The following is a 226575-nucleotide window of genomic DNA, read 5'->3' on the forward strand; positions in this document are numbered from 1 at the left end:
CAGTGCTTGGAGAAGCCGTGCCACACTAGGGGTAGGCAGTGACCCTCATATGTGGCTGCACCAGGCCTTGGTCTGCTTGGAGCACTGTGGAAGCTATGGCCACAGAAGGCACAGGACAAGAAATTCTTGCATGGTTGATGGCCAGTGGCCCTTGAAGCCCTTGCACAGCAGTGTGGCTTCTTCTAAAATATGTCGTTTCAGTAATGGTGACTAGAACACGTGGAGGGCACCAAACATAATTCCCACTTCTCTCTTTCCCTGGTTTTCTTGCTTTAAAAAAAGTGCAGTTTTTGATTTTAAAGAGGGAAGAAAATTGGATGTCAGTACCTTAGGTAATTACTTAATTTCATAATTTCCCTGACAATATTGTGTGGGTTTTTGAAGAATCTACAATGCCCAGTGAGGGTAGAGAATTTTGCTGTGATCTACATTTTCCTTTGTAAGGTTTAAGGCTAGTATTTTTTACATGCAAATAAACCTTAGCAGAGGTAAACTTGGAGCAAGTTGTGTGACAAAAATAGCTGCAGATGTGACACAGGCGAAGGTGTAGTCATTGCCCTATTTTATATTTTAATGATTAAATAAAAGAAATGGTTTTAATAATTATGAAAATGTAATAAATGGCCTTTAAGATACACAGATACAGATAGTCCTAGGTAAAAGTTAAAGAAGGAAGTTGTGTGTTGAATACCTTTGTTGATAGTCTGCTTGTCATTATGAATGCTGTTTCCAGGGAGCCTGCCAGAACCAGGGCCATGGCTCATTTGGGGAAAGAAAAAAGATGTCTCCACTTGGATGGTGCGACGTTCGTAGCAAATGGAAGGTTGCTCGCTGGCTGTATCAGACCAGACACTGGGAAGCACTGCTGGCCAGTGAAGATGCAGGAAGCATTTGTGACTTGGCAAGGAGACTGAGAGTAGCCGCGATAAAGGTAAGTCACATTCTTTAACTTTAACAGCTGAGGGACTAGTAAATCCCACGTTCTTACTACAAGCTGTGCCTTGATAACAATCCCAGACAAGAGACAGTGTCCAGTCCCTTGTTCCTTGTGTTGCCAGTTGGTTCTTGGAAAGCTTGCTTACATGCAGCTCATAAGGGAATGTAGCAATCAGAAGTAGGACTGCAGACCGAAAAACCACTTAGCTCTTGAGATTCTGTTATCCCATGTATTATACAAGTTATATAAAAAAATTGAAACCACCTGTTTGAAAGGCTTACAATGTTTTCTGTAGCTTGAAATGCCAGTCATGTTGTCGCAGACCCGAGGGGTGCATTTTCTGCATGTCTCTGAGCTGGCATCATCATTGATGCCAGAACTTTACTCTGCGCTTCTCTTTATATGTGCTCTTAATCATAGTACACTTCTTCAAATGGCAACTAGGTTGATAATGTGACGAATAAGCTCATTAGGAAGATTGTTTTTCTGGGGACTTCTGGATTTTTAACTGCCTGTAGGAACAGAAACCTCTGTAGTGCAATTGGAGCATTCTTGCATTTGATATTTTTTTATTGATATAGCAACTTGACAAATTTTCTGATGAAGAAAAACATTTTACAACTAAGATGTAAGAGTGTATATAGGACCTGGTGCCATGACCTAGCGGCTAAAGTCCTCGCCTTGAACACGCCAGGATCCCATATGGGCGCCGGTTCTAATCCAGGTGGCCCCACTTCCCACCCAGCTCCCTGCTTGTGGCCTGGGGAAGCAGTTGAGGACGGCCCAAAGCCTTGGGACCCTGCACCCGCGTGGGAGACCTGGAGGAGGTTCCTGGCTCCTGGCTCCTGGCTTAGGATTGGCTTAGCACCGGCCATTGCGACTGCTTGGGGAGTGAATCAACAGAGTGAATCAATCTGTCTCTCCTCCTTTGCATATCAGACCTTCCAATAAAAATAAATAAATCTTAGAAAAAGAGTGTATAAATGTTTGTAGTGTGTGTGAGTCTTGAACAGTTACTGGGAGTCATATTGAGGCATTTTCTCTTAAGGTATTAAACACCTCATTTCTCTTCAATTTGTGCTCCTTATATAGGAATGCACAAAGATTTAAAGCTGTTTTGGATTTTTCAAAAATTTTCTTAAATGTTGCTCATGTATGTAGTTACTTTTGTGTCATATTCTCAAATTTGGTGTGTTAGTATTCACTCATCTGAATGAAGTTGCCAGTCTGATGCCAACAGCCTGGGAGGTGAAATATTACAAGTAGTTCTGGACAGCAGAGGGCAGTAAGGAGCAGTGAGCAAATGGTACTTGACATCAGCTGATGGGGATCCTTTCCTTGGAGGAGGCAAAGATACAGGCGTCCAGAGGGCCAGCTGCAGGAAGGATCATTGCAGTGACAAGGGCCCAGGAAGGAAATCAGAATAAATGAGATGTGTGAAGGGTTGACTTATGGAGCCCTAGCTGAAAGTGTTGCATCTGCCCTTGAGGTGGGCAAGAGTAATCAGAGAAAGCACAGATTAGAACTCGCTGTTTTCTGATTGCTATTCCAGTCTGTTCAATGCCAGGGTCTGACTGCTTCATGTAACAGGCCTCTATAGGTAGTTCTGGGAGCTAATGCAAACTGGCTGTCTGAGAGTTAGCAGCAAGCTTCGCACGAGGACTGAGGAGTGCAGAACCAAGGCTGTGAAGAAGTTGTTGGAAATGAGCGTCATATGCAGCTGCAGAAAGTGGAAAAGCTGCAGGTCAGTGTCAGGAATACGATCTTGCCACCTACCTGAGCAGGGTGTGGTTTCACACTGGGATGGCAATTTTCCACTTTTATATCTGGGAAAGCTGCTTGTTTGTAGGGAAACTCTGTGGATTAGAGATTAGACAGTCCTCATTCTACTAACTCTAAGTCTCTGGTCCCCATGCGGCACGATTCTCTTTAGCTTCGTTTTCTCCATTTGTAGATTGTTCCTGTCTCAGAAGCTGATGTTGAGGCAATGAAACACTGTCTGTAAGGTGCCTTGCAGTATCTTTTTGTTTGGTAATTGCTCCCTGGGCTGTAGTGTGTGATGTATTCTCCAGCATTTCTCTTTGTGCTTGGACAAACATCCATAGTATTGTTGATTATGTTGAAAAAGACTGTTTTCCTGTCTTCAATAAGCATACTTGAAACTACTAGGAGAGTGCAATGTGAGTTGGCTTGCTAAGTTTTCTGTTCTCTTATTTTATACTCACGTAAGTCCTCTGAGGTGCTTTTACTGTCACCTGTGCTTTGGAGTGGAGACACTGAGACTAATAAAATCGTGGATTTTACCAGTGCCCTGTACATGGCAAATACCTAATAGGGTTCAAGAGACACATGGTTTGATTGCCACGATCCTGCCATGACCACTATGCAACCTTCTCTCCTATATAGACAGTTCATCGCTCATCTAAAAACTGAAGAGTAGAAATAGGATAAATAAGTATTTTATGTTTGTGATATGCTGAAACAATACTGCAGCTAGCTAGGCTTCATCTTTACGCCATTTCTTCTTTTGGCATTTAGGGTGGAAAGTCCAGAGTTCAGTGACAGAAATGAAAACAGACTGCTGTGGGTTGAGTCCCCCACCTCGCTCCCACTTTGGAGCCCTGGTCTGTCTTTCCTTGCCGCACAAGGACACAGTGTGAAGGTGCTGGACCTTGAACTGGGAAGAGCAGCTGAGTCAGTGGGGGGAACACGATTGTGGACTTTCAACCTTCAAAGCTGTAAGTAACATGAACTTCTTTTTTTTTTTTTAAAGATTTATTTTATTTTCATTACAAAGTCAGATATACTGAGAGGAGAAGAGACAGAGAGGAAGTGGAGCTGCCGGGACCAGAACCAGCGGCCATATGGGATCAAGGCGAGGACCTTAGCCACCAGGCCACGCCGCCGAGCCCAGTAACATGAACTTCTTTTGACAGATCACCTAGTGCCAGGGAGTAGAAAACGGGGTTAAACATATGTTGCTTATACTAATTGTTATCTACAGTACTATGTAATTTCACTATGAAAATGACACAGTAATAATATTATGGTATAGTTTAGGGAAATATTGACACTTGGACAAACTGAATGAAAGGTTTATTCATCTATAGGATTCATGTGCAGGAATGATTACCTCAGATTAAATTGGAGGAATCGAAAGTCAGGGCCCAAACACAGCAGACTGGTGTGTGAGTTTGTCAGTTGGTCAGTTATGGCATGAGCCTTAGAACTCTTGACATCACAGTGGTGGGCTGGCCTGGCTACTGCAGAACCCTCACTCGTCCTAGTGGTGTGGCCAGCGTCTGCGTGCTAGTCTAGCCACGTCTCTCCCTACGGCCAGCGTAGGGAACGGGAATGTTTCTAGGAGCCAAAAAGGACTCCACTCCTGGAATTCGTCCACAGGCCCGCGGTTCTAGGTAATCTTTTCATCCTGTACTTGTGATCACCCAAGCTGACTAGTAGTCCAGGAGGAGTTGTGAACTTGTTAACCCAGATGGCGAGTAATTGGTCATTTTGTTGTTGATAACATGAGAGGATACTCAGGTTCGGCTGATGTGGCACTGCTGACCTCCAGAGCAGGCCCTGTATCATCAGGGAGACAATTCCTTAGCTCAGTGGGAAGCAGTTCCCTCCTGAAAAGCAATCTACAGAGGAGCTTTCCTGTTTAGGAAAGAGTTTTGTGTTCTTCCCAGGCCCATGGGTTTAACTTTTATGGCCACATACACCTGTTAGAGATGGTCCTAACTCAAGCAGTTCACATCTAAACATGGCTTTGTGTTAAGAAAATTTAGATACTTGCAGTATGATCTGGTGCTTTTTAGCACTCCCACACTGCCTTAATGAGAATACTTATTTGGATAAGATGGGGAGCCTATTTAGTGTATAAATAATCATGCCAACCTGAGACCCAATTATAAGTATGTCTTGACAAACATCATTAAAAAATGCTGGATGACAGCTCTGATCTGGAGATCCCACTTGGTTAGCTTAGGCCTACTAGGGCAGTCAACCCCATGTGAAGGTTTTTCACACTTTTTCAATCTGTATTCTCTTTTTGCAATTGACACATTCCTAGGTTACGTCATATAGTGTTTAAGACTTACGTTTTGGGGGGGTTGATGGGGGGACATTCTGCCTACCAGCCTATCTAGCAAGCACTCCTTCCGGCACTCCACCAACGGTTGTCCAAGGTTACCAATGGCCTTCGTGTTACTGAATCCGATGATCAGTGCCTGCTGATCTCACACCACACCTTCACATTTGATGTGACCAGTGGCTTCCACCTTTTCTTTCTGCTCTGACTTGCTGTTTTCTGGTTTCCCCTAGATTCTCCCGTGAGGGTCTTCCCCATCTGTCTGCGTCTCTCACCTCTGCTCTTTCAGGCTTTTAAACACAGAACCCCATTACATTTAGTTGGAGATCCTTTTTTGGGAAAGTGAGGCTATAATTTGGTCATGTGTCACCCCAGATGTTTTGCATAAAGCTCATTCTGTCAATTGTTTTATCATGGCTCTGTGGTGTTTGATGTTGAGCAGGCCCAACCGTGGTTGTAAAACTGATGGCCCAGCAGCCATGACTTCACCGGAGCCCCCCCAACGCCGCCTCCTGCTGCATGGACCCGTGAAGCTGACCAGTAATAACCAGGTCAAGAAGCGTCATGCCTTTCTGTACAGTGATGTGCTGCTCATTTCAAACAACAAGTAGGTGCATTCCAAGCATGCTTTCCTGGTTTAAAATCATTTTTGTGTACTTTCTCTAAGTAAACAGGGCGGTTTAGTTTGGTCTCTGCAAATGTTTTGGGCTTCTCCCTTAATTATGAATTATTCTGTGAAGATTTATTCTGCATCTTTTGCTTGTAGAGAATGCAATCAAGAATAGGAGGGTCAGGGTTCCTCTTTTCTTGGGATTCATACATATGATAAAATAGCAAGCAGATAATTGAAGGTTGTGGCAAATGTAGACTGTGTTCTTATAGGAGGATAGATGTGGTGCAGAGAATAAGGTAGTGTCAGAGAGGAGTCCTTGCAACATTTAAACTGCCTTTGGCATGAGAAGCAGCCGCCTGTTCTAGACTGAGTGCCCCAAGCTGCCTGACTCAGGCGACCAGAGGCCCTGCTGTGCTAAGGCTCCTTCCCCCAGGATGTTATGGGTCTTTCCACACGAGGTCTCCTGTGTTGCATGATTAGATGGACTCCAAGAGTCCTACGCTGCTGTGCCCTGAACCCTGAGCATCTTTCTTCAGGCTTGTCACTGCTTGCTTCTATAATTCACTTGAAAGAGTTGAAAACGAGGAAGACAACATGTCAAAGTGAAGCTGGGTTGGGCCACACCTGTGTCCAGCAAGGACACTGCTGAAGCTGCTGATCACCCAGTGACTGTAGCAGAAAAGTGGGGCCATTTTCTGCACTTACTCATCACACTCTGAGCACTCGGCTGGGACGCATTTTGCATTGTAGTTGTGATTTGGTTGTAGACTGTCGGCTATGGCAGTACAGCCTTAGCCAGAATCGTTGAGGCACGTTGTTTGAACCAGACCTTAAGAAGGGAAATTTGAAATAAGCTATGGTTATTACAGCGGTGAAGAAACTTGTTTTCTGCCGGGGGCCATTTGAATATTTATAACATCATTCATTGAATGAGTCGAAGTGCCAACATTAAAAATTATGAATTTATTGCATTTTGAATCCAGCCTGCAGTTGCCTTGACCAAACTATCCCAAATGACTTTTCTGTTCTCATACAGCCTGGGAACCAGATGTTCCCCACTCCTGCTCTAAAAACTCGAGATTCAAACATATTTGAAATCTTTCCGCACTAAAGCTATTCCAAGACTTGAGTCTGTCTCTCTTATTTGGAAATAATTCATGTAGTATTTAAGGATTTTTTTCCAACTCCCCACAACACTGTTGAATTCAGTAAGATATAGATAACCAGGGAATGAGTTTAAAATGTAACATCTTTAAGATAGAGTTTGTTGTGTACTTACTGCACTCAGTATTAAGAAAGGAAACCACCCAGCAATGGCCCGTCTGTGTTGTAGGTGCCCTGGGTCATCCCTCACTTAGGGCACACTCAGCAGTGGCCCATCTGTGTTGTAGGTGCCTTGGGTCATCCCTCACTTAGGGCACACCCAGCAATGGCCCATCTGTGTTGTAGGTGCCCTGGGTCATCCCTCACTTAGGACACACCCAGCAATGGCCCATCTGACCCGAACTTGTACTGTGCACCAAGAGGGAATATGTGGGAATGAGCTGTTCCTATCACATTTGAGAAACATCTCATTTGATAATCTTTCTCTAGGTACAAAAAGCAGTTCAAAATCAAACTCCGGGTTCCAATAAACAACATATGGCTTGCTAAAAATACTGTGGAGCATGGTGACAGTCCTGAATTAAAATCACTGAAGTTGGGATGGCCTTTGCAAAATTTTACGGCTAAGTTCTCGTAAGTACCACTTCTGAATCCTGTAATATCACTTTTTTATGAATAGTAGTAGTCATCTTTGCCTAGCCCAGGAAATATACAGATGTGTAATTAAATCCCCCACAAACGTAATTTTGGGAAAAGGAAACATTTTGATCTGATTCTATAATTACCACTGACTCGCAATGCCTTCAGTCATGGCATTTGTGTGTCTTCTACTTTGTCAAAGTTTTTTTTTTCATTCACTGGTGTATTTCTGAATGCCTTTAACAGCTGTGGCTGTGTCAAACTGGCACCAGGCCTCACAATTCCTTTTAGATCTCACTTGTGAGTGGTGGATGTACAAGTACTTATGCCACCACAGGCTGCTTCTCAGATGCATTCATAGGAAGCTGACCGAAAGGGTGGAGTAGCCAGGACCTAAATTAGCTGCCTTGAAGTGAGGTGCATTTATTTCACCATACCCCCACCCCCTTACACTGCTTTATTCATTTTAATACAGCTGTCAAATTACAGGCAATGTATTCAAAATTGGATTGCATATCTAGGTTAACAACAGTAATTTTAAAAAACTACAAGATGAGTGTTTAGCCTAGCACTTAAGAAACTTCTATCCTACGTTGGAAAACCCAGGTTCCACTTCTAGTTCTTACCTTGACTTCGGTTTCTTGTTAATGCAGACCTTGGGAAGCAGTGGTGATGTCTTCAGGCACTGGGGTTCTGCTCCCCACAGGAAGAGCCTGCAATGAGTTCTCAGCTCCCAGAGACATACTTGGTAGTTGTGGGCAATCAGGAGGTGAACCCGCAAATTGGAATTCTGATTGTCTCTCACATTTTTTTTATTACATTTAAAAATTTATTTTGTTTTATGATGTGGACACAGGCTCTGGGGTTGCCTGTGCCCTTCCCCAAGGTCCCTGTCTTCCCCACTGATTTCCCCTCTAGTACAGTTGATGTCATTCATGAACAGTCACAAGCCCATCATGCTGTTATTGAAGTGTTACCCTACAATGCAGGCATGGACATTGTCAGCGAGTCCATCAGCTTACTGCTTGGATGTATTCAGTTCTTTCACTGGGTGTCCATCTCTGGTCTGTATGCACAGAGACACAGAGTGCTTTGTCTCCATATCTGAACGGATCAGTCCCCGCTACACTTCCATTATATATCCCCTGAAATACAGAGCCAGTGAGCACAGTCCACAACAGGGGAAAATGATGAAGTTTGATCAGCATAAAGTTAAAAACACATGCTGCAAAAATAAACACGCCTCTCAAGATTGGTGAAAATGGGGATGGAAAACCCTCTTGTAGGTATAGATGCTAGTGCGTGACGCTGTGGTGCTGAGGGAGTTACGTGATGTGGTGTAGGATCTGGTGGCAGTGGGGAACTGGGATGGCTGCTTACTGAGTTCAGAGTTTATTCTTGGGATAATGAAAATACTCTGTAACAAAATATTATTACAGAGTTTTGCATGCACAGGATGGTGAATGTACCCAGTCTCACAAGTGCTCAATTTTATGTGATCTGTAGTTAGCCATACCTGTTCTGAATGCTAGCAATTTATAAGTCCATGCGTGTTTGATCCTTAGCAGATACATCCATGATATTTCAGAAAGGATTTTAAGCATTTGTCTTTTAGCAGTAGGAGAGCTGACATTCCTCACACATACTTCTGAAAAATGTTTCCTATATATTTGTTTAACATACGCTAATTCTACAATCCCTATGAACAATTACAGTAATATGGATTCCACACGCCCACCCCCCACAAGTTATATCCTTATTTCTGAATTGAGTATTCCATCCACATGGTCAGTTTCTTCATTTGGACTTAACCCGAGTCATAGTGTATTTTACATTTGTATAATACTTCAAAATACAAGAACACTCAGGTTTAATTAGTGGAAACTTTCCTGTGGTCACTGAGTTAGCATCCCACTGTTGAAACTCGGGCTTTAGTTTCAGATCAGTTTCTGCTGTGGAAGAGCAGAGTCCATCCAGAGCCCACGTGTAGGGGCAGGGAAAAGTAGCACTTACACCTGAGCTACTGTTGCCGTCGAATGCCTGCTAATGTATTTATCTAAATTGAAATTCTAAATCACATGGAATCAATTTTTTTTACATAGTGTAATATTTCCTCCCTCTTCTCTGTTTGCAGGTCTGTGGAATTGAAGGATAAATGGCATTGCTTTCTGGAAAGGTATTTGTGCAGGATACACATTTTGTGTCTTTAGTTTGTGATCAGAGAACATAATCTCTGGAAACAATGTAACCACATGAACCCTCCTTAATAACACTTCAGATCATCTTCAGACTGTTTCTCCCTTGGATATATTCATTGTTGAGGAAGTTCTAGATGCACCCCTCATTCTTTCTCTGCCTAAAACCTTTTGAATGAAGCAACCATGGTCCTCAGTATATAGTAAATTCCTGTAAATCCAGGCTGCTGTGCTGGGTGAGTCTCACAGCAACACTGCCTGTTACCCTTTTTAGGTCGTGTGTTGGTGGCGTCAGTTCCTTCAGTGCAGGCAAGAATGCTCGGTTGACATATCACAGAAATTATTTTCAAGACCACATGTTCCTTTCCCAAATTACTTCCCTACCCATATTTTGACCTTGGTAAGGCACTCTAAATGCAGATGTTTTCCATGGATACATCTTATAAGAGTAAAAATGCTACAGATATATGAGCATAGACATGCATAGTCTACAAATATGTGTCTTCGATAACTCAAGCAAAATTTTCACATATATGAATTATATATATACATATATATATAAACATGGGTTGATTTGAAAAGAATGATTGGCTAATTTATTTGTGTATTTTATGGATTTTATTAGATCAATCACCCAAAGCCAGAAGATGGATGGATTGCAGAATACTCTGGTTAAAATCACTACCCGTAATATTAATAATTCTTCCAGTGTAAGTATGCTTTTCACCAAAAAAAATTTAAACTACAACTATATGACTTAGCCATAATGAAAGAGACACAGGGATAGGAGGGCTGGAGAAAGTGACAGGAGAGAAAAAGAGAGAAGGGAGGAAGAGAGGAGAGGAGAGGAACTGGGAGTGTTGGAGGGTTAGTGAGAGCGTGATAGAAGAACCTTGTATCAATGTATCTTCAGATGTACATGCAATACTTCATGTGTATCAAGTAAGAGATTATGTGAAGCAATGGAATCTGGTGATTCAGTGCTTGTGCTAAAAACGTGAATCTCCCGTTGAATATCCATAGAATTTCATTCTTAAAAACATTATTTTTCTAAGGCAGTATTCTGGGAAATAAATCTTTCCCTCTGATTTTTACTACTTTCAGATGATGATTTCATTTCCAGTTTTCATGTTTGTTAAAATACTTTCATTTATTCTGATGGAATATTTTAAGAGAATGCAATGTACAAACTAGAGATGGGTATGCCATGCACCGTATAGGCTGTAACCCAGATGTGCCTGTTTGGTTGACATTTTGTCCTGTTTGGATTCTTAAAAATTTCTTTTCATTGTCCCTCTAGATAGGTGTCTTCATGTGCCTTTTCTGAAGTCAGTTCCATGTGGTGTACCCTTTAATCCTTGAACACTGCACAAGCCCAAATAAAATCATATTCTTGTGCAGCCACCGTCCAGGCCTCACCTGGAAATTGAACACCAATTGAAACAATGCTTCCACCTGTTTTTCATATTCCCGTCGAGCATCACTTTGTGATGCTCCCTTTCTGGGACAGGACCCACTCCACAGGGTCGGCTGCTGCTTTGAGCTGCTTACACCTAACTTCTACTTTGCCAGAACTGAGTAGAATTCTGAAGGGATGAAGCATTTAGGAGAGCAGAGTGTGTCTGCCTCATTTTTTTGAATGCTGTTGGAAGGAGCAGTTTCAATGGGATCACACTTGATTTCTGAAGTTAGGGTACACTAGCCAATATGTTGTTGGGTGTGACCAACACAACAGATGTACTCTGTGCTTTATGCCAGTGTCAGATCACACAAAGTGCCGTTGCAGGGGAAAAAGTTCAACAGAGTTGTTTGCAGCAGATATTCATACAACACCAATGCTACTCACTCATATTGGGAGATCAGTTTCCTTCTAATGTTCATTAATTTTATCTCACAGAAACAACCGTTTCCTATAGTACTTTCCAGTTCTAGTGCATGTTGCGTTCCTAAGTTTCTTTTTCCTGAAAATGGATGTTTCCAGTTCACTACTGAATGGCACTTTTTGACGAATCTTGAAAAAGATGTTTTAGCTGATATTTTCTTCTGCACACGTTTTGCTCCACTGCCTGTTGTTCCGCATGCTTTCTGGTGACTAGTCTAAGCCTCCTCTACTGATCACCTGTGTGTACGTCTTTCCTGCTTCCCATCCTGTTTTCAGTATCTTCTGTTTCTGGTGTGGAGTGATTCAACAGTACTGTGTCAGAACAGTCACAGGGTGCTGAAGCTCCCCTCAGGTCCTTGAGTCTGCCCTGACTGCAGAGAACAGAGGCATTGCCAGCACCAGCGACCTCCGAAGGCCCTCTCTTGGTATCTTGTGCCAACGGCCTGTAGAAGGGTGTGAATCTGGGCACTTCACAGTTCTAGACCTGTGCACCACCCCCTCCCTGGCCACTAGCCCAGGTTCAACACCAGTTGGGGACCTGTCCTCTTGACAGAATCAGAATTACATTGCTCTGTGTAGAGTAAACTGCTTGTGCTTAGTGACGCATGCATTAGAGCCACCACAGCCACCATGAGATGCTGGTCCATCCCCTCCAAGTTCCTTCCTAACTAAATGACAGCTGGTCCACCCCTCGTATCTAAATGTGCCTTGTGCCCTCTGGTCCAGCTGCTTTGTGGAAGAATGGGGAAAACTGTGTGCGCCTTCCCTGCAGTCACCTGCCGGGAGTCTTTCTTCCTCTCTGGCTGCAGTCTGAACCCAGAATCAGTGGGGTGTGCAAGACTCCACATCTGATAATGTCGCCCGTGATTCCGGACACCATGGTCTGCTCCCATCTCTGTCTCTGCTTCTGGCATTTCCTCCAGTTTCCAGCTTTGTGTGTCCTCCCACTGCTGCTTGACCTCACCATCCAAACTGCTCTGTGGTGTGTCTGTGGCTTCTGCAGAATTTCTACCTCAGGATTCTAACCAACTCTCATCTCCTTTGCTAACCTTTCCTAGTCATCCATCTTCACCAACTCTTTTACTTGAATTTATTTTGTTTACAAAGATATCAAGATCACAAGGAGAGGCAGGTATCCTGGCAGTGATTATTTTGAATGTAATGCTTCCATATATCATGATAAACCATTATTTTATGATCTGCGTGAGTTATAAAAAGATGATTCTCCCTTCAAAATGAAGGGAAATTATCTGTAAATGGATAATGCAGAGCTTCAAATTTCTGTGGAAGGGCTTTCAGGTAGCTCAAAAATAGGACTTAAATATTGAGCATTTTTGTTCTTGAACTGTGGATTCACAGTGTCAATGAATGTGGGGAGTGGAAATCTAAGTGGGTGTGATGCCTGTCTTTGTGAGGGTGCTTCCTACAAAGCGGTTTAGTAAGAATGTCCTCCACAGTCGGTTCTTAACCTCACATGACCAAGTCTGAACATAAACAGGCAGCCAGCCGGGGAAGGAGAGGGACCAGCCCTTCGTTGCAGAACAATTCCCTGTGAAGGAAAGAATTTTTGCCGCAGAGAATCAGTCCCTTGATGGGTCCTGCCTGAATTGACATTCTTTCTCTTTGATCCTATGTTATGTTTTCCATACCATATTAAACTATTTCCTATACTTTAATGTGAGTTTTTCTCCTGGCTCTGAGTTATGTAAAGTCATGCAAATAAATTATTCAGCATTGGCACTTTTTATTTTTCATTTGATAGTCCTCAAACTTGTCCTTTAACTGGGTAAGGATTTTATAATCGTGTAATCATGTGCTGAAATGTTTCTCCATATCACCAGTTTATATTCTCCTTTTCTCTTTTACAGTCTGCCATTTTAGCAGCTCACAATTTAGACACCATCAGGGATGTTATCAACATGGCATTGCCAGGGCTAGGATTAACTGTAAGTAACCTGAAAACTGCTTTAAAATAACAACTTTGATCTTTGATAAATGTATTTCCATGTTGCTACTGGTACATGGGTACCTACAGTGTGTGTGTTTGTATGATGTACTATGAGGCATAAGGGACCAACTGCATATACAATGTGTATTGCCCCTAGAAACATGAAATCATGGGGTAGAATGCAGTAGGGATATTTGTGTGTGGTCATTGCTCTTATGTTTTGATTTTAAACTTTGCATGAGTTGGAAGGCATAGTTTAATAAAACATGGGTATAATTTCAGATGACTTTCCACGGGTTTTAATTTGAATCTCACAAAGGTATAAAGCATTTTGTCAGCTTTCTAATGTCCTAATATGAAAATTGTAGACGTGTGTTTGGATTGCTGTTTCTGTACACTCCCATTCCCCTGATTCCATAACTGCTGACCCGATTGCTCTGTCTCATAATCTCAGCATGAAGATCCCTAAAGTACAGGTCTGATTTTTTTGTTTGTTTTGAGAATCAGAGTACATAACGAGGCAGAGAGGGGGAGAGAAGCAAGCAGAAAGATGAGAGAAAAGCAGATACAAGGAGCATTCTCCCTTCCACTGGTTCAGTCTCCAGAAGGCTAGAGTGCCCTAGGATGTCCTGGAGCCAGGAATATAACTGATGAACCCTGAGTAGTTGAAAGGACCTGATTACTTGAGCATTTTCAGTTACCTCCCAGAGTGTACCTTTGCAGGAAGCTAGAGCTGGAATTGAAACCCAAGTGTTGTGATACAGTTCTCAAGGATCTTATCCACTTGCTAAAAATCCTCTTATTGTGAATGTTGACATAAAATATATGAAGAGAGTCGTGCTTTAGATACTGGTCCTGAGACTGACATGCCCCGTGCCTGTAAAATTCAGCAAAGGTAAGGTGTGAGTGAAAGCTGGGCTTCTGGGGAATGTGTATAAACACCTCTTGTATGCTTCATGTTTGATTTCCTTTGTTTGGAACAGAGACACACAGGCACACGTAGTCGAGAGTTCACTACTATGGACAACCTCCACAAATGCTTAGCACAATAGCAGGGCTCATTCCTGGAGCTGAGAAGCTCATCCAGTTCTCCTGTGTAGGTGGTGGGAATCCAGATACATGGGCCATCAGTGCTGCGTTGGGATGCACATCCTCAGGATTCCGAGGGGATCCAGTGGCAGTGTCCCGGATCCAGTGTCCCGGCTTAACCCCACACCCTCTGTTGTGGGTAGTGAGTTTCCTGATTTCTAGCCCATCACTTTCCTTTTTAAGTGACTGCATCCTGACAGATGCATAGGTGTGGCCTTTATTGTTCTTCCTGATAGAAATTAGATTTTTAATATGTATATGTGGTATTTGAGATGAAGAGAAAATTCCACACAAATGAGAAGTGACTAAAAGCCTGTGGTGCCCTTGAAGGATGCAGTGGCATTTATATCGGGACCATCAGAATCCCATCCTGTCACTGAAGAGCTTGCCATTCTGTCAGCAGAAAAATAAGGAACAATTTGATAGTATGGTTCCTGGAAATGTTCCCTGTAACTGTGAAAGCTCTATACTATTCTGATATTCAAGATTTTTCTAACGTATTCAAGTCTCCTAAAAGCTGCCGGGGCAAGCGGAGTTGGCATAAGAAACCAATTATTTCACTGCAACACAAGTCAGTTATACATTTGAAAGGAGGATGAATTGCCGAGTTGCTGTGTACTGAGTAAAACATACAGCCCTGCACTGAAGTCTAATGAGTAATGTATGTGAACTCTGAAGAAGAACTAGGCCTTGGAGGAGAGTGAGTTGTTGTATGAATGGGGTTGGTGACAAAGATTCGACTTTAAATATAGTTGATTTTATTTAATGGCCAGAGTTTTTCTTGGAGTCTCGTCAGAAAAAAAGGAATTTCAATTTACAGATGAGCGGATCCCATTTGTATCTGTATGTGCCAGTTAAGGCATGTAGCATAAGGGTTCCATACCTTCAAGCAAGAGTTTCGTTAGATCTTCCTGCTCCTGAGTAATTTTTAGGCAGTGAAGCTATATGTATGTAAATGATGTTTATGAGAGAGCCTCCCTGCCTGCTAGTGCATTTCCTGAGTAATGAGGCTATCATCAGGCGATGAACGGTTACTCCTTGTGAGTCTCGTTTTGGCTTGCTCGCTCCTGAAAGGAATTAAAACATTGAACAGAAGCATGATACTGATGTGCTGGTTTCAACTGGCATTTCTAGAGTTGCGTGGGTAGTCACGTTCTTGTGGCCTGCTTTTCCAGCTGAGAACCCTCCTTTTGACCATCCCCGTGGTAAGAGTTGTGGGAGTGGAAGCTGATGGGTTAGTTCTGCTTTCTCTTCCTTGCCTTCTGGTCCTGTGCCTGTTCTTTCTGGATGGCTGAGCTTATGATGTCATGTAGGTGTCACCTTGTTTAGGCAGTCTTGGCAGGCAGTACGTGTACATGGACAGAGTCATGGAAAAGGAAATCATACCATTCTCCTAGGAGTCTGCTGATGGCTGAAACAGTGATCAGGAGTAGACTTGTGGTCGTTAGTGTAGTAGCATAAATGTGATTCCTTAACCCTTAGGCCACTTTGTTGAGCAGAATTGTGGATCAGATAGCATTGGCCCTGGTCCCAGTTATTTTCTTCTTTGGAAATGTAGAAATGCTCTGGAAATACGTGTTTAAGTACTCTCTGATGAAAACATGTTTTGAGGCCAAGTCCTTTTTTTCTCCAAGGGCTCAGAAAGAGATTACCAGCTGTGGGTCCATTATGGCAAGACCGAGGCCCCATTCCCACTCATGGGTAAGTGTTCTGGAAAATAAAAACATACTAATTATTTCAAAATTGCACTTAAAAAACCTGTATATCCATGTTTGCCCAAAAGTTTAAACACTCTCACAATGGAGACGACCTCTTGCAATCGTCATTCACGCATTTAAAACTGAAATGCCACATGCTCATTCCACGGCAGACACAGGTGCCTGATCTCTGACTTGATGCACTCGTTTTTACTATAGAAGGAGCAAAAATGAAGTTTGTCACCTGCTTTTACAGGTGCAGATGAAAGATATTTCTTGGACTTGTTCCTTTGGTATGAAATGAAAATGGAATCGAACTTCATTTTCTCAAGCAGATGATGGATACATATGTCCTCATTTAAATTCCCCATTTCACCTTATGTTCCATAGGACACCTGTGTGTTTTTCTTTTCATGATGCTGTTCCATAGGCAAAGGGGAGCTTGAGTTGCACCAGCGCAGTGCCCACACTGACAGCCGGTGTGATTGATTATACTTCTCACCATCAGCCTGATATAAAATGAGATTCTTCTCTGCCTAGGCCATGAAAATCCATACACAATTCAGGAGCACTATTATCGGACTTCCATCCGTCAGTCCGCACCGGGGAAGCCCACCTCTCCCCATATCCTTCTGGAGTCCATCCCAGAGATCTTAGCTGATGGAAGACTGCAGTTTATCCTGACATGCCGGGGCAAGCCAAGACCCCAGCGTAGAGGTGGTGAGTACTTTTATTAGATGCAATGGCCTGCTCTCAGCACATATCTGCATTTCTGAGAACAAAATTGGAACACAAATGGATTCTAACACCAAGGTGTTCTGACACCAAGGTCTTCCCTGTGTGGGAGGATGAATATGAAGAAACAGAACCAGCTGGAGAGAAATGGTTTGAAATCAGAATCCAGCACAGTTTAGGATTATGCTTGTTCTAATGTTAGAACTTCTGTCAGCTCTAGATGTCCTGTGCATTTTCCCAATAAAATTAAGCATGTATAAACCCGGGTATCTTCAGAAATTGCCTTCTGAGGGGTAGATGTAAGGGCACAGTGAGTTAAGATGCATCTTACAGTGCTGGAATCATGTTGTAGCACCAGTTTGACTCCCAGCTGCTCCAATGATAATAGACCCTGCTGGCGGTGTGCCTGGGATGGCAGCAGAGGGTTACCCAATCCCTGGGCCCCTGCCTCCAACGTGGGAGACTCGGGTGGAGTTCTCGTCTTCAACCACATCCCTTGATGTGTGGCCACTGCAGCAGTGAATGAGTGATTTGAAGAGTTCTTGGCGTGTCCTTATGCATTGCAAATAGATCTTTACCAGAAAGCACATCACTTCTGAAGGCCCAAGAAATGATGACTTCCCATCTCTGGTGGGAGATCTGAAGGAGAGTTAAAAGTTTTGGCACTGAATTCAGATCGATTCTGTTTGGGCGGAAGTGACTGGATAGTGTGCTAAATTGTTTTTTGTTATTATGAAACAACATTTTATACTCAGAGGGTGTGGTAAAGTCTACCTCTCCTCCGATTCTGGCCTTGGTGTGTGTGACTACATGAACTTTTCAAATCAGATCTGACTCCTGAATCCACTGATTAGGCTTAGCAGGATATACATACAGTCCAATGTGGGGTGTTCATGATTCAAAGGCAAAAACCGCTTGAGAAGTATCGCTGCCAGAAGAATTGAGCTTGAAAAGCATCCTCATCCTTAGGAGATGAGACACAAAGAGCAAGACACACGGAGATAGAAGCTTCCTGTTCTTTTCTTCACTCCATAAATGCCATGATTGTGCCAGGGTCAGTGCCGGAAGCTGGGATCTTATCCATGTCACCCTTGTGAGAGGCAGGACTGGAGCTGGAAGTTGGGGACTTATTCATGTTGTGTTTGCTAGAAGCAGGAACTTAATTTTGTTAGCCAGGGCCTAGATTTATAAGAAGTTGGAATTGGGACTTGGAGGACATCAGACTCGGGTACTCTGACATGGGCTTCAGGCATCTTATTCAGTAAACTAAACACTTGCCTGGCACCTTACAGGTAATTTGGAGGAAAATTCATAATGCCACATGGATGCAACTAGCTAATTCAGGTGCTATGAACTTGTATGTGGAAAGGACTCGGTTTCTCACTTTTCTAACCCCGACCTCCCCCTCAAAAAATCTGTCAAATGGAAAATGTAGGAAGAATCTGTCATTGTAGGTGTAATCTAATCACTTCACTTTCTCTTCAGCATTTTTCAGAAATTATTTGTCTTGCCTGGGCGCTGCAGCAAGCCAGGACGGCCTGTCTCCGGACACTGATGCTACTGCACAGCCGGTTAGGCTTCAAATGAATGATCTCACAGCAGTCATTTTGGTAGGTAGCGTTATGATTGTTATGCCTCCTGAGCACTGAGAACCTGAGGTATTAAGTGTCCTCATGCAGCTCTGTTTCAAATGTGACAATCATTTGTCAGCCCCTGGCTTTGGCTGACAGGTTCTTATTGTGACCTCAAAAACAAGCACAGTCTGATTAGGAATTGCAGTCTTACTTGAAACACAACAGGAAAAGTGGTAGTCGATCTCACTGGTTTCAGCAGTGTCCTCCAGTGACTTGCTCACTGACGTAGGAAAGGTGCATGTCTGATTCCCTGTGTCCACAGCCCCTCATTTGCAGCCTCTTGCTTGAAGTGTTCCTCTACTCCCTGTGTCTAGATGACTCAGACTTCTCACACAAGCTCTCTCGCGTGAGTTTGGTTTGTATTTCAAATGCTTAAACACATTATTCTCAAATGTATTCATACTTCTATCATGAGAGAATGTGTTGAATAAAGGCCACAGAACTTGGCCCTGTAATTTCCAACAAGGATTTTTAATAGCATGCACACGGGTTGATTGCCCAGTGTATCTGTTTGCTCTCTCCTGTACATAAGGAGATGTCTCCTGGGTGGGAAGGAATTTATCAGATTAGGTCCATCTTGGACGTTCTCCCAGACCTTACTCCATTCACAAGTTCAAGGAGCTCCCAGGGTCCTCATCAAGATGATGTCATCAGTGGGTGAAAAAGTATCAGGTAATACATTATGTTGCAGGCATAAAATATAAAGAGCCTAATAAATGACAAATTCCCTGTGATATTTGTGAAACACGTCTTGCTCTGTTGGCATTAAGATGTGGAAGGCAGTGAAAATCTGGTATAATGGGCATGCAGTCAAAGAAGGCATTCTGTCATATGGGCCTTCACCCTGGTTTTAGATGAGTGTAGGCAGCCACAGAATGTAAGAATGCAGCCCATAGTTATTTAGATAAGGATGGGCTGATGTCAGTAACAGTGGCAATGATATCTTCCTAGTTGGGAGAAACAGGCTTTTGGAAATAGTAACAGCAGGGTAGACAGTAGAGATTGATTCACTGAAAGCTTGAAGAAGAAAACTTTGGTTTAAAAGTTTGATTTATTGGAAGAGGAAGATGAGGTTAAAATCAACAATCAAACCATTCAGCGTATGGGCATTGATTAGATGGATGACTGGAAAATATACTTGGAGACACTGAAACAGATTTCCTTTCTTCCCGTCAGTCAGCTCTTGCCATGTGGATTCACGCACTGTGTCTGTTCCTCTACAGATCCAGTTCATGTTCTGGGCTGGTGGTTGTGAAACGTCCTGTAATTTGTTTACGCATTATTCCTCGCAGGAGATGCTTCACTTTTTAAGGCAAAATGGGCCATCGACAAAGGGCATTTTTCAAAACATTGACAACATAAAATCATTTCTGTGTCTCAAGGAAAGAATTATGTTTGGACATACATTAAATTGGGAGAATGAGTCTCCACTTGTCGTGGCAGCCGCATTAAAGGTAAGGGGAGTTCTGTTGTCATCCATGCACGGTATGAAATCTCTGATGGGTTTCATTTATCCTGGCACTTCAAGAACAGTAATAGGTCAAGTGTTTCAGCATCCAAGAACCTAAAAAACACCTTGGAAATTCCAAATTGTAGGTAACTACTCTCTCTATTGAACAAATTCTGCATGTTTGATAGGCTTTCCTAGTTTTTTTTTTAAGATTTGTTTTATTACAGCCAGATATACAGAGAGGAGGAGAGACAGAAAGGAAGATCCTCCGTCTGATGATTCACTCCCCAAGTGAGCCGCAACGGCCGGTGCTGTGCCGATCCGAAGCCGGGAACCCGGAACCTCCTCCGGCTCTCCCACGCGGGTGCAGTGTCCCAAGGCATTGGGCCGTCCTGGACTGCCTTCCCAGGCCACAAGCAGGGAGCTGGATGGGAAGTGGAGCTGCTGGGATTAGAACCGGCGCCCAGATGGGATCCCGGGGCTTTCTAGGCGAGGACTTTAGCCGCTAGGCCACGGCGCCGGGCCCTGCTTTCCTAGTTTTCAAAATCCACTCCCACTGTCTTCCTCTGAACATGCCATGCAAAATTATGCTGTCATAGTTTCTAATACTTACAGAAGAGTCTTCAAAATCTTTATTATTCATACAGAATGTTGGCCAAAACAATCCTACCTTTGCTGAACTTGACAGCATCTGCCTGATGACATCAAAGTTTCCTAAAGATACCTCATTGGAAGCTGCTGAAAACCATTTTAGGAGTTTTCTACATTAAGCAAATGTCTACCCTAAAATCAAAAGAAACATAGAAACAAAGAAAAGGGTCATTAAGTTCATCATCCAACTGCCCCAGTCTCTTAAGTCTTTCCTTTACAAGTAGTGCAGGAAGGAATGCTTTGAGCTGCCTCAATAGCGACCTCTGTTGGTGCTTACAGTTACATTTGCATAGTAGCCAATCCCCAATGCAAAGTTGAGACAAAGTGCATGCAACAGACAATACAAGGTTCAAATTCTCAAAGTGTTGGGTCTTGTGTTATGCTGGGCCTGGGAATACTGTCATTCCATGTGAGAGCAGCACTTCAAGGTCTTGCTTCTGATGGGGCACCTTGTTAATATGTCCGGGAAGGCAGGACAAGATAGCAAAGCTATTGATGTCCTTGCCACCCACATTGGAGACAAGAATAAAGCTCCTGGATTCTGGCTTCAGACCTTTGGATCTGACCTTGATACTTTAGTAAGTATTATAGTCAGTTGTCTATGCATGATCTCTTTTTCTGTCCCTCCATCTTCCTTCTCCATTACTGCCACCATCTGTTCCTGAATCCCTCTCACACTTTGTGTATTTATGTATGTGTCTCCTCCTCTGTCTCTGACCATTGAGAAAAAATTTCTAAAACTCAAGTGAGGGGATAGCATTGTTGCCTGGTACAGCCACCACCTGCAATAGGGGCATTGTGTATGGTTCTAATCCTAGGCGTTCCACTTCCCATTCATCTCCCTGTTGACGACTTTGGGAAGCAGTGAAAGATGGCTCAAGAGAGTGGGGCTCTGCACCCTTGTGAGAGACTCAGATGAGTTTCCTGGATCCTGGCTTTGATCTGGCCAATCCCTGATTGTTGTGGTCATCTGGGGAGTGAACCAGCAAATGGAAAACTCTGTCTCTGTGATTTTCCATGTCAGATAAATAAATGTTTTTTAAAATGCTTAAATGATATAAAATGTACATTTGTTTTAAAGTATACACAGGAATTACAAGTATTGTGGATTTCCACAGGGAGATATAATCAAACAAGAAAAATTGAATTGTTGGTAATTTTAGCAACTGTGAAACAAAACCTGCTAATTATTACATAATTATACATATTAAATTTTTGGAAACTCATTATCCTTGCTTCTTTCTCCCCCCCCCCCCCAATAATGCCATATGAGAAGTAGGAACCATTCTGTAGTGTCATATAAGCCACCTGCAGCATGCTGAGATCATGACAGTATATTCTAGGTTGGGCAATCACATGCTTGCACTGCCTTTTCTAAGGCACACACATGCAACTGATGGTACAGATTTTTTTGGAAAGATGTGGCATTTAGCCTTCTGGAAATGTTGTAGTGTGACTCTGGATAAATACGATGTGAATCACCTGGAGAGTTGGTCCAGCCTACAAATAAATGCAAGCACTAAATTGAATTTGCCTTTGAGCAAGCTAGAAGCAGAGGTGCAGTTGCAACTTTCTGTGTTCCGCTTGGGTCATTGTGTGGCTTTCATAACATACCACATCTACTAACTTTGAAACCCAAGGAAGCCGAGAGGGGATATCTATCCTACTCACAGAAATGCAGTACTCAGCGGACCAAGAACCACCCAAATCAACTCATTCCTAGTAATTCAGAGCTGGAGAGTTTCTCTCACATACACCTGGGGCATTTCCTGGGAAACAGGGAAAGAATCTACCTGCCAAGTGACTTCATTGCTCATCAGTGACACAGTCAAGGTATAAAAGGACTTGCAGTTTGTTTCTTCACATTGTTCCTAGTTTGCTAAACTATGCACAAGGAATGCAGATATGTTTATATTTGTTTTATGTGAAGCATGCTGATTGAAGGAGACATAGATAGGGCTGGGATTGTGGTGCAGGGGGTTTAGCTGTTGGCTACAACACAACCATCCCATAGGAGCCCTGGTTCAGGTTGTAGCTGATCTGCTTCAAAACAGCCTTCTCGCTGATGCATATGATAAGGCACTAAAAGATGCTGCAGTGACTCATGGCAGAATTCCTGGCTCCTGGTTTCACTTGGCCCTGCTCTGGCCTGGCCAGCATGGCTGTATGGGGAATAAAGTCTCACTCGCAGCCTCTGTCTCTTCCTGTGTTACTCTGTTGTTCAAATATTCATCTTTTCACCTTTCAAGTAAATTAACATACATACAAGGACAAAAATGTGCATCTGCACACACACATCATCATTACTTATGCTAGTTCACTCCCCGACTGACCACACTGGACTGTGCTGGACTGGGTTGGGCCAGGCTAATGCCTGGATCCTAGAGCTCCATCTTAATATCCAGTGTGTCAGGAGCCCAGGCAATTGGATAGTTATCTACTGCTCTCCCAGGTACATTAGTAAGGAGCTTGAACAGAAGTGGAGCAGCCAAGGATTGACCTGTTCCTCTGATAGGGATCACTGACTTTGTTTTTGGAAGCAATTCAACACACTGCCATAATCATGCCCCAAAGAACCTTTAGACAATAAGGGAGTTTGCCTTCTCTCGTGAAACTGCCCAGACCCAGGTTTTACACATCTCGTTTTAGAAGAAATTAAAGTACCCTTTTCTGCATATACACATTGGTGTAAATCGCAGCCTAAGCTTTATAGAGGTCACAGTTTGAGTTTCTAGAAAGTGCTGATTAAAATGAATATTACAATGAAATATTACCTTTACAGTTTCTCCAAACCATATTTGTCATCAAATTTTTATGACTTTTTTTTTTTAATCTTGGAAAGGATTGTCTTCGGATCATACCTGGAACTCTTTTTACAATGGAACTCTACGATAGTTGGCTTGGTCTCCTTGATGAGGGTGAAGTGGAAATCGCAGAAATCAGAAGGTGGTAATATTCACATCTAATCCAGACATGTCTCCAAATACAGCCAACACAGTTAGAGAAAAATATTAGCTTGTGCTTTAACCACAACAAGCTTGGGCGCTGTGAAGGGGATTCATGTAGTCACACACACAAAGACCGGCATTGGAGGAGAGGTAGACTTTACCACACCCACTGGGTTCTTATTCACACCAAGTAGTGTTGGTATGGAATTATTGACACTGTACTGAATGTCACATGAATGGAGCGGAAACTTACTGATCCCAGAGATATGCTGTAAGAATAGCTCTTTGTTGATCTCACTATCCACTTGTCAATGCTAATTAGGTGGATAACTCTGTGTATGCTGAAAGAATTGACATCAATCACTTTCGCTTGAATTCATACCTTGAATGTGTTTTGCTTCATTGTTTTACTGTTGCCTTGAGACAGCATTGCTTCAGTTTTACCTGACAAGGTAAAATGTTTGCAACTCCAATGCTGTTAAGTTTCCTCAGTAAGCTTTCAGCACATTCTGGAATGCAGCAGCCACTTTTAAGATTTGTGTAAACTGGACATTCACAAAGTTATTCAAGTGAAAAAACATAATTTTAACCTCTCCTTTGCCCCACCCAAGCCCCAGTGATACTTTTAAGAAAATGGAATTTGAAATATTTTGTTCCCTTTCTGTCTCTCACTTCAGCAGGGAAGTGACTGCATTTGTTTGTTTTGCTTGTGTGTGTACGTGTTTAGGCTCTTAGAACACCTGCCCGCATGCAATGTGGATATCCTGAGGCAGTTATGTCTGTGCTTGCATGAGATATCCAACAATGCCTCCTTCAACCTGATGAGCGCATCCAAGCTAGCTTTTTACATCACAACAAGTGTGTTTTCACTGTGGAAATGTACATCGCAGATCGCTTCATTGGAAAATGAAATAGTTAAACAGGTAATGAGGTGCCCCATTTCCATTGTGATGAACCGCATTTTACAATGAAAAGCGCTGTATATCCTTCCTGAATGTCAAGGTCACTTATTCTGTATTTGGAGTTGCGGGAATGTGTGGTGGTAAGTCAGAAACTGAGAGCAGTGAATCACTTCTTTCCAAAGCAGGAAACAGAAACATGAGGCGTTAAAGCACAGGGAAGCGGAATGTTATGTAACATTCTCTAATTAGAGAAGGGAATGTAGGGGTTTTAGTAAGTGGTCAATCTGAGATGCATTCTGTCACTCATCACTGAGGACCATGCACACCTGAATTTCACAGTTTACCAAGCCTTCTCAGCTGGGTAGAGTCAGTAGTGTTAACAACAGTATCCTCAGATCAATAGTGACACAGCCTGTTCGCAATGAGCACATGTAGTCCCCTACTCAGTGACCCTTCTTGTAGCTCACTCAGTGAAATGCCACTTTCCATCTTACCTATGCTACAGGAATGAAAATGAGTCAAAGTTTTAAAGCGTCCTAATGGACCCAAATGTCTCCAGTACAATGACAGCTCTTGTCAAGCTGACATAGGTGTAATGTTAGAGTGAAGCAGGGCAGTGGTTATGGAAGGATTGCAGCTGAAGAAACAGACATTTCCCTTGTAGTTGACTCCATTCGCGTCAAAAGATCCACAAAAACCTCCTCTTCCCAAGTTCAATATAACACACGTTTTCTTCTGTTGAGTACTTCACCAGTTACGTCACAGTGCACACCATCACCTCAAACATCCTCCGTAGACTCACTGGCAAGAGGAAAGGCAGATCAGATTTCCAGAGATGGTGAGACAGACAGATGATTGATCCGCTGGTTCACTCCCCACATGGCTGCAACGGCTAAAGCTGAGCTGATCCAAAGTCAGGGGCTTCTTCCAGATCTCCCACATGGGCTCAGTGTTCCAAGGCTGTATGCCATCCTCTACTGCTTTCCCAGGCCACAAGCAAACAGCTGGAGGGAAGTGGAGCAGCCAGGACGTGAATTAGCACCAATATGAGATCCTGGCACATGTCAGGTGACGATTTAGCCATTGAGCTATTGTGCCTAGCCCTTATATATAGACAATTGTGCCATCTAAACAAAGAAGTTATTGAAATATTAGCATTTTATTGCACTAGGACACAGAAAATACTGTTTTTCTGAAGGGCAGTATTTTTGACAAATTACTTAGTACTTTTGAAAGTGTAACCATAGTTCAGGAAATGGTTCATATGTTTATGTCAACTGTGAATTTTGTTTAGAATTTGTGGTTTTTGTAATGTCCAGTGTTCACATAGAATGCATGACTCATATTTTCAGGTAAAAAAAGAGTACCCTGTTTCCATGCTTTTGTGTTACAGATGTCTATCGTAGAGATTTTTATTGAAAACTACCCACAGATCTTTGAACACCACAGTGAGTCTTTACTTAGTAAGAGCTGCGGAGATTCCAGCACCAGCAGTGGAAACAGCACTGAACATGAAATCATCATGTGGAATCCAGAAAATGGTACAGGTGAGAGCTCACTGAATTGGGAACTCAGGGCAAACACTTTGGATTTTCTGGACAATTTTAACTGGTTGTGCTGAAAGCTACAAGGCTTCAAGGAGCCATGGCAAAACTTAGCATAGCATTGAATAGATCTGTTCTCTCTTTACAAGAATGCCAAAGATTAGGAGCAGCTTCAAAATATTTAAGATGAAAGGGTAGGTAAAATGATGTGTTTGACTTGCAAATGCCAACTCTTAATATTGTTCTCAGAAACTTGTAGGTAAAAAATTGGAGTCCGAATTGCTTTTTCCTCAGAAAAACTAAATCTGCTAATCACTTTGTAAATACATACGTTTCTATGGCTCTATGTTCATATTAGATCAGAAATATTATGTGAGTAACCTTGTGCGTCATATCTGAATGTAATGTGCTTGTATTCAGGGGACATAAATGACTTCAGTGGACTGATTGGAATGCCCTGACAAAGAATGAACAAGGATATGTGTCATTTTTCAGACTCGAATAAAAAACCAGCTGCAATCCAGAAATGGGCCCACCTGTATCATGAGTGGAATGTTTTTTGAGTCACTGTAATGAAATCACCATGGGCTGTCCAATGGAGACTAATATAATGAGTGAAGATGAGTTCAGGTGGCTCCTAACCTAAAACGCAGACAATCTAAAATATATCATTTCCATTCTGGGTCACAGACAAAGATTTGCACATTCTGGATCCTTTCATTTTCCCCAAATTCAGTGATGCTGGAACTAGGGTATATGAGATTATGTGCGATTTAAACCAGAGGTAAAGTTGGATGTGCTGTGTTCTGGAGCACAGGGGAACACTAAGACAGGCCTGATATCACTGAGGACACTTCGGTCATCTCTCCACTGGCCAGGGAGTGGCTGAAGGGAGGCTGTAGCACTCTCCCTGAGAATTCCTTCATGTTTGCTGCTGACTCATGACCATAACTTGAAAGGTTCCTATGTCCAGAAACAGAGCTTCACTTCCATTCATGCCTTTGGAAGTACACTAGTTCTTGCAGGAGATGTCCTTGGACCAATGCAAGGGCCTCAGACAGGATGTGAAAGGACACTTAAATTTTCTAAGACACAGTTGGATTATAAGACTTCATTCATGCTGTGTGCTTCTGGGTATTAAGGGTGCATCAAAATTAATAAATATCCACCATGGGCACAATAAGGTTTTGCTCTGTATGTGATCTGGCTTATGGGCTAACTTGAAGGGGATCTGTTAAAGGGAGCTGCAGCTGGTAGGTTTCATTTTCTGAAACACCTAAGGAAACCTGTAGAATCCATGACAGAAATCAGAGACATGGGAGACACTGAAGGCAATCTTGAGAGAGAGAAAATACTCTAATACACAGTGTCAGCTGAGCATTTTAGGAGTCACTTAAAATGCTGATTCAAACACTTTGGTACCTAGCCCACTACCCCCTGCTGTTGGGAATGATGGTACCTAGCCCACTACCCTCTGCTGTTGGGAATGATGGCACCTAGCCCACTACCCCCTGCTGTTGGGAATGATGGTACCTAGCCCACTACCCTCTGCTGCTGGGAATGATGGTACCTAGCCCACTACCCCCTGCTGTTGGGAATGATGGTATCTAGCCCACTACCCCCTGCTGTTGGGAATGACGGTACCTAGCCCACTACCCCCTGCTGTTGGGAATGATGGCACCTAGCCCACTACCCTCTGCTGTTGGGAATGATGGTACCTAGCCCACTACCCCCTGCTGTTGGGAATGATGGTATCTAGCCCACTACCCCCTGCTGTTGGGAATGATGGTACCTAGCCCACTACCCCCTGCTGTTGGGAATGACGGTACCTAGCCCACTACCCTCTGCTGTTGGGAATGATGGCACCTAGCCCACTACCCTCTGCTGCTGGGAATGATGGTACCTAGCCCACTACCCTCTGCTGTTGGGAATGATGGGCTTCATTGTCACGTTGGTGTTTTGGATGCCACCCCACATTGCCTTTGTGCACGGGAGGGATGCACCTCGGGAGAGTATTATACCCAGAGGGCAACAGCTTTGAGGCAACCAATTTCTGCCAGCTGGCATTAGGTTATCTCCCAACAGCACACTCCAAAGGCACTTCCGAAGGCTCTCAAAATTGAATATATTCCTCCGCTCCATTTTCTTTGGAGGTCTCAGTGAACATCAGAGCAAATTCCCATGTGGGTGCCTGAGATGGGCAGGGCAAGTCTCCCCTTTTGTTTTGAGTGTGAGACGTGTCTGTTTCCTAAAGTGTCATACGTCAGCTTAGGGTTGTGTGCCTTAGCATGGTGAAACAGCATGTGACGGTGACCCCGAGTTCAGGAGTGTGGGGATTGCACCCAATCTTTGATGCAGGGGCTTCATAGGCAGGCCTGCAGCGTCCAAGGTTGTACCCATGGCAGGTATCATTGCTCTTCTGAGGGACTGCACTGAAAGGGTTTCCCGTAGTTTTCTGATGTTTATCTCCTTTCTTGACTACAATTCCCTGAAACACCAACTCTGGACCACATTGCCACAACCTGCACAGTCATCCTGCCCCATTCACAAGGCTCAGGGCTGTACAGGACAGAAAACTGCTCTGGCTCAAGAGTCGTCCGTGTGTCGCAGGAGGCAAAACATGGATTGTCCTGTCTTGCCCCAGGTGTCCATGGGGACACAGAGTGGAACTCTTCTACTGAAGAGAGTGAGGCATGGTGTGCTTTCTTTTCATTTTCTGGCCTGACCGCATATCATCTTGCAAGCTTCCATTATGTCTGCATGATCTAACTGGTAGTGTACTTGTGAGTGGCTGTTGATGGAGACCAAAGTCGACGGTCTAGAATTTCCCTTGTGGCCACTGACCAATAAAGATGATTGGCATCTTAGTCTGTTTCCTTGAGTCCCTAAGAACACAGAGGAGGAACTTCTTGACATTCAGGAGCCTTTCCTTTCCTCCTGCTTATCTACTTACTTTGGCAATGGGAGATAGACACAGACCACAGCCAGTGTCAGAAACCAAGTTGGAAACAGACTGAACGTGAGGGCAGTGGTGCGGCTTGATGTGGAAACTGTCACACCCAGCCACGGCCTGTGCGTAATTTGTGCTTAGGGGGCCTCAGAAAGGCCTAGGTGCCCGCAGTAGGAGACCGTGATGCCTAGGAGCAAATCAGCTTTGTTCCTGCTTTCAGATGTGAATAGGAGACTGTGGTCTGATAGTATATGGAGATGACGTTGCTCTGTGTTTCTTTCACAGTTATGGAGCCAGATTTTCTGAACTGGGAACCACTGAGAGGTAAGTGTGAAAATATATGCTCTGTAGAGAGGAAGGATGGAAACAGGAGCTTGTTACTAGCCCGTGCGGGCTTTGGGATGTGTACCTTGAGTTGGAGCAGGATGCCCAGGGCATGGTGACTTAAAATAACTTTCATGGTCTGTGCCTTGTTGAGACACTGACATACGGAGCTACTTCATGCAGGCGTTAGACTGAGCTGAATGTTATGTGCTTGAAGTACTCTGTGCCTGTGCAGGAGGGATGGAGTTCTGCGGGAGAGAAAGTCCCCATTGCATGAATTCCAAGAGCACGGGGTTTGGCACAGCTAGTGCTTTGTGGGTAGACAGCTACCACGCAAACGTCTGGTTTCCCTCTGAGGACTCCATGTAGAAATGTGTTGGTCAAGGAAAGAGAAAAGTGAAACAAGCCAGAGCAAGCAAGCATGCAAAAGTCTAAGCCTAGCTTGTCCTGTGAGCATTTCTCAGTAGAGAATCCTGCCTGTAAGAAAAAGTAGAATGGGAGAAATGCCCTGGCCCAGCGTGGATGACACGGAGGCACCACGTTCAGCTAGGACACTATGCACTGACATTGTCTGAGCGTGCTGCACGTGTCTCAGGAATCTCGACTTCAGAGATGGTTGCAGTAGGCTGTATGAGACGTGTGGCTGCTGCAAATGTCACGTGGTGTGTCTAATAGGCAAGTATGCTCAGGTACATTATTGCTTTGTTTTTCCTTCAGCATCGACACCTAAGTATTATCTGGATTCAGCACAGGATTCAGGTATGGAAAAAGAGTTCGGGCTGCCGGAGAAACATGAGGAGAAACCCAAGCTTGTTGGGGGCACTTACATCGTCTGCCCCCTGCCCAGTGAGGGACTGAAGGGTGCCCATGGCAAAGTCTGAGAATTCCCTTTCATGTTCACTACCGTTTTTCAAAATGGAGGACCTTCCCTGGGAAGACTCCTGCAAGATGGCCTCGAGTTCCAGCCACGCCTTCTGAGATTGTGCCAAGCATTCCAAGGATGTGGTGGACACACGTGGGCCAATTGGAATGCCCTGTGATACAATGTGTGAGGACATGCATCTTTTCTCAGACACAATTCAATCTGGATGCCATCCTCCCATGGCACATGGCATTATGCACTTGAGGGTACACCCCCAAGCTCTGCCAGAAACGTGTTGTCAGTGCAGACGGGATTTTGTTTTCTGTGAGCTGAGCTGATCCGCAGTGGACTCTGTCGTAGGGAGGTTTTGTTTTCTGGCCCTCCTCCAGAACACCTGCCAAGGTGAGTCCAGTGACCCCAGTGAGCCAGAAACCCGGAGACCCGGGATGGACAGCCTGAGTGTGCCGTGGGCCAAAATGCCTTTGTGCACTTGTACACTGTTCCGTGAGGAACGTGTCACCCCCAGACATGTTTTGTGCATAATGTCATCCTCAGGGTGCCTCTGAAATGTCAAGGTGCCTGTAGTTGTAGACCTTGAATCCTGGGAGCAGATCAGCCTTGTTTGTGATTTCGGTTGTGAATAGGAGACTGTTGTCTGATGGTATATTAAGATGACTTTGCTCTGCTTTTCCTTCCACAGACATCGAGCCTGATTCTCTCGAGGTTGAACCACCGAAAGGTATGGAAAAAGAGCTCAAAGAGGAGCTCATTACCAGCCATAAGGCCTCTGCACCCTGTGCTCCTGAGTTGGAGCAGGATGCCCAGGGCATGGTGACTTAGAATAATTTTCATGGTCTGTGCCTTGTTGAGACACTGATGTACGGAGCTACTTCATGCAGGCGTTAGACTGAGCTGAATGTTATGTTCTTGAAATGCTCTGTGCCTGTGCAGGAAGGATGGAGTTCTGCGGGAGAGAAAAGTCCCCATTGCATGAATTCCAAGAGCACAGGGTTTGGCACAGCTAGTGCTTTGTGGGTAGACAGCTACCATGCGAACATCTGGTTTCCCTCTGAGGACTCCATGTAGAAGTGTGTTGGTCAAGGAAAAGAGAAAAGCCAAATTCCAAGACCACGTTTTGGCACAGCTGGTGTTTTTTTTAATCTTTATTTTATAAATGTACTACGTAATTCCTTATATTCTGACTTTACCCCCCCCCCAAAGAATCATGCCCCGATGGATTTTCCCCGTAATGTCACCACCGTTCAGGAAGCGGTACCGTTCAGTCTGTCTGCTGTGTATGTCCACAGCGACATTGCTGTAACAGTTTTTCAGACTTCATCCCATTATGTAGATATATTCAAAATTACATTGAGAGTTCATTTTTAGTTTGGAAACTGGGATGCATGTTGCATTGAGTCCTCATATCTGGATATTAAATTCTCCATTTTCTAGACACCATACATTCCAATTAGAAGTTGAATTCTTACTATTAGATAGAAAATATGGTATTGCTCATTGATATTTCACTTATTTCACTGAACAAAATGGTCCATAATTAGGAACACTTAGTCGCTAGCGATATGACTTCATTCTTTTCAACACCTTAACAATATTCTAGGGAGTGTATGTGCCACAGTTTTAGCCACTCACATTTGGAAGGGCATTTGCATTTTTTCTGTCTTTGCTACATTCAATTATGCTGCTATAATATAAGATTACCGATGCAATTCTCAGATCTAAATTTATTTAGTCGCAACCTGTTCAGTTTATTTAACTACAATGTCAACACCAAATAGGAACACAACTAGGAAGTCCAAGTACGAACTCCCCTGTATGCTTCAGCTCTTGCTCTCCTCAACTCATCAACAGCCTCATGCAACGGGAGAGCCATGCACACAGCAGCCAGTGTCAGGACCGAAACTCAAAGAGGTTGCCATAAATCACTGGTGTAGCTCTATCCTTAAACCTATCTTTCCACCCCGTCTCCTCATCGGGCAGTGCTTAATGCTACCCTAAAGATGCCTAAGAAAGGCCAAGGGGTGCCTGGCAGGAGAGAATGATGGCTGGGTGGAGTTCAAACTTGGTCTGATTTGAAAGGCAATGAAGCCAGAAAGTCCCCTAACACTCAAGAACCCCAATAGAGAATCCAACATAGGAAGAGAAGTTGAACAGGACAAGTACCTTGGCCGAGTCTGGGGGACATGGAGCCACCCTGTTCCCCTAGGAGGCACTGCACGCACTCTTTGTGAATGTGCCTCAGACATCTCACGGGTCTCACTATCAAAGATGGAGCAGGAAGATGTGTGAGCCTGTGTGTTGTTGTTTGCAGATGTCACTTTGGGTGTGTTTTAGGCAAGTAATCTGAGATGGATTGTTTTGTTTCCTTTCAGACCCGTCTAAAATAACCGATTTGCCTATTTGTGCCGATTCAGGTAGGAAATAAGAACCAGGGCTTTCCACGGGAACATGATGCCAAGCTTGTTGGAGCACTGTATGGTGCTGTTTGCAGATGTCACTTTGGGTGTGTTTTAGGCAAGCAATCTGAGATGGATTGTTGTTTTGTTTCCTTTCAGACCCGTCTAAAATAACCGATTTGGCTGTTTGTGCCGATTCAGGTAGGAAATAAGAACCAGGGCTGCCAGGGGAACATGATGCCAAGCGTGTTGGAGCGCTGTGTGGTGCTGTTTGCAGATGTCACTTTGGGTGTGTTTTATGCAAGCAATCTGAGATGGATTGTTGTTTTGTTTCCTTTCAGACCCGTCCAAAGTGACCGATTTGGCTGTTTGTGCCGATTCAGGTAGGAAATAAGAACCAGGGCTGCCAGGGGAACATGATGCCAAGCTTGTTGGAGTGCTGTGTGGTGCTGTTTGCAGATGTCACTTTGGGTGTGTTTTAGGCAAGCAATCTGAGATGGATTGTTGTTTTGTTTCCTTTCAGACCCGTCCAAAGTGACCGATTTGGCTGTTTGTGCCAATTCAGGTAGGAAATAAGAACCAGGGCTGCCACGGGAACATGATGCCAAGCTTTTTGGAGCGCTGTGTGGTGCTGTTTGCAGATGTCACTTTGGGTGTGTTTTAGGCAAGCAATCTGAGATGGATTGTTGTTTTGTTTCCTTTCAGACCCGTCCAAAGTGACCGATTTGGCTGTTTGTGCCGATTCAGGTAGGAAATAAGAACCAGGGCTGCCAGGGGAACATGATGCCAAGCTTTTTGGAGTGCTGTGTGGTGCTGTTTGCAGATGTCACTTTGGGTGTGTTTTAGGCAAGCAATCTGAGATGGATTGTTGTTTTGTTTCCTTTCAGACCCGTCCAAAGTGACCGATTTGCCTATTTGTGCCAATTCAGGTAGGAAATAAGAACCAGGGCTGCCAGGGGAACATGATGCCAAGCTTGTTGGAGCGCTGTGTGGTGCTGTTTGCAGATGTCACTTTGGGTGTGTTTTATGCAAGTAATCTGAGATGGATTGTTGTTTTGTTTCCTTTCAGATCCGACCAATGCAACCGATTTGCCTATTTGTGCCGATTCAGGTAGGAAATAAGAACCAGGGCTGCCAGGGGAACATGATGCCAAGCTTGTTGGAGCGCTGTGTGGTGCTGTTTGCAGATGTCACTTTGGGTGTGTTTTATGCAAGCAATCTGAGATGGATTGTTGTTTTGTTTCCTTTCAGACCCGTCCAAAGTGACCGATTTGGCTGTTTGTGCCGATTCAGGTAGGAAATAAGAACCAGGGCTGCCACGGGAACATGATGCCAAGCTTTTTGGAGTGCTGTGTGGTGCTGTTTGCAGATGTCACTTTGGGTGTGTTTTAGGCAAGTAATCTGAGATGGATTGTTGTTTTGTTTCCTTTCAGACCAGTCCAATGCAACCGATTTGGCTGTTTGTGCCGATTCAGGTAGGAAATAAGAACCAGGGCTGCCACGGGAACATGATGCCAAGCGTGTTGGAGCGCTGTGTGGTGCTGTTTGCAGATGTCACTTTGGGTGTGTTTTAGGCAAATAATCTGAGATGGATTATTGTTTTGTTTCCTTTCAGACCCGTCCAAAGTGACCGATTTGGCTGTTTGTGCCGATTCAGGTAGGAAATAAGAACCAGGGCTGCCAGGGGAACATGATGCCAAGCTTGTTGGAGCGCTGTGTGGTGCTGTTTGCAGATGTCACTTTGGGTGTGTTTTAGGCAAGCAATCTGAGATGGATTGTTGTTTTGTTTCCTTTCAGACCCGTCTAAAATAACCGATTTGGCTGTTTGTGCCGATTCAGGTAGGAAATTAGAACCAGGGCTGCCACGGGAACATGATGCCAAGCTGGAGCTTGTTGGGGACACCTCTGCCAACTGTGCCTTTCCCTGGTGTGACTCAAGGGTGCCCATAGCAATGTTTGTTAATCCCCTCTCCTGGTCAGTACCATTTCAGGACCTGACCTCAACAGCTCCCTGTGTCCTTGGAGATGGCCTGAGTTCCATCCATGGGATGTGCAATTGCACTGAGACTAAGGACACATGGGAGACCTCGTCCATGGACCAGTTGGACGCCCTCTGACACAATGTGCAGGGCACTTAGCTTTGCTCAGACACAGTGTGATCTGGTTGCCATCCTTCTATGCTGCATGGCATTGTGTGCTTGAGGGTACATCCAACTCATGCATTGTCGCGGCCAATGGGGCTTTGTTTGCTGGCTCTTGGTGGCAGTGAGCAGATCGCAGTGGCATCTGAAGTGCCTTGGCCCCGTCTGGGTGACATGGAGCCACCCTGTTCCCCTAGGAGGCACTGCACGCACTCTTTGTGAATGTGCCTCAGACATCTCACGGGTCTCACTATCAAAGATGGAGCAGGAAGATGTGTGAGCCTGTGTGTTGTTGTTTGCAGATGTCACTTTGGGTGTGTTTTAGGCAAGCAATCTGAGATGGATTGTTGTTTTGTTTCCTTTCAGACCCTTCCAAAGTGACCGATTTGGCTGTTTGTGCCGATTCAGGTAGGAAATAAGAACCAGGGCTGCCAGGGGAACATGATGCCAAGCTTGTTGGAGCACTGTGTGGTGCTGTTTGCAGATGTCACTTTGGGTGTGTTTTATGCAAGCAATCTGAGATGGATTGTTGTTTTGTTTCCTTTCAGACCCGTCCAAAGTGACCGATTTGGCTGTTTGTGCCGATTCAGGTAGGAAATAAGAACCAGGGCTGCCAGGGGAACATGATGCCAAGCTTGTTGGAGCGCTGTGTGGTGCTGTTTGCAGATGTCACTTTGGGTGTGTTTTAGGCAAGTAATCTGAGATGGATTGTTGTTTTGTTTCCTTTCAGACCCGACCAAAGTGACCGATTTGGCTGTTTGTGCCGATTCAGGTAGGAAATAAGAACCAGGGCTGCCAGGGGAACATGATGCCAAGCGTGTTGGAGCGCTGTGTGGTGCTGTTTGCAGATGTCACTTTGGGTGTGTTTTAGGCAAATAATCTGAGATGGATTGTTGTTTTGTTTCCTTTCAGACCCGTCCAAAATGACCGATTTGGCTGTTTGTGCCGATTCAGGTAGGAAATAAGAACCAGGGCTGCCAGGGGAACATGATGCCAAGCTTTTTGGAGCGCTGTGTGGTGCTGTTTGCAGATGTCACTTTGGGTGTGTTTTAGGCAAGTAATCTGAGATGGATTGTTGTTTTGTTTCCTTTCAGACCCGTCCAAAGTGACCGATTTGGCTGTTTGTGCCGATTCAGGTAGGAAATAAGAACCAGGGCTGCCACGGGAACATGATGCCAAGCTTGTTGCAGCGCTGTGTGGTGCTGTTTGCAGATGTCACTTTGGGTGTGTTTTAGGCAAGTAATCTGAGATGGATTGTTGTTTTGTTTCCTTTCAGACCCGTCCAAAGTGACCGATTTGGCTATTTGTGCCGATTCAGGTAGGAAATAAGAACCAGGGCTGCCAGGGAACATGATGCCAAGCGTGTTGGAGCGCTGTGTGGTGCTGTTTGCAGATGTCACTTTGGGTGTGTTTTAGGCAATTAATCTGAGATGGATTGTTGTTTTGTTTCCTTTCAGACCCGTCCAAAGTGACCGATTTGCCTATTTGTGCCGATTCAGGTAGGAAATAAGAACCAGGGCTGCCAGGGGAACATGATGCCAAGCTTGTTGGAGCGCTGTGTGGTGCTGTTTGCAGATGTCACTTTGGGTGTGTTTTAGGCAAATAATCTGAGATAGATTGTTGTTTTGTTTCCTTTCAGACCCGTCCAAAGTGACCGATTTGGCTGTTTGTGCCGATTCAGGTAGGAAATAAGAACCAGGGCTGCCACGGGAACATGATGCCAAGCTTTTTGGAGTGCTGTGTGGTGCTGTTTGCAGATGTCACTTTGGGTGTGTTTTAGGCAAATAATCTGAGATGGATTGTTGTTTTGTTTCCTTTCAGACCCGTCCAAAGTGACCGATTTGACTGTTTGTGCCGATTCAGGTAGGAAATAAGAACCAGGGCTGCCAGGGGAACATGATGCCAAGCTTGTTGGAGCGCTGTGTGGTGCTGTTTGCAGATGTCACTTTGGGTGTGTTTTAGGCAAATAATCTGAGATGGATTGTTGTTTCCTTTCAGACTTGTCCAAAGTGACCGATTTGGCTGTTTGTGCCGATTCAGGTAGGAAATAAGAACCAGGGCTGCCACGGGAACATGATGCCAAGCGTGTTGGAGCGCTGTGTGGTGCTGTTTGCAGATGTCACTTTGGGTGTGTTTTAGGCAAGTAATCTGAGATGGATTGTTGTTTTGTTTCCTTTCAGACCCGTCCAAAGTGACCGATTTGGCTGTTTGTGCCGATTCAGGTAGGAAATAAGAACCAGGGCTGCCAGGGGAACATGATGCCAAGCTTTTTGGAGTGCTGTGTGGTGCTGTTTGCAGATGTCACTTTGGGTGTGTTTTATGCAAGCAATCTGAGATGGATTGTTGTTTTGTTTCCTTTCAGACCCGTCCAAAGTGACCGATTTGGCTGTTTGTGCCGATTCAGGTAGGAAATAAGAACCAGGGCTGCCAGGGGAACATGATGCCAAGCTTTTTGGAGCGCTGTGTGGTGCTGTTTGCAGATGTCACTTTGGGTGTGTTTTAGGCAAGTAATCTGAGATGGATTGTTGTTTTGTTTCCTTTCAGACCCGTCCAAAGTGACCGATTTGGCTGTTTGTGCCGATTCAGGTAGGAAATAAGAACCAGGGCTGCCACGGGAACATGATGCCAAGCTTGTTGGAGCGCTGTGTGGTGCTGTTTGCAGATGTCACTTTGGGTGTGTTTTAGGCAAGTAATCTGAGATGGATTGTTGTTTTGTTTCCTTTCAGACCCGTCCAAAGTGACCGATTTGGCTGTTTGTGCCGATTCAGGTAGGAAATAAGAACCAGGGCTGCCAGGGGAACATGATGCCAAGCTTGTTGGAGCGCTGTGTGGTGCTGTTTGCAGATGTCACTTTGGGTGTGTTTTAGGCAATTAATCTGAGATGGATTGTTGTTTTGTTTCCTTTCAGACCCGTCCAAAGTGACCGATTTGCCTATTTGTGCCGATTCAGGTAGGAAATAAGAACCAGGGCTGCAAGGGGAACATGATGCCAAGCTTGTTGGAGCGCTGTGTGGTGCTGTTTGCAGATGTCACTTTGGGTGTGTTTTAGGCAAGCAATCTGAGATGGATTGTTGTTTTGTTTCCTTTCAGACCTGTCCAATGCAACTGATTTGCCTATTTGTGCCGATTCAGGTAGGAAATAAGAACCAGGGCTGCCACGGGAACATGATGCCAAGCTTGTTGGAGCGCTGTGTGGTGCTGTTTGCAGATGTCACTTTGGGTGTGTTTCAGGCAAATAATCTGAGATAGATTGTTGTTTTGTTTCCTTTCAGACCCGTCCAAAGTGACCGATTTGGCTGTTTGTGCCGATTCAGGTAGGAAATAAGAACCAGGGCTGCCAGGGGAACATGATGCCAAGCTTGTTGGAGCGCTGTGTGGTGCTGTTTGCAGATGTCACTTTGGGTGTGTTTTAGGCAAGTAATCTGAGATGGATTGTTGTTTTGTTTCCTTTCAGACCCGACCAGTGAAACCGATTTGCCTATTTGTGCCGATTCAGGTAGGAAATAAGAACCAGGGCTGCCACGGGAACATGATGCCAAGCTTGTTGGAGCGCTGTGTGGTGCTGTTTGCAGATGTCACTTTGGGTGTGTTTTAGGCAAGTAATCTGAGATGGATTGTATTGTTTCCTTTCAGACCCGACCAATGAAACCGATTTGCCTATTTGTGCCAATTCAGGTAGGAAATACGAACCAGGGCTGCCAGGGGAACATGATGCCAAGCTTGTTGGAGCGCTGTGTGGTGCTGTTTGCAGATGTCACTTTGGGTGTGTTTTAGGCAAGTAATCTGAGATGGATTGTTGTTTTGTTTCCTTTCAGACCCGTCTAAAATAACCGATTTGACTGTTTGTGCCGATTCAGGTAGGAAATAAGAACCAGGGCTGCCAGGGGAACATGATGCCAAGCTTGTTGGAGTGCTGTGTGGTGCTGTTTGCGGATGTCACTTTGGGTGTGTTTTAGGCAAGTAATCTGAGATGGATTGTTGTTTTGTTTCCTTTCAGACCCGTCCAAAGTGACCGATTTGGCTGTTTGTGCCGATTCAGGTAGGAAATAAGAACCAGGGCTGCCAGGGGAACATGATGCCAAGCGTGTTGGAGCACTGTGTGGTGCTGTTTGCAGATGTCACTTTGGGTGTGTTTTATGCAAGCAATCTGAGATTGATTGTTGTTTTGTTTCCTTTCAGACCCGTCCAAAGTGACCGATTTGGCTGTTTGTGCCGATTCAGGTAGGAAATAAGAACCAGGGCTGCCAGGGGAACATGATGCCAAGCTTTTTGGAGCGCTGTGTGGTGCTGTTTGCGGATGTCACTTTGGGTGTGTTTTAGGCAAGTAATCTGAGATGGATTGTTGTTTTGTTTCCTTTCAGACCCGTCTAAAATAACCGATTTGGCTGTTTGTGCCGATTCAGGTAGGAAATAAGAACCAGGGCAGCCACGGGAACATGATGCCAAGCTTGTTGCAGCACTGTGTGGTGCTGTTTGCAGATGTCACTTTGGGTGTGTTTTATGCAAATAATCTGAGATGGATTGTTGTTTTGTTTCCTTTCAGACCCGTCCAAAGTGACCGATTTGGCTGTTTGTGCCGATTCAGGTAGGAAATAAGAACCAGGGCAGCCACGGGAACATGATGCCAAGCTTTTTGGAGTGCTGTGTGGTGCTGTTTGCAGATGTCACTTTGGGTGTGTTTTAGGCAAGCAATCTGAGATGGATTGTTGTTTTGTTTCCTTTCAGACCCGTCTAAAATAACCGATTTGGCTGTTTGTGCCGATTCAGGTAGGAAATAAGAACCAGGGCAGCCACGGGAACATGATGCCAAGCTTGTTGCAGCACTGTGTGGTGCTGTTTGCAGATGTCACTTTGGGTGTGTTTTAGGCAAATAATCTGAGATGGATTGTTTTGTTTCCTTTCAGACCCGTCCAAAGTGACCGATTTGGCTGTTTGTGCCGATTCAGGTAGGAAATAAGAACCAGGGCTGCCACGGGAACATGATGCCAAGCTTTTTGGAGCGCTGTGTGGTGCTGTTTGCAGATGTCACTTTGGGTGTGTTTTATGCAAGTAATCTGAGATGGATTGTTGTTTTGTTTCCTTTCAGATCCGACCAATGCGACCGATTTGCCTATTTGTGCCGATTCAGGTAGGAAATAAGAACCAGGGCTTTCCACGGGAACATGATGCCAAGCTTGTTGGAGCGCTGTGTGGTGCTGTTTGCAGATGTCACTTTGGGTGTGTTTTAGGCAAATAATCTGAGATGGATTATTGTTTTGTTTCCTTTCAGACCCGTCCAAAGTGACCGATTTGACTATTTGTGCCGATTCAGGTAGGAAATAAGAACCAGGGCTGCCAGGGGAACATGATGCCAAGCTTGTTGGAGTGCTGTGTGGTGCTGTTTGCAGATGTCACTTTGGGTGTGTTTTAGGCAAGTAATCTGAGATGGATTGTTGTTTTGTTTCCTTTCAGACCCGTCTAAAATAACCGATTTGGCTGTTTGTGCCGATTCAGGTAGGAAATAAGAACCAGGGCAGCCACGGGAACATGATGCCAAGCTTGTTGCAGCACTGTGTGGTGCTGTTTGCAGATGTCACTTTGGGTGTGTTTTAGGCAAATAATCTGAGATGGATTGTTGTTTTGTTTCCTTTCAGACCCGTCCAAAGTGACCGATTTGGCTGTTTGTGCCGATTCAGGTAGGAAATAAGAACCAGGGCTGCCACGGGAACATGATGCCAAGCTTTTTGGAGCGCTGTGTGGTGCTGTTTGCAGATGTCACTTTGGGTGTGTTTTATGCAAGTAATCTGAGATGGATTGTTGTTTTGTTTCCTTTCAGATCCGACCAATGCGACCGATTTGCCTATTTGTGCCGATTCAGGTAGGAAATAAGAACCAGGGCTTTCCACGGGAACATGATGCCAAGCTTGTTGGAGCGCTGTGTGGTGCTGTTTGCAGATGTCACTTTGGGTGTGTTTTAGGCAAATAATCTGAGATGGATTATTGTTTTGTTTCCTTTCAGACCCGTCCAAAGTGACCGATTTGACTATTTGTGCCGATTCAGGTAGGAAATAAGAACCAGGGCTGCCAGGGGAACATGATGCCAAGCTTGTTGGAGTGCTGTGTGGTGCTGTTTGCAGATGTCACTTTGGGTGTGTTTTAGGCAAGTAATCTGAGATGGATTGTTGTTTTGTTTCCTTTCAGACCCGTCTAAAATAACCGATTTGGCTGTTTGTGCCGATTCAGGTAGGAAATAAGAACCAGGGCTGCCAGGGGAACATGATGCCAAGCTTTTTGGAGCGCTGTGTGGTGCTGTTTGCAGATGTCACTTCGGGTGTGTTTTACGCAAATAATCTGAGATGGATTGTTGTTTTGTTTCCTTTCAGACCCGTCCAAAGTGACCGATTTGGCTGTTTGTGCCGATTCAGGTAGGAAATAAGAACCAGGGCTGCCACGGGAACATGATGCCAAGCTTTTTGGAGCGCTGTGTGGTGCTGTTTGCAGATGTCACTTTGGGTGTGTTTTAGGCAAGCAATCTGAGATGGATTGTTTTGTTTCCTTTCAGACCCGTCCAAAGTGACCGATTTGGCTATTTGTGCCGATTCAGGTAGGAAATAAGAACCAGGGCTGCCACGGGAACATGATGCCAAGCTTGTTGGAGCGCTGTGTGGTGCTGTTTGCAGATGTCACTTTGGGTGTGTTTTAGGCAAGCAATCTGAGATGGATTGTTGTTTTGTTTCCTTTCAGACCCGTCCAAAGTGACCGATTTGGCTGTTTGTGCCGATTCAGGTAGGAAATAAGAACCAGGGCTGCCAGGGGAACATGATGCCAAGCTTTTTGGAGCGCTGTGTGGTGCTGTTTGCAGATGTCACTTTGGGTGTGTTTTAGGCAAGTAATCTGAGATGGATTGTTGTTTTGTTTCCTTTCAGACCCGTCCAAAGTGACCGATTTGGCTGTTTGTGCCGATTCAGGTAGGAAATAAGAACCAGGGCTGCCACGGGAACATGATGCCAAGCTTGTTGGAGCGCTGTGTGGTGCTGTTTGCAGATGTCACTTTGGGTGTGTTTTAGGCAAGTAATCTGAGATGGATTGTTGTTTTGTTTCCTTTCAGACCCGTCCAAAGTGACCGATTTGGCTGTTTGTGCCGATTCAGGTAGGAAATAAGAACCAGGGCTGCCAGGGGAACATGATGCCAAGCTTGTTGGAGCGCTGTGTGGTGCTGTTTGCAGATGTCACTTTGGGTGTGTTTTATGCAAGTAATCTGAGATGGATTGTTGTTTTGTTTCCTTTCAGACCCGTCCAAAGTGACCGATTTGGCTGTTTGTGCCGATTCAGGTAGGAAATAAGAACCAGGGCTGCCAGGGAACATGATGCCAAGCTTTTTGGAGCGCTGTGTGGTGCTGTTTGCAGATGTCACTTTGGGTGTGTTTTAGGCAATTAATCTGAGATGGATTGTTGTTTTGTTTCCTTTCAGACCCGTCCAAAGTGACCGATTTGCCTATTTGTGCCGATTCAGGTAGGAAATAAGAACCAGGGCTGCCACGGGAACATGATGCCAAGCTTGTTGGAGCGCTGTGTGGTGCTGTTTGCAGATGTCACTTTGGGTGTGTTTCAGGCAAATAATCTGAGATAGATTGTTGTTTTGTTTCCTTTCAGACCCGTCCAAAGTGACCGATTTGGCTGTTTGTGCCGATTCAGGTAGGAAATAAGAACCAGGGCTGCCAGGGGAACATGATGCCAAGCTTGTTGGAGCGCTGTGTGGTGCTGTTTGCAGATGTCACTTTGGGTGTGTTTTAGGCAAGTAATCTGAGATGGATTGTTGTTTTGTTTCCTTTCAGACCCGACCAGTGAAACCGATTTGCCTATTTGTGCCGATTCAGGTAGGAAATAAGAACCAGGGCTGCCACGGGAACATGATGCCAAGCTTGTTGGAGCGCTGTGTGGTGCTGTTTGCAGATGTCACTTTGGGTGTGTTTTAGGCAAGTAATCTGAGATGGATTGTATTGTTTCCTTTCAGACCCGACCAATGAAACCGATTTGCCTATTTGTGCCAATTCAGGTAGGAAATACGAACCAGGGCTGCCAGGGGAACATGATGCCAAGCTTGTTGGAGCGCTGTGTGGTGCTGTTTGCAGATGTCACTTTGGGTGTGTTTTAGGCAAGTAATCTGAGATGGATTGTTGTTTTGTTTCCTTTCAGACCCGTCTAAAATAACCGATTTGACTGTTTGTGCCGATTCAGGTAGGAAATAAGAACCAGGGCTGCCAGGGGAACATGATGCCAAGCTTGTTGGAGTGCTGTGTGGTGCTGTTTGCGGATGTCACTTTGGGTGTGTTTTAGGCAAGTAATCTGAGATGGATTGTTGTTTTGTTTCCTTTCAGACCCGTCCAAAGTGACCGATTTGGCTGTTTGTGCCGATTCAGGTAGGAAATAAGAACCAGGGCTGCCAGGGGAACATGATGCCAAGCTTTTTGGAGCGCTGTGTGGTGCTGTTTGCGGATGTCACTTTGGGTGTGTTTTAGGCAAGTAATCTGAGATGGATTGTTGTTTTGTTTCCTTTCAGACCCGTCTAAAATAACCGATTTGGCTGTTTGTGCCGATTCAGGTAGGAAATAAGAACCAGGGCAGCCACGGGAACATGATGCCAAGCTTGTTGCAGCACTGTGTGGTGCTGTTTGCAGATGTCACTTTGGGTGTGTTTTAGGCAAATAATCTGAGATGGATTGTTGTTTTGTTTCCTTTCAGACCCGTCCAAAGTGACCGATTTGGCTGTTTGTGCCGATTCAGGTAGGAAATAAGAACCAGGGCTGCCAGGGGAACATGATGCCAAGCTTTTTGGAGTGCTGTGTGGTGCTGTTTGCAGATGTCACTTTGGGTGTGTTTTAGGCAAGCAATCTGAGATGGATTGTTGTTTTGTTTTCTTTCAGACCCGTCTAAAATAACCGATTTGGCTGTTTGTGCCGATTCAGGTAGGAAATAAGAACCAGGGCAGCCACGGGAACATGATGCCAAGCTTGTTGCAGCACTGTGTGGTGCTGTTTGCAGATGTCACTTTGGGTGTGTTTTAGGCAAATAATCTGAGATGGATTGTTGTTTTGTTTCCTTTCAGACCCGTCCAAAGTGACCGATTTGGCTGTTTGTGCCGATTCAGGTAGGAAATAAGAACCAGGGCTGCCACGGGAACATGATGCCAAGCTTTTTGGAGCGCTGTGTGGTGCTGTTTGCAGATGTCACTTTGGGTGTGTTTTATGCAAGTAATCTGAGATGGATTGTTGTTTTGTTTCCTTTCAGATCCGACCAATGCGACCGATTTGCCTATTTGTGCCGATTCAGGTAGGAAATAAGAACCAGGGCTTTCCACGGGAACATGATGCCAAGCTTGTTGGAGCGCTGTGTGGTGCTGTTTGCAGATGTCACTTTGGGTGTGTTTTAGGCAAATAATCTGAGATGGATTATTGTTTTGTTTCCTTTCAGACCCGTCCAAAGTGACCGATTTGACTATTTGTGCCGATTCAGGTAGGAAATAAGAACCAGGGCTGCCAGGGGAACATGATGCCAAGCTTGTTGGAGTGCTGTGTGGTGCTGTTTGCAGATGTCACTTTGGGTGTGTTTTAGGCAAGTAATCTGAGATGGATTGTTGTTTTGTTTCCTTTCAGACCCGTCTAAAATAACCGATTTGGCTGTTTGTGCCGATTCAGGTAGGAAATAAGAACCAGGGCAGCCACGGGAACATGATGCCAAGCTTGTTGCAGCACTGTGTGGTGCTGTTTGCAGATGTCACTTTGGGTGTGTTTTAGGCAAATAATCTGAGATGGATTGTTGTTTTGTTTCCTTTCAGACCCGTCCAAAGTGACCGATTTGGCTGTTTGTGCCGATTCAGGTAGGAAATAAGAACCAGGGCTGCCACGGGAACATGATGCCAAGCTTTTTGGAGCGCTGTGTGGTGCTGTTTGCAGATGTCACTTTGGGTGTGTTTTATGCAAGTAATCTGAGATGGATTGTTGTTTTGTTTCCTTTCAGATCCGACCAATGCGACCGATTTGCCTATTTGTGCCGATTCAGGTAGGAAATAAGAACCAGGGCTTTCCACGGGAACATGATGCCAAGCTTGTTGGAGCGCTGTGTGGTGCTGTTTGCAGATGTCACTTTGGGTGTGTTTTAGGCAAATAATCTGAGATGGATTATTGTTTTGTTTCCTTTCAGACCCGTCCAAAGTGACCGATTTGACTATTTGTGCCGATTCAGGTAGGAAATAAGAACCAGGGCTGCCAGGGGAACATGATGCCAAGCTTTTTGGAGCGCTGTGTGGTGCTGTTTGCAGATGTCACTTCGGGTGTGTTTTACGCAAATAATCTGAGATGGATTGTTGTTTCCTTTCAGACCCGTCCAAAGTGACCGATTTGGCTGTTTGTGCCGATTCAGGTAGGAAATAAGAACCAGGGCTGCCACGGGAACATGATGCCAAGCTTTTTGGAGCGCTGTGTGGTGCTGTTTGCAGATGTCACTTTGGGTGTGTTTTAGGCAAGCAATCTGAGATGGATTGTTTTGTTTCCTTTCAGACCCGTCCAAAGTGACCGATTTGGCTATTTGTGCCGATTCAGGTAGGAAATAAGAACCAGGGCTGCCACGGGAACATGATGCCAAGCTTCTTGGAGCGCTGTGTGGTGCTGTTTGCAGATGTCACTTTGGGTGTGTTTTAGGCAAGCAATCTGAGATGGATTGTTGTTTTGTTTCCTTTCAGACCCGACCAAAGTGACCGATTTGGCTGTTTGTGCCGATTCAGGTAGGAAATAAGAACCAGGGCTCCCAGGGGAACCACTTTCCAAAAGTGGTAGAGAAATAGTTTCAGTGGCGTGTGTTCTGGGCGGCCTTCCTCTCCTGGTTTTACTCCCTGTAGTTGTGCAGTGCAAACCAATTTCTTGATGGAGTGTTGTTTTTGTGTCCTGGAAACCAAGGCAGTAGTCACCTGTTGTATCGCTGATCCACCACAGCATTGAGTGGGCACTCATCTGCCTCCCAGGTTCCCTAATTTCCTGTTACTTTTCTTTGTGGAAGTGTCAGGGTCAGTTCTTAAAACACAAAGCAATATCAGTAATGAATTCCATCTCCAAAAATTATTTGTATGTGAGTGTTGTGGCCCCAAAGTGGTTGACATCTCCCTGTCAAACTCTCATAGAATGCTTTGAAAAAGCTTTTTATCATGGAGCCTTGGAAATGTCTTAAGTCTCACCATAGGATTCTGTGATGTCTTGGTATATGAATATTTGTGATGTCCCAAATGTGGATATGGGTCTTTTTTCTGAAAAATACACTCAGATTTTTGTTTTGATTTCTCTTCAACAGAGATATTCAATTTCACAATGGGTTCGACATCAGACTCAGGTATGGAAAAGAGTTTGATTTCCCGATAAACACTGACCCCAAGGTTGAGCTAGGCTTTTATGTCTACCACAATTGTGTGGCATCACTCTTGTGGTTCTTGTTTTTATAGTTTGTCTAGATTTTTTACCACCAATGTCTTTGACATCCTCAATCTCTCTTCCCAGGAGGGATAGATTTTTCTGGACGTGATCTGCCCTGTTGGCATTTGTACTGAGACCCTACAATTACCCAGTTACTTATTCTGTTCTTCATGGACAACTGCCCACTGAATAGTCACTCTGCGTGTTACCGGAGCCTTTCAGGATTTCCAGCTGTACCCTTTGTTCAGATCACAAGGGTGTTTCAATGCTGGACCTATGCATGTTGCTCCAGCAGAGTGAATTTCAAATGACAAGTGTCTACTCAGAAGCTCTATTACCTCTACACTTTGTTTCCCACGTGCATTTTACATCACTGATAATTGTTGTTCTCATACAGTTTATCACTCAATAGGTTGATGCTTGGGTGTCGAACAACTTATTTTCATCTGATACTGATTCTGTTTTCTGCAACTCTATGAAGACAGACTAACCTTTTTTTCAGTTAAAAAGACAAAGGACAGCAGAACACAAATGGGATGCAGCATCCAATAGTATAAATGAGCAGAATGCTCATGTGACCATGTGTTAATGGGTGCCAAATCCAGGTGCTAGTTTGGCTCATCCTGCGTCCTTTCCTCTCTCCTATGTTGCTAGGGAGCCCCAAGGACATGCCTCCTCAGGCTTCCCTTTCAATGCCCTGTGTCATCATGCACCTTGTATGAAATTCTCTTTTGATACAAGTTCACATGAGGTTTTATCTTTATTGCAATCTGTCATGAGCTGTGCAGGATGAGTGGTGATCCTTTGGGGAACCGTTTGGGTACTCACTTCACTATGACAACCACGATTCCATTGTCTCCCTCCACACCATGGCCCATTCTCTGTCCCCTGATCTGATTGTTTCACCGTTCTCTATCCTAATGCCTTCTGAAAGTGTCCTTGATATTCAGGAGATAGTGGTGACACTCATTGGCCAATTGAAATGCTCTCAGAAATAACATACAAAGATGTCTATATGTTCTTACACTCAATTCTATCCAAGCACTATTCTGCCTTGCTACACGCATGTATGAAGTTAAGGATAGTCAAAATTCTTCCAGGAATATGTTTTAGGCATGGATTTTGTGTTGTTGTAAGCAGTTTTTATTGCCTGCCATCTGAGGGCTGTTGACTCTTGCTTGGAGCTCACATAAGGCGTGTTTTGTTTCCCTTTCCACCTGCAGGACACCTGGAATGATGTGTCAAATAAGTCCGGTCAGCCAGAGGCCTATGATGCCAAGCCTGAGTTGGTTATGGGCCCAAATTATTTCCCAACCTCTGCCCTCTATTTCATGTGTTTAATTAGCCAAATCCCTTGTTCAAGCACCATAAATTCTCAACTCACACACAGAACAAACAAGAAGGGATGCTTTTTCTGCAAGACTGTATTGGTGCTTTCTAACATTCTTTCTGCCTAACAATTGAACTCCTGAGTGACAGGTTCCCACAGGGCACATGCACTGAGGGAACCACTTTCCTTCCGGTGATGCTAGGGTTGTCTCTCAATAGCACACTCAAGAGGCACTTCCCAAGACACCAAGAAGTTTGTTATACTTGTTAAACTTCTGAAAGGGGTAACTGCAAGGCTCTGAAAGCCACTGCTTGTGAATCAAAAATACACATCTGACAGGAATTGTGAAGGAGTTTGTTCAACATTCAAATGGCTCCATCGCTGCATTCTGTCTCATGATCTGTTTAAGTTTGGTTGTGTTGCTGAGGCTTCAAGAAGCCTCACTGAAAACCCCACTGTGGGTGATGTTGGGATGGCAAATCTCCCATGTGTGCTCTGATCCAGAGGTGAGACAGTTTTCTGAACACATCCATAGGCATCATCAGCTTTTCTGCCTTGTCATCATCAAACCCACTTGGGAATGCCACCCAGTGTCCCTTGTCCATGAGTGGAACTGGACCAGATCCTCTAAGCATCGGTGGATGGGCACCACTACAGCTTGGAAAGGGGTGCACCCATATCAAAAGCCCTCTGTCTTCTGAGGGACTTAATGGAGCAGTCTGCATGGTTTCTTGGCTTTTTTTCTTCTTTCTGCCCTATAATTAGTTGAAATGCCCACTAAAAACTAAGTTGCCAGAATCTGAGTAACCTTCCTCACCTGATGAAGTCCTCAGAACTGCGCGGATCAAGCAGAATTGATGAATTGGCACTTTTCTACTTCCTATAACCTTTCCTTTCCTATGTATTTATCTTTGTTCTTTAATGATGTAAACTACACTGGTAAAGACATAATTGGACTGAGAAATATTAGAAAGCTCATGATGCATTTAAAATTAATACTTGTGTTGCTCTGAGATTTTCAAAATTATAAACTGTTATCATGGATAAGTTTTCATAAAGTGTGTTGTATGCTAGCAATCTCATAAACACCACATTGTGAGAATAAGTCTGTGGTGAAAAATATTGTGTTCCAGTTTTCAGCTGGTTAAATGATATTTGAAAACACTAAGAATTTTTTTATCTCTCAATTTCAACAGGTGATGTTCTATCAGGATGGAGTCTGATGTCTTGTCAGGTATGTTGCCTGAACACATTATTTCAATGCCAATTGCTGACTTCTGTCCCTTGATCTCTTAGTCACTACAGAGTCGAGTCAGCCTACTTCCTCAGCATTTTCTTTGATTTTCCTTGAGCTTGCTTTAATGTAACTCAAAAGGCAACTCCATCAAAACCTGCATGTTTGAGTTCTCTAGCTTCATTTGAAATCTGTGGCTTACACGTAAGGAGGAGGGGGTTCTTCGGGGGAGAATCAGCCAAGAGGCACCCAAACTGATATCATGCTGTGGTTTAATGTTTTCCTGTCACTTGTTAGGGAACACTAACAGCACTGTCAGCTTCTTTATCCCTTGTCTTTTGCTTTATCAAAGTGTGGTTGTGATGCCAAGTACAAAAATGCTATCATTGACAAAAATGTAAAATCTAAAAATAAATTTAGCATACAGGCATTTTTCTCTCAAAAGTATTCAGGCTAGGCACCAAATTCTCATCAAGCAGTAACTGTGTAAACTTGTCTCTGTTGTGTGGCAGAAGCCACATGAGTCCCACGGGTTTATCAGGTTTTGATGTTTTTTTTCATTGCCACTCAAGGTTGAAATGAGTATATTGTCTTCAGCTCTACTGAGAAATAAAGCTTTGCTTTAGCAGAAGTGATACCAACACTGCCATCAAGATCAGTGTCACATAGAATGGCTGACCAGAACTTTTGAGTGGAGCTGACGCCTGTCCTAGGGCGTGGTCCATCCGTGTCTAGTGTGTTCTGATCTCCGGAAGAGCACAGTTGGCATGTTCTTCAGGATTTTACTTCTCAGTCACTTCCATTTGACCTCATATGAGGGACTACTTGCTCTCAAATGCTTGCATAGCGTTTTGCAAGCATTGCTGTAAATCCTTGTCCATGAGGAGTGGATGGGGTTCCGTAGGAACACGTGCTGCAGGGGAACATAACCATTTTGCTTCAGGCTGTTCTGTCGTTGTCTTACAGTTGCATACTAAATGGACACACTCCAAATGACCAGATCCACTCGGCTTATCTGTCTTTATCCTTCTTTGATATTGTAGTGTAACTCCAATTCTTTCTGCACAAATGGTATGCAAAGATAATAATAACACATGTTTAAAAGGAATCCAGAATACAAATATACTTTTGTTAAAGAAAAACTTTAAATCTACCTATCGTAATGTGTACTACCCTTAATTTTTTGGCCTGAGATCTCAAAAATCTCATGAAAATCCTCAGTATAAGTGCATAAGGCTGGGATTCAGACTATTTTACCACTGTCCAATACTTAGATGAATCTATTTGTGTAAAATTTTTAAATAAAGTTTCATTTTCCTGCAACAGAATAAATAAATACCCATTGGAACACCACCCATTGTTCAAGAACACTGATTGTACAAGCATCATCCCCTGAGGGAGGAAGCCAGGCTTGCGCTTTATCTCAGGAGGCCTGTCCATGAGGCCCCTAAACAAAGACAGTCATTCTGCCTGCATGCTCTTCTGTCCTGAGCCAGGGCCTGCCTTGTTCCCAACAGATGCCCTCCCAGCCTACTCACCAGGAAGGGAGAAGCCTCTTGAGCCCAGGCAGGCCCAGGCCCAGCTCACCACATGGTCACGGTGGCTGGAGCCAGGACCCCAAGCATGGAGTCTGACCCGGCCCGGGACCTCCCAGCAGCCAATAGGCTGCTGCAAGTTCCTTGAGCTCCCACTGGAGCACCAGTGGACACAGCACTTTTCCGGTTATCAGACCATTTGGTTTTTCTTTACCTTTTGTTCCTGTTGGGTAAGTGTAAGTCACTAATACCAATGATAGTCAAGAATGAAAGAAAAAGAAAAGAATGAAATTAGAAACATTTTTTTCTCAAAAGTTATTAAAGCCATGAGCCTTTTTCTTAGTATACATATTTTAATAAGCTAATCTCAGAAAATAATCAGAGAAGTATCAGTCTACAATAGGAACTGGTACTGCATGGATTTTGAATAAGTTCTTTCACTGCAATCGATATGGAGTTGGATATGTGATCTAGAAGTATTTTGACAATTTTTGTTTTGTTTTTTCTTCAACAGATCATGTAATGTAGCTGCCAGAATTGAGCCAGAGCCAGGTATGTTGAACGACCAAAAGCTCCCAATGTCAAACAAGCCTAGCCTGATTCTGTTTGATCCCACATATGTCATCTGTTGGCCCTCTGTGGTACTAAAAAGCTGGCTTAGCATAATTCCTGGATACTTGCTGTGTTCCAGTCAAAGGATTACTTTTTCAGCATGTTTCGTTTTTCTAACTTTGCTTGGAATCTTGTTTCTAACTGTAAAGTGGCACAGTGTCTTGGTAGAGCATTGTGCATTTGGCACCTAAACTAAGACTCCTGTTACTCCTCGTGTCTCTCTCATCCCGGTGGTCAGTAGAACACTGAATCTGCAGTTTACAAGCCACTGGTTTATTTTTTTATGTCCTCACTCTGGCTTTTCCAAGTAGTAGTTCTAACTGTAGGGATACAATGTGACATTTGAATACAAAATGTTAAATGTGTGAATAAGTATGCGGTAGGAAGTCACTTTGGTCCAAAAGGTACCAAATCATTATCTTCTCATAAGTCATAGTTTTTTCATCAGCTTGTTTCCATGGTGAATTGGAAACCTGCTTAAAATCCTCATCACGAGTGTCATGGGTATATTGTACTTTGGTCGAATTATTTTTTTTACTGCCCTCAGATGTTGATACAAGACTGTTGCTTGAAAATACACTAAGAAAATAACGTGTTTTTCTTTAGCAGAGGGAATTAAGCTACACATGCAAACCAGAGAAGCTCAAGTGTAATCAATGACCAAATTACACAGTGAGAGATGGTGTGAGCCTGAGTGTAGTGTAGGCCCACCCCTGTCTACTGTCCCCTTCCTTCAGAGTTACTGAAGACGGAAGCTGAGTTGGCATGGTTCCTTATTTTTTAAAATTTGCTGTGCACATCTTTTAACCTCACACTAAGAACTACTTTTTTTCTAGAATGATTGCATTAAAAAAAAAAAAAAGTTTGCTTGTCATGTTCTGTTTCTGTCCATGAAGAATGAATGGAATTCTTTGGACAAAATTGAGTTACCAAAACTAAAACAACCATTTTGTTTCAAGTGATTTTATCGTTCATTGTCTCGCAGTTGTACGTTGAATGGGAAGCTGCCGAGCTGCCAGGTCCCTTCAGTGTGAATGTTTTCTACAAATACAGAGTTCAAAGATAACCTATGTAGTGTGCATTTTGAACATGAATTAAGTTGGGATCAGAAAGGACTAAGTATCCATTTTTTTCTCACAACTTGTATTTTTCTTAAATGTTCTGCAACCCCATGAACATCATCATGATGAGTGTTATGATGGTTGGATTTATAATAATCTATTTTTTCACTTTTTGACCCTGAGACTTTTTAAAAATTATCCTTAAAAAGTTTTGTCTTGCATGGATTAATAACACCACTCCCAGATCCGATCCACACTCCGTTTCAGTGATTTACCTGCGTCTTGTATTTGGAGAGGATCCCAGGAGTGATCCTGGCATGCTCAGCGCCATGTCTCCTGTCCTTTGTCTTGTGAGTCACTGAAGGGTTCATTTGGCATGATTCCTTAGGACTTCTTCCTTTACCTTCCCTGCAACAGTGCTAACACCTGCTCCTCAAACTGCTGATTATTGGCAATGGTTTGATAGTCCCTTCATTGCTTGGAGGAAATCTTTGGTGAAAGTCCTTAAAGCAGGATTCAGGGTGCTTCCACACTCTGAGATGATTATTAACCAGAACAATCTTTCTGGTTTTTTCTTCAACAGAGAAACATCCTGGCAACTTGGAAGACCAAATGATTGGCAAGAAGGCTCAAGAACTCCTACGGACAGAAGACACATCTAGTAGAAGGCCACACAGCTCTTCTGTTCCGCCTATTCAGTTTTTAGTATTTTCCACACTTTCGTATGTCTAATTTTCTAAATTCCAATATCAACCCAAACTCTGTTTTTAGGAAAAAATGCAAAAATTCAAAATTGGGATGAAATTTATGCCCAGAAACAACCACATTTTTTTGTTAACCAACAATGTAGGAATCACTACAAACTCAGTTTTTTCTTTTAGCATTGAGAGACTTTAAACAGCACAGAGTAATAAGCTGTTTCCAAAACATCAGCTCAGTTCATGTCACCCTTCAGTTTTCATCGTCATTACTCAAGGGGATTTCTAGTTCCTACATAAGGAATGTTTTAAGATAAAGTAAAAACTGTAAGAATGGATTAAAAACGTGAGCTGATGTTGGTACAAAAACTTTAAATCTATGCATAGATTTTTTTAGCATGTATTTTCATAAACTTTTCTGAGATTGTCTCTGTTAATATAAACGTAATATTCAGAGATCTCAGAAAAAAGTTCATGAAAATATATACCAGAGAAATGTATGCATGGATGTAATTTTTTTGTGCCAATACCAACTCATACTTAAATTCATTTTTATATTTTTTAATTTTATCTTTTTTTGTTTGTTTTGAAATATCTGTTCATTTGTAGGCTTTAAAAATGTGCTTCTATACCATTAATAAGCTGGATGTTATCCCCAGGAGAAATGATGGTTTTAAAATACTGTAGAAGCTGAAGATTAAATATGAATTTATCGAACACCTATGACAATGTTATTAGTTAAATACTGCACACAGTGATGAAGTGATTCCTAGCCCTTGTTGAAAACATTAGCTGAGTAATTATAAAATTGAACATTAAGAGTCAAAAGATTCGATGCACAGGAAAAATCAAAAGGCGTACTTTCTAGAACAAAAAGCCAATCAGAATTTCATCAAAAATGTCTTCTAAATTTTTAATTCCTGGAATATTTATCAATGTAAAAATCTTTTCTCAAAAATATCAGCTACATTGCCTTCCCATATGTCCATAAGTCTTCGTTATACCGGTCACAACAAAAACCAGTTTTTTTTTTTCTGAAACGTGACTTTTTGATAAACTCATAGTAAGTCACAGAGATTTTGGTGATAATAAACAACTTACTATCAGATATTCATGAATTTCAAAAACCTGAATGACGGAGTAAGTACCGTATTTATTGAAATAGGGTACTGTTCACTTATACCGATATTGACATATATACCAATTTTGACATACCTATCTTAACCTACTTGGAAAAAATGATTTTAAGAGCTCATGTAACAACTAAAAACTGAATTACAGTTACTCTTATAATCTTATGTTCTAATGCCTGATTTTACCGAATTACACTTACTCTTAAAACCTTACGTTCTAGTGCCTGATTTTACCGAATTACACTTACTGTTAAAACCTTACGTTCTAGTGCCTGATCTTACCGAATTACACTTACTGTTAAAACCTTACGTTCTAGTGCCTGATTTTACCGAATTACACTTACTGTTAAAATCTTACCTTCTAGTACCTGATTTTACCGAATTACACTTACTGTTAAAATCTTACGTTCTAGTGCCTGATTTTACCGGATTACACTTACTGTTAAAACCTTACGTTCTAGTACCTGATTTTACCGAATTACACTTACTGTTAAAATCTTACGTTCTAGTGCCTGATCTTACCGAATTACACTTACTGTTAAAATCTTACCTTCTAGTACCTGATTTTACCGAATTACACTTACTGTTAAAATCTTACGTTCTAGTGCCTGATTTTACCGAATTACACTTACTCTTAAAACCTTACGTTCTAGTGCCTGATTTTACCGAATTACACTTACTGTTAAAACCTTACGTTCTAGTGCCTGATCTTACCGAATTACACTTACTGTTAAAACCTTACGTTCTAGTGCCTGATCTTACCGAATTACACTTACTGTTAAAATCTTACCTTCTAGTGCCTGATCTTACCGAATTACACTTACTGTTAAAATCTTACGTTCTAGTGCCTGATCTTACCGAATTACACTTACTGTTAAAATCTTACGTTCTAGTGCCTGATTTTACCAAATTACACTTACTGTTAAAATCTTACGTTCTAGTGCCTGATTTTACCAAATTACACTTACTGTTAAAATCTTACATTCTAGTGCCTGATTTTACCGGATTACACTTACTGTTAAAACCTTACGTTCTAGTGCCTGATCTTACTGAATTACACTTACTCTTAAAATGTTATGTTCTAATGCCTGATGTTATGACTTAAAGAAATAACCTCTACATGAGACAACTGTTTAGTAGAGGAAGACAGATGACCAGTTTTCGACAAAAGCACTAAGCTATGTATACTGTAACTACCTGAAATATCATAGGTATGTATCCCATGAATCTACAGGTCTATTCTTTTATAAACCTAACTTACTGATTATCCATCATAACGATGAATGTATTGATTCCATGTCATATCAAACTCTAATTTTACGAAGTGCATTATTATTGAAAATCTATTTTCAATGTTTCCCCCATGAAATTCTAGATTTCATTATAAAGTTCATTTGTCCACACAATAAAACTATTTGATGACTTACTGGCTTTGATCATTTTGTTTGCTCCTGAGTACAGCTTTACTGGGGGTCCAGCTCAGTTGAGTATTTCTGGTCTCACTGGTCAATCAAGTCCTGTAGTCAGCTGACAGTGTCAGTGTGGGGATGCTTTATTGGTCTTTCAGCTGCCTCTTTTTTAGTCTCTTTGGCGACAGCAGGTAATCTCTGCCGCTGTCTATGGAGAAAGAGGAGACAGGAAGGGGTAGAAAATGTCACTTTTCACACCTCCACTTGCGTCACATTTGCAAATCTCCCATTGGTCAAAGTTCAGAGGTGCGTGGTTAAGCTAAGGTTAACTTTTACCAGAAAGAGACAGTCGGCCCCTCTAACTGCATTATCCCCACTATTCCACAGTGCCATTCTCGTAGATTTAAATACCTTTGACCAACCTCAGTCCAAGCATAAAATGTGAGGTTTAGAAATATTTTTAATTTTAATTTTTTAGTATTTTATGATACAGCTCCATAGACTCTTGTATTTCCGTTTACTCCTCCCACCACTGATTCGCCCCAGATCATTAAAATATGATAGTTCTTCATAAACAGCCATAAGTCCATCATTCTGCTCTTTAATTTTATCCTGACATCGTAGGTATAGACAACGGAGTCCAGCGTCCTATTGTCCATGTGTTTAACAGTTTCAGTGGGAGCCCATCTTTGATTTGGAAGTAGAGATGCATGCTGCATTTTGTCTTCACACCTGGATATGATAGTCCCTATTACACACTTACTGTACATCCCATTAAATGAAATGATTTATCAATCTTGTCACATTCCGAGTAGTGGGACAATTTTTCATGAAATCCACCTCTGGACTGGAACATGAATAATCCCTTTGTGTCGTTTACCTACATAGTATGTGTTACCCATTTCCCTCTGGATTAGTGTGCAATTTGGTTTTTCACTCAGCCGTCAGGATATTTTTGTACTTACATTGCGGAACCTCCACTTGACAGTGCCCACAATATGCATGAGTGGAGATAATGCCACAATTAAAAATGCCAAAGAAAAGACAAAAAGGTGTACTTAAAGTGGTGGAAACAGCATCTTCATTTGGAAATCACTGCATTCACATCAGTTTAAAAGCTCCCCCACACGGGAACACCAGTGGGATTGCTTCAGAAACAGCTGCGTGCTCATGTGAAGGTTCTGCTGCACATCAACACTTGTGGAGTAAAAGAGGCGAAAATAACCCGCCTGCACGGTGCGTCTGTGACTTTTTGATCATAAAATTTCAGAAGGAGACAATAGGAAATAGAGGAAATCTGATATCCAAGGGATTTGCCAATTGCAATCCATGAGCACCATTCTAACCATAAGAAAACTTTTAATTGGGTTTTTTTTTCTCTTGAAATGCTCAAACACAGTATCTGCTTGATGAAGGTAATTTCTTCATTTTGAAGGGATATCCTAAGGCCTGAACTGCTCCAAACTTGAACTTAAAATGAGTGTTATGCAGTAACACTGCCAGATACATGTCTTTATGGCAGACAGGAGAAAGATCGTATAATCATAGGTCTACGCTTAGTGCTGTAAGATGGAGCATGTTAATCAGAGAAATAAAGATCCTTGAGATCTTTACTGAAAAAACATCTAGGTTACCAGTGCTGAAGTTCTGAGATCCATGTGTGTAAGGTTTACTCATGAACAGTGTGCCTTAAAACTTCACAAATATATTTCAAAGTTATTCGCACAAAGATAAATGCATATTTTAATTCACTTCCAAAACTTCTTTGAATGTCGAGTTTACACACAAATATTCGTGTACTTTCTGCTGTACAAAAGCAACACAACTACCTGGGAAATGGAACAAGCACCATTTTCTTCACAAAGCACTGGGCAATATCTCGGCCTCTTCAATCCCACTCCTTCCGTTTTAGGCAAATAGGCCAATACTGTGAAGATCAGCAGTAGACAGCTGCTTTCGTTTCTTTTTCTTCTTATGCTGAATTTGTAGCCTGATTGATGGAAGGTAAACATAATTTTGCCTTGGCTTTTTTTGCCTGTAATATAAGCTAGTACTCTGGTGTGCTTAGGTCTTTGAAAGAATGAAAGCATTCGCTGAATAACAAAATGAAATCCTGCTGGCAAATGGTAGTGTTTGTAATTTTCTAAAACTGAAAAAGGAAAATAAATATGTTCCACAAGTGGCAAATATGTAACAGCTGGAGAAAGAACAAGTACAATAATGTTGGATAAAGGTTACTTCTGTGTGGGCAGGGAGGCAATGGACTAGAGTAATACAGAAGTAAACCAGACATGCACACTACAAATGCATTGTTATAAACTTCAGTTTATTTTATCAAAGCCTTTTCGATAGTGATATTAAAAAAACTACAAAATGCTGTTGTCTGCACATGTACATATATGACATGATAACAATGCCTGTAAATATTTACAAATGCACACATAGCAAAAGATGCCTGGAAGTGGCCAGAATTGTAGTGCAGCAGACCAACCTCTGCCTGTGAAGCCTGAAGCCTGAGTGGATATTGGTTCACGCCTAGGACTGGTCCAGTTCCCTGAGTGTGCACCTGGGAAAGAAGTGGGGATGACATATGTGCCACCGAAGAGGGACACCTACATGAAGCTCCTGGTTGGGATGGCCAACCTCTGGATGTTGTAGTCAGTTGGGGAAGGAACCAGCAGCTGGGAAATCTTTGTTCCTCCACTAACTCTGTGATAGAAGTGGAAACAGGGAAGTAAGAATCACACAGGGAGTGTGTGAAGGCCAGCATTGTGACCTGTGACTTAGCTGCCACCTGCAAGATTAGCATCTCAGTGGCAGCAAATATTTGAGTCCCAGTTGCTCTGGTTCTGGTCCGGCTCCCTGCTCCTGCACGTGCAAAAGCAACATGACACAAGTACTTGGACCTTTGTCAGCCATGTGGGAGAACATGTTGGGCCATCAACCACTGATATGTTGGGAGTGAGCCAGCCGATGGAAGCTCTCAATTGCACTCTGTCTCTCCCTCCACCACTCTTCAAGAAAATAGATCTTTCTCAAAAACTAAGTGTATTTTCATAGACCAGGTTTGGAAATTCATGCTTTTTCATCATATTTTCCACATACTGACTGAAAAACTTTTTAATAAATATGTAACGTTCAGTTGAAAGTGAAATCAGGGATTTTTGACTTTCAGCAATGTTGGCCTTTTCTGTGACATGCATTTCTGTGAGTTCTTCATACTAACACCTGTAAACTTGATGAATTTTCAGGCCTTCGGTATGAGAGTGTTCCGTGCTATGAATGATGCATTGTTCTCAGAACTAATTGTGATCTGAACCAAACATTCTGGGAACTTTTGATTCCAAAAGATCAGTTTATTATCTCCCAGAGGAATTTTGATTTTCAAGAGCATCTCCATTTTCTTTGCTTTGTTTGCTAATTCATATTCCATTTTTTAACTTCTGCTTTAGTATCTTAACTCATTTTTAGTTCATCAACCCACATACTGTATTCAGTGATTACCTCTTTTTTTTTCTTTTTGAAGATTCTATTATTTATTTGGAAATCATGGCAAAAAAAAAAAAAAAACCAACTTGATAAAAAAAAGCTAGTACTGACTGAGGATGAAATCTGTTGTGCTGCACACTAAAGCCAGAAAAGCACCAGGACAGGCGGTGTGCGCGGGCTCTCTCCCTGTCACCTGAGTTCCTCCTTGACCAAGAGACTCTCAACATCGCTCCTTATTGGCTTGGACAATGAAAACATATGAGAAAAGTAAGAGACAAAGGTATTCAAACATTTTTTCATTGGTTTACTGGTATTTGAGTGACACCGAGTTTCATCTCTCCTCATCTGTTTGGCCGATTCTGGGCCTTTGAAGCCTCTGTGAGTACGACAGCATGAGCACCCTCACATTTGCTGGTCACCAGGGAGAAAGTAAGTTACAACCAGTATGAAGCCATTTGAAAATATCTGCTTATTTCCAATGCACCTCCGCTGCAATCAGCAATGCCATCTTAGAAATCTGTTAAATAGAAATCTGCGCAGATATAAAGAGAAAATATTGGAAGATTAAAAAAAAACAGAAATAGGGGTTGGCATTGTGGCATAGTGGGTAAAGCTGTTACCTGCAAAGCTGGCATCCAATTTGGGTGCCAGTTTGTGTCTCAGCTGTTCCAGTTCATATTCAGTTCTCTGCCAATGGCTTGGGAAAACAGTAGAAGATGAACTACGTGTTTGGGTTCCTACCTACCACTCACATGAGAGATTGAGAAGAAGCTTCAGGTGCATGGCTTTCGTGTGCCCTAGCCCTGGCTGTTGTCGCCAGAAGATGGGAGGTTTTCTCTCTCTCTCTCTCTCCCTTCCTCCTTCCCTCTCTCCCTCTGTGTGAGTGTTCATTAAGGTTTCTGAATAAAGATGTTTTAAAATCAATAATGGAAATAGAGTAAAACTTAGATGTTCAACAATTAGAGAAGGAGACAACTTCTCTGAAAGACTATGTAGCTGCAAACATCGACAAGCCTCGCTGTATTAAAATACCCAAACTGCAAAAGATCGTCCTGGTGAGAAGAAAGCCTTTGTGCGGGGAGAGGGAGGGTGAGAAATGGAGCTGGGCTTTCACTTGTCCAGTCGATGTATTCCGGGCTGCTGGAATCGCACTGGTGAGCATGAATCACTCCTGTGTGCTCAGAGTACCACTCCCAGGATTTGAGAGAGTGTCCAGCACATTCAAACACCTGAAGAGGAAAAAGGTAAATGGAAAGCAATCCATATACAAACATAAGTACACAAAGCAAACGGGGGCACTAAGCACACTAACAGAAGACACAGCATCATCATTATAATAAAAACTATAATATCAAAGGTAACACAGTTGTCAAACATACACTGGCATACGTAAATAAGACATAATTGTTTCAGTGTATGTAGAAGATACGGTAAGCAACATGCCCTAAATGGAAGAGAACATTTCAAATGATCACAGAGGCAATCCTCAATGAAATACTATACGCCAAATAACAACATACAAAATTCTTTAACAATGATTTTTATAAATTTTAAGGTGAAAAAAAAAACACAGAAGCCCGTTGTATCAGGATAAGGTTAAGCTATGCGATTTCAATGACAGCTGTGCCACCTACAGGCTGTGAAGATGGACAACTTGCATTTTCCTCTTAACTGTCCCTGGCTCTAAAGTGAAGATGCTAATAGAACCCACCTTATGGAATTGCTGGGAGGATTTCCTTCTCTAGCGAGGAAGAGCACACTTAGAAATCACTCAGTATGTGTGGCATGCCATTACATGTCAATATGAACAGCTAGAATTAAAATGTGAAAACATAATGCTATTTGTATTAACACTTACAAGTTATGAACCACTTGTAAACCAAAAAAAAAAATTAATTCCTTGAGACTACAAAACTGTGTTGAAAGAAATCAAAGCGCTAAGTAAACCAAGATAATCCATACTCATGAACAAGATGATTCAATACTGTTAAAATGTGAATTCTTACCAATGTGCTGTATGAATTCAATGTAACCAAAGTCAAAATCCTACCAAGTTATTTTCTGGCTATGGACAAGGTGTTTGAAAGTTTGCATGTAAAGGTCAAAGACTTGATGAGACTGAAGAAATACTGGAGAGCTGCCAAAAGGCTGGCACGTCAAACATCGAGCCATCGTGCGAAGCTTGCAGTAATCATGGCAGAACAAATGAGTGTGTTAGTGGAAGAGAGAGCCCAGAGACAGACCCATGCAAATGTCATCAACTGGCGTTTGACAAAAGAATATGGCAGTTTATCGGAGACAAGCCTGTTGGTTTCCATCAGGGCATGTTGAAACAACCAGGCATTCACATATTTTTAAAAATGAATCTAGACACAAATCACAAACATTTCATAAAAATTAACTCAGGGTGGACCATGTACTTAAGTGTAACATTGGCAATTACAAAACTTCCAGAAATGTTTTTTTAAAAATTTTATTTATTTTATTGGAAAGGCAGATGTACAGAGAGGAGGAGAGACAGAGAGGAAGATCTTCCATCCGATGATTCACTCCCCAAGTAGCCGCAACAGCTGGTGCTGCGCCGATCTGAAGGCAGGAGCCAGGAGCCAGGAACTTCTTTCCAGGTCTCCCACACGGGTGCAGGGTCCCAAGGCCTTGGGCCGTCCTCGACTGCTTTCCCAGGCCACAAGCAGGGAGCTGGATGGGAAGTGGAGCTGCCGGGATTAGGACCGGTGCCCATATGGGATCCTGGCGCGTTCAAGGCAAGGACCTCAACCATTACACTTTTGCTCCAGGCCCCTGAAATGTTTTAACATGACATTAAATCTGTGTCGCCTGGGCTGTCCATGCCTTTTAGTACAATATCAAACACACAGTCTTTCAAAGAAAGAAAAATGTTTGTTGGATTTTATTAGAGTGTGTGTATGAACGCTCTGTGGCACACATAGTGAGCTAACAGAGAAAAACACAAGCTAAGAGAACCATGAAACCATGGGAAATATACAGCTAAAATATACAAATCACTTTTAAATTCAGCAATAAGAAGGCAGACAACTTAATTTAACAATGAGCAAAAGACATCTTACCAAGAGAAATACAGACAGCAAGGAATCAATAAAAACAAGAGGCACGGTTGTCTGCTTGAGACCGTTGTAAACCAGAACAGCGAGGCAGCTCTGCACTGTGAGAATTGCTAAAATCAGAACACCTGGCGCGGCCCGAGAGCTCAGGCGCTCTGGCGTCACGGTGCGAGTGCAACACGTGGGGCCACGTCGAGAGCTTGGCAGCTTCTCACAGAGGCAAACAGTCTTACAGTCCAGCGTTGTGCTCCCAAGCAACCATCCAAACGAGCTGCCAATGAATCCATTCAAGTATGTATAAGCACGTTATGCAGACTTTTCAGGAAATGGAAGAAGCCAGGATCCCCTTCAGGAAATCAGTGGGCGAGCTGGGATACATCCACACAGCAAAACACTGTTCAGTGATAGAAGGAATGAGCTTCCAAGCCACAAAAAGACATGGAAAAACCTTAAACATATTGCTAAATGGAGTAAGCAGCTCTTTTTTTGCTTAAACGACATGCTTTGTGATTATAACCATAGAACATTCTGGAACAGAACAGACTATAGAGATGGGAAATTAATGCTTGACGCAGATTTGATGGGAAAGAGCGAGATGTGAGTGGGAGAAGTACAGAGCTCTCTCGAATAGGTATGGTAAGGTATGTGCTGACATTTTGTCAAAACCCATAACCGGACAGTGTTAAGTTAGACCATGGGAACTAACTTTAGGTCATAATGCAGCAATATTATTTTGTCAACTAAGAAATAAAGCAAGATGTTAATGACAGTGACCCTGTGCTGGCGCAGAGTATGCATGGGAGCACGGACTATTCACCCAGTTGTTCTGTAAGCTGAGCTGCTCCAAGCCAAAGCCTACTAAATTTTTTAAAAGAAAAGATCAAACATTTTAGGAACAGGGTTTTGATCAGTGATAAAGATCCCAATTAGGAGCCCCATGCTGGAGTGCCTGTGCGCTGCAAGCTGGAGGACAGGACCTGGGATGCTTTTTCACATATGTCCAAGATGTGCTACAGTGCACATTATTGGAAGTGTTCGCAGGAAGTAGAAAAAGTGTTCCTTTTGTGAAAACTCAAGGCCCACCTTCATTCTTTTAGGAAGTCTTCTGCGTTCCTCGCCAAGTCTCCAGGGCAGGACTAGGTAGCGTCACTGTCACTCACACATCAAAACCTGTTAACCTTTTCTGTTTTACCTTTGTAGCCCTAACGTAGAGCCCAGGAAAGAGCAAGACCGCAACAGATTTTGTTGTCAATAAATACAGGAAAACTCAAATAAGAAAATTTGCAACTCTGTCTACTACCACTAGAGGGAACCACATTCCACCAAGACAGCTCCAGGAGCTTCACTTTTTTTTTTTTTTAATTTTAACAAAGCTGTTCCAAACTGAGAAACCTTCCAGAGGCATTATTAAGCCCCACTTAAGCGGGGAGGGGCCTGAATTAAAGCCATTGCAAGCACTGAGATGTTTTTCTAAGACTAGATAGTCCCATCCACCTTGGCATTCTCTGAAGGCAGTTTCATGGGCTGTCCAAGCGTGCCCTCTGCATGGGACAGAAAGGACAAGGCGTAAGCTTGTGGGGCAGCTCCCATCTGTCTTGCTAGCCAGCTCAATTCCAATTACTAAAGGGTGCAAAGTTAATTAATTGCTTCAAAAAGCTTCCCTGAATCACGGTCCACGCCAAGAAAATCTAAAAGGCAAAGTCCCAGCTTTACCAAACTCGGGAATTATGTGATGATTAAAAGAACGTTTCTAGATTTATGGCCGATTTCAACACAGTATTACCACAGGAAGCCTCTCCCAGTACACTCCCAGCACGAGCTCCTTCTAGACTGAAAGTGGCAGTCATTGCCACAAGCGACAGTAGTGTTCAAAACAGCCAAGGCTGGTGGCTGCTGGGACGTGGGGAGGGGCTGCTGGGGTGCCTCGGGGCCAGATGTGACTGGCGTGTGTCGACGAGCGTGGGGAGGCCTGTTTGCACGGCTGCTGTGCTGTGAGGGTGGAGACAGGAGGAGTCGTGTAAAATCTCCTGTACAGTGTATATGATGGAAAAATTAGGCATGTATTTCCAAAATTCGCATCATATAGACTTTGACTTTATTCAATTTCCCCATGCACTTTTGAAAGACCCCAGGTGTGAGGGGGTCTCCAGTGTGTTCTCGGTGGGAGTCAGCAAGAAAGAAGCCAGTAGGTAGCACCTATTGTTATTATTTGAAAGGTTGATTTACAGAAAAGAGAGACAGAGAAAGAGAGAGAGAGAGAGATTTTCCGGTTGCCGATTCACTACCCAAATGGCCACAATGGCCAGAGCTGGACCAGGAACTTGTTTAGGGTCTCCCACCTGGGCGCAGGGGCCCAAGGAGTTCACCATCCTCCATTGCTTTCCCAGGCATATTAGCAGGGAGCTGAATAGGAAATGGAGCAATCGGGACTCGAACTGGCACCCATATGGGCTGCCACCACTGCAGGTGGAGGCTTAGCTTGCCCCAACACGGTGCCGATGCCAAGTTCGCAGGGTTCCCTGGCCAATCCCTGCTTTGATTCCTTCTGCATGCACAAGTCCCTCTCTTACTCTCCTTCTGCCACTGCCCACTGCCCTCACCTTCAACAAAACCCACAGAACCCAGGGAGCCCATGTGGAAGGCACTGCCATCCCATGGCCTCCCCAGACCTTGGGCTCCTGCCCTGAGGTCACGGAATCTCCCCACTCTCCCTTTCAATAGCAAAATCAGCCTCCTCTTTACCCCACCCACCTGCCAGGGGCAGATACGCTCCAGGGCGCAGGAAATTGGTCACAAGCAGGAGTGACACCAGCACCAGCACCTGGCCCCTGAGGTCTGTTCTGGACCAGCCCTGCCCGGCCAACAGACCTTAGGAAACCTTGCTGTAAACAGCCAGGCAGGAAATACATATTTGAGCAGAGGAGAAGGGTTTGCAAGCCGTATAGGCTTCTGTCACATAATCATTTTCCTTTGCAGCCCATCTTTAAAGTTCCTGGGATGTCCTTAACCAGGACTCAGCTTGACAGCCCTAGTCCCCAGCAGCTGACAGATTACTCACGTTAGAGGAGTCTGTTGTTATATGGGTTATGGAACAGCATGTTGACATTTTCTTTTCCTTTTAAAAATTTATTTATTTTTACTGAAAAGTCGTATATAAAAAGAGGAGGAGAGACAGAGAGGAAAATCCTATGCCCATTGATTCACTGCCGAAGTGGCCACAACAGCTGGAGCTGCTCCAATCTGAAGCCAGAAGCCCAGAACCTCCTCTGGGTCCCCCACGAGTGTGCAGGATCCCAAGGCTTTGAGCCATCCTCAACTACTTCCCCAGGCCACAAGCAGGGAGCTGGATGGGAAGCAGGGCTGCCAGGACACAAACCAGTGCCCATATGGGATCCTGGTGTGTGCAAGGCAAGGACTTTCACCGCTAGGCTATCACACCGGGCCCATGTGACATTTTCTTTAGCCTTCTCTGCTGCATGCACCCAGGGTCACTGTGTAAGACCTGGCACACACTGGATTTTCCTAGGATAGTGGGAAGAAATTGAACAACTTTTGTTAAAAATCGAAGTTATAGATGATTTCATCTGTGGCTCAGCTGAGTCCGTAAGACAAATGACCAGAGCAAAGCAGCACCTGGGGCAGGGTCACAAGGTGGCCTGCCAGCCTCTGGGGTGCCAGGCACCCATCACCCCACATCCCTTCAGCTGGGAGATCATGTCTGGACCCTAGCACTTGGAATTAAGCGTTTTGGAGATGCTCCACCCTTCACCTCCTTCACCTCCGTGGAGGTTCTCAGCCAATGGACCGTCCAGTGTGTCCACAGGCCACACACGCCAAATGTGCCAGCAGCCACCTGGGAACGTGTGGGACATGCTCAGCCCATTGTCCCACCCCTGAACCTTGCCAAGTCAGGAGGAGTTCAGGGGCCTAGAGTGAGTCGCACAGTCAGCGTTTTCATGCCTTCCAAGTGTTTCCGGTATAGGCTGAACTTCAAGCATCACCACAAAGCACAGAGATTTCATGGAGGGCAAGAGACTTGGGGTGTAAACTTTTTTTTGTCTGTACAGGAGTGTTGTCTGTTCCCTTCCTTCCTGCACTAAGGAATGACAGTTTATTCCCACTGGCCTGCCTTTGTGCCCCGGACTTGCAGTTCCTACACCCCTACCCCTAGAACTACGCCACTGTTGGAAGACTTCTTTCCTTCCCTAAAGTCAGTCCTGGCTCTCACTTCAGCTGCGTTCTTACCCCAGCTGTGTCCCAGGATCACAGGGTTATTACCAGTGTCCCTTCTGCGCATGCTCTTAGTTCCCATGGCCCTGCTGCTTCAAGCGCCAGGCCGCCTCTTCCAGTGAGTGCCTCGGTGCAGTCCAGGGGAGGACAGAGTCCGAGCCAGCTGACAGAGTCACAGTGCTACCCGACTCACAACAGAAGCCGCCTCCAGCCTCTCACTGAGTTCAGGTGAGCTCGCACAGGTTGACTGTGGCTTTTTGATGTCTTCCATGGCAACACGTTGCCAGTTTCCTACTTTATTCTCTCTCAGCCCCACAGCAAGGCAAGCCCCAGGAGAGGCTTTGCAAATGCTTTGGAGAAAGATCGAAGAGGGGTGGGGGAACCCTTGCAATGAGGCTGCAGGACCCACACAGAAAACTTGCCTCCTGCAACTCATTCTTCTCATTGCTTTTGGCCCCCTGTGGCATGCAGGTGTTTCCCATGCTTTGTAATGCTTCCAGGTCAATGTGCACGCCGGTTCCATTCCCTGCGGGATATCCTGCAACATCAAGAATGCAACCACATGCCCGTATCACACCAGTCTAAGGGGAAGCGTGATGGCTCGCTGTGGCAGGCAGCACCGGTGGCGAGGTAGTGCTCATAGCCACACCACCCTGACAGGGAGTCGGGGAGTGAGGTGTTCGCAGGCTAGCGGGCCGGAGGCAGAGCTGTGCACCGCACACTGGAGGCCCACCTCGTGTCCTTCGGAAAGCTTCTGAGTGTGTATGTGTGTGTTGTACCACAGGGACAGCCAGTCTGAGAGCCATTGCGTCTTGCGTTCGGATTTTTTTCAAGCCAGTCACACTTCATCTATCATGCGAAAAGGTAGAGCTGGTCTCTGTCCCAGCAGTTCAGTCTGTTCCGTTTTTGATATCTCCCAAGTTATTCTTCTTACTACAGTATTCAAATTTACTGCATTCATTATTGGGAAATAATGTACATGTTTTCTTATTTTCTATTTGGACTTAGTTTAAAATGCATAAATATAGTTAAGCTATACCTCTTTTATTTCATTCATTTAAAAAAATTGTACAAGTGAACAAATAATTTTATATGTTCCAAGTTCCTATAAGGCTCAAAGCATGCAGAGTGAAAACTTCTCCCGCCTTCCCTGCCACTTCCCCCCACAAAGAAGCACTTTCTGACCTTGGAATGTGTACGAAAATATGTCCAGACCGTTTTTGGTCTGTGTGAACGTAGATTTGTGGATTTATCCCCCAAAAAGTGTAAGTAGGATGAATATGTGTCTTTTCTTTGTTGTTGTTGCTAAGCTAGCATTTCATGGTGAACAAATGGAGTAGTATGCTAACCTGTGCTCATGTAGGTGCCGTGTGCACCAGCAGTACCCTCGCGTGGCCTTCCTGAAGGAGGTTTAATTTGGCCCCCAGTTTCCACTACAGCCATATTCTGACATTCTAATTTTTCCTACACCTACGTATGCACCTGTACACGTATTTGACACTAATGCCTACAAGTGAAATTGTTAAATCAAAAGTATATGCGTGCAAGTTTTTGATACGCACTACCAAATTATCCTTCAAGAAGTTACCCGTTTTAAGCATCCTCAGAAGTTCTTGGAGTGTGCCCGTTGTCTCGCTCTTCATCCCCCTCGCTCATTGGCTGCTTAGCAGGCTTGAGGTGCTTGCCTAACTGATGTCAGTAACTGATGTCAGGATGGTTTTCATGTATGGCGACCTGGGTGGAGCGAGGCTTAGTCCTTTCATGTTCCCTGACCCTCTGGTTGTGAACTCCCTGTACTCCCATACTTTGCCCACTTGTCCTTTTTTCGTTTTTTCAATCTTGCTATCTCATATTGATTGATTGGTGTAGCCAGGTTAATGATTACATGTTGTGCGGAGAACATCAGAAAGTGGGTTAAAGCATCAAATCGTGTTGCATCCATGATATCAGTAATTGTTCCACTATGTACCTTTTATGTTAGTTTGTAGCTGCTCTTCGTGTTATGGGTGTCAATGCTTTGCCTGGGATATTTACTGGAAACACGTATCCACCAGTCAGTGGACTGGTTTTTTCAAAGTGTTTACGGCAGCTTTCGTCTTGTTCGTAGGATTCCAATCTGTGTGTCCCCTCATGGCTTCTGGATCCCTACCCTACTGAACAAATACAGTGTCTACATTTTTCACAATTTTACATTTCTATCTTAAAATTTCTCATACAATAAAATTCCCTTTGTGGTGTTCGCTCTGTGAGTTTGAGCAGAATTCACGCAGCCACCACACAACCAGGCACAGGAGCGCCCAGAGGTCCCAGATTGGCCCCCGCCCTTCTCCCAACGCCCCAGCTCTGGAACTCCTGCTCTGCTGTTGCCTTCTGTCTGACTTATTCTACTCTGGATAGGTGCACTTGAGATAAATCTGTGCTGTTGTGCGTCTCCGAGTTTGCCCCCTTTTGACTGTGGGTGACTTTTCCCTTGTACGGCAGCGCCACTACTTCCACAGCCACCTGCCAGCTGAAGGGGGTTGGGGTTGTTTTGCTTGGGAGCTCTTAGGAAGGAAATTACTGTGGATTTGAACAGCCAGGTGTTTCAGGTGGCTGTCAGCTCTTGTTTCTCTTGGCTAAGTGTCTAAGTGAGATTACGGGATCAAGTGTAAGTGCCTAACTTGACAAGCTGTCAGAACTTCTAGAATGGCTGTGCTGCCTCCTTCCTCCTGTCCGTGCTATGTGGGAAGACCAGTTGCTCTGTACTTAGTCTCAGTAGGTTTGTAAACAAAAACAAATTCTCACAGCTGCGTGGTACTCCCTCACGGCAGCGTAGAGTTGATTTGCATTTGTTGAGTGTTTTTTGGTATCCTCACCACGCCTCTGTTTCTTGCTGCCTGAAGCGTCTGTTCAAATATTTTACCCACTTTTAAAACAGTCCTAATAGTAAATGTTCAAAGTTCTTTATTTTTTAATTCAAGTCCTCAAATATAAAATGCTTGCATCTGTGCTTTGTCGCATTCTTTCACTGATGGCTTTGGCAGAGAAAATTTAAAATATTGAAGTCCAGTTCCTTCTTTTCTATTATAGCTTATACTTTTTCCCCCTTATCTACGACATCTTCGCTTAATCTGAAAACACAATTTTTAAAATTTTTATTAGTTAATATTCTTGCACAGATATAAGTATAGTACATAACACTTGATACATATTGACTTGTTAGAAAAACTTCAAACATAGTCACAACCTAACAAACATCATTATAAATGAATCTAGACTTAACAATTTTGAACCTTATTTTTTTCCTGGGACAGTGACACCTAACAGGATATGGTCTTTTGTTTTTGTTTGTTTTAGGTTTTGTTTTTTTGTTCTTTTAAATTTATGATTTAGTTCCGTAGGCTCTAGGATTTCCCTGACTCCCTCCCCAAACTCCCTATGACCTGACTCCCCACATATTATTGCAATAGTATAGTCCCTCACAAACAGTCTTAAGTCTGTCATTCTGTTATTTAACTGTATCCTGACATTGTAGGTATGGACAATGGCAGAGTCCAGCATCCTATGGTGGAGATATAGTGAACAGTTTCATTGGGAGTCATCTTTGATCTGGAAGTAAAGACACATACTGCATTGTATCCTCATATCTGGATATGAGAGTCTCCATTATACAGTTAAATAAAAATTCATAAAACGAAATCAACTACAGGAGGAAAAATAGGAAATTCACAACACCATGAAGTTACATAACAAGCTATTGAATGACCAATCTGTCACTGAAGAAATGAAAAAGAAAATCAAAATCCTTCTTGCAGAAAACGATACTACCGTATGACCTGAGTTAGTGAGGAAATTAATAAGAAAAAAAGCTTTTTTGAATGAATAAAAATAAAAATTTAAAAATCCATGAGATGTAGCAAAAACACTATTGAAAAGTTATTGATCCTGTATTTTCCATGAAGTTTGCGTTATAACAAAGAGAATATATGATATTTGTCCTTTTGGGATTGACTTCATTCACTGAGCATAATGGGACCATCTGATTGCAAAATGCAGAATTTTGTTCTTTTTAATGGCTGAGTAGTATTCCGTGGAGTAAATGTACCACCATTTCTTTATGTACTCCTCTTTGATGGGCATCTGGGTTTGGAAACACATTTTTTCCTATTTTTCCAGAAATTTTAGGGTTTCTGACTTGACTTTAATGTAGATAAGTCATTTGGATAATTTTTTGATAAGACGCAAAAGGATGAACTGGAATTCAGGTGCTTTGCTTGTTTTTCTGCACGGCAATGTCTGACTGTCGTCTATGATAAGACCGTTGCTTTCCGTCGAACTACGGTTGCAGCTTGTGTAGAATCAGTCCTCTGATGTCCAGTCTGGAATCCCTGTTCTTCTCCCTTCATTTGCACCTGTCTCTCCCCCACATCCTCTAACCCCGGTCACTTACTTCTCAGTGCTCATAACTTTGTAGTACATGATTTGGAATTTTCTGGAGAGTCATGTCTGAGAGTAGAGACAGTTTTATTTCTTTCCTTTGAATCTTTAAGCCTTTTATTTCATTTCCTTACCTCATTTTGCAGTCTAAACCCTCCCGGTGCAATGTCAAACACTAAAGGGAGAATAAACATCCTTGTATTATTTGCAATATTATTTCAATCTTCTAATTGCAAGTCATCCCATTTTTCATCATCATGTATAATGTATGTTTACTTTCATAGATACCATTTATCAAGTCAAGGTCATTCCTTTATGTTTCTAGTTTCCTAAGAGTTTTTTATTTTATCAACAAAGGATCTTGAATCTTGCCAAAATACCTTGTTACCTTAACTGCGATGATGTCAGTGCTTTACCTTTTATTTTTAACCTAAAAATCAGCTCCTCCTGGAGTTTAGTTTTCACATTGCATATGGAAGTGACTGAACTTCCTCTTCCTCTGAAGCCTGGCTAACTATTGAATATATCACTTGCTCCTTCATTTGAAACACCGACTTGAGGGCATCCTTAACTCTCACAGATGCAGGGTTCTGGTGGGTGAATGACTTCTTAGTCTGTCTCGATTTACTGGTCTATTCAGTGCCGAACTGAATCAGTTACGAGAGCTTGATAACTTTCATTATCTTCCAGAAAAAGGTCGTTTTTGAACTCTTTCTCTTCCAGATAACTTGAATCAATGTGTCCAATAGAAATCTGCTGCTGTATTGAATGGGAAAGCATGAAATGTATGTTTTTTTGTTGTAACTGTTATTTTGTAACAGTCTTTTTCTATCAAGAAACAATGTTTCTCCCCATTTATATTTAGAGCTTTGGAAAGTTCAGTTGAGTTCTGTGTGAAGATATTTATAGAGTCATCTACAAATATCCTGCTGAATCTGACATTTTATAGACAATGTTCTTAGAATGGTTTTTAGGTAGATGTAAATATTGTATGCAAAAATTAGCGTATCTTTCCAATAAGTGCAAGAACACTCCAAAAAGTTTGTAGGAAATGGAATGAAAAGATAAGTTTATTTTGAAATTCTTGCAGAAATTTTGAAATCCATGCACATGAAGAGATCTTGAGAAAGTTCAGGGAAATTCATAGAACAATAAGAATGCCTGCGTCTCCAAATGCTTTTACACCAGAAAAAAAAAGCGTATTTTCAAATTCCATTTTCCACAAGTGTTCTGAGTTAACCACCTATCACTTCCCTGCTGCCTGCCTCCCAATTATTGCATGAATGAAATTTCCAGTTCAGTGCTGAGTCTTACTAGAGACTACTCTTTTATTGCTTCTACTAGGAATTCTTCCATTATTTCATGGTGAAACATTGTTGCAGAGTTTTGCAAGACTTCTTTTCAAACATAAGATGCTTTCTCCTCTCAATTTTGTACGAAGATTTTTCTAAACCAGGAATGCACACTGCATTTTATGTTACTCTATTTTTCACAACTATGGAGATAATCATGCTTTTTTTTCTCTCTCCAGAGAATACAAGGAATTCTATTATTGTATTTTGTACTGAGCAGCTACCTTTCTCCCCCTGGGGGGTTCTCCAAGCAGGGGTCATGCAGTAGTCTTAGTGGGGCTTAGCAGTGTTGTTCATCCATGAGATTATTGTTTTTTTGTTTTGTTTTTTGAACCTTATCTGTATCCGGTTTCAGAGCCAGAGTAGCAGCTACCTGTCACAAAGCATGTTCAAGCTGTCTTGTCCCTGGAAACAGCTGCTCCTCGAGGGCAGAGGCTCTGGCTGCCACTCCACGGGAGTCATGCTTTCTTCTCCCCCTTTCTAAAACATCAGTCACTGATTGCTTTCCCACTACTTCTTACACAGTGGCCCACACAGCCTCTATCTTTCTTCTCGAACCAGATTCCATGATGTGTGCTTTTCTGGGACTAACATTTCGTTTTCGTTTTCATTGTGTTTCTTCAGAGCTGTCATGGGTCAGCCAACTTTTTCCACATTTCTTGCTCCTCACATTCTTCTTTTTTTTTTTCTTAATCTGCTCTACCAAGCATTCATATATTTTATTGGGCATGCCAGGAGATAGTAATTAGTTTTATTCATGAAGCATAATTTTCAAAAGTTTGATTTCATTCCTTTCTTGTTTTCTTCCTCTCTTATGTTTCTTGGCATTTATTTTGTTGTATTCTCTTTCTGGATCTGAAGGTGACTCCCCAGTCCGCGGCTGTCACCTTTGCCGTCCGTATTTTCAGCTGCCCACCTCTGAGCTGCTCACAGGTCCTGGGTGCAGTGTGCCCACATGGGCATTTCTAAGCACTTTGTCATTTCCATTTTAATTCCTCTGGAATACAAAGCAATTAGAAGTGTGTTCTCTCATTTTCGAAAGAAAAAAAAGTGATTTTTGTCAATTTCTTTAAACTTTTTGTTGTTAAATAGTAGTTTCACATAGAGGAGGGAGTGAATATAATTTGTGTAGTTTCTGCGTTATACATAACTGAATTTTTTGCGAATATTTATTGCAAGTCTAAACACAACATGCACATTATTGCTTGGGACTGGAGTTTCTTCATTGTGTTCTCAGGATCTTCCACAACCTTATTTTTGTCCTACCTGAAATGTTAATTTGGTTTGCTCTGTGTATGTCTGTAACACCTGATTTTATTCAACTTTAAGATTCCTGGATCATTTTGTTTTAGGGGGTCCAGGTAGGTAGTGGATAGCATGTGAGAGTTTGGGGTTTTCTGCCCACATTCTAGGCTGGGGCTTCTTTCTCCACATTGTGATGTTAACACTGCAGGGTTCTTACATATTGTGTTTTCTGCTTATCAGCTCTCATGATTTCTCTCCCCTTCTTATCTGTATTCAGTTGCCAGCATTTTCCTCACTTCATCTTTTTTGTTTAATCGTTAGAGATTTACACGTAGATATCTATATAGACAGACATAAATATATTCTAGTGATTTTAAAATTCTTAAACCACATAATTTAACTAATTTTTTTCTGCACCACCAATCATTCAGCATAATGGACCCCTTCCCAGGCAGCTCCAGAATCTTCTCACACCCCTACTTTTCTGAGTGCAGCCTCCTGTGGAAGATGGTGAGCGATTTAATTCCAGAAGTTGCTAGGCCTCTCCCTGTCCCTCCCCACTCCCCAATCAACAAGCATTTAAGTTTCAGTGTGTTTTGTCCCCAGACTTCATGTCCCTTGTCCCATCCTATTTGATTCATTTTTGCTTTTTCCTGGAATACCCCGTTTATTGTTCCAGAAATGCTCATGAGTGTAATATTTCCCAAGGCTGGACGCATATGAATGCTTTTATTTTTCTCTTACACTCGAATGATGGGTTCACCTGAGTTTATAATTCAGTTCTGGGAACACTAAAAGCTGCATTATTTCCCTGAATCTGCCAGGGCTGGGGGGCTTCCACCCCATCTCCACCCGCTGTGGAGCACAGCGAAGAGCTGCTGGACACGCCTGCGCTGCTCTGTCCATGAACCTCTTAGCCACACATTCATTTAGCAGCCAATGTCCCAGCTCTGTTCTCAGGCCTTGTGAGATGAAACATCTCATACACACAGAGAGATGTGTGGAACAGAGCCGCAGTCAGCAGTGATGGTCACCACCCATATTGGGAAATCTATGTTGGCTTACTTGCCTCAGGTTTTAAAAAAAATTAACAAAATGCTGAAGACCTGTATTCCACAGGAATATCCACTGTTCTAATGCGGAGTTTAGCACATCCGTTGATGACTTACGTTTTTGGAGGTGCTATGGATAAGCAATATGTAGCACTAACGCAGGGCTTCCTACATGCCTGTGTGTCATCTAAGCATGTTTTATATTTTAACCAAATTCTCATGGCAACCCAATGCTGTCAGTACTATTATAATGGCCTTTTATCTATTTGAGGGAAAGGTACTTAGTCATGGTCACATTAGCTGCTAGGAGATGGAGCCAGAAGCCAGCAGTCTAATTGGCAAAGATCAGACTCTTGAAAACTCTTAATTACTGTAATACAGTAATAGTTACCATGCACTTACCTTCACACACTGCCATCCTTTGCTAGAGTTTCTGCAGTGGCTCACCGATTGGTCTCCTACAAAGCTCTAGTCCCTTTACCACCCAGAAACCAGGGTGACCCTCTAAAAAGTAGCTCAGATCATGTCACTGCTCGACATATGCAGAGCTTCTGTGTACCGACTTGCAAAGTCCTGCATGACCTGCCTTCCACCTGTCCAGGTATAGGAACCCATCCATCGCTTTACCACGCCTCTCTCCATCCACCCTGCTGTGGTGGCACTGGGAAAACAAGGGCTCCCTGGGGTTGTCCACAGCTTGACTGCCCCCTAATTGCGCAGCTGTCACGTTTCATGGCCATGCAGAATTTAGACAGCAGAAGGAATACAGGCTACTGACCAGCTCACCTTGGGGAGGAAGTCATCTGGGTTATGCAGGTGAGCTCAGTGACAGCGTGAGGGTCTGTAGAAGAGGTTGTGGACTTCTGAACTAGAGACCTGTGAGAAAAGAAATTCTGCCATTTGCAGTCACAGTTAGTGGTGAGTGGCTAAAGGAGCCATGAAGATTAATGCAAGCCTCTAACACAGCCAGTGCCCAAATGTGCTGCTGCCTCAGGACTTCCGCACTGCTGTCTCCAGGGCTCCGACTAGTTTCGGTGGAGCACAAGGACCCAGTCAGTGCATGGGAGTGTTTTCAAACTGGAGGATGACTCTGCAATACAAGGAGCATTATATACACTGGTGGCACCTGGTTTCTTGGGGAAAGGACGGTTGAGTGATCTACAAAAGTCACGGAGGCCAACGGTGTGTGTTAAAGAGCAGGTTAAACTGGGGAAAAGGCACAGGTGTAAAGGCTTGAGCATTTGTCAAACAAATGCTTTCACATGTCAATGTAAGAAAACTGGTGAGTGCGTAGGAGACTAGAGGAGAGGTAAACAGAGCCAGGCAGTTGAAGGTCATCTTGAATTTTTCTGAACCAGATAAGAATGTGCTGAAGATGTCATCACTTAGAAAGTTCACGAGGGAGAGTCTGGACCGGAGCAAGAGTGAAATCAGAAGGATCAGTGGCGTAAAGCCAGTATTCTGCAAGTTTGACCAAAAGATCGTAGTGTCGTATGTTAGGGTGTTGGTAAGGAAAATGAGAAAGTGACAGTCACAGTACATTTTGAAGGTGGAATTAACCAAGCTTGAAGATGATCTAAGCGAGGGGCCGATGGGGACATGAGAGACGACAGATGCTGCGACTGTGACAGTACAGAGGACATTTGGGGGAATGACAACAAACTGTGGTTTTGAAGCTGTTGTTCAAAGCAGCTGTGAGGCACCTCGACCCAACAGGGAGTGATCACACAGGATGAGCAGTGACCATCTGACACCTCTGGAAAAGAGATCAGAACTAAGGGTGACTTTATAAGCTTATTCGGGTACTGATAAATCGTGGACTTTTTTTTAATTACCTACCTAGAAAGACTGAATAGACTTGAGAGAAGATGGCTAGGGCAGACTTTGGCAAAACTCAGGTAAAAGAGGAGAAACGAGTAGCTAAGACTTCAACTGGTGGGGAAAAGTTAGAAAGATGAAGATGGCGAAAGAAGAGGATGTCTCAAGGATTGCTCAGCCGCTCTGGAAGGTCCAGTGTGTGAGGACTGCAACAAGAGGGCCAGTGTTGGGCTTTTTGCTCTTTTTTGAAGAAGGGGAGTTTTTGAATTGTGATCAAATCTACAATTGTAACCATATTAAACATACAGTGAGATAGTGTTAAACACAGCCACACCCTTAGCATCAATGGTGAACTCAAGAAGAATTTCTACAGTGAACTGAGAGCTGAAGAATGAGAGATGGGGTGAGGAAGTTGTGATAGGTAACATGTTCAGCACTTGGAAGGATGGGGCTGTGGATCCTGAGAAAACAGGTGGTCATGAGGCAAACCAAAAATGGACTGGCATGTGCCAACAAGGTGAGTGAGGGGCTGGCACAAAGGCAGATTGAAACCATCTCCTTGAGATTAATGGCACTAAGCTGCCAGCTTTTACAGTCCTGTCCATATATTCCTATATATTCAGGGTACCTACTGTGTGCTGTTGGAACCCACTCTGTGACCCAAGGGATGGACAGGTGAGTCAGGCAAGACCCTTGGGAACCCCTCTGTGACGACACTCCTGGAAGCTTTGGGATGGGCTTAGAGAGATCACTCCAACCCCCAAGGATGCATCATGTTTAAAAATCACCCTTACTCCACTTGCCATTTCCAATCATTCCCTCAGACTTCCAGAGCCAGTTTCTGAAAGCTGTACACAGTGAACCCTGGCCACAGAACAGCTCAGCTGATACAATACCAGGGAAACCGAGGAAAAGCACCTCGCTGGAGATCTGAAGTCTGGACAAGGTCAGGATGTCTTTAGGACGCAGTGGCAATCAGACCACTACTTTCAGAAGGGGAATTTCTCTGGAAGGGAAATTTATAGCCCTGAGTTCATATTAAAAATGGGAATAATTAGAAGTGAATGAGTTAATTAAGAAAAAACCCAACAATGGTCTGAGCAGTTAATAAAAATAGAAATAGAAACAGATATGCATTTAAAAGACAACTGTGATCAGTAAAAACTGCTTAATTTGAAGAAAGACTTTAGAGATGTGTCTCAAAATATAGGAATATCTTTGCTACACAAAAATGAGACAAATTAACAGTTAAGTGATACATGATGTCAGGAATGGAAGGTAATTTGTAACTCCAGGTATTATGGAGATTTTTAAATGTAAGAATCCTATCCAGCATGTATCAGGAGTTTAATGATTTTAATATAATTTATATTGTTTTTTGAAGTGTGAATTATCTTAACTAATTGAGGAAGAACGAGAAAACCCAAATAAGTCAACAATTTTGAAAAAAAATCAGGTGAATTTTCAAAATAAGGTGAATAGACAGCTGACATTTTCAGACATTTAATGAAAACATAACAAGCTTCTTCACTCTTTCACAGGAAAAGGAGAAACAGGTAATTTTCAGATGAGTTTTCTGGAGGAGCCTTAGGACCTTGATATCATACAACCCTGGCAATGGGTCCAGAAAGGGACGATTTTATAACTCATTGTTACTTCAAAGCAGCTGCTGAAATTTCAAAACGGGCACACTGCATGAAGCAGTGTGTTTTAAACACAGCAACACATTATAGGCAAAACAAAGCTTATTTGGGAATGTGAGGATAGGTCGACCTCAGGAAAATGTGCCAACGTGAACTGCTCAATTAAGACTTCAAAGACGAAACGTATATCATGATTTTGCAAAAATGTTAATAAACTTTGAATATCCATGCCATGGTTTTAAATTATTTTTATCATAAGCACAACTGGGGATATAAGGAACCCACCTTGGCCTGATGAGCAGTGAGCACGCATGAGAAGCGCTTTTACCAAGATAGGGACACAAGGGCAGCGCCTGCTGTCACCCTTGGTATCAGATGTTAAACTGAGGGTCCTAATCCATCCAAGGATGTCAGTTACACACAAAATGGTTATCCAAATGCAAATACAGGTGATTGAAAAATCCTGTTTAAAAATCAAGTTCAGCACTTCTGTAAAACAGTTTTATTCCAGAATCTGTATAGCACCAACAAGAACTTTAAAATTCTAATAGAAAAAAAAATTCCACTTTATAATGTCAACAGAAATTGTAAGGTATCTAGAGGAAAAGCTGGCAGAGACAGGCAAGTGTTTAATCAACAAGTTATAAAATATCATTGAAGCATCTTTACAAATCAGAATCACAGGAATGGATTAGATTGCTGAATTTTACAAAAATGTCATCACTCCCCAAACCAAACCCATAAATTTAACTAGGTAAAAATAACTAAAAAACTTTGCTATGGAACGTGGCAAACTGATGCTAAAGTTAGTATTGAAGAGTAGAAGCCCAAACTGGCCAGTATAATTCCAAACCTGAACAAAGCTGCACGCCCTTCCACACAGCAAGACTATTCATTAAGACACAGCAACTAAGACTGTGGTATTGACTCTGAATCAGTTTGAGCAGTAAAAAAGACAAACTTGAAACATTCCCGTGAGAATATGGAAACTTAATTTACAGTCATGGGGGCATAACACATTCGTAGGGGGGCATAAAGGCTGCTTGGCAATCAGGTCACGACAGGCTTTCCACGTGGAGGAGGGAGAGGAGTACAATGACATGCCCATTCTACATGGTTCAAAAAGACCAATGTCATGTGGGCAAAGCAAAACTTTAAAACCATAAAGAAAAGCAGTGTTGGCGAGATTGGCAGTGACTCATAACTGGTGAACTATCAAAACCACATGAGCAAGTATCTCAGAGCATGCCCCACATCCGGGACCTGGGGAGGGTGGGAGTCTGGGTGGGCTTCTCCCTCAATATCCCCTTTACCTCAGATACATGAAGGAAACAATATGGAAATAATAGCCTTACCCACTTATCTTTTTACCCTAATTAACTATGTAAAGATTGTCAAAAATATAATTTAAAAAAAGAAAAACAAAAAACAAACAACAAAAAAAGTTTACCACCCCCCCCAAAAAAGGAAAAAAAAGCACAGTGTTGGGGCATCAAGGGTGAAAAGGATTTTTTAATAATGCATAAATGATACAAGCTATATATTTAAAAAGACACTAGTAAATATGTTTTACCTTTAAATCATCTATAGCACAAAAGAGATAAAACACAATTTAGACAAGAAGGACAGACAGAGTGTATCTAGTGTTCACATGCATGAACTCCGCCTACAAATCGAGAGAGAGAGAGAGAGAGAGAGAGAGAGAGAGAGAGAGAGAGAGACACGCCACACAGGGGTCACTGAAAACACACGTCACAGCCTGGGAAACCCCAGCAGCCAATCAGCACACCAGAAACATTCAGCCTCATTAGCAGTCAGAGAAATTCAAATCAAACAAGCAGATATTTGATTTCTGGAAAATTATGTTAGAAATAAAAATGTAAGCAATGAGGTGGGCCTCTCGATGGGTCAGGTGAGGGAAACAAGGGCTGGGTGCATGGCTGGGGCGTGCAGCTCCTGTGGCAGAGTGCAGGCAAAGCGCATGTGCAGCCTTGCAGTTCCCGGGCGGGAAGGACACACAGCGACTGCCACAAATGCCCAAGCAATATATAGACAAGTAATACCAAAGCACTGGCAGCAGCTTAAATAGCCATCAAGTAGAGAATGAATAGGCACAGCATCTAAAACAAAGCCATTCAAACAAAAGAACTGGATCTGTACCCATCAACACGAAAAGAACAAGCAAAAACATACCAAGGAAAGAAAACATGACAAAAGCAAGCCTCAGAAAGAGATGGACAGCCTAACAGTGTGAGTGTACACGTCAAAATCCACACAAGGCTCTCTGCGCAGTGAGGAACGCAGCGTGGAAAGCTCCACACCAAATCCATGGTCCTGTTTGCCTTTGGGGAAAACGGTGGAGAATGGCATTGGGGTGGAGCACAAAGGGTCTTCAATTTCATCAGACGTGTGCAAACCTGAAGCAGGAATGGCAGAATGTTCACAGCTGTTAATGAGGAGACGATACCTGGGCGCTCGCGGACTCGACCGCCTCTTTTTAGTAGTGTCATGGTCTTTCTAAATAGTAAAATTTAGAGGAAAAGAACTAGTATTCTAATAGAATTTTTATGTATTGATTGAGAGTTGATCACCTATAATGTTGAGGCAAGGAACCTCAGCAAACATCAGTTGTAGAAAATAATCTCCTTACAGAGACTGAAGCTGCCACAGGTGTTAAGAGGGCTGTGTCTCCACAGCTCATCACGGAGCAAGGCGGCCGCACGCTGCACACCGCCCTGCTGCTTATCAGAACATCCCAACACATGACCATGGAGAGATACATATGTGCTCAGACAAGTAACTAAGTAATCAAGGGATAACAACACAAACTCCACCACCCTGATCACCTGGGTGTTAAGCAGGGAGAACGGTGAATCAGACTATCCAGGGAAAAAAAGTGACAGCCAACTCTATCTGTAACGTTTAAACAAAAAAAATCTAGAGCAAACATGCTTTTAATATGCCCCTTTGGGGTACCGTGGGCAGTAAATAGCATGAACAGTACGTTATTCCTCATCATGGAATTCTTTAATTTTCAAAAAGGAAAGTGCTGAAGAATCACACACACACCCTCACGGGAAGCTGCGTGTACCCACGACTGTGATTCGACAATTTGTAGCAACTCTTTTCTGTCTCTGTGCTTCTGCATGTTTTTTTAAATAAGGGGGGGGGGCGGGAAAGAGACGGCAGCCTGTACAAGGATTTACGTTATATATTTGCTTACGGGGGAAGCCAGCCATCTCCCGGCACACGCGAGCGTTCTGAAACGCTGCCGTTTTTATGTTTAATTTTTCTCCGAAAGAAAAACAAAAGAAGCTGCCTAATGGAAACGTGACTTTTTATCATTAAAATTGTTGGAGTCCATTTTAATGCGTTTATCTCGCTGCTAGGATGTAATTTCTGTTTCAGCGTGGAACTCTGTATTCCCGTGACAGGTTAATGCAGTTTAAACAGGCATTTTTCTCTCCGTTCGCTTAAGAGTTAAATCGCCCCCCTTCCCCCGAAGGATTTTAAGTTTCAATTTCAACTATGAAAGGATTCGTTGGCGGTCGCAAGGATATAGAGATGTTTCTGGCTCCGAAACGCGATTAATTAATGGCCGCGTCGCGGATCTATTTAGGGGACTTGCCGCCGACCCTGCATCTGGATTAACAGTTCCAACGCTGGAGGAGAAGCAGCAAAACTTTTTTTTTTTTTTTTTGAGGCCGCTTTGGGGTTGGGGTGAGGGGTGGGATATTCTCCATTGGGTCTGAGAGCGGAGCGCGGAGCACGGTGCACGGGAGGGAGACGCAGTTCCAGATCACTTCGCCAACAATCGCAGTTAACGCGGCGAAAGCAGGTCAGGTATTCTCTCTTTCCCCCCTCTCTCCCTCTCTCTTTCCTTAAAAAAAAAAGTTTTTCGGAGCACCCGACCCGCGGCTGGCGGAGGCGGGCGCGGGGGCCGGCGCGGCGCGGCTGCCCACAAGTTTAGGATCGGAGTTTTTGCTTTCTTACGATTACCTGCTCGCCAGCCGGAAAAAAAGCCGCGGAGACAAGACACTTTCTCCGGCCGCTGGAAAAAAAAAAAAAACAAAAATGCCCTAGCCGGGGGGAGGGCGGCGGGCTGCTCCGGGAGGGTGCCCCGCGGCCCGGGGCGGGTCCCGGCCGCCGCCCCCGCGGGCTCCGGTGCGTCAGGGCGCGAGGAGGGGCGGGCTGCGCGCGGGCGGCGGAGCAGCGGCGGCAGCGGCGGCACGGGAGGCACGGGCGGCTCGGGCGGCTGCACCGGCGGCGGCTGCACCGGCGGCGGCACGGGAGCGGCACCGGAGCGGTACCGGTACCGGCACCGAAGCCCCGGCGGCGGCGGAGAGCGGCGGCCGCGCGCGCTCCGGCTCCGACTCCGTGCGCTCCCCGGCTGCGGGACGGACGCGCCCGGGAACTCTCTCGCTCGCGGCCGGCCGCGCTCGGACGGCGCGCGCCGGCAGCAGAGCATCCCCGGCATGTCGGCCGCCGTGGCGGGCTTGGACTACTTCGCCGCCGAGTGCCTGGTGTCCATGTCCGCGGGCGCCGTGCTGCACCGCCGCTCGCCGGAGCCCCAGGGCGCGGGCCAGGGCGCGGGCGCAGCCGCGGCTGGCGAGGTGGGTGCGGCGCCGCTGGAGTGCGCTCGGCCGGCCCAGGAGCCCCCGGGAGCCGCGCCAGCCCCCCAGCTTCCTCAGGGCCCCTCCCCGAGCCCGGGGGCGGCTCGCACCGCGCCCCACCTGCTGGCTGCGAACGTCCTGGCGGACTTGGGTAGTGGCTCTGGGGAGGGACTGGGGGAGAACTCGGGAGATGCTGTGCCTGCTGCTCCTGGCTCTTCCGACCCATTCCCTAGCTCCAGCCCGGCCCCGAACGCTGAGCCGGACCCGGACCCGGACGAGGCCGCCATCTCCGGACCCGAGAGCGGCCCTGGCTCGCCTGCCGCTCCAAGTTCTCCTGCTGACCCTGGGACGCCTGCAGACCCCCCGGGGGTGACTGCAGGGGCCCCGGGGGCCGACTGCGCCCCCGTCCCTGCGCCGACGCCCCGGAGGCGGCCTGTGACTCCAGCCGCCAAGCGTCACCAGTGCTCGTACCCGGGCTGCGACAAAGCCTATTACAAGTCCTCGCACCTCAAGTCCCACCAGCGTACCCACACAGGCGAGCGCCCGTTCTCCTGCGACTGGCTCGACTGCGACAAGAAGTTTACCCGTTCCGACGAGCTGGCCCGCCACTACAGAACGCACACGGGCGAGAAGCGCTTCTCCTGTCCTCTCTGCCCCAAGCAGTTCTCTCGGAGCGACCACCTGACCAAGCATGCCCGCCGCCACCCAACCTATCATCCTGACATGATCGAGTACAGGGGGCGTCGTCGCAACCCCCGCGTGGTCCCACCGCCACCACCCCCCAACTTGGTGGAAAGCTCCGATTCTGGCTCTGACCAGGCACCCACTTTGACCTGTTCCTAGAACAGTCCTTGCTGTCACTGGTCCTCTTCAAGGGTGAGCCCTCAGGCCGTTGTTTGCTGCGTCTGACTGCATAGCTGTTTTCCAGGGTCGTTTGGCCCAAGGCACAGACTGCTTCTCTGCTCTGAGAGTGGATCCAGACGGGCTTGTTGCACTCTGGGGAGGGACTGGGGACTGGAAAATAGCTTGAATTCTTGTGATGACTTCGTCATCCTAAAGGGCAGGGGGTCACTGCCTGGAAAGAGCCCCCCTCCAGGAACTGGTGAGAAGAGATTGACTCTGGTACTCCTCGGAGTACTGAAGATTCTCCCCTCCCTGGAACTGGAGATGTGAAACAGGGACTCTCAGATGGGGGCGGGGGATGGGGAAGAAGACTGGCTGTCAGTGGCAGTCTGGGAAATGTCCAGGACTGAGGGTGAGAGGCCTTTGGAAACAGAAATGATTTCTATTTCTGTAAATAGCGATGTTTACTAATTTATTTAGCAGGGATTCCAGGTTACTGGGAAGCTTACGCTCTGCTCACGCCCCCAGCTGCCTCCGCTAAGCCATAGGCTGTTTAGCTGTCTGTGTGGCTGCGTAGCTAGAGGTGCTTCTGCTGTCCGAGGAGTGCTGAGATTCGGTGGCAGGTCCTGCTGCAGCACCTGGAACCCTGTGCTTGCACATAACAGCCCTTCTCTCCTTGAGGTTTCCTGGCTTGCTTTTATGTTGAGGTGGTGAAAGTATTTGGAAATAACCATAAAAAGAAGAAAAAAAAAAGAGGTGGTTCAGACTAGATCTCCCCCACCTCCCTCCCTGGTGAGCAACGCAAACACCCTTGGGGCTGGGCTGGGGCCACAGTAAGATCTTTAAACAAATATTGGTAGCATTCAGGGAAATAGGGGCATGTGGCCCAAGCTGTCCCCACTCCACCCCAAGTAAACTCCCCTCACCCCCTAAGGAATCAGGCATCCATGCTATTTATTTTATATATACATATATACATATATAGATATAGATATATATATGTCTCTGCTGCTATGGGTGAAATTGTGGACCACTCTGCTTTTGTATGTGTGCAAGTGTGTAAATGTTCAGATGAGGCTGAAAGGTATTTGCTGGGCTGGTGAAGCCCTCTCTGTTCCCCTCCTGATACCTTAGAGTATCAAGAATAAAATAGTTCTGTGGAGAGTGCCATAATCTCAGACATTGATTAAACAATCCCCTGTGGCCTGTTCTCCAGGTGGTACTGAGCTACTGGCAAGAGCCCGAGGAGAACCGAGGTCGGTGGGCTTCTCAGTGACTCTTCCTCACACTCGGCCACCCCATCTCTCCCCAACCTCACCGCCCGTCCCCCACCCTGAAAGCGTGGTGAGAAGGTGCCTCTCTAGCTTCCTGCCACCAGGGTCCCCGCCTCTGCCCTCTCCCTTTTACAGTTCTTCAAGTGTGTGCTCTTTGCTGTTGTATTTAACCCCAAACCCTTTTGTTAACAGAATACATCTGTTTCCTCCCTCCGCACTTTGCTGAGTAAAAATGAGCATGATTCTTTGGTATCCTTGGAAAGACGTTATCTTTGAACATACTAGATTAACGTTCTGTGCAATTTCTCTTCTTCTCCTGGTACTGGGCATTCCAGCATCCCTGAGGGAGTAAAGGGTACATACATGGCGTTAGGTCTTCACTGAGTGCTCCCTCACTCAGGGAGGGAAAGAGGAGGTTTACTGTGTGTGTCTGTCTCTGAGGCTGCGGGTGGAGAGACCACTGAAGACCGTGTTTTCTGCTCTGCTCTCTTCGGTGCAAGAGCTGCCATTAGATAAGCTGACCAGGGAAGATAACAGTTAAGGAATTTCCACTAACTTTTCTGTAATTGGGCTCAGGGAAACTTGGCTTTTCCAGCCATATATTGATAAATAAGTTTTTACTGTCAATCTCAAAAATTGTGTCTGAGTTCTTCTTTGGGGACTTTTATAGGAGAATGACCTCCAGCCATGTAAGTGACATGACTTTCTTTGGCAGAACTGACTCTTCCATGGGTTGGGGAGGCAGACACTCAGCACCTTGAAGTAGGAATATGACGGGGCATGATTCTTAGGTTTATGTTTCTTAGTCTGGGCATTTTTGTGCAGTGGCAACAGAGTTAATGAGCAGTATTTACTAGTGAAATGTCTGGCAAGGGCTTTCCTCCTCTTGAAGGTTTTTGCTTCATTTTGTTAATCAGATGAAGTCCTGTGAGTAAATCTTCCTAGGGTTAGGTGAGGCTCAGCCTGAACCTCCAGGTACTTATGCAGCCATGGCCATCCAGAGGTTCCATGTAGGAATGGCTTGGAATCTGTTAATAGAAGCCTTCCTGATATCTGAGTGGGAAACTGGAATTGAATTCCAAGTCAGACTTCAGGCATGAGAAAAAGGGACCCTTATTTGATTCTGCTGGGAAGAGGTGAAGAATATACATTTTATCTCCACCCCTGAAAACAAGAAACTCATTTGCCCCAGTTTTTTTTTTCCATGCAGGGAACATATTAGAATACCATTATTGACTCTGCCTCCCACATGTCCCCAGAGGAAGAGGGCGATGTTCTCTGAGGGATACCTGTGGAAGAGGATCATTGTACACACACACACACACGCATGCATACGCACGCACACACGTGCACACGCACACATGCACACACACACACACACACACACACACCCTTCCCAGTTTTGCACTCCCTGCAGGGGATCTGTGCTCAACTCACATCCCCTGTCATGTGGTAGGGAATGAGCTGAAACCCAGATCTGCCTTCCAGAAGCAGACATGAAGAACATCTCTCAAACAGAAAAGAAAAAGGTTAAGAGTGGATTTCCTAAGCTTTCAACTAAAGAAGAAAAAGGAAAATGTCCGAGGGCAGCAGAAGGATCCCATAGGTGACGCATTCTCGAACAAGATGTTACTTACTGCACAGGAGCAAGAAGTGGTTCTTAAAGGGAAAATACGTCCCAGTGGCTGTGACCCCAAGAGTGTACTACGTCAGTACATACTCGCTTTACGTGTAAGATTACATAGGAGTGGTTATCAAAGTAAAAATAATTCTATATGAGTGATAATGAAAAAAGAAATATCACTATAAATAAATGTCATAAATTAGTGAAAAAGTGGGTGCAACTGAGCAAAATCTCTTTGAAAATCTTAGTGCTTGGATTTTTTGGTAAATATTACTTAAAAACAGAAGAGCTGGCACAAAAAAAGCTACCATGTATTTTAAAATCATAAAACAATAGTACATGAGTTGATTTTTAATTATGAGACAATACAAATAGATTTATGTCGCTAGAATAGAAATTAGATGAATAAATTTATAAGAAAACTAAAACTTCAAAATTAGTTAGAAGATAAAGTGTGAAATAGAAGTAATATTCTGAGATCTATTCCTCTCAAAAGACAGTATCTAGGCAGTTGAACAGGCAAGTTCTCTGAACTTAAACTGAAATCTTTTAATTGTTGCAAAATACATGAAAATTTCGCTTATTTATATATTCAACCCTGAAATCAAAACATGATCAAGGATGTAAAAATCGTAAGTAAAATTCTAATTAGAAGTGAGTGTAACGATAATGGACTATGATCATGTGCCAATTACCTCAGATATGCAAAACTGGTTCAGTAACACAGATGTGTCAACAAAATTCATTACATTCATTCTGCAGAATCAATTCCTTATGTGCCTGCAGTCATCAGTGAGGAAATGTAGCAGACTAAAATATTCCATATATAGTAAAAACAAGTAATATCAATGATCTTTATGGAGAATATGATAAAACTATCACTGAATGACATAAAGAAAAGTGAGTGAATAAAATAATGTAATTGTGGATGGCAAAATTCAATATGATAAAGATGAAATCCTTTTAACAAACTACACAATTAATGCAGTTCCAAATGAAATACAAAATGATTTTTTGTAGAGATTTTTATTCCTTGTATAAGAGTCAAAATTATTTGAAAGGCAGAACTACAGGAAGAGACGAACATTTCTTGTCCACTAGATCACTTTGGAAAGCCAGCAGCTGGAGGCGGGCTAGGTTGATGCCGGGGGTGGGGGGCTTCGTGCAGGTACCCCCCCTCGTGGACGGCATTGCTAAGGCCAGCTCCTGCTGCTTCCCCAGGGAGAGGGCCAGAAATGGGACAGCGGGACAGTGGGACAGCAGGACTGGCACCAGTGCCCATACAGGATGCTGGTGTCACAGGGGGCAGCTGTATGGCTACTCCACAATGCCAGCCTCTTCGGAGAGCTTCTTCAAGGGGATATTCCAGGAAAAAAAGAAATGGAAAATGGCTTTACAGACACCAAAAATACCACAAAGCAGTGCTATAGTGCAGGAATAGGTAAGTGTCCCCTCCCTGAAAGAAATATGAGAGTGTATTTCTTGCCAAAGTTAAAAAGAATATTTTAAAATATGTTAAAGGAAGGAAGCAATTTAAAAAAAACAGATTGTAGGGTAGGAAATTACATACCAGGCAACAGGTTAATAAACACAGACAGGTCCAAGTTCAATTTCTGAGTAAAAATACAAAGCATCAGTGGAACAAAGAAAAGTTTCACACAATAGAAAACTAAACCACCAAGAAAGGTTTTGCCTGTATGCTTAGGAAACCCAAGTCCAGGAGCGCTCGTGCCTGTTCTAGACTTGGGCAAGATCCCCCACCTCCCACATCCCTCCTGGGGGACTCAGAGACCCTTCCTGCATTCCTTAAGCTCCCAGCAGTGGCAGAGGGAGCGGGAGCTCACACCTATAAAATCACGCGGAATTCCCTCAGCAAAGTCTCCCTACATCTCTCCTCTTTCAAAGCACACTTTGCCTCATTTATTTTCTCAGACGCCCTTGAGGATGCAGAAGTGGACCGCAATGGTTATCTCCCCGTTGTGAAGCCAAAGCAGGAGCAGAACTAAGCAGGTGTCGGACACCATGGTTAAGCCCTCCGTGGGGTGCTGACGTCAGTGTGACTAGTGCAAGTCTCCTCTGCTTCTCACCCAGCATCCCGGGAAGCAGCAGGTGGTGATGGCTAAAGGACTTGGGCTGCTGCCATCCACGCCGGGGAACCCCATGGAGTGCCAGGTTGCAGGCTGCTGCCTAGCCCAGACATATTTGTTGCGGGCACTTGGGCAGTAAGGCACCAGATAGAAACTGTTTGCTTTCAAGTGCAATGAAAAAAATTTTTTTAAAGAAAGAACAGTTGAAGTGTGCAAACATTCGTAATTCATTTTGAAAGTAAACATTTTACCTTTCTTATCTACAGCTGCTTACATCTTATTACCAACTCCCACTCCTGTTAATAAGGGAGGCAAATTCTGAACCTGCCAATGAAAACGGCTTAGTTACACTGCAGTTAGTCATCTTCAGTTTAATGCAGGGTCTCTCCAAGCTGCCGCCTCTGCTTCCCACACCTGTTCTGAGTGCCAGGAACTCATATATTCTTCTCACGCAGAATAAGGAGCAATGTCGGGTTGGGGGCTACGTGTTCTCTGGTCCTGGGGCAGACAATGCTGTGCTCAGCGGACTGCAGCAGGGCCCGTTTTCTCAAAAGACTTACTCATTTTTTATTGGAAAGGTAGATTTACAGAGAGGAGGAGAGACAGAGAGGAAGACCTTCCATCCACTGATTCCCTCCCCAAGTGGCCGCAACAGCCACAGCTGAGCCAATCCAAAGCCAGGAGTCAGGAGCTTCTTCTGGGTCTCCCATGTGGGTGCGGAGTCCCAAGGCTTTGGGCTGTCCTCGACTGCTTTCCCAGGTCATAAGCAGGGAGATGGATGGGAAGTGGGGGTGCTGGGATTAGAACTGGTGTCCATATGGGATCCCGGTGCATGCAAGGCAAGGACTTTAGCTGCTAGGCCGCTGCACCAGGCCCGGTCCCGTTGTTTTGTTGGTGCTTTTCTGACACTCCACTGGCTCAGACCATGCCTGCTTTACCTCATGCTCCAGGACTTCGCTGGTTGCAGCCCTGTCACTCCCACCCCGATGCACCCACCTCTGGACCTCGGGTTTTCTCAGCCCTCCTATACTCTTCTCCCAAGGCACAAATGACATTCTGACTGTCTTCCATACCGCACCAAAGCCACAGGGAGCCTGGGGTGCCAACACAGGTCCATGTGCCTAGACACCCCTTGAACATTTCAGAAGTACCTCTTTTTGGTACCATGTTAACGCCCCAGGACCCCACAGAACCTGGAGCCAAGAAGTGAGGGGCCAGTCCCGCAGTTCGGAGTTGTGCTTCAGTTCCCCTGGGGTTCCTAATGGCACACTCATCCTCCCCAGGTGAGCCAGCAGGCTCCAAGCACCCAGGAAATCTCCACCTCCCCACTCGGTGGCTCCGCAGCCGGTAGAGGCTGCACTTGCCCCTTCCGAGGGAGCCGCGTTCAGCTGCCAGGCCCCAAGTTTGCTGCCTTACTGCCTGTGGAGAAGCCTGGCTTCTAACCCTTAGGACATTCTGGAGTTGAGAGCTTGCTCTGCTTGCCCAGCAGAGCTCTTCCAGACTGTTACTGAGTAACCTGCAGTCCTGTGTGCCATCAGACCAAGAGCGTGTCTTCCGTGGGAAAGAGGCAATGTGAGAGAAAACGATCACGTTACTATTTCCCAAAACATTCTCTTCCTCCTGCCAATGTCTAAGTCTTGCTGAAGAACGCTGGTTCTGAATCAAAAGCAGGATTCTTAAAAATCTGATTTATTTCTTTGAACTACTTTGGCCCTTGTAGGAAAAGACAGCAGATAAAGATAAAATGAAATGAAAAGGAAACTGAATCTGTCTACCGTAGATGCTTAGAATTGTGAAATATTCAAGGGAAAAGAAAAGTTGGCATTATCACTGTGCAATAAGCAGGGCTTAGCACAAGCAGAAGCAGAAAGGCGACCAGCAGTGTCTGTCGCCCTGCCAGTCCCCAAGGAGTTGCAGGTCTTTTCAGCCACTCGGGGAAGGATGGTAACTTGGTCAGTGAGTTCCAGCAGGGGTCAGCCATGCGTTGATATGGAGTGTGTGGAGCAGCCTGGAGGCGTTACTACAGATTCCCCCTGGGACGGTGTGGACCATGGCTTCTAGCTTAAAAAAGAAAAAAAAAAGCAAGCATGGACTGGAACATATAGTTCAACCAAAGATTTATTCAGTACTGAAAACATGTCAGACACATCACAGACACTTTGGATATATAAAGTGAGTAAAACAAAGATCCAATCCTTTATGATTTTATATAACAGAAAGGTCTTAGAAAATTAAGAATAAAATAAACGATACAGTATTTTAGGTGATAGAAGATAATGGAATTAATAAACAGCAGAACAGACTAAGTGAAATTACTAGTACTGGGTGCAGTGGGGGTTGGGTAGAAATAACGCATAGATGATCGGCTAGGCTTAGTGGTGCAAATAAGTTGTGATCAAAAACTGGGGGAGCTGAGGAATTGAGGAGCTGAGTCAGCAAATAGCTAGAAGAAAAGTGACCTAGCTGGACCACACAGTTAAAGAAACAACTGTAGGGGCTGGCATGGTGGTGCAGTGGGTTAAGCCATCACCTGAAACCCCAGAATCTCATATGAACACTGATTCAAATCCCGATGCTCCACTTCCAATCCAGCTCCCTGCTAACGCACCTGGGTAAGCAGCAGCAGATGACCTAGGTAGCTGGGCCCCTGACACCCGTGTGGGAGACCAGGATGGAGTTCCAGGCCCCTAACTTTGGCTTGGCCCAGCCCTGGACATTACAGCTATTTGGGGAGTGACCCAACAGGCAGATCTGTCTCCCTCTCTCTGTCACTCTGCCGCTCAAATCACCAGAATAATTCCAGTGTTTCAGATCTATCTTCCATCCCACAATACCGGCACCTAAAATAAACCTGTTTTTTTTTTTAATGAATTGATTCAAGACTACTATTCATGAATTTAAAGTAAGATTGGCCTCTCTCTGGTTCTCCCTGTCCCTCTCTTCCTCCTCCTTCCTTGCCTTCCTCCTTCTCCCTCCCTCTCTTTCTCCCTCCCTCTCTCTCTCCCTCCCTCTCTCTCTCCCTCCCTCTCTCTCTCCCTTCCTCTCTCTCTCCCTCCCTCTCTCTCTCCCTCCCTCTCTCTCTCCCTCCCTCTCTCTCTCCCTCCCTCTCTCCCTTCCTTCCTCTCACTCTCTCTTTCTCTGTCTCTTGCTGCCCTTCCTTCCTCCTTGCCCCCGACCTGGCTCTGGCTCGTCCTCTCCTCCTTCGGTCCTCCTTGCCTTTCTCCTTCTCTCTCTCCCCCTCTGTCTCTCTGTTTACATGTCCATATGCCTAACATAACTATGTAATGGCAGAGACATTGGTTTAACCAACATTTCAGTTCTGCCAGAGAGAAATGAAGGGGCCAGGTCAATGAAGCATGTGAATGCTTCGACTGATGCACCAGGGATTTTAAGCTGGGTAAAGAGGGCCATAAAAACACCAAAACTGGGGAAAAGATGGTCAAAACTAAGTCATCGGTGTGATGAAGTGTCATGTTTCTGTTTCTTGGGAATCAGTTGATTGCCATAAAAAATGATACAACCTAAATGTTTGTGTTTAACACAATCCTGTCTTTCCTGTTACCTGATTTGATTTTGGGTAAATAAATACTGTATGTAATTTGATTCCAGGACACAAAAGGTTTTTAGCGACTAGAAAATGAACTATAGAGATCAAAGGTAATTACAAAGAGAAGCACAAAGCTGAGATTACGCCAGGGTTACATATGCAAGCCGTGAGAGGTAGCCATGCCATGGGAGCAAAAGGTGGAGGTGAGATGGCGCAGGGCAGCGGGCAGAGGAGGCGAGAGTGTGAGAGAACAGAGTGAGCTGTGCGCATGTGCGTCCAACAACGGCAAGCATGGCGCTGAGTCAGAAGACGAAACTGTGTAGCGACATGGAGGAATGACTCACTGATAATCTTAAAGTAAATCATGAGTTTCATCTTGTAACTGAGACATGCCATTTATATCTTAATCTACTATGCTGTCACAAAATAAAATATTTCTATGAGGAAATAGTTGCTTGAGGGGGCACAAGTTTCACAGAGAGACTTTCCTGAGGACCCTTGTCGGTGTCTTCCATCCCTCAAGGGTTTGTTCGTTCCTTGCAGAGCCATGGCCTTGAACATGTGACAAGCGCTTCATGCCAACAATGTCAAGAAGAGGAATTTGCTTCTCTTTAGTTTTCCTCCTTCCACTGTCATGTCATGCTTTAACCATCATCAGTAGCATTCCTGTAACAGCCACTAAATATTATGCTTATTCGCAAAATAGTCACATCAGATAACACAGAAGACAAGAACTGTACCAAAAACATAAGATAACGCTGAGCGATATGTTGGCTTCTTGAGTTGTTCCAATGATCTGTATCTTCATATTTTTGGGGGAGGAAAATTCAGATTTCTTCCCTGTCAAGGCTGATCTACATCATAGAGGCTCCTGCATTATTCAGTGTGAATCTTGAGCCTATGGCGGGGCTTCCATCTCCCCTGAGGAATTAGCCTGTTGCACAGAGCAAGAACACACTCGAGAGTTTTGCAGTATTATTTTTAATTGTTTTATTTAAATAAGGTGAACAAATTTGATGCATTTCACTGTACAGATTTAGAAGCATAGTAACACTGATCACTCTTCTCACCCATGCTTCCTCCCACCCTTGCGCTCCCTCATTCACTTGTTAGTTTTTACAATAGCATATTTTCCGTTCACTTCACAATCACAGGCTTAGCACTCCACTAGGTAAAGAATGCAACAAATAGCAAGTTAAATAAAAATGTTTTTCTTCAAGAGCACAGATAAAGGCTGTAAATAATCATTAAATCTCAGAACATAAATTTCACTCATATAGGTTACTTTTTTGTGCTCTGTGCATTAGTTACTGTAGATCAGAGAAACATGGTATTTCTCTTTGGCAGGCTGGTTTATTTCACTAAGCATGATGGTTTCCTGTCGCATCCATTTCTTTGTAAAAGATATAATTCATTTTTTCAAGTGATTCAGTAGTATCCCATCATGTATATATATATATATATGTGTGTGTGTGTATGTATATGTGTGTGTGTGTATGTATGTATATACCACAGCTCCTTTTTCTAGTAATCACTTGTGGATATCTGGGTTGATATCATAATTTAGTTATTGTGAATTGTGCTGCTATAAACATGGAAGTATAGATAACTCTCTCATATGCTGATTTCATCTTGATTGGATAAATTCTCCAAGGTAGGACGGCTGGGTCATATGGGAGGTCCAGTGTGGTTTCTGTGTTCCATAGTGGTTGCACTAGTCTACATTCCAACCAACAAGGCATTAGGGTACCTAACCAATCAAGACTTCATTTTCTTTTCTGGAGAAAAGTGCCTGCTATTCTTTGTTCGGTAGTGCTATGCCATAACACACTCATAGTACAAGCAGGCCACCTTGCTTACATTTCATTCAGGGAGCGAGAGGAAGTATGATTGCAAACATCTCTCCCTCTCACCACAAATACAGACAAAAGCTCTCCAGAATTGTTCCCACCAACCCAGCTGGTGGGTGGTAGTTCTTTTTTACCTCCCAAGGACAAGAAATGCATTCCATAAGCATACCTACCTACAAGACATTCGTGGACATATAGGAAAAGGGTGTTACTATAAAATCTCCCAATTGTGTCTGCCTGAGCACCAGTAAGGTTCTCCTGCAAGCAACAGAGAAAGGATGTACAAAGTACTTCAAAACGTTCATCAGAAATATAAAATATGGGGCAGAAATTCTTTTGAAATTCATGTATAGAAGAAGTCTTCAAAAAGTACATTATGTGAATTATGAAAAATGTGCATGAGTTTCAATTTTTTGCACCAAATGAACTTGTATTTTAATTCTATTTTTCTACTGAGGTTTTGACTTTAATTCTTGTGTCTTGTGTAGGTAAATGGCAGAATCTGTTGTTTTGACCTTTCAGTGGTATCAGGGTCCACTTATGTGCCAGCATAAAGTAGTCTTTTATCTTCAAACAGGCTAATTCTACGCCCAAGATTCAGGCTCTCACACACTGTAGCCAACTGCTGACCCATTTAAGAAATATGTTATAAATGAGTGGGGGCAGAGACTCAACCCTTTTATTTCCTAGAATGTTTAATGATCCTGTAACAACAGTCTTCTGAGCATTTATAATCACTTGAATTACCCTTGCAATTTGAAGCACAGGATTTGGTAAGGCTGGCAAACCAAACAGTAACACGCCTGCTGTTCGATTATTACACACGTCTACACCTGAGCTCTTTTAGAAATTACACATGCACATCGTTGCTACGAATATCGCACAACAATATGTTCCCCTCAACACACTCTTCTAAACAAACAAGGAGCAGCTAAGCCGAGAGGGTGGAAACACACTTCTGTCTTCCAGTCACTAAGTCCTAAGTGATGGGTGACTGCTCCTTTTTCTGGCGCCCTGTCAGTGCTGCCTGGGCATCTAGAGATGACCTTTTGTCAGGGAAAGGGGGGTGGGTTTGGGATGCTAGAATCAAGATTCTGTGACCAGGACGTTCTTATTTAAACATTTTTAAGCAGTTTGTTTAGAGAGGTCATCCATGTACTAATCTGCTTCCAAATACCCGTAAGCCAGGGATGGGCCAGCCTGAAGCCAGGAGCCAGCAGCTGAGCCGAGGTCTGCCTCCCGGACCGCAGGCTCTCGTGCTCCCCTGCTGACCCTCAGTGTGTGCATCAACAGGAAGCTGGAATCTGAGGCGGAGCCAGAATCCAAACCTAGGCATCACAGACCCCCTCCTCTGCTATTTCTTCATGGCTAATTTACAGATTTCTTGATGCAATTAAAAATCTCTGACTTATCACTAAGGTTTGTGAGGAACTTTTGAAGATACTTTCCCTTTAATGGTGCAGGGGAAAAATTAGGCAAAAGGTACGCAGGGATGACGTCTCTGACAGTTCAAGGGTTAAGACCTGCGGCCAGCAAGTGGTGGTTGTACGAAGTCTGAGGAGGCACAGTGACCGGAGTCCTCCTTCGACCTGCGCTGCTGCGCAGAGGACTAATAGGGAAGTCCAAGGTGAAAAAGCAGGCGCCTGAGTCAGGGGTCTGCACTGTGACTAACCCACAACACCCAGCGGGTCATGCAGCTGGTGGTGACTGAACAAACTCACTATTGATGATGCAGGCTGATGCTGAAGAAGTCAGGAGGGATGTTCACTGAGCACCTCTGCCTCCTGCTCAAGGCTGAGAAAAAGCCACAGAGAAGTGAAACTCAGGTGACTAGGTAAGAGGTACAAACATCCTGGCATGCAATGAGGTGAGATTCCATGACCTTGATGGCATAAAGGGCTGTCTTACGGGAGAAACCAGCATTGAATTCAGAACCCACTGGATATTCAGGTTCTCCCAAGAAACCTTAGGAACCAGTTGGGGGTGTGTGTGTGTATGTGTGTGTGTACAGGTAGAGATGTCTTACAGGCATTGGCTTCTGCCATCTTGGAAGCTAACAAATTCTAAAACCTATAGTCAGTCAAAAAACTGAAGTCCAAGGGGAGTTGGTGTAGATTCCAAGGAATGGCAGTCGTATAACCCAGTCTTGAGGCAGGAGAGCCACTGGTGCCCCAGGCTGAAGTCTGCCAAGCAGGAGGAATTCTATTGTGCTTGAGAGAGAGTCCTTCCACTGATTGGGCAAGACCCACCCACTTTGGGAAGGACAGTTCACTTGACTTAGTCTATTGATTTAAAGATCAATCTCAAAATAATGTTTGACCAAACATCTGGGCTCCCTCTCACTCCACCATCATGGTAAGTAGGTTTATCCTGAGAGTGGCTCCTGGAAACCAAGGAGTTCTGTGGCATTCATCCAACAGTGGGGCCCTGGGCAAGCATCTCAAAGCCGACGGTGTGGGCCTGGGAAGAAGAGGAGAGACGGCTGGAGAAAGAATACAGAGGCATCACATGGTACCCAGAAAAACATCCATGATTATACAGAGAATGTCAGTGACTGATCCCCTTTTTAAAACTCATTAGGATCGCAGAGCCAAAAATCTGAGCAAAACACATTGTCCAGACGTGGTGGGCCAAAGCACACGTTCACAACTCCATGTCTGGGCCACTTACCCGAGGAGGATCAATGACCATCATGTAGCTCATCGGCCAACAAGAGCAGCTTTAGAAAATATTGCCTCTTACTGATTTATCATTTTAATGTCCTTTTTCTTTATTATGGAACAAAAGCAATATATCTCCATCACAGAATGTTTAGAAAAATAGATAAATCAAAAAGGAGGAAATCAAACTGTCTTTGTGTCCCTGCTAATGTTATGGGGCGTTTTTTAACATTCTTAATCATGACTTGTACATGCATTTTCATATTTTTCAACTCTTTGTTTTGGCATAATTTTAGAATGACAAAGAAATTACAGTCTCAGTAAGCAGCCTTCTCATTTACCTTTGTGGTGATGATTCTCCAAGTGTTCGACATTTATCACAGTTTCTTTATATAGCCCTCTATCTCTGCAAGCTGCCGTCTGTGAATGTACTAGTGTGTTAGCACACACACACACACAAACACACAAAGGTGACTACAAACACACACACAAAAGTGACTTACAAACACACACACACAAAGGTGACTTACAAACACGCACACAAAGGTGATTTACAAACACACACACGCACAGAGGTGATTTACAAACACACACACACAAAGGTGACTTATAAACACACACACACATCTTTTTTTTTCCCTTAAATCCTTTGGGAGTAATCAACTCTAAATCTTAACAAAGTCAAGTTAGATCAATATTTTCCAAATATTCACTAGCTCCAGTTGTAATGAACGACCCTCAAAATAAGGAGTAGGAAGATAATAGTGACATGAAGAAGTTTCATCAGATCAGAACAGACTTAATTAGAAACTAGATGCCCCACAGACTCTTCAGATACTCCAGAGTCTTCCTGTACTCTTTAGGCAGCCTGGGAAGGGTCCTGTGATACTATGAGACCATAGCCTAAGCTGGCTAGCCCGAGTGACATTAGACAGCCATTGGGGAGGTCAGTGGGTCATCCGTGAGAGAATGCCTAGACGGACTGAACCAGAATATGAACAGCAGAGCCAGTGATGCCCCATTTCATAGATATTATCGGTTAGCTGTTCATCTCATGTAAAACGTAACAGCCATTTTGGGTAACAGTCACTTCCAGGTGTCCAGTTGTATATGCTTGGTATAAAATGTAAAAATGAGTCATTCTGGCCGGGGCGTTTACAGTCTCCTACACAGTGAAATCACTAGGGAAAGAACCGAGACGAAGGCCTTCTGTTACAGTTCTGTCAGGTGCTGATTTAAGCAGAATAAAGCATTGGGACCAGGTTAAATCACTTTTCTGGCACAGTACATCACCTTGAGTGTCGGTGTAAAGCACAAGCAGGTGCTACTGGTCTCCCTGGGCCCGCTCCCCACAGATGGACACTTGAGATGATCATGTTGTCCGTGCTGTGGAGAGTCAAGCAGCAAAAGCCTTAGCAACAGGGTGGAGAGAGTATAGGATGACATTGAACTGCACATCAGAGAGTAAGTCAAGAGATTCTATTTTGGGCTTCTCCAGGAGGGACATGCCTTCCTAACCCCACACCGGCTGTGTGGCCCTGTGCTCAAAGAATACCACATTATTCCTTTATAAGCTGAGACTGTGTTCTTAACCAAAAGGCTGCCAAGAAGCCTGCACCCATGCTTCAAGATCAGGGGAAAAAACATGAAGAGAGGGTATGATGAGGCCAACAAGGAAGAGAGGAAGACAGGATTACGACCAAGCAGCTTCCCCTGTAGCATGAGCAATGGCCTCTGGGTTCGCCAAGTGCCTCTACACTCAAGAGTGGGGTTGCTGTAGAGAGAGATTGGGATCAGAGACTATGATCCTCTGGGGACTCTGGATAGGGCAGAAATGCACACACAAGAAGAATGACCTGGGGGACTCCAGCTGGAATTCAGCCAAGGTAGAGCAGGCTTGAGATGAAAGCTACAGTGGAGCCTGTTGAAGCAGTCACCTTGTCCATACCGCCACTTCCCATAGAGTAGAAGGGGAGACCCATAATCTCCCCATGGATGATCCCGGAAGAGGTTGACCCTTGCTATTCCATCATCACAAAGGCATGTGTCATTTCATCGTGCTTCGAATGGCGACATTGGCAGCAATTCAGAACCATGAACTATCAAAACCTCTTGAGCAGGACCCTCGGAGCACACCTCACGTCGGGGACCTGGGATGGGTGGGAGGCTGGGTGGGGCTTCTCCCCCCTTACCCCGGATACAGAAAATAATAATAATAATATGAAAACAATTGTCTCACCCACAAGAAAAAAAGAAGTGCATGTGTCAGTGCGAGGTGGGTGAAGCCTCAGAGTCTCCTTGTCCACCTAAGCCAAGAAAAACTAGGGTGAATAAGAGATTTGGGGCAAAAACCTTCCTGGACAGCATAAAGATGTAAGAACTACAATGACTACCACAATGGAGGACAGTTACTAAAAAATGCTGAATTGATAGGAAAGGCAGTTTTAAAAGACAACAAATAATTACAGCCATTGGGGAACTTTTTTCATTTTGTTTTAAATGAGCAAAACCCCACAGCAGTGAAGAGGAAAAATGAAAATGTTCAAGGTGATAAGAAGATACCAATCCAACATTTATCCTGACCCTGGCCCATCGCCAACAGACAAGGTTCTTCTTGAGAAAAATGACACTAGACTTTCAGACAAGTATCATTTCTTCTTCATGTCAACCTGTGTTATGTTTCTGTCCCTCCTTCAGTCTTGTCCTCGGAGCCAAGCAGTAACCATGTTTAAAGAACAAATGTACACTAGCTAATACCATGAGTCCCCCCCTTTTTTTCTTGGTCTGCTTCCCCAATGGCATGCACAGAGCCCAAATCCCAACAAAACCCAAGAGGGAAAAGGCTACAGACCAAACAGATAAGTCCCCCAGGATGGCGAGGCAGAAATGAGTGAGCAGGGGGAAGAGCGAGGCTTTCAGTCATTCAGCACACATTTCTTCAAACAGCATTTGTGACGTACATCGTCTACATGCCAAATACTATTCCAGGTGCTAGACACAGAGCAGTCTCTCATACACGAAAAGCTCTTAACTTTTTGGAGCTCATAAAATAAATGTTACACACACATAAAAAACATGGCAGGTTAGACATCCCCAAGTACTAAGGAGAAAATGTAACAGATCTAGAAGATACGATGGAAGAAGACTCACAGAGTGTTCAACAAGATGGCAGAGAGAGCTCTAGGAAGACCTGCACGGAGCAAGGAAGTGGACCAGCGGACATTCTGGAAAAGCAAGCAAAGCAAGGGCACAGTAAGGCCCTGAGGAGTGCATGTTCCTGGTGTGTCTGAGAGAAGGCTGGTGGGTGAGGACGACTCACAAGAGGCGAAGCAGCAGGAGACAGTATCAAAGAGAAGGGGCAAAGGGGGGGGGCAGGGCAGAGGTCAAGACAAGTAAGGCTTTGGTTAGATATTGTCAGAAATGTGGCTGCTACATGGGACAATCTGGAAAACTAGTGAAATGTTTTGAATGAAGAAGCAAGATGCCATTATCTATGTCTACTTTACCACCTTTGGCTGCTCTGATGTGACAGATGGGTAAAACAGGAAGCAATGGTAGCAACAGGAAATCGGGGGGTATTGCAATGATTCAATCAGGTGTCTGATGGCCTAGACTCCAAGGCAGCAGGGATACTGGTGGTAAAGGTGACAGCATTTACTAACCTGTTGGGTGGAGGTCGAGAGAAAGAGGTTGACTCCAAGGGATTTTGGCTGCTGGAGCTTGAGGAACTGAGTTGCTGTGTCTCATGTGGGCAAGGTGGACTGTGGCCCTGCCGGCGTTCTGGCTGTGGCAGGCATGTGAGAGCTGAGTCAACACATGGGAGCTCTGTCTCAAATAAAGGCTAAGTACCAATGTCATAGTACAGCATACAAAGAGGTAATAGGCAGGCCTGACCGATTGGCAGCAAGATGATAAAGCATATTATTATTATTTCTGCCAAATGGAAGCAAATCATTTTTAATTTATATTTTAACCTCCCTTGCTTTCCTGGATTCACTTGCACAACAGTAAGACACTATTACTGAGACAATGGGGTGAAGGGAAAAGTAACTCCTAGACTCAGCTGCAGCAAGAATCATGGCACACGGGCGGGTGGGGGAGAACCAACAGAGCAAAAACAGAGTGAGGACACATTTTCTGCTTGACTTCATTCCTTCCTTCAGAGTTCCATGTTGTATTTTAGGTCTCGCCAAAATAGGTGTCTACGCAAATAGTACATGGCTGGGTTTTTTCAAAAGCCAACCTGTGAAAGTCTTTCCAGAATAGCTTACTCTAATTATGTTCAGAATGGTTGTTGATTTATGTGAATTTATGCATGATTTTGTTACTTCATTCTTTTCCCCTTCTTGACTTATAATGCATCAATTTATTAAAATTCTCTTCTATTTACTTGAAATTTGTAAAGTTATTTTCATGCATCTCCCATTTAAGTCAATAATCCTTTTCTGAATGCCAGATGTTGTGCATAAAAATGCTAAGCAACATTATATTTCCATCACTATAAATCAAAAATATTACAGTGGGTTATATGCCAACAAAAATCCCTGAATCGATTCTAAGATACAACCGAAACACCCGTATATGACTGATAAATGATTTTACAAAAATGTTTTAAAATTACATTCTGATCAGGAACAATTAATATAATTGCCAGCAAACAGCTAATTTGATGCAATGATTTGGCTACACGGAGCACCATCTGAAATTCATACTCTTTGTCAATACTTGCATTTTATGAAACGGCTGTGTGTGATTTCCACATTCTGCTATTTGAACTTGGATTGTGAGTCAAATTATTGCCTGCACAAATAACAAACACACATCTTAAAGCCATATTGAGTTTTGGGGACTCAAGTACAAATTTCCTGAAACAATGGGCAAAAACATTGTGTTAATGAAGTACACCTCTGTAAAATTAATCTTTAAAGGCCAGAAAATACTCACCTTATGGACAAGCAGGATATTCCATGGGAAATGTCTTAATGTTCTTTTAGTAATTATCTGTAAAAATCTCAACACGGACTTACAGAGCCATTCCAGGAGAGGCAGGGGCAGGTATCTGGCGCAGGCGTTGTCCTCAGAGCCCTGGGCTCATTCTGCTGTAGGTTCCTGTCTGGTACCTCTCCTTGGATGTTCTCTACAGGCCCATCCCCACAGACTACCAGGCTGTGGTCCACACGGTGCGTGCTGGTCATGCTTCCCTACTTACCAAAAAAAAAAGTCACCTGGAAAGATATAAAAGAATGCAGAAAGTGTTCTCTGGTTATTTTTCAAGTCTTCTTCTTTTAAGCCCAAATTTCCTATAACCAACTTGAGTAGTCCCTATCATCAAAGGAAAGCCCCTAATTGTTCCTGGACGGACTTCCTGCCTGTCACCATCAGAGGGCGACTGTCCATAATTTCCTTATTGTAGGTTCTCTTGGGGTATAATTCCAAATTTCTCCCTAAGACCATTTTTCTTCCTCTTTCATTAAGTCTTTTTTTTTTTTTTTTTTGACCCAGGTGTTTTTGCAAATAGACTCCTAGCAAACATATCCCCTTGGCCCTTACCACCCTGGTGTCCTCAAATCTGAAAACAGGCACAGATCTACAAGCAAGGGGAACTTCCCCCTCTTTTTCTTTCATTTGGTGAGTTTGCTGTTTCTCATCACATGTCTTTATGTTTTTCTCCATCCGCCAGCCAGCGTAGCCCCAGTTGGCTTTTGTCATCCCCAGGGTGACACTCTCCAGGTGGAGATTTCCACACGCTGGGCACAGCCAGGTTGGCCTGACTGCTGTTCAAGGCTGTTCTGCTGTTTCAGGGCCAGCCTAACTCCGTAGGTGAACGAATAACAGAACACACAGTGATTTTTTTCCACCTTGGAGCTGACATAGCTTTTTTTCCCCCCAGTCTAGATGTATCTGCCTTAGAATTGCCACACTGAGTAGCAATTATTTTAATTAATTTATTAAGATTTTGGGTTGCTTTTATGTGCATGAGGTCATCATTTTCTAGGCCATCAAAATCTACAGTTCAGATGCTGCTTTTTTTTCCCCAAAGGTGTATTTACTTCAAAAGGCAGATTCTACAGAGAGAGGAGAGACATGGAGAAAGAGAGGCCTTCCATCTGCTGATTCACTTTCAAAATGACCACAATGGCCACAGCGTAGCTGTTCCAAAGCCGGGTGCTTGCAGCTTGCTTCTAGGTCTCCCACGCAGGTGCACGGACCCAAGGACTGAGGACATCCTCCACTGCTTTCCTAGGTCATAAATAAGGAGCTAAATGGGAAGCAGAGCCTCCAGGACACAACCCGGTGCCCATGTGGGATGCTGTCACAGGCAGAGGGCCAGCCCTGTATGCCACCGTGCTGGCCCCCAGACGCTGCTGTAAGCATAAGGTTTAGCCTCGTTTTTCATGTATCTCTTCTCACAATTTCAGTGGCCACTTTCTCTTCTTCTCCAGCCTCGTGCCAACTCCTCCACAGCATCCTTCCTGCCATTGCTTTCACAGCCTTGAGCTGTCCTCACCCTTGGTTTCATCAGTCCATCATTATTCTTGCTAGGTCTCATCTACTGACACACACACTTGAGGTTGACTCCTGAGTGTGTTCAGTCTATTGCAACTGTCTGAAACTATTCAGATGGTCCAAGAAAATCCTAAGCCTGGATGTCCTATGGACACTGGCTATTGGTTCCTGTAGGCTGAGAAATCCGGTATCAGCAGCCAGTAGGTTGGTGTCTGAGAAATGCCCACTTCTTGCTTCATAGGTGGCTGTCTTTTTGTACTGTCCTCATTTGGCACAAGGGCCAAGCTGCTCTCTAGAACTTCTTTTGTAAGAGCACTTACCATCTCCCAAAGGCTCCAAACTCCCGGTGCCCTCACATTGCAAATTAGAATTCAATGTCTATTTTGAAGGCACATAAGCATTTTTCCCTTGTGTCTCTTCCTAACTACCCTGTGAGCTCCTTAACTTTGAAGAGATGATTTATGCTTCATCCCTATGCCCTAGAATGCTGTCTCATCATAAATTTTCAGTGAATACATTGAAAGAAACAAGTACTGATCTTCAAGGTCTAACACACAAAGTCCTTGGAGGGATCGCGAGTGAGTCAGGAGGCTTGGAGTCCGCTTTGGAGGCGCCTGCAAGATCTGTGCACAAGAAAAACACAGACAGGGCAGCAGGATGCGCTGCAGGAGCAGAAAGCAGCGTGGGTGGGCAGGAGTTGGCAGCTGGATTTGCCGTGCAAGTCTTCTCAGGACTTAACATAAAGAAGATCTGAATGGTCAAAGAGGTTGGGGAGAGTGTTTCAAGCATGCGGAATAAGAGAGTAATTCCATCTGTGCTCGAAGAACTTTGAGGAATGGATGAGCATGCTGGCTAAGCAAAGGTTCAGGGAACGTGCCAAGGCAGTTTATGTATGGGGAAGTTGAAGGTTAAGAAAACAAATTGGACTGGTTGATAGCAGATGTTCTTTCAGTATGCCTCTGTCCCTCTCCTGTCTCCAACACAGAACACCTCAACATTCTAGCTTATTTGTTCATCAAAAGTCTTTGTCTCCTCCAGAATCCAGGTATAACAGTTAAGATATTTTCATAAAGGAAAATTTCCATACAAGACATTCTGCTGTCCTCCCCAGCCATGATTTCCTGACTTCCACGAAGGTGTTGTGCACCAAATATTTCTAGTCTTTTAAAGGTAATGTGTGTGTGTGTGTGTGTGTGTGTGTGTGTGTGTGTGTGTGTGTTGGTGATTTTCATTTGTTCAGCCTTGGCTGCAATCAAGGTAAGACTTGTGTCCTCCAATCCGGTGGCTGCTTTCCATTTAGATTCTAAAATACACACAATTTGGACTGAACAATTCCTCAGAAAATAAATACAGAGAACAAAGTGAAAAGTTTCATCTATTTCCCGAGAAGGGAGTTTTTAGGTACTTAGCCCAGTCTTGTTTAAAATCTAGACCGTTGTCTTTACAGTTTGTATCTAGCTCATCAAACTAGATCTAAACCCTGAAACAGCCATACAGCAACTCTGTCCGTGCTGGCACCAACCTTCCCTGGCTCTGAGGACTTTGCTGGAAATGGGGCTTAGGGTTCTTACCAGAATGCTACATAGTTGTCACAGTTGCCACAATATAATTCCTTTCTGTCTACCCACTTTCACTTCTTGTGACTTAGAACATGAACAAGAAACCTTCCCAGTTAAGGCATTCCACACTCCACCTGCAAAGCTGTGCTCCAACTTTGCCAAATGGCTCCCCAAGATCCGTTGATTTTTTTTCCTTTTTCTAAATTGGGGTGGTTGCAAGTCACCATCTCGCATCTTGCATATCCAATTCTCAGTATTCAAAAGTTCCCCATAGGTGAGCATACTTTCCCAGCTTCCCGGGCCCATATTTTGGGTGGACATTGTCGTGTTGACAGGAGGGGTAAATTAAAAATGATTGTTCTTCCAGCTTTCTCCCACTATCCGTACATGTGAATTCATTTTATTTCAGGCACTCATGAAGTAAGTCTCACTGCTTTGAGTCTACTACCTTGAATGCCACCTTTAAATGATTGGATTAGCGCTCGTCATTTTAAGGTGGAGAAAAATTGAGGCTCCAAGAAAAGAAAATGAATTCCCTACTATGTTAGCCTGTATTCATCATCACTGTTGCACATTTAATAATCACTTTTTCTCCTCTCGTGGCACTTTGCTAAATAAACTTGATTGCTTTTAAATTTATTAACATAAAGAACAGATTTTCTGCATTCTGTTCCAAGCAGACAAGCAGACAACCACACTTCCCTGCTCTCCCTCAATGTCCATAACTTAATTTCTTGAGAGCAGGATCATCGTGTCTTGCATTTCCTGCATCTACAAGAGCGCTTGCCAGCCTTTTTCATTCCCCACGCAGGTCAAGAATGGGGCAGCGTGTGCTAAGAAACGAATGTCTGGATTGAACTGAACGTGGACTATTCAGAGACACTGAGCTTGGATTGGGAGGATACCTGCCTTGGGCTAGCCCAGTTAGCAGTGAACAGCAATGGGCCAACAGAGATGTACCAAGTGTGTAGCCTACTGAGTTACAGACGTCCCTTCTACAGACTCACTGTGTAGCTCAAAGCTACACAGTGGTGCTAGTCACAGAGTAAAACCTCATCAAATTCCGTTTTAGCTGATGGCTGTGCCTAGGTCAAAACCCACATGTTGCCCTGTGTTTCATGTAGCAAGTAGAAGGCTTTCTCAGAAAGTACCAGGCTCTTCAAGATACGCACTGTGGGGCTGAAGACATACTACATGTCTAGTAGACACACTACATGTGTAGTAGACGCACTACATGTGCAGTAGACGCACTACATGTGCAGTAGACACACTACATGTCTAGTAGACACACTACATGTGCAGTAGACGCACTACATGTGCAGTAGACGCACTACATGTCTAGTAGACGCACTACATGTCTAGTAGACGCACTACATGTGTAGTTCCCTATTTCATCTTGCCCTTGGAGAGTCCAGGCTCCTGTTCTCCATTTTAGGCAAAAAATCATTTCGAAAAGTGTTACAATAGAGATTACATTAGTAATGAAGACATGAGAATGTTATGTCATTTGGTGAATTTATTTTGGATAATTTCATTTCGGTCTATAGCACCAAGCTAGCAATTCTCAGATGGAATTTGATTCTGGCTTCGGGATTTTGTGCACTGTAATCTAGCCAGTTAATAGGCCAGCTTGGCTCCTCCTACTGTTCTTTCATGTTGGGCCTTACTCAGTCTCATTGAGGCAGGGGCAGAATTCCTAATCTGAAAATGGAATTATCTGCAAGGAGAGGGCAGGCCACTGACCTCCACCATCAACCCAGTTTTCCTAATCAGCATCTCCGTTATGTTCAGGCAATACGTAGATTTAAAAAGATTCCGTCAAGGAATCCAAAACATTGCTTTGTTATACACAGCAACTTCTGTGTCTTCTTCCTTGTGGGTAAACGCAGGGAGCTGGTGTGTGAGTGGAGGTGGGGACGTAAGCGAAAGAGCAGTGGAGCAGAGTACAAAAATATTTGCCATTGGTGACTATTTTTACTCATCCAGTCATAGATGTTGTTATGAAGATGAGAGAGCCAGTACTGCAGGCAAGGTGACTAGGAAACCAAATGTGAAGTTCTCCTGCCTGTATTCCTTCTCAGGATTCACCGGCTAGTACTAGCCAGTCATTGGCAAAGGCAGGGCCTTTTGCACACAGAGGAGGAGTGGGAAAGTTGGCATTCAAAGTGGCAGGTGATCGTGAAGGGTGTTTGCCCACAGTTGACTGAAGCCCTTGAGCCGTCACAAATGCCTATTTTCGGGGAAACCCAGTTTTAGATGTCACCTGGTTGTCGGAGAGGCCCCACATCTTGGACTGTTCAAGCTGACGTTACCTGTTTCCCTAGCATGCAGCGTGGATAACAGGGGCTTTTCTCTAAGGCAATTCAATGCGTTAATCTTAGAAATCAGGTTCTTCTAAGCTGGGCTCCCAAATTTTGTGGTGGGCTGCTGAAAACCTGCAGAAGGCCGGGACTCTGGGTCAGAACAAGCAAGTGGACACTTGAACTCCATTTCAGGTTTCGATGTGGCAAACCGAAGGTTTCAGGAGATGGTCCAGGGAAGGAGAAGCGCCTGACTGTCGGTAGGGATGAGGTAAGGGAGAGCACGGGGGCATGTTCCTTCATGGTCCTCCTCTGGGGTTGCCAGGTGCTCACTGCCTGGCTCTGCAAGCTTGCTACTGCAAGGCATGAAGAAGTAAAGATTTATATAGAGAACAAGGTGAATTTATCTAACTTTATGAAAGGAAAGCAGGGGCATAGGGAAAAAAGAGACAGGAGCATATGAGCCTCAAATCAGCACACACAAGGTGGTAATCAGGAGTCTCTTGTAGGAGGTCCTGACTGTTAAACGCTCACCAACCTAGACTTTATAGCCACCCCTGGCAGCAAAACTTGATTGGGTTTTACTTTCCCAGGCTTATCGTATTAAATGAATTTGTCAGGTCTACGTGGATTTTGCTACCCAGAGATCACGTAGGTCCACATAACAAAACTAAATTCTAATTTTTTTCTAATTAGTCAAGTGCAGGAGACTACTTGGGAGTAGAAGTGCAATATCTCAGAAGAATCCATGAGTGTTTTTAAAGCCTGTAAAACAAAACTGGGATGGCCATTTGACCTGCTGGTTAAATCTCCCAAGCTCTATGTCCCAGTGCCTAGGTGTAATCCCAGCTTTGACTCCTAACTCTGGCTGTCTGCTTCCTTGCCCCCGGTAAGGCAGCAGTAATGGCTTGGGTGGGAGGTTCTTGCCACCCACCTGTGCGGGAAGTTCCTGGCTCCTGTTGTAGATATTAGGGAAGCGAACTAGCTGATGAGAGCCCAAGTTCTCTCTTTCTCTTATAAATGGGTCAATTTTTAAAAGAAATTGTCTTTTTCCCCCAAATACATTTTTCCTGGATGTCTGTGATCCCAGGTATCCATGCACACTGGGGCATTTTCATGATATAATTTTATCTTGAACAAATGGACTCCAATGTAAGAAACACTGCATTGGCAAGGCATGTGGCTTCGTGTTTGAGAGCCCACATCGACTGAGTGCCTCCTCCTACTCCTGACTTCAGCTTCTTGCTAATGCATGCTCTGGGAGGTAACAGTGATGACCTATATCAAGTTCCTGATTCCTGCCTCCAACCGGATGCTGCAGGCACTGGGGTATTACCCAGGGTGGGAAACCCTCTCCCTGTCTCCTTCTCTTAAATAAATGAACAAGTCAGTCAGCCTAGAGATGCTACTTTAGAGACACAAAGGTGAGGTCAGGAATGGAACTCTAATTCTGTTTATCATCTTTAGATTTTTGATCCAGTGGAGCGGTCAGAATTTGTTCTAGAGAATTTTCAGAATTGTAAAGTCCATCCAAACTTGGTAAGTTAAAGAAAAGAGTCTTTGGGAGCTCTCTGTGAATTTCAGTAGCAGTACCGTGAGTCCCCAGGGACTCGCTGCCTTCAGCGTCCTGAGTGGACAGTTCTTGGGCAGGGAGGCAGAACTGCTGAAACACAGACCTGAAACACTGCCGGCCCTGCTCATGGTCGAGGCACGGGAACACTGGGAAGAACGTGGCTCCTACGTGGCTCCTATGTGGCTCCTACAGTCCATGCCTTGTTGTTGTTGTTGTTGTTGTTGCGGATTTGCTTTGCATGCTGACAGCCTCTTTTCTCCCTCTCCCTTCCTCCCTCTGTTCATCTGTCCCCACCACAGTATGACAAAATAAATAAATAAAAATAATGGGAACATCTCTTCCTCATTCACACCTTAAGTGACAGCGAATTTCGCGTCTGTTTCTCCACTTTTACTTTGTGCTTGTAAATGCCTGCTAAGGTGGTGGTGAGTGGAAGGATGTAAATAAGGGAAGAGTTTTGTGTTGAATGGTGCAGGCTGCTGAAGAATTTCCTGAACAGGAGCTGTGGTCCCGGTGGTGACTCCCTTGTCTCAGAAACAGTTGGAAAGGGAAGGCCGATTAGGCTGAGCCAGGTCCAGGTTTTGGGGCCTGCCTCACCGGTTGAAGCTGTGTCGGCTGCGGGTGTGGAGAGCTTCCCAGCTCACCTGCTCAGCCCTCCGCCTGTCCGCAGGGCCGGACCCCAAGGGGAGACAGGGACGTTTCAAGCAAACTTGGCAGTGGATTTTTCCAGTCCCCCTCACTGCCATACAGAAGCAACTTTTGATTTTTGTTCTTCTCTTGACCTAATCGATGTCTTCTCTCTGGAAATCTGTCTGCCTAGGCCAGGTACTACGAGCCTTTGAAGACCACTGCACAACAGAAATCCCTGACTCAGAATAGAAAAATCAGAAGCTTCATGGTGAAAGTAACAGAGTATGATCAAGATATGACCATACTGATTATGACCAACAACCCACCTCCCTACCCAGTCGATCAGCAGGAAAAGGACAGTGCATCAAAGTACTTCTCTAAGGAGCTGCTGCTTGAGGTGATGGTGCTTGGGCCGGTTTTCTGGGATCCTAAGCATAATCCTGGAGAACTAGGGTTGGCTTAAAGAAGGGCTCAGACTTACCATGAAGAATGGCACTGGGGGGAATGACTGCTTCCTTCTATTTCTAACTACAAGTGCCACAATACAGAATCTGCAGGCCCAGGGAAATTTACTCAGAGTCAGAATTCCATCAGCCTGGGTCATGCGAATTCATAGAAAGGAGAAAAAGAAGTCTTCCTTGACAAATGTTCCTTTCTACCCGAAGATACCTAGTTTGTAAAGAACCAAAGGGTAACACAAGTTAGGAATAAAAGAATAAAAGACGAATCAGGAAATGAGGCATAAGGAACAGAGGTGAATACCTGAATGGCAAAGCAGTAAAGGGTTAGGAAAGGGGAACAGAGAATTTGCCATCATAGTAGCCAGGCATACAGAACTGTTACAAAGAAGTGGCTATTTATTCATTCATTTTTTGAAAGGAAGATTTACAGAAAAAAGAAAAAAGGAGAGAGAGAGATCTTCTATCTGTTGGTTTATTCCTCAAATGACCAAAATGACTGGAGCTGCCCTGATCTGAAGTCAGGAGCATCTTTTAGGTCTCCCACATGGGTGCAGGACCCTTAGGCTTTGAGCCATCCTCCATTGATTTCCCAGGCCACAAGCAGGGAGCTGGTTGAGAACTGGAGCAGCTGGGACTAGAACCAGGACCCATATGGAATCCCAGTGTTGCAGACAAAGGATCATTAGCCTGTTGAGCTACTGTGGTGGCCCCACAAAGAAGTTTAAATTCTATTCAGTACGCAACTATGGAGCATGCAGTAATCTAAGAAGCAGAATATAAAAATGATTGGTTATGTAACATTTTCTATCTTGAAGGAACTTAGAAACCAATGGGAGAGACAGATCAATAAACGAGGCATATAAAAATAACAACTAGGATATATGAATAGTAGAAGGAAATACAAGCTATTAAAGTAACAACAGGTAGGGAACTGTATGCTGAGGAGATAAGAGTGGCCAAGAAGGTGATCTGTGACGAGAGAGTGGGAGAGCTTTCCCATCCGGGGACACGCAAGGCCGTGGAAACTCAGACAAGTGAGGTGCACGTAGGGACACGCAAGGCTGTGGAAACTCAGACAAGTGAGGTGCACGTAGGGACACGCAAGGCCGTGGAAACTCAGACAAGTGAGGTGCACGTAGGGACACATCAAGGAGGAAGTGGCAGCAGACAGAAGGGTATCAACAAGCTCCTATTTTAGACAGACCGTTGAAGAACGTGCCCATTTGTTGTGGAAGAGATGGAAGCCACACAGCCTTCTTGCAGGGTTACTATAAGAGTCAAAGCAAGACTATTTGAAGATAAGAGCATTGATATAAATTATGTGTAGGAATCAGTGTGTTAACCAAGTCCTGTTAGCCATGAGAGAGGGCTAAAATAACCTGAGGAGAAGAAATTGAGTGGGGTAGGTGGAAGTGTAAACCAAAGAATCACACAGAGATTTGATGTTGTAAGAGCACTATCTGAAACAGACTCCACAATAAGATGTGGTGGGGATCAGAGCGTGCCCCACATTAGGACCTGGGGTGGTGTCGGGTGGCTGTCCTCCATCCCAGGGTGCAGAGGCTATTGGGAGGCTGGATGTGGCTTCTCTGCTGGCCACCTGCTCCCCAGATACAGGAAGGAAAAAAGCAGAATGTGGGAATGGTGACCTCACCCACCTTCGTGTAGCCCTTGACCCTAATCAACCTAATCAACTATCACCAAAATAAATATAATTAATAAAATAAAAAGGAAAGGGGAAAAAACCCAAGTGTGTATAAGAAAAAGAAAGATATGGTGGGTTTTGAGTCAATGTTTCTTCACTTGCTAGCCAGATGGCAGTGGAAGACGAAATGCTAATACCCAAGAGTATTCACTGATGTGGGAGTTAAATTCCATGCCTGTGGTCTCTTGAGTCTCAGACTCAGTGGTCATTTCTCACGGCCATGGCCGGAATGCACATGGCAAGAGGGTCCAATAGCTAGGGCAGGTCCTGTTCCAGGTGAGAAAGGCAACACAAGGCTTTCACATCAGCTGGGAATGAGAGAGGCCACCTTTCAGAGGCCTCACTTTGTGAGCAGTTTGGGTGTAGAACTTGCTCATATTCATGAGCAACTTGGGGTACCAGTTAAATTGTAGTCAGGCTCTGATGAGCAGAGACTGGCACCACAGCAATGTTACGGCACTTCTTGAAGCATGGGAAGATGCTAATGCCAAATGGCCATAATGACTCTTCAGTGTTCATGCTGGATGCCCTTCCTCCCCTGTTGGACACATGTGCCCAACTTTTGAGCACCACCCAAGACAAGCAAGACACGGTGAAGCAGAACTCATAGGCTAATCACCCTGCCAACAACTCAGACCCCTCAACTCATCAGATTCTTGCTTCCAGACACCTGAAATGGGAATGAAAATATTGAGGTGGGGGAATCAAGGCTGAAAGGGCATACAGGATGTGGCCGTGAAGGAATCAAACCGTGGGGAAGTAGAGCAGTGGAGGGCACATGAGGGTAGAGTGTGGAGAAGCTGAAGTTACACAGGAAGCAACAATAAGCAAGTAGATGCTATTGTTGGAAAATATAGTCGTATGTAGTTAGAAATATATGTAGTGTATATACAGTTTTGCATAGTTACATGAGACAGGAAAGTAGATGAGATCTGTTAGTGACATGCTGGAGTCAAGAGGGGGTCTTTCACGATGCTAGCTCAGATTCCAAAGAATTTTTCAGTACCCACTCTTCTGCTGTAAGGTCCAGCCCTGGCAAGGTTTCTCCTCTTCTTATGGATGGATTATCAGCTGTGTCTTGAGTCTCAGTGCTTTTTGCTCTCTCTTTTTTCAAGTGTTGTTTGTGACTCAAATCAAGGAACTCTCTCTTTTTTAAAAAAAAGTTTATTCTTATTGGAAAGATAGAGTTACAGAGATAGAAGGAGAGAGAGCAAGATCTTCCACCCACTGATTCACTCCACAAATGGCTGCAACTTCTAGAATCAGGCTGAAGCTAGAAGCCAGGAGCTTCTTCCAGGTCTTCCATGTGGGTCAGGGGCCCAAGTGCTCGGGCCATTTTCCACTGCTTTTCCAAGCTATCAGCAGGGAGCTGGGTTGGAAGTGGGAACAGCAGGACTGAAACAGGCATCCATGTGGGACACTGGCACTGCAGGCAGAGGACAAGCCTACGATACCACAAAGCTGGCCCTGGTACAGATTCTGTTATCTAAGACATCCTGAGAACACCTGTCTCTTAAAACTAAAAGAGAATGAATGCACGACTTTAAAAGCATGGTTCAGCACCAGGGAGGATTTAGTCTTTAAAGTTCCAAAATAAAAAGATAAACTAATTAATTAGGCTAATATGTGATCCATAATTAATATATATTAATATGTCAATCAATTAGGTAATTAATTCTCTCATTCATTCAACGAATATTTATTGATCACCAGCTATGTGCCAGGTACTTTGAGATGGCTAGGGCTGTATCACTGAGCCAGTCTTTGCTCCAATCAAGCTTAAATCTGGGAAAGTTAATAGCCAATAAGCAAGTAGGTGATCACACAGATGGTGTATCATGTATGTGTGCCGAGGCAAAGCAAGGTGATGGAATGGAACAGGATGGGGTTTGATCAGCAATTTCAGATGGTGTAGTTGGTGGGCTGCTGTCAGAAGAGGTGATGGCTTACAGACACAGGGTCAGGGATCAGGCTGTGTCACTGCTGCACCTGCACGGTGCACACGTTTCAGATTGCCACACATTAGGAGGAACACAAACTGTTGTTTTCTCAGATGAGACAAATAGGACAATAGGGAAACCTAAAGCCATGTCGCAGGATGAGAAAGTTCAAGATCATGACAATGTTTACTCCAAAAGAGGGGGCTTAAAAGAAACTTGACAGACTTTAAAAAAAAACATGTTAGGACTCTTCAGAAGAGAGATTGTATTTATTCTGTTTGTATTTCAGAGTAAAATTCACAAGGTGATTGTTTGGCTGGTCAAAGATGAAAACATTTTTTTTAAAAGATTTATTTATTTTTATTACAAAGGCAGATATACAGAGAGGAGGAGAGACAGAGAGGAAGATCTTCCATCCGATGATTCACTCCCCAAGTGGCCGCAACGGCCGGTGCTGTGCCAATCCGAAGCTGGGAACCAGGAACCTCTTCCGGGTCTCCCACATGGGTGCAGGATCCAAGGCTTTGTTGGGCCGTCCTCCACTGCCTTCCCAGGCCACAAGCAGGGAGCTGGATGGGAAGTGGAGTTGCCGGGATTAGAACCGGTGCCCATATGGGATCCTGGGCGTTCAAGGTGAGGACTTTAGCCAGTAGGCCACACAGTGCTGGGCCCATTTTTTTTTTTCTTAACACACAAATATTAGCCACCTGATAGTAAGACTGTAGACAGGATATGGGTCTCAGATGAAAGGTTAGACTGGGTGGACTTCCTTTAAGATTTGGGTCTTTGAAGCTGTGAGTCTTAGGAGTGGTCAAATTATTACCTCACACAATATCCCATTCCATGGCCTTTTGGCTGCAAGCAGCCATGTGACTGCAGTAGCCGCCTTGGGAAGGGAGGTAATGGCCCAGGTCTGTTTCTCAATTTATTGCCAAACATTTGATTCCCTGAGATATCCCCTGATTAAATGCGTTTCTGAACGTCCTGTGTCATTTTCCTAGCATGGCCGCTAGGCAAGTTCAATCACTTAGGAAACAATCAAGCTTCAGATGAGCCATCCAGCAGTTAAACACAAAATTACCTCATCCAGGGAACTGCTTCCTCTGATTCTGGTTTCTTTTTTTATTTCAAATTTTTTTTTAAAAATTTGTTTGTTTTGAAAGTCAGGGTTACTGAGAGAGAGGGAGAGACAGACCTTCCGTACATGGGTGGGTCTCTAGATGGCTGCAATGGCCAGCGCCGGACCAGGCTAAATCCAGGAGCCGTGCCCATGCCAGCCTCGTAGGTGGCGGGCCCATGCCCTCGAGCTCCCAGGCCATTAGCAGGGTACTGGATCAGAAGTGAAGCAGCCAGAAGATAAACTGTCACAGCGCGTAGATTAAGCTTCATCTGGTTTCTGAAAACCCTTCTTTCCCTTCCAATGGGCTTGTGGCATTATTTTATGAAAACTGGAACAGTTCAGAACTTTGTTCAGCTTTCAAATCCAAACAGATTTTATTTACTCTCTTCTTTCTGCAGCAGGAAAGTCAGCCCCAGCCCAGTCCCACTGAGAACCTGAGCCTGCCCCTGATGCCTCAGAAAAAACAGCTGAGATCTGGGCTGAAAGCAGCCTTCCCCATGAAGCGTGTGGGCGACCCAACGGCCGGTAAAGAACAGTGGTTCAGGTGCAGTTCTGGCTCTGGCATTCAGCTTTTTCCCTGTCTTTTCCTTCTTCAAATTACAGTCTCTTTTCAAGACAATTTAGCAAGACATTACTATATACTACATATTAATTGTAGACTGTTATACATGCTAAAGCCATAATACTAGACAATGCAATGTATACTTCTATGCTATATAGTAATACTACGATACATATAGTAATAATATGATACATATAGTAATACTATAACACTATACAATGCAACATATACTATGTATGCTATACTTACCAAAGTGCTACATAATACAATACACACTAACAGCATATAGTTTCTCTAAATGACTGTGCACATCAAGAAATGGTAATGTTAACCTGAAGTTTTCTGCTGATAAGCTGTTTTAAAGACAAGAAGTACTGGCTGCAGGATTAACTTATAGGGTCTCCCTGGATACCAGAATCTGTGGCTGTTCAAATCCTTCACATAAAATGGTGCAACATTTGCTGCAGCTCATACAATCTTTCCCAATATTTCAAAACATTCTAGATGGCTTTTAATGCCAAATACAGTCTAAATGCTATATAACAGTTGTCAAAATGTATTTTTAGGGAATAATAATCATAAGAAGGCACATACATGTTCAGCTAAAATATGCCTAACTGCGGAACATGCCAACAACAGCTTGGGGGTAACATTTTCCATCCATGGTTGGTTGGATACGCAGATGTAGTATGAGTGGGCACAAAGGTCTGTGTTTTGAGGAGACAGTAGAAGAATGTGCCTTCAGTGCACAACAAGGCTTGCAGTACAGGAGCAAGATGCTGCTAGAACACCAAGACGCATTTTATTTGAAACCAGCCATGCCAGGGGTCCCTGGGCTCCCTGGGCTAAGCTGCAGCCTGAGGAGCCAGCACTCCATATGAATGCCACGCTGAGTCCTGGCTGTTTCAGTTCTGATCCAGATATCTGCTAATGTACTTCAGAAGGTGGTGGAAGATGGTCAGAATATTTGGATTCCTTCCATCCATATGGGAGACCCAGATGGAATTCTTGGTTTCCTGACGTTGGCATGGTTCACCTCCAGCTGTGGATGAAAGATCTTTCAGTAGACAGAGGATCTCTGTCTCTACCCCTCTCTACATATACATGTAACGTAGTCTTTCAAATGAGTAAATCCTTTTAAAGAAACCATGCTGCATCTTATATCTAGTTTGCAGAGACAAGAGGTTTGGGAGTTCCTTAGAAGATGTAGGATGCTAAGTTCTAGAAGCATACCTTGCCACTGGAAAGTAGTTCCTGTCTGTAGCCTCTGGTCCTTGTCCCTTCTTCCTTGAAATCTCTGAGAACGTCACCTACTTTGAAGTGTCTGGTGCCATTCACCCCCCTGCCCTGAGATCTATCTACTAAAAGAATTTTCTTGCTTAAGGTTTTCCACTGATGATGACTTCAAGTGTGAAGGGAAGTATTCCAAGATCTACGCTTTGAGGAGGCAGAAAAAGATGTATCCTCAGCTCAACTTTGCTCCGGTCCATGAAAGAGACGGAAGCAGAGATGGTAAGCTTCTCCCCGGGGCCTGAGAGGGACTGGAGGTCAGTTGATGGAGGTGAGGAACACGGCCGGCTGGCCTCTTCTGCAGTAGCTCTGGAGGGCCCTTTCCTGGGTTGTTAGGAAGGCTGAGAACCCCACGGGATCAGGTGCTCGGCTTTGAACTCTGAATCCACAAGTATCAAGAAAACTCAGTGTTTCCTAAATTCATCGCCTGCCACTTTCACAGTTTTTGCCATACTGACGTATTATTTGCTCTCTTACTTCACATTTTTCTTAAAAAAATTTTTAAAAGATTTATTTTTGTTGGAAAGTCAGGTATACAGAGAGGAAGAGGGACAGAGAGGAAGACCTTCTATCCACTGATTCCCTCCCCAAGTGGCTGGAGCTGAGCCTATCTGAAACCAGGAGCCAGGAGTCTCTTCTGGGTCACCCATGTGGGTGCAGGGTCCCAAGGCCTTGGGAAGTCCTTGACCACTTTCCCAGGCCATAGGCAGGGAGCTTGATGGGAAGTGGGGCCACTGGGATATGAACCAGCACCCACATTGGATCCCGGCACGTACAAAGTGAAGACTAGCTGCTAGGCTACCGCGCCAGACCCTTTAAAATGTGTTTAAAGTCTTATCTTAAATTATGTTGTCATTGCCATCATGGTTTTGAAAACAAACTGTGTTTTTCCTCTGACATGCATTAAATTAGATTCATAATAATTAGATTTTAAAATGTTTATTCACATAAAAGTAGTATACTTTGAGAACTGTTCCTTAAAAAGTTTCAAATGCTAAGTTTATGAATTTCAAAGTCCAAAAATCTCTTTGTGGTTAGGAGAGAATGAGGGATGGAGAGGCTGGGGTTAAGGTAATAGGGAGGAAGGTACAAGAATGCTTCTTGCTTTCATCACTCAGCGAGCACCGTGTTGGGGTCCGATAAGCCATGGGAAGCATTAGCTATATGTGAGACCTATGAGCCAGGGCATCAAGGTTCTTGAATGTCATGTGAATAAGGATTTGGGTTCTCTGTCTTAGGCACTGGGGGCTCACTGAGAGACTGGGCACGGAACACACAGGCTATTACATAAGCTCTCCAAACTTCACTTTCTCACTTATGGCTCCAAGATAGGGGCTGCTTCTGTGACGGAGTTTTCCTCCTGAAGCAATGGCTGAGACTCCCTTCAAGGATTCCCAACCAAGACCTTCCTACTGATTGCTTAACAGCTTTGCCAATCGTCCTCAGCCTGGCTCCTCAAACTTCCCTGTTCCGCCCAGACTTACTTGAACCATCCCATCCCACCCACTGCCTCTCTTTGCTCTCCGTCTAGGAGCTCCAACCACATGTGTGGAGCAGCTGGCAAGCAGCAGAGAGGGATTTAACTTGCTTTCCTAGCAGCTACTCAGGCTTTGCCTCAAGACCCGAGCCCAATTCCTTCACTCTTCCCAGCATGCCCATCCCGGAGACCCTCCAAGTTTGTATACGCTGCACCAACGTAGCCCAGGGAAGAGGAAGAGGGCCACTCCTCCAAAGTCCTGTTCGCTGACAGATCCAGGATGGATGAGTCATCCCTTGCCTTCCAGGGAGACACTGCCTCCTGGAAGGCATGGTTTGAACTTTGCAAGCCAGTTGAGCAAACATAATGGTACTGCCAAGCTGCAGTTCAAGCTTAAGCGATACCATATGTGGGTTATCAGCAGTTCAGCCTGAATCCACATACGGGGAAAAGAGCAATCTCTGGGCTCCAGAATTTAACGTGGAGGGAACTTTTTAAAATTTGTCAGGGCACGATCCTGTTAAAAACATGCCCAATTCCCATTTCTAAATAGGACATGTATGATCTCCGCATACAGGACATTCATGGCGACTTTACAGTCTCCCTCCAGAAATTCCAGCAAAGCTGACATAGCTCACACACGGACTGAAGGGGTCTGTTTCGGTGCCTTTCCCAAGCGAACACAATCTATCCAAGCAGGAGAGACAGCTGGCCATTGCCCTCTGCCCTAGCCAAGTTCCACGGGCATCCACTTGGATAAAGATCACTTGGAGAGCACGTTGGGTCAGAACCAGCAGGGCTGTTGAGGCTGCCCAAGAGGCTGATAATAGATATGAACTAAGTTAATGGCAGCAAGGACAGGGAACAGAGTCAAGGGACATTTATAAGGCATATGGCGCATCCGTGAACTCTCCCATGGGCAAGACGATATGATGACGGAAGCTTCCAACTAACACTCAGACCTTAAAGCGAACCTGGAGAAAGTGCTGACGCCACAGGTGGACACCGGAGTTAGCCTCGTGCTGGAGGACAGCTGACCAAGCCACAGTTCAGGGAAGGTTTAGGGAACAGGAATATCCCAATGAATGCCAGCCACCTTGGTAGCGACTCTGGGTCAACATGGTTACAGAAGCATTCCAACAGGGAGAAATTCACACAAGGGAGATGGTACTTGGCGGTATGGGCTTTGATGAAAGCAGATTCTAGAACAATAAGGTTGGGCATGGGAGTCAGTGGTCCCAAGAGCACCTGCTTGGTGGGAGTGGACTCTTAGCTTTCAGGTCTCTTCTCATGCCTCCTGTTAGCTGTCCTTCGAGGACTTCTGGAAACCCGCATTCATTCACCGCGAGGCCCTGTGTTTTATCCTAGCTTTCAAGGGGTCAGCGAGCGACAGGCTGCCTTCCAGGAAGACGTGGGAGCCGCTAACCCTTGCCTCGCTGATGGAAGACAAATCCACCCGTACCGCGACCGGGCTAAGCGTCTTCCGCCGTGGCGGGGCCCGGCAGTGGATTAACGAAAATGTCAGTCTCATTAAGTGAAATGAGATGCTTCAGGGCCACGGGGCTGCCTCCCAGGACCCAAGGCCTAGTACCCGGTCATCAACCCAATAAAACCACCTGCCAGCTGCAGCCGCGTGCTTTACCCTGGGGGCGGGGCCGCGCTGGTCACGCCCCGCGCGCCCGGGAGGGGGCGTGGCCGTGTCCCCGGGGCCCGGGCTGGCGGCGCGGCTCGTGGAGGCGGGCCTTGGCCCTGAGTGACGGCTCGGCGGCCCAACCGGCGCGAGGGCGAGGGGCTGGCCTTCCTGCAGCGTCTTCCGCTTGCCGGTTGCGGCGCCTGGGCCGGTGGCGCTGGGTCTGGGTGCTGGGCAGTCGTCCAGGATGATTAAAAAATTCGACAAGAAGGACGAGGAGTCCGGTACGCCCACCCTCGGCCCGCCCGCCCTGCGCGTTCAGGGCGGTGGGGCGCTGGGGTGGGGGCGTGGGCTGCACTGGGCGAGGGCCGGTGCTGGGGGCCCGGTGGGGTTGGGGTGCAGGTCCGCCCAGGCCCCCCGAGTAGGGCAGGGAAGGGGGCGGAGGAGGAGCCCGCGTCCCGGGCTGGGGTCGCCTGGAGTGTGTGTGTGGGTGACCTCGGGTGCCGTGGCAGCATGCGGTAGTTTGGGGGGGCCCAGGCTCTTTCCGTGTGCCCTTTGGGGGACCCCGGGCTCAGCGTGTGCCTTTTGGGGGGACCCCGGGCTCTGTGTGGCCTGTCTGGTGCCTTTAGAGGACGTGCAGCGCGCTGGACAGCTGCTGTCACGGCGTGCTGGGCGCTGGGTGGTTTTCTCTCCACGGCCGCCTGACAGCATCACCCTCGGATGTCGGAAGCAGCCGTGGTGCTGGCCTGGGAGGCTTCACGAGTGTCCAGCCACGGCGAAGGACACACGTGTGACACTGTCGGAGGCACTTAGGGAGGATGGGGCGGCGGGCGCTGGGAGCACAGGGCACCATGGTTGCCTGAGTGTGCACCTGCTACCCCCCGCCCGGCTTGGCCTGTGCTCCCGCTCCTTGCCCGGACAGCTGCTGAAGGTGTGTCTGTTTTACCACGCAGGCAGCGGCTCCAGTCCCTTCCAGCACCTGGAGAAAAGCACGGTCCTGCAGGAGGTATGGCTGACGAGTGTCGCGCCCTTTCTGTTCCCCACGCGAAACGTGCAGGCCTGAGCCACAAGCAAGATGGGTTGCCTGTCTCCGAGCAATCCAGAGCCCCCAGGAACAGAAAGGAGACGCGCAGGCTCTGCCCACTGAAATGTTTAATACAGGATTCAAAAAAACTCCATATTAAGTTCTCATTCATACGCTGGAGAGAAAGATGACGGATCTTCTATTACAGATTAAAAGGCCACAAAGTTAAAGCAGCTAAGTTAGAGAATGAATTAGAAAGTAGGGGAAAAGCAGGGCCACATCTAATAATGTATCCAAACATAGTAAATTGAGGTCTACTGACATTTGAATACTGTGACTGAAAACAGTCCCCAGTAGATTTGCTGTAATTTGGGATAGGGAAGGTAGCAGGTACATTATCCCTAACATACATTCTTATGTTTACATAGGCTCGTTTGTTCAATGAAACTCCCATCAACCCAAGAAGATGTTTACATATTCTTACAAAAATCCTTTACTTACTGAACCAGGTAAATCATTTTGGCTTTGCTCCGATTTGTGTCTTGCAATAGCAGAATGTAATGCATAGAGCAGTACCTCCTGAAAAGTAGGATTATTTAAAATAAATTTACTTTACAGTTGACAGTGTCTGGTTAATGACATGCCGGAGTCCCTCGTGTGACGGGTGCTTCTCTCCCTTGAGTTGTTAGACCAACGAGCCCCCCATATCCCCACGGGGGGCTCCTCAGGATCGCCTGACCCTGACTGCATCATGAAAAACAAAGAAATAAAAAACCAAGTCCTGCTTATAGCATAGTGTTCAAATAGAGTGCAAAGTGAGAGGTTTTAGTTCTGTCTTTGTATGGTAGTTCATTTGAAAGCTTGGACAGTAATATCCAGGTTGTATGTGTTGGCCACTCTTCCACTGTCACTGGCAATGACTGTGGGCAAGTCACTTCACTGTTTTGTTCTTTTACTGGAAATTGTGATAATACTGATTTTATAAGGTTGTAATGATTGAATTAAACAATAAACATAAAGTGTTGGAAATAGGGCTGGATATATGAGGCATTTAGGAATAATTTTCATTCAGTTAATCAAATATTTATTCCACTCAGCTGTGTCACGGTTGTCGTTGGGAATAGAGTGGACAAAAGCAGTAAAAGTGTTTGCATTTAGGGAATGGAGAGTCTGCTTGCAATATTGTTATTTTTTCCTTCTATTTTTTGTCTTCGGCTGAAAAAAGAAAAAATCTCATGAAATGCCACAGCCATTAGAAAAATAATTGTGTTTCAGAAATTCTTCAAGTTCATGGAAAGTACATATTGTGAAGAAATTGTGTCTGAGTTTCAAAAATGCACCATTATAAACTTATATTTTAATTCTGTTTCTCCTTGAACTTTTTGAAATCTCCTTGCATGCATCATCCACCTCAGGCCGTTTGCATGTGCCAAGACCATACAGTTTCCTGTCTGAATTCTAAGAGAATATTTTGTCTGACATATTTTGAAGACCTCATAACATATTGTGTCCAAGTTAGCTAAAGCCAGTCTGTAAGCAGAGTTTTATCATTCTAAACGTTGATTCAAAGTAGCCTCTGCTTTTCTATTGGCTAACACCTTTCTCTCAGGGGGATTTATGTTGAGAAGCTGTCACACCGGGGATAAACCTCGTTACATAACAGGCTTGGGAACAGTTGTCTTATCTCTGCCTAATTCTTGGTAAGGCTTTATGGAAAAGTGCTTGTACGTTTTTTTCAGGAGGTAACATGATATTTTCTGGAAGTTTCAAATAAAGTAGGAAGTTAATGTTTCAATATGACTGAAAGGTACATGGACTTTTGGATATTTGAAGAAATAGAAATGTTGAATGAAAGAAAGGAAACTCTTGCTAAAAGCAAGTTGGACTGTCATCTAATTACTTACAAACCAGTTGGACTGTCATCTAATTACTTACAAACCAGTTGGACTGTCATCTAATTACTTACAAACCAGTTGGACTGTCATCTAATTACTTACAAACCAGTTGGACTGTCATCTAGTTACTTACAAACCAGTTGGACTGTCATCTAATTACTTACAAACCAGTTGGACTGTCATCTAGTTACTTACAAACCAGTTGGACTGTCATCTAATTACTTACAAACCCTTGTGCTTTTTTTCCACCCCAAAGTTTCTTATCATCACAATTTACTATACTCACAGCAAATGGGTTGGAGAGTAGCTCCCTGAACAGTGAGGCAGTGTATTCTGGAATGAAGTGCTCAGGTAGTCTGTGAACTGGAATGTTTAGAACGTAAACCAAGTAGGGGATCTGTTTTGGTTGTCCGTGATGTGATCGCCCGGTGAGCAGCGTTTGCAGCACTGGGAGCATGTTAGAAATGTCGAGTGTCAGGCTCGTTCAGGACTCCTCTGAGTCAGAATCTGCATTTTTGGCAAGATGACTTGTTAGGCCCACTGGAGTGGGTTAAGCCTTGGTGCAGAGCATGTTGGCAGGGCTGAAGCCGATGTCTTAGGTCATTGCATCTCCTTACACCTTGTTTTTAAAGGATGACTCTAGCCTCTGCCCTGTGGCTTGCCCCTGCCATCCTTGGGCCATGTTTGCTGGGGTCCCTAATGGATGGTTCCTGACAGTTTAGCATTAGGCTTCTCTGCTGCTATCAGGCGTTGGATCATAGGAGCCTGAATGGTAAGATCTCTGCTCTGGCATAGTTTAGTGAACATAGTTATGATGAGAGGTTCCACTTACCATTGTTTTTTTAACTGACTTTTAAGCCAGTTATTCAGGGAAGCTACAACAATTTCTGTTGCAAGGCTTGAGGCCACTACTCTGGAACTTTTAAGTATGGTATGTAATATCGCATGATATTAAATAGGAGTGTATCAATAAATAGCCATGTGGATTTATAAATTGAAAGCCAGAAAAGGTATTAAGACATTGAATGTTTACAAAGAGTTTTTTCCTTGAGTTTTAACAGTTTCGTGTAAATGTAGAGAACATATATTGTCTCAAAAATTACTTTGACTCATCCTTAGGGTGAATACTTTGGAACCACGGAGGCCACAGAAGCCTTCTTTGCCATGACCCGGTTGTTTCAGTCCAATGACGTAAGTCAGTTTCTTTCTTTAAGACCGAAAGCTGATTGTCTCTGTTTTTCTCAGGGAATTCCCAGTGTCCCCAATTGGGCGTGGTTTGTTGAAATGTTTAAAATCTGCTCAGAAATTCTTCATTATCACAAACTCAGAATAATTTTTGTTGGAGGTCGCCGGCCATGACCGCCGTCCTTGGATCCCTGCCCCCTGTGTGGGAGAACGGACTTGAGTTTCACAGCTCACAACCTGGGCCAGCCCAGTGTGTGGAGAGCAGACTGGCAGGGAGCGGAGCTTTCTGCCTCCGCTTTCTAAGTTGGTTTGCTTGGAAAGTTTTATTCATATTATATTATATATGTAAATATATATATTTATTTATTTATACTATAGAGTGAGACAGAGAAAGAGAGGTATCTTTTGTCCACATGAGTGCTGGATGGAGACCCGGATATTTCACTTCTTTTTTAAAAAATTTATTTTTTATTATTATCATCATATTTTTAACATTTTATGATACATTTCCATAGACCCTGGGATTTCCCCAACACCCTCCCCAACAATGACTTCTCCCATATCATTACAACAGCATAGTTCCCCATAAATGGTCCTAAGTCCATCATTGCAGGCATGGACAGTGGCAGAGTCCAGCGTTCCACTGTCAAGACACATCCAACAGTTTCACTGGGAGTCCGTCCTTGATCCAGAAGTGGAGATGCACACGGCACCGTATCCTCCCGTCTGGACATGTCAGTCTCCACTCAGTTTCACTCCCAAGTGAAAACCCACACAACAAAACCAACAACTAGAAAGTTATAACACCATGAAGTTAAGCAACATGCTACTGGATATGATAGTCTCCATTACACAGTTACTATACATCCCCTTAAATGCAAAGCCACAAAACAAAATGCCAATGCCATGAAGTTAAATAGCATGAATAATGTGTCACTAAAGAAATGAAAAAGGAAATCAAGAACCTTCTTGAGGAAAATGATGGGACTGTATGATCTGAGTCATTAAAGAATTTAATGAGAAAAAAATGTGTTTTGAAGAAATGAAACTAAAAACAAAAACATCAAAATCCATGAGATATGGTTTCTGCTGATCTTTGTTGGTGAGAATGTATCTCCTGTAGGCAGCATGGGTTTTGTGTCTTTAATCCAATCTACTAATCTATGACATTTGATTGATGAGTTTAAGCCATTTACATTCAGGGTTAATATAAATTGTTGGTAATTTGGTTCTGTCATTTAGCAATGAGTTGTCCACAAATTTAGTCTTCTGTTGTTATTATACTGGGATGTACTTCACATTTGCCTTTGGTTTTGCTGGGTGCTATTCCTGTTCTCTGTGAGGAAAACATCTTGTAAGTATCATTTGTAGGGCAGGTTCTGGAGGAGGCGTGTTCTTGTAACTTTTATTTATTGTGGAAGAATTTTATTTTATTTTCAAAGACAGGAAAGTTTTGCTGGGTACGTTATTTTGGGCCAACAATTTTTTGCTTTTAGAATCTGGAATATGTCTTCTGGCCTAAAGAGTTTCCTGTGAGAGATCAGCTGTGAGTTTAATTGCCATTCCTCTATTTGTGAATTGATTTTTTTCATGTGAACATTTTAAGGATCTTTTCCTTATGTTTGGTTGTTGAGAGCTTGATTGTCAGTTGTTGTGGTTAAGATCACTTTTGGTCAACTCTATTGAGAGTTCTGTGCCCCTCCTGGATGTTGGTTCCTAATTCTTTCTCCAAATTAGGGAAATTTTCCCTTATTATTTCATTGAACACATTTTTAAACACAGTTTCTCTTTCTGCATCTTCTGGAACTCTCATAACTCTTATATTTGGCCTTTTAATAGTGTCTCTTAATTCTTGAACACTTTTTTTTTTTATCTTGACCCAGCTCTGCTTCCAGCTTTTTGATTCTTTCTCTGTGTGACAAAAAATATCTTCCAATTCTGAGATTCTTTCTTCTGCCTGCTTTGTTCTGTTATTGAGACTTTGCATTGAATTTTTAATTTGCTCTATTGCATTCTTCATTTTCAATAATTCAGCTTGATTTTGTTTCAGCGTTGCTATTTCCTGTGTTCCATGTTCCTTAAATTCCTGCATGTGCTTCTTGTTGTTGATAAGAAGCTTTATAACAAGTGTTTTGAATTGTTTCCGCCATTTTCTCAGTGTCTTCCTCTGAGGTTGGCAAAGCTTTTGCTTCTTTGTAGGGGAGTCTTCAGTGATACTCATTGTGCCTTTGTCTCTTCTTTTGCTGTTGGTCATTGTCCTTCTGGTTAACAAACAGATTCTTCTCCTTAGGGCAGGCTTCCAGGCTGTGTCACCTACAGTCCTGCGATTTGATTTTACTTGTTGTGGTTGGTACATGGATTTTTGTTTGCAGTCACTTGTGCCACTCTTATGTTAGACTTTCACCGTGGTCTCCTTAGCCCCAGTTGATGGCTCACCACTCTCTACCTCCTGTGATCCTGTGGTGCTGTTGTACTGCTGTCTGTACATTTCTCCCACTTCCGGTTGATGCAGTTCTCAGGATTAAGGAGACACCAAGTATCCTGAATAGCTAGGTTGCTGGTGGTGCTGATCTTGCTAGAACCTGCTGGCCGTTAGGTCTGTGGACCACTTGGACCTATTTTGAGTCATAAGGTGCCAAAGTTGGTGTTTTTGATGTGGGGCCAGTGCAGTGTACTGAGCTCAGTGAGTTTGCTTGCCGCTCAGCACATGCACAGCTCACTGTTGTCCCTGCAGTCTCAAAGCCTTTGCCACACTGTACAAAATGGCGCCTGATGTGCAACTCATGGAGTTCTTGATCTATTAACCGTTAGGTCTGGGTGCTACCTGGACCTATTTTAGGTGAAACCTGAAGAATGCCATTTTGTTGGAATTCACTGATCCCCAAATGAGTTCACTCCCAGCTTAGAGTATGTGTAAATAGTCCTGTCCCATAGTCATTGCCTCCCTACACAAGATGGCACCCAATTCAGCTTTACTTGAGGTTTGGGCTGTGAAATCTAATCTGTTCCCGCACTGCCTGTTTGGGATCTGCTGCTCTGTCTCTGCTCCTGGTCAAATCAAGAAAACCAGCAGGGTGGGCAGTTTTTTGTCTGGGTTCACCTCCTGAGCTCCCGGTGAACTCCTCTTGCCACCTGGTTGTTGGTGGAGTTCTGGCCACTGGTAGAGTTTCGATTGCCACTTGCTGAATGCCACTGGCATATCGGGTCACTGCAGTTCCACACTGTTGTCTCTGCTGCTTTCCTGTGTCACTCTCTCCTCTCCTATTTTCTGGAATGTGCCCTCTCTGTTTCACTCTGACTAATGTTTCTTCATCTATTTAAACATGTTTTCACCCTATTCTGCCATCTTGATTCTCCACATGTTTCACTTCTTATTTGGGAAATGCCATAGTGAGGGACTAGGAGTTGGGGCTCCTGTACCAGTACTGAGACCCAGGTGAATTTCCATACTTATGCTGTTGTGACCATCTGGGGAGTAAGCAAACGGATGAAAGATTCCTCTCTAAGTGTAATTCTGACTTTCAAATAAATAAATCTTTAAAAATGTGAAGTATGGGGCCCAGCATGGTAGCCTAGCAGCTGAAGTTCTCACCTTAAACTTGCTGGGATCCCATATGGGCGCCCATTCTAATCTTGGCTCCACTTCCCATCCAGTTCCCTGTCTGTGGCCTGGGAAGGCAGTCAGGGATGGCCCAAAGTTGTGTGGGAGACCTGGAAGAATCTATTGGCTCCTGTCTCCAGATTGGCTCAGCTCCAACTGTTGCGGCCACTTAGGGACTGAATCAGCAGACAGAAGATCTTCCTCTCTGTCTCTCCTCCTCTCTGTATATCTGACTTTTTTTTTTTCAAGATTTATTTATTTTTATTGGAAAGGCGGATGTACAGAGAGGAGGAGAGACAAAGACCTTCTGTCTGATGATTCACTCCCCAAGTGACTGCAATGGCTGGTACTCGCAGATCCGAAGCCAGGAGCTTCTCTGGGTCTCCCTCTCGGGTGCAGGGTCCCAAGGCTTTGGGCCGTTCTTGACTGCTTTCCCAGGCCACAAGTGTGGAGCTGTATGGAAAGCGGGTTCACCGGGATTAGAACCGGTGCCCATATGGGATCCTGGCACGTGCAAGGCAAGGGCTTTAACAACTATGCTATCGTGCCAGACCCCTAACTTTCCAATAAAAATGAAAAAGTATTTAAAAAGAAATGGCAGGTTTTTTAGAGCCCTCTAAACGTCTGAGTAGATAAATTCCTTAAAACCAACGAAACGAAACAGTTCCACCTTCTCAGTATCTTAGCCAAGCATTTGTTGGGTTTCTTTGATAACAGTTGTTCTGACAGGGGTGAGGTGCTACTTCATTGTGGTGGTTTCAATTTGCATTTCCCTGGTGGCTGGTGATACGGAACAGTCTTTGTATGTATTGGTTGGCCTTTTGTGTGTGTGTGTGTGTGTGTATGTGTGTGCTTTGCAAACTGTTCAGGTCCTTTGCTCATTTTTTCGCTGGATTGGTTATTCTCTGTGTGTGTGTTTTAATTTCTTGATGTGTCCTAGAGATTAATCTTTAGCACGTGGTGGCTGTCATTCTGCTCTGTGTCCTTCATCCTCACGTTCCCTCGCTCTATAGAAGCTTCCGAGTTTGATATGCTTACATTGTCTAGTCTTGGCCTTTCTTGCCTGAGCTGTTGGGGTCTCATCAGCGTCTTGAAATGGTTCCTTCGTGCGTTCTTACAGCAGCTCACTGTTTCACGTTTTACATTTAGATCTTTGGTCCATCTTAGCTGATTTTTATGTACGGTGAGGAGGAGGGATCAAGTTTCCATGTGTATGTCAGGTTTTGCCTTTATCATTTATTGAAAAAGCTGTCCTCTCTCCAGCACACCTCCTTGGCACATCGCTGAACGTCCACTGGCCGTATGGACGCGGATGCGCTCCTGGCCTCTGCTCTGTGCCGGGCCGTGCTGTTCTTGCCGGTCTGCTGGAAGGCGGCTGTCGGGGCGTCTAGCTTGACTTCCCTGCTTGTAGGGCTCACTTTCGCTTTTCTGGGTTTTGTTTGTTTTTTTTTGATTCCATACAAATTTTAGGATTGTTCTTTTCTGATTTTGTAAGTAATATCATTAATATTTGGTAAGATTACACTGGGTCTGCAGATTGTTTTAAGTAATATGAACACTTTGATGATATTAATTCTTAGAATTCGTGAATGGAGAGTGTCTTTTCATTCTTTTGTGTCCTTTATTTGTTTCATCAGTGTAATATAGCTTTTGTTGTAAAGATTTTTCACTTTTTTCATTAAATTTATCCTAAGTATTGATTTTGGGGGGGCTATTGTAAATGGGATTTTTTTCTTTCTCTTTTAGCAGTATCATTATTGATGTCTAAAATGCTGCCTTTCTGTATGGTGATGTTTGTATCCTGCAGCCTTTTTCAATTGGTTTTCCAGTTCTAACAGCTTCTGGGTGTGTTTAACGTTTTGGTTTTTCCTTGTGCAGAATTCTGTCCTCTGCAAGCACTGACATCTTTTTGATCTCCTCCTTTCCATTTTAATGCCCAGTGTTTTTTCCCTAATTGCTCTTGCTAATACTTCTGATACTACGTTGAATGGTCTTTTCAGTTCAGTTTGCTAGTTATTTTTTAAATAGCACTCACTTTCTGTGAACTTCTTGGAGATTTCTCTATGTGTGGTTTTAAAAACTTCTTTACACCAAAGTGAAATTATTATTTAATTCCATTTCCCACAAACTTCTCTGAAGAATCCTCTTTTAAGGTGAAATTTACCTGTACAGTAGATGATATTTATTTTTGTGCTATTTTATTTGTAATGTTTGTTGATAGTCTTTAGACCTTAGATTGGTTTTTATATGTTGATCTTGTTTCCTGAGATCTTGCTAAATCTGTTTGCTGGTTTAGGAGTTTTTAGAGAGATTCCTTAAGATTTTCTGTATAACTGATCCTGTCACCTTCAAAAGAAAATTTACTGTATTTACGTTTTCATTTTCAGTCTGTTTGGTTTTCACTTGTGTTATTATCTTCCTCACTGTCGTGCAGTGCTGAGTGGAAGTCATTGGCGGCGGAGTTTCTGACCTTAGGGAGGGAGACATTTAGACTTTATCCATTTAATGTGGATGTTAGTTGTAAATTTTCCGTAGATGACTTTTGTCAAAGTTAGGAAGTTCCTTTCTGTTCCTAGTTGGCTGAGAGGTTCTTTTTATGAATGAATGAATATTGTGTAGGATTTTGGATTTCTATACCCATTGCATTATCACATGATGTTATTTTTCTTTTTAGTATATTAATATTGGTGACGCAGTGATTCAGTCTCCTGGGGAGTAAGCATTGTATGTCCGACCACGCACACACTCACCATATTGGCTTGGCAACGGTCTTTATCTGTGACCCTGAGACACTGGGCTGCAGTTTTCTCGGCGTGTTTTTGTCTGCTCTGTGTATTTGACTAATGCCGATCTCATACAACGAGTTGCAAAGGCTTTCCTCCTCTTCTGTTTGCTGGAAGAAGAGCTTTTTTAGTATCATCACCAATGTTTCTTTCAATGTTTATTTGCAGTTCACTGTTAACCATCCTTTTGTTTCTTTCTGTGTCCATGAAGACCTTGGTTATGGAGCTGCTAAGGTTATTTCTCTCTGTGTCCATGAAGGCCTTGGTTATGGAGCTGCTAAGGTTATTTCTCTCTGTGTCCATGAAGGCCTTGGTTATGGAGCTGCTAAGGTTATTTCTCTCTGTGTCCATGAAGGCCTTGGTTATGGAGCTGCTAAGGTTATTTCTCTCTGTGTCCATGAAGGCCTTGGTTATGGAGCTGCTAAGGTTATTTCTCTCTGTGCCCATGAAGACCTTGGTTATGGAGCTGCTAAGGTTATTTCTCTCTGTGTCCATGAAGGCCTTGGTTATGGAGCTGCTAAGGTTATTTCTCTCTGTGTCCATGAAGACCTTGGTTATGGAGCTGCTAAGGTTATTTGTCTTCTTAGGTCTGCTCTGGTAGTTTGTATGTTTCGTGCAGTTTGTCCATTTCACGTAAATTATTGAACTTGGCATGAAGCTGTTGATAACATTCTCTTATTTTTTCAAATTATGTTTATTTAATATGAGAGAGAGACAGAGAGAAGGACATACAAAATTATGCTTATTTAATATGACAGAGCCAGAAAAAGAGAAAGAGAAGGAGAGAGAGAGAAGGAAGAACAAAAGCTAGAGAGACTGGCCACACCACCCTGAACGCGCCTGACCCCAGCTGATCTCAGAAGCTAGAGAGAGAACTTCCCTGTGTTAGTTATCGCCCCCTGTGCCCGCAGGAGCAGGCTTGGCCAGGGTGTGTGGCTCAAGTACAGGAAGCATCCGTGTTGTTGCTAGTGTGCATGACAACAGCAAGCTGGGATGTGAGCCGAGCTGGGACTCACACACACACACTCACACTCACACACACACACACAGCTGTGGGATGTGAGCCGAGCTGGGACTCACTCACTCACACACACACACTCACACTCACACACAGCTGTGGGATGTGAGCCGAGCTGGGACTCACTCACTCACACACACACACTCACACTCACACACAGCTGTGGGATGTGGTGTCTCAAGTGGCCCCTCGATCACTGTACTGAAACACTCGCCTGGTAACTATTCTGCTGTCTGTGGATGTTTCTTCTTTCAGTCTGGTGGTTTATATGTTTAAACATTTTTTAATGTAGTTTACTTTTTTGAAAGACAGAGGAAGAAATAGAGAGCTCTGTCATCCTCTGTCTGCTTCCCAAAGATCCCACTGAGCGTCGTTGGGCAAGTCTGCAGCCAAGAGCCAAGAACTCAGACTGATCTCTGACGTGGGTGGCAGGGACTCCCCTGGGACCTGAGTCGTAGCCTGCTCCCTCTCAGGTGCCCATTAGCCGGAGTGGAAGAGTGGTGCCAGGGCTTGAACCTGGGCACTCCAGTGTGGGTTGGGGGCATTTTAGCTGCTGTGCTAAATGTCTGCCCTAAAGTTGATCTCTACACAGAACCAGCTTTTATCACATCTTTTTTTATTCCTATTTTTTTTCTTTCAAACAAATTGTGTTAAAAGAATGCTAAAATGTCAGTCCAGAATAAGGGAACAAAGGCACAGGTCAAGTCCGGGAGGGCGGACCGAGCAGACGGATTCACTCTGGGATGGGAAAGGTAGTGGTGGTTGACTGTATCGGGTAGACGATCAGAGAGGGTGTGAGTGGTGAGTACGTGTGTGTGCGCACATAAGCGTGAGAAACAGAGTCAGAAGAAGGTCTCCCATGGCCTGCTGGGAAGTGTCATTTGCGTTTTTAAATTTAAATAAGACCTGGTATGTGTGTATGTAAAAGGAACTTGTCAGGGACAAGGAAAGAATTAAGAACAAATGGTTGAAATTCCAGTTCCCACCGGTGAAAGTGGAAAGACCTTGTAGAGTTCCAAGAAGGGAACCCTCTGAGTTTCAGGGTATGTTTGCCTAATGCTAAAGCTTACAGAGCTTGAAAGTAAGCCTCAAAGACAAGATGCCAGATAACTGAACCTCAGGAGCAAAGCGAGTTCACTGCTACATAAAGCATACAGCCACGTTCACGTCCACTTGGCTGTGTCTAGCATCTCAGAGAAGGTGGGAGTGTGAGGATGCTTCAGACACTTAGTGGAAACTGGAAAACATTTTAAATACAAAGTCATCTTTCTCAAGCCTGTCAAAAATTGAATGTTAAGAAAAAAACTGCATGAATTACAAGTAAAATGAAGCATGTTGTCATGTGGGATAATGGTTTGGGGATTCTTTTAGTTATTACCTTCAAAGTGGAACATAGATTTTTGTCCTATCAACATCTGATGTTCATCTTTGTCTTTTTTTCCTGCTCATGGAGAGAGAGAGAGAAAGAGAGAGAGATCTTCATCTGTTCACTCCCCAAATGGCTGTAATGGCCAGAGGTGGGCCAGTCCAAAGCTGGAACCAGGACCTTCCTCCAGGTTTCCCACATGGATGAAGGGGCCTGAGGGCTTGGACCATTTTTCACTGATTTCCCAGGCCACAAACAGGCAGCTGGATCAGAAACGGAGCATCTGGGACACGGATGGTACCCACATGAGACACTGGTGCCAAGAGGTGGAGGATTATCCTGTAATGCCACCAACCATGCCAACCCCATGTTTTATTTGTATATTGTTCCAGCCCCATACTGTAAAAGAATTTTTAAAAAGCTTTTTCCAGGAAAAACTTTTAAGACTTTGAAAAACTTAAGCCTTTAGATTTAAAATGTCAGAGTACAAGTTTGTTTCTATGTAGTATACCCATGCAAGTAATTGAGTTGTTTTTTTTAAGTAAAGATTTTATTTTTTTATTGAAAAGACAGATATACAGAGAGAAAGATCTTCGATTCGTTGATTTACTCCCCAAGTGGCCACTACAGCCAGAGCTGAGCTGATCTGAAGCCAGGAGCCAGGAGCTTCTTCCGGGTCTCCCACGCGGGTGCAGGGTCCCAAGGCTTTGGCCATGCTTGACTGCTTTCCCTGCCACAGGCAGGGAGCTGGATGGGAAGTGGAGCAGCCTGTACAGGAACTGGCGCCCATATGGGATCCCGACACTTGCAAGGCGAGGATTTAGCCACCAGGCGATTATGCTAGGCCCAGCACTGGAGTTTTTAAGCTTTTCAATGGAAGTTTTAAAATATGTTAGTGCATCATTTGTAACATAATTATATTCAGACTGATTGTTTTGGGTAGACGAAAGCCTTTTAACATAGATGTATCTACTAATAGTCATCACTGGAAACAATTTTTAAGGCCATTTCTTTATGTATAATGCATTGCCTTTTGTAATTTTTCAGCAAACACTGAGGAGAATGTGTTATCTTACAATCAAAGAAATGGCCACCATCTCTGAGGATGTGATCATTGTCACGAGCAGGTGGGTCAGTGTCGGGCCGCGCATGCGCACGCCTCCTGAGTGCTGCCTGGTGGGTCGGTGTCGGGGCCGCGCATGCGCACGCCTCCTGAGTGCTGCCCGTTCTCTCTGCCTCACTGGAAGGAAATCAATAGGAATGTCAAAGCATGTCAGATGACTAAAGCATGCTTGTATAAAATTCAGTTTATTTCGTGTGATAGCTTTCCCTCTCTGAACAACAAAGAAAGACTACACGAAGGAAATGCTCATTGGTTTGAGTGCATTAGAAAGTTAACACAAGTATGTGGATTAAGCTGAAAGATGGTATTGTGGAAATCTTGTATATAGAAGTTCGAGTATGACATTGATTCAATTTTCTAGAAGTTTGGCAGCGTGCGTTGAGTGTTTGGAAAAGCTTTATCTATATGACTTAGTCACGCCACATCCGTGGGCCTGTCCCCAGAGAATAATTGGACACAGCACAGAAAAACATACAGTGATGCCTGATGCAACACTGCTCACGTTAGCAAAAAGCACAAAACAACTTATTGTCTTACTGCTATTAAAATTATTTAATCAAATGTGTCATATTATGAAATATTTTAAATCTGTGAAAATATTTTTAAAAATCTGTTTTGACATAGACAGTTCCGCGCTGAAATGCCAGATGCAAGTTGGAGTCAGTCTTTGTATTGTGCAGTCTCACTCTGAAAAAATACTTTCTGTGGGTCTGGTCAAGTGTGAGTAGAAACAGGAAGGTTACTTGGGTTACTTCCAAGTTAATGGAAAATGGAATTAAAAGTTGTTTTTGTTGCAAGTATTTTTAACTCCATACATATGAAAGGTCTTAAGAAAAACTCACTGGAAAATACACACATTGTGAAAAAAACTGTGGGTTTCAATTTCTTTTCTCACACTCAAATAAAATGATCTTTTGTTTCATCATCCGTGAACTGTCCTAGTTACCTTGTGTTCCGACAGAGGAATGTTGAGGACTGTGGCTATTGTCTTTGAAGTTTTGAAAGCGTATTTATATATGCCTTATAGTTCTATAGATATAAAATTTGTGGTTCTGTCATATATGACAAATGTCATTAAAAAGTAATTGCCTTCTTAATTGTTAATTCTGAGTCATTTAAGTGAGTGCGTGTTTTGTATAACAGAAGCATGTGTATGTTTTTGGAAGAGTGCTTATGTTGAAGCAGCGGTTACAGTGTATATAGTTTCAGCTAGAAAAACTGTCAATGAAAAGCTGATATAAATAGAGACTTAAAGTAATGGAAGCTTGTTTTCCTTATGTCAGCCTACGTCTGGAGGCACGGCGTCGCTGCTGTTCTGTAATTGAGTAGTGTTGTGGCTAGTGTCTCTTGAATTCCTCTTGGACGTGGTACCTTACTGCCTGAATTACTGTCAGTGCAGCGCGTGCGAGATAGGAGGGCTTCTGGGAGGAGGACTGACTATGCCAACACCGTCTGTTGCTTTTGTCAGAATTGCAATAGCGTTTCCCAAGGCAGTTTTTAGGGTTCATGTGGCAGGGCTATTTCACGACTACCCTTCGGAGGTTAGGAAAGTGAGTATTTGGCTTTATAGGCCAAGAATTACGAGCAAGCAGTGGGGCATGGGTTGGAATCGGTGTTGGGTTAGTTAGCCAGCAGTGTCTGCTGCAAGTCAGACAGAAAACCTTAAGTTACATTGCCAGATTAACTAAATATTTTTGAAAATTAAAAACAAATATGTCAACCATTGATTGAGTACAGCCATTAATATTCGCTTAGTTTTGCTAAGTCACCTATGGTTTGCTTTTTTTCCTTCACTCAAATGGTGGTAGAAATAATAGGAAGAATAAGGACCACCGGAGTAGTGCAAGCCCCGGTTCGCAGGACCTGTGGATGTGCTGCAGTCCGTGAAAAGGGAAGTTCAAGTTGGTAACTAGCAGGTGGGGAGACTGTGCTAAGTTATTTAAGTGGGCGCTTTCTTGTAAAAGTGTAGCCATCAGCAATAGCCACAAAGGATCAGGAAGGAGATGGAACAGTGGGAACAGGGTCAGAGCTGTTCTGCGTGCCTGGCTTTGCAGTGGAGGAGAATGGCTCTCAGGACCCTGCCTTCCTGCTGCTGGGGCCTCAGTGCCAACAGCCAGAGGCCTAAGCTTCGAAGGACACATTCAAGCCCTGTCGAATCGTGACAACCCAGGTCGCCTCCAGAAAGGACTGGCACGCCACGGAGACCTGTGTGCAGCCTCTGGCTTCGAGAGCTGTAACACAGAGAAATAGATCACTTTTTCTTAAGCTGTGAGTCTGTAGTACATTTTGATAACAGCTGGAGAAAACTAAAGGAGGTGAAGTGCTTCAATGACAAATTCCTAAAAATGAAGAAGCAGCTTTGAAATTGGCAGTGAGCACATGCAACAAGCATTTTGCCTGGATTGCTGTAAACAGACTGTTGTAGGTATTCATGACTGCTGGACTCAAAGAAGAGAGAAGCAGAATAGAGAATTTATTTGTGACCCGTGAGCATACTGAATCCCTCACTAGACTGGGGCTGTGGACACCAAAGGTGCTGCTGGCCGAGCCCCAGAGGAACGTGAGGAAGATGTTGGTGGCCAGAGGAAAGGGGGTCCTGTCAGTGTAGACACAGAAGAGGAGTAGAATTATATCCTGTGAGCGTGTGCATTGTTTGTGAACTATGAACTTGAATTTTCATAAAAGTGAAGTCCTTTGAGAGTCAGTGGGCATTTGGCACAGTGATGAGTTGTCACTTGGGCCGCCCAGTTGCAGCTCTGCCCTGATCCTGCTTCCTGCTAACACACATCCTGAATGGCAGTAGGCGATGGCTCAGGTAGTTGGGGCCCTGCCACCTGTGTGGGGGACCTGGGCTGAATTCCAGGCTATTGCTGCAGCCTGGCCTGACTCTGGCTGTTGTGGGCATGTATTAGAAACAGAAGACCTCTTTCTGTATCGTACTCTCTCTACCTTTCAAATAGCAAATTAACTAAAAGTAATTTATTTGAGGGAGAGAATCCATTCCCTGATTCATTCCCCAATTGCCAACAGCAGTGCACGCTGGCTTAGGATAGAAGCCACTTGAGAGGTAGGGACCCATTCACTTGAGCTGTCAGCATTGCGTTCCAGGGTCAGTAGTAGAAGGAACTGAAGGAACCTGGGGTCAGAGCTGGGAGTCTCACCAGGGGACCCGCGTTCGGGATACGATCATGCTAAACAGGATGTTAACTCCGAAGCAAAATGCATGTACTCAGAACTTGGATATTTAATTGAAGAGATTTCCAAGAAAAATACTGAAGGTATGGGTTCGTTTCTTTGCTGCTTATAGTAACATTTCAAAGTAGAGAAATAAATTAAGGGCAGAGCTGTTTAAAAAAGAAGCAGGGCATGACGATTTGGGAAATTGTTAGCCTACCTGAATGGCAAATGTGTCTTGAGCTCAGGTATTATACTCCCTGCAGCTTGGTTCTTTTTTTTTTTTTAAGATTTATTTTATTTGAAAATTAGATATACAGAGAGGAGGAGAGGCAGAGAGGAAGATCTTCCATTGATTGATTCACTCCCCAAGTGACCTCAATGGCCAGAGCTGCGCTAATCCAAAGCCAGGAGCCAGGAGCCTCTCCTGGGTTTCCCACACGGGTGCAGGATCCCGGCGAAAACAAGGCAAGGACTTCAGCCGCTAGGCTACTGCACTGGGCCCTACAGCTTGGTTCTTTTTCTGATTGATAGCTTTGAATATTTGTAGTGTATTGTATTTCCATATGAATTAGGGGATTTTTTGTTTTGGATTTTTTTGTTTGTTTTGTAGCTCTGAGAAGAGTGGTATTTTGATTTCACTAAATTGTTTATCACGTTGGATAATATACACTTAAAAAAATTATTTATTCTTGTAATTCATGAACCATGGGGATCTCTTCATTATTTTTGTTCTTTTTCAATGTTCTTCATCAGTGTTTATAATTGTCCACGTACAAGTCTTTCCCAGGGTTTTGTTTTGTTTTTGTAACTACTGTGACTGAGGGTGCTCTTGTGGTGTCTTCCTCAACAAGGTCCCTCCTGGCACTTGTATGTTGATTTTGTATCATGTAGTTTAAGAATATTGTTTGGTTATTTTGAAAGAGGAAGAGAATGGGAATTCTCATCCACTGGGTCACTCTCCAAAGGCCTGGTCTGGCCTGAGACGCAGCCCAGGTTTCCTGTGTAATATCACTGATGGCTCCATGCTGTGGAGTCTGTGTGTAATATCACTGATGGCTGCCTTCAAGCTGTAGGGTCTGTGTGTAATATTACTGATGGCTGCCTTCATGCTGTGGGGTCTGTGTAATATCACTGATGGCTGCCTTCATGCTGTGGGGTCTGTGTGTAATATCACTGATGGCTGCCTTCATGCTGTGGGGTCTGTGTAATATCACTGATGGCTGCCTTCATGCTGTGGGGTCTGTGTGTAATATCACTGATGGCTCCATGCTGTGGGGTCTGTGAGTAATATCACTGATGGCTGCCTTCATGCTGTGGGGTCTGTGTGTAATATCACTGATGGCTGCCTTCATGCTGTGGGGTCTGTGTGTAATATCACTGATGGCTGCCTTCATGCTGTGGGGTCTGTGTGTAATATCACTGATGGCTCCATGCTGTGGGGTCTGTGAGTAATATCACTGATGGCTGCTCCATGCTGTGGGGTCTGTGTGTAATATCACTGATGGCTCCATGCTGTGAATTTGTGTGTAATATTACTGATTTCTGCTCCATGCTGTGGAGTCTGTGTGTAATATCACTGATGGCTCCATGCTGTGGAGTCTGTGAGTAATATTACTGATTTCTGCTCCATGCTGTGGGGTCTGTGTGTAATATCACTGATGGCTGCCTTCATGCTGTGGGGTCTGTATGTAATATCACTGATGGCTCCATGCTGTGAATTTGTGTGTAATATTACTGATGGCTGCTCCATGCTACCAAAGCAGAACTGAGCAGCCTGCAATGCCAAAAATGTCTACTAGGTTGTCTATCATTAGCAAATATAACTTGTGAAGGGCAGGCATCTGTCTTACTAATGTATCCTAAGGGTCTAGAAAAGTACCTGATACGTAGTGAATAATCATTGAAATGGAACAAAAAGGTAGATATTAATGAATAGAGGTGAGAGGGCAAACCTTTTGACATTGTTGAAACAGACAATTCAATGTGTAGGTGAAACCCAACATTTGGATAGAAGACAGAGAAGATTTCCTGACAAATGTAAAAGGAAATCTATACATTGAAGTATTAAGTTGTACCTAAAATTCTAACAGAATGAGCAATAGCAAGATACTCCTTATTTACAGTGGAGAAAAACAAAGAGTTCTTAAGACTTATCTAGAAAAACTAATCATGTAAGAGTGGGAAAAGAACTCAACCCAGCCTCAGCCATTCGTGTCAGATTTCATTGTCAAAACAGAATGTGGTGAGTGACTGCAGAATTTCAAGAGAATGTAAGGTTTCCATGTGGCGAGGTGTGGCGAGGTGTGGCGAGGTGTGGCGAGGTGTGGTGAGGTGTGGCGATGGTGCTGGGCTCCTCGCATCCTAGGTCTGAGGCTGCCTGCTCAGGAGTCCAGCTTTGTGCCGGTGCATGTGGTGGGAGGCGGGTGCCACGGCTGACGCCCCCAGGGCTGGGCTTCCTGCCGTCCGGGGGAGACCTCCGCAGAATCCCGTGCTCCTTGCCTAAAATGTTTGTTTTAACAAGGGAAAGAATATCATTGATGAATCGAACAGCAAGTTGTCATTCAGTAGCTGGGGCAACTAAACACTTCAACAAATTCAGGGACTGTAATAATTATGAAATTATTTGAAAGCTAAAATTAAAAATTCAGATAATTAGTAATGTAAAATTCAGTTGAAAGGCAATTTTGTAATAGAGAAGTTATGGGGAATAAATTAGCAGTTAGCGTTGAATTTTTTAAGGTTGAACCACTGTAGGCATTGTGGTGAAGATAGGCCATAAATATGATCCATTATAATGCAAAAAAGAATGATACTAACAAAAATTGACAGGCGGCACAACAAAACTTAAGAATGTATATATACATTAATTTTTGTCACCTCGTTTTATCTCATGTTTTGTGGAAGTCACAAAAAAGAGTTGAAGTTAGAATATAGATCTGTCATATATCAGAAAACAAACACTGAACAAAGTAAAATGTAAATCCCGAAACTGCGGTGTCCAGTACAGCAACTCTTGGCTCTTGATGGTTGTTTAAATCATTGTGAATATTAACTAAAATGAAATAGAATCTACAGTTCAGTTCTTTAGGCCGACCAGCTACATTTCAAGTGCTGAATAGCCATGTGTAACTTGTGGTTGTTGTTTTGAATCATAAAGAACTCTTCCATCATTACAGAAATTTCTGCTGGCCAGAACTGCCCTAGGGAGCTGAGCCTGCCTGTGGTGCTGACAAAACATATGGTTGCAAGTTTGAGTTCTGGTGGCTCTCCTTTGAATGCGGCTCCCTGCTGATTTCTTGGAAAAGCAGAAGAGGATGGCTCAACTGCTTGAGCCGCTGCTGTCCATGTGGGAAATCGAAATAGAGTTGAGGCTCCTGGTTTCCAACTTGCCCAGTCAGCACGGTCTGCCCAGCTGGTCTGGTCATTTGGAAAGTGGAGCAGTGGTTGGAGATCTGTGCCCATGTATGTCTGTATGCTTGCTCCCTGCACCTGGTCATGCTGCCCTTCAGATAAATACATTTTTACAAAGAATCCAAATTAGTTTAAAATATAATTGATTAATCTGTTTCTTTTCATAAGCAACAGTTTTTAAGGAAAACTATATACTTGTGACAGAAATTCACATGTATAAATTTTTTGTAGAACATTTGCAAAGTATTCAACATTTGCTTACCCCCTGAAAACCTCTTTATCTGTATCATAAAACAAAAATAAAATGTGTTAAAATAAAAAATTATTTTAAATGTTTGTTACATAGATGAGGGAAAAGCCTATAGCACTCTAGGAAGTTGAAAATAAAGTAAACAAACAAACAATGATGGGAGAACAGATACTTGACAGCTCCAAAAACACGGAAGCGTGGCAGGTCAAGATGCTCTCATTTTAATACAAGCAGACTATAAATTTACTTTGAAAAGTAAGCAGATAATACCAAGATAGAGCAAATAGGAAAAGAAAAAAAAATCTCAATGTTAAGGCTAAAGTAAGATGAAAACTAAAATTGCAGAATATTTATAAGCTAGTATTAACCTGTGGTTTGAACTGAAGCTGTTTGGAGAAGTGTTCACGGCTCTTAGCGCTGAAGTTCCCAAGGAGCTGCAGTGGTCAGGTTCCTTTAGCACTGACAATAGTATCAGTTGACAGGTCCTCACAGAATAAGAAAGAAACCGTTTATCGAAACTGTTTATTTTTAAAAACAGTCTGAACTCATTGGCTTTCACATTGTTTGTGCTGTAAGGCGCTCCTGGCAGTGTGTGTGTGCATTGATGCTCATATCCCTCCAGCTTTGGCAAACAAAAGCCTCATTTTTTCTAAATCTATTTAGGAAAATGTAGATATTTGTGATGATTGAATAATAGAACTCTGCTGTTAAAATATGATTTTATATGTCCAGATATTTGATAATATATGGCTAGTGTATTTTTAAAGATTCCTTTCTCTCTTAGGCAGGGTTACAGAGATGGAGGGAAAGACGGAGATCCTCCCCAAATGACCACAGTGGCTAGAACTGGGACAATCCATAAACCAGGAGCCAGGAGCTTCTTCCTGGTCTCCTCGGAGTGTAGGGGCCCAAGGACTTGAGCTATTGTCTGCTGGAGACGGCTGACAGCAGAAGGGCTGGGTCGGAAGTGGAGCAGCCGGGATTCAAACTGGCACACATACAGGACGCTGGTGTTCTGTGGGGGTAGCTTGTGTGCCACAGTGCCAGCCTCCTGAAAGTTTTTAAGTGATGCTACAGAGAGAATCTCAAGTTATATTAAATTTGAAAAAGAGAGGTTGTCAGAATGAGGGAAGATCCGCTGGCATGCTTTTTAGCAAGCATATGCGGTGATGTCAGTAGGAAACTGTTCATGGTGGTTACCTGGAGTTGAGCGAGACTGAAGGAGGTGGGAACCCCAGTGCTGGCATTTGGGTTGCTTAGTCCGACTGTTTGAGAAGCGCAGAAGAAAGGCTTTGCAGGATTAGTGATGGCTGTTTGGAGAGCTATGCCTGCAAGCGCTTGGGCTAATCATTTGCTAATTTCACTCAACATATTGTTTGGTGTGATGGGTTTGGGGGATCTTGGGGTTTTCAGCCTGGGGCTTCCTCTATACTGTATTCTCTGTTCGTCGTTAGTCTATAAACATATGTATCGTACATGTGAGTTTCTTGAGAACAGAGGGTGCTGTTTCCTCTCACCTGTTTTCTCTAAGCTTGAATGATGTCTTGTACCTACTAGTTTTAGCCCTTACATGAAGAATATGCTGCGTAAACATTTGTTCAATCAGCAACATTAGGACACATACAGGGACAACTGAAAATTAGCTAGGAGATTTCCATTTGATCTCATGTTAACCAGCTTGATTTTTCTTAGTCTGACTAAAGACATGACTGGAAAGGAAGATGTATACCGCGGCCCGGCCATCAGGGCGCTCTGCAGAGTCACTGACGTAAGTGCCCTCTGGCTGTTATCTGCCCGTGGCCTTGGGGAGGTCAGCTAGCCAGATGTTCTAAATCTTCAAGAGATTTGCGGCTCCAGGTTTTCCCCTCCGATTGCTTTTCCTTTATTGTGCTACTTCACTTTCCCTGAGTACTTGCCCCCTTGAGACCCTGTGTGCAGAACGCCCATCCAAAAGAGGTCAAGGAACACACCGTTAGCATTGGCTACAGAAGGAGGAGTGTAAGACACAGCCAGATCCAAGAGCAGAACATAGCCCAGCAGGATTTCGCAGACATTCCCGATGGTGCTGACCACCTGCCAGCCCTCCAAGGCAGGAGGAGTAGCCAGGTGTTTAACCCTCACTGAGTCTGTTGGCTCTGGAGCGCTGACCGGGACAGGCTGAAATGAAGAGCAGCCTGGGAATTGCCAGGCGTTTTCACTAGGGACTGCGTAGTCATGCGTGGCTGTATTTTATGGGTATGTTTTTAACTCCCTCAGGTATGGAATGATGGCAGGATTAAGTTGTAAATCCCTATCCTAGGAGCAGTCGTACAAATTATTTAATGTTATTTCTCTGTTGTCTTGTTTTAGTTGTTTTTATATCACCATTAATTTGGTAGTATAAAACTTAATCATTCCAGTGTTAGCCAAAAAACCTTTATTTTTGTCTGAATATTGACCATGGTTGATTGGCTCATCTTCCCCGTGGTGAGGTTTTCCCCAGTTAAAATTTGAAAGAGCTTGGTTTCCAGAGGATCCCTTGCTAAGGGTGGGTTTTACTGTGCTGCACATGTAATTCCTTGGAGAGCTGAAGTAGCCAGTGCTTGCAGTATTAACTCGTATGATCTATAGGTCCCATATGGAACATGCGCCCTTCAGATAGGCGTATCTTCCAGAGATTCAGGAATTTATCTGTGAGTCCTTGAGAGGCCCAGCCCCTCCTGGTGTATTTCTTCAGTCAGGTGTTCTCCACTTTGAGAGTTTGCTTCATTGTTAAATGGGTTCTCCCTTAAGCTCGATAGTCAATTATCTGTGTTGAAATTTCTGCTGAGTTGTTTCGTCCTGCCCTCTGCAGTGTAATTACTGCATGATACTGCCTGATGATAATGACATGATAATCTTCTCGTACATCTAAATATTTACACTACACAAATATGGGACTGGTTTTTGTAAATGAAGTTGAACTAGTGATTTTTTTATGAATATGTTTTGCTTCAATAGCTTTTATTTTTTAATGTACTAGGGAACAATGTTGCAAGCCATTGAACGCTACATGAAGCAGGCCATTGTGGATAAAGTGTCCAGTGTGTCCAGCTCAGCACTGGTATCTTCCTTAGTAAGTAAGCAAACAGCCTCCTGGTTTTGATGCTTGGTACAGTTTCCTAGTTACAAAAACTAGGAAGTATCACTGCGATTCTCTTATAAATGAAACAGTTACACACACACACACACACACACACAGACACGCATTTATTTTAGTTTATCCTGTCTGGAGGAGCAGTTAAAAACATGAACTTTTCATACGTTTGAAAGATTTTGAGGATCTGAATATCATACATGTGAGCTCGGTGTTGGGGCCGCGACAGAGTCAAGGGCTGTGCTCCTGGAAGCGCTGGCTTCGTGAGCTGCACGTGCGTCTGTCCTCGGCTTCCCTCACCTCCCTCAGAACCTTCTGCCCGAGTCTCTCCGGCAGTCTCCTGTAGCAGTCCGGGACCACTTCTTCCAGGAAGTGGGCTTTGTTTTAGTAATAGGTTTTCCTGCTTTTTGAGCAAAACCAGTTCATTTAGATATCACAAAGCATTTGAGTAAAATCCATTACTAATCTGAGATTGCAGTGTCTGAATTTCACGAGTTCCACCTCTGGAGTAGAATTGTTTGAGGTTTTATAGCAGAGTATAAATGAGATTTTGAAAAGTTTATTGAAAAATGGAATTTACAGTTCACATTGGCCCCCGAAATTTGAAGTGTGTACTTGCATTCACCTTTGCAAAGGAGGATTGGGAAAAATGGTTCTTGGTTCATCAGTTCCCGAGGGAGTGGGACTTGAAGCAGACTACAAAGCTGCAAAGTTGACCTTTCGTTTAGAAACTTTATGTTGATTTTTCTGAGAAAACTAACTCATGTTTCCAAGTTTCCAGTGACCATGTATTAACTCTTGTTGATTTAGCACATGATGAAGATAAGCTACGACGTGGTGAAGCGCTGGATCAATGAAGCCCAGGAAGCAGCCTCAAGTGACAGCATCATGGTCCAGGTACTGGTGTGAACACACTAGCCTTGTCTTGGAATCAGCTTTCTTTAAGCCTTTATTTTAGGAGCAATGTATTTGTTCCCCCAGCTCAGCGTTATCTGATGGCAGGTTCTTTGGCATGCTAAGCAGCCTAGCCAGGTGGCTTCTCAGGGAGGCTGGTTGTTGCCAGGGTCCTTTCAAGGGCTTAACCGCGGCTCGGATCATGGCTCGGATCATGGCTCAGGGCTTCAGCTGCTGGGTGTGTCACTGACTTCTCATGGTGGCTTACGTCCTGGCTGCTCACACTTCCCAGCTACTTCCCCACTTACATTCAGTGAAAGATTAGAGGCTCTTTCCCAAAGTTCTTTCACTCTGCACTGCAATCCTTTATCTAAGATTGAGTTCTTAACTGAAAATTTCATGGAAAGTGCTCCATTTATATTCCAGAGTTTATTTATCTGTGCCCCAGTGAGCGTAAGTGTGGAAAGCATTTTGTGTTAGCTTGTTCAGTTAGGTGGCAGCCAGTCTACTGACTTTTACCTTGGAGACACTCATCCTCCTATTTGCTTTACACCTTGAAAATGACACTTGTTTAGTCTACTTTAGAAGACTAACCCACAGATGGTTTAAAGCTATTGAAAGAGCACAGAGTGCCTTTGTACTGAGGCTGTGTGGGCCCTGGTACACCTGCTGGAGCCATCTTGGGGTGCTGTGTCTGAAGTCAATCTGAATTTCTAGCTTCTGCAGTAAATTGGAAATGCTTATCCTATTAGTCGTGCTGGTGTTTAGTTCAGTATGAAAAATACATCTTGCTATTATTACAAATATTTTCTCTAGCTCATGTGATTCTGTTTTCCTGTGTTATGTCTTTTGACTAATCCGTGTGCCTCATTTTCTTCCTTGCTGTATAGTACCATGCACTGGGAGTTCTGTATCACCTTAGAAAGAATGATCGTCTTGCTGTTTCCAAGATGCTGAATAAGTTTACTAAATCTGGCCTCAAGTCACAGTTTGCTTATTGCATGCTGATCCGAATCGCCAGTCGCCTACTGAGAGAAGCTGAGGATGGGTAAGTGGCTTTACCTGAACGTTGAAGTCAGGGCATCTCAGAGTGGATTTCGCTTAAGAGCGTTTGCTGAGCGATACTGACATTACAGGTGAGGTTCATGTTTTCCAAACTAAAAAAAAAAAAAAAAAAAACCATGAAATTAACATTTAGAATGTTTTCTACTTTACTGTTCGTTCTCATATGGATGTTTAATTGTGTCTATTTTTTTTAAAGATTTTATTATTATTATTGGAAAGCCGGATATACAGAGAGTAGGAGAGACAGAGAGGAAGATCTTCCATCCGATGATTCACTCCCCAAGTGAGCCGCAATGGGCTGGTACGCGCCAATCCAATGCCGGGACCAGGAACCTCTTCCGGGTCTCCCACACAGGTGCAGGGTCCCAATGCTTTGGGCTGTCCTCGACTGCTTTCCCAGGCCACAAGCAGGGAGCTGGATGGGAAGTGGAGCTGCCAGGATTAGAACCAGCGCCCCTATGGGATCCCGGGGCTTTCAAGGCGAGGACTTTAGCCGCTAGGCCACGCCGCTGGGCCCCTAATTGTGTATATTAATAGTACATTAAACTAATGGGATATACAATAAATAGGAAACCTTGGGAAGGTACATTAAGATTATCTTGTCTGTCCTTTATTTTATGAAAGAGAATGTTGAAGTGTGCATTTAGTGGTTTTCCCAAGATCATTTATGTGTCTAAAATACACATAGCCTCAGTATGCCTTACCGGTCCTTGGAGAGCCTCAGCAAGAGCAGAAACAGGAAGGGGTTTTGAGCTCCAGTAAGTCACAGGTGAGTCACAGGGAGCTGCAGCTGGGCCTCCAACCCTGGGCTCTGATGCGGCATCCTAATTAACATTTAACCATTAGGCCAGCACTCATCACAGAATTGTCCAAGACTTAGACGGAAAATAATTGCCATAGATTAACATTGTAGGAATGGACAGTGGCAGAGACTCCAGAGTCCTAGCGTCCAGATACATTTCGTCAGTTGTTGTTCTTAAGCAGGGCCCCCTGTGCCCCTTCCTAGAGTTGACCAAATATCTGAAGGGAGAGATTTGAAACTGTAAATCATGTTGAAGACATGACATTGCTGTGCACAATGATTTCTCTGGCATGTGATCACTAAGTCATATTGTTGGTTAGGTAGTGGATCTAGGATGCCAAACCAGGTCACTCAGATTCAGAATCCATGGTTGTGTTAGTGCCTTGTGGCAAAGAACACAGGGACACATCTGTTCTTACTCAGAGGATTGCCCATACGGAAATCCAGGAGCATCCTTTGGGGTACCTGATGGTTTAAAATAGTTTTAATCAACTTCAGATAAATACATGTGCATGTGAACGTGCAGCAGAAATTGTCTGAGATTGTGATGCACACCCACACGCAAGCTCACACTTGCCTGCTCAGAGCGTCTCCCTCTTGGTGTCCCAGGAAGTGCGTCACAAGTCTGTTTTTAAGATGTCTTATGGTTAGGATGTACTCACTCAGATAATTCAGGTATATTACCTTGATTACAGCTTCAAGGTTCCTGTGCCATGTTAAAATATCACATACTCACCTGTCCCAACACCAAGGTCATCAACATCTTGAGAGGCCATTCTTCCACACTTACAATGACTGAAATGAGTGATTGGCTGGATGGGATTAGCTGCAGATTTAAAGATGACTGACCAAAGAGCTAGAGTTAGTCAAGATTAAGACGGGGCAACAAAAAGTAATTCATTTGAACAGCAGAAAACAGATTAAAGAAAATGGAGCTTCAGAGAGCTATGGGATAATACCAAGTATCCTAATATGTATGTAAGTGGAATCTAGAAGGAAAAGTGAGAGAATGGAGCCAAGAAAAGATATGTGGAGACATAATGACCATGTAATTTCAAGTATGTTTATTCAGGAGTAAAGGATTAATAGTACACACACACGTATGTATGTATGTATGTATGAATATATGCCCTTTAAAGAATAAAGGAGAAAATACTTAGTGTTTCAAAATAATAAAAAGGGGGCCTGGCGCTATGGCTCAGTGGCTAAATCCTCACCTTGCACATGCCAGGATCCCATGTGGACACCAGTTGCTGTCCTGGCTACTCTGCTTCCCATCCAGCTCCCTGCTGGTGGTTTGAAAGACACATCTTCCATTCATTGATTCACTCCCCAAATGCTGTCAGCACCATGGCTTGACTAGGAATGAATCTCTGTAGGCTTTAGTGGCGTGAGGGAGTGCTGTTGTACTTGGCGATCAGAGTTCACTTGTGCAGCCACGTGGTATTTCAGCTTAGTATGTCTAGGGATTTGTCCATTTCATCTCTAATTTGTTGACACATGAAATCTCAAATTCTCCCTCATAATCCTTTTAATTTTCTCAAGGTTCGTAATGGTGTCCTCTCTGATTCCTGGTTTTGTGATTTGTTCTTTTTATTTTCCTGTCTGCTTAGCTCTAGATTTGTCAATTTTATTGATTTTTTTTTTTTCAAAGAACCAGGCTTGGTTTTTTCATTGACTTTTTAAAAAAATCTATGGTCTTTTGTCCTATGCTTTCATTCTTTATTAATTCCTTTCTTTTGCTTAATGTGAACTACTTATTTTCCTAATTTCTTAAAGTGGAAGCTTAAGTTACCGATTTGAGACTTTTTAAAAACTGCTTTATGACACATGTTTTTAAAGTTCTATGTTTCCCTAAGTGTTGCTTTAGCTTCATCCCAGAAATGTTGATGTGTTTTAATTCTCAGTTTTAAATGTATTTTCGCTTTCTGTTTGATTTCTTCTTAACCCAGAGGCCATTATAAGTGAGTTGTTTAATGCCTAAATACTTGAGTATCTCTTCTAGCTCTGTTAATTTGTAATTTGATTTAATTATAGTTTAGGACATGCATTGTGTTATTTCTGTCCTTCTAAATATAAATAAATTTATACTAGCTTTATTACTGGGAATTTAGTTTGTCTTTGGCAATGTGCATATGGACTTGAAACGAACATGTAATACAGTTATTAGATTGAATGATCTTTAGAATCACTTAGGTTGAGTGGTTAATCATATTCCTGTCCCTGGAATCCTGGAGATTTTCCTTGTTGTGGTCTGTCCGTTAATGAGTGAGCGTAGTTGGTTTCACTTAATATTTTTTTGTGCTCTGTTACTCCTTTTGTCCAGTTTTGTTCATGCATTTTGAGTTTTGTTGTATATATGTATCCTTGTTACATCCTAATATATTGATTTTCTTGTCATTATCAAAGGTCTCTTTGTCTTACAATATGAAATATCTCTGTCTTGTGATAATGTTTTAAGTTATGTTTTAATCCTATATTAATATTCCTTATAGTCTATGGTTAATATCTTCGTGTCTTTCATGAAGGATCCTTACAGTGTCCTTGCACACTTCATCATTTTATCTCCCCTTTTTATTCTAACAGTTACACAGATCTTTGGATTTATCTGTACTCTGATCTGTGTTTTTAAGCTTCCTGTATTGAGTAAATATTTCAACTGTTTCTTAATCAGTACTATTTTTTTAAGACTTTTTTTTATTGGAAAAGGAAAAGCACAGAGAGAAGGAAAGAAAGAAAGATCTTAAATCCACTGGTTCACACCCCAAGTGGTTGCAATGGCCAGAGCTGAGCCAATCTGAAGCCAGGAGCCAGGAGCTTCCTCCGGGTCTCCCATGCGGGTGCAGGGTCCCAAGGCTTTGGGCTGTCCTTGATTGCTTTCCAGGCCACAGGCAGGGAGCTAGATGGGAAGTGGAACAGCCGGGACAGAAATTGCTGCCCATATGGGATCCCACAGTTGCAAGGCGAGGATTTAGCCACTAAGCCATCATACAGGGCCCAGTTCCCTATCTCTTTCTAAAGACTTTATTTATTTGAAAGAGTTACAGAGAGAGACTGAAACAGAACTTCCATGTAGGGATTCAGTCCTGAGATGACTGTAACAGCCAGTCCAGAGGCAGGAGACTGGAGTTTGATTGTGGTCTTCCGCATGGGTGGCAGGAGCCCAGATGCTTGGCCCATCTTACACTACATTTCCCAGGCCATTGGCATGTAGCTGGATTGGAAGTGGAGCGGCCAGGACACAGCCAGTGCGCATAGGCATAACCATTGACATCACAGGCAGTGTCTACCTGCCACACCACAGGGCTGGCCCTGTCCCACTTTATGGGCCTCCCCCTTTTTTACTGCTTTCTTTAGCATTACATATTTTTAGAGTATCACCTTAATTCCTATGTTAATATGTCAACACTTAAAATTGTTTTTTCTTAGTTGTTGCCCTAAGGGTTATAATATGTATTTTATTTTACCTTGGTGTATTTCCAAGTAGTACTAACTTAAGTGGGTGTATATATGGCATAGTGTGGCACTTAGGATACCACGTAGGATGCTCACATCTCATATCAATATGCCTAGGTCCAAGTCTGAGCTCCTCTTCCAAACCCCTTCCTCATCATGTGCCTCCTGGGAGGCAGCAAGTGATGGCTGAGCTGGTTGGTCCCCAGCCGCTCACGTACAGATTTGGGTTGAGTTCTTAGCTCCAGGCTTCAGCTTAGCCCAGCCCCAGCCATGGTGGGCGTTTGCGGAGTTAGCCAGTGGAAATTCCTCTGTGTTTTCTCTGTCTTTCAAATAAATATAAAGAACTTTTCAAGGCACTTAATTTCAGTGTGAGATCTTTCATTATAATTCTATTTGTTCGCCCTTCTACTACCATGTGTATTACCTGTGTGTTGTAAATCCATAAGAATGGTGTCATAATTATTGCTTTATACAGTTTTACATGTCCTTTAAAGTAATTAAGAAAATGAGAAAAATGTGTTTGTGGTGTGGTGTATCACCTCACACATGTGCTGTTTCTGGTGTTTTGCGTTTGTCCCTGATCATTCATGTCACATTTTGAGTCAGATTTTTAATCTAGCATATTTGCTTCTTAATATATTTATAAAAGAAAGTCTGTTAGTGATCAATTCTGCTTATCTGAGCATATGTTTTGTAACTTTAATTTTTGCTGGATATAGAATTTTGGTTTATTTTGGCAATTTGAATATGCATTTCAGTCCCCCTTTTTTATTGGTTCAGATGGGAGCTCAGCTGTTCCGTTGTTTCTTCATTGGTTCAGATGGGAGGTCAGCTGTTAATCATGGTGTTTCTTCATTGGTTCAGATGGGAGGTCAGCTGTTAATCACGGTGTTTCTTCATTGGTTCAGATGGGAGGTCAGCTGTTAATCACGGTGTTTCTTCATTGGTTCAGATGGGAGCTCAGCTGTTAATCACGGTGTTTCTTCATTGGTTCAGATGGGAGCTCAGCTGTTAATCAGATTGATTTTCTCCTTTATGGGGTGCTGAGTAGTCTTTTTCTTGCAGCTGCCCGGATTTTCTTCTTTGTCTAACTTTTTTAGCAGTGTGACCACAGGATACCTGTGTGTGGATTTTGGGATTTGTTGAACCTCTTGGATTTGTAGATTATTGTTTCCCATTAGATTTGGAACATTTTAGTCATTGTTTTTCAGCCATCCCTTTTGTTCCTTTGTCTCTCCTTCCCTTCTGAAGCTGCTGCTACACCAGCATTGGTGCCTTTGTGTTACACAGCCTGTGTCTTCCATCTTCAGCATTTCCGTTAGCTAGTTTATCTCCGTTGGCCTGTCTTCAGGGTTGGTGGTTCTTTCATCTGACAGTTCAGATCTGCTGTTGACTTTTATTCTAGTGAATCTACTTTCCAAACCCAGAATTTCTGTTAGGTTCCTTTCAAAAAATTATGTAAGGACTGGCATTGTGGCAGTGCAGACTCAACTGGTGCCTGCGACACCAGTGGCCTCGCCACTCCCATTCTGATTCAGCTCCTGGGAAAGCAACAGAAGATGGTTCCAGGTTTGGGCCTCTGCACCCACTGGAGACCTGGAAGGAGTTCCTGGATTCTGGCTTCTGTCCAGCTCAGCCCTGGCCAGTGCGGCTGTTTGGGAGGGAACTAATTGATTAAATTCCTGTCTCTATATGACTTCCCTCACTCTCTCAGTAACTCTGTTAAAATAAGCAATTTCTGTCTCTTTCTTGATCGTCTCTCTTTGGTAAGAAACAATTTTATGCCTCTCTTTAATTCCTTACACATGATATCCTTTAGTTGACAAATACTTGCCTAGGAATTCAGACATCTGGGCGTTCCTGTTACTGACTGCCTTTCTCCCTACACCTGGGCCCTACTTCATTATTTCTGTGTCTTATAATTATTTGACTCAAGCATGATGTTTGAAGTAATATGATGTTGCAGCTTTTGTAATCAGAGGCCACCCGTGCCCTCACCCCGGAGTGTGTTGTTACTGTCTGTCTAGGTTACATTCCTGAATGCATTCTGTAGTCTTGCATGTGCAGCCACTGAGATCTCTGCCTAGTTGATCCATTAGATAACTTGACAGAAATCCACTGTATCTCATCGTTTCCTGGGAGACCCTTGTCATTGCGTGCTCTGCATTAGGCTCTGCTTGCACAGAGCCTTGTCCATTCCTCACTGACCATCTGGTTAGCCCTCCGCATCGGGAGGTGGTCTGGATCTGAAACAGAGCGGGAGTTCTTGAATCCCAGCCTGTTGTTCGCCACATCTGGAATTCCACTTCTGGCAGCAGTAGTGTTAACTACTTGCCACTTTTGATTTCGGACAAACTTCTTCAATATGGGGCTTTTCCCACTAAGCAAGTTCCAAGTTGATTGAAGTGAAAACTAGCCTTTGAATGGGGCTTTTCCAGGGAGCTCCAGACAGGTCAGCCAGTGACAGGTCTGTAAGGATGAAGTCCGTGCCATCCCCAGCGGCTGCTGGAATGCTGTCTTAACACTTCTGTGGTTCTCATGTTGTTAGTTTCCCAACTACTAAGAAACAGGGAAGAGAGGGGAAATGAGGAATATGGCAAGTTAAAAACACTAGAAGATTCACCACCACCCCTTTTTTAAGTCAATAGTCAGCTGTTTTTCTTAACAATACTCACAAGATTGTTGCATGTGTTTGGTTAATTTCTAAAGTTCTGAAAAAGTTGCTTTTGATCATTTTTCTCGTTTTTTCTTAGAAGTGAATTTGCAGACACACTTAATCCACCATTCCAGAATTTGTCTGTGCTTTAGCCATCATGCCTGTGCCGCCCTCCTGTGTGATACCTAATGACTTGTATGTGTCTGTTGGCAGCCATGAAGGTCCACTCTTTGACTTCATCGAGAGCTGCTTGCGGAATAAACATGAAATGGTTATTTATGAAGCTGCTTCTGCTATCATCCATCTCCCTAACTGCACAGCCAGGGAGCTGGCGCCTGCTGTGTCAGGTGAGCTGTGCATTTTGTCAGCGGACTTTGCTTTGTTCTAAGAGTGTGTGTTAAGTTCTGCAGGGCCGCAGAGCAGACGCGAGGAATGGTGCGTCGGCTCGGGCCTGTGTGTAGCCTTGGGTTCTCATGACCTGTATGCGTGTGGAGATGCTCGGCGTTGTTCTTCACCGCTTCTCCTAGGAAGTTTCGATACTGTTGAGAGAGTTTTGTGTAGCTGACGGCTTTCATGTGTTCGGTTTTTGTTAATATTTAAGAAGCCTGTTTGCTGTTAGAGCTACCGCGATTTCTACCATTTAAATTCTCATAGTAATAGGTGTAATAATTCTTTTAGAAAAAGCAAACTGGTTTTATTAAAATTTGTATAGCCTCACAAAAAGTGCTTTTTCTATTTTCATTGATACATTTCATGTGAATTTCTGATACTGTATTTTAGCTTCCTTTTTCATAGTTTGAGTTTAATTCATGAAGTATATATTTTCAGTCATATATGATGAAATGAGCAGCAACCAGCTATTTTGTTTGTTTCTTTTTCTTAGTTCTTCAACTTTTCTGTAGCTCTCCTAAGCCAGCGTTGCGCTATGCGGCTGTAAGGACCTTGAATAAAGTAAGTGTCCCATTGCCGAGTGCTGCCCGTGGAAGCGTGTGATTGAGACACTGAGTGAGAAGTACTTGCTTTCTCTTCAAGGTCAGGACCTATAATTAATGGCTTTGCTTCTCTGACACCTTATTTGTATTTGTTACCTTAAATTTGGCCTTTTAAAGATGGTTCTTATTATGCAGCTCAAGATTCTAACTCTTCTGACTTCTGAGAACTTGATACCCAAGAGCCGCACTAGTGGTAGGCATTGGCCCCAAGAGGCCCTCGTTTGCAATGAAGGAAAATAGACAAAATGTGGAGCATCCTACCTCGGTCTTGCAGTCACATTTCCTGAGCTCATGGTCAATGTGACTGTGGTGTTGAAAACTAGCAACCTCTCATCTTCAGTCCTCCAGACCAGATGAGTCTCAGAGGTTAATCTTTTGTGTGTGAATTTTAGAAAGATTATATGGTGCTATCTGTTGTATTTAAACCCCAGGGAGCCTGGAGCAGTACTATTAAGCCACATGAATTTTTCCCCAAATCACCTGACTGCTCTTGCTAAGTGGGGTATCTTTAGGCTCACATAGTTTTATGTTAGTGAATGTTGAGTTTTGCTGCCAGTCCTCTTGAGAGTGTTTTTAAATGTTCAGAATTGTGAGTAGGAGACTCTGTGTCAATACTGGAACAGAATCAACACAAGGAAGTACAAGAGCAGATGTCTGTTCTCCGTTCCAGATAATCCAGTTTTGCTGGTTTACATATGGATAAGGTAGTATGGTCTTTGTTGAGCAATGTTTGCCAGCCTCGGTGTTGTTCTCAGAGAGCATGCTGTACACTACAGCAGACAGACACGGACATGTGTGTGTTAAGACACACAGCCCCAGAAGACAAGCTGTGCATATTACAACTGTTAAGATTTCCAACAAAATGTAGTCCTCTGCTTTACCATGGTTATTAATCATTTATCAGAGGATTTCTCATACTTTAGTAATTGGAAATTCTCAATTGCTTTTAAGCTATATTGTCTCCTGTGTCTCGCCTTGACCTTAATTAGAATTTAAACACGAGCTTTATCCACAACCATGAGCTTACGTTCTGTTTTTCTTGCCCTCCCACAAGGTGGCAATGAAACACCCTTCTGCAGTCACTGCCTGCAATCTGGACTTGGAGAACTTAATCACAGACTCCAACAGAAGCATCGCCACCCTGGCCATCACCACACTGCTCAAAACGGGCAGCGAGGGCAGCGTGGACAGGCTCATGAAGCAGATTTCCTCTTTTGTATCTGAAATCTCAGATGAATTCAAGGTAATGGTTGAAACATGATTATGGTTTGGTTTTTTTCTTGGTCTGTTGCTTACTCATTTCTTTTCCTAACAATGTATTTTGAGGAGTAGAAATTGTTTAATTTTTATGAAGTCTGATTTGTCAGGTTTTCCTTTGATTGCTATTACTATATCCTCCCGAATTATTACTTATCCACTTCTATGTCATAAGTATATTCTAATGGTTTATTCTAAATACTATAGAAATGTAGCTTTTATGTTTTGGTCCATGATCTGTCTTGAATTAGCATGTGTTTCTGTACTGGAATCAAGTGTGTTGACATGTTTGTCTGCAAAGCAGACAGCCATAGAGCCATCAGCACATCAAGCCTCATTAGCATGCAATTCATTGCTAATTCCACACTGTTGGTTTTAATGTAGCCTTATGGGACCTTTGAAAGCGTCTAGTCTGGTCTTCCAAATTGTTCTTTTCATTTTCATGTTTTAGTTCCTGTGTATTTGGAACCAGTTTACCAATTTCTATGAAATAGAACCTGCTCGGGTTATGACCAGGTTGGTGGTGAGTCTGCAAATCACTTGGGAAAGAACTGATGTGGAACAATATTCCAGTCACTCAAAACAGTATCTCTGTGTTTGTTTAGTCATCTTCAATTTTCCTGAGCAGACTTTTGTCGTGTCTGCAGGTCTTACATATCTTTAGCTAGTTGTATATTAAACATGTGGGCTTCTTAGATATATTTTATTAAAATTTCTAATTTATTGCAGGTGTCTAACAGATAATTTTTTAAATTTCCGTATTGAGTAGGTATGGTATGACCTCTGATTTTATTGGTTCTAACAGTTATACATATCCGTTGGGACTATTTATGTAAATAACCCTAGCATCTGTGCTAGGGTTGTTTTTATTTAAAAGGATATAAAATAAATAATTTAGGCTTTTTAAGCCTCTTCAGTTTCCATCCAACTCCCAATCCAAATGCCACTCCTTCTTTCTTCTTATTAACATAGCTAGCACTTCTAATATAGTGTTGACTAGAACTAGTAAGAATGCATTCGAGTTGAACATAAAGACACTAAGTTCCCGAGGCCAGCATTAGGGCCCAGTGTTAAGCTGCAGCCAGAAATCCTGGGTTCCACAGTGGAACACCAGCTCGAATCCTGGCTGTTCCGCTCCCACGTCAGCTCCCTGCTAATGGGCCTGCAGAGGCAGCAGAGGATGGGCAGGCACTTGAACCCCTGAAGCCTGTACAGCTCAGATGGAGCTTCTGGCTCCTGGCTTCAGCGTGGCCCAGCCCTGACTCTTGCAACTGCTGGGAAGTAAAGCAGTGAATGGAAGATCTCCTTCTCACTAACTCTCACTCTCTTTCTGTCCTTCTGCCTTTCAAACAAATAAAGTAAACCTTGAAAAAAGCAGTACATTTCAGTTAGAAGAATAAAAATGAAATGATTCTGTTTATTCTTAGCTCAGCAGCATAGTCGATCCACTTGCCTTTATGCTTAGCATGTATCTAAACCTGACTGGAATGCTTGATTACATGAAATTACAGATAGAGCTCTTCCCTCTGCCACTTTATTCCCCAGTTCCTGAGACGAGCTGGGCTGGCTTAGGTCAGTCTGCATCTCGCATGTTACGTGGAAGGGACTCAGGTGCGTGGGCAGCCATCACTGGGCCTCTTAGTGTGGGCTGCGAGGGCTCCAGGCAGAGTGTGAGCCGCCGTGCCAAGGGCCTGTCCTGTTGAGCTTCGTAGATACAAACACCTGTACATTCAAATGGATATTGTGAATTTGGGGGGAACCTTGAATAATTACAAAGGTCATTTTTGATAGCTGTTTGTAAAATAAATAACAGTGATGGGGAAGATGGGATAATGTTTAAATTTTTTTTGTTAATTGGAAAGTTAGATATACGGAGAGGAGGAGAGACAGAGAGGAAGATCTTCCGTCTGATGATTCACTCCGCAAGTGGCTGCCACGGCCGGAGCTGCCCCACCTGAAGCCTGGCCCAGCCCTGGCCATTGTGGATGTATGAATCGGTGGATGGATGATGTTTCTCTGTAATTCTGAGTTTCAAATAAATAAATACTTTTTTTAAACCCCCACTTTAAAATCTGAATAAGATGCTTATTAGGGATGTGACTTCAGGTGAACCAGGTAAGTTCTTGCTAGCCCAGCTTGGGTAGCTGGACTCTGGGAATAGTCACAGTCCTCCCCCCACGGTCACGGACACGTCTAAGTGGAGCCATGCAGCACTGAGCAGGGTCCTTCCGTATCCGTCTCTGTGGCTGTGTTACGTGTGTGCGCCGCCAAGACCCATGCTGCACTGTGATCGTCCAGTGTCTGCACACACACAATAGCTATTTGCGTTTCTTTTTTATTGCTATTATTAATTTTTTCCCATGAGGTTATGTGAACCTTTGGAAATCCAGAGAGATTCATTTGTTTCAAGTTGCTTTCAACCTGAAACATTAATCAGTTCTACACGTTAACCAATTTCAGGTGGACTGCAGCTCTAAATGTATAAAAGCAAAACAACCAGTATAATTACTTCAGTATATTTTACATTTTTAATTGTACCTATTTATGGGGTACCGTGTGATATTTTGATATGCACACACGTTGTGCGGTATCCAAGCAGGGTGATCCATCAGTCTCCTCCAATGTAGAGCATTTCTTTACGGTGAAAATTTTCAAAATCCTATCTTCTAAACTGTTTTTCTTAGAGAAACATATAAGATGTATTCATTAGGCCCCCTGCAGTGTGTTAGAACTCTACAATAGCTATACTTCAGTTCTGCCCATAAGCCCGTCCCAGCCTCTCGTAATCACCGTCATACTTCTAACCTCCAGGACAGTGTTTGATTGTGTAGAACATTATAATGCTTCCAGAAGTCAGAGCCGACACAAGGAAGTGTTTGCAGAGAGCACCGCATTTGGTCGTTTTTCCAACACTCTCGGAAGTAGGCATCTTCCTTGCTCCAGGTTTGTGAAACACAACAGATGCGTGTGTGTCCGTTGTTAGAAGCCACCTTCTGCGCATGCTTTTGTATCTTACCATTTAACACCGGAAATCACTGTATTCAGTTCACAGTCTCATGGCTTCACAGCTGCACAGCACCTTGCATAGGGTAGTATGGATAACTGAGCCAATATGAAGTATTTGCATATTAAGATAGTCATAATTCTTTGCACTTGCAAATAATGCTGTGTTGGATCCTTCGTATGTGTGTGCTTTTCCTAAAATATTGACAATGTTTCCTCATGGCAGTTTCTTTTAAGTCCGTACGCTAGCTTGAAAGGTAAACAGAACTGTAGAGTGTGAATTCTGCCGGGGGTGTGTGGAGCTGGCGGCTTGTCCACGATCCCACCACAAGAGCACATTGTTGAGCTCCAGCTCTCCTGCCATCTTTTTGGAGTAACAAAAAAATATTATCTTTAATGTAGTGTTAATGTGAATTTCGTGGATTTTGTTTTTGTTGAAGATTTGCTTACCTGAAAGGGAGAACGAGATTGGGGTGGAGTACCTTCCACCTCCTGGGTGACTCCTCATTGCCCACGGTAACCATGGAGGAGCCAGGCTGAAGCCAAAAGCCAGGAGCTCCAGGCTGGCCTCCCACGTGTGTTACAGGTGCATGGCCACAAAGTTGGATGTAGAAGCACAGTAGCTGAACTCAGACTGGCACTCTGAAATGGAATACTGGTGTCCCAAGCAGCAGCTTAACCCACTGCAACACAATGTCTGTGCCCAAGGTGTCTTATTCTGCTCAAATCCAGTTTGTGCCTCTGAAGTATGTTTTACAGTATTTTTATGGATTTCAGTGTTTTCTAAATGCCTGCTCCTGAATGTTTTGCTGCTAAGTTTTAAGCCATTCTACCCTCTTGCTGGTTGTGATTTGTGTGTACAAATATTACTGCTTTTGCATGCTAATTATGTATGCTTCTGTAGGGCTTTCAGGTCAACCAAAAAAAAGTAGTTTTGTTTTTTCTGATATTTGTTCCCCTGTTGTTTCGTTCTTTAGGCTCAGAGAATTGTCCTTCCACCTTCCCCCTCCTTCCCTCTGTTTCCCCCTGTATTGTAACAGTAGTGTAGTCCTTCAACAACAGTCACAAGTCCAGCATTCTAGTGTCAAGATATACTTCACAGTCACATTGGGACTCATCTTTTATTCAGAAGTAGAGATGCTTACTGCAGGGTATCTCCACAGCATACGTGCCTCCATTACACAGTTCCTCTAGATAAATATGTTTGTATACATGTTTACCTGTGTATCTATTGGTCTTGTATTTTGCATGAAGGTTAACTTAGAGAAAACATATATTTGTCCTTGTGGGATTGGTTTATTATTTCACAAAACATAATGGTCTCTAGTTGGGACCATTTTTTTGCAAATGGTAGAATTTCATTTTTTATTGTATAGATTTTATTTTTGATACTTTTTACATATTTGATTACGGTGCAAAGGATCAAGGGTTACAGGAAAGGGGGGGTGTGACCATTGTTTTGATATTCTCTTTTTTTCTTCCTGTATTTGGGGAGAAGAGAGGGATAAGGGGAGAAGCCAGACGCACCTCCCAACCACCCCAGGTCCCCAATGTGGGGCATGCTCCAAGGGTCCCATCAAGTGGTTTTGATAGTTCAGCAGTTCTGTGTTGCTGCCAATCTTGCCACTCCAATCACAATGAAATTTTTCCAAAATCCACCAGCTGACATAGTCCACCTTAGATTCTCCGTTTGCCCAGGTATTCACTGCCAACTCTTGGCTGGGGTAGTTGGTCGATTTGTTCTGTCCTCTGTCCTCTGTTATGGTACCAGGTGTCCTCTACAGGCTCCAATGTACTGCCAAATGCTCTGTTTGCATCTGTATATGCTGTCCACTGCTCCATCTAAGCCACCGAGGAGGCCCAGTTCTGACACATGCTCTCCACACTCAGACCATGGAACCTACAATGTTCTCCATGCTTAGAGTTTTGAGTCCAGTGGTTCATTTGGGAAAATTCCCAAGGAAACTTCATCTGAGGTGATCCCAGACCTGAGTCTTGTGTGTGCTTGCCAATACAGGGTCTGGCACAGTCTGTCACCCAAATTGGCCAATGCACACACTGTTAGTTGCAATTGCTAGGTCAGTTGTCTCCAGCCCTGTCTTGTACGCAAACTAAGGGGTATTCTAGTCCAACGCAATCCTGCCTACCGCACACTCAGCCCCCACGCAAACTAGAGGGAGCTATAGCCTAGTTGGAGCGACTCACAGTAACTCCTACCAGGCCCGCCTCCTGCCCTGGTTCCCATGCTTGCCAATATATACAGCAGACTGGTTCTGTCTGTCCCACATCCCATTGGAAAACTCTGTTGAGCTAAACTGCAGTACCACCTGGAGAGTGCAGTATCTGAGAGTGGGAGCGAACCCAGTAGGGAAACTGTGGGCATCTCCCTCTTGGGTAGCCACTCCGACTGGTGAGAATGGGAACCAGGACTGGGACAGGCATGGCTGGACAGAGTGGTATCCGCCAGCAGATGTGTGGGCTGCATAGTGCTGCTGGTTGGGTTGGGTAGTATTTCCATTGAGTTTCTTTACCATAGTTTCTTTATCAGTTCTTCTTTTGACAGGCATCTGAGTTGTTTCCTTGTCTTTGCGATTGTGGATTGTCCTGCTATAAATATACGGGTACAGGTCACTTTCACATAAGCAGGTTTAATTTCCTTTGGATGTATTCCTGGGTATTACAGTAGGTCAATTTTCAGTTGTCTCAGCATTCTCCCTACTGACTTCAGAATGGCTGCACTAGTCTTTGGTCCCACCAACAGTGAAGGAGGATACTTTTCTCCACATATCCATGCCAGCAGGTGTTTTTAGTAGGTTTGGGAGTGTAGACCAATCCCACTGGAATTACATGGAACTTCAGTGTGATTTTTAATTGTATTTCCCTGGTAGCTAGGGAATTTGACCTTTTTTTCATGTCTGCTAGCCATCTGAATTTGTTCTTCTGAAAAATGTTCATTTTCTTCACCCATTTCTCCACAGGGTTGTTTGTTTTGCTGTGGTTGAGTTTCTGATGCTCTTTGTAAATCCTGGATATTAGTCCCCTATTGGTTGTGTGGTGTGCAAAGGTTTTCTCCCATTCTGTTGGTTCCTTCTTCATTTTGTTGATCATCTCCTTTGCTGCACAGAAGCTTCTCGGCTTGGTGTAGTCCTGTTTGGGTGTATTTTGGCTTTGACTGCCTGTGCTTTTCTGTGAAGTCTTTTCCAATGCTTGTATTTTGCAGAGTGCTTCCCATATTTTCCTCTAATGGTTTAATGGTTTCTGGGTGCATGTTTAGGTCCTTGAGCCATTTACAACTGATTTTTGTAGAAAGTAGGAGTCTTGGTTCTTAATTCTGCAGGATGCTATCCAGTTGTCCCAACAGCATTTGTTGAAGAGACCAACCTTTTTCTCTGGATTACTTCCAGCTCTGTTGTCAAGTTGGCTCTGCATGTGTGTGCTCCCGTCTGGGGTTTCTGTTCTGTTCCATTGATCTCTGTTTCTGTGCTATTCCAGAATGTTTTGATTACCAGTGCCAGGTAGTTTATCTTGAGGTCTAGAATTATGATTCCTTCAGCTTTATTCTTATTCTTCAAGATAGCTTTGGCTATTCATGGTCTCTTTTGTTTCCAGATAAATTCTCCTATCATTCTAAGAAGAATGTTGTTGGGATTTTGATTGGGATTGACTCTGTATATTATTTTTTGTAATATGGACATTTTAATAATGTTGATTTTACCAATCCGAGAACATGGTAAATTTCTCCATATTTTAATGTCTTCTATTTTTTTAATGTTTATTGATATTCATAGAGGTCTTCCATGTCTTTGGTTAGATTTATTCCAAGGTATTTAAGATTTTTCTGTTCTATTTTAAAGGGGACTATACTTACAAGTTGTTCTCAGCCATGGAGTTATTTGTATATTCTAGGAATATTGATTTATTTTCATTAATTTTATATTCTGCCAAACTCTCTTGTGAGTTGCAATAGCCTCTTGATTGAGTCTTTGTTCTATATAAAGTATTAAGTCATCTGCGAACAGGGATAATCTAAGTTCCTCATTTCTGATTTGAAATTCTTTAATTTCTTATTTTTACCTAATAGCTCTAGCTAGGACTTCCAAAACTGTGTTGAATACCAGTAGTGAAAGTAGACATCCTTGTCTAGTTCCAGATCTTAGTGGAAAAGCTTCCAGTTTTTCCCCATTTAGTATGATGCTGGCATTTGGTTTTATATGTTGCCTTGATTGCATGGTAGAATGTTCTTTCTATGCCTGCCTTGCTCAGGGTTTTTAGCATGATGTGGTGTTGGATTTTTATAAGTGCCTTCTTTGCATCAATTGATTGATGTGATCATATGATTTTTATTCTTCACTTTCTTGATGTGTTATATCACATTTATTGATTTGTGTGTGTGAAACCGTCCCCGCTTGTCAAGGATAAGTCCCACCTGCGCCAGGTGGTGATCTGCACGTTGTTGGCTAGCGTTTTCTGGAGGAATTTTGCAACTCTGTTCGTCAGGGACACTGGTCTGCAGTTCTCTTCTTGTTGTGTCTATCTAGCTTTGGTATTAATGTTGGCTTTGTAGAAAGTGCTTGGAATAGCTTTCTGTTGTTTTGAATAGCTTGTGGAGGATTGGGGTAAGTTCCTGACATGTTTGGAAGAATTCAGCAATGAAGCCATCCACTTCAGGATTTTGTTGTTGTTGAGAGGGATTTAGTTATTGAGTTTGTTTGCATCTTTGTTATGTGTCTGTCTAACTGCCTCGTGATTCAGTTCTCTGCCAGGTCTGTGCTTCGCCGGCACAGAGTTCCTGGGCATTCTCTCGATGTCTGTGCTAGCCTTTGTCAGAGCTCCTTTTTTGTCTCTGATTCTGCTCATTCCGCTCTTTTCCCTCTTTTTTCTTTTTCCTTTTTTTTTAAAGGTTTATTTCTTATTTTTGTTGGAAAGGCGGATAGACGGAGAGGAGGAGAGACAGAGAGGAAAATCTTCCGTCCGATGGTTCACTCCCCAAGCAGCCGCAACGTCTGGAGCTGAGCCAATCCAAAACCAGGAGCCAGGAATTTCTTCCAGGTCTTCCATGTGGGTGCAGGATCCAAGGCTTTGGGCCGTCCTCGACTGCTTTCCCAGGCCACAGGCAGGGAGCTGGATGGGAAGCGGGGCTGCCGGGATACGAACTGGTGCCCATATGGGATCCTGGTGTGTTCAAGGCGAGGACTTTAACCACTACGCTATCATGCCGGGCCCTCCCTCCTTTTTCTGATTAGTTGAGCTAGTGGGGAATCTACTGTCCCAGCAAACCAGGTCTTTTGATGTTGATCTTATGTATTGTTCCTTTGGTTCCTGTTTGGTTTATTTCCTACCTTATTTTGATTATTTCTTTTTTTTTTGCTAATTTGGAATTGCTTTCCTGTTGTTTTGTAGCTCCTTCTGATGTATGATTAGCCCATTTACTGGATGTTAAGTGAACTGTCTTCTTCACACTTCCTTGATTGTGTCCCCTGAGCTTTGATAGGTTGTGTTGATGCCCTCACTCATTTCAAGCAATTTTTAAATTTCCCATTTGATTTCTTCTATGAGCCATTGTTCGTTGAGCAGCATATTGTTCAGTTGCCAAATATTTGTGTATCTTCTGGGGTGTTCTGATTTATTTGTCTCCAGTTTCGCTCCATGATAGTCTGAGATGTATGGTATGAATTCAATTTTTCAAAATTTGGTGAGGCTTCTTTTGTGGCCTGTTATATGAACAATCCTGGAGAAGGTCCGTGTGATGATGAACCCCTCGCCTTTGCAGGGCGAGGGGCTCGGTAGATGTCAGTCAGCCCCACTTGCTTCAGTGTCTGGGTGAGCTCGGTCACGTGTTGGCAGAATTGCCATAGCTTTGATCTGTCCAATGAGATGAGGAGGGTATTAAAGTCCCCACTTTTCTGTTGTTGTATTGGAATCTATTTCTCTTTAAATCCATTAATATTTGTTATACGGAGCTAAGTTCCCTGGCATTTGGTGTGTATATTTTTATTGTGGTCATTGCTTTGTGCTGAATGGATCCATTGGTCAGTATGCAGTATCCTTCTACATCTCTTTTAATGCTTTTCCCCTCAAAGTCTGCACTATCTAAGAGTGGCTGTACCACCTCATCTTTCCTTTCCATTAGCCTGGAACATCCCTTTCCATCCTTTCACTTTCAGTTTGCACGTATCTTTGTTGCAGAGATGTTTCTGCTGTAGGCATCAGATAGATGGGGTTTGTTTTTTGATCTAGTCTGTTGATCTATGGCACTTGATCAATGTGCTTAAGCCATTTACATTCACGGTTAATATAGATAGTGATTTTTGGTCCTGTCATTTTATTATTTCTTTTGTATTTCTGCTGACGTTATTTTTTTATTTTTTTATTTTTTTAGGATCTTACTTAGTTGATTGGGGTACAAAGGGCCAAGGGCTACAGGAAAGTGGGTAAGACCATTGTTTCCATACTAATATCATCATTTTCCCCCCTGTATCTGGGGTCAGGGGAGAAACAAAGAGAGAAGCCCCACCCAGCCTCCCACCCATCCCAGGTCCCCGACGTGGGGTGAGGCATGCTCTGAGGGTCCTGCTCAAGCAGTTTTGATAGTTCAACACTTCTGAATTGCTGCCAATCTCACCGTTCCAAGATTCTGATGAAATCTATTCAGAATTCACTGCTGACATAATCTCTTCATGGTTGGGGTTCTGAGATCAGCAGTTTAGTCGGAGGGATCTCCAAAGAAACTTCGTCTGAGCTGATCCCAGACCTGATTCTTGTGTCTGAATGCCAGTTCAGGGTCCGGCACCATCCATCGCCCCAATCAGCTTATGTACATCCGGGTCATTGCAATTGCTGGGTCATTTCTATTTCTAGACCTGTCTTCCACACGAACCGATGGGTGTTGCAGTTCAGCCCGATCCTGCCCACTTCATACTCGGCCCTCACGCAAACCAGTGGGAGCGGCAGCGTAGTTGGGGCTACTCCCCATAACCCCTACCAGGCCTGCCCCTACCCTGGTTTCCGTGCTTGCCAGTATGAACTGCAGACTTTTTCAGTCTGTCTCACATCCCATTTAGCTCTTGTACATGTCAGTGGGTATTGAAGCCTAGTTCAACCCAACCAACCCTGTTGTCCAACCCTGTTGTCCAACCCACACACATACTGGCAGGTGCCTTTCTGTCTAGCCACCCCTGCCCCTATCCTGGTTTTTGTGCTCTCCAGCGGGAGTGGTAACCCAAGAGGGAGGTGCCCACTGTTTCTCTACTAGACCACTCCCACTCCCGGGTTATGCACTCTCCAGGTGGTTCTGGAGTTTAACTTGACAGATTTAGTCCCCAGTGCCAGCCTCTGCCAGCTGATGCTGCGGCAAAGCCCAGCCAACCCTCACCCACTCTAATTTTTGCTTGTACCAGTCGGAACAGTCAGCCCAACCTGGCTTTTCCCTGATCTAGCTCACATGAGGCTCACAGGTGTTGTAGCCCTGCCTGGTCTGGTCTGCCCCCATTCCAACTCACGCTCTCCAGGGGGAGTGGTTGTCCAGCAGGGGAGCCCACATTCCGCTGCTGGCTTTGCCCCTCCCTCCCTGGTTCTCCTGTGTGCTGTTTGGGCTCTGCAGCCACATCTGGAATGGCTCACATCACCTTGGCATTCCGTAGTGTTCATTTGGGCTGGTGAATCAGTCTGACCCAAATAGATCTTAAGGACTCCACTCATATTCCTACTTTTCAAGAATTGTTGTTAGGATCAGGTGTTGGGTTTAGTAAAGCCTTTTCAACATTTGGGCTATGATTAATGATTAGACTTGTTAATTCAGTGAATTACATTAATCAGAGTTCTATCGTTGAGTCATCCTTACCAAAAATGGAATACATCCCGTTTCATCATGGTGTATTATTTTCCTACTGTAATGTTGCTGTCTTTGGCTAATCTGTTGCATGGACTTACATCAATATTCATACACTTTTTGTCCGTAGTCCTTTTCTGTGAATTAATACCATCTTTATTAGGTTTAGGTATCACTGCTTCCTGAAAAGATTGTGGATAGTTTATGATGTGTGCTCTGAAACACTTTTTAGATCTGGAGCGATCTGGTTCTTGGTTTTCTGAGAGTCTGCATGCCTGCACATTATGCAGGTTCACCCTGTTCTGCTCCCTTTGTGAGTACAAGATATGTTGTAGCCTTAGAGAAAAGATAGTGTCTGTCTGTCATACTTTAGGGCAGATTTCCTTACTGTTTCAGAAAAGTGTCCATCCAGAGCAGAAGCCAGGATGCGGACTTTCTGGGATGTTCTCCAGAGCAAGTGACAGGTGTGCCCCCTGCCTCTGATCGAGCACTCCTGTTGGGGGCTCAGGGTTCTGGTCCTGTACCGTAGCCCACCGCAGGTGCCTGGAGTGTCTGGCCCTCTGTGCATTGTCCTCTGGGAAGTGGTCCTCTGGGGACTGTTACTGCTCTAGCTGCTCTACTTGCTTCTCATTTGACCCAGAATCCATGAAATTATGGCAGGTTAGTTTGTGAACTCCAGGAAAGGTAAAAACTCCACTGTGTGCACCTCTTAGCACTGATCTGTAAGCTATGTCTAAAACTTCATTTTGTGAAGTTCCTTGTAATATTCATATTTCTTCTATGGAAATCAGCTGATTCCGGCTTTTTATATTTACTCTTTTTAGGAATTTTCCCACACTTATTTGGAGCAAAGAGATGGGCTCTCTTTAATAAACTTCATTTTTGTGTTGCTTTTAATTCCCTTTTGCAGTCCCCTTGCACGTCTTCCTTGAGGACCTGTTACTGCCATTTTAGAGCATCTTCTCAGCTTCTGGGAAGTGATGGGAAGGCGTGCCTGGCAGCACGAGTGACGGAGCTGGAGGTGCCCCCGTGTTGGCCCCTTCTGAAGGACTAGCTGACAAGCACCGTGCCTCCCTTCCCCCAGGTGGTGGTCGTGCAGGCGATCAGCGCGCTCTGTCAGAAGTACCCGCGGAAGCACAGCGTCCTCATGACCTTCCTCTCCAGCATGCTCCGAGACGACGTAGGTAGACTGTGGCGTGCTCACATGAGGTTCTTGCTTGGATTTCTAAGATTGCCTTTAAAGATTACAGTGTTTTTACTGCATTTCTTTATGATCTGATTATGCCTCTCAAATAATATAATTAATCCTGACTGCTGTTTCATCATTACTAAACATAATATCGCTTTGCTTTCCCACTTGGAGAAGAAATGCTTGTGATTTGAATTTGATAAGCATGAGCCTTGGGGATAAACCTTTTTCTAAAAAGTGTCCTTAGAGCCCAGCACAGTGGCCTAGTGGCTAAAGTCCTCGCCTTGAATGTGCCGAGATCCCATAGGGGCCGGTTCTAATCCTGGTAGCTCTGCTTCCCATCCAGCTCTCTGCTTGTGGCCTGGGAAAGCAGTGGAGGACGGCCCAAAGCCTTGGGACCCCCGTGGGTGACCTGGAAGAGGAGGCTCCTGGCTTAGGATCGGCGCAGCACCAGCTGTTGCGGTCACTTGGGGAGTGAATCTCTCTCCTCCTCTCTGTGTATCTGCCTTTCCAAGAAAAATAAATAAATCTTTAAAAAAAAAAGTGTCCTTAAAAGGAGTGACAGTTTGATCCGTCTTCCTTTTCGCCAGGGAGGTTTTGAATACAAGCGAGCCATCGTGGACTGCATGGTCAGCATTGTGGAGGAGAACCCCGAGAGTAAGGAGGCGGGGCTGGCCCACCTGTGCGAGTTCATCGAGGACTGTGAGCACACTGTTCTGGCCACAAAGATTCTACACTTACTGGGCAAAGAGGGTCCCAGAAGCCCTGTGCCCTCCAAGTATATTCGCTTTATCTTTAATAGAGTCGTCTTGGAGAATGAGGCTGTCAGAGCAGGTGAGTCTTTGGACTACTGAATGATGTAGCTTTTGAGCTTTTGAAATAGTTCAGAGGATGGTAATGACATTGGAAAATAAGAAGTTGCAAAATCTACGTGAGTGTAGCATCTTGGAGCAAACTTAGGGCCTACATTTATAGTTTTTTGTTTGTACAGCAGTTTCCATCTTGAATTTTTTTTTTTTTTTTTGCTTCCTATTAGACAAATAATCCTTGGCTTTCCATATGATAAAAATATTATAACTTGTCCATTTTCCAGGGTGCTGGTGATAAATATCAATGCATGTAGTGTATGTGTGTTTATTTTTTTAAAGTGACTCTTGCAGTGTGATCACTGCTTCCTACTTATTCTGTGAACAGATCCAAATCCCCATTAAAAATGTAAACTAGATGCAGCCATTGTGGTTCAGTGTTAGCTCCCCTTCCCCCGACTGCCCTGGGCTGTGCGTTCCAGATCAGAGCCCCTGGCTTCAGGTCCCGCCTCCTGCTGCTGTACCCGCGCAGAGGCCTCAGCTCAGGTGCTCGGATTCTGGCCACCTGTGTCAGGGACCAGGCCTGAGTTCTTGGCTTGGACTGTTGCTGTAAGCATCTGGGAAGCACGGAATGGATGTAAGATCTGCCAGAATTTTTTAAACTGAAAAAAATGTTTTAAATAAAGCCTCATGTGGAGCCTTGATCTCTCGTTAGTTACTAACGCCGTCCTTTGTTTCCCCTGAGATAAACCTGAAGTCGCCTTGTTCCCTTCAGTTCTGTGTAATCTGGCTCTTCCCCTTTAAAGCCTCTGGAGCTTTGTTTTTGTTTTTAATAACTTATAAACTAGTGGGAAATTAAGTTACATGTTTATAGGTCTTCTTTTTGCTCACTTTTCAATCTCTTGACTAAACACTTCATGAAACTGTTTTCCTTTGTTTCCATAGTAGCCTCCGTGTTTGCGTCACTTCTCGGTTTCCTTGCGGAGAGTCTCTCCCTGTGCCTGTTCTTTTGGACTTACTTCTCTTTAAGATTTTGTCTCGGCACAGCCTTCCTGGTGCTCCTTTTCAGACTCTGCTAATATGCTGATATTCTAGCAGTGTCTCCTGAATTTTCATCTCTAACTACCTACTAATACACTTCAAATTCAACCTGAAGTCCAAATCAAGCAAGACAGAATCATCGCCACTGTATCCACTCAGCTGTCCAGACAGAACCTGCCCACCTGTTCACCTGTTCTAGCAAAGCTCTCGTGGTGTTTCTGTCTTAGCATTCTTCCATCTCTTCTCCCTGTCGTCACGAGTGTTGACCTAGGCAGGTGCCCGAGACTGACCTGGCTGTTTCTACTCTGTACAGTGTCTCTCTGTAGTAAGTGAGGTTCAGCACACCCCGCGTCTGTGTTACCTCAGGTCTTGCCCGCTCCTCCCCCTGTGTCCCCGCGCAGTCCTGCACTCAGCATCTTCCCGCCTGGTATTGTGTTCTCTGCTCCGGGAAGAGACGTCTGGACCTGCTGTTCTCTCGGCCTCAGTGGCCCACTCTGCTTGCTCTTCAAACTTCAGGATTCATGCCAACTCCCTGTCTTTTCTGGATCTAGTTCTGCTGTAGACTCACTGTGCCATTTCATAATTGTCTCTTTATTATCTGCCTTTTGCACTAGAATATAACTCTCTGAGGTCAGGGACCATTTCTCTTATCTTTCTAGCCCCAGAACCCACACTTCCTAACAAAACTAGATGAGCAATGAATCTTTGTTGAATGGGATGCATTTGAATAATCAATTTTCTTTCTGTACCTAGGACTGTTTGTGTGGCATTAGAGCTGTGATGCTTAAATGAGTGTTGTGAGGTAGCAGTGTAGCTCATACAGAAATATATGTGCCTCTGTTTCCTCGATGCCTGGAGTGTCCTCCCTGCTTCCAGGCGCCCGCAGAGTTCTGTCTGTGCCTGAATGTATCAAATGCGTAGGATTAAGAATCACTCAGATAAGACGAGAGTCGTCCGCACGAACGTGGGGTGCTCGCGTACTTTGTCCACGCCCGCTGCCTGAGTGTGAGGAGCCGTGTTGACACTGCCCGCTGCTGTGCTTCGTTGCAGCGGCAGTCAGCGCTCTGGCCAAATTTGGAGCTCAGAATGAGAACCTCCTTCCCAGCATCCTCGTGCTCTTACAGAGGTAAGTGACGCAGAGTCCTCACTGTGCCCAGGAGGGAAGCCAGGGGAGCAAGGGAGCAGCAAATGACACTTTCTTTCTCTTCCTGGTAATTACATATGCTAGATGCATGCAAAATTTATCTTTGGATTTCTCTGGTATTATTTTGGGAAGCTGATTTCAGTATATCAATTTGTAAAATAGAGACTTACCTTCCAAGTGTAAGCTATTCAACATAGAGTTGAAATATCAGCATTTCATGTATACATGTTTCCCTATTTAATGGGGAAAAGCCTTGATTTGGCAAGTACTCTGTGATTGTATCTTAGAATTAAAGCAGATAAATTACAAGCCAAAAGCTCTCTGCATAAAAAATTTGCTATAATAAACCTGTGCTTGGATTCTGGAGGCTAAAAATCTTTTATGTATCCTTGGAAAGTATAACATTCCCATTTCCTATCTATGGAGAAATCATAAGTTTCATCCGGGTCGTGTGGTTACAGAGTCAGACCCCAGGCTGCATCGGGCTACTTGTTCTTTCTAGTTATTTGAATGTCTACTTCCATCCAGTGCTTCTGTTTATAATAGTAGATTTCTTGGTAGTTCAGAGCAGTGTCCTGGATTTGTGGAGACTGGGAGGCAATGTTGGATGCTGCTGCAATCTTATAAAGGTGGTGTTAGATGAGCTCAGCTGTCTTGTTGTGTCTTCCCTGGCAGGTGTATGATGGATACTGATGATGAAGTCCGGGACAGAGCTACCTTCTATCTGAATGTTCTGCAGCAGAAGCAGATGGCCCTGAATGCCGCGTACATTTTCAGTGGTCAGTGGGAGCCAGGGTCATAGACATACTGTTCTCCCCGACGAGGTGTTTTGTGAACGTGTTTCATGAGTTACGAATGAGTCTGCGGCACTGGGCAGATGCTTGCCTTTTCTTTCTCTGTTGTTTTGTCTTTTTGTCTTCAGGAATACTTCCATTAGAAAAACCCATTTTCACATGGGTATTTCCTAATTTGCTAATGGTAATTCCTTTGAAACAACCCATAAGAGTAAGTTCCCTAAAATGCTTAGGAGCCCAAAGGGTGTTGCCTCTTCAGTCCTGAAACTCCCTGGATGGGTCTGCCCTTTCCCTATGCTGGCATAGCTTCCACATAGGCAACTCTTTCTTTTCTGAAAGGTATTTTGATTTTGTTGAAAACTTTTGTGGTCTGCTACCACATTTCCTTAAATGAAATAAGACAGTTTGTCAGTTAATATGGCAGTCTTACACAGTAGCCTTTATTTTTAGTCATTATGTTAAAAAAAAATCTATGGTTATGTTTTGCTGTTCTGTCCGAAGGCTGAGAATACTATTGCAAATCTGAGGCTGTCTATATTCAGAGACTGATAAATGTTATAATGTTAAATTGTTTGTCACAGGTTTGACAGTGTCTATACCAGGGATGGAAAAAGCTTTACACCAGTACACGTTGGAACCTTCAGAAAAGCCCTTCGATATGAAATCCATCCCTCTTGCTGTGGCTCCTGTCTTTGAACAGAAGGCAGGTAATGAAAACAGTTAACTTTGTTAGGGTTCCTCTAAGTAGTTTTTCAAATATTAGTATATTTTCTCTAATATTTGTTGGCACTCCTAAAATTTATTTATTTGCTTCGAAGTCAGAAAAAAAGAAGAGAAAGATCAGCCCTCCGCAGATGGCCACAGTGGTCAGTTCTCGGCCAGGCTGAGGCCAGGAACGGAGAGCTCCATCCGCGTCTCCACCTGCCCCCTGCGCGGGCGGGCCCGGTCCTCGGGTCGTGTGCCACGACCTCCTCAGGCGTGTAGTGCAAGGATCAAGCCAGCACCCCAACCTGAATGCAGGCGTCACAGGTGGCGTGTTACCTGTTACAGCACAATGCCAGCCCCATTCGTAATTATTTTAAGTCTAAAACAGATGACATTTTAATTAGGATTTTTAAAAAATCTTATGCCTGTCAGTATTTTCACTGTTTTTGTTTTTATCCTTTACAAGTAATATTCCTATTTGATCATGAAAATGATCATCTTATAAATTATTGCTCTTTTAATGAGCAATGTTTTTTAATGTGCCAATTAATTTAAAACAAATTCTATGTTAAGGCTTACTTGTATTATTATATGTTATTTGACACTAAATATACTTTAATTTGAATGTGTCCCTCACCCCACTAAGGTGCCAGAGACCCTATTGGTGTGATTTAGCAGCAGCTCGCTGTGTATCTGCCTCAGGCATCTACTGTTACTTCACTCGATCACGCATATCTGTATTTTGTAGAAATCACACTTGTGGCTGCTAAGCCAGAGAAGTTGGCTCCTTCCAGAGAAGACATTTTCCAAGGTATGATTTGATAGTTAGAAATGATAACCATATCCCTAGGCACTGTAAATGTAATAAGGTCTCATTTTATTCAATTTGATGAAGTCTCAATTCAGGGATCTTTGGCAGGAAATCGGAGGTTAAGGCTGCTGTGGCTCACGAGCGTCCATGGGACTGCCCAGTTGCTAGCTCATGTGGAACCCTGTTATGTGTGGACTTTGTTGGTTAACAGGAAAATCAGATTCTTAGAAATTGGGAATTTAGTTTCTTATTTTGCTTTTAGTAGCTCAGTATATAAACTTCCCTACTCAAAACAAGATTCTTTGCCTGAAGCTTGGGGACATACTAGTTGACTGTCCAACTACGGTAAAGCTGCGAATGCTAAAACATTACGTTGACTATCCAACTACGTACGGTAAAGCTGCGAATGCTAAAACATCCAGAGTAAAGTTCTTACTTTTTTTCCCTATTTGTCATTCTTTCTTCCCTTACAGAACAGTTGGCTGCCATCCCTGAGTTTATGAACCTAGGACCCTTGTTCAAGTCCTGTGACCCTGTTCAGCTGACGGAAGCCGAGACCGAGTACTTTGTCCGGTGTGTCAAGCACATCTTCCCCAGTCACATTGTGTTCCAGGTGAGATGCTCGCTCTCGGACCCGGCAGGCCTTTGTCACAAGGGTCAGTGTCTTTTGACTTCTGGTTCTAGTTTCTTCCATGGTGAATTAATTTGGCAGCAGCTCCTTATTTGCTTAATGCCAGAGATTATTTCATAGGATGGTTAAAATAGGAGGAAATAAAGCTGACGTGTCTGAAGACAATAGTTTTTAAGATCAGGTAAATTAGGTGGATTTCTCAAAGAGTTTATTCTTGTCCGTCAGACTTATACCATCTTAAAGCTCAGTCTCAGGAAGGAGAAGCCGATGACTAACAAGCAAAAACGACCTTGCAAATAAGAGTATTCCTGATGCCTACCGGAACATCTTAGGAGCAGACCCTCAGTGCCATCTGCTTTTTATTCATTTATTTAGTGGTGATTAATTTATATTTACTTGAAAGGCAGAATGACAGGGGACTGGATAAAGAGAAATCTCTCCTCTGCTGGCTCACTCCCCAAGTAGTTAGCATTGGTGAGTTGGGCCAGGAGCCGAGAACACCATGGTGGTCCCCTGCATGGTGGTATAAGCCAGAGCACTAGGGCCAGTTTGCTGCTGCTCTCCTGCATGCGTTAGCAGAGAAGTGGGTGAGAAGTGGAGCAGCTGTGATCTGAATCAGTGTTCTGACATGGGATGCCAAGCATCGCAGGAGATGGCTCAACCTACCCCGCACCCCACCCACAGTTCACAGACAGAAGGGGGAGTGAGTTTCAGAGCTGAGCCATGGACTCCAGTAGGAAGGTACAATTCCTGGAAGGTAATCTTCTTTCATGCCTTTTCCATTTGTTGGTTTTTCAGTTTGACTGCACAAATACTCTCAATGACCAGCTGCTGGAGAAGGTGACAGTCCAGATGGAGCCGTCCGATTCCTGTGAGGTGCTGTGTTGTATCCCAGCCTCCAGCCTCACTTACAACCACCCAGGAATATGTTACACTCTTGTGCGCTTGCCTGATGATGACCCTACAGCAGGTACTTACCCCAGAAGGGAGGAGATACTGACATGATTAAGAATGCTGGTCTTATAAACCCTTACAATGAATAAACAGGTGTTCAGGATTCTAGAAAATTCTTTTCTAGAATTTAATGTGTTTACATACACGCGGGCTCCAACAAAACTGGTGGAAATTTTACCTTTAAAAGTTAAGTCTTTGAGTAAAAGATAAACTGAGTAAATACAGTGGTAGCCCAAAAATAAACCCTGGCTTTTTATTGGAACACCATAACCATTGACGTGGGTTTGTGTACCCATAAGGATCCTGACCCTCTTTCTAGCTGGTGTTTCTTTCCAGGGCATCCAAGAAAAACTTGGTCATGCAGTAAATCATTGGTACTGCAGTTTGCATAAGATCATGGCACATAATGCTGATATCTGAGAGTATGTTTCAGCCTGGTGAGAGTTCTCCTCCACTGTGTGTGCACCCTGGAGAGAGTACTCAGGATTCTCTGCTTGATGCACCAGCCGGTGGAGGGGGTATCTCCTAAAAGAGAGCCAGTTGCTAGTGGCAACAGGAGTGTTTGCTAATCTGGGAAGGTCTGTGACCTCTCTCCTGTACCTGTCAGATGTCTGTTGTATTTGATTTCTTTACCCCATTTTCCCAGCTGAGTTCTTCTTTTCCTGTATTCACAGCAAAGTACAACTGTTGCACAGAAATAAGCACAGATGTCACATTTACATTTTGAACAATTTTTTACTACTAGTAAGTACAGGAAATTCAATAGAGCTTAACAAAATGAACAAATACTGGACAGGTTACAGAGTTACAAGAAATTGAAAAAGCATTTTCCCTGGTCAGTGTTCAGTTACATCTGGGGCTTGGCCTGCCTTCTCTCGGCCCCCCTCCTATGGTCTTCAGTGTGGCTTCGTGGGAGTCCCTGCCCAATTTTGCCTGTGTGGTGACGGACCAGGTCACTCAGACTCTAGCCTGAGGTAGATTCAAGTTGGCACCGTTGTTGAGTCTTGGGCCCTGGGTGGAACTGCAAGTGCACTCTGATGTCCTGGGTCCACAGCCCTGGGGGAGAGGACTCTGCTGGCCACCCCAGGCTTCCTCCGGGCTTTCACCTTTACTGCCTCCTGTATCCTCTCCTGAGATCGCCCTCGCTCGTCTTCCTGGCACCTTCACTTTCTCCTTGGACTGTGTTTCTCTCATTAGAACTGTCTGAAGTGTGCCCGCTGGCCAGTAAGGAAGCTGACAGAATACTTCAGTAAAGCCAATTTTCTTTGCCCTTTTTCCAAACCAGTAACTGTGCTCAGCCTTAAATGTAGCCATGTGGCTTCAGCCGTCAGAGGGAGGACTCTATGTTTTCTAGTAGCCATCCCACCTTTTTAAACATCCCTCCCTTTATTTTTAGGTTTCTGGTTTTTAGGGCATTCCATGACCTTGCTGTTTAATTTCTAGGTGAAATGTGGAATCCATTGAAGGATCCTGCTCTTCCCAGTTAGGAGTACAAGCTTCTCCTAGCCCATGTCCACTTTGGTAGCTGGGAACTGAGGGGCCGCACAGCCAGGGAGTGGCAGGGACATAATCCAATCAACACAGAGCTATGATACTAGAATACACAAAACAGCAATATTGAAATGACAGAAGTTACACAGGTTAGTGTGTTAGGGAGACAGCAACAACAGAAAACATCTCCACCAGGAGAGGAAGAACAGAGATTTCTCAGCCCATTTGTTCTTAAGACAGTTCTTACAAACTAGCCCAGAGGTTTCAGCCTTTGGTCTGCTGGCTACGGACTCTTGCTTTATGGTTCAGTTTTGTCTATAAGAATTTGGTGTTTAGAGAAATTCGTGTTAAACTCTAGAGTTCCTGATTGGTGCCAGGATGCACTTCCCAGTTCTTCCCAGTGCATCTTGGAGGGAAAAAGTATAATGGAATTTCAAAACTGGGACTTGTGAACTTCTGTTACAAGTTCATTTCTATTTCATCCATCAGATAGCTGTTTACAAACTAACTCCTTTCTATTCTTTAGTTTTTGTCAGGAGTGTCATATTTTAATCTGTGACCAATCCAAAGTGTTAGTTTTGCAGTGAGAGTCGTGCACAGACGGCCAGCTCCTATCAGTCACCCCAGAATCTCTGTGATTGCGTCTATGTGGCTCATCTCATAGTAGTTTTCCTTGTAGTCACAGTATAAAAAAGCAGGTTATTCTCAAACTTGAAAAGAGAGAGCAGAACAGAAAGGAATACTGGTTTTAGAAGTAGGTAGAGATTGGAATTCTGGGCCTGCCACATGCTAACTGTATGACGTAAACCTGTTAGGATATGCATAAGGATAAGATGGAATGAGGTAAGATGACTAGCATGGTGCCAGACACATAGTAAACAATAAAAGAAGCTACTGTTATTTCTCCCGTGGTCTCTTTAAGGTATCTGGCTTTACACTGGTCAAAAGACACACACTCCTGACTCTCCTGTAGGAAGCCTTTCCAGCACTTAGGCTTTCCTTCCCTTTATCTTTAACCTTTCCCACTCCTCATGACATTATAAATGCACAAAAATCTACCTTGTCTGGAAAAAATAGTAAATATGATGCTACTAAAATGCTCTCTCAAACTTGGGGAATTTGTGGAAAAAGTTATCACCATCATAAATCCTAATTAATGTAAGTCCTTCAAGAAATATTCATTTCCCACCAAATCTCAGAAAAACCTTCCACAGCATCCATTCTCAGTCTGCAACTTCCTCCCTTCAGATATTTATGGGGCCAGAAATAGTATAGCTTATGTCTGCAACATCCCACCAGTTGTTATCCACCTTGGGCCTCTTCAGTGTCACGTTTGTTATTATCGTATCATATAATCTGTCACCTTGACCCATGTCAACAACGACCAAGAATTCATTTTAAAACAGTCTTCAAAAGAAGACATGCACACTGTTATCATGTGTCATTTTTCTGTCCTTCATTAGGGAAATTGTTACGTAAAAGTATGTAACTCTCCCGTGGAACTTAGTGACCCCATCTCTCCAGAATGCAGCTTAAACATGTCATGCTTTTCAGTTTAATTTTACTTTTTCCCTCAAGGGGGAAAGCCAGAGATGGCCAGCACCCAGACACTGGTCACTGCTTCTGGGAGGAACTCAGCACGTGACCATGTGTGGACATGCTTCTGGCCGGCTCCTAGTGTCCCAGAAGTGTCCAGGCTCTTCAGTCTCTGACACACACTTGGTCCCTTGCTAGCAAGGTTCACGTTCTGAACATTGGCCTTCCAGGGCTCCCTTGCCCTGCTCTGTTCAAACGTAACTTCGTAATCAAGTGTTCTACCGCCCATTCATAAAGCGGTTACCTCACGAACGGTCAGCCAGCCAGCAAACTCATCCACAGTTTTTCTGCATACACGTTTCTGGCTTTCTCCGTGTCCCGCTTTAGATCAGGCGTACGTGGGTAATAATGCCGATCCTGCCCACTCTTACGGGACCCTTTCCTGACACACTGATGCCTCACGTTTCTATGGTCGTAGCTCCTTTATCCTGTGTCTCGGTTCCTGTTCTCCACAAACTTTTTCATGCCATTCCCATATTGACACCCAGCTTCTTAATCATTGCCATGCCACCGTTGCAAGAATTCATGCCCTGACCCTACCAGTGCCTTGCCGCTGTTAGTCATCAATACTTGTCTACCTTCTGATTTCTGTGGCCCACGGACCACGCCTCTGCCATGCTCTCACCATCCGCCCACTCAACTGCTGTTCCAGCTCTGCGATTCCTCCTGCTGACTCCTCCCCTGCCTGGCAAGCTAACACCACATCACCACTCTGCCACCCCTCCACATGCAGCCGTGAACGCTGCTGTGACCAGCAGTTCTTGCCAGTGGACAACACCTTCCCGACCCGCCGTCCCTGCCCCATTTCCTCCACCACAGTCATGGCCCCTGCATCACTCGAACGCACTGCACTCACACACTCCAGGCAGAGCACTTGTGGCCCAGGCGGCTGGTTTCCTCTCACTCCCCACATTCTTGATCACCTCTTCTCATGTCCTTTCTTTCCCACTCTTCAAAACTGCACTCGGGCAGCACAGGGCTCAGGTTCGACCGCCTGCTCCGCATGTGTCTTCTGCCCTCCCGTTGCCCGACACTTGCCCCACCCCCACAGACATCTCAGTATCAGTCTGACCCTCGTGTTTTGCCAGAGTGTGGCTCTTCCCGGGCGTGGCCCCGGGTCCCCTGCTTCATCTCCAGCCCCTTCCTCAGACCCATGCCTCAGGACACTGTCCCCCAGCCCCAGCCCCAGCCCCAGCCCAGCATGTAACCAACCCTACCCACTGCCACACAGCACAGCACAGCTTCCCGTGTGGCCGTGCCCACCCTCAGCCTCACTCCGCAACCTCAGCCCCTCCCCGTCCTGCTCCCTCTCATCCTCCCACGTGCCTCTCGGCTACATCCATTTGCTTGCTGTCACCTCGTCCTGCATCTGACAGCCTGGACTCTGATGCCTGCTTGTGCCCTGGCTCACAGCACCCCTGCTCTGTCCCCATGTCTGCCCCTCAGTCCACTCTGCCCTCCACCAGTGACCCTCATGCAGGGCACACGAGCCCCAGGCGGCCAGTCCCACTCAGCCTCTAGGCGGCACAGTGCTCCCCACTCTTGAGGTGTAGCTAGGCCTCCTGGGGCCCCTGTCCACAGCCCCCTTGGGTGAAAGCCACCCCCACCCCAGTGAGACTCCCTGCTGTGCGCACCTTCCCCCCCCCCCCCCATGTCCCTCTGCTCCTTCCCATCTCTGGCTTTCTAGGGGCAGCCACGGGCTCTCCCAGGCTCTCAGCATCCCCCCGCTGCCCTGTGCTCTGCCTGCAGCCCCTTCTCTGCGTGCCACACCTCATCTGGCACACTCCCTGCCCTAGTTCCTCCCTGCACACCCATCCCTCCCAACCCCTCCTGCTCCCCCTGCCCACAACAAAGGCTGCTTGGCAGAGTTGTTCTCGCGTGTACGTCTCACGCACCCCACGTGTCCATGTATCCAGCTGGTAAGACTCCCATGTTTCCCCTCTGGCAGCGTCTGGCCCAGCCTGCTTCTGGGCTCTTACCATTGTCTCTGTCCTCATCTTTTGCATAAGACACTGTCCCACAGGATACCTTTGTTCCCCAAATCCCCCTTTCTTTCCTAGCAACCGGTTCTTTACCTCTGCTCTTTTAGCTCCTGGGTGGATATGCTGCTTTCTCCTACATTAACCTCAGCATTCCATATGCAACTGTTCCCTGTCACTGTTAGATCATTTTCATCCCCTGGAGCTTGTCCCTGTAACCTCCCACTCTCTCCTCTTAACCTGCCCCCACCCACCCCATCCCACCCCTCCCTGCCATGCCCTCCCGCCATCCCTCCCAGTGAACGCAGACCCAAACCCCACCCAAATCCCATCCCTGTCACCCTCCCCCCTACCCGCCGGATCCGTAGTAAAGAGCCTGGCCTAAAATTTGCACCCTTCCAACAGCATCAAGGCTTTAACAGGCCACATTCCTCCTGCCTGTTACCATCCACCCCTTTCCTGTCCATCCTTCCTTGTGCCAAGGCTGGCAGGCTTGTGGGCATTCTCTTAAGTTCCTTCCTCCCTTCTCTGAGCACCCCTCACCGCAGCCCATCCCCGCTAGTCCTGGCTGTCCACCTTCCCTTCTCCTTGGGGTGCCTGCACCCATCTGCCTGCTGTAGGTGCGCAGTACTGTCACAGCCTCTCAGCCATCATTTCTTCTGCCTTGCTGCTGCTGCTTTGGCAGCTACTTCTTTCCACTGTGTGGGACTGCACTGCCCTGTGTCCGTGTCCTCGTCGGGACTCCTCACCCCCCGGTGTGCACCTTTCCCTGTGACTTGCTTCCACCTCTTACTCATCTGGCCTTTCCCTGACTTCGGAACCTTGTCCTGCTGGGCTTGCATCGAGTCCACCACTGACTTCCTTGATGCGTTCTTTATCTTGACCTATTCCATTCCAACATTTCTTTCTCTTCCTGTTCCATCAAGCAAGTGCCTACAAACTCTGCAGCCAGTTCACTGGTTTCTGTTCCTTACCGACTCCTCTCCACTGGCAGTCTCACTACCTTTTGGAGCCATCCAATACCATTTCCTCTCTCCTTTGCAACCGCTCCTTACTGGATGAGCCCGCACACGCCTGCAGGGCCTCACTCCCTCTTGTACAGGGACCCCTTGCTGAGCACTCTGCTCTAAGCCTGTGTCTCCCCTGGGTCTGAGGGCCCGCTCCCAGGCATGCTGATTCCATCTGCAGAGTCTGCTCACCACTCTGCCGCTCCATCCTTTGAGCCACCCTCAGATCAAGGATTCAGTGCAGTTCGCCAACTGTCTCCTCAACATAACTTCACCATGTGCCAGCATGCATGACTCAGTCCGAGGTCTCTGAAGTTACCTGCCAGAGATGCCCAGTTTCCTCTGCTTAATCAAAGCCACTCAAGTTCTTTGGCCCATTTTCTCCTGTGAGCCCTATTTTACAAATGGCCAAGCTTTTGTTTGCTTTCTTTGCTTTGTTTCTGTATGGTCTGGCTGCGACACCCTCATCCTCTAACTTGCCCCCCCGCAATATTTGCTGGCCCCTAGGGCTGGGATGCCCACCTTCTGCCTTCTTTTCTCATAAGGCACCTTTACCACACGGGGCCTCACCACTGCAAAGAAGTCCAGTTCAAGGGGGACTGACTAGCCTGAGGCATCTCCTGTTTCTTTAAAAAAAAAAAAAAACTGAGTAATTTATCCATTTGAAATGGAGAGAAAGAGAGACAGACAGACAGCCTGAGACCTTTCATCCCCTAGCTCACTCCGCAGATGGCCACAAGAGCCAGAGGCTGGGCCAGGCTGAAGCAAGAGCCAGGAAGTCCATTGCAGTTACTCACCTGGGTGGCAGGTGCCCAAGTACTGAGCCCACCTTCTCCTGTCTTCCAAACACATCTGCAGGAAGCTGGATCAGAAGCGGAGCAGCCGAGGCTCAAGCCTGTACTCTGAGGTCGGCTGCCAGGGCCCCGAGCAGTGGCTTCGCCTGCTGCACAGCACCACCCACCCCTCCTGTCACTGTCTTTTTCTGTGAAATTCTGCCTCTAACGTCCACGCACATGCCAGCTTTCAGTAGCAACCCAACCCCAGTGTTCTTATTCCAGGCTGGGTACCAATCTAGTTTTACCAGCACAACTACCATCCTGAGTTACACTGTATCTACCAAATTTATATTCCTAAACTTAATTTCAGCATCCCATCACATTCCCCTGCCCCCTGTGTATCATTCACTAGACTCAGAAGTCTGGCCATCACACACTATTGTCACCATGCCAGCTTCTCTGTCCCAAACAGGTGCACAGAATCTGTCTGCTGTCCAAGTTCAAGGCTAGCCACAGTTCTTCTCAGTCAGGCAATGGATACAGTCTTCAGATCTCGGGGCATTCCTCCTAATTTTCCATGGTTTCCCTTCCCTTCCACTGACTTGGAGTCCCGAGTTTCTCAGCTGTCACCACTTGTACAGCCTCAGTGTCCGCAAGACACTGCTCCATGTCTCAGCTTGCTCACACCTGTTACCCTGTCCCTAACAGGTGTGCTTTCACACCTGCCTGTTCACTTGGCTCCACTTTTGCCTGGTACCATCTTTAATCCTCTGAGCATGAATCAATCAACTAAAAGCTCTTCCTTCTCCTGGCTCACCTTTTTGCCCACTGGACCACGCCTCTGCCATGCTCTCACCATCCACCCACTCAACTGCTGTTCCAGCTCTGCGATTCCTCCTGCTGACTCCTCCCCTGCCTGGCAAGCTAACGCCACATCACCACTCTGCCACCCCTCCACATGCAGCCGTGAACGCTGCTGTGACCAGCAGTTCTTGCCAGTGGACAATACCTTCCCGACCCGCCGTCCCTGCCCCATTTCCTCCACCACAGTCATCGCCCCTGCATCAGTCGAACGCACTGCACTCACACACTCCAGGCAGAGCACTTGTGGCCCAGGCGGCTGGTTTCCTCTCACTCCCCACATTCTTGATCACCTCTTCTCATGTCCTTTCTTTCCCACTCTTCAAAACTGCACTCGGGCAGCACAGGGCTCAGGTTCGACCGCCTGCTCCGCATGTGTCTTCTGCCCTCCCGTTGCCCGACACTTGCCCCGCCCCCACAGACATCTCAGTATCAGTCTGACCCTCGTGTTTTGCCAGAGTGTGGCTCTTCCTGGGCGTGGCCCCGGGTCCCCTGCTTCATCTCCAGCCCCTTCCTCAGACCCATGCCTCAGGACACTGTCCCCCAGCCCCAGCCCCAGCCCCAGCCCAGCATGTAACCAACCCTACCCACTGCCACACAGCACAGCACAGCTTCCCGTGTGGCCGTGCCCACCCTCAGCCTCACTCCGCAACCTCAGCCCCTCCCCGTCCTGCTCCCTCTCATCCTCCCACGTGCCTCTCGGCTACATCCATTTGCTTGCTGTCACCTCGTCCTGCATCTGACAGCCTGGACTCTGATGCCTGCTTGTGCCCTGGCTCACAGCACCCCTGCTCTGTCCCCATGTCTGCCCCTCAGTCCACTCTGCCCTCCACCAGTGACCCTCATGCAGGGCACACGAGCCCCAGGCGGCCAGTCCCACTCAGCCTCTAGGCGGCACAGTGCTCCCCACTCTTGAGGTGTAGCTAGGCCTCCTGGGGCCCCTGTCCACAGCCCCCTTGGGTGAAAGCCACCCCCACCCCAGTGAGACTCCCTGCTGTGCGCACCTTCCCCCCCCCCCCATGTCCCTCTGCTCCTTCCCATCTCTGGCTTTCTAGGGGCAGCCACGGGCTCTCCCAGGCTCTCAGCATCCCCCCGCTGCCCTGTGCTCTGCCTGCAGCCCCTTCTCTGCGTGCCACACCTCATCTGGCACACTCCCTGTCCACAACAAAGGCTGCATGAAACTGCAGAGGGTTTTTTTGGTTGGTGTTGTGACTAGGAGCTGATTTTTGATTCTTGTCTTTCTGTCCTTCCTCTTTCTCTTACACTACTGTTGTGGAGGACAGTTAATGCCCTTTTATATCTCACATAATGCAGGGTGTATTTACCAGGGTTTTTCCAACTCTGAGGGTCAGAACTCTCTTAGAAGCCATTTATCTTTCCCATGAAAGTGTGCCCGTGGCGCTTCCTCCCATCGTTTCTTTCTCTATTCCACACCTCAGAGTCTTAAATGTCTCTGAAAATCTACACTGAAAACCTGTGTCTTCTATGAATTCCCACACTGTACTGCCTCATGTCTGTATGTTCTCACTCCCAAGCAGTGTTTGCTGTCCCAGGGCTGGACCACCTTCCTTCACCACGCCTCCCGTTGCCGCGCCTCCCGTTGCACGTCCAGTCGCACCTCCCGTTGCCACGCCTCCCGTTGCACCTCCCATCGCTCCTTTTTCCTGATCATGCATTCTTTGCACTGTTATAATGTCATTGTTTCTCTGCATAATATTAATCCATGCATTTTCCCCCTTTCTGCTTACGTCAGTTTTTTGCTTCATCTCATTCTTGTCTCATTCTCAGGGACCCTAACTTGGCACATCATTTTACGCCCCTTTCTCTCCTCCTTGACACTCTGAGCACCTGCTTCATCCCACCATAACCCACAGTTTCTCGCCTTGATCCTGTGCTGCAGGTGTCAGTCCCTCAGGATGTGGACATTGGCGTTCCAGTTCCACCCCCTGGTGCCTTCCCCCCTTCTCTCTTCTCTGTTGCTGGATCTAGGATTCAAATCTACAGCTTAGTCTGTCTGTCTTCTCTGTTTCTAATATTCCATGCTGGTGTAGAAAGCTGCCTCTGACTCCTTCCTGTCCATCTCCACTCCTTTTTCCTAAAGTGCACTTGGTCCGTCTTAGCTCATTGTTGATGCGTCTCCTTCCTGCGAGGCTGACTGGCCCTGCCTTCACTCCGTCTCACTCTGCAGTGTTGTCACATCCAGCAGTGCTGCTCTTGCTTCCAGTGTGTGTGCTTGCTCGTTCCATCTGATAAAAGTATCGCATCGTCCTGCTCCTCAGTGTGTCGTCCTCGCATCAGTCTCATCTATAAGTACATTTAACTTTCTCGTTGCTTCCTGTTCTGTGTGGGAGAACACGCTGCATGAGTGCCACACCCTGTGTCACAGTCTGTTCCTGCTCGGGGCCTCTTTCTGCTTTGCAGTACCTGCTCAGTCACTCTCGCTCTTGCTGCGTCTGATGCTGAGCTGCTGATGTCTCTGTTGTTTGCTTGGCAGGGTCCCGGCCACTTGTCCTTCACTCGGCCCATCGTCACCTTTCTCCACTGACTGCACTTTCTTGGCCAACTCGCTTGCCTGCTCACCGTCCTCGCAGGGATCTCTTCTCTGCTCCCTTCTTGTAAGAACTGCCTCACTTGCACACTGCTCGTGAGCGCCCCGCATTCTGTCACATTTGAAGAATGCCTCCTCCAGCTCCCTTATCTCAACCATCACTAAAGTATTAGGATGAAATTTTAAAAATGTTCCTAGTAATATAAATCATTCAAAATAACTGGTGAATTACGGTACATAGATTTCACCCACCAAAGCAGACAGGTTTGGGGGTGGTACAAAATGATCCCCCAACAAATAAACTACACACTTTCTAAATAAAATATAAAAAGAAATGTTCATTACCGATTGGCAAGTTGCTTGAGCTGTCACAGCCATACATGTTTGAACGCTGGTAGGAAGTGAGCCTCGTGGTGAAAGACTCCTGCTGCAACAAGCACCGGAATTGTGTGATTTACATATCAAAACTTCGCGTTAACGGGGAGTTAGATTCCGTGCCTGAAGAGCTGGTAACATCTCATCTTCACACTGGTCACACTCTCGGTCACATTTGCCATTTTGACCCAAATCCAACCTAATGCACACGTCCGTGCACTTTCCTCTCCCTCTCACGTCTTCGTTCCCTGCTGCTTCCCTCCGGCGAGGCTCAGCTGCTTCACCTCCCCTCACACTGCACAGGCCTCACCTCCCCTCACACTGCACAGGCCTCACCTCCCCTCACACTGCACAGGCTTCACCTCCCCTCACACTGCACAGGCCTCACCTCCCCTCACACTGCACAGGCCTCACCTCCCCTCACACTGCACAGGCCTCACCTCCCCTCACACTGCACAGGCTTCACCTCCCCTCACACTGCACAGGCCTCACCTCCCCTCACACTGCACAGGCCTCACCTCCCCTCACACTGCACAGGCCTCACCCCGCCTCACACTGCACAGGCATCACCCCGCCTCACACTGCACAGGCGTCACCCCGCCTCACACTGTACAGGCATCACACCTCACACTGCACAGGTGAGTCTTGCATAACTGCTTTTTGATTACTTCTCTACCACATCTTAAAAAGTATTTCACATGCCTTTACCCGCCTAACCCTTTGATATTTCTACGAAAGCCAGATTCTTCTCTCGTGATATGTTTATCAAGCATCCTCATGCAATAGCATTTGCTTGTTCTACGTACAGAGCAGCCAGTCCACCCCTTCTGAAACTGCCTGACCTGCCCTGTGAGAGGTCACCACCAGTGGTTGCCTATCAGAGTGTTCGTAATCCAGTCCTTCAAGCCTTTCCTAGCAAACAGTCCTTTTAATCACAACTTTCCACTAAGACTTCAGTGCTAGCCCATGCAACTCCTGCTTTTTTTCAGACTCAATTTTCCCATAATCTACCCAGTTCCTACAGGATATGACAGTTGTATCTTTAATTCATACCTTATTTTTCTTCTCTTATTACAACCTCTACTCCATCCAGTACCCCCTTCTTGCTCTCTTTCATTTTCTTCTTCTGTCATGACCTTCGGCCTGCACATGGAGCAACAGCACTTCTTGCTTCAGTACATGTGCCTACTCAGGACTACCCTTCTGTCTGTGTAACCACTTGATATTGCTCTCCAACTCCTTTCCTTTCTCCTTGTGCTGCAGAGTGTAACTGTCTTCTTGAAGCTGGATTATTCCAGTGGATGGGATTCAGACATACGCCTGATCCTGAGCCCTTACTGTTCAGCCTTGTCCCGTGTTCCTTACTGCCTGCAGGCGGTACTGACTATCTCTAGCCTGCATTCAGTATACTTCCTAGGGTTTCTGCCCAGTCTGTCATACTACTATCTGCTTAACCTTTCATTCTGTTCAAGACACCAGAAGCTTCAAATCTCTGTGTGGGAAGTGACACATCACACTCCAGTTCTCCCCCCATCCTGTTGTGACCGCTCTGTTCCCTGGAGTTGCTGTTTGGTTTAACATACAGCTCTGCACTGACCTTCCAGTTCCAGTGCCTGTCAGTGCTTCCCCCCTGCCCTCCTTGGCACCCTTCCTTCCTTGACACTGACAGAGCTGCAGGCTCAGTTCCCTGGTCTTAACGCCTACATTCTTTCTCTTCACTTACATTTCAGCTTCAATTTTTATCTACTTCCCCTCTCTTTTTAGTCCATGTTTCAGTGGTTTCTTCCACTTGACGCCATTTCTAATGTAACATATTAATATCATACTTCAGCAAGTTCTTCCTAATTTTTTGCTTATTTGCACTATAATGTATATAATATTGTCAGCTTCTGTCTCGAATCATAGTGTCAGATCTCCTAATCATAGTGTTAGGAGATCTCACTGGTTTCTCTGTTCTGGATTTTTCGTTTACGTGGCTGATCTGCCTGTCATGCCGCTGCACCTGCTGTTTCATCCAGTAGTCCGTTACTCAGCTAACTTACTCTTGCTTCCTGGCCCATCCTAATGCAGATTCAAGCAAGCTGAACTTCAGCTGCCAGTCTGTTCTGCCGTTCTTCAGACCACTCTTTTTCTTCAATTGGAAACCTTCATTTTATTTTCTTTCTTTCCTCCTTGTTCCATATTATCTAGATAATCAAATTGCCCTATCTTTCATTCCTCCTCCTTTCAGCTGCCATGAAGTATCATTCAAACAGATCAGATATCCATTCTGGGTACTTCCCTTGTGTTGGACACCTGCTGCTCAAGCGACTAGCATTCCTTGTGCTTACATTCCTCACTGCACACCCTTGTATCTTCAGTTCACCTAAGCTTTCCTAAGATCCTTGCCAGTGGCCTGCAAATTATGCCCTTAGCAACTAGCCTCTTTCTCACATCTCACAATATTGATCACACTCGTTATTTTTCCAAGAAAGCTTCCAGCATTACATAGTCACATCCTCCAATTCTTACTCTGCTACATCTCCCTCTTATTAATAGATGACTGACAAACTCCAAACTCCTATTTCCCTCTCTACTGCCCTTCCACCGGTGCTTTCCTGTACCAGGTGAGCTGCACGCTAGCGCCGTTCCCCTGTCCTGATGCAGTGCCTGGCCATCCTGCTTCCTCCTGCCCCTGTTCCTTCTCTCACTTCCAGCAAGTCCTCTTCACATAAGACTCCCTTTCCGCAGTTTCCAGTCTCTTAATCATGCCCTCTGGTGCCACCCTCTGTCACTCTCTGCCAGTCTCTGGAGGAACCGACTAGCTACATTGTCCCTCGTCTACAGCTGTATGGCATTCTCACGGGTTTGGTAGTCTCTTTTACCTTCTGCCAATCATACTACTCCCTCTACATTTGACTCTCAGTTGAGTCCAGACCCGCACAGGTTCCTGTTGGTTTAGACCCGTCCCATTTTGACTTCTTAACTTTGACTCTGTTGGTGACATTTGTGACTGTAAATATCACCCAAGCAAAGATTTCAGAAGGCATGCCCTCCTAATACCAATTCTTATTTAGCCACTTACTCTTGTCATTCTTTCTATCTTTGGTTATAATCTGTCTTAACGCAGGTCTTTCCACTAAATATGCAGATGAACCATTTCTCAGGCTTCCTAATTGTGGTCCTCCTTATTACCCTCCCTTATGCACATTTTAGATTCTATAGCCCAGCCTAAACCCTTCTATACTATCTCACTTGTTAATGTTTATCATTATTATTGATGTTTTTAGCTTCCATCCTCCCCTGTCTCTCCTCCTCTTTGTTGTTGTCAGTGATCTGTTGGTCCTTTTAGCCATGCCTTACATACCTGGATGGCTTTGGGAACAACTTCAGCAGCAGGCAGTTCCTACAACATCTTAACCATCGGCCATCCTCCACTGAAATAATGCACGTAGATACTTGCCTCCTCATCCTTCTTACCCATTCTGCAGCTGCAGTACGTGCTAACGCTCCTCCCCATCACCCACGTCCTCTAACGGTGTCTCTCCCCCTCAGACCCTCACTCTACAGCCTCTCAGTCCCATCTACTCTGAGTTCGGACAAGATTCCCATTCTGCTCTGCCTGTAAACCTCCACCATACAATATGTTTCCTTTTTTCCAATGTCTTATTTATTCTAACCTCGTGACTTTTGGCCCAGGAATGCCATCTTACCTTCCTGTAAACACCTTAACATTCCTTAGTGACTAACCCCTTCTCAGCTGAGGGCAACTTTAATGTTGCCTTTCCATATTCTTCCTTTGAAATTTCGGATACTATTGGTCCTAGAGAAAAGCCTGGCCATCAGCACACCTCCTGTAATCTGTATAGCATGCCCTGGATTCCCCATCGTTTACTCACTGTCACTTTCCTTGCTTTTTCCTGCAAACTATACTGCATGTCTTCCTTCTCTTTTCAGGCCAGACCTTTGTGACCTGCTGCCGTTGGCCGGCTCCAGGTCTTTCCCTTTCACCTTTTCACCCTTTGCCCTGCTAACATCCCTTTGTCTTTAATCAGTATTTCACCAAAACTACTTGGAATTTTCAAAATCCCATTTCCTGATTGGTCATGGTGTCTACCCTTCAGTGGTTGAGATCTGACAGCTTCCACCAAATTCCCCACTCTGCCATTTGTCACATTACATGGTTCTATGTTTCAGTCAAGTTCTTTCTCATTACTTAGCTTCCAGCATCTATCTTTTCTTTAATTTTAAAATTTTCATTAAAAAAAAAAAACCTTCTTGGGGGCCAGCATTATAGTGTAGCATGCTAAGCCTCCACCTATAATGCCAGCATCCCGTATGGGCACTGGTTCAAGTCCCAGCTGCTCCACTTCTGATCCAGCTCCTTCCTAATGTGCTTGGAAAGCAGCAGAAGGAGGCCCAGGTACCTGGGCCCCTGCACTCACACAGGAGACCCAGAAGAAGCTCTAGGCTCCTGGCGTCAGCCTGGCCCAGCCCTCGCCATTGCAGCCATTTCAGGGGTGAACTAGTGGGTGGGAGAAGAGAAGAATCTCCTTCTCTCTCTCTCTCCCTCTCTCCTCTTCCTCCTCCTATCTCAAATACATAAAAAATAAATTTTAAACAGTCTCGTCAGTAACTGTCAGTCCTCACAGGACAAGCCTGCTTTCTGAAAAAGATCTTGGTATCAGCCGGAAGGCATTCTTTCCTTCTGCCCATTGATTGTCTGCACCGCCTCGTTCACGAAGCTGACATCACCGTATTACGGTCATGCAGGTGGTGGTGTTCTCCTGCCCCAAGAAAAAGGTCCCCTCCGCTCCCCTGCTCAACAGCTCGTGTCAGTCATTTTCTCCATTAATAGCTTTATTGGACTTCACTTGAGATTTTCTATATAATCTCACATTGTAGTAACCAAAGGAAACGTCCTCCCTGCTCACACCGTTCAGTAATGACTCCTTACCCACTGTGCTCTCATGTACATACTGTGTGCTCAGTTTGAATCTAGAGTGTCCTCCATTGTTGGCCTGCAGCTTCCCTTCGTCGGAACCAGGCTGTGGCTCATACGGTTTAGTTTCTCATTATCTGTCCTGATTCTTCACCCAACTTGGCCATTACCTTTGTCACAAGGTCTGTTTCACTTTTTTAACATTTCAGCAACCTATTCTAATTTTGTATTTTCCCCCCTTCCCCCTAAAGAAAACCCTACCGCAATTGAAACATTTGTTCAACTGTTATTGCTTAGAAATAGGTTCTATAGTCTCAATAGGCACAGCTTCCTCCTCCGGTCCGCCTGCTCCTGTCATCTGTTCCAACACAATCTACTGAATGCATCTGCCTTCTGATCCGTTCTTCATAGTATTCCCACCAGAGTGTGAACTGGGCTTTTTCCTAGGTAGCTTACCTCTATTCTTTCAGTGTCCTGACTGCCTCAGCTCACTAGGCCCTCTTGAAAGTCATTTCAAGTACACATTCTCATCGACATCTGAGCACTAACGTAACTCTGACTACAACCACCCTCTTTCCTTCCTCAGCTTCCTCCGCTTGCCAAAGCTCTCTTGCATCTTTTGAGAACCAGTTGACCTGTACCCTTTCACAATTTTTCAAATGTTTTCCCAGGCTGTTTAACCTTACACAGCACTGCACTCTCTAAGAATCTATGAATCTATGAATTATAATGGCATAAATAGGTAGCATGTGTGGGTGCACACACACCCCCTATGCTTTTTAGCTCCTTGCCAGTCAGGTGTTGGAAAAGGAACTTGTGGATCAGTCATCTGTTTATCTAAGTGTCAGACATGTTAACTTACACCTTTACATGTAATGCCAGCATGTGCTCATGCTAACTACTTTTGGGTGGATGGATGGATGGGTGAGTGGGTGGATGGATGGATGGATGGGTGGATGGGTGAGTGGATGGATGGGTGGATGGATGGATGGATGGATGGATGGATGGATGGATGGATGGTGAGTGGGTGGATGGATGGATGGGTGAGTGGGTGGATGGATGGATGGGTGAGTGGGTGGATGGATGGATGGGTGAGTGGGTGGATGGATGGATGGATGGGTGGATGGGTGAGTGGATGGATGGGTGGATGGATGGATGGATGGATGGATGGGTGAGTGGGTGGATGGATGGATGGGTGAGTGGGTGGATGGATGGATGGATGGGTGAGTGGGTGGATGGATGGAGTTAAAACTGAACAGTTTGAAGACTTACTACCCAATCTGAAATATACAAAGTCAATTCAAAAAATTCATGAAAAATGGAATTGAAAGATATATTTTTGTGAAATTGATTTTGAAATCCAGATTGTTCTTGATACGTGTTTCCTGTAGTTTTTTGAAGGCCCCTTTTAGCATATGACTTTTCTACGAATCTATCTTCCTTTCCAAGCCTATTCCCAAAATAACTTTCCAACTCCCAAAATTCTTTTTTGTATTTATAAGTTTATCTAGACCAAGGAGGATTAGACTCTAAATGCCTTTATTTATCCATACTTTAAAATTCTGACCTCCAACTAGTTCAGAAAATTCTATCTTATTCAAGACTTTACTTTCTAAAACATGCAATTCCAGTCATCTCAAAAAATTTAAGTGTCTAGTTGGTCTTCCATTTGAAGACGCTGACTTGGCCAACACTAGAACTTAATTATCCATCTGCCTGTCGCACCCTGAGAGTTGACTTAAAGTCAGGCTAATTCTGGTGCTCTGTGGACCCAGAGTCAGTCCACAATTTCGAGCAGTGTTGCTGTTGACACACTGATGTGCTTGGCCAATGGTAATTTTAAGAACCATAGGCTTTGTGGGTTTGCCTGTGTCAGGCCCCAGAGTAGTGATTATTTTTCAACACATAGGCCCCTTGACAGGCAGGGCAAGAGGCGGCCCAAAGTCCTCCCTGCTTCCTTTCTTCCAGTGCAAAACAGAGTATACCCCACGACACCGTTTTGGTACTATTCTCTCAATTCAGAGCAGACTTTAAAATAATACTAGTTGGGGCTGCTTTTCTGGCCCATTAGCAGAATATTTTTGAAAAGTACTGTCCTGGAAAAGAGGCCATGCGTGTGTTTAAAGTGACAATGTGGAGCCCAGCGTGAGTCCAGTGGTGTCTCCTGAGTACTGACAGGCCTGCCTGCTCCTTCTGCCGTAGTTGCAGGCACCTTCAGCTGTACCATGAAGTTTACGGTCCGGGACTGTGACCCTAACACAGGGCTTCCAGATGAGGATGGGTACGATGATGAGTATGTGGTGAGTATTCCCTACAGACTCCCTCGAGCGCCTTCGCAACATTGACGACTTCCGCTGTAAGAGAGCACTTTTTCGGGCACGTCTGACGTGAAGTTTCTAGTCTCAGATTACCACTGAGGAGGGCCTGGTTGGCTCTTCTGTAACGGATACTAGGGAGAACTGAGATTTCCCACTTTGCAATTAATTAAAACAAGCTCACTTTTCTCTTTATACTGGGATAATGAAGAAATGAAAATACCTTACATGAATTACATGACTTTTCATACAATTTTAATAACATGAAATAAGCTTTGTTTAAAGTGGCTTTTTGATTTTTGTCCCAAAAACCTTGTTTGCTTATCACATAATTAGGTCATGGACTGCAAAGCCTACACAGAATGGAGGAGGATACTTATGTTAAAATGCCACCCTGTTAGTGAGGTGCTGGCCAGCCTCAGCTCCGCTGTCACGTGGCCCCCTGACTGCTTTGCGCTTCGGGCCCAACGCTGTCTAGCTCCGGCCAGATGTCCTATTTCCATGCTTTTCTTTACTAAAGTTTGCAGCATTAGATTTCCCAGACTAAAGAAGTAATTACCATCAGGGCATAGTTTTGCTTCGGTTCCACAAGGATTCTAACACATGGTGGTACGTGGTCAGGCCCGCTGCCTTTCCTTGTTCTGCAAGCACGTTGATTTGACTCTGGCCTCTCGCCTGCCAGCTAGAAGATCTTGAAGTGACTGTGTCTGACCATATTCAGAAGGTTCTACAGCCTAACTTCGCTGCTGCCTGGGAAGAAGTGGGAGATACCTTTGAGAAAGAAGAGACCTTTGCTCTCAGTTCTACCAAAACCCTTGAAGGTGAGGACAGTTTTGCTCCTGTGTGTCACCCACTAGCAGTGTAAAACCTCAGAGACCACTTGTCATTCCAGAAGAACTTTCTTGAAGTAGTTGCTAAATCATCAAAAGGTCAGGGCCTGCTCCTCCTCATCTGATCGAGTCGGTGTGTTTATCGTCCAGGAGTGTCCCTCCCCAAAGCATCCACAGCCCCTTCCACCTGAGCTCATGGACCGGTGCCAGGGAACCCCACCCTTGTCTAATGCTGTCTCCTAAATCTCCCCAATGCAGAAGCTGTCCACAATATCATCACATTTCTGGGCATGCAGCCGTGTGAAAGGTCAGATAAAGTACCAGAGAACAAAAATTCCCATTCGCTCTATCTGGCAGGTAAGAGTTCCACTGGACTTCCCTGACATTGTCTGCAGAATGTCAATAGAACAAGTTGCAGGTGGGCAGGCATTCCATTAACCAGTGGCCATTTGAAGCTTAGAGTAACTTGTTTGCATGCTCTTACTCTTTGCTGTCCATCTGGCCTGGACACTTACGTGTGTCCTGCAGGTCCAGCTCACCCCCTGCTCTGAGTGCGGCACTCACTGTACTGAGTGCCCTTCCTGAATCTGGCCTGGACACTTACGTGTGTCCTGCAGGTCCAGCTCACCCCCTGCTCTGAGTGCGGCACTCACTGTACTGAGTACCTTCCTGAATCTGGCCTGGACACTTACGTGTGTCCTGCAGGTCCAGTTCACCCCCTGCTCTGAGTGCGGCACTCACTGTACTGAGTACTCACTCACTGTACTGAGTGCTTTCCTGAATCTGGTCCCATGGGAGTAGAAAAGTTACATTTTATCTTCATATGTAGAATGTGGTTCCCACAACTCACTATTAAAGCTCATACAAGCAGGGCACAGCGAGCCAGGGCTTGTCTTGACTGAATGCAGGCTTCCTTTGTCCTTTCAGGGATATTCAGAGGTGGCTGGGACCTGCTAGTGAGGTCCAGGCTGGCCTTAGCAGATGGCGTGACCATGCAGGTGACAGTCCGAAGCCAAGAGAGGACACCTGTAGATGTTATTTTGGCTTCTGTTGGATAAGTCCTCGCTGGGAGACGTGGAGTTCATGGACACTGCACCGTAAGTGCACTCTCTAGGCTAGTGGCATGAATGCCCCAGAATCCAATTTTTAAAGATTAATAACTTTGGAGACGCAAAATAAACATTGAGCCCTGAGCCAGCAGATCAAGCAGACACCTGTCCTTGTGCGTGGTTTGCTTTCTTCCCTTTCTTTGTCCTCACCCGATCGGCTTCAGTACGACAGTACAGCTTTGGATGATCTTGAAAAGCAAACCCTGCCCTGTGCTTGAGCTGTGTGAGTCTATTCCTGTCTTGTAATGTGTGTCTGAACGCTCCTGACAGCGCCGGGGTGTTACCCTGGGGGGCGGGGGGGAGGGGAAGCCAGAGTCCACTTCTTGTCACAATTCATTTTATTAATAGAAAGTAAACACTTATTCCAGTTTCAAAGTTGTTATACTTAAAGTTGCTAATAAAAAATGAATTTAAAATAATCACTTAATTCTGCTTTGACTAAGACAGTGAAACTGTGACTTTTAAGTATTCAGCACCATTTGCTCACAGATCTTTCAGAATTTTTCTTAAAGTTTCTAGAACTTTCCTGCTTGTAAAGTACAGAAATTGCTGAGCTGTGTGAGAAAACCACTCTGGGCCAGCCAGTGGGAAATTCAGCAATCATGAAAGGGTTCCAAGTGTATTCCACACGGCTGCTTGGACTGTACACGGTCCCCCCCCCTCCGCTGTAGCGCAGAAGGGACATGCTTCCGAGCACTGAGGTATGAGGTGGCAGGCTGTTATTTGCTGTCAGAGTTGGTCTTCCCAGCTAATAACAGCACATCTCTGGCACAGACAGATGCACTTGGTCCTTAATGGCCCGTGATGTTAGGAAATTCTGCAGATAGCTAGGCTAGTCAAACATTGGACATGTGAATAGGTTCATTATGCTGGCAGAGAAAGGCCTGCTGGTTAGTATCTTTTACAATAAATGGAACATGTATAGGTAAATCAGTCTTGACATAACTAAAATACTGTATTATTTAAGTCAATACCTATTCTAACAAAATGTCTGTAAGTAGCTTAAGAAACTAAATCTAATATTATGTCAAGGGACTCTAAAGTGTTGCTTCAAGAACTTAAGGACAAAAAAAAAGCATGTGCCCTTAAATGCACAAGTAGGCCCCCTCCTCATTCTTTATGCAGGAGTCAAACTGAGACGGGGCTAGGAAACAGCACTTCTGAGTGTTTCAGGAGAGGCCAATAGTGTTTAAAGTGTTTCATGCCAAGAATGCCTTTTTGCATCAGTAGCGCTCGTCAGAATTTCCTAACAACACATGACAGTGGCATCAAAGGACCAGTGGGAAGAGGACTACTGTATCAATGTAGGGCCTCTGCTGGCTTTTCTCCAGTACTTGTTCACCAGTGTGAGTGAAAGAATAGGGTGTGGCCAGGACCTCTGTTGGGCGTTTTTTTCTTCCTAAGTGGAACACACAAGGGATAAGGGAATGGGGGAGATAATACAGGGAAGCTACTCTCTCCAGCTCAGAAGGAGTTGATGAAGCCCATGTACGCATTCAAGAAGCCCATGGGATCCTCTAGCTGTGGATAGTGGCTAATGTGGTCATCCAGAATCGACACTGTGGACCTCGGCAGCGTTTTCCTAGTGGAAGAGAACAGCATGGAGGTGAACTTCAGGCTGGAGGGAGGAAGGGATGCAAGGCAGGGAAGCCCCAGGAAGAATGCGCTTGCAGAGAAACCACACTTAAAAGAACCAAGAGCAAGTTGAAAATACGCTCTTGCAACAGGTGCCAAAGCAGGATGCCTTCCGCTCCTTAGAGAAGCAGCGGGCATCAGAGAAGCACGTCCCTCAAGCGACTCACTGCCCAAGCAAAGGTGACAAAGGCCCTTCCTTAACTCCAGGAAGAGGTGAGAGAGGGTATTTTTGTGTGAAATTGTAAGTAAGCAGTTTACAGCTGGGTTGTGTCCACTCGGCCATGTGAAGTTATGAAGATTCTTTCATGATATAGGCAAGATTTCACATTGCAACACCTTCTGCGTAAGTACCTACACGGAATAACAGCCGGTGAGAAGGCACCTTTCCACAGCGAGTTCCCATCTCCAGCTCTCCCTACAAAGTGCTCAGCTCAGACTAAGGCTTTAAGATACATCCACTTTCTTTCTTTGATTCACATGATAGCTTTCTTACCTGTACACCAAGGATTATGTAGTAGCCATGCCAGTGCAAACAGACTGTATAAATCAAGATAATATGTGACTGAATTTCTTCACCTTTATGTCTATGTGAGAATAGACTCCTCGATTCACCTTTTTATTATGTTTCCTGGATGAAAAGCCAATGATGTCAGAGCAGTGGCTAAAGCCAGCAGCTCTCAACAGGCCAGAATGAATAACGAGACGTAAGCCTCTGAGACTCACCTGTACAGCTCCAGAAACTCTGGGTAGGGATTGATGGGATCCAGTGGCCCGTAGATGAAGTGAACTGGGAGAGAGAGCAGTGAGTTACTGAAACACCTCACATCTGTTCTACTCCAATCCTAGAATAGTTAAGGGCTTTTTCTGTAAATAAAAGCATATTTTGGGATAGGAAAGCCAGCTTCTTTCACTAAGGAGCAAATAAAGGACTGCTGGGAACAAGCCTGGTAGTTCCTTTCACACTCTTGTATACCAGAATTTGGCCCCTCCTCCAGCTGTTACGCCCTGACCTAAAGAAATAAGCCCCCACTTTCAACATTTCCCTTCCCGGAAATCCAGGACCCTGTCATTCTTGAAGTCTGGTCAGCCGTAACTGGCCCTTCTCACTTAAAATCAGCATGTAAATTCCTGAGCTAACTGTGTCTGAGAGCCTAGACTGATCATTCCGCCAGATCTGTAAGATAAAGAACCAGAGGACCATAAGCCACCTGAGCCTGTTCATCAGTAACAGCAGCAGCATCTGTCACAGCGGTCATTGCCAAGCCACATCAGAGACCAAGCACCCCCGCTGCCCCCCAGGAAGGCTGCACACGACACTGTCCACAGCCCAGTGCGCCCAGTGTGAGGGGCGGGGGGCGGCATAGTACAGGAGTCCTGGTGAAATTTTAATTTCAGACAAAATGACGTGGGGCAGAAGGCGTAGGGATGTCCCAAACATTGCACAGTACAAACATTACACTCAAAAAAGGTTTTTGTTATTTTGGTAATCGTGCTTGCTAAATCTGGTACCCTAACGGGAGGTGACACAGGGAACCCCCGTGGTCCTGCAGTTTTCCCATTCAGAGGGAACCTAAAAGTACTCACTGGGGATGGAGACCGATGCAAGCGCTCCTAGCCAGCGTCTGCTGAACTTCTTCCTCTGGTTGATGTACTGTAAGAGACTGTGGGACATGACACTCAGAGGGGGCACACAAGACACCCAGACTGGCACAAACCACAGAAACAGTGTATACGCCTGCCACTTGGCATTCCCAGCTCACTTCACTTGTCCATCTGTCATGCCCTGGAGTTAACCACCATGTAGCCAGAGCAGTGACCCTGCCGAGAGCTCACTGACAACGGAACAGGATCTGGAAAGGCACGCAGCTGGGTGGGGGTTGACGCGACTAAAACTTGGGCTGAGTTCTGATTTGGGCTGTACTGCTAACCAGCTCTGTGATTCAAGTGTGTAACACACATCTGTTAACCTGAGGCTCCTCGCTCAGTAGTTCATCCCCTCATCCCTCCCCACGTGGCCGACCAGTGCCCTCCCCCACTCCCAGTATCACCTCCCTGCTGACACTCGTTCTTGGAGGCAGTGGAGGGATGGCTCCAGGGATCGGATCCCGCCACCCCCATGGAGATGTGGGTTCTGTTTCCAGTCCCCAGGTTCAGCCTTTTGAACCCCACTACTGTGGGCATCTGGGGAGTAAATCTGCAGGAGGGAACTTCCTTTCTCAAGTAAGTAAATGAATACTGAGCTACATGACCACTAAGTTGACATCCACCTCTGAAGTTTGGCAGTGAAAGCTCATGTGCAGGAAGCTGTCTCCTCTGAACGTCATCCGACTATAGAAAAAAACTGGAGAATGCGTCTTCCCACAGGGGAGGACACCACAGCCTCATTTTAGAATTCAAGCTCACATATTCTAACTGCTCTGTCTGGCAACCTCAGAATAGTTATTTTTGTAACCTTTTTGGAAAGGAAAATTACGAGAGTCTTGCTTTTCAATTTAGTGTTAACATGAATATTCAGGGTCTCCATGAGGGTTGGGGTAAGAAAGAGGATTGGTGCCATGACACGGCTCTCAGAAGAGCCCTCAGTGAGCACCCTGGAAGCCACACTACCCAGCAGCCACGAAGGCAAGGCCACGGCTCGGGTGGATGCACATCTCTCTGAAAGCCGCTACATTCTCAGGGCCCCAAGGGAAGGGGAGTCCTAGTGTAAGACAAAGACCTCCTCCCTTTGAGTGCCTGTTGTCATCACAGCCAGCCAGCCTGCGGGAGGAGGAGCCCTGCACTCAGGGAGCCCTAGGCTCTTACAGTGAGGGTCAACACTAAGGCATTTAGTGTTACCAGAAATCCAAAGGAGTTGCCACAGTCAGAGGACCACTAACAAGCCTGAATTAGCATTAGAATTTGCAACTGGTTATCCAAATTCCTTGTGCCAAGTGGCTTAGCCTCAGGGCTCACTCTGTTGCCTTTTTCTTCTCGGGAAGGGCAGGCCTGAGCAACCTTGTGAGCACTGCTGGCTCTCCTGCCTTCTTCCCCACTCTCCAAACAAGCATCTCTGAAAACCAAGGCAAGGGCCTCTCACCTGTCAATCACCAGGTTCCCGTCGTTGTTACGGACCCCTGCCCACATGTCCCACAGTTCACTCTCAGAGGGTCTCGTGTACGGCCCAAAGACCGGGGTGAGGCTGAAAGAGTCCAAAACACAGAAGGGACGCGTGAGGAGATTCCGGATGGTAAATATGACTGGGCGCTCTAAGGCCGTGCGCTTTGGCCCTTCCGTGGTTTAAGAGTTCCTGCCTGTGGTCTGCACCTTGGCTTTAAAATAGCACACCAGAGGACTTGGCCCAGGATTAAAATGGCAGAAACTTTCCACCCCAGAGTTCCTAACCACAGCTGAGGTGTGCTGATGACTTACCCTCGAGAGAATACAAAGAAGTTCATGAGCCGCGTGAGGATGGGCGACAGGACTCCTCCGTCTTTGAGGAGCTACGGTGAACAAGAGGTTGTAAGACACGGTGCTCTGGGGAGACCAGCAGCTCAGCACACAGAGAACAAGGGTCATTCAGCCACAGCTCCCAAAATGCTTGCTACTTTTGATTATTTTTGTTTTTCCTACCCACATTCTTCGCTTAAAAAAGAGAAGTCCTATTTTTAATTCCAAGTTTCTACATTTTGCTAAATCCCATTTTCGGTCCTAATGCATTAAAGCTTAGAATACAATCCTAATTTATCCAGATATCAAATAGCAATTTTTTTCAGAGCTGTATTTCCATGAATATTTGTTCATCTTCTCAGAAGTAGCTGTAGGTTTTGTATGGGAGCCCATCGCTTGATTTGCCCAACTAGAGGAGAGCTAATTGCATTAATATAGTTTAATGAGAAGTTTAGTTGTAACCTTTCACAGGTCCAGCAGTATTTTTCTTCACACAAATCTTAATGGTGAAATAGCTAACCTTCTGTAGCAGGAGAGGACGGTGCGTCTCAGGAAATATACCTGCAGGAGAAAAGGAGCGTCTTAGCCCTTAGCCAGACCTGCAGTGAGTGCCGTAGACTGCTCGGTCCACTGTCAACAAACTAGAAATAAAAGCCTTATAGTCAGGTGCCACAGTGGACTGCATGGAGTGATATCAGTATCCCTCGAAAACCATGTCCCCCGGTCATGGGGCTGTCCTAGTTTGTGTAAGGATATGCAGGGATAGAATTGACAGTTTATCAGAACACATCCCTGTCATAAAGGGACACGTGACTGTACCGTTGACTAATTCTTTCTCCAAGGAATTCTGGTTTTAGCTGGTTCAGTTATAGCACACTGGGATTACTTTCCTAATTTCCTTTTTGAGACTGATTTTTTTATTTGGAAGAGTCACAGAGAAGGCAGTCTTCATGAACAGCACAGCAGTTAGAGCTGGGCCAGGCTAAGCCTAGAGCCGGGCACTTCATCCAGGTCTCCCCCAAGGGGCAGGTCCGAAGCAACTGGGCCATCTTCCACCACTCTCCCAGGCCATTACCAGGGAGCAAGGAGCTAGCACTAAAACTGGTACCCATGTGGAATGCCAGCTTGCCACCTGTGCTGTAGTTCATATGCCACAACACTGGCCCCTCTTTTCATTTGAAAGTAAGAGGACCAGGGCAGAAGGAACTTCCAGGTCTTAGAATGCTGATGCCCTGGCCCTGTAGCATTGCTTCCATCTTTCAGAGTACATAGTGCTGGTAATGATTTGGGCCGCAACAAAACAACAAAACCTGATGTGTTTTCTTTTCTGGCTCTGTCTTCCGAGCCCATGGGAAAAAAGCCCTAAGCATGACTGATAAAGGGACAGACCAACATTTTTCTTAATCTGCTCATAAGGAATTCATGGTTTTCATGGGTATATAAACTGGACTCAATAGGATACAAAGCAAAGGAAATACTTCTAAAGGGTCTAATCCAGGGTTACTAATTTCTAACTGAAATCTGACCATCCATAAAGAGCTTAGAACTAAATCCTGATGCCTTACTGCATGGGAAGTGCCTCCTGTGCTTTGCCCTGCATGACACTCTGACGCCTCAAGGTCAGGACTGGGGTCAACCCTGGCCCACACTGGACACTGGTTTCTCCTGTGCTGAGAGGCACATTTTGCTGTAGCACAACTTCTCCTGGGCTAGTAAAATCACCTTCCATGAGTGCGGGGCATGGGGTGAGGGGTATGCCGGTTCAATTGGCTAATCCTCCCCCTTCAAGCACCAGGATCCCATACGGGCAGCAGTTAACGTCCTGGTTGCTCCATATCCCATCCAGCTCCTGGATCCTGGCTTTGGATCAGCTCAACTCTGGCTGTTGCAGCCATGGGGAGTGAACCAGTGGGTAGAAGTTTGTCTCTCCTCTCTGGAAATCTGCTTTTCTAACAAAAACAAATTTTTTAAAAATGTAATAAGATATTATTCTGAGAAAGGGTCCATCAGTCTCAGCAGACCACCAAAGCAGTTGCTGACGCCCACAGGTAAAACGGTCCCCTACTCTTGGGAGTGTCAGTAGATAACCCTAGGTGTCCCATGGCCTCAGGGCTGCACCCTGCTTGCCTTCTGCCTGAGCAATTACCTCCATTTGACAGGCAGAGACTCTTTATGGTAAGCCGACCGGATCGATTCTGCTTGTACCTGGAACAGAGGGTGAAATGGCAGACATGTAGCTGAGCAGACACCATGCAGGGCTGAAGACAAATTCCCAAGAGGGAAGGATCTTCAGAAAGCTCATGGAAGTAAAAAAAGAAAAGAAGAAGGTCCTATGGATTTCAAAGCAATTTTGTGTCAAAATAAACTTATGCTCCAGTTCTCACTTCCATGACCTTTTCCAAGTGCCCTCCCCGCACCTGGCATCTTCAGGATGAGCCCTGAGGGCAGACAAGGGGCTGCAGCCTCACTGACCTGTAGAGCAGCTCCTGGGCCACGATGTCGCCGTAGTCATGAGACAGCAGGTTGATCCGACGGTTCTGCAGCCCCAGGTGCCGCAAAAGCGCCTCCACGATGCTGGCTTGCTCAAATATGGAATAGTGATGTGGTCTCTATGGAGGAAAAACCGGGCAGGATACAGTCACACACACAGGATACAGTCACACACACAGGATACAGTCACACACACAGGATACAGTCACACACTGCCCCCCGAAACTGCACAGAGCTTCAGCTCACCGGTTTGTCACTGAAGCCAAAGCCAAGGAAGTCCAGGGCGATCACACGGTGGAACCTCAGGGTCAGACCCTCCCAGATCTACAGGACAAAGGAAGTGCAGGACAGTCACCCCATGGAGCCTCGGGCAGACGCTCCCAGATCTACAGGACAAGGGACGGTTGCATTGGAGCTTCTGGCACCTGTCTCCCTTCCACTGACGACAGCAGCACGGAGGCCTGGCCCCTACCACAGTTTCCTGGCAATCACAAAATCCTTGTGAAGCCACGGGAGACCCGGCTGATGGTCCCCTTGGAAGGCTTCACCTCTAGCGACTCATCTCCCTGAGAGGCCCTGCAGCTGTCTGCCCTCAGTCCTGCAGTCCACAGTGCTGTGTTCACTGAGCACTTCAGGTGTGCACAGGCCTTCTAGTGATGACAGTAAAACCTTGATTTGGGATTTTTAGCAGGACCCAGTGCTTCAGTGTTACCTTATACCAGTCATAGCTGGATGTTGGAAAGCCATGCAGAAGCACCACTATCTCCGGACTTCCCACGACGCCCACCGAGTCTGCAACGACGGAGAAAGAGCAGTCAGGCTCAGCCCGCACACAGCCAGCCCGCAAGGCGTAAATAGCGAGAGGACCCAAGGAGGAGAAGGCTAAATCAGTGATGCTAAAATGATACATTTCTTTTGAAAATGAAAGCCTAATTAGCTAAGAAACTGGCATTTTCTCCATTTTATCTATATTTAAAATTGTAGACAGCATACTTGATGTGAAAATACATGAAGGCAGTTTACTTTCACTTAGGTTTTTTTAAAGCATCTCCCCATTCCCCTATATTACTAGTATGCAAATTATTGTTCACAGCAAAAGGCAAACTTTCACAGTTTGAAACTATACAGTCACAACCCATAAACCACAAAATGCCCGGACTTGACTGGCAGACTTCTAGAAGCCTGTGTGAGCAGCAGCTCTTCCTGGCAGCACCTTAGCTTATCCTGCCTGTCCCTGCTTCTGGTTTTAGAAAGGGAGACCCAAACTAGTGACACATGCGTAACACGACTAGTAAGATGCTGTCAGCCATAAAAAGAGTTAAGTGATACAGGAACTTTTAAAAATGCATGACAGGGCCCGGCGGCGTGGTCTAGCGGCTAAAGTCCTCGCCTTGAAAGCCCCGGGATCCCATATGGGCGCCGGTTCTAATCCCGGCAGCTCCACTTCCCATCCAGCTCCCTGCTTGTGGCCTGGGAAAGCAGTTGAGGACGGCCCAAAGCTTTGGGACCCTGCCCCGCGTGGGAGACCTGGAAGAGGTTCCTGGTTCCCGGCATCGGATTGGCGCGTACCGGCCCGTTGCGGCTCACTTGGGGAGTGAATCATCGGATGGAAGATCTTCCTCTCTGTCTCTCCTCCTCTCTGTATATCTGGCTTTCCAATAATAATAAAATCTTTAAAAAAAAAAAAAAAAATGCATGACAATATGAAATCATTAAACATGAGGCTCTGCTTTGATTATAGTATTGGATTGAAACTTACATGTTCATATATTACCCATGCATTAAAATTTTGTAGGGTTTTCAAAAATAATTTCATCTACAATTAAGAATTTTGTATACTTTAGCCCACGAACATTATTCTTAAGCACAATTCCATTTATACATGTAAGCTGGTTTTCAAACTTAAGGAAAAAATAAACCACATACATGAAGCTCACCCTTCAACGTTGTTACGACCGAAAGCCAAGCAACAATCAAACATGCCCACATACCTGCCGACCGGCCGCAGCAAGTGAGAGGCGGTCAGGAGCAATAATGAAAAACGGTTTATGACAAACATTTTTCGTTATTGCTCTTGACTCCCGCCCAGAAGCATCCTCAGGCAGGCTGCTGCTCTTCCCCGTGGGCGGAGACTGCCGACACCTGTCGCCAAGCGCCACTGTGCCGAGGAAGCCACACCGTACAGGCTGAAGCGTAACTCGACGCCCAGCGCACAGAATAATTACTTAATCAGGAGCAATCAGAATAATTATACTTAACAAATTAACTTAACTAACAGGGTAAGATATGAATCACGCTTAGTCACATATACAGCACTCATAAAAAGATTAAATAAGGGTTGAGGAGGGAGAAGCAATGGTAGCTAACATGTCACCTGACACTAGGGGTGTTCAGAGAAAGCTAGTATCAACATAAAGCAGCCTAAGGACGAAGATCTTCCCATCTCTCCTCCTCTCTGTCTTTCCAATAAAAATAAAATAGAAAGCTTTTATTAAACACAGAGTCTAGACAGGTGGGCCCCTTGTGACCCGCCAGCCAGCGACTGCCAGCCATCCCACATGCTCAAACAGAGACCGCAGTAGCACGGCCAGCAGCTTGGTGGGCACGCTGGCACTGGGCTGGCCCTCTGAGACGGGCACACACGGGTGTCCAGCAGGCCGCTTCTTACCTTGGTAGAAGATGCGCAGCCCTTTGTAGGTAAAAAACTTGCCAGAAGTCTTCCAGGAGTGGAGAGCAGGGGACAGCTGGGGTGGCGGGATGTGCAGGTACGCGGCCAGCAGGGGCACGGCCAGCAGGCCCACCTGGACCCACCACTCCCGCATCCTGTGGCAAAGCAGGTGGGTGACACAGTGAACTCTGTGCCGCCCACACCTGTGTCATGGGGTGCCCGCAGTGCGATGGCCCCTCTGCCCACTGTGGCTCTGCACTGATGTCCCTCAGGCCTCCCCTGGGCTCATTCTGATACCTGTTGAGGTTTCCATGCAGCGTGAAGAGGACCTACTCAAGTACTGTACACCTCCTCACTGGCTCTCCAAGGGCGGGGGGCTGCCTGCATATCTACTCTGAAAGCCACACCAGCAAAACTACACACGTCCTGCTGCCTTTTTGCTTTTCAAACTCTCACATTCGCAGAGCTGCCCTTAGCTCCCTGGGCTGCGGGAAGCCGTTGGCGCACTACCTAACTGGGGTTGCGACCAGTCGAGGGGGAAACAGGCCACAGAGGGCTGCACTGCATGCTCCGGTGTGAGCAGCTTTGTCGTGATCCCCGAATAGCTAATCTCTTGAGAACTCAGGCTGGCAGGTTGTATTTCTGCTTTTCTTAGACCCAGTTATTGGCAGGAGTCTTCCCGGGATGACAGAGCTCACCCCCATCAGGTGGGGTGAACCCTGGCTCCATGCCATCCTGACCTGGGAAGGCTCCTCACTCCGTCCACACTGACCAGTGCTAAGGAGGGGCGGGCCACAGGTTCCGTTTCTAAGCTGTGACTTCTGATGGACACCAGGTAGAACGGAAATAACCAAAACAGAAATAACTCTTTCCAAAACCAAAACTGTGGAGAAAATAGAGCCAAAGAAGGAACTTGCTCCCCGAGGTCTTCCGGGAAGGCTCTGTGGCCGTTAACTCCCCTCCCACCGGTTTCCCGGGCTCCCGCCCTTGCCACTACTCACTAATCCAACTCACAAAATGTTTTGTTTCAGCTCTAAAAATAAAAAATCCTGTGGCTTCACGGGCCTTTCAAGTGTCATGCCCCCCCCCTTTTTCTTCCCAAGAAGCTGTCCGTAAAACAGACACAATCATTTAGTGGCACCTTTCACACAGGATTCTACAAAATACCAAAACATGATTATTTCGCAGTGTTTACCCCATCTGCAGCAGGCTACATCCCAATACCTCCGTGAAAGACCAAACGATAGAGAGCATTAGGTCTCAGCGGAGCCTACGAACTGCAGCCGCCCGCCAGCCGCGCTCAGGCCAGGCACACTGGCTTCACTCCCCCAGCCCCGCCTTTCTTCCATGGCTTTCATTTAGGGTCCAGCAGATCTGCTGCGATGACTCAGCAGGGCCAGGGAGGGGTGCGGGGGAGGGGGCACCCTCGCAGGTGAGGTCAGCTCAAGGCGCCCCTACACTCTGCTCCTAGACACCCGCCCTCCAAACCTCAGGGTTTTTTTTTTTTTTTCTTTAATCCAACAAAGCAAACAGCCAGCCCCTCATTTTGTCTGACTTATCTCAGGAAAAAATGCCCAGACAGATCGGGATTTCCAGTTAAGAAGCAACCTGACAATCTGACAATTTCCAGTCACAAACTTGATGGAAATTAGCCTTTCTGAGCCCTGCTTCCTTCACCTTCTAGTCCACGAGTACACTCTCCCGGGATGCCTACCCTGCCCACTTGCTGGCATCGCGGGAGACCCAGTCCAGGAAGCGAGCCCACCCAACACGATGGCAGCCTTCTGGGAGGCCGCCAAGCCACAGAAACCGCGGGAATGTGGGCGCCAGGCTGCACCTCCGCTCGGCCGGAGCGCACGCCCCCGAGATGCCAGCTTCGGCAACCCTAAAACGCGGTCTCAAATCCCCACGGTGCAGTGGCGATCCCCGGGGGTGTGAGGAGCCCGAGTCGCACGCGGGCGATCCCTGGCGTGTCAGACTCCGCACGCGGGCAATTCCCGGGGTGTCAGGATCCCTAATTTCACACACGTGCTCCCCGGCATGTCAGGATCCCTAATTTTACGCACGCGACCCCCGGGGTATCAGGATCCGCAAACGGACGATCCCCGGGGTGTCAGGATCCCTAATTTTACGCAGCGACCCCCGGGGTATCAGGATCCGCAAACGGACGATCCCCGGGGTGTCAGGATCCCTAATTTTACGCACGCAACCCCCGGGGTGTCAGGATCCGCACACGGGCCATCCCCGGCTTGCCAGGGTCGCTGATCACACAATGGCAGTACCGCGGGCCGAGAACCACGACCCATGCCGCGGAAACTGTGGCGACTGAAAATCCTGACTCCCGCTGCGGCAACACCAGGGATTTTAGAATCCTGAACTCGTGCCGAGCGAATTCTGAGCACTAGAAACCGCATCACCAGATTGGTGAAGTCTTAAACACACACACACAACCCACCACTCTGGGTCACACGACGGCCCCTTCTGGGTCTGCAAGCCCTCCGTCACACCGCAACAGGGACCCGTTCTCAAAAGGCAATTCGGGGTGCCAGGATGCTAAGTGCCGCGGGCTCCCCAAAGGGCAGCCCAGTCCCGACGGCCACACCCCCTGCCCGGCCGCGCACACCCACCTGCGGAGGCGATCCCGGCGCACCATGGCCGCGTTATCCCATGCCGCCCGCCGCAGCGTGGCGGTGCACCGGGGCGCCGCGAACGCGGACGCCGGGCAGGGCAGCGGGGGCACAGCCGACGCCGGCCGGCGGCAAGCGGCACTCGGGCAGCGCCGCGGCACGCGCCCAGCCAGCCGGGCCGCAGGGCGAGCGCAGTGCCGAGAGGTGCCGCGGCCGCGGGGCTCCGACTTTTAGAGCCCACCCGCGCCCCGCCCCGGCCCGCCCCCCGCGCCGCAGCGCCCCGCCCGCCGTGCCCGCCGCAGAGCCCTCCCCGCGGCCGCGCTGCGGCAAGCCCGCCGAGGCCGCTCCTCCAGAGGGCAGCCGGGAGCCGTGCGCCCACCGAGCGCCCCACAGCCACAGCCCCGCACCCCACAGCGGCCCTGAGCACCTGCACGGGCGAGCGAGGGCACACCAGGCTCCCGGGAGACAGCTGCCCTTCAGGGAGGACGGGAGAACACAGAGGCATGGAAGAGCGCATCTCTCAGAGTACCGATGCGTTCAGCTGCCTGCTGCAGGGCTGCGGGTCGGCACGCCAGCTGGGGCTCCCCGCAGGCCGGCGGGGCTGGGACACGGGGCCAGCCGAGCTCTGCCACCGTCAGACGCGCGGGGAGCCACCCCCTAAGAGCCTGGCGCTGCGACGTGTGTGGGCGCCAGAGCGGCTGCACTTCTACTGGGGCTCCTTCGGGAGGGTCAGAACAGATGTTTTCCGCCTCTGTTGGGGCGCCAAGAGCGGCGTACCCCATGAGTGTGAAGCAGCCCCGACCCCCTGACCGAGGCGTTGGCCACCTGGAGGGGAGCTTGTTTTCTATGTCCCTTTAATTCCGGCCGGTTTCTCCCTGACCGTCAGACCCTCCGAGGCAGCGCCCAAGCATGGGTCACCTTCACTATCCCCCAGACCCCGCCACAGCACAGTCACAAAGCAGACCCCAAGAGGGTGCACTGGGGAGGAAGCGAGAGGCGAGGGGCTGGGTTGTGTCGTGTGATGAATAGACATTCAGCGGCAAGCGAGACAAAGAGCACTGCAGCCCGGCAGCGGCCACAGCGCCCGCACGCGCACAGGCGCGGAACCACAAGGTGTCCTCGGCCCAGGATGTGGGAGCCAACGGGGAGGGGAACGGCGTGGTGCGCCCTCAAGAGTGAGGGATTTGCCCCCCACAAAATGAGAAGCCACAAGAAGATGGAAACCCTTTAAGGCCTTCATTGGTTACTTCACAAATTTTAAATTAGTCTCTTTATTACTTCAGAATTACCTATTTAAAACCAACCACAACCAATTACTTAGCCCAATTTAAATCGGCTCTTAGACAGAGGACAGGCTTGTCTTCACTCTGCGTAGTTACTAAGGACAAGCAATTAGCAAAGGCCCTGGCATTTGCATCTTTTCCATATGTTGTCAGCGGAGTCTTGAGTCCTGCTGACAAGCCCTCACTGTCATCCCGGGCAGGCTGGAGGCACCGGCGTGCCCGCAGGGACCTCATGCTGCAGGCCATGGACCCCGTGTGCCACAGGGAACAAGTGGGCGCCACAGGGAAGGGGACAGAGATGCACTGCTCCCTAACTCTGCAGGAACTCCCCGCTAGGTCCCCCAGGAGAGTCCTCTGGCACACACTCGCCGCCAGGAGAAACCGCTTTGCAGAAGGAGCTGGAGATGAGGAACCCAGAACTCCGCTAGGCAGAGAAAGCACTGGAAAGTCTGGAAGCACTTCTGGCATAAAGGACACTATGAGAGGTCAGCTTCTAGAAGGTGTGGGGGGGGGAGCGACTGAGTGAGAAACACGCTGACCATACTGGCCCAGGAGCCAAAGAGTTAACACATCTTCCAGAGACTCGGAGGTGCCCCAGGTATGAAAACCTGAGCAAGTCTGGAGCCGTACAGAACTGCCAAGGCTGCCTCTGGCTGGCTCCCCAGGGCACCCTGCAGCTCCTCCGTGCAGATAAGGTCGGCCCAGGCAGCAGCCTCCCTGCCTCCCAGGGCTTGCTCATCACACATTCCTGTCACATTCCAGTTCTAACACAGTTGCACGTCATAAAACTGAGATGAGTGCAAAAGACAGATGCCAAGCCCTGCCGGCCTGACGCAGCACCGTGGCAGCAGTAGAACAGCGGGGCCGGCGCCGGGGCAGGGCCTCAGTCACCAGATTGTCAGACATTTACGGAGACCACAGGACAGAACCGTGGCTGCCACTGTTAGGAACCATGGGTTTAGTCAACTTCAGAGCTACTGGGGATGAGGCAAAGTCAACTGAACAGCGGCACGAGTTAAAACACTGGGGCAGGGGAGGGTTCGGTTGACACAGTCATGGAGTCTGTCGGACAGGAACCCTGCCCCGAGGAAGCCAAGCTCCCACTCCCTCCCAGACTTCACAGGAAACAACTCCGTTCTGCACAAACAGCAATGATGAAGAAAGATCAATTAAAATATGTCTCCAATAGGTCCCTGGAAGTGTAACAGCTCTCATATTTTAAGTTCATACTATGAACATGGAGCTTCAGCCACTTCCCCCCAGCTCTTCAGTCACAGGAGTATCTTCATGCACACATTTCAGGGACAGAGCCGCTCCAAGCGCCCAACATTAGCGTGTTTGGAAGGACGAGGAGCCGCAGGCAGGGGTGTCTGGCTCAGGGGCTAGCCTTCTTTCCACTACCCCTCACAGCCTCCCGGTTTGAGAGAGCTGGGCGTGCTTAAGTGGAAGAAAAGCAGCCTTGTGGAGTGAGTGGAAGGAAATGTGTTAGCAGTTCTCAAATGTTTGTGGAAGCAGCATGAGACATTTCATCCTGCACGGCGCCAACGAGTGCAAATGCTAGAGGACCAGATGTGGAGGCAACAGCAGCCAGTTCCCAACGGCTGGGCCAGTCGGGACAGAGCTGCTGACCCTGCAGGCCAGGCAGTAACAAGTTCCCTGTGACCAGGGCGGTCATGCGGCCAGGCAGCGCAGCTCCCGGGACACGGCTGAATGCCTGCAAAGGTCTTTTCCCTCAAAGAAACCAAGGCTCAGGGGAGGCATTCAAATGAGGCCACAGTGACCCCTCTGCTGGGGGGGGATCCAGAGCTCAGCTCCCCCAGCTCCCCACCACGTGTGTCCCTGAGCCCAGGATTCTGCAAGCAACCCACTGCTTTGTGCCACCGGCGGGACAAATGGAAGAAATGGACCAAAAGCACATGCATGCCTCACTCCACCATACTTGACCGATGGATCCTGGAGGACTCTCGGCTCTGTTCCGTAGAGTGGGCAGGTGGTAAGGGCTCAGCCAGCCCTTAACCAGGCACGACGGACCTCAATGCGGGCATCACAGCTGTCTCTCCCCTCAAGGACCCTGACACAGGCTCTGTGCTACTCCACCCCTCCAACACCCACAACCTGCCACTCCACCTCTTAGGGCTTCTAATTAAATCCTAGCACCAGGCATTTCCGTCGCCTTTGCTCTTTCAGGATGTGGCTGAATGCTCCCCCATCACCGTCTGAAGGAAACAGCCACGGCTTTCAGGCAATTTCCTAGCTGCTGAGGGGGGGAGGACTCCAGCCCACGCTGTCCTGCCCCCACCTTTTCTTAGTTGAAAAGGCGACTTTCTGCGTTTGATTATTGCTCTGCGTAGCTGGAGGAGTCTGCCCAGGAGCCGTCATCCCCTCTCACCTCCTTCAGCTGTGCGCTCTCCCACGGCCCCCAAGCCAACGCCCGCAGCTGCTGGCATCCTCTCCTGGGTCCAGGGAAAGGACCCCCGCCCAGCCCGCCCCGTGTCACCTCAACCCTGCGACCCGGCCAAGCACCCAGCGAGGACCCCCCACGCCGGGAGGGCGCAGTGAGGGCACCCCATCAGGCCTCGGATGTTGTCCCCTCCATTCCGCGGCGCTGGGAGCCAAGCGCAGGGCCATGGCCCACGTGGCCCTCCTCACGCGGGCACCCACGCCCCGCAAGCGGCCTGGCACACCCTCAGCTGCTCCCACCCCACCCCGAGCGCCTGCTGGGTCAGGATGGCTGTGGTCCACGCACAACCAGCCCTCTTTCCCCAAGTGGGGCCTGTCTTAGTACGGAGAGGGTCTGCTCCCTCCATGCCCGCCCCTTACCTGAGTTAGGTAAGACCTGGGCTGCAAGACTCCACGGGGGGAGGAGGGGAGCGGCTGCACCCGTGCCCCTTGAGGCCACAGGTTCTCGGCCTAACCCCGTCCCAGGGAAGACCCAGCCAGGCCACCGAATCCGCGCCCCTGGCCAAGCACGCGCTGCCGCCCTCTCCCTGCCAGGCGCCAGCGCCACCTGTGTCAAGGGTATAAAATGGCAGGCCATGCGTTACGCGCTCAGCCGCTACGTGACCCGAGTATTTTCAAGCAATGAAAGTAAAAGCTGAAGATGAGCGTTCTTAATCCTGGAGAAATCTTTGATGAGCCTTCCGGATCTCAGCGAGCCTCCTAACTTTGCAATTCCGCTGAAGTTTCCAAACCTCCTCCAGCCCTCTGCTGCAGCACGCCCTGGCCCTTATTCCAGATTAGAGACACCTGTAGCTTAGCTGCGCTCTCACCAGCTGCCCCTGCCCCCGAATCTTTGCTGCTTTCTATCGTCACTGTCCTGGCTGACCGCCCTAACACCTTCTCCTTGTGGCACGGTGCCATGAGACCAGGGGCTGGCCACTCTGGGTGACGGGTCCTTCACCCGTTCCATTTAACCTTGTTCAGGCCTCGCCGGGACCATGCCCTCCTGATTAAATTCCAGCTCTCCACCATCACAGCTTTCCAGCTCATTGTTTACACAGCTCCAGTAGGGATTTTTTCCCCCTAGAATGCAAAATCTCATCCTATCTCTTTTCTTGAACAACCTGTGTGGTGACTACCCACTGCTGGTACCAAGTACCTGGACACACAGAACATTCTAGAATCTGGTCTTTGCCTTCTCTCTTCCCCCGTCTCCATGCTCATTCTCCAAAACTTGATCCTCTGACAAAGCATTACCAACAGCAGCTCCTGCCACACTGTGCGCTTTCCTTTCTTCCTACTTTTACGTGTGTCCCTCTCCCGGGCCAGATCTGTTCTTCCCCACTTTGTCTAAAAACAGAAATGAACTTCTTCCTTTCACCTTCTGCAAGCCTTGCCTGAATGCTACCAGCAGGAAGACTCGCTTGGGCCGTGGTGCCCTCTGTCGCTGTGCCCACCTCGACAGCTCTCCTGACCGCGGCGCTTGCAGAGCGTGGTGTGCCCCCACAGATTATACTGATGACGATGAAGGAGCCGGATGTGCTAAACTCCTTCATGCACTTTGCTTACTCCTGATGGGAGCCACCACAGCAGGATAATCTTGCGCCTATAGTGCAGGCTTCCCATATGGGTGATGGTTCTAGCCCTGGCTATTCCATTTCTGGATCTGATTCCATGCTGATGGCCTGGGAAGGCAGCAAAAGAAGGCTAAAGTCCTTGGGTCCCTGTATCCGGAAGAAGTTCATGGCTGCTGGCTTCAGATCGGCTGTTCCCGCCACTTGGGCCATTTGGGGATAGAAGATCTCTCTGTGTCTTTCCCTCCCCCTGCTTTCAAGTTAAATGAATAATTTCTAGAAAGGCTTTATTTTTCTAATTTCACCAATGAGAAAACAGGCTTTGGAAGGTTGAGGGGCTTGTCCAAACAGAGTTGGTCAGTTAAAAAGGCTGTGGATCCAGATTTACCTGCTCGTGTTTCTATGTTCATTCAGAACTTGTGTACAGGCAGGTATTCAGTTGAGAGCCTGCCTGGCTGCCCACGGTCTGCGTCGGAGTGCCTGCTTTCCAGTCCTGCCTGGACTTCTGTCCTGGCTTCCGACGACGGCACAGCCTGGAAGCGGTCAGGCGTTTGGATCCGGGACACCTGGAATGAGCCCCTGCCTCTTGGCTCAGGCCTGACTCCCAGCTGCTGCAGGCACGTGGGGAGTGAACCAGCAGGCAGAAAAACCTCTCTTGCCGCCCTCACGTCACACTTTAAGTCTCTTTACCTTTCACATTAAAGTTTTGTAGACATGACATGTGAAAAAAAAATCACAGCTCATTGTTTAGCTATTACTGCTCACCGTTCATTTCCTCTTTGAAAAGGAATACACACACCCTTTTCCCTCTACTGCATGGAAATAGTGTGTCCTAAAAAATTTTTTTGAGAGACACAGTAAAAGTTCCTGTTTGTTCATTCACTCCCCCAAATGTCCAAAACAAAAGTGGGGAGCTGGGAACACAAGCCAGGTGTCGCACGTGGGCGGCAGGAGCCATCGGGCTGTCGTCGCCGCCTGTTTGGGTTGAGGTCAGTGCAGAGCTGGACTGACGCAGCTGCAGGCATCCACGTGGTGCCTCAGCCTTACACCTGCCCTGGAATGTTCAACAAATGATCTAGTTAGTAGGCCAAATACTCCTGACGCCAGCTTAAAGGAGCGAGCAATTACAGCATTCTGTGTGATCTGTCTTTGCTATATGGGAGTTCAGGATATTTTTGCCAAGGGACTGATGTGTTATGCCAATCATAAAGTTGTGTGTGTGTGTGTGTGTGTGTGTTAATTTTCAAAACTACTCTGGGGGGTAGAATCTTAGATTCTATGGAATTGTACCATAAAATTCAAAATTGTAAATAAAAACAAAAAAAAAAACTACTTTTGGATAAGCGGAAGAAGAGCAATCAAAATGTGAAGTCATCATAGAATGTTCGAGAAATTGCCAAATGAAGTCTAAATGAGTTCATCTGGGTAACGCAGCGTAGGGTGCCTACCACAATGGGAAGCAATATATTATGACTGCTGCCATTGAAGTAGCAACACTAGGTGTGACACCTGACATAACACAGAGTTCTGCAGGAATTTGGAGGAGACGGGTCTGCCAGCAAAGGGAAGAGAGGCAGGGAAACCAGGAGCACCCAGAGGCCCCAGGCCTGAAGACAGCAGAAAGCTGGGAGAACAGCGCAACACCAGCTAGCCTGCTAGGGCTGTTCTATTTGTGGGCAAATCTTTCACAGCTAAAGATTCTGTTTCTTAGAGAATCCATTGTGTTTCAAGTTTCCATGCCATTCCAAGCATTCCTTTGCCTCTGAGATAGAGACAAATTAGCTACAGGGAGTGGGGGAGTTGGGGGGCGGCGCAGAACCAAAGAGCATGGTTTTCACAAAGTGGCAAGCCAAGAGGCCAGGGGAGCTACTGGCGGTAGGGCTCAGTCCCCGGAGGAAACTTCCCAGGCCCATCCAAAAGTCCAAGTGGGGGCAATCAGACATGGGGAGCAGAAAATGCCTTCCCGCCCAGCCCCGCAGCAGAGCAGCAGCTGCCCAGCACCCACCTGTGCCAGCACACCACGTGTATGTTGAGCAAGCAGGAAAAGGTGGGCCTGAGGGCTGCGGTCTGCTTGGCAGGCGCCGCCCGAGAAAGGCCACGCTTTCCTCTGCGCCCTTGCCAGGTGCAGAGCACACTGCCTCCGCGTCCCCCAGCCGGACGGGCTGGAAGGCAGCTTCAAAGGCTACATTCCTCACCACGGATCATTAACTTTTTGTAGGCAAAACATATTTATGGTCCTCCCATGCCTCAACAAACAGAGTAAAGAAATTTGCTGTTGGTGGCTCACTCTGGACCCATCAAGAGGGCAGAACTACTGAGACGCATACAGAAAGCACCGTGCAAAACCCAGCAGAGGGGCAGTGTTGGCAGAATGCAGTCCCTGGCACTGTTGGAGGGGGTGGGCTGGCAAGCGCCGTCAGACAGAGCCCCGCAACAGGGCCCCGTCCAGGTGCTCGGATACATGTCCAACCCGGACAAGGATGCACTGTACAGAAAAGCAGGTTTTTAAAAAACTGGATACCACCTAAATGTGCATCTAAGGGTGCTGGTTATGATGCTGTCTGACACGGAAAGCTTCATCATGGGACATGAGAGCCAAAGGCTGAAGCAGTGTGTGAATCTTCTGCATGTAACATGCGTGTAGCACTGATACGAACACACAGGGATGAAAAATGGCTGGAAAGATCCCGGTGTGGCCAGTTGGTAGGCCAGGGACAAAGATGGCAGTCTTTGCTTTACTGTAAATACGTGCCTTAAGGAGGTGCTCCCACGTGGTCCAGAGTGCTCCTTGTTGTCTTCCGCTCTGGTCTCTAAGTGCAAACGAGCGAAGCGGGGCCGAGCTGGGTAAGCAGAAGAGAGGCTGTTTTGGGTTTTTACTTGCCCTTTCTACAGCACAAACAAGCACTGCTTTTATAACTTAACAGAAACGGAAGTAGAAATGGTCACCCTAAACAGAGGTCCTCAAACCAGAGGCACTGATTGGGAAGTTATGGCTGTATTCTGGATAAGAAGCAAGGAGCGGGCCTGGCACCATAGCCTGGTGGCGAAGGTCCTTGCCTTGTACACGCCGGGATCCTATATGGGCACTGATTCTAATCTTGGTAGCCCCACTTCCCATCCAGCTCCCTGCTTGTGGCCTGGGAAAGCAGTCGAGGACGGCCCAAAGCTTTGGGACCCTGCACCCGCGTGGGAGACCCGGAAGAGGTTCCTGGTTCCCGGCTTCGGATTGGCGCGCACCGGCCATTGCGGCTCACTTGGGGAGTGAATCATCGGATGGAAGCTCTTCCTCTCTGTCTCTCCTCCTCTGTGTATATCTGACTTTCCAATAAAAATTAATTTAAAAGAAGAAGAAGTCAGGCAGGGAAGCAAGAATCAAAGGTAAAGCCTAGGTTTGAAACTTCCTTTCAAATCCCTTGTCACTAAAGGACTGCACAGAGGGGTCACCCTTTGACATACTAGTTAAAGATGGCTGCCTCCCAGGGCCCAGGTTCAAGTTCAGTTACACTTACAGTTTCAGCTTTCTCTTAATACACACCCTGGAAATGCTGCAGGCTCATGCATGGGGCCTTCTGCACCATGCAGGGGACATATGGGGGCCGTTGACCCAGCTCCAGTGTGGCAGGCATCTGCAGAGTGAAGCAGTAATGAAGTCTGTCTGTCTCCACCTCTCTCTTGAATACAATAAAGCTCCGTGATTGTTTTAAAGGTTTGTTTATTTGAAAGGTAGAGCAAGAGAGACTGAGAGAGAGAACAGAGAATCTTCCATCCATTAGTGAACACCCCAGATGGCTGTAACAAGCCAGTAGCCTCTTCCAGTTTTCTCACATGGGTGCAGGGGTTCAAGCGCTCGGGCCATCTCTGCCGCTTTCCCTGGCACATTTACGGAGAGAAATGAAGCAGGTGGGAACCCGTGCCCGTATGGGATGCCACCGCCACAGGCAGAGGATTCGTCTGTCACTCCACTGCATCAGCCGCAGGAAATGATTAGTTGAAGCAGGTACAGGCTCCTCGCTCCTTCTCCCATCAAAGAGACCCACAGCCTGTGGCTGTCCCCCTGCCCCCTGGACTGGCCATGTGTCGGCTCACAGCACTTCCAATAGTCTCCTTCTCTCCAGCCCATGGGTTCATTCCCTCAGCTTCACTGTGCCAACACCAGCTGTATGGGAAGCGGGAGCGTTAGCAATGAGGTTCCATGGAAAACAACCCCAAGTCCATCAGCCAGGGCTGCCAGAGGATGCAGTGCTGGCCCACGCTGTCTACCACACCGCATCAGACTTCCACAGTTAACTTGGGGATAATACTACAAACTCCCCAGTCTGCAGAGTCAAGAGTTGTCTTCAAAATCAGAACAAGGATTCCTTCCCGAGGACACGTCCTCTTGCTTTCGGCAGCAGATAGATCTCTTTCTTTCTCTCTTTCCCCTTCTCTGTCGCTCTGCCTTTCAACTAAGTAAGCCTTTTTTTTTTTTTAATTAAAAAGGCATTTGGCAAAATTCAAAATCTGTTCTTGGTAAGAACTCTTGGCAAATTAACTGTAAAAGGGATTTTCCTCAACTCAATAAAGGACATTAATGAAGTCTCATCTTGATGTCCTCTCTCCTACTATAGTGAACAAACTCAGATTGTCTCCCACTCCTATACTGTGTTGTACTGAGGACCCTATCCAATGGAATAATGCAAGAAAAAGAAATAAAAATCCTGCATGTTAGCAAGAGGTGAAACTTGCTCTATTTGTCTAGAGGCATGACTGTATATGTTGAAAATCCTGATGAAGCTAAGACTACCAGGTCTAGTGAGTTTTCTAAGATTACAGAATACGGGTTAACATACACAATCAACCGCTGTGTCTATTTACTTAGTATTTGCAATTAGAAACTAAATTTTAAACAATTCCATTACAGTAACAGCCAAAAATGCGAAATACTTATGGTTAAATTAAATAATATAAGATTTGTACACCTAATACATTATTGAAAAACAAATCAAAAACGATCCAAGTGAAGAGTTACACTATTTTCAGGAATGAGCAGACTGAACAAGATCAACTCTCGGTCCTCCCTGGACAGATCAGTAAAAATGCAAGCAGACATTTTTGCAGAAAATGAGTTGATGTGAATGAGAAGCTTGTCACCAGCAAGTCAGGGGCTCTGGGCATCACCTCTCCAGAGACAACAAATCACCTTCAGGAGAGTCACCTAAGCCAGGTGAGAGGCCAGAAGCCATCTCCTATTGCCCTCATCGGAAAGGCACCTTGAAGACTGCAGGAAGCAGAGTTGCCCTCAGCACCCAGAGGCCTCCTGCGGGGAAAGGGGGAAGTGCTGGCCCACTGACACAAAAATCAGATGGGTTGAGTCCCCTTGCCTGGCCGTCGGTTTCATATATTTGGAGCTTCTGAAACCAAGTGGGTCCAAGTGGCCTCAGCCACCCGTCCACCAACTGGCAACTGAAAGTAAAACTCCCGCCATGCATAGAGTGCAAGCCCCGGCATCTGGCAATGCCCAGCCAGGGCTCACAGACCGGGTCACCAGACTCGCCCAGTGTCAGCAGAGACCTGCCATCCACAGGTCGCACTCACTTTGACCTGTGTCGCTGCTGGCCTTCGAGGGCCGGAGTCGTTTCCCTGGAGCTGCTGCAGGGACCTGTGACTGACATCTAGACCAGTTCTGGACGGCCAGAGGGCTGCCTTCATCACGCTCCCTACCTTGAGCAGACAGCAAGGGGCCACAGGACTGTGCCTTAGGGCTCCAGACTGACCAGTACAGCCTGCCAGACAAACCCTAACAGCTGCTGTCTGCAGGTCAGCACCTGCTGCGCTCTGGCTTTGTTCCGGGATCAGGTAGAGAGCTGCACCCTGCTGAGACACATTTCAGTGTGTGTCCCTGCCAGCCTCTCACAGTTCTGGTGACTGTAAGACCAAGTGTACCCACTTAGGACCAGCTGAGTGGGTGAGAGCTTGTCTGCAATGAGCCCGTGGGCAGACAGGAGGAAACCACAGGTCTGTTGGGGCCTCTGCAGGCCCTGTCCCCAGACCAGCGCCTGCGGAGTCCCTGACGCGTATCAGTGCCTTCCGAGGTCCACAGTCCTACTTTAGCAATCCTACACTCCGTCAGTATCACTCGGTGGCTGACAGTGTGGCATCGGGCAGTGAGCCTGCCTCAGTGGCAGCGGATCCAGAGCAGAGAGAGCTGTGACTTCTCCCCATTCTGCCCTGGCTCTTGGTGGGCTGAGGGCTGCAGTCAGGATCTTGGCATCCGAGCCTGCCACAGCCCCAGGAAGAGGCTCACAGGGCTAGAGCACCCTTTTATGGGGCCTTCCCCAACTCTACAGAACAGTACATCAACTGGAGGGTTTGGGACAAATCTGAGTTGGGGGAGTATTTTAAGACTGAATCACTTAAAAACATATCAAGTGCCACTGTACTTTAGTGCAGAAGCAGCAGATGTAACCAGAAACTCAGAGAAAATAAACAGATGAGTTAGTGTGCTTAGACAGACAGCCACGAATGGAACGGGATTACCACAACTAATCCTTTAATGTGCGGATGGATGCGGCACACCAAGAAACATCAAGAGCCTACAAGCAGCCACAACCTCCCCAGAAAGGGCGAAACAGACGCCAGAAACAACTACCTAGGAATTGGAATCTCCAAATACTTAGATGAAGATTTCACAATAGCTGTGTTGAAAAAGTTCAGGGAAAGTCAAGAAAATCCAGAGAACTCATTCAGGAGTCTAACAGATTTGAGAAATGGAAGTACTTACACAAAATCAAGCAGAAATACTTCAACTGAAAAACACACTGGCTGAACTTTAAAATGTGCTAGAAAACATCCATGTCAGAATAGATCATTCAGTAGAGTTTGTGCTCAGAGATGGTTAATTTGAAAACACACAATTGAAGAAGAAAAAGGAATCAAGAAGCAAGAAGAAAGGCTTCGAAATATGAATCGGAAGAGCAGCAAACGTTCAGGCGATCAGGATTCAACAGGAAGTTAAGACTGCTAATGGATCCAAACCATATCCAAAAAGAGTGTGACAGCAGACTTCCCAAGCTTGGAGAAAGATACAACTCTGCAGGAACCTGAAGGGCAAAGGCCTCCAGTCAGATTCAACCCACCAAGTCTATTTCAAGATCTATTGTAATCAGTCTTTCTAAGGTTAAAGATGAAGAGAGGGTTCTCAAAGTGGCAAAGAAGCAGACGCCAGTGACGCGGTCCCAGGTGGCCAACCGCAGCATTCCAGCAGAGGCCTTGCGGTCAGGAAGGTGTGCGTGAAGGCCTTGCACATCACTGAAGGGAGCACCCTGCCGACCAGGAACACTGTCTTCCTACTTGAAGAATTCAGGTAGGAGCAACAGGCATTCCCAAACAAACCTGAGCGAGCGTGTTCGGGACAGGCCTAACAAGTGAGGAGAACATAGTAGAAGATAAACGATGCAAATTGGAAATGCCCTAATGATGCAACATGGTGTGTAAGTGTTTTATATCTGTACCACAAGACACAGATTATAATAGCTGCATCAAAAGATTAAGAGATGGGTAATAATGAGTCCAATGGGACATCAAAGAGATCCTAAGGTGGGGGGCAGTGGAACACAAAGACAAAATTCATGATTAGACTTTCTTATTTCTGCCTTTTGTCTCCTGTGCAATCGTTATAATCAATGATAAATTACTATAATTTCCAAGTAGCTTTGTATATTCAAAAGAAGCTTTTTTTGCAAGCCTCAGACGACCACAGAGCAAGTCTATAAAACAATAAGCAAGAACTCAAAGTACACCACTAGAGAAAATCACTTATCTACAGATTGAGATTATAATAGTGGATGAAGGAAATTACAATAAAAACACAAAACAAGGATAAAAGTGGCAATTTAAGACATTACCTAACAATAATTACCTTAAAGGCCAATGAGAAAAATTCTCTGTTTGAAAGACATAACATGATTAAATGGATTTTTTAAAAAGACACAATGATATGCTATTCACAAGAAATTCACATTACCTTGGGATACAAGCTGTCCAATGTGCAAGCATAAAACACTGGACAGAGAAAGAACCCAAGAGAAGCAGGAGTGGCTATCCTGCTTTCAGAGAAGAGATTTTTAAATCAAAAGCAATAAAAAGAGACCAGGAAAGCCATCCAGGCAGCAAAATAACAGGCATGGATAGAGGACAGACACCTAAATCTGAACCCTGAAAATATCAGGAGCCTTAAAGGCAGAAACAGACACCAATATAATAACAGTGGTGGAGTTGAACATCCCGCTTTGAGAAATGGACAGATCATGTAACTACAAATAAAGTACAAAAAAAAAATCAACATGGATTGAACCCTAGATTTACTGACCTAATAGACATCTATAGAACTTTCCATCCAAAAGCAGCAAATTACATTTTTCCTCACCAACACATGGAATATTATCCAGGATAAATAATCTGCTACGTCACAAAATGAATCTCAAGAAATTAAAAAAAATATATAAATCATATTATCTTTGATGACAACACTAGAAATAAACAAGAAAACTGGACACTATAAAAGTACATGAAAATTAACTCACTCCTGAAAAATCAATGGATCAACGAAGAATCAGGAAAAAAATTTTAAATTTCTTTTTTAGACATCTATTGCTTTTTATTGGAAAGGCAGATTTGCTGAGAGAAGGAGAGGCAAAGAGCTTCATCTGCTGGTTCACTCCCCAAATGGCTGCAACGGTCAGAACTGAGCCGATCTGAAGCCAGGAGCCAGGAGCTTCTTCCAGGTCTCCCACACGGGTGCAGGGTCCCAGGCTTTGTCATCCCCTAGTGCTTTCCCAGGCTACGAGCTGGGTGGAAAGTGGAGCAGCTGGGATATGAGCTGATGCCCATATAGGATCCCGGTACATGCAAAGTGTGTATTCAGCTACTGAGCCATCGCACCAGGCCACATAGTTCCCTGAAGCAGATGAAAATGAAATACAACATTTAAAGCCTCCAGGATGGTACAAAGTACTGTGAAAGAAGTTCATAAAAACCAATAGCCGCATTGAACAAACAGCAAGAGCTCCAGTAAATGACTTATCAAAGAACTAGACGCACAAGAACAAATCAAATCTAAAACTGATTTGAGGAAAGAAATAGTACAAACCAGAGCACAAATAAATGACTTACAGACTAAAAGTATGCCCCGAACTCAATAAAACCAAGAGCTTGCTCTTTGAAAAGATAAGCACATTGATAAACTTCTAGACTGACCCAGAAAAAGACAGGATCCAAACACATAGAATCAGAATTGACACCACAGAAAAACAACAGATGGTTGGGATTAAAATAAATGGTATATGGCAAACATTTCAATAATCCAATACACATTGGCCCTGTGCAGTGGCTGGCGTGCCGGCACCGGTTTGTGTCCTGGTCGCTCCACTCTGATCCGGCTCCCTGCTTGTGGCCTGGCAAAGCAGTCAAGGATGGCTCAGGTCCTTGGATGCCCACATCCACCTGGGAGACCTGAAAGAAGCTCCTGGCTCCTGGCTTCAGATCGGTTCAGCTCCAGCTGCTGCAGTCACTTGAGGAGTAAACCAGATGTAAAATCTGTCTTCCCTTCTCTCTGTAAATTCTACATTTAAAATAAGAATAAATAAAGCCTTTTAATCTAGAAGACTTGGGCGGATTCTCGAATACATGCACCTTACCAAGACTGAGCTGTGATAAAACAGAATGCATGGAGTCCAAAAATGAATCAGTAATAAAAAAAAATCTGCCATTGCGATCAAATAATTTCACTGATGAATTCTACAAAATCTTTGGTGTTTTTAAAGGCTTATATATTTATTTGAAATACAGAGTTTCAGAGACACAGAAGGAGAGACAAAGAGAGTCATCTTCTACCATCTGTTCACTCTGTAGATGGGTGCAGTGGTGAGGACTGAGCCAAGCCAGGAGCTTCGTCGGTGTCTCCCACGTTGATACAGCGGCCCAAGCACATGGCCTGTCTTCTGCTGCTTTCCCAGGTCATTAAGCAAGGAGCCAGATGGAACCAGAGCCTACTCAGGGACCAGCACTGAAGGTGGCAGCCTGATTCACTAAGCCCCCAGACCAGTCCCATCTACCAATGCTTTAAAAATTAACACCAGTACTGCTTAAATCATTTCAAAAATAGAGAAGCATAAAATTCTAAGATCACTCTTGATGTTGGCATTACCTGGACACCAAAACTAGGTAAGGACAAAATAAAAAAGAAAATTATAGGCCAATATTCTTAATGAACATAGATATAAAATATTTAATAGCACACTAGCAAATAAAATCCAACAGCACATTAAAAATTATAGCTGGCCACGGGTGAAGTTACTGCCCTCGACACCAGCAACCCAGCTGGGCAATGAGTTTGAGTTCTGGCTGCTCTACTTCGGATCCAGCTCCCTGCTGATGACCTGGGAAAAAACAGTACAAGATGGTCCAAGGGTTTGAGTCCCTGCCACTTGTGCAGGAGACCTGGAGGAAGCTCCTGGCTCCTGGCTTCAGCCAGGCCTCGCTCCAGGAAGGTCCGAGCCACAATGAGATGTGCCTCCCTCCAGCATGGTTGACTATACCCAAAAGACAGAAGCTGACCAGCGTCAGTGAGGGTGAAAGGGAGCCGTCGCACACTGTGAACAGTGCTGCCAGCGCATGGCCGCTGTGGAAAGGCACGGTAAAGCCAGAAACAGAACTACCGTGGGCTCCTGCAGTCCCTAGGGGATTATCCAAAGGAAATGGAACTGCATTTCCATGTTTATTACAGCACTACTCAGAATAGCCAAGAAAATAGCCTGTGTCCATTCACCAACAAATGGGCTCTAAAAATGTAATACACGTACATAATAGGATATTACTCAGTCATAAAAAAGTGAAATCTTGTCATTTGTAATAATGTGGATGGAATTGGAGCCTACTATGTTAAGTGTAGTTTGCTAAGTACAGATATTATATACTGTCACTCAAATGTGGAGTCTAGAAACTAGATGATTTGATACAAGTTAAAAACACAGTAGTGAATATGTTAGGCTGGGGCAGACACAGGGAGGGCGTGGGGTGAGGCAAGACATTGCCAAGTACTTGGCTGTAGCCATGGAAGATAGGATCAGGGTCCTGCAGGCAATGTACGGTGTACTTCTCTCTTTGAAAAACCTGCAATGTGAACCTAAAATCACAGGAAACTAAAGAAAATAGACAAACAGGATTATATATAAGAAAGCTGTTTTCCTATCAAAGGAAACAATCAACTGAATGAAACGACAACCTATGCAATAAGCAAAAATATTCACAAGGCAGATAAATGGCTGATCCACACATGGAACATGTCCCAGGGAAATTCATAATGAAACCACAGTGACATCGTATCAAGCCTGCTAAAGTTATATCCTAACCAATGGCTAGGATGTGGAGAAATGGGAAAGTTAACGTGTGTTGGTGGCAATGTGAAATGCTGTAGCCATTATGGAAAATATTATTGAAATTCGTCAAAGAATTGAAACCAGAATTACCATATGACCTAGCTATCCCATCACTAATTGTCCAGGCGTTTCCAAGAGAAAGGAAATCAGTTGCTGACGAGATACTCACACGCCCTTCTTCGTGGCATCCGGTCTTGACAAAGACCACAACACTGTCGTTTGCAACAACGGGGATGGAACTGTCAGTTACAAAATGAAGTGGAATAACCTGGAAGGAAGTACGGGAGTACAAGTGCTGCAAAATCTGACTTACATGTGGAATTTAACAAAACTAACCTTACAGAAGTTGAGAACAGAATGGTAATTATTAATGTCTGGGAGTCTGGGAAGATGTTGTCTAAACACATAAACTTTTGGTTATCTAGGGGGATTAAGTTCAAAAGATGTACTACGTCAGGGTGACTCCTGTTCATGACAATGTGCTGTGTTCTTGAAAAGTGCAAAGGGAAGCTATTTAAGCGTTCCCACACAAAAACAAATACTATGCGAGGCGATGGGTATATTACCTTCATTTAGCCATTCCTCAATGTAAGCATATCTTGCAACACAGTTGTATGGAATAAATATTTACATTTTTCTTTTTAATCTTAAAAAGAAACTTGGAGATGGGATTTTGAATGCTATCACTATAAAGAAATGTTAAATACTTGAAAGGAAAAATATAGTTATTGAGTGTTGCAAAGTATATACATATAAAAATATCACATAGGACCCCATAAATATGCATACTTAAAAAATAAAATGTACACAGAACTGCAAAGGACTGAGAATAATTAAAGCAGCTTCTAAAATAAGCAATTAAAGCTGGCGCTGTGGTCTGTAATGCCAGATCCCATGGGGTCCCTAGCTCGAGTCCTGGCTTCTTCACTGCTGAGCCATCTCTAAGGCACCTGGGAAAGCAGTGCAAGATGGGCCAAGGACTTGCCAGCCGTGTGGGAGACCCAGATGGAGTTCCAGGCTCTCCTGGCTTTGGCTGGCCATTGCAGAGGAACAGTCTCTCTCTCTCTCTCTCTCTCTCTCATCATTCTCTTATCAGACCTAATGCAGTAGCTACCAAAAAGTGATGTGTGTGTACAATCATTGAAATGTAAAAACAACATAACAAAATAGAGAATATATGAATAGATCTCTGTGCAGGTATTTGACATACAAAGTTGCTAGGGCAACTCAGTAGGAAAAGAATATGGAACAATTGGATATTCACGTATATTATACACACACATACACATGTACACACACATACACATACACACACAAATGCCCTTAAATTCTAACATCATTTACAAAATTTAATTCAAGATAAATTAAATTACACTTAGTCAAATTAAACTACATATTAATTAAATAATTTAATTATAGAAAATTAAAATTTTATTCAAGATAAATCACACCTCTAAATACTGCAAGAACTCAAACTAGAAAACAAACCAAGTCTCTTGGTGGGTTTTGGTTAGACAGTTTCTTTTTTCTAAAAATTTATTTCTTTAGGCCCTGCATGGTGGCCTAGTGGCTAAATCCTTGCCTTGCAGCCTCCAAGATCCCATATGGGCGCTGGTTCATGTCCTGGAGGCCCCATGTCCCTCCCAGTCCCTGCTTGTGGCCTGGGAAGGCAGTCGAGGATGGCCCAAAGCCTTGGGACCCTGCACTTGCAAGACCCAGAAGAAGCTCCTGGCTCCTGGCTTCAGTTCAGCTCAGCTCCAGCCACTGTAGCCACTTGGGGAGTGAATCATCAGATGAAGGATCTCTCTCTTCTCTATGTAAATCTGACTTTCCACTTAAATAAATAAATCTTTTTTTTAAAAGATGTGTATGTTTATAACGATATTTATATTTATATTTATATTTGGAGGCAAATTTTGCAGACAGAGATGGAAAGATAGAGAAATCTTCCACTCATTGGTTCACCTCCCAAATGGCTGTGATGACTGGAGCTGAGTTGATCTAAAACCAGGAGCCAGGAGCTTCCTCCAGATCTCTTGCAGGTGTAGGGGCCCAAGAACTAGAACCATCCTTCACTGCTTTCCCAGGCCATAAGCAGGAACTGGATGAGAAGTGGAGCAGCCGGGACATGAACCTGTGTCCATGTGGGATGCTAGCATGGCACGAAAATGATTAGCTCGCTACACTAGTGTGCCAGTCCAGGCAAAATTATAAAACATAAAAAGACAATATTTTCTGGGCCCAGCGCAATAGTGTGGCGGTTAAGGTCCTCGCCTTGAACGTGCCAGGATCCCATATGGTCGTTGGTTCTAATCCCGGCAGCCCTACTTCCCATCCAGCTCCCTGTTTGTGGCCTGGGAAAGCAGTAGAGGACGGCCCAAAGCCTTGAGACCCTGCACCCGCATGGGAGACCTGGAGGAAATTCCTGGCTTCTGGCTTCGGATTGGCTCAGCTCCAGGTGTTGCAGCCACTTGGAGAGTGAATCATCGGACAGAAGATCTTCCTCTCTGTTTCTCCTCCTCTCTGTATATCTGCCTTTCCAATAAAAACATATAAATCTTTTTTTAAAAGACAATATTTTCTACTTTACTTTGCTATGTGTTTATTTCTATCTATCCATTTGGAAGGCAGAGTGACAGAGAAAGAAGGGACAGAGATCCTTCATGTACTGGTTCACTCCAGGACTGGGCCAGGCTGAAGCCAGAAACCAGGAGTCTTCTCCAGAGCTCCCACGTGGATGACCCGATCACCTGGGCCATCTTCTGCTTTCCTAGGCACATTAGCAGGACAATGGAATGAAAACAAAGCATCAGGGACTCAAACCGTCACCCCCATGGGATGCCAGCATTGCAGGCAGTGGCTTAACCCTCTATGCCACAGACCAGCCCCTTTGTTATATGTTTCTATATTGATCTTTCTACAAAGGACTTGTACAGTGGTCAAGGTTCTTTGGCTGTTAATAACAGCCCCCCTTGAATGTACTTAGGAAAGCAGGATTTATGGTTCACGTGCCTCCCTGCAGCGCATTCAGACGCAGAACCCACGTGTGCCAGCGAGTTTATTGGCAAAAAGACTTCCCCTCTGCTGGCCCTGCCTTGCCCTGTGTTAGCTTTGTTCCCAGATCGCCACTTCCCCTAGGATGTTGACAGAGCAGCCCATGAGTCCGGAAACATCAGCACACACGAGTAAAAGTCCTGGACAGGCCCCGCGGGGACATGGCCCTGATGGCCAGGCCCGGGTCACAGGATGGCCCACTGAGCAGAGCAGGAACAAGGCGCAGTCGGGCTTCCGCTGAGGAGTGGCTCCCAAGAGCAGAAGTGAGAGAGACCGGCAGAATAGCAGAATAAAGCTAGCATGACTATCACAATGCAGATTTTAGAAACAGAACAAACGTCGTGCTTTTATATCTTAATAACTCTGTCCAAGGCGATGCCTTTCCAAGGCCTTCTGACGGTACGACCCAAGCAGGGGCTGTCCCTGACCCGAATCTGCACTCTCTGAGATGGACGCCAGAAGGAAGAGGCATCTAAAGGAATTCTCTTCTTGCACAAACAAAGTTGTTTGCAGAAAAAAGTAGGGGCCCAGCGCCGTGGCCTAGTGGCTAAAGTCCTCGCCTTGAATGCGCCAGGATCCCATATGGTCGCCGGTTCTAATCCTGGCAGCTCCACTTCCCATCCAGCTCCCTGCCTGTGGCCTGGGAGGGCAGTGGAGGATGGTCCAAAGCCTTGGGACCCTGCACCCACGTGGGAGACCTGGAAGAAGCTCCTGGCTCCTGGCTTCAGATAGGCACAGCAACAGCCATTGCGGTCACTTGGGGAGCAAATCATCAGATGGAAGATCTTCCTCTCTGTCTCTCCTCCTCTCTGTATATCTGACTTTGCAATAAAAATAAATGAACCCTTAAAAAGAAAAAAGTAGAAGTAAGATGGTGGGACTTGAAGGAAGCTGTGTTGCACCCTAAGTGAAATGGCATAGGGAGTTGGATGGGGGTGAATAAAGGTTTTTCTGAGCCAAATTGCGGGGCTGTTTGTGGACGGGCCCTTCTGGAGTCCAGAGGAGGCTGCAATCCAGTGAGGTCCCTTCCAGGGTAAAGATAACTGTACCTCCAGGGGCTCGTGCGGTGGTGTGCAGGAGCATCTTTTGCCAACATCTCCTGTAGGGGCCAGTTTGTGCCCTGGCTGTTTTCCGTTTCCGATTCAGCTCCCTGCTAATTGCCTGGGAAATCCGTGGAGGATGGCTCAAGGGCTTGGGCCCTGCAGCTGCGTGGGAGACCTGGAAGAAGCTCTTGCCTTCAGACTGGTCCCTCCTTGACCGCTGTAGCCATTTGGGGAGTAAATGAGTGATCTCTGCTTCTTCTTCCACCCCCCCCATCCCTTTCAGCAAAATAAAATTTTTAAATAAATAAAAATTACTTCTGAAGGTTTGATTGATTTTGCTTGAGGGCAAATCATTTGTT

General features: G+C 45.3%; 5 protein-coding genes and 1 long non-coding RNA gene across 9 annotated transcripts; 5 read left to right on the forward strand and 1 right to left on the reverse strand.

Moving 5' to 3' along the window:
• Positions 1–4060: 4060 nt before the first annotated feature.
• LOC131483324 (rho GTPase-activating protein 20-like) lies at positions 4061–46139 on the forward strand. Its single transcript, XM_058681260.1, has 32 exons — positions 4061–4353; positions 5473–5637; positions 7237–7380; positions 9521–9562; positions 10207–10291; positions 13332–13409; positions 16135–16201; positions 16738–16917; positions 18418–18542; positions 19859–20020; positions 23510–23613; positions 24343–24538; positions 25911–26064; positions 29297–29335; positions 30053–30181; positions 30898–31028; positions 31419–31479; positions 32588–32629; positions 33499–33540; positions 33681–33722; positions 37843–37884; positions 38207–38248; positions 38386–38427; positions 38568–38609; positions 39839–39880; positions 40568–40609; positions 42567–42608; positions 42746–42787; positions 42928–42969; positions 44020–44061; positions 44749–44790; positions 46072–46139. Exons 1-32 carry the CDS (start codon positions 4292–4294, stop codon positions 46137–46139), a joined length of 2580 nt encoding a protein of 859 aa, XP_058537243.1. The 5' UTR covers positions 4061–4291.
• Positions 46140–48638: 2499 nt separating this feature from the next.
• On the forward strand, positions 48639–53535 carry LOC131477963 (uncharacterized). The gene is made up of 3 exons (XR_009244217.1): positions 48639–48754; positions 50804–50841; positions 52546–53535. It is a non-coding gene; the product is annotated as an uncharacterized LOC131477963 (long non-coding RNA).
• Positions 53536–81928: 28393 nt separating this feature from the next.
• Positions 81929–83020, forward strand: KLF14 (KLF transcription factor 14). The gene has a single exon (XM_012929041.2). The coding sequence runs from the start codon at positions 82003–82005 to the stop codon at positions 82981–82983; it is 981 nt and encodes a 326-aa protein (XP_012784495.2). The 5' UTR covers positions 81929–82002; the 3' UTR covers positions 82984–83020.
• Positions 83021–104506: 21486 nt separating this feature from the next.
• On the forward strand, positions 104507–118761 carry TSGA13 (testis specific 13). The gene is made up of 7 exons (XM_058681261.1): positions 104507–104511; positions 106587–106662; positions 107859–107930; positions 108785–108991; positions 114222–114364; positions 115767–115894; positions 118518–118761. Exons 1-7 carry the CDS (start codon positions 104507–104509, stop codon positions 118685–118687), a joined length of 801 nt encoding a protein of 266 aa, XP_058537244.1. The 3' UTR covers positions 118688–118761.
• A 156-nt stretch (positions 118762–118917) lies between these two features.
• Positions 118918–192665, forward strand: COPG2 (COPI coat complex subunit gamma 2). 2 transcript variants are annotated; one of them, XM_004592539.3, is made up of 24 exons: positions 118924–119063; positions 119733–119785; positions 120232–120312; positions 122818–122889; positions 132699–132778; positions 141305–141380; positions 142614–142706; positions 143538–143624; positions 144512–144669; positions 151814–151947; positions 152484–152551; positions 153647–153835; positions 165765–165860; positions 166460–166703; positions 168767–168842; positions 169536–169639; positions 170236–170361; positions 171108–171170; positions 171644–171783; positions 172600–172771; positions 190512–190609; positions 191307–191445; positions 191713–191811; positions 192382–192665. In XM_004592539.3, exons 1-24 carry the CDS (start codon positions 119027–119029, stop codon positions 192510–192512), a joined length of 2616 nt encoding a protein of 871 aa, XP_004592596.2. In that variant the 5' UTR covers positions 118924–119026; the 3' UTR covers positions 192513–192665. The 2 variants fall into 2 exon arrangements, with proteins under 2 accessions (XP_058537353.1, XP_004592596.2); XM_058681370.1 differs by lacking the exons at positions 151814–151947; positions 165765–165860; positions 166460–166703; ... (8 more) ...; positions 191713–191811; positions 192382–192665 and having other exon boundaries at positions 118918–119063; positions 153647–153778.
• Positions 192666–193958: 1293 nt separating this feature from the next.
• Positions 193959–205553, reverse strand: MEST (mesoderm specific transcript). 3 transcript variants are annotated; one of them, XR_009247627.1, is made up of 13 exons: positions 205410–205553; positions 202783–202937; positions 200827–200906; positions 200361–200438; positions 200097–200233; positions 199771–199829; positions 198145–198185; positions 197607–197677; positions 197275–197376; positions 195783–195859; positions 194922–194985; positions 194692–194826; positions 194016–194145 (listed from the first exon to the last, which is right to left on the reverse strand). XR_009247627.1 is itself a non-coding variant. In XM_004592537.4 (12 exons), the coding sequence occupies exons 1-12, from the start codon at positions 205433–205435 to the stop codon at positions 194028–194030; spliced, it is 1008 nt and encodes a 335-aa protein (XP_004592594.1). In that variant the 5' UTR covers positions 205436–205553; the 3' UTR covers positions 193959–194027. The 3 variants fall into 3 exon arrangements, 1 of the variants encoding a protein (XP_004592594.1); XR_009247628.1 differs by lacking the exon at positions 194016–194145 and adding an exon at positions 194336–194613; XM_004592537.4 differs by lacking the exon at positions 194692–194826 and having other exon boundaries at positions 193959–194145.
• Positions 205554–226575: the final 21022 nt, after the last annotated feature.

Source organism: Ochotona princeps, chromosome 25 (genome assembly GCF_030435755.1).
Source record: "Ochotona princeps isolate mOchPri1 chromosome 25, mOchPri1.hap1, whole genome shotgun sequence".
Lineage (NCBI taxonomy): Eukaryota > Metazoa > Chordata > Mammalia > Lagomorpha > Ochotonidae > Ochotona > Ochotona princeps.

Coding starts and splice junctions, on each gene's coding strand:
- MEST (XM_004592537.4), bottom strand. CDS start 205,435: ATGGTGCGCCGGGATCGCCTCCGCAG. Junction 200,907..202,782: donor GCTGCGCATCTTCTACCAAG/GTAAGAAGCGGC, acceptor CCGTCGTTGCAG/ACTCGGTGGGCGTCGTGGGA. Junction 199,830..200,096: donor GCCCAGGAGCTGCTCTACAG/GTCAGTGAGGCT, acceptor CCTCTGTTCCAG/GTACAAGCAGAATCGATCCG.
- TSGA13 (XM_058681261.1), top strand. Junction 106,663..107,858: donor TGACTGTCGGTAGGGATGAG/GTAAGGGAGAGC, acceptor TATCATCTTTAG/ATTTTTGATCCAGTGGAGCG. Junction 107,931..108,784: donor GTAAAGTCCATCCAAACTTG/GTAAGTTAAAGA, acceptor CTGTCTGCCTAG/GCCAGGTACTACGAGCCTTT.
- KLF14 (XM_012929041.2), top strand. CDS start 82,003: ATGTCGGCCGCCGTGGCGGGCTTGGACTACTTCGCCGCCGAGTGCCTG.
- LOC131483324 (XM_058681260.1), top strand. CDS start 4,292: ATGTTTCTAGGAGCCAAAAAGGACTCCACTCCTGGAATTCGTCCACAG. Junction 30,182..30,897: donor CATCGTCTGCCCCCTGCCCA/GTGAGGGACTGA, acceptor TTCCTTCCACAG/ACATCGAGCCTGATTCTCTC. Junction 38,249..38,385: donor GCCTATTTGTGCCGATTCAG/GTAGGAAATAAG, acceptor GTTTCCTTTCAG/ACCCGACCAATGAAACCGAT.
- COPG2 (XM_004592539.3), top strand. CDS start 119,027: ATGATTAAAAAATTCGACAAGAAGGACGAGGAGTCCG. Junction 122,890..132,698: donor GGTTGTTTCAGTCCAATGAC/GTAAGTCAGTTT, acceptor GTAATTTTTCAG/CAAACACTGAGGAGAATGTG. Junction 153,836..165,764: donor AAATCTCAGATGAATTCAAG/GTAATGGTTGAA, acceptor CCCTTCCCCCAG/GTGGTGGTCGTGCAGGCGAT.